Source organism: Bactrocera neohumeralis, chromosome 2 (assembly GCF_024586455.1).
Source record: "Bactrocera neohumeralis isolate Rockhampton chromosome 2, APGP_CSIRO_Bneo_wtdbg2-racon-allhic-juicebox.fasta_v2, whole genome shotgun sequence".
Lineage (NCBI taxonomy): Eukaryota > Metazoa > Arthropoda > Insecta > Diptera > Tephritidae > Bactrocera > Bactrocera neohumeralis.
In genome coordinates, this window is record NC_065919.1 from 10832904 (window position 1) to 11073282 (window position 240379).

The 240379-nt window shown below is 36.9% G+C and overlaps 18 protein-coding genes and 2 long non-coding RNA genes across 30 annotated transcripts; 11 read left to right on the forward strand and 9 right to left on the reverse strand.

Moving 5' to 3' along the window:
• Positions 1-9990: 9990 nt before the first annotated feature.
• On the forward strand, positions 9991-11777 carry LOC126758430 (nuclear pore complex protein Nup58). Its single transcript, XM_050472693.1, has 2 exons — positions 9991-10853; positions 10907-11777. Exons 1-2 carry the CDS (start codon positions 10134-10136, stop codon positions 11642-11644), a joined length of 1458 nt encoding a protein of 485 aa, XP_050328650.1. The 5' UTR covers positions 9991-10133; the 3' UTR covers positions 11645-11777.
• A 96-nt stretch (positions 11778-11873) lies between these two features.
• Positions 11874-13673, reverse strand: LOC126758439 (developmentally-regulated GTP-binding protein 2). Its single transcript, XM_050472703.1, has 4 exons — positions 13478-13673; positions 12980-13287; positions 12359-12916; positions 11874-12294 (listed from the first exon to the last, which is right to left on the reverse strand). Exons 1-4 carry the CDS (start codon positions 13539-13541, stop codon positions 12133-12135), a joined length of 1092 nt encoding a protein of 363 aa, XP_050328660.1. The 5' UTR covers positions 13542-13673; the 3' UTR covers positions 11874-12132.
• Positions 13674-14101: 428 nt separating this feature from the next.
• Positions 14102-18444, reverse strand: LOC126759706 (uncharacterized). Its single transcript, XM_050474741.1, has 8 exons — positions 17961-18444; positions 17432-17879; positions 17159-17376; positions 16117-16975; positions 15928-16053; positions 15474-15838; positions 14792-15410; positions 14102-14726 (listed from the first exon to the last, which is right to left on the reverse strand). The coding sequence occupies exons 1-8, from the start codon at positions 18078-18080 to the stop codon at positions 14479-14481; spliced, it is 3003 nt and encodes a 1000-aa protein (XP_050330698.1). The 5' UTR covers positions 18081-18444; the 3' UTR covers positions 14102-14478.
• Positions 18445-28644: 10200 nt separating this feature from the next.
• On the forward strand, positions 28645-39497 carry LOC126751433 (glycine receptor subunit alpha-4). Its single transcript, XM_050461697.1, has 6 exons — positions 28645-29065; positions 36288-36360; positions 36438-36892; positions 36970-37080; positions 37147-37673; positions 38462-39497. Exons 2-6 carry the CDS (start codon positions 36290-36292, stop codon positions 38732-38734), a joined length of 1437 nt encoding a protein of 478 aa, XP_050317654.1. The 5' UTR covers positions 28645-29065; positions 36288-36289; the 3' UTR covers positions 38735-39497.
• Positions 39498-40895: 1398 nt separating this feature from the next.
• LOC126751434 (acyl-coenzyme A thioesterase 9, mitochondrial-like) lies at positions 40896-42901 on the forward strand. The gene is made up of 4 exons (XM_050461698.1): positions 40896-41102; positions 41183-41250; positions 41340-41582; positions 41719-42901. The coding sequence occupies exons 1-4, from the start codon at positions 41032-41034 to the stop codon at positions 42639-42641; spliced, it is 1305 nt and encodes a 434-aa protein (XP_050317655.1). The 5' UTR covers positions 40896-41031; the 3' UTR covers positions 42642-42901.
• Positions 42902-43346: 445 nt separating this feature from the next.
• On the reverse strand, positions 43347-44629 carry LOC126751440 (60S ribosomal protein L6). Its single transcript, XM_050461707.1, has 2 exons — positions 44474-44629; positions 43347-44150 (listed from the first exon to the last, which is right to left on the reverse strand). Exons 1-2 carry the CDS (start codon positions 44582-44584, stop codon positions 43473-43475), a joined length of 789 nt encoding a protein of 262 aa, XP_050317664.1. The 5' UTR covers positions 44585-44629; the 3' UTR covers positions 43347-43472.
• A 1645-nt stretch (positions 44630-46274) lies between these two features.
• Positions 46275-54109, forward strand: LOC126751446 (uncharacterized). 4 transcript variants are annotated; one of them, XR_007665885.1, is made up of 3 exons: positions 46275-46993; positions 52682-53264; positions 53466-54109. XR_007665885.1 is itself a non-coding variant. In XM_050461718.1 (3 exons), the coding sequence occupies exons 1-3, from the start codon at positions 46899-46901 to the stop codon at positions 53124-53126; spliced, it is 432 nt and encodes a 143-aa protein (XP_050317675.1). In that variant the 5' UTR covers positions 46275-46898; the 3' UTR covers positions 53127-54109. The 4 variants fall into 4 exon arrangements, 2 of the variants coding, with proteins under 2 accessions (XP_050317675.1, XP_050317674.1); XR_007665884.1 differs by having other exon boundaries at positions 53519-54109; XM_050461718.1 differs by having other exon boundaries at positions 52682-52836; positions 52945-54109.
• A 2694-nt stretch (positions 54110-56803) lies between these two features.
• Positions 56804-62044, reverse strand: LOC126751426 (putative uncharacterized protein DDB_G0271606). The gene is made up of 6 exons (XM_050461685.1): positions 61555-62044; positions 61118-61492; positions 60866-61050; positions 58632-60803; positions 58431-58566; positions 56804-58362 (listed from the first exon to the last, which is right to left on the reverse strand). Exons 1-6 carry the CDS (start codon positions 61693-61695, stop codon positions 57745-57747), a joined length of 3627 nt encoding a protein of 1208 aa, XP_050317642.1. The 5' UTR covers positions 61696-62044; the 3' UTR covers positions 56804-57744.
• Positions 62045-62518: 474 nt separating this feature from the next.
• On the forward strand, positions 62519-71361 carry LOC126751420 (nuclear receptor coactivator 6-like). Its single transcript, XM_050461667.1, has 4 exons — positions 62519-62885; positions 63061-69697; positions 69807-70032; positions 70197-71361. The coding sequence occupies exons 1-4, from the start codon at positions 62811-62813 to the stop codon at positions 70789-70791; spliced, it is 7533 nt and encodes a 2510-aa protein (XP_050317624.1). The 5' UTR covers positions 62519-62810; the 3' UTR covers positions 70792-71361.
• On the reverse strand, positions 70079-70485 carry LOC126751451 (uncharacterized). The gene is made up of 2 exons (XR_007665887.1): positions 70388-70485; positions 70079-70308 (listed from the first exon to the last, which is right to left on the reverse strand). It is a non-coding gene; the product is annotated as an uncharacterized LOC126751451 (long non-coding RNA).
• A 411-nt stretch (positions 71362-71772) lies between the features above and the next one.
• On the forward strand, positions 71773-72379 carry LOC126751450 (uncharacterized). The gene is made up of 2 exons (XR_007665886.1): positions 71773-71934; positions 71989-72379. It is a non-coding gene; the product is annotated as an uncharacterized LOC126751450 (long non-coding RNA).
• A 1066-nt stretch (positions 72380-73445) lies between these two features.
• LOC126751445 (probable splicing factor, arginine/serine-rich 3) lies at positions 73446-74860 on the reverse strand. Its single transcript, XM_050461716.1, has 3 exons — positions 74194-74860; positions 74030-74097; positions 73446-73966 (listed from the first exon to the last, which is right to left on the reverse strand). Exons 1-3 carry the CDS (start codon positions 74728-74730, stop codon positions 73861-73863), a joined length of 711 nt encoding a protein of 236 aa, XP_050317673.1. The 5' UTR covers positions 74731-74860; the 3' UTR covers positions 73446-73860.
• A 735-nt stretch (positions 74861-75595) lies between these two features.
• On the forward strand, positions 75596-77063 carry LOC126751444 (serine/arginine-rich splicing factor 1A-like). The gene is made up of 3 exons (XM_050461715.1): positions 75596-76283; positions 76440-76516; positions 76587-77063. The coding sequence occupies exons 1-3, from the start codon at positions 75738-75740 to the stop codon at positions 76690-76692; spliced, it is 729 nt and encodes a 242-aa protein (XP_050317672.1). The 5' UTR covers positions 75596-75737; the 3' UTR covers positions 76693-77063.
• A 3867-nt stretch (positions 77064-80930) lies between these two features.
• LOC126751424 (extracellular sulfatase SULF-1 homolog) lies at positions 80931-197877 on the forward strand. Of its 5 annotated transcripts, none has more exons than XM_050461677.1 (16): positions 80931-81004; positions 84752-85205; positions 143954-143996; positions 171751-171866; positions 188783-190030; positions 190302-190471; positions 190538-190864; positions 190922-191295; positions 191367-191689; positions 191817-191965; positions 192685-194123; positions 194187-194340; positions 194411-194721; positions 196665-196856; positions 197097-197187; positions 197259-197877. In XM_050461677.1, exons 5-16 carry the CDS (start codon positions 189038-189040, stop codon positions 197752-197754), a joined length of 5019 nt encoding a protein of 1672 aa, XP_050317634.1. In that variant the 5' UTR covers positions 80931-81004; positions 84752-85205; positions 143954-143996; positions 171751-171866; positions 188783-189037; the 3' UTR covers positions 197755-197877. The 5 variants fall into 5 exon arrangements, with proteins under 5 accessions (XP_050317634.1, XP_050317636.1, XP_050317633.1 ...); XM_050461679.1 differs by having other exon boundaries at positions 80934-81119; positions 191823-191965; XM_050461676.1 differs by lacking the exon at positions 143954-143996 and having other exon boundaries at positions 80934-81119.
• A 6384-nt stretch (positions 197878-204261) lies between these two features.
• Positions 204262-210030, forward strand: LOC126751436 (uncharacterized). Of its 3 annotated transcripts, none has more exons than XM_050461702.1 (3): positions 204262-204481; positions 204975-205176; positions 208932-210030. In XM_050461702.1, exons 2-3 carry the CDS (start codon positions 204989-204991, stop codon positions 209881-209883), a joined length of 1140 nt encoding a protein of 379 aa, XP_050317659.1. In that variant the 5' UTR covers positions 204262-204481; positions 204975-204988; the 3' UTR covers positions 209884-210030. The 3 variants fall into 3 exon arrangements, with proteins under 3 accessions (XP_050317659.1, XP_050317660.1, XP_050317658.1); XM_050461703.1 differs by lacking the exon at positions 204262-204481 and adding an exon at positions 204525-204547; XM_050461701.1 differs by lacking the exon at positions 204262-204481 and adding an exon at positions 204570-204737.
• On the reverse strand, positions 210008-214005 carry LOC126751435 (phenoloxidase-activating factor 2). The gene is made up of 2 exons (XM_050461699.1): positions 213907-214005; positions 210008-211342 (listed from the first exon to the last, which is right to left on the reverse strand). The coding sequence occupies exon 2, from the start codon at positions 211338-211340 to the stop codon at positions 210078-210080; it is 1263 nt and encodes a 420-aa protein (XP_050317656.1). The 5' UTR covers positions 211341-211342; positions 213907-214005; the 3' UTR covers positions 210008-210077.
• Positions 214006-217475: 3470 nt separating this feature from the next.
• LOC126751448 (DNA-directed RNA polymerase II subunit RPB7) lies at positions 217476-218490 on the forward strand. Its single transcript, XM_050461719.1, has 5 exons — positions 217476-217629; positions 217690-217959; positions 218026-218076; positions 218136-218273; positions 218328-218490. Exons 1-5 carry the CDS (start codon positions 217618-217620, stop codon positions 218376-218378), a joined length of 522 nt encoding a protein of 173 aa, XP_050317676.1. The 5' UTR covers positions 217476-217617; the 3' UTR covers positions 218379-218490.
• On the reverse strand, positions 218491-221803 carry LOC126751428 (small G protein signaling modulator 3 homolog). 2 transcript variants are annotated; one of them, XM_050461688.1, is made up of 4 exons: positions 221589-221803; positions 220972-221485; positions 220308-220912; positions 218491-220245 (listed from the first exon to the last, which is right to left on the reverse strand). In XM_050461688.1, the coding sequence occupies exons 1-4, from the start codon at positions 221643-221645 to the stop codon at positions 219028-219030; spliced, it is 2394 nt and encodes a 797-aa protein (XP_050317645.1). In that variant the 5' UTR covers positions 221646-221803; the 3' UTR covers positions 218491-219027. The 2 variants fall into 2 exon arrangements, with proteins under 2 accessions (XP_050317645.1, XP_050317644.1); XM_050461687.1 differs by having other exon boundaries at positions 220972-221497.
• A 482-nt stretch (positions 221804-222285) lies between these two features.
• LOC126751427 (trafficking protein particle complex subunit 10) lies at positions 222286-227865 on the forward strand. Its single transcript, XM_050461686.1, has 7 exons — positions 222286-222427; positions 222486-222709; positions 222770-223041; positions 223108-224878; positions 224942-225616; positions 225687-226032; positions 227166-227865. The coding sequence occupies exons 1-7, from the start codon at positions 222403-222405 to the stop codon at positions 227393-227395; spliced, it is 3543 nt and encodes a 1180-aa protein (XP_050317643.1). The 5' UTR covers positions 222286-222402; the 3' UTR covers positions 227396-227865.
• Positions 227866-227910: 45 nt separating this feature from the next.
• Positions 227911-229536, reverse strand: LOC126751449 (thialysine N-epsilon-acetyltransferase). The gene is made up of 5 exons (XM_050461720.1): positions 229459-229536; positions 229312-229394; positions 229145-229196; positions 228974-229061; positions 227911-228278 (listed from the first exon to the last, which is right to left on the reverse strand). Exons 2-5 carry the CDS (start codon positions 229384-229386, stop codon positions 227972-227974), a joined length of 522 nt encoding a protein of 173 aa, XP_050317677.1. The 5' UTR covers positions 229387-229394; positions 229459-229536; the 3' UTR covers positions 227911-227971.
• Between the last annotated feature and the right edge of the window lie 10843 nt (positions 229537-240379).

Sequence of the window (240379 nt, forward strand, 5' to 3'; positions counted from 1 at the left end):
ATTGAACCGATTCAACCCATTATCAAGAAAAAATACTCTCTGCATTTCACCCATAAATCTCACACATTGACCGATATTTTTGGAGACCACATCTTCAGGCTATCGAACCGTTCGATGCCAAACGAGGTTTCATACAAAGCGACTCCCTTTCATGCGACTACTTCAATCTACTCTTGGAGAAAATAATTCGAGCTGCAGAACTAAATAGAGCAGATACAATCTTCTGTAAGAGTGTAAAGCTGCTGGATATCTGCTGCGTCGATGATATTGATATTAATGACCTCAACATCCGCGCCATTAATTTTGTTTTCTCCAGAATGTATAAGGAAGCGAACAAATGGGTCTGGTAGTGAACGAGGGCAAAACGAAACATCTCCTTTCATCATACAAATAGTCGTCACACTCGCGACCAGGCTCCCACGTCACTGTTGACAGTTATAACTTCAAAGTCGTAGCTAATTTTGTCATCTTGGAACCGGTCTTACCAGCAACAACCTCGAAATCCAACGCAGAATACCTCTTGCCAACAGGTAATACTTCGGACTGAGCAGGCAATTGAGAAGTAAAGTCCTCTCTAGACGAACAAAAATCAAACTCATTATTCCTGTCCTGCTATACGGTGCAGAGGCATGTACGATGACAACATCTGATGAGTCGACGGTTCGATTTTTCGAGAGAAAAGTTCTACAGAAGATTTATGGTCCTTTGCGGCAAATAACGCATTCGATGGAACGATGAGCTGTATGAGATATACAACGTCATTGACATAGTTCAGCGAATTAAGTAACAGCGGCTGCGTTGGCTAGGTCATGTCGTTCGAATGGACGAAAACACTCCAGCTCTGAAAGTGTTCGACGCAGTATCCGCCGGGGGAAGCAGAGGAAGACCTCTACTCTGATAGAAAGACCAGGTCGAGAAGGCCTTGACTTCGCTTGGAATCTCTAATTGCGGAAACGACTGGCGCGCTTTGTTAACTCGGTTATAACCGCGTAAGCGGAGTCTAATGCTTATTTATAGTACGTTATAGATATTCGTTTAATGGCGTTTTGTGGGCGTGGCAGTGGTCCGATAACGCCCATTTACCAACTCGTTTTTTGCAAAGGAACACGTGTGACAAATCTCATTACTTTTACATTACATTATCTCAATGCTAGTTCAAGTTACAGCTTGCACAGACAGACGGACGAAGGTACAGACAGACAGACAACCGGATTTCAACACGTTTCCATCATCCTGACCACTTATGTATATATGTATGTATATACAACCCTATATCTATCTCCATTCGTTTTAGCTGATACAAACAACCATTAGATGAACTAAACTATTATACTCTGTAGCAACATGTTGCAAGAGTATAAAAAATATTAATATTTTAGTTCTGCTAAAAAAGTAGTATTATGACTTATTTTTTACACACTACCTTCACTTAATAAAACTGTTCAAATTTTAGTCAACTCCAAAACACTGTGCCACGTTGCATCCGCCACGCTGTTATCACAAACAAAACTTTGCGCAGTAGCAGCATATTTAGAACGCGTCAGGGCGCTACAGCAGCGGCTGGCTTGCTACCAACATACAACGAATACAAAGTCCCCGAGGCAGAGCGCCGAAAAGAACAAGCACAACCAGCAGCGGCCGTTGCTGGATGTACTCAACATTTGACAGCAACCAATACCAACATCTGTCATTGTTCGACACTTTAACCGGCGGCTAAAAAGTTCGCAGCAGCAAGTGCCAAAATTGCTCGTAGTTTATCACTCATGGTCATACGGTGCTGCCAGCCAACCAATGAAGTTCATGCTTGTTGTTGCTTTATTGACGCCCCACTGCCACGGCTCGAGTGTGATTAATTGCAAAACCAGCATCAGCAGTTAAGCAGCGGAAAAATCCTCATTGTATTCCCAATGCAGAAAGGCAACTACAGCCCCAGGACACACACCTATCGGCTACACAGAGACACAGATGATGGGCGGTAACGCCAAGATGACACGGTCGGCACGGCGCTTTGGGGACAATTACATTGTTTATGCTCACATTTTTACTTGAAGGTATACATTTGCTTGTTGTTATTATTATTATTATTTACTTATTTACACAACACATCGTTAGCGCTTGCGGGCATTGGCTCCAACAGCGGTAGTAGCATTATTTGCACTCATCACTTTTTATTTACACTACGAAACACCGAATGCTGGTGCGCAACCAGCCGTCTTGCAGCAGCTGGCCATTGTCCTTAAACTCACGCCATCGGCCAAAAAAACAAAACAAAATCAACACTTAAGTCAACAGCGCATTGCCACTTATGTTTTTACGGCATCACTTTATGTTTTACGCTACAGTTTCTGTCTTCCCTGCAACCCTCACAACTGTCACAGCGCTTGCCGCACTCTATCAGCTGCATGTATCGGTTTTTGACTTTGATTGCATGTTTAAAGGTTTGCGTCTGACACTTGCTGTCATTAATTCTGCACACACTTTGTCATGTCTTTTTTACGAACTTCGCACACATATCCACACGCGCACACAAACTGGCCGCATGAGTTTTGTTTCAGGTTCTCAGCGATTTTTTTTTTTTTTTTTAATTTTTTGTCGCCGTTTGTTTCAGTTTGTCAGCGATTTTTTTATTTTTTCTGTTTTTTTTTTTTTTTTTAATTTTTTGTCGCCGGTTCAATTACTTGTACACAAACTACTCTTTCCAATAACGGCGCCTTCCCTACTGCTGCCGGTGATTTGTCGTCGCCTTCCGTTTCCGCTGAATCAAATCTGTCAAATTGCCACATTGCGTTAATCGTAAAGCTTACGAACACGCGTGACTTGCCGCTTGCTTTATCGCCGTTTAATTCACAATTAAATTAGTCAAGTTTCGACTTTTTCCACAAAATTTAATGAATTTCTTATGCAAATTTAGCTTGAAAGACGCAGTGCCGACCATATCGATTCGCGTGCCACTTTTGGACTTTTGGTATTATGCCTTCTCCGGCCGCCTCCTGTCAACTCAATTCATCAACTTTGCCAAACATGCAAATTGTGCCGTCTATTTGTTTTTGTAGTTTTTATTGCTGTCGCACAACATGCTTATGGCTTCTTCTAAGGCTTTGATTTATTATTGTGGCTCTGTTCATATTTATGCTTCATTCATTATTGTCGAGCAACATTTCACAAGTTGTGCGTCTTCTACGCTGTTACAGCTCGTGTCCACTAGCACTGCATGCTACGAGTATTTAGGTATTATTTATTTTGTGTTGAGAATACACTGATTGTCTTGTTAGGAAAGTTTTTGCCCAATTGCCTTGTAATTGCTGTTCTATTAACGGTTTTATCGCGTCAATCAGTGACACACGAAACAGAAATTAAGTGTACCGCCCACTCAGTCACTCGTTAACTGACGTCCATTAGTGCTCCTTCATTCCGCAGTTTACCGTTTGCCATTAGTTAACACCTAAAATGAACAAATGGTGTCAGCGATGTGAACATACAGCCTGTCCCTGCCAAATGTCAACCTCACCTTCACATGGTATCCCCTGTTTAATAGGAAGGAGGCTCTGACGACCGATTAAAAGCGGTGTAATCTTACCTCCTCCGCAGAGGAAACTCCAGGAGTCAGACACGCAGCCCATTATCCAGGCTTGGATGCAGAAAGTTAATCGCCTACTGATCTTAAGTCAAATAGATTGCAAAACCCAAAATAATCAGCAAAACTAATAGTGCCGATAAATTAATGCGAACCCTCAGCATTGAAAAAGAATCACGAATAAGAACATGGAATATTCCCTCACTACTAGAGCCAACAGCCACCAACTTCTCGTACTCGGCCTCTGTGAAAACAGATGAGCTAACTCGGGCGAAATCACAACAAGAACTGGTCAATAATTTCTTTTTTCTGGTAACCATTCCAATCAAAAAAGAAACTTTGGCATATCTCCAAATCAGCTGTAGCGCCCCTTATAGAATGGAAAGCGCACTCTCATAGAATCGTCTCGGTTAGTTGTGTACAAGAGCAAGCAATAGGACAATAGTCCAATGTTATGCACCCACGAATATTACAGTTTTTGCAGATAAGGATGCATTTTACAGTAGTCTTTCGAACTTCGTAAGCTTCAAGACGACTGCAAAAGAACAACATTAGACTGGAATCCTCAAAGCAACGAGCCGCAGACAAGGGAGATCAGCCAATATGTAGAGGCGACAGAGTCGCAGAAAACAAGTGATTCCTGCAGACAAATCAAGTATCTAGCAGTAAATAAATTGAAATAAAATTTGTTTATTTGGACACTGTGTTCCACCTAGGAACATTGAGAAAATATATATACTATATATGTACATATATCGAGCAATAAAAATGAGCGTGTCTCGTTCGGTGTCTTAAAGCAAAAATAAATGCGTTGAATTCGACACTTCTCGACTTACCTAAGAGCTCGGAGTTGTTGCGATTCCAAAGTATTCTATACATGCAGTATTTAAGATTTTTTCCGCATGCGCACAATAGACCTAAGGTCGCGGCGCATTCCTCGTTTATCTTACGTTAGCTTAAGAGGTCGATCATTTCAGGGATCTCACTTGGACAGCATAAAACAGCAGCCCATTGTGTTACCTTAAAACTCCTGTATAAGACAAAGCACTTTGAGCCTATCCGCCTCACCCTCCTCCATACAACTTTGACAACTTGCGTCCGTCAGCCGATTGTGCCTAAAAATGCCGAATTTTCTCAAATTTTTTGAAAAATTTAAACGATTAAACGTTTGTCAAAATGTATTATACTAATATATTGACTTATTGCTACTAGTCTACGCTACCGATCTTCATTGGATGTTTCTGGTCCATCCAATAAAAGGAAAAATTAATCGAATTTTTCGCTCTTAGGAAAAAAAGACGGCTGCTGGGCCAAAAGTTTAAAGTTTTAGAAGGCGGACACTACTCTACTGCAGGGAAATTTTTTCCACTGTTCCACTAATTGTACAAAGTGTTTAGAACCTTAAATTGTATTCTTAAAAGTTCTAGATTTTCTGAAAATCTTGAAGAAATCGATAAAATTCCAATTTCACTAACAAATCATTCCTCTTCGTGGATTAATGCAATTCCTTGAGTTAATCCGATCGTTTAAAGGAAACAGTCGCCCAGAAGCAGTCAGCCTTTCTTCAGGACAACAGTAGCAGAACAAAGCTTCGTCAGAAGCTCCGACAGCTTGAATTATTTGCTGCTAAAAAATTCGCTTCAAGAGAAGCTTGAGAAATACTACCGTTCCAGTACTCTGCCAATGGAGTTGAGGGTTTCTATGAGACATGCAGGACAAACAGTTATCGAATGAACCCTGCATATTTGAATTCGGATAAGCTATATAAAACCTTCAATTGAATGCAAATAAATGGACCTACATAATGACAATGACTTGATATCAAAGTAAGGCAAATCAGTGAATTGAAGCCATTTCCATATTCCCATTTACATGGCAAACCAATAAGTTTATATGGTCCAGCAAGAAACGGATAAGCTGGCAATGTGTGCAATGGAAAAATGTTTAACCACAAAATTGCACAATCGACCAATCAACTAAGTCTACACCATTTCTACTTGAATTAGCTGAATCAACGCACATTTTTACAGTTATTTGGCATATGATGTACCAATTTTCGCAGCGATAAGCAACGCCGACTTCATTTAGCTATCGAATTGCCATTTCGCATTTAATTAACTTTCATATGGCAATCATTATCGTGGCATTTTACGCACTGTACGCCTATAGTGTAGGTTTAAGGATGCGCGCGTGGTCCGTGGAAGCCTTAGTTCCAATTGCCATGACCAGTTAATGAAACGCGCATAAAATCCTAACGGTTATTGTGTTCAACGAAACGTTAAACGAAAATAAGCACTAAAACCGATGACTGAGCATGAAACAATAGATCGGATAACGATGCATTGTCGTTGGTGGTGGCGCATGGTTAATGAGCAATAGCCATATTTGCGCTGTGATAGTCAAGCGTTAAAGAGCAGAGTTTTATCGTTAAAAGTAGAATATGGCAATTTAACTATGGGAACGGAAGCACATATCATAATTAACACTTTAAGGAGGATACAATAGCCAGCAGCCCATACAGTCATAAAAGGAAATGTTATTACATCATTGGCTTAATCACTTATTTAATATGTTACAGGGTCGGCAGTGGCGAAAGCACACGTTTTCGGGTTTGAAACCCTCCCCTTAGAAACCGGGGAAGGCAAAATTCGACATTATTTTCACTTATTACTCTATCAGATTTAAAAAGCACATATCTTTTAAGCAATTCATGCATAGCTGAATCAGTTCATTTAACTATTTCCTCGTATTATTTCATCTCTAGAAGAGAATATTAAAAAAAGAATAGTATTAATCCATATTTTCACCAACATCTGCTGTTACAGAATCCAAATAACAGTTATTTTTCAAACCCTGCCTTTTCGAAATCCTCGATCCACTCCTGTGAGCCGTATTTCTCGAACAAAAGAAGCAGAGCTCGAAACGCTAGCAGACAGGAAAATTTATCAAGGTGCAACAAATACTGTAATACAAGTACCAGAACAGTTTCCTCCAATTAGAAATCAGCGCCGGATCGAATATTAGGTGAACTAATAGAAATATACTCATCCGAGGCTTGTTGTTCCTTTTCATTGAGGTGTTTTTTTTACGTGGCGGGTCCCAAACCCAGCGCACAACCCTGCGGAGGGGCTGTTTCGCCTTAAAACGGATATTCTTAGGCTACCCAGAGGATACTTGGTCAAAGACCGGAAGTCGTGAGCTGCTTGATTCATATGTAAAATAATCGTTTCTGGCTCCACACTCATAAAATTCCTGATTTTTGCAGACAAAAAACTGGTCCAAGTGGTTTTTGATGTCCTGATATGAGGTGAAGGTTCTGCCATACAAAAAATTTAACAGAGCCCGGAACAAGTAATGGTCCGAAGGTGCTAAATCTAGAAAATCTGGTGGGTGTGGTAGCACTGCAAAAACTATTGGTCAGTCTTCAAACTTTATGAGGTATTACAATATTCTGGTGGAACACTACACCTTGTCTATTGATCGATTCTGGCCTCTTCTGTTTGAGTGCATTACTCAGTTTGTCCAGCCGATCACAATACACTTCAAAATTAATCGAGATATGTGCAAGCAAAACTCAAAATAAACGATACCTTCGAAAGCCCACCAAACAGATAACATAAACTTCGGAGTGATTTCAGTTGGTTCATGCTTTTTAGACCATGATCTTTTGCAACATTCTTGTAATATTCCACTTACCGCCGCCAGTAACAATGTTCTTCAAAAATGGATCATTTCTTTGACGTTTGATAAGCAAATCACAGTCGTTAATGCGACGAAGCAAATTTTGTTCTGTAAGAACATGCTAGTCAGCAACCAACTTACGGCTGAACTCCAGAATTTGTTGGAAATTGACGAGGTTGCTATATGCGCCTTTCATCTAAGATGCTTTTGATAATGCGTCCCAAGCAAGCGTCATCAAGGCACTGGAGAAAAGGAATGTGGCGGCTCCAGTATGCAGATGGATAGAGGCTATACTCTTGGTACTACGGGGGCCGCCCACAGGATGGATGCCTACAATATAGCCTAATAGTAAATCAGCTCCTTGAGTTGCTCATAAACAATGGTATTCGGTGCCAGGGGTACGTCGAAGCATACCATGTTGCTCATGGCAGCAGGCGATTTTGGCAGAGGGAAAATAATGTTATCTCAACAAATGAAAGCCTTAGAGAAAGATACACCTTCTTCCAAGAGACGGCGTTACGAAGAGGGTAAACTTCACAAAGAAGTTTAGAGTTATTCTCGGCAGTAAGACAGAGTGGAGTAATTTCACGCTCGACCTACTACTGAAGGTCCAAACTATCCAGTGGTACGCTGACGGCTCGAAAACACCGGGAGGCATTAGAACAAACATTACGGAACCGAATACCAAACTACCCATACCAATGGGATGTTTTCTGAGCATCTTTAAAGCAGAAGTCTTTGCTATAAGTCAGTGTGCGGAAATCAATCTTCATCACAACTGGCGTATCGTTATACTCAGCGGTAGACAAGCGGCACTAAAAACGATCTCAGATTATGAAGTCAAATCGCTATTAGTGGAGGCTGAACCGCCTATCAGTTTGTAACCGTGTACACCTGATCTGGGTGACTGGCTATAAAGGGGTAGCCGGCATTGAGCTGGCCGACGAACTAGCCCGCTCTGCGGGTGGGTACAACCTAGCAAGGTTTAAAGATATGATCAACATGCCCCGAGACAAATTCTATCTCTTCGTCGCGCTCCATGCTGGGCACTGCAGACTCAAGAAACACTTGTCCAACATGGGCATAGTCTCTTGCGCAAACTGGCGATTTTGTGACATTGAACAGGAAACTCCAGAGTACTTGACTCAAGGCCCTTGGATCCACCACCTCAATCGCGTCTAGCAAGCTCCTGGAATTATTCAGTTGCTGGACTTTTGTGACCATATGTGATAAAGGAGAGGGCACATAAGACCATAGGTCGCAGTGCAAAACCTCAGTTATTTTCTATCAGATAGATGAATAAATTATAAAAACACATAGCATACATAATCTTACAGCTCGATTGTTGTGTACTCAGCTATCCAGCACCACCCTTTGCGCGGCGCTGAGATATATTATACCTCACGAAAGTGTTCATTTGTTTAAATTGTGCACTGTTCTGCGCTCTACTTCGCAACCAGCCACATTTATCGTTCCCTTCAATGCTTAATTTGACGATAATAAGTGCTCCAATGATGTGTCTCTACCCTACCCGGAAGCGAGAAACCATTTCGACATTCTTAACCCCAGCAGCGCATATCAAAATTTCTTGCAGCCTTTTGGGCGTTTAGCAAAGCGCGAAATTCACAAATAATATTACAATATAATAATCTTTGTTATATCTTAATGGGGCGTTTTTCGCGCTCAAATGCTCACGCATAATGGCGTGCCATGCATATTCTTGTCAAATTGCTGGCTGTAAACGTGGAAACTGTGCTCAAGCGTCTTAAAATCGCCGAGTATTTTCGACAACAAATGTTCGTGGTTAAGCTGTCGGTTGCTGCTGCGGGTTTCTTTTGTTAACTGACGCGAAGTTTTTCGCACAAGGAGTTGAACGCTTTTCAAATATGATGAAAGGTTGCGTTTGCCGCATCTTCACCGCCCGTGTTATCAATCGTCTTTTGAAATTATAAAGTCAGCCTACTGAAAGTGAAAACGCAGTTCCTCTTCCGTTTAATGACATCATACGGATGCACAATTGTTCGTAAGAACACGGACAAATCGTCACCAAAACTTTCTCCTCTCTCGACTTCAGCACGCGCTTCAACATACTTACATACAAGTTCATATGTTCGCATGCAAAGGCGATAAGAAATATTGTTATGTGTGTGTGATATTAATGCCCATGGTGAACTTGGTAGGTTGAGTATCAATAAGCGCGCGTTTAAATTCCTCCGAAGAAGAAAAGAAATTCAACAATGAAGCGAATAAACAGTGGTTACTTATACATACTACATGCACATATTCATATGTATATATTTACATACATATATGTATGTATATATAGATTTCAGAAGTATTCGGCAGGTCCAATGAAGTGTAAATACTTGATAAAGTATTTGATAAAAATTATAGAAAAACGTATAGGACATAGGAATAAGTTTTCCGATAATAATCCGAATTTTTGAGGTATTTGTACTTTGAAAAGCGACCACTTTTGGAAAGCTGTCAAGTTAAAGGAGAATTTTTGACTAGTCCCTCGATCATTACCTGTATTCATATATAATAATAATTTCTTTTATTTTTGGTTTTTTCTTAAACATATATAGTACATATATGTATGTATATGTAATTATATCTAAATAGATCCTGAAAAAACTAAACCAATAAATAACCACTACTGGGACTTTCAGTTATTGTGAATCACATTTATTCACAATAGGTATTACTCACTGACAATTTTTGTGTAAACAGCTGGCAACTGCATCGAATTAGCTCAAATGCTCGCGCTAAAAATTTAAAGAGAATTTCATAAAATTATTAAATTGTATAGTGTTTGAAAAAAAAATCATATAATTAAATTTATAGTGTAAATTCAATAAACAAAACCACAGTCAATATGTCTGGATTTTCCTTTGGAAACCCTTCACAACAACAGGCGGCTGGTTTTAGCTTCGGCGCACCAGCAGCGCCGGCGGCAACTAGCACGCCAGCATTTGGAGCTGCACCAGCGCCTGCATTTGGTGCGAGTGCTGCAACAGGTACAACCGCATTTGGCGCTACAGGATTTGGAGCAACAACTACAGCACAAGCGCCTGCATTTGGAGCGACTGCGAATCCAACGGCAACCGTTGCACCGTTCGGCGCAAGTGCCACAACAGCAGCACCTGCTTTTGGAGCTGCACCTACTGCGTCTGTAGCGCCTACCTTCGGGGCAGCAGCGCCAGCGTTCGGTGCAACGGCCGTCAGCAGCGCAGCACCGTCTTTTAACTTTGGTGGTTTGGGTGGAACAGCTACAACAGCTGCAACAAGTGCTGCAACCGCATTTAGTTTTGGTGGACTTGGTGGTACGGCTGCCACGAGTACGGCGACTACAACAGCCCCTGCACTCGGTTTCAGTGGGTTGGGAGGTGGTTTGTCATTTGCTAAACCCGCCGGTACTACAACATCGGCTAGTTTAAATTTCGGCACAACAACTACGTCAGTGGCAACGGGCGGAATGTGGAAGCCAACTGCCACCTCAACCACAGCAACAGCTACACCGTTTGTTGGTCTGGGTGGTGTTGATGTCAGTTCAACGCAACCTAAAGCGGGCGATCTCAAACAAGATAGTGTCAAGGTAAATATTAGATCAAAATATCAAATCAACTCTTAATGATTTTGTTTTATTAGATAAAAGAAACTATTGTGCCCGATGAGATTGCGAAAACTGTCGACGCTCTTAAAACTCATATAAAAGGACAAAAAACACTTTCCTCAGATATTGGACGTACATCTACTTCGAAATTGTCCAATGTGTCCAACGAAATAAACAATATTCAATGGGCGCTTCAGGAGATTTCTAATTCAGTAGACACAAATTACAAACAAATAAAGCTGCTTCGCAAAGAAACTTCAAAAACCATACAGGCTGTGGAAATGGCGCAACGCACACAGGATACGCCCGCTGGCCTACAATTTGAAAATACGGCACCATTTCAGTTTTTCCTTAGCTTAGTGGCCAAGTACGAGCAGGATTTGATCAATTTCCGGCAGCAAATTGCCCTGACTGAGCATCACATGCGCTCAATAACTAATCCGCAGACAGTGTCACCCGATGATCTAAAGCGTGGTTTCCGACAAATAAACGAGAGCTTCATATCGCTCGCCGGCCGTTTGCATGAATTACACCAGAAAGTTGAAACACAGAAAGAACAATTTCTCAACTTGCGAAAATATCGCCTGCGCGATACTACAAATGTATTCGCAAAGATCGATAACCCTGAAAGCAAGGTCGACACAACAAATATTACCTGCGGACCAACACCATTTTCCAATATTTCTGCAATGAGTGCATTTGGAAAGAGTTTTAACAATGCATCCGCTGCGGCGGGTAGAAGTGGAACCACGGCAACGGCTGGTGCCAAATGATGGAGCAATTGAGAATTAGATTGTTAAAATAAAATTTTCACTGGTTTTAAAAAGTTGGAATATAGCCGTTATCACTTAATATTTGTAAATGGTTTTGAATAAAAGAAAATACATTTTGAAAATTGTGAAATAATTTGTCCATGCTCTTACAACTTCTTTGTAGTATTTGTTTCGTCTAGCACTTTTGTGTATGTACATACGTATGTATGTATGTATTAAAAAATTTAAATTGTTTTTAAGCAATGGCATAGCAGACATAATTTATATTTAGCAAGCAATATTGTTCGTTATTCGTTGCAAGTATCTCAACACTTCGGAAAGGCATATAAAAATTATTGTTTTTCTCTCAGATTTTATGAACATGCTTATATTGTTTATAATTAATAATAAGGGTAATTAAAGAATTTTTTGGAAGGCCTATAATTATCCACTGCAAAATCAACGTTCAACACAATTTCAACGCATATTATAATCTATATCAGCGTTTATCATTTTTTAACAACTTGTATAACATCCTCGTCAGCCATAATATGTGATATGCCTACACGCTGTGGCGAGTACTTTGTGGAAGTACCCCAAACAAGTCCATATTTAAATTGAGCCGCCAGTGTACGATGTATAGCATGGCATACATGTTCAACTGTGACACCCTGAAAGTATAAACAATATCATTACCATAAATCAGTACACACTATAATCGATCACTAAACAAACCTTTCTTAAAATCAAACCATCATCAAAATCTGGTGGTGCACCCGGTTTCTTTGTGTACACTCTTATCAGCTGCAACGCATCCCACAAGGCCTCTAACAGATAGTCCAAATTTAATTTCATGTTGCAACTGACCACTATCGAATTCGGTTCTCGCGCTAAACGATCGACCTCCTCGATTGAAATCTGATCGATTTTGTTGTACACGTACAAGCAAGGCAAATATACACGGTTTGCCGTCACTACATCGATGAATTCATCCTCGGTACAATCCTCGCGGAAAAGTACCTCTGCATTGAAAATTTTGAATGAATGCAAAATAGTTTGCACCATTTTCTCATTACAACGCGATAGTGAACATGTGGAATTAAAGCTAAGGCCACCACCCTTTTTCTGCTTGAAGTAAATGTTTGGTTTGCGTTTGTTAAGTCTTATACCCACTGATTCCAATTCACGTTCGAGCAAATCACGATGTACATTCGGTTTGGTAGCGTCCAACATCATGATGACCAAATCGGCTGTGCGCGCTACAGCAATAACTTGACGACCGCGACCTTTGCCCTAAATTATGAAGAAAGAAAAATAATGCAATACACACATAACGATTATGTCTGTAATATTTACCTGAGCGGCACCTTCTATAATTCCAGGCAAATCTAGTAATTGTATATTAGCACCTTTATATTCAATGACACCGGGGATACAAGTGAGTGTGGTAAACTCATAATTGGCCGCCTCAGATTCAGTCTTGGTCAGAGTAGACAACAAAGTAGATTTACCAACTGAGGGGAAACCAATCAACGCGACACGCGCGTCACCACTTTTCAAGACATCAAAACCATCGCCCTTTTCACCTTTCTTCGATGGTTCCAATAATTGCGAGCGATATTTGGCAAGCTTCGCTTTCAAAAGACCCAAATGATATTCGGTTGCTAGAAAAAGCAAAATAATTTTAAGATTAGCTGACTGAAGAATTTTGTTTAAATTATTTTATTTGTTTTGGGTTAAGTGTTAACCTACAAGCAGGTCTGCGTCAACACAAAAAAAGGCAAAAACAACTTGCCAGCGCTGCACGGACTTGTGTAGTGCGGCCACACCACACATTTCTTCTAACCAACTTACCTTTATTCTTTTGAGTACGAGCAATTTCCTTCTCTATTTCAGAGATCTTCTCCAAGATACCCATCTCTGCCGGCTATATTTATGAACAATGTTAGTAATTACTAGCAGGACATTTATCAGTTTTTTGTGATATTAACTTTTCACTAAACGCCTGCTTTACAAATTACTTACTACTGCCGCAGTCGACGTCGCTGATGTCGGCTTGAATATGTGCGCTACGACAGCTGTCAAAGCGTGGTGAATGAGCCAGAATAGTCATTCACAATAAATATGATAAGTATGAAATGCATTTAAAATCTTTTATCATGCTCATATGTTAATTTGGAAGTCTACTTTCGGTTAAACATACGTTAATTACTAGTGTGTGCTACCAGAAATTTATGTTAAAGTTTCTGCGACGAATTGATAAAATAAACGAAAACATTCGTGCTTACCCATAGAACTGCAGAATTGCACTTGGTGTATGTATTAGTTTACATTCAATTTTTTTCAATGCATTGGAGACTTGGAAGGTTATAAAAAAAACTTTAGCATTTTCCAACTAAATAAAAAGATGATGTCATTAAGTAAAAATAAAACAAAAATCTCTACTATTTATGTTAAAAGACGAAAACACATTTCCTATTAAAATTTTATTCCATATTTTAAAATTGTTTCTTTTTTATTGAATATTATTTATTTTAATTACATACAAGAGCTTCTTGAAGCAAAATTCTTTAAAAAAATTAGCACAATGGAAATGCTTGGAGCCATTCATAAATGTTTTGACGGTCTGGTAATTTTTAAAAATGGTATTTACTGAATCTCAAAAACACTCCTTCCCTTTAACTAAATTTTGTTTTTATAAATAAATATAAACAACACATTAAAATTACTGTTGTGCAATTGGAAAATTAAATTAAACGGTATTTAATTTGTGCTCTCACAGTTTTGTTTACATACATAAAATGACGTCCTCCCTCCAACCCCCACCTAATTGCATTCCATAACTAAGCCTACATCTAGTTGGCATAAAAACCGTGCCCATCGTTGCCCATGTACTCTGTCCAACGCTGTGTCTGTATATCGTCCAGCTCAGAGCATACTTGACCCTTTTGTAGCGTATGACACGTACACGAAATGCTGATTCGTGTCACGATTAATTGCGATTCATACTTCGGCACATGTGGCGTAACATTCACTAGGCGATCGCTTAGACATTTCTTTAGGAATTGCTTTCGTAGTATACGTAGATTGTCTAGTGTGTAACCTTGATGATTAAGAAGGAACAACATATTAGCTATTTAATCAATACAAAATCGTTCAGTTCCATACTTTTATAAGCACTTATCTTTTCTTCAACGCAATTGAGATCCTGGGGCATAAAGAGTGGTGGATACGTCTCTGACTCACGTATATTTAACACGAAAGCGAAATCCACAGAAGAGCGTGTGCCATTTAGCGTCTTTAACAACACGCCCGTAGATGAGATTGAGGATAGGAACCATTCATCGGACTCATCGTTAGATAATGGACTAGCAGAAGTCGCGTCCGTATCTCTCGACATTCTCGTCTGTGTGCTGTCATCACGTCTTAGACGGCTACGTTTACTTTTTTTATTTGTATCATCTTGATTTGTCGAATAATCGTATTTGTGTGACTCTTTAATAGCATCACGCTCCTCCTTCTCCATTTCCAGATCCCATAAGCTAAGCGGCTCTTGTTTATCTAAGTTATTTTGCGGCACACCACCAGTGGGTACGGTTTGCGTAGTATTCTGCTCATCTTCAAATGAAGTTATGTCACTGCGCACATCGCGATTGCCGGGATATTTCGTGCGCAAGCGTATGGGATGCTCATTCTGCGGCACCAACTGCGGCACTTCATTGTCAGCGTAGAGCGTGTCGTATTCTTCGGGTACACGTGCGCCCACCACGGACTCGTAGTCTTTTTGCTAAAAGAAATACAATGAGTTTGTGTCGATTGAAGTGAAAGGAAGCGCATAAGAGTAGCTCACCGCCTCACGCATTGGTTCGTTGCCATTGGCGGCATAACCACCACCGTAGTAATTAGTGTAGCTATTTTGTTTGGCGGGCTCATAAACATTTTCGGCGGGTAATTCATTGTTTGGTAATATCTCCTGCAGTATCTCCTGATCGAATATCGGATTTCTCAGCGCATTTTCCTTGTAGTGTGGCTGATTTTGATGTTTCGTTGCCTTCTCTAGCTTTTCCAAGTCAGCGCTGTCGGCGATTTTCTTCAGCAGCTCCTCCCGATTTGCTAACAGTTTCTTGAGCAGTTTAGGATGCTTTAACGGGGACTTCGAATTCTGTTTAGCATATTGTGGGCGTTGCGTGCGGTTGAGGTGCACCTCAATGTCGTCTTAAACGGGAAATGAATGCAAGAACATTAGCAGAAAATGCTTTTATGAAACCCTGGCCACACATGTATGTACATACTTAGTTACTAACCTGTGCTAAAAATTACGGCTCCTGGTGGTTCGATATGGCGTGCAATTGCGTAAAGTTTCAGCACAGTCGAAGTGTTATAACGCAAACGACAAGTGTCTGCGCGTGATTGTAAAATGATGTCGCTGTCTGCAAATGTGATTGTAACGTGTAAAATACAAGTCTTCCTCCTAGTATTTATGTAACGCTCACCTGGTATAAATTCATAAGCATCTTTCGCGTTATACTTATCCCTACATTGCATTTGCCAGTGCAAAAAGAAGTCGCCACCGAAATTCTGCGATACCGAGACACCACCCAGCAAGCTATTCGAACCACCGGAATCAGTCATCATTGTGTCCAATAAGGGCTTACCCGTTTTACCATCCAGTATGGTGGTCTGCGAATAATAATACACTGGGAAACCCGGTCCAGTATTATATTTCACCATAAAATCGGTCACATTGTCATTATTGAAATGTCCAGGCACAATTGCGCTAACACTCTCACTTGCCGGAAAAGTGTAATTCCACAACATGCTGAAATTACGCCCATCAAAAGCATACACTGACGAGTTGAAAGATGCTGCCACAATATCCGCAATGTGATCGCCCGTTATATCGGTAATCACTGCCGGCACCATCACGCCAGAGTGTTTACTTTGAAAGAGTGGTGTAAACTCCTTTTCACTTGTAAATTGCATAAGGGAAAGTAAGCGTATGGTATAGATGCCACCAGGTGTATTTTGACCACCGGTAATGATCATAAGTAGCTCGGTGCCATCCTCTTTAGTTAACATCTGCACAGGCACAAAGACTTCCTCTTTGAACGGTGTGGGTATCGTGCGTATGACTTTACCTGTCTTGCCGGAAATCACCTTAATATGGCCCGCTTTGGACTCTTCGCGCTCCTCGAGATGTGCTGCAAGTATCTCGGAGATTTCGTCGCCATCTAAATCACGTATGATATTTATTGTGTAGAGATCCATCACGATGGGCGAGTTGGTTTCCACTTCGACTTCACGAAACTCCCAAATGCTGGTGCCGCTGCGTCCATTGATGGCGAATATCATCTGTGAGAGAAATATTACAAACTAAGTTCGAGTGGGGCTACAATTGTTGTCAAATAATATGCAATCAACACCATTGATATTATATACATACATATATCGTATTATAAACTCGAGATATATTTTTTTTTGGTTTAGGTAAAATTTCAGTTTTTAAGCACCGCTTTTTGCGGAAAGAACACTTACACCCAGCCTGCCTGCGGCCACACAATCCGGATAGCCATCAAGATCAATATCCAATGTACACAGCAGCGAGAACACATTCGCCACACTCCACGTCTGCCAGAGTAAGCTGCCGCTGGCGCCATTTATAGCAATCACGCCACCTTCACAAGGCACCTCGTCGTCACCTTGAGCGGACTTGCACTTGGGCAACGTAAAACCCTCGTACTGAATGTTATCATCTGAAAGAGCAAAAAATTAATGCAAATAAGCAGAGCTTTCATTACAGCTACCCACCAACGCCGAATCCGAAAATGATATCTGCAATATCATCGCCATTCAAATCGGCCTTACGTACTGGACTCTCGCTATTCATGCGTGGAAAAGTGCGCGACCACAAACGTTGCACGCTAATTTGTGTGCAAGGCACAACCTCCGGACCCAAACTACTGCCATATGCCAACGATTGAGCACCACCCGCATAAGCGGCACCCGGCGGCGCTGTGGGCTCGCGCTTCAGCCACACTTTAATGCGTTGCAGCGGTATGGGAAACATGGTCAGGATGAGCGCTGCGAGGCTTATCAAGGCAATAAGGACAGTTAGTGCGGCAAGGCCATAGCAGAATGGCTCACAGCAACGCCAACAGCGACGGTGCTTCATCATAATTGGCACCGAATTGTGCATTTTACCATTTTTACGGCGTGGTGCCATTAGTGGACGCTTCAGGCCCTTCTCTTCACTTAACTGTAAAGCGTGTAGTGAAGAAGTAGAGATTAAACTTAGTTGCAAGTGTGTGTGTGTCTGAGAAAGTGTTTATGTGTATACCTTGGCGGTGCGCGCATCCTTAATGAAGACGTCATCATCCACATCGTCACTGATCTCCTCGTCGATGGAGTCACGTATGGCGATACGATTCGATGGCACATATGGTCGCATTTTAATCATATTGTAGAATCTTTAAAGTGGTCACTTCGTGCGTGAACAGCGCGGCGCTGCTTGGTACAAGTAATGCGCCAATATTTCTCTTGTTTGTTGTAGAGTAAACAACAATAAATTATGAAAAAGTAAAATGCAACCGCTTCAGTCTAAATTCACTTGCTGCTACACGCCCTTAAGTATGCAATTTATACTTTGTGGTTTCAAATTTTATATCAACTTGTGCACTTTTTTCTATTTTAATTAACGTTTTGCACGCGAAATTGTAATTTTCACATTACCACATATTTAAGCCATTATATTTTACTGAGTTTTACTGTTATACTGCAAGCTCGCAACAATTTTGTGTTCAACTGTAATGGAGATTTGTAAAAATCGATATTTCCTCTGCGAAAATACGTGCACATACACGCATAAACATGTGTATACAAGAGGCGACACTGTCACTTTTGACAGCTGGTTAACGCAAATATTAGGGAAATCCAACGCCTGCGCCCCACACACATGCGCCTATATCCAAACCAACACAACACAACAAATACTTGTACATTGAAGCAGGCAAGTTGCAGCAACAATTTGTCGACGTCGCCAGCACGTGTTGCGCTTTTGTTTGTCAACAAACGCGCGTGGGTGGCAGCAACAGCCCCTAACCGATTGCGACCAAATACCATAAATCTCCACCGGCGCGCCACACAGCCTGTTGCTCTCAAATGCCTTTCACTTACACCCACACACACATTCATGCATGCACGCACACACACGCATATAGCGTGCAGCAAATGCTTACAAAAACACGCTCTACATACGCACAATAAACTCTACTTCATATGGGAATACTCCGCAATACCCGGTCACTCTCGCTCTCCGCACTTAACGGCCAATACGGTTTCGAATTCCTCATTCATGCCACGGCACACATACGAGTACACTTTCGTTTTTGCTTTACGCATACAGGTGCACAGGCAGTTAACAAATTTATAGCGTCTTGCATGTACAGTTATGTACATATGTATATGTTTATATGCTTGTAGATGTATAATTTTGTATGTGTGTGCGCTCAAATGCGGAAGTTCAATGTCCTCATTCGGTTATGAATGAATTGACGCTTTGTTGCCATCGTTACACGCACACATACATATGCACATGCATGTTAACATAGTAATGCGCCTCTTCGTTAATTCCACATATACCGTTTCGTGCTTACAAATAACGTAAATAAGAAGGAATTCTCTTGCAATTGTATTGAGGTCTTCTTAGATATTCATTTATGACTTCCGCAAAGTAAATCTAGGTTATGCTTTGTTTCCAAACAAATGCGCATTCATGCCGCTAACGGTAAGTTATGTACTTATTCGAGTAGTGAAGGACAATGTAGAATATGTATGTGGGCTTAACTCTTAATGATATCCAACTGGTCCATATGTATGTTCAGCTATAATTGAGTTAAAATTCTTCAGCCGCTTTCAGAGAAGTGAGCATTGACACCGACAGCAGTGCGACTATACTAGCGCAGAGCTCGCTAACAGTGTGCTCAAAGCGAGTCAATGAATGTCACTTCTCAATGCAAATAGCTTTAATGATTGTCTTGCGTTCTAGCACTGGATCAATTCGCGTGCGCTTAGCAGATGCTGGTCAACGAGCAGCTCTTGTGCGACTGAGAGATCTTTTGGTCTAGAGTAGAACACAGAAGATCTACTGAACTACTACCACAACTGGGCAACTACAAGGCTGATGAGCTAACCAGAGGGCACACCTTTATTCTGCTAACATCGAAATGGGACCAACTTGGATTTCTATAAAAATCTTGCGTTCTAGCACTGAACCAATGAACCTCACGGACCCTTAGCAGGCGCTGGTCAACGAGCAGCTCCCTTATGATTGCGAGATCCTTTGACCTAGAGTAGTATGCACGGAACTAACTGAACTTCTTGCCCTTCGCAAAGGTCATCTTGCCGCAAACGTAGAGTATCTTACTGGACATTGTCCAATAGGGATTCATGCGGTAAGACTAAAAATCTTGTCGGACGCAATTCAACGGCACCGCCGCTTTGTTATACCGAGTTGCTGATGAGTGCTCTCAGAGATCAGGAATGCAAGTCGAATAGAAAATCGTTTGGCTGTCGGCTGTGCTTGCAGCTTCTCGACGTCGAACCTTCCTTGGTTTTGTTGACGTGCGTTCTTTGCTACACAGAGGTTGGTGCGTATCGTAGCTGCAACTAGATAGTGGCCCGAGTCAATGTTAAGACCTCAAAGCGTACGCACTGCTAAAACACTGGAGACGTGTGTTCCGTCTGTCACAACATTATCGATCTGTTTTGTGCCTTATAGATCCAAAGACAGCTAGGTAGATTGATGAATTTCTCTATGCTGGAATCTAGTTCTACAGATTACCATATTTCGGGTCTCGGCAAAATCGTTCAACGCATTTGGGGATGTTTGATCATGAAGGCTGAATTTACCGGCCGTTGTGCCAAAGATGCCTTGTTCGTCCCCCCTGGTGAGATCATTGAAGACATCTTTGGTCACAACGTCCTCTCTTTCGTCGGGACGTGAAGAATGCTAATACTCTGCGACGGAGTCTCTCTCCCACCACAAATCCCACACCGATTTTGCGCTTCTTTATATGGTCACTGTATAAATATCACAAGGCCTCAGTCCTTGTCCCGTTCATCGCATTTCTTGGATGTCGTTGATGTCAGCCTTTACTCTAACGAGAATATCAACCAGCTGAGCAAAAGCACCTTCCCAATTAAGGGACCGGACATTCCACGTGCATGTCCTTAAATTGTAGTCCTTAACACGTTTGCAAGGGTCGTCATCAAAAGGGAGGTCACACATCCGAGGCTGTTTTCTTTTCGTATATATATGTATATATTCGCGAAGCCGTGTCAAAGTGACAGATGTTTCGTATTCGGGAAATTTTTGTAATTATTTTAAGGATTCATGCTTTTGTTATCTCATTGTAAAAAGCCAAACTTGTATTAACTAACAGCTACTCGGTCAACAAATATAGTCACAATCCTAGAAGTCTTTCTCTAATTACACTTACAACACCCATATGTATCATCTAGAACAGGCAACAACACAACATCGTCATTATGTAATTTAGCGATGACGGCAACACTTACTAACTGCACTTACCACATGTAACGATAGAATTTTATTCTTCCTCTTCTCGATTATCAAATTATCTGCATTGTATGGTGTGATAATCTCACACATGAAATATCAAGGCAAGGAGGCCAGCAGCAGCTCGCTTGAAAGCTCAGCCGACACCCACTATCCACTCGCTGTTCTACGTTACATTTTTTTGGCTGGGGTTAGAGGATCCCACGATGGTAGGGGGAGCTGCATGCTTTCACCGTTACACTATTATTAGTTGTTTTTAAAGCATTGAAAAGTGTAAAAGTGGAAGCAACTCGAAAATGCAACAACGCGCTCATCACTCTCACCACTCGACAGGCGCGGCTATTCAAAGTCATTTGAGGGAGAACTAAAGTGTGGAAATTAAATAGGAAATATGGTATACAAACATTTTTTTTTTTGATTAAATTAAAAAATGAAAACCCGCAAAGATGACGGTAATGTGAAGATATATTTGTGCAGGAAATTATCAGAAAGCCGCATTTTACACACGAACGTAGCTGGAGGGAAACTAGTCGCTTTCACTGGAGGAAGGGCGCGTCGCCAGTAGCAACTTGAGTGCTTGCGGCTATACAAAAATATCTTCAAAATGTATCTTTTCACAACGCCTGACTATGGTAGCATTTTTCTTTTTTTTTCTTCTGCATATTATCACTTATTTTTATTCCAATCTTTTTTATTGCGCTGATTTTATAAGATGAGGTTAAGTGCGGCACTTGTTGTCTTAAAGTTGCCACAAAAGTGTTTGACGTAAATGCGCTGGGCGGCATACAGTCGTGTTATGTGCATGCCAGTGTATGTATGTATAGGGAAGTGTATGAGTCGGGCAGTGGCGGATGGGTGCGCAGTCTGACGCAGCTGCATCAGCGCAAGAGAGGCTCATGAGGCAAGAAAGCTACTGGTGGGGCACTGAAGAAAACGATAATGGTGCTGATGTATACTTGTTGTTGCTGTCATGTATGTACATGCAAGCATGTGTGTGTGTACTGCTTGCTGTCGTTGAAACGTTGCTTGTTAAGTGTCCTCCGTCTGGAACGTTCACGAAAGTATAGAACGCCTGCAAGTAGGCTTTTTTTTCTTATATTTCACTAAACTACTGACATACACATACAAACATATAACACATTTGTACGCGCACATAGAAATGGGTTGCATTTGAACATTTTTAATCATATACGGCTATTTTAGCAAGGTAAGTGCAAAAAGATTTTTTAAGCAAATTTATTGAGAATAAATAGACTTATTTGCGTGCGTAATGCGACTTGTCCTTGAACATTTTATTTTAAGTAAATACTCATATGCATATATATGTATACATATATGCAATGGATAGTACCTAAAAATGAAAAATAAAAAAAATGTTATATCTATATATATATGTATGTATGTATCTGCATGGCATTGGCAAGGTCAATGAATAGTCACCACCGGCAGGGCCAAGTCTGTTGAGTATTGTCAATTGAGATCCTTGAAATTACTATTAAAATAAATTACTATAACAAGAAGTAACAACTTAGCTTGAACAAAAATCATTAATATGCGTGAAGCGAGCAAATCTTCTTTTTCTTCCATATACAATATTTTTAGAAATAATTATTTTTCCGGTAAATAAATTCAAATCAACACATTTGCGATTTTTTATGAATAGCAAAATAATTATAACATAACAACAACAATAAATTACCAAATAGAGTATTAGTTATTTCTTTGACGTCATACACTTTCCAAACTATAAACTTCTTCAAATTATCATAAGAAAGTCGAAAAAGTCTTTTCGTATTTCTGTTATTATAAATTTAAGTCTGCAATTCAGATAATTTTTATGTTAAGCGAGATTTTTACAATTTTTAAAGGTTTTTTTAACTTATGACTTTGAAATATATATTTTGTTTTGTTCAATAAAAAATTATCTTCAGTTTCTGCGAGAAACAACTTACCCTCGTAAAAGCTATGCACTTTCAAACATATTTTTACACTCTTGTGAAATCTCAAACACAAGAGGAATGTCGTCAATTTATGTTGTTAACTCGAGACAAAAGTTGTGCAGCGCTGTATTGCAGGTCCTTAGCGACTTCTTGTCTAACTTCGGTGCTAATGAGGCAATTTGCTGCCAATCACTTCAGCATTCCCACGGCAATCAAAAACTAAAAAACAATATTTTTTTACTAAATATATGTATATACACTAAGTATATATCAAATATTAGTTCTGCTTTTTCCAGACTGGATAAGAAAGAGAAGCAAATGAGCAAGACGAAATAACTCCTGTCATCAAACAAATAGTCGTCGCACTCGCGACTTGGCTCCCACTGTTGATAGTCATAACTTCGAAAACGTAGATAATTCCGTCTAACTTGGAACTAATATTAACAGCAACAACAACGTCTGCCTCGGAATCCAACATAGAATAACTCTTGCCAACAGGTGCTACTTCGGACTGAGTAGGCAATTGAAGTAAAGTCCTCTCGGCGAACAAAGACCAAACTCTACAAGTCACTCATTATTCCCGTCCTGCTGTATGGTGCAGAGGCATGGAAGATGACAACATCTGATGAGTCGACGTTACGAGTTTTCGAGAAAAAGATTCTGCGGAAAAGTTATTTGCTTTCTGCATTGGTTACGGCGAATATCGCATTCGATGGAACGCTGAGCTCTACGAGTTACACAACGACAATGACATAGTTCAGCGAATTAAGATACAGTGGCTACGACATGACCATGTCCGAATGAACGAAAACACACCAGCTCTGAGAGTATTCGACGTAGTACCTGGTAAGGGGAAGCAGAGAAAGAGGAAGACCTCCACCCTGTTGGAAAGATCAGGTAAAGAAGCACCTGGCTACACTTGGAATCTCCAATTGGCGCCAAACAGCGAAAAGAAAGAAAGACTGGCGCGGTATTGTTAACTCGGCTATAACCGCATAAGCGGTGTCTACGCCAATAAAAAAGAAAATATATTAAAGTACTTTATGTTCAAGGATATTCAATGAGAATACACGGTAGCTATAGATCAGCTATGTTTGTATATAAAATAACCTATTCTGATAAGTGAAAATACCATTAACTTTGAAAAAAAAAATGTTAAGAATTGGCTTCTATGAGAACTCTTCGGTCTATACCTCAGCCAAAATTTAACGTATTGTGGTGGAAGTTTATAGTGAATACGTTCTACCAGAGCGAGCGTGGGAAAAGTGGATTGCACGATTTGAAAGTGTTGATTTTGGCATAGAGACGAAGAACGCGCTGGACGGCCAAAAAATATTGAAGATTGGGAACTGGATTACTCGATTGCCAACACAAGAGAAACTGGTAGAATCTGTGAGAGACATGCAAGCAGTATTTTCAAATATTTCGAAAGTAGCCGAATACATGTTCAACGATAAGGAAATTGGGTGCGATATGCTTAAACACTACATACAGCAGTAGATTTTGCATTGAATTATAACTAATGATATAAATGGATCCATTATGATAAACATAAATCCAACAAATCTTATGAGAAATCTGTAGAAAAAGCGAAATCAACAGCAAAGCCGAGTGGATAATGTTCTGTATCTGATGCGTTCCAAAGGGCGTTGGTCTTTTATGAGCTTGTAAAACCGGGAAAAACCATTAATGAGGAACACCTTCGACAACAACTCATCAAATTGTAGCGATTGCCAAAAAACCACCGGAATTCGCGACTATACACGTATTACCTCGTGTTATCATGATAATAAGCGCCCTCTTATTGTAAGACCGTTTAAAAACTATTTGGAAAACAACGACGTGGAAGTTTTGCCTCACGCGCCTTATAGACATTCTTGTTTTTAACTTCTATGAAACTTACTATAGGGCGGGGGGAGATTTGGTCTGCAAAATTTCAGTTTAGTTTCTTAGTTTTGGTACATTATAGGTTTTCGATTAGTACGGTCGGACGAACAGTCACTCGGAATTCAACTCTCCTCATCATCCAGATCATTTATATATACATAACTCCATAGCTATCTCGATTAGTTTTAGTTTTACAAACAACCGTTAGGCGAGCTGAACTATCGGTGTACCGGTATGAAATGATCATCTTTCCGGCTATTTGTAGATACAATACCAATAGAAATATTCGTCTTTTTAAGCAAACCAAACAGACAACCAATTTTCGACTTCTACCCAGAAATCGAAATTCTGCTCCACCAATGCGTGTCCTTTCGATGAACCGGCCAAGTCTGGTGAATGCGACGGATGGAGTAGCAGCTCCCAGCCAAGTACTTTGATTGTATCCTGAAACATTTTCGCTTTGTGTGCAGGGACGTGTAACAAAATTACTTTGCCTTTTTTTTCTGGCCAATTTTGGTATTTTTCGATCAATACATGGTTCAAATTGATCAATTGTTGTCATATTAACAGTTTCACCAGGTTTTAGCAGCTAATGATATAACATACCCTTCTGATTCCTCCAAACTCAGATGATTGCCTTCTAACTGAATCGATCTGATGCAGTCGATATTGATGGTTTCGCCGGATTAAGATTTTTTCCTTATAGTAATCTTAAAATAAATCCATTTTTCATCAGCAGTGACAATTTGATGCAAAACTGATCTTTCGTGTCTTGGAAATAAAATTTCACAAGTGTTTTTTCAGTTTTCCATTTTTCTTTCAATCATTTTATATGGCACACATTTTCCACACTTTTGAAACTTTCCCATAGTTTTCAAAACTCCTTAGAATAATATTTCCATTGTGGTTTCGGCTAGACTACTGAGTATCATAGGCTCATAATAAAAACACGACTAATTTTAATTAAAAGTATAAACGAGTTAACCATTATAAAATTTAAGAAAGAAGCGATTTGGAAATTTTGTTAACCTTTCACTTTAGAAGAAGTGTGTGCCTAGCGCATTTAACCTGATAAACATTTGCTCTCCTTTTAAGGGGTTACATGGGTTTAAAGATATCAAAAAATCGAATTTTTTATAGTCTTATTAAATTCTTTCAAGTTGATCCGAGTAATAGTTATAATTTTTAAATACTTGGATGAAGGATTTTTCTCGATTAGAACTCTTTGAAAAAAAATTTCGCGAAATTTTCACTCAAATTTTCATTTTTTTGTAAAAATGTCTGCTAAAAATCCAACTTTCAGTTTTCTTTCCTTCGTGCAAAGTTCTAAGTTACGGTTTTTACTAAAACACGTATATTTTTTCACTTAAGATGATCTTGTAAAGACTTATCCTGCCAACGCGGGCGCATTTTTTTTCCGAGGGTCACTGGATACGGCGTCGCATTGACCGAGTTTAAAATATTTTTTTTCAAAAATTTCATAATTTCTTTGTTAATAGTGTATGTTTGTAACATAAATTGTAATAAAATATTTCATTTTTTACATGAGAAAAAAATTGCTTGAAACAAGGAAAAACGTTAACTTCGTCTGCGCCGAAGCTAATATACCATTCACAGGTGCATTTCTTTTAGTAACTATGTGTTCAGTTTGTGTGGAAGCTATATGCTATAGTAAGCCGATCTGAACAATTTCTTCGGAGATTACATAGTTGCCTTAGAAAATAATCTTCATCAAGTTTCGTAAATATATCTTGTCAAATGTGAAAGTTTTCCATACAAGAACTTGATTCCGATTGTTCAGTTTGTATGGCAGCTATATGTTATAGTGGTCCGATATCGGCAGTTCCGACAAATGAGCAGCTTCTTGAAGAGAAAATGACGTTTGTAAAGCGATATCATAAAACCTGAAGGACTAGTTCGTATATATACAGACGGACAGACAGACAGACAGACGGACATGGCTAAATCGACTCAGCTCATACTGATCATTTATATATATACATACTTTATAGGGTCTCCGATGTTTCCTTCTGTGACCCTGTTCAGGGTATAAAAAGGCTCTTTTCTACCCGAGAAACTACTGCAACCGCTAAAGCACAATCTTTAATAGTTTGAAATTTTATTGCAAAATATCAGCGCAATTATAATTATGCAATGAAAACAATGTTTGTGTGTGCATATTTATACATTTGTATCCGATTGACACCAATCTAAGTGCAGATGTACCGAAGAAGCCCCCAAAACTATGCTAAAGGCGCATAATGCAAAATATTCGTACACAAACTTGCGCACACACACACGCATGTATAGTTTGTTTGCTTGTATGTGTGCCTGTATGCGCTCTCAGCTACTTTGGCGTGCACAGCTGTTTTATGTTTGCTATTTTTAAACCAACAACAGTGAAGACATTGCGCCGAATTCACGCGCATATACAGCTAAGCGAATAATTGTATATATGTATGTGTGCGTATGTGTGTGTTAGCTTAAAATAAAACGATTAAACTTGACTTGAAGCAGCACTTTAGCAGCCAATCGATAATTTATGTCGAAGCGAATCATTTTTTAACATTGAAAGCGTCAAACAAGTACAAAAACAACAAGCGCAATGGGGCAGCAACTACAGCAAAACCAACGCTCAGCAATGCAGCAGCAGCCTGCTTAAGTGCCACTAGAAGGAATAATGACGACAGGATTAGGCAATGTCAAAGTACTCGTGGAATTTATGTTAAGTGGCTGCCGATGCAGCAGCAAATCATATGCAAGCAACAAGGCGCATGCTAGATAAGCAATTGTGTAGCCCCACGAACGTACACACACACACTTACACATTTTCCATATGCGCCAATTAGCAAACAGCAGTTATAGTAGGGAGATATAGGTAATTGGTTTTCTATAATGATTTTTGCTACGCACTTTGAACATACATAGCACAATTTACAGTAATACAGTAGTGCATCTAACGGTTTTCAATGTTTGGTGCATATTTTTTGAGTTATTGACTGTTAAATGTTATATTTGTGTATCTAAATGTTTAATTATATACATATGTATAAGTGACAAGATTGAATATCGAAATCGGTAATAAGATTACGCCATTGCGCCGAATCCTTTCTCGTCAATGCATGCGAGCGCTTAATTTACGCTTTGAGCAGCTCACAAATGCCAACACTAAAGCAATGGAGGCACACACACACAAACATACAAGCATAGATATGTATATATATACACAGATTTACATACATATTTATATATATATATATATATATATACATACATACACATTCCATGCATACCTACCCAGTCTACGTGGCCGGAAGGAAAGTGCAAGCAAATTTCAGAGATTAAAAGTATTTTCCATCTCAGCGACATAGCATTGCAACAACAATAACAACAACAGCGTAGCAGCAGCGCCGCTGTCTCATCCGCATCCGTCAAGTGCCCACCACCGAGGCGCACGCAGATGCCAATGAGTATCAGCACTCCAGCGCCCTGCAACGTATGTGTATTAGCTACTTACTGCTTAGCGACGAGCGTTGCATTGCTTCAGCTCTGCTGCACGGGCTGCGGATGCTTTTGTCTCAGTTTCTGAATTTACTGGGTTTAAATTCAAATCTCAACGTTGTAACCGCCAGTCAGCGGCGGATGTTCAGCGCAATTAGACGTGCAAATCGAAAAGTGAAAGCAACTTCAAAGCGATTAAGGCAATCAAAGACTTGCTATAAAAATTGCTAAATTCCACAATTTTTTTATTACTAAATAAAATGAGTTCGTTTTCAAAGAAATAAAATAATTTCGAATATGTTTAGCAAATATTCGTGCTTAACGCCAAAACGCGCTCTTGTTGTGTGAAAGCACTAAAGTACGCCTACGGTGTTACATAAGTTTGTCTGTGAAAAAATTGAAGTGTTTTCCAGAAGCTACAAGCTATAAAGCAATAATGAAAATATAATAGTAATTGTTGTGAATGCGAGTTTGAAATTGGCAAATAGAACTTTCGCATATAAAAATTGCTCAATTTTACATAAAATATACGCTTCGGTAAGTTGAATAAGTAAACAAATTAAGTTAAAATAAATATGGAGAAAAGCTAAAAAACTGCGATAATAAATGCAATGAAGCTATTATAAAAAATAAAAGTGGCCACATTTGTAATTGGTTAAATGGAAATCGAAAAAAAAATAATAAAAAATATGCATAATCATTTCTCGTACTTTTTGGCGAAATTTCTAGAAATTCTTTAGTTTTCTATGTTCGAATTTCGAAGGTTTTTTTGCTTTGGATAAAAAAGAATTTACAAATTTACTAAAATTTGTTTGTCATTTGCTTATTTATAATTGAAAAATAATAAAAGCAAATAATTTCAAAATTTGATTGCGTAGTCGAAAAAGTCTTTTCGTATTTCTAATCAAACTTTTTTTTATATTTATACTAATAAATAAATAAACAAATATGTACCATTTTGGTCGACCACTTTTTGCCATTTTTCCGCTAGAGACATTATTCCATCAGTGTGAAACTCTCATCGAAATTTCGAAATTTCCAGAATGGAAGCGAGCGAACCCTTGTTGTGCTACACGAACTGATACCGCATCGTCTCCGTAAACTTCACAAATTTCATTGGTGGCTTGCGTGGCATTCTTCCCTTTTTATACAAAAATTTCAAAATATAGCGAATTTCTTCATCATTTTCACTCATTTTTGATTAGCTGTAACTCTTTTTCCACTTCCCCGAATTTAATTTTTTGTGGTTAAATGAAGCTTAAAATCTCACCTTTCCAACACTATATGGTATGACACAATGTGATTGGTAGCACGGGCGATATACGACTGCAACGACATCTATTGATAAAATACGAAAAGACTTTTTCGACTACCATGCATCTACATGTATGTATGTTCAAATTTCGAGGTTTGATAAAACAGCATTAAAAACTTTTACTCACCATTTTTATCATTTGGTTATTTAAGTTTGAAAAGAACACGAAACTAATTTCAAAATTTTATTTTTCATTGAGTTATGCGTACTTGAAGTAGACGAAGAAAAGACCGTGTCCACGTTACCATGATTTCTAACCTTGTAGTCAACTGAAAAATAAAACAATAATTGAAGCTCGATTAGTACGAATGTCGTAACCCAAGTAACTGAAAACTGAAAAAAAATCATAAAATGGTGGCTACTTAAAATTAAAAGTCGACTCTTTCTTTAATTTTCGAACTTCGTCGAATTTTTTAAGAATATAACAAATTTCAATTTTGCATTCTTTTGTTGCTTCATGTGTTAGAGAGATATTGAAGTAAATTCTGTCTATATTTAAAGTAAGTCCGCTTATTATAACTAAAGATATCGTGGCAACTGCAAAAGTAATTACGAGAAAAAAGCGTTTAATATTATATGCGCTAATGGGTTACATGGGGTTTTTCGGGTAAAAAACGGCTTTTTCAAAATTTTTTCTCATATAAAAAATTAAATATTTTATTTGAATTTTTTATTGTGACAAACATACGCTATTAACAAAGAAATTTCGAAATTTTTGAAAAAAAAAATATTTTAAGCTCGGTCATTGCAACGCCATTTCCGGTGACCCCTCGGAAAAAAGAATCGCGCACGTTGGCAGGATAACTCCTTACAAAATCATCTAAAGTGAAAAATATACGTGTTTTAGTTAAAACCTTAACTGACAACTTGGACAAAGGAAAAGAAATTGAAAATTGCATTTTTGGCAAACATTTTTACAAAAAAATTAAAATTTCGCGACATTTCGCGACATTTTTTTTCAAATAGTTGTAATCGAAATAAAAAACTTCGTCCAAGTCTTTAAGAATTGTATTTCAAATAACTGTGTAAAAGTTTGTGAACATCGGTTGAGTAGTTCTCGAAAAATCTTGCCAACCGACTTCAAAAACACAGCTTCGAAAAAAACTCGTTTATAGACGGCGCACTTAGCCTAACTTGCCTCGAACGCACAAGTTCTCAAGGCTGTATCTCCGAAACTATTACTCGGATTAGCTTTTAAGTTTAGGACAATATTTTCGAAGTGTTGTAGAATTTAATACGTTAATAAAAAATTCGATTCGATTTTTTGATACCCGTAAACCCATGTAATCCCTTTAAGTTCAGCTTGTTGCAGTCGTGCGCTAAACTGGACCAGTTGCCACATAATAATAAATAAAGTGACTTTTGAAAAATTCCTTACATAGATACTTTTGAATATTTAAACTATTGAATTTAAAAACAAAAATTCGTGGTCTTAAATAATTTTGAAGTTCCGTTATAAACCACAGATCTTTATAATGTGCTGAGAAAGACTTGAAAAATGTCTTTGTGTGGAAAGAACTTTTAATTTTAATGCCAAATTGTTTGCGGAGCACATTTTTTAAACAGTTCAGAAGGCCTACTTAGATAATAACTTCGATTTTTTAAGCCACTTTGAAATTTTTTTTTTTTACAAAGAAACGACTTTTCTTTAAAAGTCGCCATTTTCTCAAAAATAACAATTGTGACTAGCCTTTCTGTAATTGCCTGTTTGCACCTATAGCAATATACGTAATAAACTTTTTTGGTTTTTGGAAACAATTTTTCTCACGATCAGACGCCTTTTCTCGGAGGTTCTGTTGTTGTTGCAGCGACAGAAACATTCCTGAAGTAATTTCGATGAATGGTGCACAGTTGACAGTCCATGGCGTATAAAAATCTGTGTCCAACCTGGTTACTTAGAGCCGACTGTCATGAGAACTGTATCGGTTTCGGTCCTCATGACAGTCGACTACGAAATTTCAAAATGAATCGTCGTTTATTAAAGTACATTCCATTATTACACAATATTTTTATTTATTTATAAAATAAAATGCCACTTCAAATAAAAATTCCCTAAAAAAATGCGTTTTTCCTGACTTGCAACCCTTTAATTCAACGATTTGCCTAATTTCAGTTATTTCTTGACGTACATAATGATATCGTCATGTGAACTTTCGTGGGATTAAGACAAAGTTAAGCATTAGTGGGACAGCACACATTTAATATTGCATGAACATTTGACTCTAAAAGAATTTGTTCACGTTGGGGCCCACATAATTTGTCAATCGCTCTAAAGAAGGCTCATGCCAATTGGTCGAGAGAAATATAGAAAAATACGAAGGCGGAGCTTCGAAACACGTTTATGACATCGTAACAGGTGATGAATCGAAGATTTATGCGCATGAGCCCTAAAATAAACAGCAGTCGATTGTACGAGTGTTTCCAGAAAGCACTCCAAGCATTACGGCTCCCTGTTTTTTAAGAAAAACTGGACATGTCGCGACCATACCATTCGAACAGCGCAGAACAGAAAATTCTTAGTAGTAAACAACCATTTGTTTGCCAGTTGTGTTTCAAGAAATCAGGAAAACCAACCGCCGAAGACGGATAACATGACCGTGACGATGAGAGCTTTCACACATCGACTGAAACAACTATATTTTTGAGCACTCAAAACATCGATTTGTTGAGTCATTCGCCGTATAGACCTGACTGGACACAGAGCGACGGTTTTCAAATTTAATACTTTTGCAGATGCCGCCAGAAGTTTCAGCTTTCCTGCTAAAAGAAATCACCCAACGTAGACAAACTTTTCTTCAATTTAAGCCTGGCTTCATCATATATCTATTTCGTTCTTTGATAATTTGCTTTAAGGGCTTACATGGGTTTACGAGTTTCAAAAAATCGATTTTTTTTGTTGTCTATTTCTAAAGTTAATTCGAGTAATAGTTTCGGCGATACAGCCTTGAGAACTTGTGCTCTCGAGACTAGCTAGGCTAAGTGCGCCTTCTTTAAACGCGTTTTTCTCGAAACTGTGTTTTTGAAGTTGAAAATTATCACTGAAATTTTTTTGTAAAATTGTCTGATGTTGCAGTGGCCGAGTTTAAAATATTTTTTTTCCAAAAATTTCAAAATTTCTTTGTTAATAATCCATATTTGTAACAATATAATTTTTTAATAAAATATTTAATTTTTTATATGAGAAAAAAATTGTTGAAACAACGTTGTTTTTTACCCGAGGAAACCCATGTAACCCCTTAAGCTACTACTATATACTTTCAAGTTTAAAAAACTATATGCTAATACAAAATTTTCCGCTCTACAAAAACTTAATAATTTTTTTCCCAAAATCATTTCTTTAAAAGTTATGCGTCGTTTAACCCATATCTCTGGATCCGTAAGTCCGATCAACGTGAAATTTCATGATTGCCTAGTCTGAAGGGTTTTACGTATTGTGGTTAAATCTGAGCCGAACTGGACCACCTGGAACTTAGATATGACCAAAAACTAACAACTAACCCTTACGTCAACAGAGAGCATACCCGGGTAACACATTGAATTTTCAAGCAACAATACTGAAAAAAAGCGAAAAAATACATTTTTTTTGAAATTCATTAATTTTTATTTAAACCGAATTCACATTCACCGAGGTGCCTTATAGGTAAATGCTGTGTTGCTCATACGTCACGGTGTACTCATAATGCAAATTTGTTTAAATAGCATGTTTTTGCCTACGCCCAAGCAATTTTTTGTTCAAAGTGTCCTTGCGGTTTGCTTACGATTTTGAATGTCGATTTTCTCCTAACCTTTTTCTCAAATGCCTAATCGGCACTGCTGGCATCGTTGACGCTAGACAACGACCCCAACACATACTCAAGTCGACCTCCGAGACAACGTTGATGCGAGCATCACCGCATTTCATGCCATGACAATGCGCCATAAAAGCGCATACAGATACTTGTGGCGGCCACTCTAGTCAAGTGGTTTTAATTGTGAATTAAGTCGCTATTGTGACCGTCACACAGCTGCAAGAAGGTCTAGTGCAAACCACAAACCTTGCCAAGACTTCCAGCCTTTGGCGGTGAGGAAATATGCGTCGTTGACTTTTATTATTTTTGTTTTTTGTTTTTTCTTTTTGTGTTTGAATTCATTTGAATATTGCTTTCAATATTTTATACTAAGGCATACATATTTATGAACGCATTCGACGTAATTTGTCTGTGTGTGTGTATGATTTATATGTATGGGAATATTAGTAAGACATGCATGTATGTTTGTATGTGCGTATGCGTGTGTGATTGAAAATCTTTGCATGCCTTGATACTATTTCTGGATCTGCGCGAACTATCCATATAATTACGCAGCTGTCAAGGTAATTCCTCATTGTTAATGAATATTTTGTTATTTCCGTTTTCAATTCGATTGTCATTGTCAGTGACACTGGTTGAAAGGATTTTGAAATTATTTCCGCCGTCTTAAGCCTTACTTCAAGGATACATCGCATTTTCAGGTTAGCGATTTCCTATTTACATTCTCTACGTGTTCGGTCCTTCCTCACCTTGACAGTGTGCGACTAATATTTACACAAAGTAAAATAATAATAAAATACTTAGCTTGGGAAAGTGAAAAGGTTAAGACTTTGACTTAATTAATCACTGATCAATTATTTAATATTGTTTCTGAGACACTGATGGAAGTCAAGAAGTCATAAAAATTTGACTATGAGAATTAAATGTTTTGTTGGGTGTTTGGAGTTCAATTTATATTGTTGTTATTAAACCGATGGACAACTATATTTGTTAAATGCTAGTTAAGTCTATTCGACGGATGTACAGCGTTTGTCCTTAAAGTAATAGGACTGAATCGATTTAAAAAAAATTATTGAACCAATCGTTACAATTCTTTAAAAACTTTCAAAATAGGCTCCTTCTGCGTCGATGCAGCGCTGCCAGGACGATTTCCAAACATTGAAGACGTCACGGAAAGCATTCTCCAGAATAGCCTTGAGAGCCGAGGTGTATGCTGCTTGTATCCCTCTGTCGTTTCAAAATGCCTCTCTGTCTCGGCATCATACTCAAAGATCCATGACTTGTCACCTGTGATTACGTTATTCAAAAATTGGGGGTCACTTTCACACATGTTCAAATTTTCTTGGCACACTTCCACTTGCCGCAATTTCTGGTCGTCAGGGAGCACTTTTGGCACCATCTTCGCGCACAACTTGCGCATGTTCAAGTGCTCCATCACAATGTCATGAACCACAGATTTTGATAAATTTAACATCTGGACAATTAAACGAATACTCAGTCGACGGTCTGAGTTCAAAATTTTGCGCACACGAGTTACATTGTCGGTTTTTGTCGAAGTCGCAGGTCTCCCAGCACAGTCTTCATCCCCGACCTCTTCCCGGTCCTCCAAAAAAGCCTGGTGCCACTGAAACACACCACTTCTTGCTAAAGCAACTTCTGGATAAGCCTGATTGATCATATCAAACGTCTCTGTCGCAGATTTACCGAGTTTCACATAGAATTTAATCGCGTACCTCTGCTCTAACGAACGCTGCATATTTGGCTTGCACCACTCACAGAAACACGTCACGCGAAAATGTTCGTCCTGACTCTCCAGGTGCTCGGAGACAACTGACCAGCCGCTCGTTCGTTAGCTAGGAACGCCCTCTACCGAATCCAGTTTGTGCGCGCACACTCCGAAGTACAGTCGCGGCGGAAGAAAATCAGTCCTATTACTTTCCGGACAAACCCTGTGCCATATATCCATCCGGATACACCATAGAACTGTCCGGATCGTTTGGGTTACGTAAGCCCGTCATTCGTTTAGTACTTGTGTTGTGAGTTTCACAGTGTAGTTTAATGCTGATTCTTATAATCAGTCTGTTATACTAAATATAAACCTCACTGATCGGAATAGGTATTATGCCTTGACTTACTATTCATCCTTCATTTCGTTCCTGCTTACTCGTATATCGACAATAAACTAATAATATTATTAATATTCTCCGCGGCGAAAACATATCAGAGATGGATGGATGGGGTGGGCAAAACAATATTTTCTTATTTCAAAATATTTGTATATCCTAAACAGGGTATATACAGTTTGCACGAGGTTTGAGCCACCCAGAAAGAAAGGTCGCATATTCGATCAAAATCGAGTTCTTGTAAAGGAACCTTGTTTATTCGACGAAAATCTTCACGAAATTTGACAAAGATTATTGTCCAAGACAAGGCTATAATCTCCAAACATTTTGTTCAGATCGGATCACTAAAGCATATAACCTCTATACAAACTGACCGATCAAGTTTTTGTGTGGACAACTTTTTTATTTTACAAGATACTTGTATATGTAGCTACTCAAAATTTAACAGAGTATATTGTCCAAGACAAGGCTATAATCTCCAAAAATTATTAAGATTTATATTTTTTTTAACAAATCCTTTTCTTTTCTTACAGTTATGGAATATCAAATATTTCTCTTGGTAATATTTTCAATATGTTTAGAGAAATTCACAACGGGCGAATACCAGTAAGTTAACACTGTTGCTAATATTTTTCGTTTCTTGAACTAATCATCAACAATCTTCTACACAACACAAATGAAAGGCAAAGTTTAGCGATAACAGATATTTTGCCCGAGGACATAAAACGATATGATAAAATGCGTCCACCCAAAAAGGATGGACAACCAACAATTGTTTATTTTCACGTCACCGTAATGGGTCTCGATTCGATCGACGAGAACTCTATGACTTATGTCGCGGATGTGTTTTTTGCACAAACCTGGAAGGATCATCGCTTGCGACTGCCCGAGAACATGACACAAGAGTACAGATTACTAGAAGTCGATTGGCTAAAGAATATGTGGCGACCGGATTCATTCTTCAAGAATGCCAAATCGGTGACTTTTCAAACCATGACCATTCCTAATCACTACATGTGGTTGTACAAGGATAAGACCATACTTTATATGGTGAAGCTAACACTGAAATTGTCATGCATCATGAATTTCGCCATTTATCCACATGATACACAGGAATGCAAACTGCAGATGGAAAGTTGTAAGTCCGAACTAACGTAAAATCATTACTAATTTGTTGGTTTAATTACTTATGTTTGTATTTTTCATTTTGTGTAGTGTCACACACAACGGACGACATGATCTTTCAGTGGGATCCCACGACGCCTTTAGTAGTAGATGAAAATATTGAATTGCCGCAAGTGGCGCTGATACGAAATGAAACGGCAGGTTGGACACATACTATTCATGTAAACTTAAAAGAATACTCTTATAATTAGTACATTATTCTCACAGATTGCACTCAAGTGTATTCGACGGGCAATTTCACTTGTCTCGAGGTCGTTTTTACGCTGAAACGTCGCCTCGTCTACTATGTTTTCAACACTTATATACCGACTTGTATGATTGTTATAATGTCTTGGGTCTCGTTTTGGATCAAGCCGGAAGCTGCGCCAGCGCGTGTTACATTAGGCGTCACCTCGCTGTTGACCTTGTCCACGCAACATGCGAAGTCGCAATCATCTCTGCCGCCGGTTTCCTACTTAAAGGCGGTCGATGCATTCATGTCCGTTTGTACGGTATTTGTTTTTATGGCGCTAATGGAATATTGCCTAATAAATATTGTGTTGAGTGATACGCCCATACCGAAACCAATGGCTTATCCGCCGAAACCAGTACCGGAAGGTGCGAAAAAAGAACCAGAAAAACCGCCAGCCACAGCACCCACACCGGCACCAGCGATCACACCCGCCAAAGTGGTGCCGGACGAAAAGATAGAGAAAATTGAGAAAATATTCGACGAAATGACCAAAAATAAGCGGGTGAGTAAAAATAAGATAACTGTAATTTCATCATATGTCATCATATGCGAAACTGAAACTTGAAACTGTGGATTATTGTCATTTATAAGGGGAGCAAACATAGTCATTATCAACGTAGCCATAACAACTAACCTTCCTGGCGACCTGACAGAAGTCTTAAAATCAAGTTATCATTGAAGATAATTAAATTCTCAAGAGTATTTAGATCAGAAAAATAATTATCATGAACCCTTCTGCCATCCCAACACACACAAAACGAATGATAGTACATATGTACATATATGCCTCTTAGGCAATTCCTTTCTCCAAAAGGTTACAATATATCTCAGATTGAAGTTCAGAGCATATTGATGTCACCACATAAACAGATATGTTTAGACTATATGTTTGATACATATTGTTTATTATTTTATTTCATACTATTAAGAGACGATAGTTTGTGAGTGGGAATGTTTGTTACTTCTTCACGACTAAACGGCGGAAGGGATTTTAATAAAATTTGTTATAGAATTAGTCGACACTCTGAATTTACACAGAAACTACGTTTTACTTCGAGAAAATATCTTATTCTCAGGAAAAAATGGACGAAAGTGATTTCACATATTCTGTTTGGGGAACTTTGTACAGAACGTTTTAAATTAAAACGCTTTCTAACCTTTTGAGAATCATATTTCAAGTTATGAACCATATAAAACTATAGCTATAGCTGACAGTTTCATAACAACATAACCTTTTTGAGTTACAAATCTTTGGCTACAACATAATTTTCTTAATGACACACTTTACAGGTTGTGCACACACGGCGTGTTGTTCGGCCGCCACTCGACGCCGATGGTCCTTGGATACCGCGTCAAGAATCGCGCATAATACTCACCCCAACTATTGCGCCACCTCCACCGCCGCCACCGCCAGAGCCTGAGCCGCCTAAACCAAAGCTTACGCCACAGCAAGAGCGTCTGAAGCGTGCCATTTATATTGATCGCACATCGAGGGTACTCTTCCCGGCGCTATTCGCCGGTCTCAACGCCATTTATTGGATCATATTTTATGAATATCTCTAAGCACAAACCAACTTACTTATGGTACATACCAAATGTACAGCTGCTGTGGCTCATCTACATACATACATATGTACATACAAATGCATTCTCCTCTGCAATTGAGAGGTGAATGATGAGTATGATTTGTGGTTTTAACTCAACTCGTTAGATTAAGTGACATACAGTAATATTTAAATATATGTACGAGTAACTGTAAACAAAGAATATGAAAAATATGTAGATAATGTTGTAGTGTTAATGAACGGAAGTAGAAAATTTTATTCAAATCAATTTGCCAAAGCAAGTTAATTAAATCTAGTGTGTGTATACATACTTATATAGTAAATATGTATGTATGTTAACTAGCGGTAATATGTATAAATACTTCTATAAGCTGGAAATAAGTTAATGAGCAGCGCGCTCTTTGTGAAATTCTTATGTTCATAAATAATAAAGCCTTAAATCATTTTCAAATTTTTATTTCTTACAAACACGTTACATTGATTGGTAAACCGTTAAGCATCCTAATCGCGAATATTTATTAAAAGATCTAAGTTATCATAATTATTGTATGAATTCATTTATCACTAATTTTTAATGTAATAATTTATTTAGAATGCATTTTATAAGCTAATAGAAGTTGTTATTGCGAAAACTGTATTAAATTGTAACGAATTTTAAAAGTATATATTAATTGTGATAATAATTAATGAATATGTGTACATTTCTGACTAGTGCCAAATAAAAAACGAACGCTTAAAGACAAAGTCAGTGTGTAATGCAATTATTTTGGCATATTTTATTTATGCTGCGTGCCATGTATCAAAAAACGACTTTTTACCATTGGATCAAATTTGACCCGGACTGGCAGATATAACGAGATTTTCGTTAGGGACGCTACAAAAGTAGACCTCGCCATATTTTTACCGATCTTTTGACATTTCTCTTCAGTAAGGTTTGCCATTTCATCATAGAAAGATATACGATCCAGCAATGATTCAAAATTATTAAAATTTTCTATTACGAAATTCGGAGTCAGCGGCCTCAACTTTATGAGCGCTACGTCCAATTTATGGTCGTCATAATTGTCCTGTCAGATCAACAATTGAGCGTCTAGTGGAAAAAATTGCATCCACAGTCACAGTACAAAATGTTCCCTTGCCATTGAGACAAAGAAGAGCACGTAGTGTCGAGAATATTGCTGCCGCTAGCGCATCAGAAGCATTGAGGTAGACCCAAATCAGTCTCTCACACGTCGTTCTCAAGGGTTGGGCATCTCTGTGACGTCGCTGTAGCGAATTTTGCGAAAAGATCTTGGCCTACATCCTTACAAGATCAAATCGACGCAAAAACTGAACCCGCTTGACCACCAGAATTGTCGTATGTGCGTGAATTGGGCTGAGCAACACCTTAAAAATGATCCCGATTTTCATCGAAAAATCGTTTTCAGCGATGAAGCTCATTTCTGGCTGAATGGCTTCGTCAGTAAGCAAAATATGTGTTATTGGTCAGGTAGAAATACACACCTACTCCATAAGTCTCCATTGCATCCCGAAAATTTTATGGTTTGGTGCGGTTTATGGGCCGGCGGCGTCATTAGATCGTACTTCTTGAATATATGTATCTCTTGAAACATGTTGCTACAGGGTATAATCGTTTTATTTTATTGTTTATTCCGGGTGACTTTATACCGCGTATATCGGCCAATATGCGTATTTTTCTTATATCTACTTGAAAGTACTTCCCAGGCTTTAATCCTTGCAAGTTACAAGAGTACAAAATTTTCGGTTACACCCGAATTTATCTCTTCCTTACTTGTTATTATTAAATATTTAAATATATACGTATATACGCAATCTACAAGAAGATAAAATTAAGGGTGCAACTAGTTACATACGATGAAATTATTATGACTATCGCATAGCGCGAACGAAGATTTTTTCGTTTGTTCGTCACTAACAATCGAATAAATTCCAACGCACATTTGAAAAGCTATAAAAATTAGCCAATATATTTATAACAGTCTGCCGCACTGATCAAAAATATTAAATGACACCGTTTAAACTAGAAAATATAAAAAACATAAAACCGGGAACACATGCAATCGACGGTTTGCTACGAACGTCTTTACGGCGAACGTTTACGGTGACATTCTACGTGCGTCACTAACTGAGGCATAAAACAACTACAATTGATTATTGTAAAATTTGCAGAGAGTTTGAAGATTGGTTGGTAGACAAAATTCGTAAACAAATTGAAATCAGACTTATCAAAGTCAAGACTATTATATTAAAGTACATCTAAATATTACATAAAAAATGTTTCGGACTTTGCAACTTTGTTCGCGCATTTTGATGCGTAAGCAATCATTGCCAATTCCGGTTCAACTGTAAGTTTCGCAAAAATTTTCCACTTCACATACTTGCAAACAACCGTAATTATGTAAATATAATATTTATTTGTTTTAAGATCGGCGAATTTCGTAACGGCGTTAAAAGGCGTGGATGTATCGGATCCGAAATATACCATGGATCAAGGTTAAACCGCAATAATACATTTAACTATTTATGCTTACAAACTACATATGTATGTATGTACTATATACAAAACTTCACAACTATTACAGTTAGGAGTGAGATAATACAGCACTTGGGTTTGGAAAGAGGCTACCATCCCATACCAAAAAGTCGTGAACATTTACTAAAGTATACGCCAAAACCAGAGGATTTACCAGCACGTTCAATGCAGGATTCATTCACATCCGCACTACTTCCGTTAAGCACCGATTTGAGATTGCAGGATAACTATGTCTCCCACTTGGGAAACGTACGTATGGGCCGTTTAATGGAAGATTTAGACGCGTTTGCAGGTACATAGTTCTTTTAATATTTAAACGAATCTTAGAAAGTGAGTTCTTGTATTTAATGAAATTTAGTAATTATTCGAAAATAGTAAAAACCCCAATTATAACGTATTTAGTAAATATTTACGTTATATTTTTTTAGTTTGGGTCTGCCATCAGCACGTCAAAGTGCCCAACTTACCAGCGAATGTTGATCTCCCATATACGTTCGTTACTATTTTGGTGGACAAGATTACCTTTAGCAACTTGACAACGGATGTCAAAGAAGATATACGCATTTCCGGCCATGTGTCTTGGGTAGGACGAAGTTCAATGGAAATTGTTGTTTGGTTGGAACAAAAGTACCAAGGCGTATATAAAAAGATAACGCGTGCACTTTTTCTAATGGCTGCACGAAATGCTACTAATACTGGATCAGCTCCAGTCAATCCCATTACACCAGCTACGGAGGAAGAGAAACAGATTCTTTCCGGTGGTGAGGCACGCAAAAAACGTCGCCAATTGATACAAGCGCAATCTATTTTTAAAGTGGAACCGAATGATTTCGAACAAAGTTTAATGTATGATATCTACAAGCGAACAACACACACTAACACCATGGAGTTGAACAAACGATGGCTTCCCTCAAATGCACGTTGGATGTCCGAATGGAGTACAGTTACAACAATACCATCATTTCCGGATAATCGTAATGCACATAACACTGTCTTCGGTGGATTTCTGATGCGTCTAGCTCTAGAAAACAGTTGGACCGCTGCTTTCCTCTACTGTGGTAATCGCCCCAAATTAACGCATATTTGCGATATAAGTTTCGAGAAGCCAGTGCCAGTTACATCCTTTATAAAATTGACCTCCTACATTGTGTATACCGAAATGAATTATGTACAAATAATGACAGTTGCTGATGTCTTAGACACAAGTGGTGGTCAAGTAACTACAAATTTATTTTATAGTACTTATAAAGCTAACGATTCTGTACATGAGATATTGCCACGATCGTATCATGAGACTATGTGGTATATACAGGGCAGACGCAAGTTTAAATATGCCTTAGGATTGGAATAAATAGATTAACTACAATCTGTAGAATCTCCTTAAAGATGCTAAGCATGAGATTTATTTAAGAATGCTTGTTTATTTATATTTTGAACGACTATTGGCTAATGTACCTACGATTTTTTTTATGCTGACATACATATGTATGTATGTACATACATATATTGTCCATTTACTATTGTTTATTTGTTTGACGTACATGTTTACAGATGTATGCGAAATCGAGACGTTATAAAAAATAAAGTGCAACAATATAATGAAATATAAAATTTGTGTAAATTTGATTTATAGTAGCTGTTGCTTGTAGTAGCCAATAAAAATTGACATTTCATCTAATATTCGACGTCGATTTATACTTGCCACAAAGCTACCCAAAACCATATCCAACTGTTTGTTCTACGCTTCCAGTTGTTTTTGTGCATACTCATAAGGTGATGATAAATTTAGAGTTAAAATTGCTTGCAAAAATTTTAGAAATCGGTTTTTTATAACTCTTTCCTGATTTTGCCTTTGCTGGAATACAAGTATTTATTTTAAAATGGGAACCATTTCATTGTGCACTTAAAGATCGAATATTCATAACAAAGAACTTCTTATGCAGAAATTAACCTTTTTAACACAACAAAAAAATTATATTTTCTCCCTTTGCTTTAATTATTAACGATGCGAATTTCGACCTAAATATTGTTCCCCATTGAATTCATACAATTCGTATTCCAATTTTTAAAAATTTTATATTTTTATCTTTTAGTTTGTGTTGACATAAAAATTAAAAAACGGAAATCCTACAGAAGACCTGAATGTTGTTCAACATTCATACACTTTACCCTAATGCGATATTTAGAATCGCAAGCGATGAGGGTATTGCGATGAGTGCAAAGCAAACATATTTTGCAGATATTTCTTGAAGAATTTGCCTTCTGGGTGCGCCTTGATAGCTTTCAACACAGCAGCATCAACTTCCTTTTGATCCTTCTTGCGCTGTTCGTTGGGAACGAAACGTTCCTTCTTGACAGCGAAGATATCACCCTCACCAGATTTCTTGTCCTTCTTGATTTTCAAGCGACGGAAATAGGCATCATTCAAGTGCTCTGGGACTTTCAAGTCACCCAAATTCACTTTAGAAGATGTGCCGATAACGAAGCGCTGCGAAATGCGACGCAATGGGCAGGAGTTCAATGCAAATGGACCAGTTACCAGCAACAGTCCAGAGCTCAACACCTTCAACAACACAACACGTTTGCCTTGGTGACGGCCAGCCAACAAAATCAGCACACGTCCGGGGGTGAGATTGCGACGAATGTTGCGCTTGTGGTTGCTGAACAGCGACTTAGCTGGACGCTTCTTAACGAAACGTTTGGTTGGGTAATTAGCCTTGGGTTTCTTTAGGTATACGGTACGTTCACCACCGTTTTTGGGTCCATTGATCTTCTTCACCTTCTTGATGGGTTGCTTGGTTTTAGGTACGATTGGCTGCTTAACATTCTTCAAACGATAGAGAGCACGACGTTTGTACATCTGAAAAAAAATGATATGACGTTATAATCAACTAAAAAAAAGGTGTTATTTTTAATGTTAGTGTATATACACATGTTGGCAAACAACCTAAACACATTTTTGACACTCGACATCCTCGTTTTAATGTACGCACAAAACACTTCGAAATATTTTAGCTTCAATAATATTTTTAGAAAGCTGGCTCACTTAAATATACATGTTCCAATTAGAACCCACGCAATGTGGTTCTATAGCACAGACGCACAATAAAGCCATCCCCTCCTTCAGGCGCTGTACTAAAATTTTAAATGTCTTTTTCTCAATCACATTTTCACAGTTTTTACCTGGCTCTTGGAGTAACGAAGAATTCCTCCACTCAGATATTTGTTCACCGGGTGTTTATGGTTCTTTTTGCCCGTTTTCGCGGATTTTTTTGCATTTTCGACGGGTGCCATCTTGAAAAACACGTGTACACCGCAAAGAAATGAATGTAGAAAGGAAGGTTAGGCGCGACAGTGTTGCCAAATCCGTCAAAAAGTTTGACATATGTCAAATTGTCCGCCATTGTTGTTTCGGAGTAAAGCTCAAAATAAATGCCGACAGATGGCGCTATAATCTTATTTATTCACGGTGAAATATAAATATTTAAATAAAAATATATTGCTATCATTATATAGTTTTAATCGTGTACGAAGGAATTTTTATATTTAAAAAGATTATAGACTATCGTCTAGTTTAAGGATAAATATTATTTTGATTTTATATTTAATGGCGTAATTTTCGCTAAGAAACTCTTAAGAAAATTATTAAAACAGGTAAGCATATATACAATATATTATTAAATATCAATGTAAAATAAATAAACTATTATTTAGAATTCTTTAATGCTTAAAATATGAAAAAATATAAGTTATTAGCATTTTTATACGTGTCTATTAACGAAAGCCCCCAGCGTTAGCAGTGCTAAGCGATTATCTAACAATACAATTTAAATTTTTTAATCGGCACTGCAACTTTTCTCCGAGACATACATATATACAGTATAACTCTTGCTGGGACATGGAACAAGTTGTGGGTCGATTTTTCCAAATCCAGTTAAAATAAGATGACTTTCAGTATGTACTGTCTTGAATTTCTAAATATGGTACTTCACACTTAGTCACAACAACTAGTCCATGGTAATAAAATTCAATTGTATAATCAATTAAAATAACAATGGCAAAATATTTCCATGAAAAAAATGCAAAAAGACACCTTTCAAATTTCATTTTAACTATGACAAACCATCTCTTTCGTCTATTGCTCACTTGAAGATTAAAAGCTATTTTTAGTTCGTTTCTAAATTTAAAAATATTTAAATATGCGAAATATTCAAGGAAATAAATATTTTAGTGATGACTTGTATGACCATTATTAAGATATTTATTAATAAAATAAAAAGTGTACGGGGCAGTTTTGGCATACATACATATATGTATGTACATACAGCATACATCAGTGTATACTACTACAATACTAATGCAGAACGTGCATATGCTAAGACCATTGACATAGGTCAGGCAATCAAGGTACAAATTAATGTAAAATCATGAATTAATTGCTGCCAAAATGAGTGTGTGCTCCTCTATTCCTGGTTTCTCTGTGCTCTATCTCAAATAGACTGTTGAGAACTCACATGTAGCGGAAGAATTCGAATTACTAAATTGGATTTGAGAGCGTAAAGCATTTTACTGCAATGCCATATGCTTGCAAAATTCCTATATAAAATTGAATATAGATTTATAAAACACATGTGTTATAAGTGTGATAATTCTAATTAAATGAGTGAAAAAAAACAAGAATAACCGTTAACATCGATTGCAACGAAACTTCATAATACCCTTCACAAATAAAGCTAAAGTGTGTTAAAGTTGTTTTTATTCATACCGCATTAATTATTCCTTCAATCACAGAAACCCCACTTAATGGGGCATTTTGGCAACTAAATATTACATTCGAACCTATGGCAGCCGCTCGCAGCAAATCTACATTGCTCTACTTGCCCACCTATTTGATAAGAGAGTCAAGAGCAAATTTGTATCTCAATACCGGCGAGCATTGCTGTTGAATGTGGCCATCAGCAGCCAAATTTGATTTCTCAGTACTTAACTAAATTCGAGCGTGTCAGGTTTAAAGTGATGGTAGAGAAGTAAAATTCTGCTGGCAAGCGGAAATCTTGCACGCGCTGTGGAAAACACAACGAAGGCGGATACTCGAGTACACGAGACAAAACCGAAACGTACACATACATACATATATGTACATACGTCACTCAACAAATATTTATATTCTTCCACTGTGACGTAATGGTTCTTTTTGCTATTAGTTAATGAAATCAAAAATTCTTTAACGTTTTTAAAGCCGGTTTTCGTGGTGAAGTTTTCCAGTGTTCATTTGCCAGTCGAAGCGAATAGTCCGTTTTCACACACAATATTTACCATACTCGTATTTGTGCACGACATCCGACGCAGACAAATCAGTTCCTAGTGCGCGTAATTAATATGTAAAAAATTCGCGAAGTGTGCCTTAACGTCATTAATTGTCAATCTGATTAAGCATAGCAACGCTACAGACCACAACAAACCCAAAAAACTGTAAATTTATATTTAATACGCTTTATTTACAAAAGTACTAAAGTGCTGAGTAAAACGTAATAATTTTAGAATTTGAAGAAAGTCTAATAATAGTGATTGGTTGGTATTTAAGAAAGCTAAATAAACCAAAATCGATATGTCTTCGACGAAGTTCATTGCCATTCTGCCTCAACCTACACAGCCAGGCGATAAAATTCAAATCAGTGGAAGAATAAGCGAACATGCAGAAGAGTAAGTAGAGCAAAAGCTGTTGAAAATTTGCTTATTCAGATATTTAATATAACGAATGCCTGTATGCTGCATATAAATTGATTTTATTTTTATTCAAAGCAATATTTCGATTTAAGATTTTCGATTTCGATCTTAGTTTTCTATAAGAAGTAACTTTGAAATGTGCAAAAAATTTCTATATTTAAAAATATTTCGACAAAATTGAGTTCTAAATTACGATTATATTGAAAACAAAAATTTTAACCACTTAATTAAATACATACTTGTATTAAAAGCAGTTATTTGTGTTCTTAAAATATTTCTGCCAAATATGCCAGTATATTTGCACAGCGGCTGTTTATTTAAATACATACAAGTATGTGTATGTGGCTATGTGTGTACAGAGTTATTTCATTGTTTCCGGTTTTGTATATTTTCATTATTTTGCGATAATTCGAAACTGAACGACTTTAAACCTTTCAATTCGAAACACAAAGACGTAAAAATTTGCCTTTATAATGTTATTAACAAGTATTTATTGGTTACAAATTATTTAATCAAGTTAATTTCAAAAATTATTGCAATCATGCGTTTAAGCGGAATAAGTGAATGTAAAAAGAAATTTGACGACCTAGAAAATATGTGAAATTAGTGAATTTGCGTTTTTGTTATTAGACCTGAACATATCTCTCATGGTGTTATATGAAAATTGTGCTAGATGTATTTTAGAGCAATCGATTTTTTACTATAAATTCGCGTATGCAAGAAATGCTCTACGGAGCGTTCTAAACAATTTTGTCTAAGAGACTATGGGTCTAAAATGGGTTTCGAGACAGCGCTTTTTAAGTCGAAGTTTCAAAACACTAAATAACCGGTTGTATGAGGGATATATAGTACATATATTTTAGTTGTACAAACTGATCGTTTCCGACAAATGATCAATAGAATGTGCACCTACATATTAAATTTCATTGGCATATCTCGAAGACTTACAAACAGATTTTTAGAAACCCAAAAAACTTCACCTTAAAAATCGTTGGCTCGAAACCGGCTTTAGACCCATAGTCTCTCAGGGAAAGCTGTTCAGAATGATCCGTAGAACGTTTTACGCATACGCGAACTTATAGTAAAAAATCAAACCACTCTAATGTACATATGTAGCTTTGAACGGCGACTATGGAAATCCAGTTGTTATATGGAAAACTTTCTTTTTTGGACATAGTCTCTTAAGAAAAGTTGCTCAGAATGATCCATACACGATTTTTTCTTTTTTTGACTTCCTGTAAATCGACCCGCTTTAATGTACTTGCCATATGTGCTACAAATGTGTGTATGTATATACACAAGAAAGGGAAATTATAGAAAATATTTAACAAAAAGTAATTATACTAAGAAATTTTAATAATATCGATATACTAAATACTCTTTGATAATTGACTCAAGGCATTTGTAAACTAATTGAACATCTTACTCTTGTACGATATTGCACGTCTACGTATGATTTAGAAATCAGGTGACTTAAATTCCTAATAACTTACGGACATTTACTCATATGTATGCAAGAATGTCACAAAAATGTGAACTGTTTATTGAAGAACGAATGCATTTTACAATCGTTGCACTGTAAGTATATGCTTTGGTACAGGTGTGTAAGTGAAATATATACATACTTACATATATTGCTCTTACGTTTTAAGTGCTCTTCTCAGCACGTATGAGATGTTTACGTATGTACATATGTAAATAAATATATCTACCTATACACTTACAGCGTATTTGTATTACGATTGCTCCACTTTAACTGATTTTTCATTTCATCATTTAACTGGTCACGTTTTGTTATTCTTTGGGACCGACTTATGCTTTTGATTGTCTAAAAATTAGTTGAGTAACTAGCCACACGCATATGTATGTACGCCCTGAAAATATACATAAATCATTCGAATGTGTAATGGTCTAAATTATATTAGTTTTCTGTACGTACATACATATATAGATATGTGTGTGGTTATGTATGCTCTAAAGAAAATTGAACATTCGACAGATAGGGAAAAATGCAGACATGAAACCCCACCTAGAGGTATGTGTAAATCACAGAGATAATAATATACATACATATGTATGTATGTACATAAAATTTGTATTATGATAAGGCGCTTTATCACAAAAGTTTGATAGTCATAAATTCATATACTTCTATATTCAAACTCACCTACATATATGTATGTACGTATGTATGTATGTATATGACTTGTACATCTAATTGTTTCCAAGGCAAGTTTTTTGCATCCAAACCTACATTCATACATATGTATGTATGTAAGTCATATTTCACATAAATAATTCGAGGAAAAGTTAACTCAAAAGTATAGTATGTCGAAAGCATATACATACATACATATGTACATAAATAGCAATTATCAGCTTGGTGGCTTAAGTGGCTTGGTGAATGAAATTTAAGAATGGTCATTGGTTAAACACTTGGTCATTTGTTAAAGTCATTATACATAACTACTACATATGCATATAAATGTGTATGTGTTGAAAACACTCAACAGCCGTTGATGAACGAATTCTTTAAGATGGAATCTGCCCCGCTGAATTCATCGAATTCAAAGCTGTGATTTCATTATCCATTGAATAAAAAAAAAAATTATAATTTCAAGACTTAGGCTGTGTTGATGGGTGAGTGTTTGATGTGTTTAATTTGGCAATGATGTCATGGGTATAGAACGCCGATAGGTAATTCTGATTTTGTTCCATTTTTTTGGCGAAATGAAAGTAGAAACAAATGTTACGTTTTTTAGAATTTCGTCTGGGGAACTAATCGTTTCGTTCGTGATAAGAAAATAAGCAGGAAACGTTCTTCTTCTGAATTTGTAAAAAATATTCGATTTCGCCATTAGTATTTTGTGGTTTGAGTTATTGGGAAACATTAATACCCGCAATTAAAAATATTAACCAAGAAGTGGTCGAAAATGTAGAAAATTATGCAATTACATTACTACATAAATCACTATATTTGCATTGGGCTGCATTTTTTTTTCAATACATAAAAATTTGGCACGCATTTTCGCTATTAAATTTATGATAATTTCAGTTATGGCAAAAAATTTATTCTCGTAATTAAAAAATAATAATAAAAAAGTGGTTCACAATGTAGAAAATCATGCCTAAATGGAATTAGATTACTATGAATAATGGCTGCTGTGTTTTCAATACATAAGTATTCGGCACGCATTTTCGCTATTTAATTTGTTAAATCGGCGGTAATAATTTCTTAATTTATGCCAGCAAATTAGCGCTAAATAATAAAGCGAATTTGCTATGATGGGATTAATAAAGACTTTCATCTCTACATCTGCCATACTTTCGTACATACATATATAAGTAAACGTATACAAATTTTGACAAGCACGTGCCGGTAAAGCGTCCGCAAAAACAACAACACGCTCGAAAACTGGTCTAGACTCCACAATGGGGGCGCATATAAATATATACATACATATGTAGGTATATACATATGTATGTATGTATGTGTAATCCATTTGTAGGCGCATTACTATGAATGGAGCGCACGCACTGTATCGCAAATGTTGTGTTTTGTGATTAATGGCTCATGCGTTTGAGTCACAACCACAGAACTTGGAAATTTTGGAAACTACTTTTCTAAAAATAATCGCGTGTTGCGCCTACGAAACAGTTGTTAAAGTGAATTTCAGAATAGCCTTCAATGTGCGTAGCGATTCACGTTTAATGTCTTCAATTGACTCAAAACGGTTTCCCCGGCGCGGTTGTTTGAGTTTGCTGAATAGCCAGAAGTTTTCCTTGTTGACCGTTTGGACGGTCGGAAGAAATTTGTAGTGCACCACACCTCGTTAATTGAAGAAAACTGTCAACATAGCCTTTATCTTTGACCTGCCTCGATGTGGTTTTTTCGGCTTCGGCTCACCGTTGTCACGATATTCCAGTAAGATCTCTGACTGTTAATCGTCAATTCTTAAGCACAAATTCCTTCATTTTATGGAAGTATTTATTATTAGTTGATGTTTTCTTCCAAACAGACGAACGGAGAGAAACCAATATTAATGACTTGAATAAAAACTCAGAGACTAATAAAGATTGCTTATTCTTAAAGTCGCTAGCATCTGGCATAAAGACAATGATACGTTAGATTTCTGGCGCTACAACAACAAAGAAACGTTGCTAGCCAACTACGAGGCAATCGGCCGGGCGGTCAATAATTACGTAGACAAAGTCAAAGAAGTCATTCCTGCAGTTATCTGCTTCAAGCGGAGCCGTCTCTTAGGACATGTAAGGAACCTTTCCAGAGTGCGTCGACAAAATGTTACAATATACCGATTTCCGACACAACGAACGTGTACAGAACCTCATTCACAGCGGAGCCATCAACAAACTGCCAGTGAATGTTGTACTCGGAATCATCGCAGACCGTGAGCTCGACTTTCGCAACTTCGTTCCGGATACTGTAGCAGGTTAAATTCCTACTTATCCTTAAAAGACCCGGTCATACTAGACATGCATATAGTAATGTCTTGCGAGTAATGAGTCCCCACTAAGCAAGCACCTCTTTGCATGTCCCGCTGAAGCCATTTATCTAACACCTTTCTCTCTTCTATTCGCTCTTGCCAAAACAGCCGGTTTCCTGGACCTATGGCAAAGTGATTTCAATGACTGCTATTTTTGTGAACATAACTACATATACATATGTATGTACATATGTTACGTGCTAAAGTGTCACGGTGAAGATTTTTGTTTTTTTTTTGTTTAGAAATTCCTTTGCTATGACAAAAATGACTTGGGTGAAAATACTTTTAATGCTACTTTTTTTGCTCTTCTTTCGTAAATATAATATATTTTCATGTATTGTACATATCTTAGTTATTTATACATTTCTTAATGCTTCGCCAACCAAGTCGACTCGAGTCACCTGTTGTCAGACGTCAATTTGACGTCAATTTCTATGCGTTTTATGAAATTTTTTAAACAAGTAAGGTTTTTGGTTAAAATTTTGAAAATGAAAATATTACCATAGTGTTACGTTTCAAAAACTCAAATGGAAACTATGTGGCAATTTTTTGGTAGTCGAAAAAAGTCTTTTCGTATTTCTAATAAATTTTCAACTTTTTTTATATTTATACTAATAAATAAATAAACAAATATGTACCAATTTTCCCATTTTTCCTTTATAGACATTATTCCATCACTGTGAAACTTTCTTCGGTGTAAATCAAAATTTCGAAATTTCCAGAACAGAAACGAGCGAACCATTGTAGTGCTACACGAACTGATACAGCATCGTCTTCGTGAACTTCATAAATTTCATTGGTGGTTTGCGTGGCATTCTTCCCTTTTTAATACAAAAATTTCAAAATATGGCGAATTTCTTCATTATTTTCACTCATTTTTGAACAGCTGTAACCTTTTTTAACTTCCCAGAATTTAATTTTTTGGTTAAATGAAGCTTAAAATCTCACCTTTCCAACACTATATGGTATGATACAATGTGATTGGTAGCACTGGAGATATACGACGGCAACGACATATATTGACAAAATACGAAAAGAGTTTTTCGACTACCCAATTTATTGTTTAGTTATATGTTTAAAAACTAATTATCTAAATTTAAAAATACATCCCGCTATTATTTGCCTGATATTTAATACTTTACTGTTTCAAATATTTCAGATTTTCCATAAACTTCGCGAATGAGGCCAACGAGGATCCACAATCGGTCACATATCGCTTCAATTGGGACCTGGCTCATCAAAAGCTTATTGAGGATAATAAAGAGGACGACGAATGGAAGAACAGAAAAGAAACTGAATTTGATACATTTGATGGTCGGTTCAAAAATAAAGCTATTAACGATAGTATAAGCAACCGCTTTATCGACAATAACACAATAGCAGACACTACTGACACATTTCCACATTCATATTCTCTTTTAGGGCCGGAATTCGCCCTAGAATTCGCATTCCAAGATGACGGCATCTATGTGTACTTGGTATCCGAAGATGGCCGAAATCTTGTCACACATTATGAACCCCAGATCGATTTGCAATTCATCGAATCGGTACAAGTGTGTGGCGATGTGGAAAAAGTCACACAATTAACATTCTCTTACAATTAGGCGCCAATTACAAATTTTCGCAATTGCAAAATCTGCCAAAAAGTAATCAATTTGTTCTTGCTGTTGCAGTTGTTGCACGAGCAATGGCAACTGCAATGGAACATCGCGCTGAACCGCTCGTGGTTGGAAGAAATGCTAGTAAGCGTAGTTTTTGATTGATTGATTGAATTGATTTCCTTATTTAAGCTTGAACTCATGCAACAGCAAAAAATATTATAAATTCTGTTGATTTTGTTAATAATTCAACTACTTTTTCACTTGAATTTATTTATTTACGAATCTCCTTTTGATAACTAATTTCGCAGTTTTAGTTTTTAATTTTTTTTTTAACTTTTTTAGTATTAATGAAACGAAAAGTATTAAACATTGGCACTTATTTACCTTAATCTCAGGCGCAGCATACCGTTTTATGGCACGAATCCCTGGCATTACAAGATCTCACGTGGCAAGTCAATTACACCGCGCCCCCTCCCGCAACCATGCCTTGCATTAAGCAGTTTGTTTGAGTTTTTAAACAACCAAAATATGCACAAAACGCATGCTTATGTACACATATTTACATATGTGTATGTGTGTCCATGCACCGCGCCATTTGATTAGCACTGCTCATACCCGTTTCCGTACAAGTGGGATTGATATAACTTTTGCATGAACGCATTAAGCGCCGCTGCCATCTAAGTTCTTAAGTATTGATTAAGCTAGCGCTAAGCATGAGCCGCAAGTATTCTATTTAAAATATTCGACAACTGTGTTTTAAAAACTCTTGTTTTTCTGTACTAACAATTTTGCGATTGAGTGTTGTCTAAATACCAAAGATCAATATTAATATTATAAATATTACATATAACTACTTACATTTATAAAAAATATATATATATATGTAAAAAAACGTTGAAGTTGTTGCAGTTTTATAAAAATACCGTTGTTGCCTTGTAAACGCTCGAATTTCTTGTAAGCAATAATGAAAGAGTTTAAATTTCAAACAATAGCACACAAAGCTTTGAAATAAAAGTTTGAGCTTTAAAAATCTGCAACTTGACTTATTTTACTTATATAAAAAAATAATATAAATTAAAAAATATTAAGAAAAATATGTCAAAAAAAATATTTTATAGATTATATATTATATAAAAAGTGTTTACTTTACTTTACTACATTGTCCATTATTTGAAGTATTTTCTATATAATTCACATTAGGGTGGTTAAAAAAAAATCCAAATTTTTACGCTTGTTACTCTGAATAATAGGTGCTTAGACACCATTAAGCAAGTCTCTCCAATTATGAGTTCTTAATTGTAACGAAGAGGTCCAACGCCTGACAGTTTTTTGTTTTCTTTTTTCTTATTATCAGTTAGAAAAATTTATATCTCGCTTACAAGTACTTGAAAATATGAAAATATTTCTTTTTATGTATATTTTATAGGAAATTGAGTGCACTTCAAAACAAATCCATAACAATTTTTTGGTAAATCTTTGAGTTTATAATATATAAACGGTTCAAGTTTAATTTTTTTAAGGCAACTTTTTCCTTAAGAATTTTATAACTCAATAAAAAAATCATTTTAAATTGCAAAACGCATACTTTTGCGCGATCGCAAGAGACAACCAAAAGAAAAAAATTCAAATTTTTTTTGACCCACCCTAATATACATATGACGTATACAGAAAAACAAAAATTTCTAAAAAGTAAATTTTCCGTACTTTTGCGTAGGTATATGTCGTTAGATATTATTTATTATTCGTCTCAAGTTGCAAAAAACCATATAACAATTAAAATGTGCTCAGAAAGCTTAAGATATTCTACGAAAACAATAGTTTGTAATTTATATGTATGTTATTAAATAATGTGCAAAGAAATAATAATACATTTAAAATACTGTATGAGAACTATTGCCATGTATTTTTTTAAATTCTATAATAGTTTTTGGAAATAATTTTCAAATAATTTGAGATTATTGTACAATTATAATCGTATATGTATGTAGTTCTAATACGCCATTTTCACCATGCACTCAAAAGAAGCCAATATTCATAAACATTCATATGTAATATTTATTTATTTATGGAGTAAACATTTTATAATTACAAAAATTTAAAGAGATTTATAAATTATAACTTAAATTATTTACATATATAATTATCGAAACAACAACATTGGGAATTAAAAATGCTTAAAAATTTTTAAATCACTTATTGATTGATTAATAAAATGAAATATAAACTGCTCATAAAAATCGAGTGCATTTAAATTAACAGTTTTTAAAATAATTGAACATAATTTATTTGTATGGAATTATTTAACGTAATATTCGCAATGTATTCAAAATAATTTTGTGTATATATTGCCTTTCAGTGCATGCTATTTAATTTTATATAAACGTATGTAATAATTCAAAAGAAAAAATAAAATGTTTTGTTAACAAAATAATTAATAATAGAAAAGTTCAAAATAAAACTTGCCTTATAAATGTTATTACGCAAATGAAATTAGTCTTTTTTGATATTTTGTTTTGTGGGATTATATGACATACATACATATGTATGAATGTCTACAAATCGGTTTGTATTATAATAGTCGTTTTATGCTATATATGTATGCCGTGGAGGTAGTTGCTCACCACTGAAGCCATTGTATGGCACTTCGTATCAAATGTTATTTTAGTGGTATTAGTTCCATTCCTAACGCTTGTCTACCATCAAACGAACTTAATACTTTTTCCCATAGACTGTTACTTTGCAAATTTTGGTTTTGTGATTTCATTTGTTCATTCCATAAGAAATTGTCTGTTTTTAATCTTAAATTGTTTACAGCAGAATGAATGATGTTTATACTCCAGTTTTAACGCCAAATGGATACTGTAAATTCATAGCCAAGCTGGCGTATGTAAATCTATATATGTACATATGTACATAAGTAAATACGTAAACAAAAAATCAGCAAAGTTTTGTTTATAGAATTGGCTAAAATATTAGCATTCCACCTTGCAGAAATTCACAGTAATAAACATACAGATTTAGCCATACAAACATACAGTACATGGCTACAGGTAAAGAATTTCCACTTACTTAGGTACACAGCGGTGCATTAATAGCCATACTCTATATATACATACATACAGATATAATTTTCCCAAAATTTGCAACAAAATGCATAATCTGAACAGCTTCAACATGAGCTGCCAAACTTATAGCTGTCAAATAAACTGAACGATCAAAATTAATGTATAGTATGGAAAAGTTTTTTATTTGATGTATTCACAAATCTTGGCATGGATATTATTCAATATCAAAGCTTCGATAAAATTCCTTCGCTTCCGAACAAATTTTCCATATTAGATTACTATAGCATGTAGCTGCCAGAATGATACAATCTGCGCACATATTGCTCAGATGGTAGCGCTATAGCAAATAGCTGCGGTACAAACTGACCGATCAAAATCAACACATAGATCTTTTCATACATTTTTATGCTATAAGATATGCACCTGTGAAGGGTATTATAGCTGCGGTGTAGCCGAAGTTAATGTTTTTTTTGCGTTCAATTCGCGAAATTTTAAAATTTCTCTTCTCCTTAGAACACACCTCGTACACATAACCTCAAAATTAGATAATTTAGTAAATATGCCCGTATAAACTATTTATTTCCCTATATACAATAATAACGTGTAGCCAGCAAGTCTTTTAAAACACATATACATACATACAAGCGTACATATATGATCGGGATTTATTGCTTATATTCATATAATATGAACATGATAGAGATTTACAAAATTAATCATTTTAATTGTGTCTTCTTAAATACTAAAATATTTTATGGCATTTCATTTCTACGGAGCTATAATATTAATATATGAACATGAATAAATGTACTAAGTTTTACAATTAGTTTATGTTATTCATATATCTGAAATACGTATCTACATGTATGAGTATCTGTTTTTTTTATAGAATTCATAAAATTCAGTTCAGTTCATCCTGCATAGTTGCTTGTTCTAATTATATATGTATATTCATATAAAAAATATTTAAAATTTAAACAAGTTTACTTAATGACTTACGATCAATACCGAAGTTGAGTACTCAAATTGATTTTATGCTAAAAAAGGTAATATTCAAATGACTAGCGAATTCGGAAAATTTTAACATTATAATTTGAGTGCTAAGAATTTTGCAAATGAATAATAGTATTCATACGTATATTCAATTAATAATAACAAATAATTTTAAAAATTTTAAAATTCAAATTAATAAAAAAAAAATTAAAATCCAAATTAGTAAAAAAATTATAAAATCCAAATAAATTAAAAAATTTAAAAACCAAAACAAATTAAAAAATAAGGGGATGAAGTAAAATCAAATGTAAAATGTGATTTAAGACTATGTCTTAATAAATAATGGTGTAAATATTCCACAAATGTTTTTAACAATTGGTTAAAAAAATGTATCTAAATAAAAAATAACATGTTTTCCTTTGAAACTCTATTTACATGAGCTTTTAAGTATTTCGTGCACGCACATTTTAAATGTGATGTAAGTAGCAAAAAAAATCATTAAAATAATTTGTAATTTTAAGTATGACCTGTGAATGTGTCTTTTAAAATTCTTGTAATTCCAATCATTTCTCAATTTTTATATGACCCATTATTTGACCAGTGGCTGTGTTTACAAACTGTGCATGGCTAAGTTGCATGAGGTTCGCCAGTGACGAAGGCAGATTCAGTACCGTCGCATCATGGCTGCCGATTGTAGCTTTCAGTGTTGGATCATGCGACTGTGTTATGGTAATAGTATTGCCTGCCAAATCCTGTGCACCTACAACTGTCGGCAATTGTAATTGCATTATGTGTTGTGGTTGGTGCTGCTGCTGAAATTGTGTGTTGCCCGCTTGATGCTGAACTATTTGTATTTGTTGTGTTTGGGGTTGACTCGTTGACATTAATGACGGCGGTATAGCTGTCAACTCAGGTTGCTGTTGTTGTTGTTGAGAGTGTTGTAACAGGTGGGTTTGCTGTTGTTGTTGAGAATGCTGCTGCAAATGTGCTTGTTGTTGATTTTGTTGTGATTGTTGTAACAAGTGTGTTTGTTGTTGCTGCGCCTGTTGTAACAGTTGCGTTTGCTGTTGCTGAGTTTGTTGCAGCAATTGCGTTTGTTGTTGCTGTCTGCTGGCAACTTGTGAATGTGGCACAGCCACATCTGTGTTGATGGTGTTAGGCCCATTTGTTGTTTTCTCAGCCTATTGCAATATAATAAAAGAAAAATGAATAATATTTTAAATTGTTAAAATTGTGCAAAACCAAATACCTTTTGATTTGAATTTCCGATGCCAGCAGATGTGGCATCTTCATGCATCTGCTTATGCTCTTCGTAATAGGCTCTCACAGCAAACTGTTTGTTGCATATTTCACAGTTATAGAGATTTGTGCCAGTTGTGTGAATTCTGTATGAAATATATTAGATATTTTTTGTTTCTGATTAAAATGAAACAAATCTAAGTTTACCCACCTTCTATGCTTATTGAGGTTATCTTTACGTGAGAATGGTTTATGGCACACGTCGCAACTGAATAGTTTTCGACCTGAATGTGAGATTTCATGACGCATTAGGTGCTCCTTACGACTGAACGCCTTTCCGCATTGCTCCTCCTTGCACTTGAAGGGCCGTAAGCCGGCGTGCAGCTTAACGTGTTGAGTTAGATGCTCTTTCTTCTTGAAGACGCGTCCACATTGGCTACACTCCAGACCGTTTGGACCTACACCGTGCGCAGACACACCTTCGGTTTTCACTTTCGTATCGTCTTTTTCGGTGGAATTCGCAGAAAACTGCTGCTGTTGCTGTGGAGGTCTTGTATTTGCTGCTGCATCGTTAGCTGTATTCAAGGATTGTTGTTGTTGCGTGTGAAAGTGTGACAGAGATTGTATTGATGAAACGCTTTCTGTCTGTCGCATTATTTTTTGGGTGGACGGAGCATTTGATGTTTGATTTTGTTGTGATTGAGTATCTTGCTGTTTTGATGTAAATTGCATTTGAGGTTGTTGTTGCTGTATTTGCGTCCCAACGCCGTTGGCGTTTTTCGATTTTACATCCAGTGTGGTTGCAGGCAGAAGCTTCAATAAGGCTTGCTGCTGGTCTTGTTGTTGCTGTTGAGTTTGCGCAGTATTGCTTATTCGGCTGATTGTGACATCGTTTTTCTGCAACATAGGTATTTTCGTTTGCATTGATGCGTGCGCTGGTGGTTGTTGCAACGCCGCTTTTTGTTGTTGTGTCTTCATTGTTGATTTGTTCGTTACGCGCTGCACCGTTCCGCCGTTATGTGACTGTGGTCTTAGTAATGTTACCACATCCTGTAGTTGCTTCTGTGCCTGCAACTGTTGCTCTTCTTTTTGCGACTCTTGTGCTTGCTGCTGCGGGTTTGGTTTTTGTTGTTTTTGTTGCTGTTGATTTTGTTTTGTCACTTGTTGCATTTCTTGTGTGAAATTTGTTGTTGGTGTTATTTCAATATTGCCACTGCCAGCCTGCTGTGAAAGTCTGTATTTCTGTTGTTTTATCACTTTTTCCATCTGTTTTGCAAACTGTTTATTATTATCATTTTTATTCGGCACAAAGTCTTCTATTTGTTCATTTGTCGAAGTGGCGACGTCGTTAGTGCACTGTGTTACCGGCCGAATTATTTGTTGGGAGGTTACATGCGCCGCTGGTTGCTTTAGTGAAAGTTGATGCACCTGTGCCTGCTGCTGGTGTTGTTGTGGTGGTGATGATTGTATAGTTGTTGGAATTGTTTGCAGCATATTACCTGTTATCGTTTGAAAGGATTGGCTATTTAAAGCTGATGCCGCCAACTGCAGGGTGGCAGGTATAGATGTCGGTGCCAATTGCATAATTGGCTGTCCATCCACGGTAGCGATCTGTGGCTGTACTTTCATTTGTAATTGATATGTTGTAGGGAGCATAAAGTTTTTCGCATCTATATGGGCCACAATTTGTTGATCCGAATTTTCGTCCTTGATAGTTATAGGAAGATAACACTTATTCGGCGATGTTACTAGGGTTGTTGGTGTTGTTGATGGCGTTGTTGTTTGCAGTATGTTCGACGAATTGAGCGTTTGTGCTGACTGCTGTTGTAAAAATGGTGCCAAGTTTGATAGCAGTGTCGCCGCAGTAGCCTGAGATTGTGTCTGAGGTGCTTGCAATTGTAATTGTATTTGTGGGGGCTGTGTTCCAGCATTCATTGATAGTTGTGGTAATGAAGCCGTAAGTGTCTGTGAAGGAGGTGAGGTTAAGACGAAATTTAGTTTAGGCTTTTTGCTTTTGCTTGGGCTTGTCTCCACGGCAGGTGTAGGTGGAGGACCAAGAGTGATTGTAGACTGTGGTTGTAATTGAGATGTGATTTGTTGTAATTGTTGCTGCAACTGTTGTTGTAACTGAAATTGTTGCAACTGCTGTTGCAATTGTTGTAATTGCAGACTGGCGGCAGCTGTTGTGGATTGCGATAGGGGTTGCTGCTGTTGAATATGAATGTGCTGGGTGTTGTTGTGCTGATCTTGTTGGTTTATGATTTGTGATGACTGGAGTTGCAACTGTTGGGGTTGTTGTTGCTCTCCTATTTTTTTATTATTATTTTTTCCTAAGGGAGTGACTTTTATGTTTGGTTTCATTTTAAGAAACTCAGTTATTGCTCTGAAAATATAGAAATTTTAAAGATATGTTGCTGTTGGAATTTTTTCAATTATTTTACATACTTGTGATCACAATCCATAGAGAGATTCTTTCTTTGCTGTGGAGCCGGCTGTTGCAAACTGTTTGCCACAGGAGTTGTATCGGATTTGTACGGTACAGGTTCAGTCTTCAAAGCTCCCTTACTATCCATTGTTATGGTATACTCCTGTATGAGTGGCTTATCTGCTTGATTAGCGACCGTTGTTTGCTAAAAATATAAGTAAAGTTTTGGATAATGTATACTTATATATCAATTGACAACATTTAAGAATTACTTGTATGCCGATCGACTGCATAATCGAGTTAAGCACGTCATTGTTAGTGGAAATTGAGCCCAAGTTAGAAAAATTTTGCTGAGGTGTTAGTGCTGTATATTGCGGGGTGTTGTTTACGTCTAATGTGGATGGTGTACAACCATTCAACCGAATATTAGATGTGTTGTTGCACACAACATTTATACTCTTGCCAGTATTCGTTGCTATACCATCTTTTATGTAGATCTTCCCGCTACTATGTTGCGTAGCTTGCTTTAAACAGTCACTCAACACATTTTGTGAATTTTTGCAAATATTTCGAAATTTATAAATTTCTTCCACCTGTCCCAAACATGTTACACATAAGACCTTTGGGAGATGATCTTTCTCGTCAACCTATAATAAAATTAAATTCACTGAATTTTAATGTGTCATGCAATTAACATGTATAAACTTACCATCAATGACAGGCAATCGGCTATTTTAGTGCAAAGATTTTTGCTCTTTCCATCAGCTGAAAATATACTGATACGTTGCTCTGTATGGGACGTGCAGACCCTACACAAATCGTGAAAATTTACACCACGGTAAGTAGACATATTGACTAATATTGTATTGTTTGAAAGTAGTTTTATAGCTACTGTTCCTTTAAGTATAAATATATTTGTATTTCGAACCAGACAGAAACTGATTCCTGTAACAATTTAAGTAATTTCTGGCATAATTTGCATTATTTGACACTGCTACACGCATTCGACAACATTTTAAAGAAATCTTTGAAATAAAAACAAAGCGAATGTTAATTTCACATATCACAATTCACTTATTTATCAATTTGCTTTAATAAATTAACTTATTCAAGTTCCAGTAAAATGTACATGGGGAAAAACACAAATATTTAGCTACGAGTTGAAGACGCTTAAATTTTTGGAAACTTTTGTTGTACATTTGTTGTTGCCGTACTTCAAATTTATTTGACATTATAAAAATAATAAATTTCGAAAATCAATAAAAATGCTGCCAGGTATAAAAATTTCAGCGGAAATTTTTAGTTTTCTTGACTTTTTCAAACAATGTAAAATATCCGCACAGCAATAAATGCTGATTTCGGGAAATACGATGTTTTTCTATTAAAACCAAAAAAAGTTGTTTTTAAAAGCACGCGCCTAACATATTCGTGAAGTAGAACTAAAAACGAGTATTTTAAGACATTTCCCGTGAAAATTGGTGCACGTTTTCGGAAAAGCCGCTCTGCTGAACATTTACCAAATGTTGTACACAAAATACATATAAAAAGTTTATATATGGATTCCAAATTTTTATATAAAAAATCTAATTGGGATAAATATTTAATAAGGTCTGGTAACTCGGTTTGCATATTTAACTGAAGCTAACTTCATGTGAAATCTTGTAGTTTTTCTCTTCAATCGGTCAAGTGGCGTTCTTTCTTTTCATATTGCTGTGTTTTTATGGAACAACTGATATTAAAATATTACAATAATTCATTTGATTCTACCCGAGGAATTGGCATAAATCAGAACATAATCTTATAGCACACAGAACGAAAATAAGTTCTTAATGCTATGTATTACAAGTTGGTGGAATTGTGAATGAGCAGGTCGCGATCGAAATTCGACAGCGCTGCACGAAGACGTGCGAAACGGAAAACAAAAGAAAAGCGAAGGCATAATTTGTGTGAAATGTGTTTGAAAATATGGAAAATTTGAAAATAAGTGGAAATTTATTTGCGAATATACGATATTTCGTTGATGGGAATTTAGATGAAGAGGTAGGTAAATGCATGTGGTGCTATATACCCGCTTTGTTATCTGTCCGATAGCGAGTTGGTTATAGTTTTTCATTTGGAGCGCCAAGTTATCACAGGGTGTTTCTTATATTTAGTTATTATTAAACGGTATCAATAGTTAAATAAATAAAATCGATCTTATTTATGAATATTACAGGTTGAAAAACTGCTTAAAAATGGTGGAGCACAATCGAAACGTTTTTTATCAGATGTGGTTACACATCTGGTGTGTGCACCAAACTACACTGAAGAAGAATTAGCAATGAACTTGGATCTCTATAACGTTATACCAGTTACCGATCAATGGATAGTACACAGTGCCAAGTTGGGACGTTTAGCGTCAACGAAAGCATTTGATCCAAGCATACAACGGCTTTTCAAATCACTTAAATTCGCAGTAACAAATTTGTCAAGTGAAGACTTTAAATGTTTGTACGCTATTCTTACATTTCATGGCGCTCAAGTCACTACCGCAGCCGACTTGAGTACTACACACTTAATATGCGGTAGTATAGGAGGGAATAATTATAATCGTGCAACAAAGGGATCTGTAAATATTGTTAGCCCTGACTGGGTATTTGATTGCTTAAAACAGGGTAAAATTTTGAGTTGTGATGGTTACCACCCTCGATTGCTCAAGATTGTAGACCAGCCTAAAAGTGTACCTAAATTGACAAACATCTCCACATCATACAATCACGTTTCTGCAACAAAACCAATAACACAAATGCCAATCTCCGTTCCTACTGCGTCAACTACAACTACGAACACATCTGATTGCAATATGGTTGACTCGGTTGAGCAAACATTATCGACAATATTAGGTTTTGATGATGATGATATGGGTGGTATTGTAAGTAGTATTGATAATACAATTGGTGGAAGTGTAGATGATGCCGATGCGGCGGAAAGCATTGCTAATATTAAATCGCAGTTGCAAGCTTCTTTACCGCCATTACCAGACATTCCACCTACCCTTCCTTCAACAAGTACAAATACAGGAGAAGATTTAAATAAGCCCCCAGCAACCCAATTGCAAGAAAACACGAGATGTAATGAGAACAATCAACTGCCTGAAGTTTTATTAAATACTAATCCTGTTGTTTCCCAAATACAAACGGAAGTGCAATCACAACCTCAACAACATACTCAATTACAAAGTCAATTACATCCTCAACAACAAATTGTGTTTGTACGCCCTCGTAATATTCAACAACAGCAACAACAACAAATAATTTTAGGTGGTACACAACAACCATCTTTACAACCTCAACAAATAATTGTTCAACAAAAAATAGTACCAAATGTTGTGGCCCAGCAGCAAATTCAACTGCAACAGCAAACTAAAATGGGACCAGGAAATGTTTTGCAACAACAGAGAAATCTCAAGAGTCCACAACATCACATTCAAATAATACAACATCAACAACTACCACAAACACCACGAACTCCCCAACCACAACCACCAAATCATCCTAATCTTCCTCCTCAACCCCGTACCGCTCCATCTACACCCACTTCAAGTGGACCACCACCGCTGCCCGACCCACGCACTCCGACTGCAACACCAACAGCTGTTGGTGTTAACATAACACAACCGCGGACGCCGCAAACTCCAAGTGGTAGACATACTCCGGCACCTAGAACGCCTTGCACCACACCTCAGCCACCCAATCAATCTCCCCAGCATGTCGCCATACCGATGTCCCCACAATCACAGCAACCTCATCAACAACAAACAGTGCAAATGTCGCCGCAAATGTTACACCAACATATATTACACCAGCAAAATATTCTTCAGCAACAACAGCAGCAACTTCAGCAACATATACAAAATGGGCAGAGTTTGACACCACAGCAACAGGCTTTACAACGCCAAATACAACATCAGCAACAACAATTAATACAACAACAACAGAAATTTCAACAACAAATGCAGCAACATCAACAGCAGCAACAACAACAACAGCAGCAACAGCAACAAATGCAACAGTCTCCACGATTAAATCAAAATCCACAATCACAATCGCCTTCATTGCAACAACAGCAAAATCACGTCCCTAGTAGTGGTAGCATGATGCCTCCACAATCGCCTCGGCAGTCACCCGCTCTTCAAATGACGCCACCGCCTCACTCACCCCAACCACAGCAACAGCAACAACAAATGCGTCAGCAAATGCAAAATCGACAGCAGCGTCAGCCGCAAGGTTTAGGTGGTGCTATGGGTTCACCACAGCATCAGCCAATGATGTCACCGCAACAACAACAAACGTTGCAACCATTTCAACAACCTCAGCGGATTCAACAACAACAACAACAAAGTCCACAACATATTTCTGCTCCGCAGTCACCACAAACACAGCAATCCACACCAAGCACGCAACAAACAAAGCAACAGATGTTACAACAAATGAAGCCCATAGATCCAACTGATCCCGTTCAGGTCGCACAAGTGCTCAGTCGGTCAGCTCCAAGTCCAAATCACGAATCATTAATAATGCGGCAACAGCATTTAAAGCAACAGCAAGCATTACAGCAACAACAGGCATTACAGCAGCAACATGCGTTACAACAACAACAGCAGCAGCAACAACAGCAAAACATGCAAATTCAACAACAACAACCCCAATCAGCTAGGCAATCGCCTTTGCAACAACCTCAGGTGCAGCAGCAAATTGTGGTTAATCCCAGCAATCAGCAACACCAAATAATTGCTCAGCGACATGTTATCAACACATCCACTGTGCAGGGTCAGCAGCTAATACAAAGTCACATGATGAATATACAACAACAGCAGCAGCAACAACAACAGCAACAAGCACAACACAAACAGCAACACTTGATAAATATACAGCAGCAACAACAACAACAACAACAACAGCAGTTAATTGTTCAGCAGCAACAGCAACAACAACAGAAGTCATCTGGCATGATAATCGGAGGAATGTCACCTCAGCCGCAGCAATTGCAGCAGGCTCAACAGCAACAACAACAACCGGCATCAATGCAATTTAGTCAACCGCAACAAATGACCATGTCAGGGGGTCAAGTATGCATCATACAACAAACGCTGCAGCCACAACCACAGTCGCAGCCGCAACAACAACAACAACAGCAACCGCAAATTGTTCAACAGCAACCGCAAATTGTTCAACAACAACCGCAAATTATTCAACAGCAGCAGGTGACTGGTATTTCAACGAATTATCAGCAGCAAATTATGAGTCCTAACATACAGCAATCTAACACACAACAACAACCACATCAACAGCATCAGGTAATAAGCCAACAAATTCAAATTCCACCACAATCCCCGCAGCATCAGCAGCAGCAACAACAACAACAACAACAAATTGGTATTGGCGGTACCCCTACGCAAATAACGGTTTCAAACAAGTCGAAGATTATTATTAGTCAACAGCAGTTTCAACAGCTCAGTATGCAACAACAACAACAGATATTGCAACAAAACCAACATAATCAGAACGTCGTTATAGTTAATCAGACAAATTTAACAGCTCAGCAACAACAACAACAACAAGCACAACCCCAAATTGTGCAACAAATAATACAGCATCCTATGCAGCAATCGCCACAACAACAGCAACAAACAATTCAAATGCAGCAATCCCCTCAGCATCAGCAGCAGCAATTGCAGCAAATTCCCCAAAGTCCCACGCAAGTTCTTAAGACTCCGCAACAACCTCCTCCAATCTATACGCATCGTCAACAATCCGTAGAAGGGACAGACGGGTCTAATAGTATGCTGCAACAACAACAACAGCAACTCCAACATACACAACAATCGCCGCAAATGATAACACAAACGCAAGTCATACTTAATCCACAACAGCAGCGAATTCCACTACAACAGCAACATCAACCGGGCAACATGCCTCAGCAACCCCAACAAATTGTAATTAATCAGCAAGTTATCAATAATCCTCAACGTTTACAGTACATACAACAGCAACAACAGCAAATACAATTACAACAACGTAAACCACAGCAAAATACAATAATAGTCGGCCAACAACAATTGCAACAACCACATCCTCAACAACAGATTATAATACAGCAGCAAACTGTGCCAACTCAAGCTACGCAACAACAACAACATCCGCAACAGTCTCCACAACAGCAAATGATGACAATACCTGCTAACAGTAATATGCAGAACCAAATAATATTGCAACCACAAAAGCCAACATTACAGCAACAGCATTCAGTGGAGGGAGCGCCGTCCCAACAGCAACAACAAATTATACTACAACAGCCACCAATACAACAGACAGTGGTTATTCAGCAACAACAGTTATCTCAACAACAATTAATGGCAGCTGGTCATTCGCCCCAACAACAACCACAAGCCCAACAGCAACATCAGCAATTAATTATCCAACAAAGTTCACCACAACAACAGCAACAGCAACCACATTGGTCGCCACAGCAGCAGCAGCAACAACAACAACAACAACAACCGAATCCCGCTGGAATGCAACAACAGCCAACCCAATCTCAAGTAGTGGTCGGTGGTACACAGGTGATTGCGACGAACTCTTCATTGGGAAACTTACAACCACCTCAACAATTCATACGTGCTGTACGTCCGGGACAATGGCAACAGCCGGGCCTACCACCTGGTACTACTACATTGCAGGGACACCCCCAACGGCAAGTGATACAAGTTGATGACAAGACTCATGCACATCTTATGACCCTAGATCCAGTGAAAAAGATGGAATATATCGCCAAATTGCAACAGCAAAATCAAAAGCGCCTGATGTTTCGTCAGCAAGTGCCATATCAAGCGCGTCCAGGTGCACCAAATGTTGTATCCACTGCAATGGGTACCGCGTTGCAACGACCCGCAGGCGCACCCACACCGGGTACTCACATCATTGTGCAGAGTCAAATGCCCGCAGGTCTCACGCAGCAACAACAAATGCAATGGTTGCAACAGCAAGGTGCGCGACAAGTTGTTGTACGCGCCGGTGCAGCCCCCGGATTAAGTCCGATTTCGCAACAACAGCAACAACAACAAATTGTTGCTGGTAGTCCCCAAACACCACAGCCGACTCAAACAGCAAATGTCCCTCAGTTCAATCCCACCGACGCCAATCAGCAAATGCTACTACAGCGTCAACTACGAGTGCAGCAAGTACAATTGCAACAACAACAATTGACACCACAAAAGCAACCACAACAACAGCAGCCCGGGATCCAAGTGGTGACCGGCGGTCAGCCCACAATGGGCAACGAACAACAGCCGACTACACCTAGTACACCAACAACTCCTGGCGGAAACATAATGAATACACTTGCATCGAGGCCGGTGGTTATGGGCTCGGCCGAAACGCAACAGCAAATAGGTGGAACTCCACAACAACAGCAGCAACAGGTTTTGCAACAGACTCAACAACAGCAAATGAATATGAAAACAAAAACTGCATTAGCGAACATGCTAAATAGTCGTTTGAGCAACAACAACGGTGGCGCTATTCAAATGCAACAGCAACAAACAATGATCGTATCAGCGAGTGGTGCTCCCGTTACAGATCAACCGTTACAGCAACATCCGCAACAAATAATACAACATCAAGTGGTAGTCGCTGGCAACGCGTCGCAAACCGGTGTCATGCTACAACAGCAGCAGCAACCGCAGCAATCACCACAACAACAAATTGGACCGGGGGGCGTTGTGCTGGAACAGCAGGACACTGCTGCGGGGCGATTGCGACTGATGACGCAGCAACATAATGCAGCTTTGCAACAGCCCGGCATACCACCAGGTACGCAACTGTTGCAGAGCGTGGTGGGTAACGCTCAACCGCGCACTCCCCAAGAGTTAATGATGCTTCAGCAACAACAATTGCAATTGCGGCGTTCGGGTGCAGTTTTGCAGACTCAACTGTCGTCGGGTGGACATGTTGTGACTCCGGGTGCCGGTCAACAACAAATTGTTGTAGCGGGCTCTCAGCAACATCCACAGCACTTGGGTATTGCGGGCGGGGTGCAGCAGCAAATTGCAGTGGCTCAAATTCCTCAAACCCAGCAAACGCCACAAGGCGTGATGACACCAGCTGGTTTTATACAGGGCCGCCCCAATATGCCGCCGCCAGCTCGTCCGCAATTTTACGGACATAATCCCAATCTAAAGTTGCCGCCTGACCTCTTTCTCGTCGGCTGTACCTTTTATATAGTGGAATATGACGAGACTGACGCCGATGAACTACCCATATGGATGGAGACTATACGGCAGTTTGGCGGCGATATTGAACGCGTCTATTGCCAACGCGTCACACATGTGCTCTGTCGCACGCAACGTCATGGCGTAGTTATGCAGGCTTTACGAGATTCCAAACGCTGTATAACCGCTTACTGGTTAAGTGATATCTGTTTCAAGAAACAGTTGCTGCCGCCATGGCAGGCACTACATCTACCTTTCCCCAGCCAATTCGGTTATCAAAAGCCGCTGGAAAGGCATATTATTTCGACATACGGTTTCGAAGGTGAGGAGAGTTTCCGCATTAAACAAATGGTAGAAGAGTGTGGTGCAATATACACATCATATTTGTCGAAACACAACACAGTGTTGATTTGTAAGAAGCCCGAAGGCGACAAATACATCGCTGCTAAAGAATGGAATATACCGATTGTAAATGCCATTTGGTTGGCAGATATTTGCATTGGAAATCTGAGTGGAATGTCGCAGTATGAAAATCAAAAGTATCAGCAATATTCGCTGGTGGCGCCCTTCAGAATCGACTATCCGCTAGTGCCGCAATTGATGTGTGAGTAAAGTCATATTGAATTTATGAACATAAAGATATTTTCTCAATGTTTTTGATTGCCACAACTGTACTATTTACTATTTCATCATTTTTATGTTTTAATTATCAGCTGCTTGGAAGGCACCTATAAATCTAACACAGGAAGCACACGAACGTGTCAAACGTTCTTTGGCCGAACCATTTTCCGAGCAAAAGGCAAAGCGTCAAAAAATCTCGCCATATCAGGAAGAAATACCCGAAAACATAATTTGTATCGAATACCCACAGAATGACAAGCCACCGAAGGTGATATTTTCGCAGGTTGCCGACCCAGAATCGCTGAAAAAAGCTGTGCTGTAAGTAGAAATATATCTCACTGTCAATCTATATTTCAGACTGTCATATTTTTAAAATTATTTATTAATCAATATTATTCCATCTAATATTATTTTGTTTCAAAATAACTTTTCGGATTTATAATTAAAAAAAGTTATTAAAACTTATTTTTTAAATATTGCAGTTCACTTGGTGGTATTGTTGTGGAAAATCCAGAGGAAGCCACCTTCTTGGTTATGACACGCGAAAGTCGCACTTGTAAACTAATTCAAGCCGTTTGTCATGTGAATTATGTTCTGAAATCAACTTGGTTGGTGGACAGTGCCAAAGCGGGTCGCTTCCTATCGCCAGAACCGTATAAGATACAATACATACCTGTCGATGAGAATCTAAAATTCCATCTAGATACCGTGCTGCATTCAAGCGTACGAAATACGCTCTTCGCTGGCAAACATTTCTTTGTAACACCCGACGTATTCCCGTCGCGCACTGAAATCGTCCGCATGATTGAGGCATCCGGTGGCAAAGTTGAGGCAAAACGACGCACATCACAAGCAATCGCTGATACACATACTCAATCGCCAGAGTCATATATAATCGTAACGTGTCCCAATGATATGCATTTATGTGTAGACTTGACGCGCCAGGGCATTCCAAAGTGTCCGATTGTTTCGACAGAGTTTGTGATGAGTTCGATACTAAAGCAAAAATTGGAGATCGAACCAAATCTAATCAACTACTTGTATAATAATAACTATGCTAGCGCTAAGTCGAAATAGTATATTATCATATACGATTAAAATTGGCATATATACATACACAAGTAAAGTTAGTACGTAGTAAGAAAAAAAATATTAATTAAGTTGTAGATATGTAATTGTATATTTTTCTAAGTAAAGCGTTTATGATTTTTTTATAAGTATATCATATTTTCGTAATGCTACCATTTTGTACATGTTTATACATAACATCGTACGTATTGCGAAAATAAAATTTTTTATAGAAACGGCAAAACAACATCCAGTAATTTATATATACATTCTTATGTAAATAATTAATTCGAAAAAGAATCAAAAAACTTATATTAAAGAATAAAAAATATATAAGAAATAGTTAATAAATTATTTGATATTTTGAAAAAAAAGTAAACATAAGATTGCGTTTAAAATACTTGTAATGTATACGATTACACCTGGGAAGCCACCAGCACATTGCGTAAATTTATAAATATTATTGAGTACTTTATTTCTTTTGTTTTATTTTGTATGTAAAACAATACCGAAACTAAGTATGTGGTAACTGGTTGGTTGAACTGTCACAATAAAAAATATTTTGCAATATATACTTAATTACTTATGTATTTATTATTTGTGGTCTTTTGGTGTGGGTCTTTTGTTAAAATCAAATCATTATTTAGGTTAGATATGGATATGAAGCCTACTGCTTTCGATTTCTTGATGAAGGTGATAGTTCAGAAGATAGTTGCCTTGTGGATTACTTAAAAGCCTGCTTGTGGGAAAACATGCGTCTCTCTGCTTCGTTCTAAATTATATTGTGTTATGGCTTGTGGAAAATCACCTGGGTCAGACTGTGGGAACCCATTTCGCTAAATTATTAATGAAAAAAGTCTATTTACCAATCAAATTTAATACTAATATTGCGTACACTTCAATTTGTAGATTGTGTTTTGAAGTTTATTTGACATTTACGCATTATTTATGGTTGCAACAATTTTCTCAGCATTAATAGTAACTAAAATGCATAATTGATTAGGAGCAGCTTTCATGTAACGTAACGAATATGTTGCGGCTTGGTTATTTATACTGGCACACTAACATATTCGATTCTCATATACAGATCCTGTCTCTTATTAACCACGAAGTCTGGAGTTCGACGGATGGATAAAAAGGCAAAAATTGAAGGTGCGAAATTCTCACTGAAAACAGAATTAGATTTTTCATACTTTCCTTCGACAGGTGGGATTCCTTCAATTTGCAGAAGCATTAAGTGTTTTGCTGTCATTCTGTTCTACACATTCGTTTTCGGTTATTTAGTACCTAGTATCGTTTATGAAACAGTAAAAAGCGCAATTTGTTGCTGTGGATAAGTGTTTTGTTTTATTTACGAAATGATTTAAAAATATATTTTAACTTATTGTATAGAAGAAAAGTTATTTTGTATGGTACATAATTGAAAATTATTGTATTTTTGTTATTACGAATAAATTTGCATTAAAGGTTTGCGCCAAGCTGTTCACAAAGGAAATAAAATCTGTAATATTAATTCATAAAATGTCAAAAGTTATATAGGAGACTAAAAGGGTTATTCTGAACACATGAAGGTGCGAATTCGGAAAAAAATTAAGAATGTAATAGGAAACACAATAGTTTATTTCGCATATACGCTTTAGATTAATGTGTGGGTGTAGAGATTATTAAGTTTATTGCTTACTAAAATCAGCATTAATATAATGGGTAAAAACGTAACAAAATATTGGTTAAGTAATTGGGCAATATATTTACCGGTCAGACAAATCCAAAAGTCCTAAGAAACTTTATGTTCGAAGGCTTTTAAGCCTAGTGTGTGTTTTATGACACAAAAAAAAAATACCTCGACCTTTCCTTTTCTTCTAAAATCCATTTAACCTCGTAGACTATGGCGAAATCCAAATGATGTGGTGGATAAGTGTTAGGCTAAATGGGGACCTTTCAAATTATGTTTTGAATCCTTTATAGCAAGATCAGTTTGCTAAGGACGTCCAATGTACTGAACTGTTGAAACAAAAAAGTCCATACCAATTCCAAGGCATTTTTAATTCAACACTAGCGCATTTCAACTTCGAATTTACTCCTTTCTAGTAATACGGAAGATAGTACTAATGAATTCCAATCGCAATATCTATAAGCGTATAATTTCTTTGAGTTTAATCCGAATTTTCACTCAAAGGTTTAAAGGCGCTATGGCAGACTTTACATGGTTGAGTTGAAAGCTAAGTTTAATTTTTAAGGTTGAATTAATAATCCTCCCTCGCAGTCCTATAAATTGTCCTAAACAATATGTGGTATCAATTTTATGTTCCTTCTCCATTGAATTATATTTGAAATATAAGCGAAGCGAAAACAGTGGGATAGATAAGAAGTGTAACGCAGGAAGCTGCTACATTCAGGAGGGTATTCTCTTACGGCATATTACAGAAGAAATGAATTAAATGTAGTAGCAGCAATCCGGTACGTTGAATAGAAAGAATGAAATCCCGCGCGAAAATATCACTTAAGGTAGATGTTCAGCAGTAAATATATTTTCATCCTTATATAAACATCCAAATCCTCACAATCCTGTTATCCATATTTTCATTATAGTTACTCCCAATAATCCATATTTCCATTCCATCCATAACATTTTACGTGAATAGAGCGGAAAGAAGAAAAATATATTAATATTATAACATAATTCAAATTTTGTTTTTTATTAGTTAAAGAAATTCCAACAAAATCATAAAGGTATGTTATTAGAACTTTTTGTTGTTTAGTTTTATAGGAAAATAATTCATATTAAATATTTAAATTTCTTCGCAAAAATGTACTGAGTGTAACTATGTTAAGTTCGAATGTAAGGTTCTGGGTACCTAATTGTGAAAAAATAAAACATATTTCACCTTGTATTGAGTACTTTAGAGATAAATTTCAACAAAACCGCAAAATATACTTGCGAGATTTAAAGAATAATTGTATAAAATCATCGGTACATAAATCATAAATTTTCGGCTGTTATTCTCTGTTACTCTTCAAATTATTATAGTTATTTGGTTGAGTTTGAGTGAATATTTAAAAATTTGTAATAATATTAAATTAAAAATTTGAGCGTGAACGAGACCTTGACCTGGAATATGATCGGCGTAGAGGAGAATAAGTAGGAGTACCTCGGCGGCGTGCGCGCGGAGAAAATGACCGGGACCTATGTATAAAGGTGATTTAATTTTAACAATCGTAAATGTATATTTTTAATAATTCTACATACCTGTCGCGATTATCACGTCCACCGCCCTCAACATTATCCTCTCGAACACGTATATATGAAACCTCACCCTATGAAACAATTATGAGTTATTCAAATATGGTTTATGATATGTATATATTTTATATTCCTAATTCTTCTTAATTTGAAATTCGGTGTATACTAACCTCATGCGACCTAAAGCGTGAATCATCTAATTTTTTTATTGCATATCTCATGTCTTCATGGCGCAAAAATTCTACAACACCTGTTCCATCCTTATACGCATCAGCAAAACACACATCACCCGCTTCTCTCATATGATCTTTTAAATCTTGCCATGAGCCAGATGATGGCAAACCTGTAACCATGACTCGATATTGTGAACGTTTAGTAGGTGGTCCACGACCGCCACCGCCTCCACCACGGCCGCCATCATTTCGGTTTCGGTCATTTCGATTACCTCGAAAACTACCTGGTCCACCACCACGGGGAAATTCCACACGTAATCTGTATCCATCATAGTCGTAACCATCGCGGGCTTTTACTGCGTCTTCAGCATCGCGTGCATCATCGAATTCAACAAATGCAAATGGCGGACCACGCCTATTTTTCAAATCTACGAATGACACTTTACCGAATTTGTGAAATAGATCTTGAATATCCTTTGTTCGGATATCTGGAGGTAAGTTTCCAACATATATGCGACTTTCACTGCGAGACATGTTTTTTATAGATTTTTATTTACACCAGTAAAATATTAATATTTATATGAAGCACTATATACAAAATTTTTTGTCATGAACAAAACAGCACGTAGTACTCAATCACACAAATGCCACAATCAATGCCAATAATGGCGAACATTTATACTTATCAAAAATTGAGGAACAAAATGGAATGGAATGATTAATATGAACTGTTTAAAGTTTAACCCGTAGCTACACGATCAAGAAATTGAATTCAAGTTGTGATACAATCGCACTTTTCTACCATACTATTCTCATTTTTCGAAGTTAAACGTCGTTTTAATATAAATTTTTCAATCAAGTGGTAGGGTAAGCTGACGATCAAGTTAAAACAGCTGATAACAAAGTTTTGCATACAAATATTATGGAATTTTTGTGAATTTCGTAACATGCAATGTGTATTGCTACCATTTCCTTAAGTGAGCATTTGCTATCATGAAAATTTCTCAAAATGTCTTCGGGTCGATTATATAGCACGTGTTTGAGGCCTTGAATATTTTATGACAAATTCAGAATTTAGCATTCTAAAATTTTTTGTAGGGATGTCGTACTAATTTTAGAAGAATATTGTTCTCTGACTCTGACATGATTCAATAAAATAAAATTGTAGCGTAAAAAAATTAATGATAGTTTTTATAACGTCAAATTGAAATATTCCATCCAATGAAAAGGTGTGTTTCGAGTGATAATTGAATCGATCGTTAGTAAGTATGTAAAATTAAAATATATTTATTTATGTTATTACGTACGGCATTTACATTTTTATAGTTTCGAGTTGAAATCATCTGTGTCGCCCTGTTCTGTACTATTCTTAAATGAAATTGAACTTTGTACGTGTTGTATATATTTGCAGATATACGCCATTCTTTGGAAACTACCTGAATAAAACCAAAGCATTATCGCGTGTCTGGGAAATTACAAGCAAATATTTTTACTTGAAAAAAAAAACTAAGGAGGGCAAACTTCAATAAAACACTCTTAGAATGTCTCGTACTGAAAGTCGGATTTATATTGGGAACTTGCCTCCAGATATTCGTACAAAGGATATTCAGGATTTGTTCCATAAATTTGGTAAAGTAACATTTGTCGACTTAAAAAACAGGCGTGGTCCGCCATTTGCATTTGTGGAGTTTGAAGATGCTCGAGATGCGGAAGATGCAGTGAAAGCTCGAGATGGTTATGACTATGATGGATACAGATTGCGTGTAGAGTTTCCTCGTGGAGGTGGACCAGGCAGTTTCCGTGGTAATCGTAATGACCGTAATCGCAATGATGGTGGTCGTGGTGGTGGAGGTGGAGGCGGTGGCGGCCGTGGGCCACCTACCAAGCGTTCACAATATCGCGTCATGGTAACTGGTTTACCATCTTCTGGCTCATGGCAAGATTTAAAAGATCATATGAGAGAAGCGGGTGATGTGTGTTTTGCTGATGCGTATAAGGATGGAACAGGTGTCGTTGAATTTTTGCGGCATGAAGATATGAAATATGCTATAAAAAAATTGGATGACTCTCGCTTTAGATCTCACGAGGTAAGTAAGTCACTCACTTACATGTCATAAACGAAGGGCTGTGAAGCATCTGCCATTGCTAAATTATAATATGAGATATTTAAAATAATATTTTTATAAATTTTTATATGCTTTCATTTCAATATTCATATGATATAAACAAAAATTTATTTAAAGGGAGAAGTCTCATACATACGAGTACGTGAAGACTCCGGTGAAGGCGATCGTGGCGGTCGTGGGCCACGAGGTGACCGGTATGTATATGAAATATTTTTTTTTTAAGTGTAGGTGAATAAAGAATGTTTTCTCTTTACTTACATGAAGTTCCCGCTCTTTTTCACCACGTGGTCGTCGCCGTGGATCACCAACTTATTCACCTGTCCGACGTTCGTACTCCAGATCAAGATCTCGCTCCCGCTCGAACTTGTAAGCAGACCTATAAAGTAAACAACTCGGAATACGATACCATTCATCGAATAAACGTATGGTTTGTCATAAGTATACTTTCTGAAAAATGAATGTTTCCGCATACATAAGCTTTCTTATCATGGAGGTTACATATTTTAAGGCAAGCATGACTTGATAAAAAACATTCTATTTTAAATATTTTAACATTTATAATATTACTTTTTAAACTTCTAAACCGAATTCAGTAAATTCTTTTGAATATTAATTGCATCTACTTTGAATGAAAGTAATTTTAACGGTATCGAAGAAGATGCAACCTATTGTAATTTTCCATACAAAAAAAAAAAACAAAAACTGAAGCAAATTTAATAAAAAAGCAAAGTAATATCTGTACTAATCAAATATTATAATTTTCTCCCCTCTATTCACGTTTATTGGAATGGATGGAATGGAATGGAGTTTTGGGATTATTAATGATTTGGATGGAATCAGGATTTAATGGATTTTTTGGATTATAAATGGACATTTTAAAAGGATTACGTGTGAAATATATAGGAAAGGACTTGTAAATGTAAATGGCATTACGGACAAAATCATATTAAGTGGGGAGTGGTGGACATAAAAAATGGATAGGACACTTAAAGTCAGACGTACAAGTAAAAAAAAAAAATTCCTGACAGGCGAACTTCTTTACTATACTTTAATCAAGCATATTTGTATTTGATCTGCATCGCATTTTTAATTTATTGTTTGGAGGAAACTTTTGTTCGAGTAAAACAAATGTTGTAACTGAGGATTCTTAGATTATTTTCACTGACACACATTTCCAACTCCGGGTACCAACTATATTATATTTCAAGGACACCTCAAATTTTACTGGATTTTTATAAAAAACTACAGCTATGCTAAACTTGAATGAGATTATTTAGTGTTTGCCAGTTGTAAAGGAATTCATCACGACCTTTCATCTGGAATACCTATAACGGTAAATACCAATTTAAAACTTACATATGTATATATTATATAAATGACGTTGAGTGCTGGTATAAATGATAATATCATATAATAAAATACTTTTCCGATGAAAAATTCATAAATTCCGCTGTTTACGATAGTTCCTTGTTTTTGTTTTTTGATGTTAAGCGAAATGATCGCTTTTGCTTTTGCAACTTGATTTTATGAAGCTTCTCTTGTGCGTTTTTTAATCGTAAAGACTTAATTTGTAAGTACAAATTGTAAGTAAAGAATTCTTCATGATTATCACGACAGTAACTGGAACGGACTGGACTTTTTTCCGGCCAAGGACTTTCAACTCGGCACCATGCCTCGAAATTATTACAGGAATGTTTCCGACGCTACAGTAACAACAACATAATGTGAATTTTAGATTTCTGCGGATTCTGTAACAGTGCTTTGAATGGATTTCAAAGTGAAACTTCGTTTCAATTATTATTTTTTTTTGGTGATTGGATAATTGAGAAACAAAGTGAGGACATTTCTAGCGGGTCAGAAAAATGTGGAAATAATACTTATTGCGCGTATTGTCATTCAATTTATATTTAGATATATTTAACGTCCAGCCGAAATGGTTATAATCGTTGGACTAAAATTTAAACTTATTGCATCTGGTTATTTATTCAACTCAAAACCCTTGCTTTTGAACTTTTAATTTTGTTTTTGTAATTTTTTAATTTAACTTTCATTCGTTGCCAAACAATTTAATATAGTTTTTAAAGATTTTACTTATTTTAACTTCACACATATACATAATGGGCCCTTCGGCAACCCTGGTCGGAAGTTCAGCTGTCGCAAGAAGTTGGCAACGCGTTTGCTGGAAACTGTATGCATATAAACATACATTGTTTTAAACGTATGTAACCAACATTTTGTATATTAAATTGCCTCACTGTATGTAACTACTCAAAATATTATAAATAATGTGTTATTTTCGATATAATGGTTATTATTATAGCAGGCATACCAATTTGCATTAAGTACCTTTGCAAAATAAAACTAATAATGCCCGGAAGCGTTAAGGTCTTTTTGAAATTTTCAATTAAATTTGACAATTTGTTGATAATTTCTTACAGAGTCCGTTGTGTTTTACGTGAATTACCTGCCTACGAAGGCCCAAACTCACGGTGCTTTCATGCCAGAAGCACGTAGATCAATACAATGCGTTGATCAGCGCCCCAAAGCATAAGTGCATGCACCTGCACCATACTCTGGAGAACCAAAGCATGAGTGCATGTACCTGCACTTACACTTTGGTTCCAATTGGTAGGGTGGGACTCCCTAGCCGCCTTGGTCGGGTTCGCGGCCGACCTAAAACCTCTGCCGTACTCTGAGTCCGGCACCCGGTCGCAATGTGACTCCACATTGGACAAATGCCCTGCCTGCATTTAGGTTTAAACCACAGCCACCACGAATCTCCCCAAAGGGCCAAACCCAATGAGCAGATTGGAGTTACCTGCAAGGGCTAACTGCTCCCCGTGGTACCATGTTAAAGTCTTTGGTGTGACTTTTGTAACTTTTGGCTACTATCAGTTTGAGCTCATAGTAATCCCAACTCATGACTGGTGACATTTGTCGCTTGAACAACAAATGCCTTTATATTTTTTAGCTTGAACTTTTTTAAAAAAAAACGCATAAAATGCAAAATAAAAACAATAATATCATTTTGAAGATAATTTCATTTAATGTTGAGTATTATAGTCCAATTTTGGGCAACTTTTCGGCCGGAATACGAATTTCTTCGGAAATGTTGTCTTCCAAACTGGAATGATGAAAATACCCACAAAAAATAGTTAAAGGCGTTAAAATATAACGGAAGGATATAAAGTTTTCCCTCAAAATGGCCATAGAATGCTGTGTGGCATGTAGCGCCATCTTTTGAAACCAAAATTACATTTAAATGCAATCAAATAAATGTCATGAACCAATCTAACGTTTCAAATAAAGAACCGATGAGATTTTGCAAATTTTATGCGTTTTTTTTTAAAAAAATGTTATCAAGCTCTTAAAAAATCACCCGATATGGAATTAATATAAAAACAATAATATCATTTCAAGCTGAGTATTATAGCACTTTTCTGACTTTAGACCATGATGAAAATACTATTTACAATATAACGGAAGGATATAAACCCTAGGTGCTTTCATTTAAAATTACAAAATGCAATCAAATCCGTTCGCCGGTATGTATGTATGTATATGTATACCTACATATATAAAGTATGCTTTGGCGTGTGCCTGTGTGAGTGAGAGTACTCAGCAAGGAAGCGAGAGTACGAAATTGTGCAACCCAGGTGCGATTTGTTTTACATTCAAACAAATTTTTAAATTACGATACTCTTTTATGAGAAACGAGTTATAGAGATGGTGTTTTCGATCCAAAAGAAAATTATTTCGTTGGAATTCTGGCTGAAAAAAAGTTCACACGAATTTATTCCATATTAAAACGTTTATGATGGTTTAGATTGTTATCTCAAAAACTGCGGAACAAGTTCGCTTACATACAGACAAATATGGCTAAATCGACTTGGTTCATCGCACCATAATATCTGTTAATGTATGTATGTATATGTATACGGCGACCAGCACATTAAAACCCTAAAGGCCCATTCATATACAACTTTCTTCGGTTTGTGTGACAGTTCGTACTGAAGCAACGAAGCGCAGAAAACAAGTAAGTATGCCAAATTGATCGATAAGCTTTCAGCGTCTTGCTCTAGTAAAAATGGCGACTTTTACTTGATCCGATACTCGCCTAGCTGCTGAGAACGACTTTCTTTAGCTCGTTGTTTTGCGGTTTCATTCTTGGCGGCGTTTGCATACGGAACTTTCCTAAGAAAAAACTCTGTTTATTAAAATTTTTAATTGCACCGTATGGATAAAACCGAATGGACAATTTTATTCGACGCAGTCCTTATTCATAGAATTGTGCTTTGAATTGCAATGAATTGGTAGAAAAACTTGTACTGGTTGATAGAACTCTTTAGCGAACCTCATATCCTCTGCTGGGTTATGTTGTGTCCATGAGCAGCCCCATGCATACTCACTTTGGTTGCTCTTTCCGTTACAACAATACGAGTAGGTAAATGCATAGATGTTTGTGAGCGACCAGCTGGCCTCAGTATTTGTTTATGTATTGGTGTCTGCGCATATGTATATTGCATATGTGCCGTTGTATATATATTTTAAACTTCATTTCAACTGTTGGCGGCCTCTGTAGTTCACTTTCTGCTACAGCCTGCAGCAAGTCAATTTTCAGTCGTGTTTCGTAGTTGAATATTGTCGGTTATGTGTGGCGCTCCGATATTTTGAGTAAAGTGGTAAATAAATCGTGTATAAAGTGACTCTGTACGGTTTGGCGTAAGGGCAATAACAACAATCGTAATTAAATGTGTTATTATTTTGCTGCTGCTTTAACGTAAAGTTTGTGCTACGGTAATGCGTTATTAATTTGATTGTTTGGTCTCGTGTGTTTTCCTTTGCCGGCAAATGAGATGTGCGTTGAATTGCTCCAATTTCGTTGCTATGTTTGGCGGTTTGGGCGGCGTTATGTTTGCGTCCGCTGACTGTGTGAAAGCAGCAGCACGCTAATGGTGTAAGCGCGGCATAAAGCAGAAAAAAAGAAGAAATAATGATAAGATTTCAAACAAATAAAGAATTTGTGGCGTAAAAAATCAAACTTTTTTTTATATAAAAAAGCAAGCATCCAAGTTAAAAATGTGTGCGCTACGATTAATGCGTTGGTTGCATCACTGACGGTCGGCCGTGTGCGTGTGGTTTTTATGATAGTAACCGGCAAAGTGTTATGTGTTTTTTTATTTTCGTCACAATAACTTTTTTTTTTCATTGGTTGTTCTAGTTTTTTTCCTTCTTCTTAACATTGCTTGCGCTGTTTTGCTTTACCGCACGCCAACACGCCGGTGGACAGGATAACATTAGGCATTATTAGACTTTGCTAGTAAATATGTATGTATGTGTGCAGAAGGAAATGCGGTTGCATGAAAAAGTTGGTAGAGCTCGCAACAAATGTGGACTCTATGTAGAAGAAGTGTGCACGCGCCAATAGGCAGAATAACTTATATGCATATGTAGATGTATATAAATGATTAGATGTAGGTACATAGGTATGTATGCGGGTACTTTATACAATGGATGCATGTTCTTGTAGCCTATCACAATGCATACTTTAGTTGTCCTAATGCAACATAGTGTTACATATGTATGTATGTACGTATATAAGAAAACATACCAAAAAAGAAGAAGAAGACATAAGAATAAGCATGCCTCGATTTCAAAGTCATTACCGCTTGAGTCAGCTTATATCTTTGTGATAGCGAGTATAGACTACAATGACATGCGCTCTATTTATATCGTTGATAGTTTTGAAAATTATCGTTTCATTATCAGCTCAAATGAGTGTAAAGTGTCAAAAAGCAACAAATATTTCAAATGCGTTGCACACCGTTGGTGTTATGAATGCGACATCAGTACTTGGAGAATTCCGAAAAGGTTTGCATCATTTGCCACCAACTTTTGTCACAAATTATTATACACTGAACAACATGTCACGAAGGAAATGTCATAGATCCTATAAAATTTATGTACATATATAACGGGGTTTTCAATTAGAGCGCTATTATTCCTATGAAGGTATATTCGACGCCATTATGTATGGAACACGATTTCTTTTGAATGGCCACCACGGGCACACTTGCAGAAGTCAAGACGTTGAAACCAATTTTCGACAGTTTTCAAACATAAATCGGCCAATACTGCTGCAATTTTACGTTCGATATTCGTACGAAGTTGATTAATCGTCGCTGGCTTGTTGGCATAGACCATAGACTGGACGTAGCCCCACAGGAAATATTCTAACGGCGTTTTGTCCCTCGTTTTGTCCAAGTCCATATCATCTAATTCGGACCAAAAAATATTCGGTTATCATTGAGCGATACCGATTCCCATTCACAGTAACGTGCCGGTCTTGATCATCACTTAAGAAATACGGCACAATGATGTCGACGGCTCATAAAGGGCACCAAACTATAATTTTATTGGTATGCACTGGTGACTCATGGAGTACGTGGGGATTGCTGCCTGAACAATAACGCATATTTTGCTTATTGACGAAGCCATTCAGTCAGAAATTAGCCTCATCGCTGAAGATGATTTTTCGAAGAAAATCCGGATCATTTTCAAATAGTTGCTCAGTCCAATTCACGAACATACGACGACTCTGGTGGTCAAGCGGCTTCAGCTCTTGAGTCAAAATGATCTTGTAAGAATGTAGGCCCAGATCTTTTGCAAAATTCGCCACATCCTCGTCACAGAGATGCCCAACGCTTGAGAACGACGTATGAGAGACTGATTTGGGTCTCCCTAAATTGATGCGCTAGCGGGAGCAATATTCTTGACACTGGCACGGGAACATTTTGTGCTGTGCCTGTGGATTCAAATCTTTCTACTAGACGCTCAATTGTTGGTCTGACAGGACGATTATGACCATCATAAATTGGACGTAGCGCTCTTAAATTTGAGGCAACTGACTCAAAATTTTTGTAGTAAAATTTTAATAAATTCAACGGCGTCATTTGCTGTCCCTGACGGTCTACTTGTGTAGCGTCTCTATTGGAAACTCCGTTATATAAATGATCAGCAAGACTAACTGCGTCGATTTTAGCCATGTACATGTTTCCGTCTGTCTTTATTTATTGTATGGAAAACTTTTTTATGTTACGAAATATCTTCACGACTTTCGGGTTGGCTCATTGCCTAGGACAATAGCGGAATCTCTGAAGAAATTGTTCGGATCAGTTTATTATAGCATATGGCGGCCATACATACTGATCGATTAAAATCCAATCCTTGTATGGAAAATTTTTTCAAATAACGAGATATCTTGACGAAATCAGCCACAGATTGTTGTCCACAGCAAAGCTATAATCTCCAAAAAAAATTGCTTAGATCAGACCACTATAGTATATAGCTGCCATACAAACTGGATGATCAAAATCGAGTTCTTATATGGAATATTTTGTGTTTGTGAAGGGTTTTCAATTTTATTGTTGATGTGTTTGCTGCCAGATAGGCCAAATTAAATGTTTCTTCCCTTATATGTGGAATTAATGACAAAAACGAAATATTTTAATGCGCGTGTTGATATTATCCCTGCAAAACGCATGCGCACGTGTCTTATTGCATTTAAGTGCACAAGCACAGGAGTACCATACATTAATCAATATGATGGGCCAAGCCCATAAAACTTTCAATTCGCAATGCATTTCAACTCACAGTAATAAATTTCTTTGTGATTCTATTATGCACTCTTGAAATCGGTATATGAATATCCATAATTATTATTGCCGATTCGCATTGATTTCAATTTAGTTCAATATGCACGTAAAATTCGCAATTACGAATATGGCCAGTATTGTTGTTGCATCTAAGTAACATACTGTAGTGCAAATACCGAAGCATGTGTAATTTTTCTCAATTTTATGGTTTCAGGCTACAGGCGCATTTATGTACTTATGTATATTTTTGATATGAAGGTGAATTTAAGGTGAATTTCACACGATGAGCGTCAATGGCGTTTAGAGCTATTTTTTCTATAACCGAATGAGATCGAGTCCACCAAAGCTAGACAGTTGTTTTCCCGGGGTATACCTCGTAAGCATTTTCGGTAGAGTTAGCTAAATTCGCTTCGAATTCAGAGCTGGAGACCATCCATTCATTGTAGTGATATGTGCTAACCAATCTAGCCGCTTATTTTTAATTCACTGGACTAAAGTGACATAATAAAGACATATACAACTCATGCATGATTCAACATTGCCATTGCGAAACTTTGAATCACATTTAGCACCACACATTACTGTACATTATGAGAGCATTATCGAATTGGAAACTAAGGCAGCCATTCTCAATATTCCAACGGCTCCAACGGCCCCCACATCAGCCATAGCGCGTCTGAGCTAACTAATTACAATTGAAGACATTTCGACAAGTCCTATTTTAAAATCAAAATTTCAAAAATACGATATAAATAATCTGTTTAATGTTTACAGGTACTTAATTAAATACTTAAAAATCCAAGTGTCCAACAGGTGTCGGCATACTATTAGAACATACGTGTTATACATACATACGAGTGCAGTCGGTAAAATGGTAGCAACAAATATGTGTTCGTGAATGTGTTTTAAAAATAAATTTCAGGAAATCTATAAAAAAAAAGAATTATTTCAAATTATCAGCAGTCTGTGTAAGATTGTCTAATTTAATAAAGAGCAAAAGGTGATTGATGTCAGTGTTTCCTATTTAAAATAGTAGAAAAACTTACATGCATATATATAACACATACATATACAAGTTTACATTCGATTCGAAAAATCAATGAAATATTAAAATAAATTATAAATATTATGCAAATACGTTCGAATCGACTAATTAAGTGAATAATTATTGATATTAGCTAGAAGCGTCGGCATAATCTCAACAGCAACATCAGCCATCAATCTTTTGGTGAGTAACCAATATATGTATATACCATATACTTCAAATAAATACTGGGTTTTCCAATAGGGATGATATGATTTCTAAGTGTGGCTTCGGCAATTTTATTTCATTGTTTTAAGTCACAATTTCATCATGAAAAGATATACGAAGAACAACGTTTACAAATTATTATTATTTTTTTATGAAAGTAATCGTTCTCAAATTGCAACTCTGCGGGCGCTTTTGCCATTTTATGGTCGTATAATCGTCCAGCTGTGCTCGCTATTCATCGCATTGTTGGAATTTTCAAGCGTTCTTTACATAATGTTCAAGTACAAATAAGTCTAAGAACCGCTCGAAGTAATGAAATTATTGCAGCCGTTCAGGCACCTGCGCTGAAGACAGCAATTTGTTGATTCCAAGATGTTCTCAAGAATACAGAAACTTAAAATTGAATGCGGAATGGTTATTCTCTTTCGATAGAACATTATTTGGCATTTATTTTTTGATGATTATCTCTTTCAAATGTTGGCCGCGGCTATGTCTCAGATGGTCCATCCATTGAATCCAATTTTCAACGACTTGTTCGAGAATTTCGACTGGTAACTGGCGAATGACAAGCGTGATGTTTTGCTCAAAGGCCTGAAACGAAACGGGATTATCCGCATAGACTTTAGTATTTACATATTCCCAAAGGAAAAGGTCTATGGTGGCCAATCGACCGGCCCAAAACGTGAAATTATCTGCTCACTGAAATAAATTCATTGATTGATGCGATGTGTGGGAAATGGTTGCCATTGACGGTTACGTTCGCACCAGCATAACTTTTGAAGAACTATGGACCGATGATTCCACCGGACTACAAACCACACCAATCTGTTGGTTTCTTCTGGATGAAATAGCAGCTCATGAATCTCTTCAGGTTGCTCTTCGTCCCTAATGCAGCAATTTTGCTTGTTTAAATACCCATTGAGCCAGAAATAGGCCTCATCGCTGAACAAAATTTGGCTCGAAAACATCGGATCTTGCTAAGTCGTTCCATACGTCAGTCCGAGATGCCGCGACGGCGCGGATTCGTCTCCGTGGGCGTGGTCTATTCGATTGAATATTTTCAAATAATGAATGGGTCTCAAGTGTCGATTATTTTATTCAAAAATATAGACGATCGAAATGTTAAAAAATACAAAAGAAAAAAACAAAAAATAAATTGAAAATTTCACGTTAAGCATGTTCCCTATGATCCAAAATCGTTACCACTTTAGTCGAATATACGAATTCCTACATAAGATTCGCTCCTTTCGCGTTAGAAAATTCTGAACTTATCCGCATTGCGACATGCTTTCATCCGAGCCATAGATACTTGTAAATTGATCAGAATCTCTTTTTTTACTCTGTCGCTTGTCAGCTGGCAGCGGATCCTGATCTTTCTTCTGAGCTGGCAACAAAACACAATCAGGGTCCCGTCAATCAGCAGTTAGAGAAAAAGGCGGGATGCCAGAAGAATAGCGCTAAAACGAACTGCCAAAAATAGAGCGTTATTGAAATTTTTTAGAGTTAGATGTCGGTAGTTTGTAAAATTTTTCATATATATGGGTGATATAGGGCTATTGGGGAACCAAGCACCCAAAAATAATATGGTTAACGCGCTATTTGCATGCCTCAGTGGTAGTGTGGAAATTGCAAAATACCCAAAAGTTATTTATAAAATGCCCAATCTAATATTTTCCAGCAGTGGCATCTTTGGCTAAAGTTTTGACGGCTCTCTCTCGAACCAAAGAGATTCCTATCAAGTTATCTATGTATATCCGAGCAGGCACGAGACTAATAATGTGTTCAATTGTCATTTAATAAGCACCCTAATATACACACATGTACATATGTATATGTATAAACATTTACATATGTTTTGTGCTCAAACATCTTTGCTGTTAACAGCTCGTGTAACTATTGTGTTAATTGGTTTTCAGCTGAATGAGTGCACAGAAAAAATTGTGGTTAAATCATTCGATTATTTTTAGAAGCTATGATCAAAGCTTTTCAACTTGACATTGGTTGATCGGGTACCTATGTATATTTATTTACATAAACGCAGTGAAGTTCTGTTATTTTAATTCTTTCTATAGCGTAATTAGAAAATGAGGAACAGATAATAGCTCTAAAATTATTAAATGATTAATAAATTTAATTTTTTTAGTAAATCGTTGGTTCTGAGTTTGAAGAAAAGTTTATTATGGATATTTTTATATATTCTTATCTTTTGAATACATTTCTGTTATGTCAAATCCTTATAAGAAAATTCAAAGTTGAAAGAGAAAATATATTTTTCTCGAACTATGTTTGTCTCCATTGCGAGATTTTATTATTAATAATTCTCTAATAACTAGATACATGTATATGTAAGTATAAGCTTCCAGTTTCGATTACACTGAATTATATATGTACCTATGATCAAATCCAAAAAATGCGGCTGAATATTTTATGGTCCTAATACTCTAGGAGTCTATCATGTGCAATTTTGGTTTCTTCGATTCCGTTAAGGTAATTTTGATGTCAAGGTGTACCGGCCGTCATAGAAGCACTGTCTCAATTATCCAAGAGCTAAACATGGTACAAAATACCATTTGATAACATTTAAATAAGGATAGATATACTTGTATGATAAGAAGCTCTTGAATTGGTAGTAGCTTCGGCTACGAGGTCTGACCGGAGACTTAATTCTGGTACCACGGGGAGCAGTAGCCCTTGGAGGTAACTCCAATCTGCTCATTGGGTTTGGCCCTTTGTGGAGATTCGTGGTGGTTGTGGTTAAAACCCAAATGCGGGAAGAACTGACCTTGTCAGTTGAATGTGGAGTTGCTTGCAACCGGGTGCCGGACCCAAAGCACGGCAGAGGTTTTAGATGGGCCTCGAACCCGACCAAGGTGGTTAGTGTGTCCATGCCACACTGCCAATTGGTACTGAAAATGCTTAGCATTCTCAGGGCGCTGCCCACTTTAAACACACCGGATGTTGTCAACAGTGACGTGGGTGCCAAGTCGTGAGTGCGACAACTGTTTGTTTGATGACAGGAGATATTTCGTCTTGCCCTCGTTCACTACCATACCTATTTGCTTTGCTTCTTTATCCATTCTGAAGAAAGCAGAACTAACGGCGCGGTTATTCTGACTATTCTATTTCAATTTTATGCAAAAATATTGCATATGCCCTTAACTGACTTAAGACTGTCGAAATTAAAACTAACATATTAATTCTACAAATATGTCAGTTGCGCTGACGGCAAGGTCGTAATATAAAATTATAAGTGGCATATTGCGCGACAAACACTGCATAATTTTTATTCTGCTTGCCTTTACGTTTTCGCGAGGTAGAGCGCTGTCAAACATCGCTTTACATATCCTTTTTGCACAAAGGACATTTGTGTGGTCCCATTAAACATTTTTTTGGGGTTACATAAGCGTTAGCAGCATAACCACCATGGCGGTTTATACTCAATGACACAATAAACGACATTTTAAATATCTCCCTGCACAACCACCCTTGTCTCCAGCGACACTCTCAATCAACTTATGTACATAAGTTTGTAATGTATGTGTGTAAACGCTTATTACTACGTGAATGTTATGCAGCCAATGCGTAATGCGGTGCTTATTTCCAGCATTTTACGCCTGACATTACCAATTAATTTAATCGCATGGCATCACTTTTTCCGTAGCACGACGGCACGTCGCTTATTGCGCTTCCCTTTCAATCACTGCTTGCCTCATGCGGCGAGGGAACGCCTGCTGACTGTTGACTTCAGTTTGAGGTAGGCTTTGACATTGTAAGCGATTTTCTCACGCGGTCGAAATGCCAGTAATCTGGTGGTGGTGCAATCGTGCTAGATTTAATATGTAGGATGGGATAGATTTGCGGGTCCTCTTGATTGTGGCACGACTGCGGTTTTATTTGTCAACTTGGTGAGAAATCAAACTAAAACACAATTCCTTTCTTCACGTTAGAGCAAAAATAGTATATTTATCAGATCACCAATGATTCGCATACGAAAATCACTGTTGTATTTGCAAACGAGCACCTTGGCGCTTAAAGCTTTCTTGAAGCTATCAAACTGCAAAATTAGACTGACAGAATCAGCATTTAAAATTTTACACATGACAGACTCGATATGTGTCTTAGGCGTTAAGCCCAGAACTGCATAAGTAGTGGTTGCAGTACTCCAGTTAGCGGCTGAAGGCTGCAGCAAAGTGTGCAATGCGATGCAGTCAACGTGTCGACCCGACGGCTCGGTTACGGATGGTAATTTGAGACTAAAAAAGGAGAAATAATAAATTTGGCAGCATAAAAGCAGACGTGCATCCCTGACAGCGATGATTACAGCCTCCCAAGCAGTGGCTGCGATGTCGCCTGCCGCTGCAACGACGTTGACTGCGACAGCGACTCGGCATACTTTTGCACTACTTATTCACTTATTTATGCACTCTTAAACGCCACTTGTGTACCTGAAGTGTGTGGCATGCAGCAACAAGCCAAAAGTGGCTCATCAAAGCGCGACATTGTGAGGCAAGCAAAGCGTTGTTTGTCTTTTGTTGTAGGTTTTTGTGTTTATTGTTGTCGTGTGTCGCTGACTGGTTGGTGTGTGGTATCTCTTTTTGTTTTTCCATTTCGCAACATGCCTTTGCTGTATTGCTGGCAGACGTGTGTTGTGTGGCGGTTAGTCGTGCTGCCTCGGCTTATGCGTATAATGTTACAATGTGCCAATGGACCTGTGTTTGTTGTGTTAGTAACTATTGCTTTTACATGCCAATTTATGTACATATGTATGCACGTCTACCCACCGCAGCTAGCAGCTGGCTTGGTATACTGTTGCCGTAGCCGCAGCCTTTGCCATTGCTGTTGCCTTTGTCTGAGCCTGCCTGCCTTTTGGCTCTTCACCTGTCGGCATTCCACTTCACGACATGTGCGTTTGCGTAACAGCGGCGGAGTAGCAGCCTTGTACAAAAACAACTATTACACCTACTAATGCATGTAACAGCAGTAGCTGAGACCTTCATGCTCCGTGTGGCATTTGGCTGTTTGAATTGCTGCGACACAAAAGCCACAAGGACTCGCCGAAGTGACTGGTGACGTCTTGCATTGGTAACAGTGTCATCACAGTACAATATATGTATGTATATAAATAACTGTATAATTTTTCACATGTAACAGAAGCCTCAATTATAGCACGCTGCGGAAAAATTAAATAAATAAATGATTAATTTCAAAAGACAAAGAGACCTCTCGACATGTTTGGAATTTATGTTCGCTATCCTTAATGTTTATATTATTTGATTATATAATGTGCTAATATGTATATTTTCTTGATTATGTTTAGGGCGGCAATTTTTAAGAATGGCTTGAGAAATTGATTTTGAAATATTTTAAATCGTCTCAAATTTTTTAAAAATGTGAAAATTAATTTACGATTTTTACAAAAGTTTTGAATTTCCGTGGACTACGAGTAAAGCATTATGTTTTTCATCGATGTTGACAGGAGCAGATCATGTATCATGGGTGACAACCCAAGCATCAATCATCTCCGCATTAGCTAAGACCGAAAAAATCGCGCCCACTAAGGAATAGAGTTTTCATCGATGGCAAGTTATAAGGATAAGGAATATTTTGCACGAAACAATTCGCCAAACGGCCGGATTGTGACGCCCCTGCTCACGCATCGTTGCTTGCCCTCGTATATTCGGCCAAAAACAGCACACTGACTTGTTTTGTTCCCAAACTAAAGAGGCCAATGATGGGATGTCGAAGGAGGAGCAAAACAAGATTATAAAAAAATAATTTTTTTGAGGATTGTAAAAAACGCTGGCAGAAGTGCAATATAACGGAGATAAAAAGTGCATCGAGGGATGTCTTTGAACAGGACACAATATGTATTCATGGATAAATAAACACTATCCTATCCTCACAAATCGGAGGAGAAACTTGCTCAATAAGCAAATAAAGAAACTTAAAAGTCAAGTAAACAAAAAATGAAAAAAATTTTTAAATTTTACAATAATATAAACCATTTTAACTTATTTGTAGACACTCATACATACATATATTCCATTTGGTTTTGGGATAATATATTTTTATTTACATATAAAAGTGTTTGTATTGCATGCTTGATTCGGCAAAGTGACGCACAAGTGTCGGCAACAACTGACAAGTGGCATAATTATGGAAAAAGCGCATAATAATACCAATGGTATTGTCTGTAGCTCAGTTGGAATGGCGCTATAATGATTCAACTATCATATCTACACTGTGTTTGGAAACATTTTATTGTTGTTTCAGTTCTTGTTAAGAATTTAAATCAAGGACATGCTTTTGTTAAAGTTTTTTTTTCAATTTTCTGGCTTGCGTTACTTGCAAAACAAATAACGTAACATAACTTTTTATAAATGAAATAATATTGAAGAAAAAATTTTACTAAAATTTTGTATTTCTAACCAATTTTCGAAAGTTGGAAAAGGCTTACGGTGATTTAGTTTTATCAAAACCACAAGCCCACGAGTGGTACAAAGTCCTCAAAGACGGCCGAGAAATTGTTGGAGACATGCCCCGTTCTGGACGACCTTCGATATTGAATTTTCTTCAAAAAGAGTATCGTAAACAGCTCTCTTTGTGCATGCTTGATAGTGCGAATTCCGATCCCACATTCATGGAGAGCATTATGTCTGCCGCTGAGACATGGGTTTATGAGTTTGACATGCAAGCAAGTCAACAATTATCGGAATGGAGGAAAAAACGAGCCGAAACCAAAAAACCAAAGCCAAAGCCGCTCAAAGATCAAAGTTAAGCTCATTGTTTTTTCGATATTCGTGGTTTGATGCATCATAAATTTGTTCCGGAGGGATAAACGGTCAATAAGGAGTTCTATTGGCGGTGTTGTGGAAGAACAGTTCATAGATTTTACACGATGAAAATACACCATCGCATCGAGCCACAATTGCAACCGAATTTAAAGCCAAAAACGAAATGAATACCATCGATAAACACTGTATTCATCAGGTTTGGCCCCGTGTGTTTTTTTCTTGTTCCCCAAACTGAAATTGCCGTTTCGTGGAACCCGATTTATGTCAATCAAAGAGATAAAGCTAAGTTCGCTGAAGGAGTTAAAGGTCATCCCAAAAAGTGCTGAAGAAAAGTGTTTCGAGGTTTGGAAAAATCGTTTCATAAGTGCATTACATCTGGTGGGGATCGCTTTAAAGGCGACAAAATAAATATTGATGAATAATTAAAGATTTTGCGTTTTATTTACGATTTCCGTGCTTTTTAGTCACAATGTATATTCGCGTACGATGGATGTTTAAAAAATATTTAAAAAATGTTAATGAATGAATTTTTTATATTTTTCAAAATTAAAAAAAAAAATTAATTAAAATTAATGCATATTTCTAATTAGGGTTTCCCAAATGTATGCACATACCTATGCATAAACATATGTGAATGTGTGTATGAAATGCCTACAACTCCTTAAAATATACAAATATACTTCCAATAAATTATGCAATACTGATTGTACATTGTATTTATTCTACTCGAGTTATATTTAGACATATGCACATTCTAACGCACATCTAATAATATGTTAATGACGGTAAAAAGGACTATAATGGAACACGAAAAGGTGTATATGTCAGTTCCCTCGACGTTTCAGTTCAAATATTAAACACATGTCGGTGCAATAAAGTTGACAGAAGGTTAGACGGCGCTGAATCCTGCCAGCTAGAATGAGTTTTATGTGTAAACATTTTGGAAAATGTCCGTTTCATTTTATTCTAAAAATAACTGCGAGGAAAATGCCAGGTGTTTTGTAAATAGCATTGGGAATGGCTTGGCGTTACGCGCATTGTCAGCCAGGGTTACGTTAACCAATTGTAAGAGACCGTTAAATTAGCAAAAATATTAAAGTTCACTTAACTTAATATTTCAAATTTATTATAAATATTTTTTTTATGTCATCAATTTGTTTTCCAAATAGTTTTCAAACGGAGGTCGTGTCGTTGTCAAGATTTAAAATTTTTGTCTCGTGTCTAGTCGCGAATTCCGGTTGTTTTTCGGCCATCGATTGGTACAAAGTCTTCAAAGACGGCTGAGGGATCGTCGGAGACATGACCCGTTCTGGATGATCTTCGACCTTTTAAAACGATGAAAATACAAAAAAAGTGAAGGATATGGTGCTTGAAAATCGACAGGCAAGTGTTAGGGAGATGGCAAGACATCTCTGTGAAACTTTGATGAGTTGGCCGGTAGCATTCCGCATTAATGGTTTAACCGGTTTAACGGTTTTAGAAGCTCATAAGTCTTACTGATCCCTTAGCGACATGCATATTCGGCTTTGCGGTTGATTTGGTGGGTTAGCTAGGTCTCACATTTGCACTTTGTTTTGTTGACACAATTTATCGTCTATTTCATCTATTTTTCATCACCACTCACAATCCAATTCAAAAACGAATTCCTCTATGCAGTCTTCAAGCAGCATTAGCATACAAAATCGTTTATCAACGTCTCTTGACTTCAATTATAAGACACTCAATGTCTTTGCTTTTGAATGCATCCGATAAGTTGCACCATTTTTTTCCAATCGCAAGATATATAGTTATAGGTCCAATAAATTTAACTCTGCTTCTGCTTTGTAAATTCATACTATACTCTGTCGGCCTTAAAACTCACAGCTTTGAGTAAAGATTAAAGTTTTTTTTACTTCAAAACAGTGTAAAGGTATTTGACTCCCTTTCCAATCAAAAAAAAAAAAATTAAGAAAATCGCCAGTAAGCAGCACGGTCTTTAATAAATTCAATACCTCAACAAAAACCACCGCAAAAACGCTGCGTCTACTTCCTTCCGTTCCTGAATTTGCTGCGCTTTGCGAAAGTGGAAAGTGAAAATGAATACGATTTTCTTTAAATACTGCTTTACAAGCTGTAATCGATTCCAAATCGCTATTAAGCTTTCACTAAAACCATTAAATGCTTACTGGTCTCCACAATTTACGGGTATCTGCATAAATACTCCACAAAGCTGGATTACCAATAATACATACACACACACGCCTCATACATATATACACGTATATGTATGTATGTGTGTGTAAGAGTTTAACACTGCTTTTACCTGACATTTGTGTTATAGCCTTTTCTTTATTACAGTGCTGTGCGACAGATATCAAACAGTGTAGTCCGCTGGCATTTGTAATTCATTCCTTAATGCGCGCACTACTCGCTTGCTCCCATTATTCTTTGTTTGTTGTCAGCGCTTTATTCTATTTGCTGCCGCTGAGTGTGCTATTTGCTGTTTTGTTTGGTTTTTAGTGACATTGTCAATTGCGTGTCGCTGTGCCGCTGTCAGAATGGCAATTTATTGAGGCATACCTTCGCTCACGCACACACACACACATACACACTTCTACACTTGCTATTTATGTACCTAGAATTTGGCATTTCGTTGTAAGATTGCAATGTGATTGACATTGATGGAGCGATACTGGTGAGAGATAGTAGCGTGCAGTGCTGCTTCTGCTGTTGCTCCAAAGGGCTGCGTCACATTTGTGATAAATTTGGTTTGCCACTATTGTATTTATACTGTTAGTTTTTTTATTTTGTGGTGTCGTTTTGTGCGTTGCGACAACTAAAAATAGAAGTTCAGTTTTGCCATTTGTTACATAAGCGTACATGTTGGTGCTAATAAAATCGATTTTGGATTTGGCAGCGAGTTCAAGTCAGAAAATGTATATATACTGTCTGAAATAGATTAATATCAAGATGGTAGATTATATCTGACCTTGAGGTGGTGCTGAAAAAATTATTGTCAAAGGAAATATTGGCATTTATTTTTGGTTTAGATAGATACGTAGGTTGAGTGAGGTATTGCTAAAGAGAGTTTGCGAAGTATTATTCACTCAAAATACCACGCGTTAACGAGTTACATCCACTTGTGAAAGTCAGAAACTCGATTTTCTATGGGCTCCTGAAAAGTTCCAAGAAGATCTAACGTCTTCGTGCCGAATTTTGTTCAGCGATGAGGCCCACTTCTGGCTCAAAGGGTGTGCAAACAAGCACAATTGCCACATTTGGCACGAAGAGAAACCTGAAGAGATTCAAAAGTTGCAACTTCATCCAGAAAATAACCGAACTTCAAATTTAATGGGGAATGTTTACTATTATTCGAATTGCTGCTACGTCTCAGATGGTTCACCCGTTGAGTCCAATTTTCGATGACTCGTTCGATCATTCCGACTGGTAATTTGCAAATTACACGCGTGATGTTTTGCTCCAAGGCCAGAATCGAAACGGAATGGTCCGCATAGACTTCATACTTTACATATCTAAGTCTAACGGTGTGATATCACACGCTCTTGGTGGCCAATCGACCGGCACAAAATGTATAATTATCTGCTCACCGAAGCGTTCTCTCAATAAATCCATTGATTGATGCGATATGTGGGAAGGAGCGCCGTCTTGTTGAAACTTAATGTCGCTGAGATCACGAGCTTCAATTTCAGGCCTCAAATTGCCGGTTACCACAGCACAATAACGTTCGCCAATGACGGTTACGTTCTCACCGGCATCATTTTTAAAGAAATTTCTGCATGAAATGGCAGCTCTTGAATCTCTTGAGTCAGAAATGAATTTGGTTCGAAAACGTCAGATCTTCTTGGAACTTTTCAAGAGCCCATGGAGCGAAGCGTTGTCATCTGGGAAGGTCGAGCGGCTTCTGCTCTTAAACGAGCTTTATTTTGTACGGTTTCAATTTAAAATCGCGACGTAAAATGCGTGACAACTAGTCACGACTCACGCGTGATCTGTCAAAAAAAGTACCTCTACTTGGATCACCCGTTTTATGTGTTTTTATATACATTTATATTATATTTGCTAAAGCAAATTATGAGTTAACCACATTTTACTAAATATTTCATCGTACCTATGAAAGTGACAGCAATTTCCATATTCCACCACAAAAATGCTACGCCTGTGCACACGAAATGTTGTTAATAATTACTCAAATCATATTTTCGAAAATATGCATTTTTGATAACATAAAATTGTAAAATCGCTTCAAAATCTAATCAAATTTTGGAAATATAGTAAATTGCTTTTACATATATTAAAAGCATACATACGACACATGTTACATGAATAACACAACAACAAATTTTCATGCTCAACGCTTAGTTATTTCATATTTGCCATACTTTTTTCATGTAACATGTGAAAACAAGCAATTAGTGGCGGCAATAGAAATCAAGAGTCTTATATTACACCGCATGCGTTAGCATGTACACACATGCGCACATATATTTTTATATATATTTATGTACGATGTAGGTATACATATATTTATTAATAAATATGGAGAACTGATACAAAATGTTTTGAATTTTTATAACTTATGTATGTATGTGTTGGTGCAAAATAAACCATTGAATTATCTAAAATTGCTTCTGTGTTAAAAAATATTATACAGACAATGTTACTCCAACTTTTTGCTGAGCTTTTGTCTTGCGGTACAAAATTTAAGCAGCTGAAAAGCGAACAAAAATATAAAAAATTTTCTTAACTAAATTTATAATTAATGTGAACAAAGTTCAAAGTTTATGGAAAATCCTAAATAAGTGGATATGATTTTTGGTCGATTAAAGCTAAAAAATTGTGTTAAAAATGAAATTCACGGGCATAATTCGATTTTTATGAGTTGTTGCGGTCATTTTGTTTTAAGTGGCGTCCCATTATCTGTCTTTAATACTACAAAATACAGTACCAAATTTTTTCACACCAAATGTCACTCATACGCCCCAACAAACAAGCACTAATTTTATATGTATAAAAGACTACCTAGTTGTACCAATGGCAAAAAAATTTAAGTTTTTTTTAATTTTGATCGACAAATATGCTGGCTCTATTACAAGTCAAATATATTAATTCTATCACGCAGTGAGGATTAGCACCTTAAGTGGCACCCCTTGTGGGAAATTTAAAAAAAAAAGTATGGCATTCTATCAATTTTTGGAAATATTCTTTTGTTTCATAAATTTTATGGTATATTTTAAAAATATCTATGAATTAATATGACCTAAAATTTTAAAACAATCATTGATGTAGTTTTGTTTTTGTTTTGTTTTGTTTCATTTCCAAAACTCCCGTTTTATCTGTGTCCCTTAACTTTATAAACATTTTAATATATGCTACATATGATTCACTAGTTATTTTAAGAAAGATTAACATTCGATACACTAACTCATGAATTGTAGACTATAGCTTGTGAATTATCGGGCGACAAGCCTGATGTAGTCGTGATCAAAAGTCATTCGCTTTTCCATTGTTCGCAGTAAAAATTAAATATTCACAACTATCAATATGCGGCTAATTAAGTTAATAAATCCTATATAAACTAATTTAAAATCAATAAACAAAAAACCTGAAACGCACATATTTTAGTAAGGAAATTTCTATGCAAATCACTTGCTACACACGAAGCGTTATAACAACATACTCGTATAAACGGAGCAGCGCTGATCGTCACAGCTGATTGCAAGCTGCTGTCTGCGAACACATATTGAACACCTTTTCAACTATCAATATCGAATAATCAATACAAGCATCCAAGAGCGGTAGAAACTATACATAAATTAATTAAGAATATGCTGATTTTCGAATTAAGATAAACAAAAACAAAATTGGTAGTACATATATACATACATCCGTGCATACATACGTCTGCAGCTTTCCGCAGCTCTCGGCGCTGCTGTTTATGTCACAGAAGGTGTCACATTTTACTTCGCCAGTCGATTATTAGCACAGAGATATTTTTATAAGATGCTATCTTCGAACAAATGCACATGTTAGACTATGCATATCGCTGTACATATGTATATACTTGTATTGCTTTCACAAATTCAAAGGCAATCCCGCTGCTTCTGTTTTGATTTTGTGCGCAATTCAATTAGTAAAACCGGTACCGTTGATTTTGGCGCTTAGCTGGCGCCTGTCGTAAAATGCTAATTGCTTCAGCTCTAAAAAGTCTAAATGCATTTCTGCGATTATCGTTAAAGTAGTAAAGAACTTGATGCTTCGTGAATCTTGTGCTTGAATGTATGACGTTGTGTAACTACATAAAAATAGCTCAATTAAAAAGTGATAAAAACAAGTTTTAAAACTAAAGGGCTATTAAATTAATAAAATTAATAAAATCTACTTAAGGGTTACATGGTTTTTTATTATCTTATTAAATTCTACAGCACCTCTAGAATATTGTCCTAAAGTATCAAGTTGATCCGAGTAATAGTTTCAGAAATACAGTCTTTAGAACTTGAGCGCTCAAGGCTAGCTAGGCTAAGTAGGCCATCTTTAAACGCTTTTCTCTCGAAACTGTGTTTTTGAAGTCGGTTGGCAAGATTTATCGATAACTGCTCAACCGATCTTCATGAAATTTTACACAAGACTTTGCGATACAATTCGTAAAGACTTGGACGAAGGTTTTTTTCGATTATAGCTAAATGAAAAAAAAAATTCTCGAAATTTTCACTGAAATTTTAATTTTTTTGTAAAAATGTCTGCCAAAAATCCAATTTTCTGTGTGTTTTTTGTCCTTCCTCCAAGATCTAAGTTAAGGTTTCAACTAACATATAATAACATAACCTAAGTTCGAGCTTGGAAAAATATGAATACTGTTGTTTTAATTCTTTACAAAAATTCTATATTTTTATGCGGTGTTCTTATAATTTCGCACAATAGTCAGTTAAAATTCAAAAGTTAAATTTTCTGGAGAAATAATATTACCAGTGGTGTTGTAGAATCTGAAAGTTATCGGCTTCAGAATTGAAACCGATGAAAAAAGTAGCAAGTACTAGGTGTTATAAGTTCTTAAATTAGGTTAGATAAGGTTATATTGACCGACTATCACGTCATACATAGACCTATTGATTCATAGTAATGCCAGATGGAGGTTCAGTTTAGTTTGAGGTGAATTATTCGTGATACAGCAGGTCAACGCTTTTTGCGAACTAACTTTAAGAGCGACTTGATATAAACGTTTGATACTTCGTCTAGTCCCTTGAACTCCGAAGCTCCTAGACACTTAAGACGAGTCTTAGATAGTGCTGGTCAAAGGCATAGGAGGTGTTCCAGAGTCTCTCCAATGACAAGTTCTTTGAGTTTTTTGCATTTTCTGCATGTATCATCACCACTCATGCATGGTTGTGAACTGTCAAGAGGCCAACAGCTGTCCGGCAGTCCTTTCGAGGCCATGTGAGTAATAAGCAAGCGAGCTTTCCTAAGGGGTTCTTTCACGTGATCTTGGCGATCCTACATGTACTTAAGGCATTTCACTCGGATCCGCCTGTCAGCACTTTCGAAATTTCGTTGTATATCGTTGTTAGTGACTTTCTTGTCTTGTACTTGTTTGGTAGCCAAAACGGATTGCACTTTTGGCAATCGTATCAGATAATTAACCATTTTAGAACCATCTATCCCAACTGTGACTTATAACAAGTGTTTGAAAATTTGGATTAAGCGATAACATGTTTATTTCGGCTCAAAAGGAGCTTATGTTGAAGGTGATAATAGAGATTTGTATTAAAATACGTGAAAATGTTGTGTTTTTTATGAGTCCGGGTCATTGTTGATCGAATGTTATATCTATTTCTGCACTTTTCATTTTAGGTTGCTTTTTTTCTTATAAACTATTTTTTGTGCGAAATTGAATGACAAACAGGTCTTTATTTCTACCTACTTTGTCAGTCAATATTTGTATTTAACTGTATTTGCAATCAATAAATCAACTCATTGCGACTTTATATTTAATCAAATTAATAGTTCCACCTGTCACATTCCATCAGATCATAGAAAAACGAGTAATGTTAACTTCGGCTGCACCGATTCGGCTATAATACCTTTCACAGGTGCGTTTCTTATAGCATAAAAAGGTACAAAAAACCTTTGAACATAATTTAAATCAGCAGCTGTATGCTGTAGTGGTCCGATCTGAACAATATGTCCGGATACTGCAGTCTTGAACAATAATATATGCCAAAGTTCTTGAAAATATCTTGTCAAATAAGAAGATTTTTCATAAAAGACATTTATGTGGATCGGGCAGTTTGTATGTATATGCTATGGTGGTCCAATGTTGGCGATTCTAAGAAATTATCAGCTACTTGGAGAGAAAAGGACGTATACAAATTTTCAGATCGATATCTCAAAAACTGAAAGACTAGTTCGCGTGTATACAGACAGACAGATGGACAGACGGACATGCCAAAATCGACTCAGCTGCTCAGGCTGCTCATTTATATACATTTTTACTTTGTGGGTCTCTGACGTTTCCTTTTGAGTGTTACAAACTTCCTAGAAACTTAATATACCCTCTTCATGGTATAGGGTAGGCATAGAAGACATAACTTGCTCGTTGCGAAAGTTTAAGTACACTATGATTGATAAATTTTTAATGCAATAATTATGAAAGACAACTTTTTTGCATATAAGAACTTTAAACATTCTACCATCCACACCCATAAAGTCGTTTATACGCACAGTGGTGTGTGGTAATCAAAAGAAAAAGTTTTAATTAATCTGTCAACCTTGAAATGGAGGAAAAGATAATGGGTAAGTGCATTTGGTTGTTTCACAAATGAAACACACCTGAAGTGAAAACGGCGAATTGGAATAAATCTTTTTATACTGCGGAGAGAAATATAGATGAAAGAAAAGCAGCGCACTTGAGTTGACATAAGTAAATCTTAATTAATGGATTAAAAATAATTTATGTGTAATAATAAAATCAGATTGGAAACACGCGCAAACAATTAGTACCAAGAATAATAAATTATACTATATACCATAATATATAGGTGTGTTGGGTTTGATAAATAAAAATTGTGAGATGGTATGGTTTTCGCACAATAAGTCAACTACAGCAGAGATTCGTAAAGCTCTATGGCATTGGTCTCTATAATTTATATGCAGTTTTAAAATATCGGAATAGTAGACACATTTACAATATTTTTATGAGATATAACGACTTACGAGAAGTATATTTTGTTGTTTGACAAACTGCCTTACATTGCAACAAAACTGGCCTTTTGTGCTACAAGAACTTGTGCTAGAGAACTTTGCACACATTTTGGTGAGCATAATTATCAATCTGAACAGATTATACGCAAACGATGAAGAAAACCTTGCATACAGAAAAAATATACTTTCTGATGTGGTTGAGGGCATAAAGGTTCTATGCCACTATAAAAGATCGACTTATAATTTTATAATTGACACTTACGAATATCACATTGGCTGCCATGTCACACGTTTTCATGCGACATATGAAAATTCTTGGAGTGTCACGTCGCACGAAATCCTGGTACAGTGACTGTTCGACATTCAACGTTGCCATGCTTTTATTTGCGGCACGTCATGAATTTGATAATGTTTTCTGGACAAAAGGCTTGGTAAACGGTGGAAGATTTTGTCAAAATCTTCTGGTTCAAAAATACAAAAATCGATTTTTGTTTATGTTTTCACAGTTTAACTCTTCAATAATATACATTGTCACAAAAAAGTACCCGGTACCGGTACAGTGATTTAAATTCTCCGGGTAAATGATATTTAAAAAAAAAAGTATTTGGCTAAGTTGGTAGGACTTTCCTTAATTACTATGACAAATATGAGAATGATCCGTCAACTTGTTTGTTTAGAGCAGCTTAAGTGGATACACCTCAGTAGTGCGTTGCGATTTTTACAGTGGATAAAAATATTGAACAAAGAACATCTCTCGCGAGTTCGTTCGAATGATTTTGGTGGATATTTTGGGTATAAACGTTACGGAAACGGGTATAAAGTCCAACAAGTCTCTTTGGACATGCCTAAACGTGAGAATTCCTATCCCACATTCATTATAACTGCCGATGAGACTTGGGGTTATGAGTATGACATGCAAACAAGTCAACAATCATCAGAATGGAGGAAAGCCTCTCAAATCAAGATAATGTTCATTGTTTTTTTCGATATTCGTGTTTTGGTGCATCATTAATTTGCTCCGGAGAGACAGACGGTCAGTAAGGGGTTCTATTTGGCATGATATTGAGGTGTTTGCGTGAAAACATTCGTAGAAAACGGCCGGAATTATGAAAGAATAATTCATGGATTTTAAACGATGATAATGTACCATCGCATCGAGCTACGATTGAGACTGAATTGAAAGCCAAAAACGCAACCACAGTACTTACCAGAATGGCTCCGTGTGATGTGATGTATCTGTGGCTTCTGTACCTTGTTGCAAAAAATCCTTTATTTCCTTAAGAGGTTTGTATACCTTATTTCTTCCGAGAATGGCATTAAGCTTTTCAAAATATGATTTATTTTCTAAAGTCGATATCGAGGTTCGCACTTGTTCGACAAGACGCATATATTCTTCTATTTATATACCTCGGATTTCGACTCTTACAATAGCATTTGTAAGACTAGAAAAGTTCTGTTTTATATAAGCGATGCTTGTAATTAAACTTCTTCTTCTTCTTTACTGGCGTAGACACCGCTTACGTGATTATAGCCGAGTTAACAACAGCGCGCCAGTCGTTTCTTCTTTTCGCTACGTGGCGCCAATTGGATATTCCAAGCGAAGCCAGGTCCTTCTCCACTTGGTCCTTCCAACGGAGTGGAGGTCTTCCTCTTCCTCTGCTTCCCCCGGCGGGTACTGCGTCGAATACTTTCTGAGCTGGAGTGTTTTCGTCCCTTCGGACAACATGACCTAGCCAGCGTAGCCGCTGTCTTTTAATTCGCTGAACTATGTCAATGTCGTCATCGTTCCATCGAATGGGATATTCGACGTGGCCAACTCGCAAAGGACCATAAATCTTTCGCAGAACTTTTCTCTCGAAAACTCGCAACGTCGACTCATCAGTTGTTGTCATCGTCCAACCTGTTCGATTAAGTTCTGAAGCTGGAATTATTTTCTTCAGCAGCAGGTTGAAGAAGTCGCACGATAGGGAGTCGCCTTGTCTGAAACCTCGTTTGGTATCGTTGTACTTAAACGGTGTGACTTAAACAACTCCTGCGACAATCAAATGACTTCAGCATCGTCGCTATTAAATGAATCCACTACTCTTTTCAGTTCATTGAAGTAATCAGAATAATAAGCAGCAGTTGTTAACCACGTACGCCAGCAACTTTGATTCATAGGGAATGGGTTATTTCGAAAAAAAGATTTAACACTTGGATTGCTGATCATTTTTAGCGGTATATTCGCTTCGAGGAACGTTTCACAAAGACCCATAGCAAATATGTTGCTGTCTTATGGCTGTGCAGTAATATGCATTTCAAAGAAAATATTCACTTTGTTGATTACATACTATCAAATTCCCTCAGAGAATGTTGTGTGTAATGCCGAAACGACCTCATCGCCTACTCGGAAGTACTTAAATAACCATTATTTCGATGCTTTGCATTATTCTCTCAGAAATCATCATTTCCAGAAGTTTCGTTTCAAATTACTATTGTGTGTAGTCCGACTGTTATCCGAAGGATGCGTACATGAATTACCACGTCACGCAAATAATAGTAAGCTCAACTTTGAATGGCTCACCGCTAGACAACGACTAACAGTCAATTTACAACAGAATTGCATTTCCAACATTGTCGCACTCAATTTGATAACAAAGCAGTTAATGCGCAAGCGCCGTGTCTATCATAAGGTATAATACAGATTGGCGAGCAAAAAGCGTAAACAACCAGCTACGATAAAAATGAAATGCAGCCAAAAACAGTAACAACAACATGGAGTCATACTGCCATGCCTGTGGCAGCGGATCGGATCACTTTGGCTTTGTGCGGCTAATTATGAAATAAACATCTTGTGAAAGCTGTCATCTATGTGCAGCTGCATCAAGTGACTGCCAAGCCGCGCCGCGGTCAAGCAGGCTGCCATACAATAAAAGTGCATTTTATGTGGCCATTCTGCCAACGACGAAGGCAGCCAACAAACTGGTCAGTACGCTGGCTAAGCACACGTGCGGTGGAGCCAGAGTGGCCTATGTGCGAATGTCTTTGCAACGCTGATGCTTTTGACTGCATACGAAAAAGTATCCGTGACACAAAATGCGCCACACAATAAAGACAATGTGGCTGTAGCTGAATATCCGCCGCTATCTGCAAGAATGAATGGATGGCGTGCGCTGGTGGGATATGTGTGCTGGCAGAAAAGCAGACAAGCCTGTCTGACAGCATTTGGACAACGGCAATCGGAAGAAAATAAATAATGAAATTACGGTTTTTTTTTGCTGCAGAAAAAAAAAACCAAACTTCAAAAAATAAAATATGTAAGACCAACATAAAAGCATACAAAACTGGCAGAAAAGTAATCGCCACATAGTCGAGCGCACAAATTGGTGTTGAGCTTGTAGACCGGCAGCATTGCCGACAAATGCGCCACAAGCGGCAGCATTTCAAATGCTCGCCTGTTCACCGCTCTGTCTCTCTCTTTGTAGCGTCTCATCCTATGTGTGCGCTTGCGGTTTACGTGTAGGTTTCATGTTCGCGAAAATGTTTGATTTTTTACGATCGGTGCGCTACAGCTCTCTCGTGTTGAGATCGCGGACAATGGCAAGAGTTAAGGGGAGAGCCTGCTTTCGAGGCTTCAAAACTCGATTTTTTTGAGGATTTTTTTGGGAGGGAAACAAATTATTGATTCAAGCGCCTTTATAGTTATATAATAATCCACATCCTTCGTTGCTAGCATTATCAATTTCACGCGCTCTATCGGAAACCAAAAATTCAAAGAGATTCATATTTAAACTAAAAAAATTCCAAAAAAAAGTGTTTTAAAATTTTATTAAAAATTGAATAAATAGTGGCTTTTGACCAAAAAATGTTGCTTTATGCTGTTTAAAAATATGTTAAAACTTGACTTTTCTTAATATTTTTTTAGTTTAAATATAAGATAATTTTATGTCAATGATAAAAAATCCATACGACGTTTAAGTTTTTTTATATTGAATAATAAAAATGCAATATTTTGCTCATATATGTATATACATACATAGTGTAAGAAAAATAAAAGTTGGAATAACTTATTAACGTAGATAGATAAAAATGCTACATTAGAAATAAATTGAAATGTTTGTCGCACATGTTAACTCTTGAAGAACGGACGCGACAAAAAAAGTGAACTTGTGTAAAAGCAACCGCCGTGCAGCGCCATAATTATATTATCAATTTCAAGCAAAAAAAAAACGAAAGTTTTATATTGATTGCAATATTTTGCGCATATACTCGTAGATGAAAGCGAAGTTGTTTTGTGAAGAGTTGCACGCGACAAAAAAGTGAATTTAAAAGCAAATTATATTAAATAAAAAAAAAACGTAAAATTCGTTTGCTGCGAAGCTTTAATATCCGTCACACATGTTATGTTCGGTCAGTTTGTATGGCAGCTATATGCTATAGTGGTGCGATCTGAACGATTTCTTCGGAGATTTTAGCATTGCTTGTACAATAGGTGAGGTTAGGTTAAATCGGTAAACCAATAAGCCACGTAAAAACCAGTTTTGCTCCTTTGCGATGGCAGATGAAGTGCAGTTCCTAGGTACAAGAGAAGTAGTCATCCTTTGGGATGCCTGCGCTTGAGGCGAATTTTAACAGACTCTGCGGGCTCACTGTCTTCTCCAGAGTATCATACCATACCATTGGGAGTTTTGCCAATACGGGACAAGTGCACAAGAGCTGCTCCATTGTTTCCCTGGTGTCCTGCTCTAAACTTTACCGAAGTCTCCTCGATTAATCAGCCCCATTCTGCTTGCGCGGAATTTTGTGTACTTCCGATCTACCGTTTTGCACATGACTTTTGTTCGTTGTTTACACAAATAGCTCGTTCCATCGGGTTTAAATTTTCGTTACAATGCTTCTATCGAGATCATCCTATAGACATTGCAGGGCTTTCCTAATGTTTATCACGTTTTTGGATGTTAGCCGTACACCATTTTTGGCAATCTCATCCGCTATTTCATTGCACTCGATGCCTTTGTGGCCTGACACCCAGTAGAAATGAAGTTGCTAACTTCTGGCAACACTTTTCACTGCTGCCCTGCTTCCAAAGGCACTTATGGCCGATGTGCGTTACGAGGTTACTGCCTTGATTGCTGCTTGGCTGTCCACGTAGATCTTGACTCTGGAATTGCCTGCAGGTGCATTAGAGGTTAGTTACGCGGCTTTCGCAATAGCTAAGACCTCAGCTTGAAATATACTGCAGTGGCCCGGCAACTTAAAAGGTTGTCTTATGCCTAACTCTGGACAGTATATTCCCATACCAACTGTATCGTCCATTTTCGAGCCACCAGTGCAGTTGTTTAGAGTGAGGTGTGTAGTTAATATACCTTTACGCCAGCCAGAACTATACCTGAAGGTTCTACATGCAAATTCTCCTGCAGCCAGTAGTCGTCCCGCCGATGTTCCTGCGCAGTTTTCAGCGAAGAGGTCTATAGGTGACAGGTTTAATACCAGTTCAAGAGTTGCTGTTGGGGTTGTTCTTAAAGCTTCCGTTATACACAGCGCAGCGAGCCTCTGAACCCTTTCCAATGGCTTCCGGTATATATACTATATATGCATGTGTATAAATTTATGCAGCATTTATCGCAAACAACTTGACATACTATATATATTGGACTAGTGAAGGTTTTAACTAAAACCTCATTCTTAACTCTCAAATTAAGTTTATTCCGAGTTGGACGCCACAATTGCTGTCGTAAATTCAACTAAATGATATTTTGACATCTTGTTGACGTTTTCCATTTGCATGTCGCTTGCATTGCATATAACTTACGGTGTGAGCACGCCGGAAGCCTTAATCCGTTTTTACGGCAACTGTGACAGGCGCAGTGCCAAGCCAAATAAATCACCAACAGATTTGTAAATTTCACAGCAGTAAGAAGGACTTGTTAAAATGCTACACAGCTACAAATTCAAAGTTGCCCACTTACTTATTAACAGCTTAGATTATATTTAAGAAAATAATGGCAGATGATATTTTGGCAAGTAACTAAAACTTTTCAAAGAATGTTGCAATTAAATTTGTAACTATTATTGGGTACCTAGTATTTGTATATAGTATTTAAAAAAATAATTGTACTTTACAAGTGGAATCCGAAACAAGCAGTTTTGTTTTCACAAAACCCCTGCATGGAGACTTCCTTCTACAAAAGGAACAAAGCCATCGCTCAAGGACTGCACCAAGCACCTTGAGGTAGTCTTGGAGAGCAAACTGCTGTGGTAGCACAATGTGTCAGAAAAAGTTCGAGTGCTAGTCTAGCAACGCCTTATATGCATGTTAATAGTTGCTCGGCATAATCTGCGACTTTTTTCTCTGTCATGCACTGGTGTCACACATAAATAGTGAGACCAACTCTGCTCTACGGTACTATAGTGTGATGAACAGCAAAAAGATAGTGTACGAGATTGCCAAGAGTGGAGTATGGCTGTCAACCAAAAACGTGACCGACGTTAGTATTGTCTATATGACGGTATGGTCAGGAGCACAGCAAGAAAAGTCAGAACATTATGGAACGATTTACCGGTGAAAAACTGCAAAAGTTATGTGTAAAGCGGTAGATTAGAAAAACACAAAGTTCCTACTGGCACTCGATAGAGAGGACTGTAGAAATAGGTTCAGAATACTCACGGATAAGTCAAGAGCAAGACACCAGGGAAGCAATGGAAGATCTCTGTCTGCCTGTGCACATTTCCCGCATTAAGTAGCAAGTCAACGTTTCAAGCATTGCTGGCCTGTAGTACGAGATACTGGAAGAGATATTATTAGTGAGGCCAAAGAACCTATTAAAATTTACGTCGGACTAATCTAACCTAGAAAAAGGTTATGTAAATCATCCTTGCTGATACAACTCAGCAAAATTCGATTTGGGGTTAAGTTGCTATATTTTTTTCAGAGGGAAGTTTTCAGAAATTAAATCAAAGCGCTTTTTAGACATCTGTAAAACAATAACTGTCAAACTAAATTGCGTACCTTCGTACACCAAACTAATTTATATTTCAACCCTCCGTCAGCGATTTAACCCGTTTGAAAACTGTCAAAAAAACCTTGATTTTTGACCTGCTTTGACGTGATTTTTTTCGGCTTCGGCTCACTTTTGCCACGATATTCGGCCAATTGATCGTCTGTTTTCGGGTCGTAAGCATGGATCCAAGACTCATCGTCAGTAATAATACGTTTCATGACAGCCTGGTAGTAGGAAAGCATTGTTTTACAGACGTTAACGTGACACTGATTTTCGAAAAACCAACCGTGCTTTCACTTTTCATAGGCGCAAATGATCTTTCAAAATGGTTTTCACTGATCCTTCCGATATTCCAACGAGGCCAGTAAGATCTCTGACTGTTAATCGCCGAGACCCAGGCTCATTGATCATCAGGTGATGTTCATGACCGTCCTGGACGTGGCTCGTCGTCAACGCGTTCTCGACCCTCTTTCAATAATTTTTACTAAACAAAAAAACTTGCTGGCGACAAACAATTATCACCGAAGGCCTTTTCCGACATTTTGAACGTTTCAGCAACAGAAACTTTATTCCGCACATTAAGTTCAATGGAAATTATTTGTTGAATCGCAACGTAAAAATCGCCGAACGCCCTTTATGTACTTCAGAAAGACAGGCGTATACTAAACACTTATAATTATTTTGATGAGACACTTGGCACAGGTGTCACTGACAGTCATACCAACCTAGGAAAAAAATATTTGGACGAATGGAAATTTAAATTAAAAAGTCTTACTATTTTTTGCCCACAGCTCCTGTTTTTCATTCAATTTTCTAACTGTTGTAATGGAATATGGTACACAAAATTTAACGCAAGGGCTCAGTACTTTAAGCATGTCTATAAAATAAGCGATAAAGAGTGTACTTTAGCTGGAATATTTACAACATAAATTATTCACAGCTGTTCGGCTCTTAATTCTCTGCGGATCCTTACAACATATACCTATATATACATACATATTTCAACCTGTAAATAAGCTAGCTAAAAATCCTACCATAACCCCATTCCGGTGGCCTAACCGGAATTCAGTGAAAGTTGCAGCAAGTACGAGCAACAACAATTTTTGCTTGCGCATCTTTTGCATCAATTTTAGATTTTTTTGGAAAGTTAAGCGGAAGAAAACAATTGCGGAAGGAAATGTCTTTGCGGTTCAAGGCCAATTTGTGCGCGCTTAAGGTGTTTACGCTTCATGGTGGAGGTATTGAAAAGAGAAATGTGTATGTGCGCAAAAAGTGGCATTGCAGTTGTGGCGTTGGGAGATATAATATCGCTTTCGGTATTTGGGATTTTCACACTTTTTTCCCTCTTTTTTTGTCGTTTGGGTTTTCGGCTTTGCCGCCTGCTGATTGCCCAACCGTCGTACGGCCCACAAGTGTGCCGAAGGGCACAATAAAGCACTCTGCATTAGTCACATTACCACCATCGCCAACACCATGTTTGCTCGGCATTTTTTGCTCACATTAATCCTTTTGCCGCGTGTAGATACTCTGAATCACTGTGCCAGTTTTTATAATCCTGTGAGTATATGTTTTGCTACCCTTTAAGAGGTATAAAAATGGAGCTTATTGCACATTTACACTAGGCATGAGGGAATTTAAGTCACATTTAAGCCTGAAGGCGAGTAGATATAAATTGCTGAAAGATAGTTGAAAGTAACAAAATATTTTAGCATAAATATAAACTGCCGAAATATATCTTAAGACATTTCTGCGCAGATAGATTGGCTCTGAAATTGTGCTGGCGTTAAGCTAAACGTATGTATATGTATATCGTCACCAAAAGTGCAAAATAACGCAACACAACTTATCATAAGTTTACAGACGAAGGAAAAATGATAGAACAGAAATCACTCATATTGAAACAAAATTTGAGTTTTGGTTATAAAATGGTTATATATTGGTTATTGGTTATTTGTTATATATTGGTTATGTATTTGTTATATATTGGTTATATATTCGTTATATATATTCATCATATATGTAATATGGTGTAGTGAATGGCAAGCTATTAAAAACTCAATTTCGAATTTTTTCATTCAAAATTTGAATTTGATTATATATTAACCAGATATGAACGTATTCTAATTCCAGCATCATTTATAGTACACATTCCATCGAATTTTCACATCATTTCCAATTTAAGAAATACATATCGATGAATAATTGGAATTCTGCCAATATGTATTTACTGTATTTCTCTATGCTCTGGTATAATATTTACTTCTGAATACATGTAAAGCTTCAAATATTGTACAAGGATGTCTATAATAGTATAGATAGGATATGTCGAAGGCAGAACGAACTGTTTCAAGATACTGTGAAAACTTCTAAATTTATGTATATAGTAAATACACATACATATGTACCCTAAATGGCTAATACTACTTCGAGAAGTAGTAATTGAAATTCGAAAAGAAGTAAATGCTAGGAAAATTAAGGGGACCACCCACCCACCTAGTGTGATCGTCTATAAAGGTGACATTTGTGCTTTAAAAAACAATTGCAAGATATTTTTTTGCACCGTTTGTCCTCGGCCTACCATAATACCATAAAACAAAATTTGTTGGAAAATTTTTTTTTTATTCAACATAGTTCCCTTCAAAGTATCACTGACCATAGCGACTCTCCAACTTTTTGAAACCATTTTTGAAGTACAACTTGTCCTTCGAAATAGGTCTCGGTTTCCGCGATCCCAACTTCATTCGACGAAACTTTCTCTCCAACATTCATTTCATTAATTTTTTTGAGATCTGCGAAAAGGAAATAGTCGCTGGCGGCTGGATCTAAAGAGTACGTTGGATGTGGAACCAATTCGAAGCCCAATTCATGGATTTTAGTCATCGTTTTCAATGACTTGTAAAAGTAGTATGAAACAGCGCAAATTCAATTCTAGTCATTTTTGGACTAGTTAATTTTCAATCCTGAACATCTGAAACACTTTGTATAGTACATATATATCTATTAGGCTGTCTTATACAAATAGGCGTCATTACCAGTGAAAGCATCATACATTTCACTTACATGCCCAACAAGTGGCTAAGATACATGTCAGTCCTTTGTGCTGCTTGGAATTTATATTATACGGGTGTTTGCGTTCCATTGTTGCGAAAGCCAAAAACCACAAACATGTGTATAGCTATCTACATGGGTCAATGGTACACATATGTATGTACCTCTGTAGATGTACATATGTTCACAAATATAAATACACAGTGTATAAATATGTAGAGAGGTGTATGAAAATAAATACTGATTTACCTGCTTGTGGTGTCGAATTCGAAGCATCACTCGAACAAAAGATTCGGTAAATAAGTACATATGTATTTATATATGTGGTTTTGTTTTTCATGCAGTTGATAATATTTTTTTATAGTAAGCTAAACTGAAACTTCTACACTATTTATTCAGGTTGCTAAATGGCAAATGAAACAACAAAAAAGGATATGAGGGCTTCTCAGTTTTTTCTCTTTATCACTATTATTATGATTGACTATTCCATTATGGTGCTGCCTGAATGGCTACAGAGTACATTGTCAATTCGGGTTTCTAAGACTTAAGCGATCTTTTTTTCGACCCTACTACTCACACTAAAGGCTTGCTTAAGCGGATAATATTCATTGAAAAGGTTCGCAAATGAAACTAAGAATTGTCTAATACCGTGTGCGCGTGAATTGTTCTTCGAAACATGCTGAACATTTTTGTCCAAGAGATTATGGGTCTAAAAACAGTTTCGAGTCAGCGACTTTTTAGGTTAAATTTAATTTTTCGGGATTAGAAAAATATACATAAGTGTCTGTTAATATTCTATTAATCATTTGTCGAAATCGACCAGATCGGACAACGATATAGATATAAATAAGATCAATTGTTTGCAAGTAATTACTCAAGCAAATTTTAAAATTGCTTGAAAAAAAAAACACGTCCAAAGTTGAAGTTGATGGAACTGAGCGTCTACACTTTAGTAGCCTATAACTCAAAAACGATTTGAGATATCCATTTTAAATTTTTATATGTTATTTTCAAAAGTATAAGCTTTCGAAATGAGTAAAAATGATTTTTTAAACTTCACACTACGTGCGACCCTTAATATAATTATGTAAATGCAATGAAATAGAGTGTCATATGCTATCGTAAAACTAAGTCATAAAAATTTGCACCTGTTTCAGCGTTCATTTTGTATTGGCCACTGCGCCGCTTCAAACACTCTCCGAGCTACAATTATACAATTATATGTTAAGGATTTGTATCCTGCATTTCAGCCATACCAAGTCCTTTGTTCGCCAAATCTGCTTGTGCACTTTTACTGCTTTTGTTCGTTCAATTTCATTGAGTACCTTGGGTATTCTGGATAATTTGCAACTACAACTGAGCACAATAACGTGTGCGCGTGCAGTTTTTGATCGGCATTCGATTCGTAGAAATACCATAGTGTGTCAATATGCCAAAAGCATTATTTGCAGTTCATGTGTGAAAGGAGATTGAAAAAGGATTTTCCATTAAACGTGTGAGCAGGTGTGTGGATTCCTGTTGCATACAGTGACCACTTTGCGAAATGTGCAATACTTTGGTGTTAGTGTTTTTGAGGTAGAATAGAACCAAAATAGAGGGTTGGTATAAAAATACTTTTCTTACATACATATTTGCTCGACTTCAATTTTTATTCGTGGAAATACCATTTTATGCTTAAGAAAATATTCATTTAAATGAATACACATATTAGTTAATTGTATTTTGTTCTTTAAATGTATGCTTTAATTACTCCATAAATAATAAATTTAATAAATCTTCTCTATTCTGCAGGTATATATATATTTGTGAGACTTGGCTTAAGTTATCTTAAATAAAGTAAGTTTTTAAATTTTAAGATATTATAATCAAAATTGATAATATTATAATATTGTACTGATTGAATTGAAGCTGATTTGATATGAGGCAGTAACTCCTAAAGGTTGTCCTTTCATTCATCATTTTCATTTCAACGCTATATATGTAGATACAGTAATGTATATAAAAATAGTAGTGCAACAGGGCCTTATATTTAAAAGTCTTTCCGAACATATACGGACTTTTCAAGTCAACAAGTTTCATTATTTTGGTAGAATAGACACCAATTAAGAAGAAGAAGACACTTCAAATTATAAAAACGAAAAAATTCGGTTACTTTTGGTTCCACTGTATTTTCTATGACGCATTTTTGTATTTTCTAAAAAAGAGCTATTAATTAAAATACTGGTGCTTGCCGTTATGAGTCGATAAATTAAAAAATGCTACAGAGTATAGTAGTTTTGTTCACCCCACGGTTGTATGTATCACCTAATACTAATCGAAATATAGGGTTATATTGAGTAGTCGAAAAAGTCTTTTCGTATTTCTAATCAAACTTCAACTTATTTTTTTTTTATATTTATAATGAACTTTAATCAACCAAATATGCACCATTTTGGTCGACTTTTGCCATTTTTTAGCTAGAGACATTATTCCATCAGTGTAAAACTTTTCTGGTTTCTCGGCGAAAAACTGGGAGAAGTAATTTTCACAGCTTCTCTGATAGTCCGATGGTGCAAGGTCAGGGCTATATGGTGGATATATCAAAACTTTCCAGCCAAGCTCTCCCAGTTTTTTATCGAGTCATCAAAGATATGTATCTCACCTTTCCAACACTATACGGCATGACACAATGTGATTGGTAGCACTGGAGATATACGACTGTAACGACATCGATTGATAAAATACGAAACGACTTTTTCGACTATCATATGTACATATGTTATATGATTAGGGTGACGAGACGAGTTGAAAGTCGGGTCTGTCTGTCCGTCCGTTCGTCCATCCATGCAAGCTGCATTTTGAGTAAAAATTGAGATATCTTGACGAAATTTGAAAGCACAAGCTCGTAGATGGACGTAACCGGACTGCTGCCACGCCCACAACATGCCATTAACCGAAAACCTATAAACTGCCATAACTAAGCACTAAATTAAGATATAAAACTGTAATTTGGCACAGGGAATCGCAGTAGCAAAGGGCCAAAAATTTTGAAAAAGTGAGCGTGGCCCACTTTATCTTTGATGTATATATCTTCTAAATCACTAAAGCTAAAACAAACAAATTCGTCTAACACTAATATTATACTTGTAGAAACTTAAATGGATGAAATTGGAAGATAACCCCGCCTACTCTCCATATATCGGTACTGTTAAAAAGTACAAAAAACGCGACAAATTAATAACTAAACACGCCAGAGATAGTAAATTTAACCCCCGAAATTATATGAGAGGCCTTTAATGTAGTTGGGGTCAAAATTGTACTATGAGCAAGGCACCGCCCACTTTTAGGTGAAATCACATATCTCAAGACCCGCCTGATCGATTTCAACAAAAATTTTGGTTCGTGACATTTTTCTGACAGTCTTATGTTACAGTGCGAAATCACACTACAGCCACGTCTACTTCTCATATAACACATGTTAAAATTCCATTTGAAACTTTCACCTTCCAGTATACAAATCAATTAATATATCGAGACTTTATATTTACTAAGACATATTTTCACCTACCACTGATTGCGACTCAAGCGCCCAGCTACAACCAGAAGTTCATAGATAAATTAACATTTCAATAATTGAAAATCTCTAAAATATTACTTTCATTTCTCTGTTCCCACTCTTGATCTTCATAGAGCTAAACAAATTGTAAAACATTGCCGTAAACTGAATATCGTCATAAATTATGAAATTCCAACTGTCTTCACTATCTAAGCGCCTTGACTTAAAAAGTCAATTAATTATTACACTTTGATTTATGCAATTTTCAGCTTATGAAGCAACACATTGTACAAGGCGAAACCCGATAATCACAAAACAATTTATTGCCATTTCCACATATAGTTCGCTTATAGTACTTAGTATGTTATTCAAATGTGGTTATTTTCACTATTTCTTGGTTATTCTCGTGAATGACTTCAACGCCTGCATAAATTTGCGCTTACACACATACATGCATCCACATTGCTAGACAAGTGTACATGCCACATAAATCATATGTTTAGCGCCTGAAGCTTTTCGACACAAATTACCATAATATTACACAGCAGTAGTAATAACAATTGAATGGAAATTGAAAAATAGAAACTACAACAACAACGAATAATAATTGTGTTACAATAAAAGCGCACTCAAACCGCCAACGGACGTTAGAGAATAAATAGTGCGGGCGGCAAATGTCTGTACGCCACACACACACACACACACACATACTCATGCGCATATATGTGTGTATTGTATGTGACGTATTTTGTAGTAACATGTGTCTACTATTAGTTTATAAATTACGATTATGGCGCAAAAAGCCATCAAGTGTCCGCTTGGTCACAAAGTCAAATTATTTTGTATTTCTTTATGACTCGCTTAGGACTTCATTTAGCGCTAGTGTCGGGTGTTGCTCTGCGAGCTCAGCTTAATGCATATGAAGCGGGCACGAATCAACTAATTGTAAATTATAAAATTGTAAATTATGAGTGGTTTTAGACAGACACAACGAGCAAATATAAATGCGTACAAATGTTTTTATGGGCGTTCGCGCACTTTTATGCTTCCTTAGTAGCCACATTTATATACAATACATACATACTTATGGTATGTATATACATATGTTTACGTGTAATTGGATATGTGGCGCATATTTAAAATTTGAAGTGCCAAATGTTAAGTAAACTGCACTTTATCACAGTCTAGCTTGCTACAATTGTGAGGCGTCAACAGATCGTCTTCACATACTTAAAATTTTAATTGGTGTGTAGACTGATCTATGCACATACATATATACATATCGTCAACTAAATTGCAAAATAACGTAAAATCATAAATTACATCATATGACATATACGTAGCATAAAATTTTCAGCTTCCGTTGTCAGATATAACCAATATATAACCAATATATGACCATATTATAACCAATATATAACCATTTTATAACCAAAACTCAAATTTTGTTCTTATATGAGTTTTTTCTATATATCGTTTTTCCTTCGCCCGTAAGCTTATGAAAAGTGATGTTACGTTATTTTGCATTTTAGGTGATGATAAGTATGTTTGTATCTTTAACATATGACTTAAGGGGCATTCCTTGTGCCACAGGCTAAAACAGGCTATTTTAGGAATTAAAATTAAAAAAAAAAAAAACAATAAAAAAACTATGTCAATTGCTTTAAAATGTTAAGCGTACATTTATAGATGTTTTGAGAACACACAGTAAAATGTTTGAAGAAAAATTTATTATTTTTCTCCGACTGCGCTAAAGAAAAGGTCTTCTACTGTCACAATGATTGTAGCCACCTCCGTAGATGGGATCTAAAAAATAATTCTCTTTAGCAAATATTGTCCGTACAAAGAGCTACCGTCGACAAAAAAAAAAAACAAAAATTGATAAAATATGGGTTTTTAAAGGGGTATTCTGGTTTAGAAGCCCGAATTTTAGGTATTTTTTTGGACGCGATAAAAAAAATCAAAAATTATTTTGACTATCCATTTTTTTACATGCTTTTTATTGATATTCTAAGAATACAAAACATAAATATAATAATATAAGAAAAAAAAGTAAATTAAAAAAAACTGCAGGTCGGCGAAGTAGAGACTGATGAAACAATAGCTTGTCCTGGTGTGCAGGATATAAATCCTTTCCGTGACCTAAAAAGAAAATTTATGCGAAATCCATGAAGAGTAAAAGTGTAGTTATTGCACTACGAAACGTTTTTAAAAAAAAAATTACAAAATGGTGGAGGTTTGAAAAAAAGTTTCGTATTTTCCCTGTTTTTTTGTGGTTCGGAATTTTTTAAAAAAAAAAAAAATTCTTTCGAAAGCTCTTCGCAGTGCGATACTATAATGTATAAGAAAGCTCTGTGTAAAATTTCATGTGAATCGGTTGAGTAGAACTTGAGATATCATGCACACCGTTTCTAGAAAAGTAGTTATGAGAAAAACGAGTTTTAAGCTTGAGAAAGGCTGCGAAACGGTTTTGTCGGCGCGTCACAAAATGAGCTGTAACTCGGAAAATAATTTGAATTTCGAAAAATCCTCTTAGGGACATTTTCTTGAAAGGTTATACTATAAAAATATGCAAAAAAAAATCGATTTTTTCGAATTTCTAACCAGAATATAAGTGGATATTATACATAGGGGTTATATACTGTTAGAAGGCTGAAAAAGGCGAATTTTCCAGATTTTTTTCTGAGACAACTTTTAAACCTATTAGTCCAAAAATTGTACACATATTATAGTATCTATTAAGTGTATTTTAAGACTTACTACTTGTATTAACAAAAATATGTATTTTCAAAGGAGCTACAGCTGATCTCCGGGAGCTCCTCTCAAAAAAGGCGTTTTGCGGTGGCCATTAATCTTTGAGTTAGAACCTATGAAATTAACAAACCAAACAGATTTCGCTAAAGTAATATTAAATGTAGTAAATAATCAAAGTAATAAATAATCAAAATAAAATTTTTAATTAAAAAAAAAAAGTTTTAATTTAAAAAAAATATATATTTTTCACAAAAATATATTTAAGAAGCTCATGTTAAACTTTGGTATCAATCGCTATAACCGTTTTCGAGTTAGTTACCGACTTTGGAAACACCATTTTGAGAAAAGCGCGTTAAAAATTTGGGCTTGTACCTCCAAGCACTCTGAAACGTCTTTTCAAATTTGGGTGTAACTTCGAAAATATTCACCGGAACGATACAAAATTTTTTGTGTGTATTCTTAAATATATGTACATTAGGAAAATAAAATAAAAAAAATCGAGTTTTTGAAAATTCTAGAATATTAGACAAAATTTTGATCGTTTGATCGTGGCCTGTAAAAATTCGATTTTTGATCAGCTCAAAAAAATATTTGGTCATTGCACAGAGAACTGTATAGAGAATATGCAAAAAAATATGAAAGTGTGATTAGATAATTTGTCAAATAATTATTGATTATAATCGCTGTAGCAAATTTGAAAAATGCTGTTGCGAGAAAAATGCGTTGAAAGATAAACTCCTACATTGACATTGACAGCAACACTTTAAAAGGCTATAACTCAAAAAATATTTGAAATATTCATTTACAATTCTAGTATATGATTTGTGAAAATATAGACTATCGATATATGCAAGAAGAAAAAATTTGGAATTTTGCGAAATTTTACATTAGGTGTGCCCCATAATGAAGCCATAAATTTAGTACGCGTTCACTGGCAATCAAATGACAATTTTTCATTGTACGAATATAGAAATAATTAAAACATATGTACATCATACATACACTATGCATATGTGTGTATGTATTGTGTTTTTGTGCGCCTACATTTGTTTGCGGCTTACACTTGTATCACCACATTTTGATTGGCAATCAAGCTGTCAACTTGACAATTAATTTCTATTATCCATAACACAATCCACACACATGTATACTGTATATACGCTATTATGGTTTTATGCAAATGTTAACTGTAAAGTAGCGGCTCTGGTGTGAATATTGCATATACAGTGGTGAGTTGAAAAAGTGCAATTACAGTAATTTATTAAAGAAAGCTTAAATGCGTGTATAGCAATTGATTTTTCAGGGCTGACTTGTTTAAGGGGGGATTCTGGTCTAGACGCATGAATTTTAGGCATTTTTTAAACTAAGATAAAAAATAAATGGAAAACATTTTTACTATCCATTTTTTTATATATTTTTTATTGACATTTTATTAATATAAAAAAAAATTGCAAGAAAAAAACCAAAATTCGTCGAGATACGGGCCGGTGGAGTGGGGGCTTCAAAAAACGGTGCGTCCTGGTTGACGTGATTTCAACCCTTCATTAGTAAGTCGCTATCGGTTTGATTATTAAAAAAACAAAAAATAACAAAATGGCGTCGACTTGAAAAAAAAAAATTTTTTTGACCCGATTTTTTCGACCTTTTCGAATTTTTTAAAAATACTTCAAATCAAAATTTTTGGAAATCCAAGGCAGACACGATAGAGCATTGTATAAAGAAGATATATACCAAATTTCAAAGGAATCGGTTTAGTAGAACTTGAGATATAATGTCAACCACCTCAAAAAAGTAGTTTCGAGAAAAACGCGTTAAAGTTTAGGAGACAATTCTAGTGAACACCGACGCGACGTCACAAAATCGGCTGTATCTCCGAAAATAAGTCGAATTTTGAAAAATACTTCCAAGGTCATATTTTTGGAAGTGAAAACTTTCAAAATATGCAAAAAAAAAATCGATTTTTTCAAAATCCTAGACCAGAATACCCCCTTAAAGAAAAATGATGTGTAAACTTTTACGAGAAGTATTTCTTAATTTTGAAATCATAAACACCTTCCCTCAAAGTTGGCAAACGAAATCTCTGATAGGACCACCAAAAAAAGTTGTCTGACAATGAGGATGATTTTCCTGCTTAAAATTATCTCCAATGTATTATTTCAATAGATGCATAAAAGTAATGATCGAACGACCAGTAAAAATAGTGGCTTCCCATAAAAAGTCGTTTTTAGTAAAAATGAACTTTTCATAAAAAATCGAAATTATTAACAAGAATATTAATCCTTTTATCATTATCTGACAATTAGTGATATCTTCGCAGAAATTTACCTCACCGACTTTGAAAACATGGATTTTTTGAAATTCACAATTGGACCTCTAACCTTTTAAATTTTTTCGGCTGAATTTTACCGTACCAATCAACATGAGCTTTAAGCTGATTGTCATATAATCGTATCATATACCATACACTGTGCCTTGTTCACATTTAATGCACGCTACTGTGATATCTGCATAATTATGCATAAATTATCATATCGATGGATCCAATGATAGTCGATGAGCTGCCTTTATCTCTGTTTGTCTTTAGATATGTTCGTGGTTTGGTAAAGTAAATCTGATGTTTTTTGTGGCACCTGTAAGACTTACGTCTTTGCCACTTCATGAATTTTTATTTATCTTTATAGTTATGTAAATGGCTTGAAAATATTAGCGATAATAGAGACAAGGTGTTTGATTACTTGATGTATATAATTTCTGGATGCTTCCGTGATTTTCATTTCTATGCTTTATTATCAATACGCTGCTGTCTAAGTAGTTTGCTTGCTAGTAAATTTCTTTCTTGTTGCTAGCTACTTAGCTGCGAGTTTTTAATTGACTTTTAGCGTGACTCGAGATTTGGAAATATTCTTCTTTAATTTCTTCCAACATGCGTGGGATATATACCATTTGTAATGTTCGATTCACGCATAGAGCTTTAGCATTTGATTTAATTTTGGAAAAATATATGCATATTTTTGTAATTTTTTTAGTATTTATTGAAGTTATAATTACAAAAAAACTCCCAAGCGCCGAATAGTCAAGAAGGAAGTGTTGAGTTGTTTCCACCTCATCTTCTCCATACAGCTTCTGGCGTCTGGGAAGATTCCTAACCTTACATCATGGATCCTATAGCGCAATGGCCTGTTAAAAGCCTCACAACTAGGGAGAGGCTAGCGCAAGTACTGATGATAGCCCAGTTCGTTCCCACGACAATCGAGTCTATGTAACCGGAACGGACTCGGATTTTTCTGGTCACGGACTGTCAACTCGGCAGAATTCTGCCGCTACCACAACAACAACAACATGGGGGCCCAGCGCTGGATAAGCTTCCGCGTAGCCCAGCTATCTACGTAACCGGAACGGACCCGGAGTTGTAGAGCACAACAATATTGGGGCCCAGCGCTGGATAACTGAAGCCCAGCTATCTAGTAGTAGAGCACAACAGGAAACGGGGACACCGACAGGCTCCCATTCTGCAGATAGCGGTTTTGGGGGGTCTTTCCTTGCCAGCTCATCAGCTTTACAATTTCCTGCGATTCCGCTATGGCAGGTACCCATACCAGTCGTATCACGAAGACACTCGATGCTATTGGTAGTGACTTCATTTACGCACTGTAAACGAGTTCAAGGCTAGAATCGCTGCTCTGCTATCAGAGTGAAAGGTCACTTCTCTGAAGGAAGTTCAACTGCGGAGCAGCAGATCTACAGCTACCTTAATGGCTGCTACCTTGGCTTGGAATATATTGCAATAGTCAGGAAGTCTGAAGCTGGCATTGATAGAGTGCACCTCACTGTCCCTCTCCTCCAAAGGATTCTTAACAACTATAGCTCCCTTTCGTTTTATATATGTATGTGCAGAGAAGGAGCCGCCAGAGTTTGGCTGTATTTGGAGGGTACAGATATATTAATATATTTCGGATGGTAGGAATAAAATGGAAAAATAATAAAAGAATAAAGAGTAAACAGTATAACATTTCTTTTTCAGTCATTATTTTGTGAGTCAGGCTTTTTATGAGTTGATGAGAACTTGACTATCCGAAACGTGGAACTAAGTCGATAGTAAATTCCATCATAATGAACTAAATGTACATATAGAACATATGTATGTATATAATTATATCGTAGTTTATAATTGAACAACCTATAAAGTTGTTTATAGCTTCACAACGTATGTGTGACATGGGATCGCAGGTATTCCAACAAGTGGCCATACAGATCTATTACAATTTGCGTTAATACCAAACTCTTCACTACTCAATCACCAATGAAATACAAAGAATCAATTCATAAATAAAGTAAGGAAATACGTAAAAAGAGGGGAAAAAACAGCAATAATTCCGCTAATCAAGTGACAGGCATTCACTTGCCATTTGTTGTTTATTTGTCTGTCTGTCAATCAGCTGACTTGGCTTTCCGCCTTGTCTTGCCGCCAGCCCATATCGTTGATGGACTCTTCATTAGAGTAATGACGAGCCACTGTCCGCCTCAATTGACAAACAATAAACAGCGCGAAGTCTTGTGAGTGTGTTTACTTTACTTCTTACTACATATATGTATGTATGTATTTAGAAGTATATTTGCAACGCGCCACATGAATCTCGTAAACTCATTTGCCCGTTCTCGGTCGGCGTGTTTTTTACACTTCGTACACGCTCTGTAAGCCCAAATAAGTGCAATTCATTGAAGCGTAACTTTGAATGGTAATTTAAACTGTGGAACCGAGTGCAGTCCGCTGGTCTGGGGTGCAGTGCGCATGGATGCGATCAAGCGTAGAACCGTGCAATGTTTGGAATTCGTTTGTTTCATCAATAACGCAAGAAGAGAAGCCGCGCAGGTTAGTATTTATTTATTTATTTTATTTTTTTAAGGAAAAGCGCAAAGCAGTAATTCTGATGCAATGATTGGCAATGCGGGTTATGCGTTATTAGTAAATGCAGCGCTGATTTGGTGTGAACTCTGTTGGTGTTGCCGTTTGAAAACTAATAATGGAAATAAGAGTGATGTTGTGAATAGAGATTTGGGTTAGAGCGCACCGTCCATCAGCTAATTGAATTAAAAAAGTTGCTCATTTCATTTTAAAATAAATTTTAAATTGCTGTGGTGCTGTGAAAAAAGCTAAAAATAACTTAACGAGCCATAATACTATATGAATACCTCCCTTATCCATAATGACCATTTAAGTCAGCTGGTCTCCACTGTGACGCTGAGAAAAATCGTTTTTGGCCAAGCGGCACAAATATTTTCGCCTATTTTTGGTGTCAATTGGTTTTTTCCCTTCTACATTATATACAAGTATGTATGTACATATGTATGTATATGCAGACACATATGTGTACACATATATATGTATCTATATATTTTATTATATATTTTATAGCTAAATAAGTGGTAATATTTTCTTAACTCGAAAAAAAGTTAAATTCTTTGCCAAGGCCTTTATAAGTCATGCCTAATTAAGGAAAAATAAAAAAAAATTTGAAGCGCCATTTAGATAGGTTTTTCTTGAGTAAAATTTGGCAAACATTGCATCGGAAAATGAGTAACAACTCGCTCATGGCATTTTGATTATCTCTACATACATACTTACATACATCTTACTAAAAGTTCTCGACCCATTTGGCCCGGTTTGGAAAGTTTTTTGTATTATCTCATTCGCGGTCTTCTTTATGTCAAATTACCTGATGAAAGATCCGTAAAATGTCAAAAGTGAAATTTCAACGTACATGTTTTCTCGCTTAATGAAGAAAATAAATTTGGATGGCGTCAAACTGTCTATCTATGTAGTGACATTTCACCACAAAGCTATTGACAAGCATAATTTTGCACTTAGGTTAGTTTGTCTCTAAAAAATTTAATGTTAATCGTTTAATTGAACGCATATAGTGTACATATGTTTATCGGTGCTACTTAAGATCAAATTTGATTCGGACTAATGTTTTTCCTGGATTGGACGCTTGTAACTTTTTCAGACATGTGATATTCTTGAAGAAATAAAACGCATATAACTTAATGAATGTAATTTACGTTGACAGTCATAACTTCGAAGTTGTAGATAATTTCGTCTATCTGGGAACCAGTATTAACACCAACAACAATGTCAGCCTCGAAAGCCAACGCAATAGAGAAGTAAAGTCCTCTCTCCACGAACAAAGGCCAATCTCTAGAAGTCTCTTAATATTTTCGTCCTGCTATATGGTGCAGAGGCATGGACGGTGGCAACAACTGATGAGTCGACGTTACGAGTTTTCGAGAGAAAGGTTCTGCGAAAGATTTATGGTCCTTTGCGCATTGGCAACGGCGATATCGCATTCGATGGAACGATGAGCTGTACGAGATATACTTATGTACGACGACACTGACATCGTTCAGGGAATTAAAAGATAGTTCAGTGAATTATAGCTGGCTAGGTTATGTCGTGCGAAAAACGAATACACCGCAGTGGGCTAGATAAAATCCAGCTGAGAGTCTCAATTTCCGACAAGTCATCTCGAGCTTATCTCCGTAGACAATCGTCTTTACACATAAACCCACAAAAAATAGTTCAGCGGTGTTAAATCTGACGTTCTTCTTCCAAAGTCTTCTTCAATAAATTTATTATTTCATTTCAATGTTTTTCTCTGCCCTTAGAGCGCACGTAATAGTGACTTGTTGAGTTTGATTTTGCAAGCACGCAAAGCAAGATCCTTCCGTGCTAAGGTTGATTGTTACGCGCGATGGCGCATGAACTCATTTGAGCCTTCTTTAATATTCTTCTCAATAGCGCCTTCGTTGCTCACTCTGCGGCATCTCTGAGGATGCGCATTATCCACTATAGGAAACTTGAATGAAACCGATCAATGGTTGCTCGAATTATCACCTTTGTTGGGCAAAACAAACTGAGCATAAATTGAGTGACAGCTGTCAAAAGGATCAAGTCCGAAAAATATAATGCGTCATTGAAAACCACACGTCTAAAAAAAAATACGTTTTATGGAAAATTGCATTAAGCGTTGACATGCTTTTATTGAATTGAAGTAGGCCTATTTTGAAGTCGATGATAAAGATTTGTATTAACATAGTTCCTTAAAGAATGATACTCCGATTATAGCGACCCTCCAACTTCCGGTACCGGTACCACTTTATTCGATGAAAATTTTTCACCAGCGAGGGTCAGATTTGGAGAATACAGTGGATGCTGAATAAATTCGAAGCCCAATTTCACTGAAGTTGCATTGTTTGGTGAAACAGTACTTTTTCTTCAAGTCCTTCTTCTTTTGTTTTCGTTTATTTCGTCTTTCAAACGGCCCAATAACGGTATATAATAGTCGCTATTGATGGTCCTTCCTTTTTAAAGGTAATCAATAAAAATTATTCCATACGCATCCCAAAATACAGGCGACATAAGCCTGCCAGCCGTAAGTTGCGTTTTTTCACGCTTTGGAGCAGGTTCATCGTGTGCAGTCCGCTCGAATGACTATCGATTGGACTTCGGAGTGAAATGATGGAGCCATGTTTCATCCATGTTTACATATCGACGCAGAAACTCGGGTTTATTATGCTTAAATCTCTCCAAACAATGCTCCGAATCATCAACTCATCGTTGTTTTTGATCAAAAATGAACTCGCGCGGCACCATCTTTGCACAGAGCTTTCCCATACCTCAATATTTGGAAATGATATGATGTGCACTTTCAGTTGATATCTTTATAGTGCTTGCTACCTCGAAAAACTTCACTTGCAGTCAACCAAAATTATTTTTTGGACTTTTTTGATGCTTTCGTCGGTAGCAACTTCTTTTGGGCGTCCATTGGGTTCCCGTATTCGGTGCTCATATCACCACGTCTAAACTTAGCATATCAAACTTTGATGGTTCGTTTTCCTAGGGCAGTGTCCGGAAACTCGTTATCAAGACAATTTTTTGCTTTAAATGTATTTTTTACCTTCAAAAAGCAATATTTTATTAACACGCGAAATTCTTTTTTAACCTTTTTCAGAGTAACAAAAGTTTCTTCACTCAAGATGATATACTTATATTACTAATCAGCCGTCAAATTTATATCTTTTGAAGGTTAGGGATAACTGAAAATCAAATGGATTTAATTCTACTAGCGCCATCTATGTGTCAGACCAGATACTTTTCAGGGGACCTGTTAAAATATGTGCAAATTTTGTTTTCCTTTAACAGCTGGTATTCGTAGATGAGATGCATACATATATTTAAATCACATCAAATTTCCAGTTTTACTGAGAATCATTGCTAATCTGGAACGAAAACTGGTTTACGTCATTCTGCTTAGGGTTGTTATATTCTTAAAATTCTCTACTTTCCAGAACTTAGACATCTAAGTTGTTCGAAAATCTTATTCACATATAGTATGTACATCACTTTACAGTTCATCTTTACCTGATACCTACGAGCGTGTGTAATCCACACTAACGCTAACACTTACATAGCTACAACTCGCTAAAACTTGCTTCCACATTTTGCTCGCTTGAGAATTTCATTACAACTGAACGCCTCCCCTTCTAGTTGCTAACATTTTAACAACATTAGTGACAAGAGGTCGAGATTAAGATTAATTTTTATTGATATAATATTTATTTATTTATGAAGTCTTGGCACGCGTTCACTAATCCTTCTCACTGGGTTAAAGCAAGTGGCAACCGAAGGGTCTCAATATTAGTTAAATGAAGTGTAAAGCTTAACCGCGTGCATGTGTTTGTTTGGCGTTTGTATTTGTGTTTGTATATGGCAAACACTGCCTTTGAGACTGGTGATGATTGCGCAGTTACAGACGTTTAAGCATGTGCTGACGATGTCAAAAGGCATCCACACCTACAGCAGGCATCCATTACACACACTTATATGCTTTTAAGGCTAAATGCTCTGGAAATGCACATTGTAAATATACGGAAGCTTTGTGTCATTGCGGGTTGTTCTGGGTGTGAATGTTTATTTTAATGCGTGCGGGTATTCTCGGTGTTGTGGTTTTAAGTGTGCGGTGTGTTCGAGTGATTACAATTGTGTGATTAGAAAGCAGCTGCGCACGTGTGGTTTTATGCCGTGCATGCTGCGATTGACGTGGGAAAATTACAATACACACGTACTTACACACATATACTTAATATGTGTATTAGGGTGGGTAAAAAAAAATAATAGTATTTTTTTTTCGCTTGGTACTCTGAAAAATTGGTTGATAAATACCTTTAAGAAAAACTCTCAAAGTGGAGCTCATAACTGTAGCGTGAAGATCCTCCGTTTAAATGTTCTTTATTTTTTCTTATTAGCAGATAGAAAAAATTGTATCTCACTTCCAAGTACTTGAAAAAATATTTCGTTTTACGGATTATGTAGGAAATTTAATGCTCTATACAAATATAGAAAAGAAAAAATATGTTGAGTTCTTCGTAAACTTAACCGTTTAAAAGTTATTAACGGTTAAAATTTGATTACTGTAAAGAAAAAAATCTTTTTCATATGAATTTTATAACTCAATGAAAAAAAAAAATCATTTCAAATTGCAAAGCTCATAGTTTTGTAAGAATCGTTTTGGTGAAATGTAACATGACGTTATGGCAAAATTTGCACTAACAAAATTTGAAACATGTCTTTAATCAAACATGGCCGCCACGAGCTGTGTAGATGGTAGACTCTGCATGTACCTAAATTTATGCGATTATTGTCGAAAGCATGCAGCACAAATATTTAGAGTTCAGTTTTGGACCGATAGTTGTAAGCTAGTTTCTTCGGCTGACGACACACTAAGCCACGAAGTTGTAACATATTGAAGGAATCGTTGGAGACCCTATAAAATAATCAGCGTATCGAGCTGAGCTGATTTAGCCATATGTGACTGTTTGCAAACTAATTCTTCAGTTTACAAGACATTGATCTAAAAATTTGCAAAAAATAAACAAAAAAATAAATAAATTTTCTCTTCAAGAATCTGCTTATTTGTCGATATCGGAACACTTTTGTATATATGTACATAGCTGTCATGCCAACTGAACGATCAACATCAGTTTTTATATGGCAAACTGTTTTTAGTTGACAAGATATCTTCACGAAATTTGTGTATAATTGTCAATCTCGAAACAAATCGTTGAGCTCCGACTGCCATGGCTTATAGCTTCCTAACCAACAGATCGAGGCAAATCAACATAAAAACCTTTTTATACCCTTTTAAGCTAAACAAAATTCACCTATGAAGGGTATTATACCTTCAGTGCAGCTGACGTTTGTGTTTTTTCTTGTTTCGGCTGCTAACACACTAAAATAAAATTTGTGTTTTTTCTTACTAAAAAATATTTAGGAATATCTATTCATGTGTGTGCTTTCATGATTCTGTTCGAAAACATACTTATGTATATTTGTGTAAGCACATAAAAATATTTAGAAATATTAGTGTAGCAATAATATTTGCGCAATTAATTGTATGACTTTGAAAAGCCTCAAAAATTCACAGGAATTTATGTTCATACGTTGAATTATTGTTTACACAATATTTTATTTAATTGAGAACATTTTTATATTGCTTTGAATATCGCATCTATATGGTGGTACAAGCATTCGTATGTGTATATATAGTACATATGCATGTATATATGTAAGTATGTACATATGTGTACCTGCGCTGCAATAACAACAGTTGCCCCCACGCTATTTGGCCTCAATGAATTTGGTTTATAGGTGTTCAACCAATCTGTGGCAATTATTATTGTTTCACAATCGTTTTATTTATTTTCTAAATAAAAGGAGAGATTTAAAAATTAACAAAATACAGTTTATTGCAAATAAAACCAATTAATGCTAAACCATTACATTTACATATGTATTATTTATAATTTGTCGATTAGTTAGTCAAAAATTGCAACGATTTGGCAACAATTCTCAACTGGTAACACTAGTTTACTGTTATTTTCGACTGTGATGTTAGAGCTTGTTTCTGGCTAATGGTTGCTAATACCGAAATTGATGTTAAAAACATGCTAGCATGTAGGATTTTTTGTATTGTAGTAAAGAGGTTAAATCACCACCAATTAATAAAATGACAAAAACAGCTGTAAGTGATGGAACATTTTTGAAAGTCTCTAATAAAAAAAAAAAATATTTTTCAAAACAAAGCCGGAAGGAAAAGTGATAAAGAAGGAAGATTTATATATGTTCCTTGGCTAAACAGTAAGCCGGAGTTCGTAGATGGGCGTAATAGGACCACTGCCATGCCTATAAAACGCCATTAAAGGAAAACCTATAAAGTGACATAACTTAGCGCTAAAATAAGATATACAAGGTGCGTTCTAAAGTAAACAGGACTTAAAAAAAAAACAGAACAAATGGCTTTTTCGGCAAAATCAATTTATTTTATTTAAAATAGTCTCCTTCCTTTCATGGGCAAATGCATTTTTCCGAAAAGGAAGAAGTTGCACGGTGCCATATCAGGTGAGTACGGGGAGTGGTTACTGGTTAAAATGTGTTTTTTGGTCAAATAATCGTCCTTCGAATGTTGGATTCTTAGCAATTTTTGGTTGTCAGTAAATTTTTGCGGAGCAAACCGTGCACACACCTTTCGTAAGCCCAAATGTTCGGTCAAAATGCGATAAATCGATGTTTTGCAGATGTTCAATTCCATTTCCATGAATTTCAATGATGATTTCGGCTGATTTTTGATGAGTTCACGCACAGTTTCGATGGAATTTCCGGTGATCACACACCTTGTACAAGTAGAACTGTAATTTGGCAGTTATAAACTTAGAAATAGTGTGCATGGCCCCGCCTTCTAATATGTAGGTTTAATGTAAATATCTCCTAGACCAAATTCGCTTAGGATGATCCTTGTAAGAACTTTACCAATATAACAGTGCCTATATAACAGTGCTGTTAAAAACTACAGAAAGCACGATAAATTAATAACTACGCCAGAGACATTAGCACAATTTTAAATTCCATTTGAAACTTTCACTTACCAACACACAAAGCAAGAACGAGTTAATATATCAGGATAAAACTTTACACAAATAGTGCTTTGAGGTGTGCCACTTTATGACTTAAAATTACGTAAATCGAACCAAAACTGTTCAAGCTGCTAGGTACTGAATATGTGGACCCCAGCATCTAAAATTGACTTTTGACCCAAAATATCGGTCAATGTGTGAGATATATAATTGAAATTCAGCGAGAAACCTTTCCTGGTAATAATAAATCTATGTATCAAAAATGGGTATGGAATCGGGCCAATAGTTTCCTGAGCCTCCAAACACCTAATATAAAGATTTTCGAACTTCTATGTGACTTTATGCTGGATATGTCGGCCAATATTTGAGTTATCTCAATGAAAATGATAGATCGTATTTTACTCATCACACTGTAGTTTTGTGCCTAAAATAGATACAATTGGCTAAAAACTTGACCTATCCCACATATAACCACCATTACCAGGAATTTCGAACATCCGGCTGACTTTGCTCCATGTGATTGGAGATTGTATGTGAGGTATTTTAATGAAACCCACTTAATATTTTTTACTTAGTATGTGGCATGATAATAGTTAATGGATAAAATCGGGTCAATACTACTCCAACTCCCATATATTACGTATAATAATTTTCGTTTTTCTGACAAATCTTATGCCGAGTATGTCGGTATAAGTTATATACAGCACTTGTATATATAAAATTGCTTAGATTCCGAACCTCTGGTTGATGTTTTACATCTGAAGGTGTTTCCCTGTCTTTGATTTCGGCAAGTTGCAAGAGTATAATATGTTCGGTTGAACTTAGCTCTTCCTCACTTGTTCATATTAAAAACGTTATTTTTGATTTTTCAATCCGGTTTTGAGCATAAATGATTTTGGAATATTAATTATACCCTGAACAGGGTATATTAAGTTTGTCACGAAGTTTGTAACACCCAGAAAAAAGCGTCGGAGACCCTATAAAGTATATATATAAATGATCAGTATGTCGAGCTGAGCTCCGTCTGTCTGTTTGTCCATCTGTATATATACGAACTAGTCCCTCAGTTTTCAAGATATCGTTTTGAAATTTTGCAAACGTCATTTTCTCTTCAAGAAGCTGCTCATTTGTCGGAACGGCCGATATCGGACCACTATAACATATAGCTGTCATACAAACTGAACGATCGGAATCAAATGCTTGTATGGAAAACTTTCACATTTGACAAGATATATTCACGAAATTCGGTATATGTTATTTTCTAAGGCAACAATGTAATCTGCGAAGAAATTGTTCAGATCCGTTAACTATAGCATATAGCTGCCATACAAACTGAACGATCGGAATCAAGTTCTTGTATGGACAACTTTCACATTTGACAAGATATATTCACGAAATTCGGTATATATTATTTTCTAAGGCAACAATGTAATCTCCGAAGAAATTGTTTAGATCGGTTAACTATAGCATATAGCTTCCATACAAACTGAACACATAGTTACTAACAGAAATGCACCTGCGTAGGGTATTTAGCTTCGGTGCAGCCGAAGTTAACGTTTTTTCTTGTTTTTTTTATTACTTTTAATTTTAGCGTAGTTTTAATTTTAATTATATATTTTTTTGTTTGTAGGAATATTATGTGCGACATTATCATTGGTAAGCCAAAGTGCTTAAACATAAAAAATCTTTTCTTAAATGTTGCAATGCAAATCTTAAAGTTTGCTTTTAAAATTTTTACTTCAATTAATTTACTTAAAATGTATATTAAACACAAGTTTCTTAATTTGCAAGTAATCCATATACAAAGCATATCTTCGACACGAAGTTTTCACTGAATTATAATTTTTTGCATAAAGTTTTTTGTCAAACAAATTAAGTATAAAAAAATTTCAGTGAAAATTATATTGAAAGATCTCATAACGAAAATACTCACCTTACAAAAAAAATTACTAATCATCCCCAAACACCACTTTTCAAGAGTTATTAATAACCCTTGCTTGAACGGTTGAATGAAATTTGTGGAAACAAAAACATACTTGTCAAACAAAATGTATGACCATGACTAACACGAGCACTCAAAAACTGTCATTTAATGTAATACCTACTAAACGAACATTAACAAATGTATATTACATATATGTATATGATATATGACAAGCTAAAATAAATAATTAAAATACTAATGTTGTGTTTTGCAACAAAAGTGAAAGGTTAAACCTTTTAAGTCTACGACTACGAATACCATACCTAGCGACTAAATACAAAGTGACAAGAAACCAGCAATCAAAAGTCGAGTGCCACATCTCCAAAAAATCATCGTGACTCGCTGACTGACTGATTTTTCCAGTGAATTGTTTTGCCCATACCCACACACACACACACACACAGAGTACTTAGCAAACTGTTAAACAACCCGTGGGCTAACGTTAGATGAGCGAGGTTTGTATGGATGCCTGTATGCACGTATAGCCTTTGGCATTTTATAGATTTTTAATGTGCTATGCTGGTTGACAGCTCGTTAAAGTGACTGAAGCGCAGCCAAGTGCAAGTGGAATGGGCGTGTGAACGGTATGGTGGCGAGTGACTGACGAGCGGCTTGATGGCGTTGTTTCGGGTCAAGCATGCAAAAACAAAGCAACAAAGTGGAATGTGCTTTTAGCCAGAATCGGGCATATAGAAGTGTGGGGGGTGTAGCGATCCGGGGCAAAAAGGTGCGGTTTAGCGCGCAATCCATTTTGCAAAATGATAAATTCAACGTTGCTTCGCTTTAGGGTTATGCCACTGTGGCACCTTTATAGCGCGGTTAGCGTGCACTCTGCTGGCCGGAGCCGGAAATGAAGGAAATGTGATTTACCGTTGCTGCCATTTTGCGACATTCCGTTATTGTCGCTTAGACGAATGAAGCATTGTTAGCTTGTTTGTTTTAAACATACATACATATGTAGGTGGGTGTGTGTACGCGTTTTCTGGTTCGCTGCCCAAGCTATGTACGCAACGAATAGTGGCAGGTGCTATGTGTCGCTCGAATTACCGCTTTGTGCCGCTAGTAGTTGAGCGTTGACGACTCTGTCGCAACTACAGCTATTAAACATACATACATCAACACACACACACACTCACGCATATTCTGCTTTCCCAACCATACTGGTTAGTGGTGGGTGAGACTTGTGTTTTTGCTGAAAAGTGCGCAGCCTAAATCCAGTGGGGCGATTACAAAGCGTTAACCTGTAAACAATAACAAAAACAATGCAAAGTATGTAAACAACAACAACGTTTGTAAAATTCACTTTACCTTTCTGCATTTTTTGATGATTGCTGCTTTTGTTATACCCTGAACAGTGTATATCAAGTTTGGTATGAAATCTGTAACACACAGAAGAAAATAGCCGAGGCCCTATAAAAACATATAGTGGCCTGTTTTTAGACATTTCAAGAAGAAAGCACATATAATTTAATGTTATGGTCAAGAATTTAGCTCTATATATATATAAAGGTAATTATATATAATTGCCATTATATTTTAAAGAGGATTCCGAACAAGGGATTCCAGCGGCTGCCTCTAACAATTTCCAGCCGAGATTAATCATGGCTCTAAAGCTTCCCCAATGACTTTTTACTTTTTGAAGAAACATGAACATCCCTGCCTATAGAACACACCAAATAGAGACTTTTTGTAGATGGAAACGTTGGCCATGAAATCATGTGTCATGCAAGTGGGGAAAGTTTTCTGAATGAATTTCACTTTGAAGGGCCCAGAAACGATTCTTTTACATATAGAACAAGCAGCTCACGACTTCCGGTCTTAGACCAAGTATCCTCCGGGTAGCCAAAGAATATCCGTTTGAAGACGAGCTAATGTGAGAAGGCGAACCGTTCGTCCCGAGGGTTGTGCGCTGGGTTTGGGACCCGTCCCCTATGAGAAGGAAAGAACAGTCTCGGATGTGAATTTGTTATCCCGGCAAAATTATAACGGTTGTGTAAACTGACGTTGAGCAATACCAAAAGCTCCGTCAGGATCAGAACAGACCTCTCCGAGCCGTTCGATACTAAAAGAGGTTTCAGACAAGGCGACTCACTATCGTGCGACTTCTTCAATCTACTGCTGGAGAGAATAATTCGAGTTGCAGAGCTGAATCGAGAAGGCACAATCTTTTATAAGAGTGTACAGCTGCTGGCGTACGCCGATGATATTGATATCATTGACCTCAATACCCGCGCAGTTAGTTCTGCTTTCTCAAGACTGGATAACGAAGTGAAGCAAATGCGTCTGGTAGTGAATGAGGGCCAGATGAAATATCTCCTGTCGACTCGCGAATTGGCTTCCACGTCACTGTTGAGAGTCATAACTTCGAAGTCGTAGTTAATTTCGTCAATCTGGGAACCAGTATTAACACCAACAACAACAACAGTCTGGAAATACAACGAAGAATAAATCTTGCTAACAGTTGATATTTTGGACTAAGTAGGCAATTGATAAGTAGTCTCGACGAACAAAGCCCAAACTCTAGAACTCACTCATTATTTCCTTCTATATGGTGCGGAGGCATGGACGATGGATGGTACTGCGAAAGATTTATGGTCCTTTTAATTGGCAACTCATTCGATGGAACGATGAGCTTAACGAGATATACGACGACATTGAAAAGCTCAGCGAATTAAGAGACAGCGGCTACGCTGGCTGGTCATGTCGTCCGTATGGATGAAAACACTCCATCTCTGAAAGTATTCGACGCAGTATCCAGAGAAAGCAGTGGAAAAGGAAGACCTCCACTCCGTTGGACAGATCAGGTGGTGAAGGACTTGGTTGCACTTGGTATTTCGAATTGGCGCCAAATTGCGAAAAGAAGAAAGATTTGAAACTTTGCCCTTTTCTCTCCAAGAAGATGCTTATTTGTCGGTATCGCCGACATTGGACCACTATGGCATATAGCTGCGTGATATGAACGATCTATGTCATATATTTGTATGGAAAACTGCTTTATTTGAAGAGAAATCTTCACAAAGTTCAGCACAGAACAACGCTTAAGGGAGAGGTTTAATCTCCGAAGAAATTATTGAGGCAAAGAAATATAGCTGCCGTATAAACTGAACGATCAAAATCTAGATTTCTTCACGAACTTCGGCATTGATTATTTTACAAGGCAATGCCACAATCTCTGAACAATTTTTTTAGATCGGACCATTAGAGCATATATCTGTCATGTGAAATGACTGATCCAACTCAAGTTTTTGCGTAGAAAAATTTTTAATTTGTGAAAAGTATTCTAGCTTCGATGCAATCGAAGTTAACTTTTTTTCAGTTCGTGATCTAGCCGATGAACTTGTGGAAATGTCAGATTTCATCTGTCACCCGAAAATGTGCAACAAAATGTCAGTTTGCTAGACCCGAGAACCTAGAATTTCGTATGGATTAGCATTACTCCAGATTTCATAGATACTTAAGGTTACTAACCATACAAAATTGCAGCGTGCTACCCGAAAAACCCATATTTCTACAAAAATGTATTCGAAAAATTTCAAAAAACTAATTACTATAATTTTTCTATTTAAACCGGTTTTGAGCCTAAAACTAACCTATGAAATTGCACTTTAAAATGCGCCTAACACTACGCAATATAATTTTGTTCACCTTTTTTACTGAAAATAACCCACTGTACAAGCTTTTTCAGAACGGGTGTGTTTTAGTTGCCTGCGGTGCGCCATAAAATTGTGGCAACACCGTGTATTCACTATTTAATGAGGATTTTTACGAGTATATCTCTCCACAGTTGTATGTGTGCACTTTTGTTTATTTACTACACGTGTTGTTGTTGCTTCTGCTGTTTTTTACTGCAATTGTTAATGTTTGTCTTTATTTTGCTTTTGTGTTGCCACTGTGCTTAATTAATTGTTTGTGTATTCTTGTTGCTACTTTAGCTTTGTTTTGGTTGACTAGAGGTTTAGTTTTTGCTTTTATTGAACAAACAATTCGGTTGAGCGCGTTGCTGTTGTTTTTTGGCCAGTACACGATGGTACATACCGTCTGCCATGACTGTTGTTGGACCTACGCTCATTATTATGCACTATTGTTGCGCTTGCTATTGCTACTGTTTTATGGGCATTAGAAATGCACCCACCGGTTGGGTAATAAGACGTTACTGCAATGCGTCACAGAATGGTGATGATACTCATACACGACTCATAGCGACATTAACTTTTATGAACGAGCGTTGCAATGATGTGCTAAATTCTTTAGTGGTGCATATGTAATGTCCTCAATACATTACATTTGGAAAAGCGGTCGCCTCTAGTTCTGTACTTTCAGATATAATTTTACTTTCAAATTTTACATATACGGACTATGTACATGGCAATAAAGGTGTTATAACCCTAATTCGAAAATATGCAGAGAAACTTACTTGAATTTTCAACTAATGATTTGTCTTTTTTTGATCATTCATAGTTTTCGTATTGCTTGTCAAGATAACGTGTGATCCAAGTAGAGATACTTTTTTCGATAGCTCTTTTTTGACATTATTTTTGTTTAGTATTGTTTGGCATTTCATCGTGGAAAGACTAATCCCTGAAAAGCGTTTTCAAATCGTTCAACTTTACTACGAAAACTCACGTTCTGTAAAGAATGTTTTGCACGTTTCGCTTAACTTATGGTCAACATAACCGGCCTACTGAATGTACTATTCGCAACACCATCACTTATCTTGAGACCCACCATTCTTTATTGGTTAATATTCGACCGAATAGACCACGTCCAGTACGCAGTGAAAACAATATAGCAGACGTAGCTGAGAGTGTACACGAAGAGGGTGGAGAGTCGAGTAGGCGCCGTTCGCAGCAACTCGGACTAACGTATGGAACGGCTTGGCGCGTTTTATGAAATATTAAATTGAAAGCGCTGAAAATACAGCTTATGCAAGAACTGAAGCCGCTTGACCTTTCCAAGCGACATCGCTTCGCTCTAAGGGCTCTTGAAAAGCTCCAAGAAGATCCGACGTTTTCGAGCTAAATTTTATTCAGCGATGAGTCCATTTTTGGCTCAACGGGTATGTAAACAAGCAAAATTGCCACATCAAGGACCAAGAGTAACCTGAAGAAATTCAAGAGCTGCCACTTCATCAAGAAAAACCAACGGTACTGCCCACTTTTAGAAGAAACCACATATCTCGAGACCAGCACTATCGATTTCAACAAAATAAAGGAAAAGTATAACTGAACCTATTATGCCATGGTCTGAACCACATTTCTCCCTCTCACTCTCTTTCTCTCTGAGGATGTGCTAACTTCTTGATGTTCAGCTGCTGGATTTTCGATCTCTAGAAGCGGTGGTTGTTTTTTTAGCGGTAGAAAAAATTTCTGAAATAATTTTGATCTTTTTTTAAATTATCACTGCTATGAGATTTGGATGAGATGAGAGTGGTGCGAGGAAATTTTGCGATCTTTCTTGAACCCAGTCTATGTTCCAGTCAGCATGGAGTTTATCATCAGTGCGAGACACCGTCTGTTAGTCTTACGTATCGGGAACCTATGCCAACCAAAGCTTCACTGAATTTTTTGGCCAACACGAAACTAATTACGGATATAAATTTACAAAATGCGTTCAAGTGGAAATTGTTTCATTTCCTTTTTCGGTTAAGTGATATAAGTTGGTTTTCAAAGTGGTTGAGTAGAATAAAATATAGATTTTTATACTACCTTTTCATTCCTCAAGCATTGGTCGATAAAATGGCAAATACAAAATGGAGAGACCACTTACAGACGTCAACACTCACTGTCTCGCATGAGTACCTACCTACAAAGCAGATTTAAAAGTTCAGTAAGCACACTCGAAACATAAACAATTAAAAAATATATATAAAGTCAAAATATGCCGTAAGAATTTCGAACTTTTTCATGAGTTCGAAACAAATTTTGAGACATTCAAGTGCAACCTTAACGGCAAAGGAGTAAAATTCAATGCAACGGGACCAATGCAAATGTGCAAAATACACATTCATACATATATGCTTGTTGAGGTAAAGAATGCGGGGAGTCATTTCGCTATAACACAGCTGAATGTAGGCATGTACCTCTAATTGCCCAAACTTTCGATAGTACATACGCACAACCAGTCGGCATTTCTCATCGTTATGTGCAGCGATGCTGCAAGGCTGCCAACCTAAAGGTTCGGAGGGGTGTTTGAGTGGAGTGCAAAACTTTTTCAAGTGCAAATTGCAGTTGCACAGCCATTTCTACATGCCACTCTATGCGTTTGCTGTTCTCTGCTTTCTGCCGAAAAGTGCGCTATGCTGCACAAAAGTGCTGCACTTCAACTTCCACTGAAATGTGCAACGCAGAGCTTGAAAAGTTCGCTTAAACAACGGCGTGTCTTTGGGGTTTGGGGGAAATTGTTATGGATGAACTGCAGCTAACAGCAGACTTGAGCAAATCATAAACTATTCGCACAAAGATTGTTGCCTGGCGCAAAGTGCACGTTGCACGCAACTTAAGCAAGTGGAAGTGTCGAATGTTCGTGTGTTAACAGTTTGCTGCATGCAGCATGGCAGTAACAAACAGTTTTCGTTCTAGCAAGTAGTCAAACGGGTTTTACACTCGATTTGTTGGAAGTCGCGTAGAAAATATTGATTCGAATTTGCTTGAGAGAAACACAGCTCCATGAAGACTTAAATTTTGGCCAAAAGCTATCAGAGTACATCTAGCTATGCTATTCATTAAAATTGTGACTTAAAGTTTAAAAATATAAACCTTACTTGCTTTGCGGCCAAAATATTGTTCCAAACCTCACATAATTAGTATGCAGACGAAATTTGCTCTTTCTGTTGGCTTTATAAAAAAGTTTAAAGTGTTACAGCGCCAAAAAAGTAAAAAAAAAAATATGCCAAAGTAATGAAAAAACTTGATTTTATTTGGACGCTTTGCCTAGTTTTCGTTGCACTCTTTACCGAGCCGGTTTGAACTAAAAACCCACAAACACAAATTATTCTTGCACACATATACATACAGGTCATCTACATAGTATACTACAGGTACATAAGAGCATGAAAGAGCAAGCCACAAGCAGGATTACTGAAAATCGCTTTGTATTTTTTGGTAAAAGTTGATTTGTTATTCATAGCTTACATATTTACACACATACTTATGTATAAGTAATTTTACAAGCTTCAAAAACTTTATTTTATTTAGCATATACTTATGTGCTGTTCTCTTAGTAGGAGTCTTTGTGTGAGACTAATTATACAAGCACTTGCAAATATACTTATGTATGTATGTGTTGCCTTCTTCCCTGGAGGAACGTACGATTCCTCTTTGTGAGCAGTTCAGAGTATGAAAATTTTACCAATTTCGAACCAACTGGTCGAATAGTCATATTGAGAATATGAAACTGCAGACAAGGTGTGATTGAATGAAGACTACTGAAACTTGAAGGTTGTTATAAAAACAATATATAGAAAAGCAATGTATGTATATTGATATGAACAAATCACATTTTCATGTTTTGTTATACAAATGTGGTCTCATAATATAGGCTTGCCAATGATTAAAAAAATTTCTTATAACAAGTCAGTTGAAAAATCCCCGGCCTACCATAGCAAAACAAACATTGGCAAAATTCGTCGCTTTAATTCAACATAGTTCCCCACAAGGGTGATACACTGACTATAGCGGCCCTCGGACTTTTCGAAACCAATTTTTTAGTTCGATTTGTTTTTTGCTTCAAAATAAGCTTCAGTTTCGGCGACCACCTGTTCATAGGACGTAAATTTCTTTTCGTCGAGCATTCTTCTGAGATCTGAGAACAGGAAATAGTAACTGGGGTCAGATCTCGAGAATATATGGAGGATGTGGAAGCAATTCGAAGCCCAATTCATGGATTTTTGCCATCGTTTTCACTGACTTGTGACACTGCGCACTATCTTGCTGAAGCAGCACTTTCTTTTTCTGCAAATGAGACCGAAGTTTCGGCGATTTCGTCGGTATGTAATAGTCAGTGTTGATGATCCTTTTTCAAGTTACTCAATACAAATTATTCCATACGCATTCCAAAATACAGACGCCATAACCTTGGTTGCCGACTGTTGCGTTTTTCCACGCTTTGGAGCGAGTTCATCGTGTACACTCCACTCGGATGACTGGATGGAAACCTGTTTGCAACCGCTCGAAAACGAGTTCCATCTAATCATCCGACCGAATTTCCTAGTGGAGTGAAATGATGGAACCTTGTTTCATCCTTAGTGATTGTTTGACCACGCCACCATTATCAAAGACAACATTGAGCAGTGGCTTGATTTTTGGAGCGCCATTCGATACATTGTCGGTTTTCGACGTTATATGTTTTCATAAAGCCATACTATACTATTAATAATGTATCTGATGAACGTAGGACGCTCAGCAACTTTGTCAAGCATCTCTGGTTGAGCAAAAAAGACTCTTCGTAACCAAAGCTGTAACACAAATGTGTTGAGTCGATTAGATAGAGATGTTGAGATACTCTTCCATCTTTCTGATGCCAACCCGACGATTTTCAAACACTGTTTATTTAATACTTTCGTTGTTATCGTCATTAACCGAGTTGGATAGACGACTCTCATGAGATAAAACAAGTTTTTGATGACTTTATGTACGTCCTTCGCAGAACTCTTTTGCAACTCAAATACTTGTGGTCGTGATAAAGTATATTCCTAAAAACGTCTTCATTAACAGAGTTGGATGGCAAGTTTTCGATAGCTTCACGACCTTCACTGAATTCTTTGTGCAACTCAAATCTTTCGTGAAAAGTAGACTCCTAAAAACGTCTTTAACATTTTCAATGATTTTGTAAACGCGAGTTTATTGGAAACACAAAATTTCCAGCAAGCTCTTTGTTATCTTTTTCCATGGTAAAAATCGACTCGCAAACACGCTCTAATTGACATTTGGAGATCAAAGTTCACCGGAATATAAAAAAGGTTGTACCAATTTAAGAAAACATTTTAATGATGCGCTTTGTAAGCGCAGTTTAAATGAACCAGTCCGGGTCAATTTTGATCAGATAGTATTATGAATTAGCTACTGCAAATATAAGGTCCCGTGTTAGTTTTAAAAGTTAACAAGTTAATTGTGACCCTGCACTTTCATTTTCTGCAAAATTGGAAGATATTTTTTCAATTCACAAAGTAAATCCGGCAACATGTTTGAGCGCTTGAAAATAGAACATTTTACTGCACTTTTATAGTCATACATACATGCACTTAGTAAAGTTTCTACCAATAAAATGCGCAACTATGTGTGTACTATATTTGTGTCGGTCCGTGCATCGTAAATTTGCACCAAAGGATGCTGCAATTTTGCAATTCGCGCGCGTTCCGCACAATGCGGAATCTTAAGTAGAATTTTAATGCGTTGCTTAAGGCGCGTGCAAATTTTCACATCCATCTCATTCGGTCAGCTAGGCGGATGGCTGGGCAAACCGACGTCACGCCAAGCGGCGAATGGACTATTATTCCGTCAGCCACTTTTCCGGCATTATTTCCAAAAAGAAAACGCGAAATAGTCACAAAGTATTCTACACTTCGCCGCACATCTTACCGATCTAGCTATGCCAAAGGGCGCCAAATGTACTGAAGTGCTTTAGTGCAAAAAAAAGCAAGCTTGTCTATGTCTTTCCAACTTCCCCTTTAGATTTGTTTGTCTGTGAGTCTGTTGCTATTGGTGGGTTGCTGTGAGCCGTCTCTCGAAACGGATTGCCTCGTCCATTATTTACAAGATCTGTCGCTCCGTCGCTGTTTGGTATACATTCATTTTACTTTTCTTTCTGTCAGCATTGCATTCGGTTAGTTGCAAGTGGCTGAGTCTGCTGCTGCTGCTGCTATCGGTGTGATTATTCGATTGTCAGAAGATTTGATTTGGATTTTTATGCCAGCAATTGCAGCTTGCAAGCAAAAAATCGCCAGCCCTATCCATCTACTTGCTGCGAAGGCGTCTGCTGTTCTTGCCATTGCCGTTTGCCATTTACCATTGCAATCGCTGTAGTTGCGTTGTTGTGGCCTCTCATTTGACGTCTTTTCTTCTCCACATTGTGTGGCCCGTTTTGTCTGCAATTGCCTTATTTTCAAGTGCTTGTACTTGATGTCGTTCGCTGTTATTTATTATTATTTCATTCGTCTACGACTATCCTGTTCAGTTGTTGCGCAGTTTTCTGCAATTTTCTGCAATTTTAATTGAAATTCAAAATAACTCCAATCTTAGTTTTTGTTGCCAATGCACTCGGCTGCTGCATTTCTTAGTCGATTGTTAGTAAATTGTGCTCCACTGTCTTTGATCAAGTTCTGTGTATAGTAATTGTTGTGATTGCCTCTCGTTTTGTTTGACTTCTCACGCTATTTATGGTTTGTTTATGTCTGGCGGCACCGTTGGCTTGGTCGCTGGCTGTCGCAGTTGCCAATTGCCTTGTATTTGTCCCGCAGCGCATTTGCCTTATTGGATTGTGAGTTGCTGGAAAAGTTGAAAGTAATTAGAATTGCAATTACTTCCAAATGGGCTTACATTGTTTCCGATGTTATTCTTAATTTCAAGCAATTGCATTTCTTGACTAATACATATTTTGTCGCGAGCTTCTCAGAATAGTGTAGATATGTATTATGCGAAGAGTGTGTAAAACTGGCTTTCTTTCATCATATAGCCGAGTTAACATCAACGCACCAGTTGTTTCTTCTTTTCGCAATTTGGCGCCAATTCGAGATACCAAGTGCAGCCAGTCTCTATCTCTACTTCCTCGGCTGGGTACTACGTCAAATACTTTCAGAGCTGAAGTGTTTTCATCCATACGGACGATATGACCTAGCCAGCACAGCCGCTGTCTCTTAATTCGCTAAACTATGTATAAAAGACGTCGTATGACTCGTACAGCTCATCGTTCCATTGAATGAGATATCCGAGGCTGTTGTTTCGTTTTCATTGGGGTGATGGTTCGCCTTCTCACTTTAGCTCGCCTTCAAACGGTTGTTCTTTGGCTACCCAGAGGATACTTGGTCTAAGATCGGAAGTAGGGAGCTGCTTGAGCCATAAGTTAAAGGTATCGTTTCTGGTCACTACCAAGCGATTGGCGCTCAGAGAACTTTTCGGACCTGCGTGAACTTCTGCACATGACACTATCCTCCCAAAAACAGGCTTTACTTAAGTATTTTTAAGCGGCAGGTTCTCCGTTCATATTAATGTATTATTTTCGGGGCCTTGCCATAATAAGTAATACGTGGAGATATTTGCAGGACTGTTATATTGAAATTGATGTGTGAGCCACTGAAATTTTATTAATTCTACTCCGTATTTCCAAGTTGTATCTAAATATGTGTGCTAATGAAAGTCAGACCAAATAATTCTCTTTCATATGGCTTAAATGAAAATCTTGTAGCGTTATAAAGATATTTTTCGATGAACTGTTCTCTAAATTACTTTATACAGTCCGGGTATGACAAAAAAAACCTAAGTTTTGTATTCAATGCCCTCAGCGAATTTTGGCTAATTTTTTCAAAGCCATTGACTAGATTGTTTCGACGTCATATTCATAAACCTACGGCTAGTCATGATACGTTCGAAGAATCTAACGTATTTAGCTAAATATCGCTTTTACGAGCTCTACTCGGCGTTGTTTTTGCAAACGTTTCAGGTCTTTTGGTAAAAGCCTAGCATTGACATGCGTCATACCCAAAACATTAACCAAAATGTGTCGAGTCGATCCATATGAGAGGTTGATATACTCTGCTATCTCTTTGATGCTCACACGACGATTTTCAAGCACTGTTTCTTTAACTTTCTTCTTATTATCGTCTTTAACAGAGTTGGATGGACGACTCGCATGAGGCAAGGCAAGTTTTTGATGCCTTCGCCACCATCACTGAATTCTTTGTGCCACTCAAATATTTGTGTTCAAGATATAGTAAACTTACCAAAATACTTCTGCAATATTTTCAACGATTCCGTAGCCATGATTCCAGTGGAAAGGAAAAATATCAAGCATACTCGTTGTTAATTTTTTTCCATGGTAAAAATCGAAATTCAAACTTTTCGCATTGCAAATAAACAGCTGTCAAACACACGCTAACACTAATAAGTATGGGGAGATAAAACTTCACATGAACAAAAAAGTGCTTGCTCCATTCTCAGAAAAAATGTTTAACCATGCGGTTTGCAAACGCAGTTTAATTGGACAGGTTCGGCTCAAATTAGGTCTGAATTCTAAACGCAATTGAGACTTTAATTCGGTGTTTGATAATTTTTAAGTAGGCAACTGCATGGCTTATACACTTGGAAGGAAAGGTATCAATTTTCTTAATGAAGAAGAGAACGTGAATTATGACTGCAACGAACTCAGCAATCACTAAGTACGAGCATGAAAACCTATACAAAAATATGTTATCCTAAGCTTTCAATCTTCTTTTCTGCAATTTAAATTTTTAAATTCTTCTATATTTTTATTTCCAGATTATCCACTACCTATTGAATACATAATTAAAGTTGAAAATTGGTAAGTGAGCGTTCTTCATATTTTTATGTAATGTGAAAAAACTATCTACATAGATTGCGACAAAAAAGTACCCGGAAATTGAAAATAAAACGCAAAGTATTTAATTATTCATCAATATTTATTTTGTTGCCATATGCCAAATATTTTTTTAGTCTTCGAAACATAAACACTTTTTGGGATGGCCTTCGGCTCCTTCAGCGAATTTCCTTTTATCTCTTCGATCGACTGAAAACGGGTTCCACGGAACGCAATTACAGTTTCGGGAACAAGAAAAAATCACACGGCCGACCTTTTTCGACGGAAGCTCTCACGCAATACGGCCAAATAGAACTCCTTATTGACCGTCTGCCCCTCCGAAGCCGAAAAAACAATGAGCACCACCTTGATTTTTGAGCGGCTTTGGCGTGGTTTTTTTCCGTACATACCGATGATTGTTGGCATGTAAAACTCATAAACCCATGCCTCATCGGTTATAATGCACTCCATGAATTTGAGAACAGAATTCGCATGATCATGCAATCTCAAAGAGACCTGTTTACGGTACTCTTTTTAAAAAAATTCAGCTTTATCGGGACGAGTTGAGCAAGAACGCGCTTCATACCCAAAATTTCGAAAAATTGCGATCTTTGGTCATCTCTCCAACACTTTCCTGACTATTTTAAAGCCCTTAGCCTTCACTTTTTTCTAAATATTTTCCTCAGTTCAAGAGGTCGAAGGTCGTCCAGAACACGGTATGTCTTCAACGATCCCTCGAACGTCTTTGAAGGCTTTGTACCATTCGTATGCTTATGTTTTTGGTAAACTGAATCACCGTAAGCCTTTTCCGACATTCGCAATGATTCCGCACACGAAATTTGGTTAGAAATACAAAATTTGAGACAAATTCTTTGTTCGATATTTTTATTCATTGTAAAAATCGCAAGGCACTACTGAGGTGTGCCAACTTAAGCAACTGCTGTAAACAAACTGGTTGACAGATCGCGCTCATATTTGACATACTTAGTAATTGAAGACAGTCCTACCAACTTAGCAAAATAATTTTTTTTTTTAAATATCATTTACCCGAGGAATTTAACTACAATTTCCGGGAGCATATTTTCCAACCGTTGCTACAGTGTAGGATGATGGACAGATAACTTAAATGCGATGATTGGATGCTTCTCTGTTTAAATAATCTCTAATCAAATTGCTTGGATAAGAGGTTTAACCAGATTACTTCAGAATTTTGATGAAGATTTGCAGAATAGTTAATTTTGTCATATTAATATTTTTCCTTTTTTTTGCTTTTATGGCCATGAACATCCAAGCAGTATATCAACCATAAGGAGAAACTTTCCAAAAGCTACCTTATTTTGTGTCACTCCGTCGCTTAATAGCAGCAGCAGTTTATTTTCATTTACACCGTCATTAAAGTTGACTTCCTGATTTTCTTGGCTGCCTGAAGAGCGACCATTGCAAATTGAAAGCGTTGATGAGCCAGCAACAACTGCAAATATTTATTTTTAAATTGGAATAAGGCATTATTTTTATTAAAATACGAGTCTCTGGCTAATTTTGCAAATTAAACTTCATTCTGGCTGCCAAGTGGCTAAAAATATGAAAAAGTAGCGTTGATTTGGGGAGGCAATAGGCTGACAGATAAGATCGCTGCGTGGCAGACGAGCAGAGCTGATACATATATATATGTACATATACATATGTATATATAATTATATATTTGAAAGAGATGTACATTGCATATGTGCACTGTACTGTTACAAAGGATAGCTGAAAAATTAACTTAAAAGATGCGCCTTGCAGATAATGTCAGCGTTGCCATGAAATAGGAGAATATTATCGTGAGTGGGAAATATATGTATGTAGAAATCTAAGAGTAGTTTAATCTATAGATGGTTTCGATACCCACCAGTGTAGTTTGTGCAGACGTCGCGTATTTTTAGTGTTAATGATAATTACGAGCTCACTCACGCGCCAATGATAAAAATGTCTTCTGATAATGAAGATGTTGCTATTGCGCTGTGATCATGGGTTCTGCTATTTGACTTTCTCGCTCCGTATATTTTATGGCGTCAAGTGCGTGCGGCTGCCTGCTGCCTGCTGCCATTACTCAAGTTGACATTATTTTTACGCCATTTGACACAAGAACTCATTAACAACACTTGGTGGAGTTGCTCTTGCACAAGCAGACAAAGTGACAACAACAACAAGAGCAACATTTAGTTTATGATGTGACGGTCTCGTTGCCGGGTTAAAAAGATTTATGTCACAGAGCACATACATGCATACAAACATACATACATGTATGCATATGTAGCACTTACGTAACTACATGATGTGGCAAGCCACATACAATTGCAGACGAAACAGTTAGAAGGTGGTGGAGGGAATATGCCACCCCAATCCGAGTTCATATTAGTACTATGCATCTAAAATGCTTATAAAATTAGAAATAACAAATTGAGCAAAAGTGAGGTTATTTTCTACAACAAAATAGTTTTATGCTCATTTTAAACTGAAAAAAAAACACATTTAAGGGAGACATTTTTTTGAAGACACGTTTTATTTCATAACTGAAAATAATAATGCACATTTACAGAAATGTACTTTAACAATCTTTGATTTATTTTTAAAAAAATTTGAATTCTCTTGATCTTATTATATGGGAGTGGGAGTAATTCGTATATATGGTATAATGTCAACGGGAAGTTTGAAAAGGGTTTTTCAATTACAGTGCTCCAAATGTAAATTTTTTTTCCTGTGAAAGTACATTCCATGCCATTATAAATGGCACTCGATTTCTTTTGCATGGCCATCACCTTCACGCTTGCAGGAGTTCAGACGTTGAACCAAATTTTCGCCGGTTTTCAAGCATAAATCGGCCGCTACAGTTTCCTGTTCGATATTCGTACGAAGTGATTGACGTAGCCGCACATGAAATAGTCTAACGGCGTCAAATCGCTCGACCGAGACGACCAATTGACTGGGTCATTTCGTGAAATAACACGTTCACCAAACTTGGTTTTGGATAAATGGATTGTGATATGCGCTGTGTGGCTTGTAGCCCCGTCCTGTTGGAACCACTTATTGTCCAAGTCCATATCATGCAATTCGAGCCAAAAAAATTCGGTTATCATTAAGCGGTAGCGATTCCCATTGACAGTAAAATGTCGGTCTTGATCATCATGGGAGAAGTACGTCCCAATGACGCCGCCGACCCATAAATCGAACCAAACTGTAATTTTTTCCGGATACAATGGTGACTCATGGATTACATGTGTATTGCTGCTTAACCAATAACGTATATTTTGCTTATTGACGAAGCCCTTGAGACAGAAATGAGCCTCATCGCTGAAGATGATTTTTCGAAGAAAATCCGGATCATTTTCAAATTGTTCCTCAGTTTAATTCACGAATATACGATGATTCTGGTGCTCAAGCGGCTTCAGTTCTTGCGTCAATTTGATCTTGTAAAGATGTAGGCCAAGATCTTTTCGCAAAACTCGTCACAAACGACGTCACAGAGATGCCTAACGCTTGAGAACGACGTGTGAGAGACTGATTTGGGTCTTCCTTAATTAATGCGCTAGCGGCAGCAATATTCGCGACACTACTTTTCTCCCTGGCACGGGAACATTTTGTACCATGTCTGTGTATTCAAAATTTTCCACTAGACGCTCAATTGTTGATCTGACAGGACGATTATGACTACCATAAATTGGACGTAGGGCTTTTAAAGTTGAGCCCACTGACTCCAAATTTCGTTAGTAAATTTTAATAATTTCGACTCTTTGTTGGATCGTATATCTTTCCATGATAAAATGGCAAATCTTACTGAAGAGAAACGTCAAAAGTGCGACAAAAAATTTGGCGTCGTTTGCTGTCCTATTGAAAACCCCGTTATATACATTAAGAAAAAATCGATGTTTTGAAAATGCTGACTGTGTATAACCGCTTAAGTGAACAAAACAATCATACTCTGTAGAAAAATGCTGTCAGAATACAAAAATTAAAGTTTTGGAAATTGAAAAGTGTTTTATTTTTATTCTAGTGCTATTTATACCCGCGCAATTATTTTTGCACAAACAGGTATTGGATTATTGTGTAGTATAAGAAGCTAAAAAATAACTCTGTCAAATCATTGTGCCACTCTACGTCACTAGCTGACCATCACGACAGCTGTTGCACACACAAATATCTCGTTATTTAAAACGTCTCTACTAGTACGACTTTTTTTGTATTTTTGTAAATATATATAGAGCTTTCACTTACTGTTCACTCATATTTGCCGAAGCGTAATTCCCAAATTATACATTTTCTCCACACTTAATTTTCCTATTTTTGACGACTGCAACGGCACCGAATGGCAGCTTGCAAAGGCTTTCCACATACGCCAAACGTACAAGTATATCTACATGGATTCATATACATATGTAAGTAGATACATGTGTTTGTATACACGTCGCTAAAAACCAACTCAATCCCCACAACAACTGACAGAAGCGCCTGCCGGCCACCAGTCGCCTATAGCCATAATTGAGGCGTGTAATTATCAGAAAATTTATTTAGTCCATACTCAGGAGTTAACTTATGAAAGCGTGTGTGTATATAATATTGCATGTAGTGTACCAAAAGATCTATTTAATTTGCCGAAATTTGAGTTTCGAAATAATTTTCTTCTGCCGCCTGCAGCCGCAAATGTGCTTTATGCGCTTTCGCCTCTTTGTAGTTGTTCATTAATTTTAGAATTGTTGCTTTATGACAACGCCGTTGCACTTAATTGTTTTTGTTTTTCTTGTTTATGAAAATTAAAAATAAAATCCATACAAATAAATAGCGCATGTGGCACGTTTATGGCGTTTATTTTCTGTGCGGCCTTCCCAGCGCACCCGTTTCCCACCAAACACCAAAAAATGTCTAAATTAAATAAATAAAATACAAAATGTGCAACTGCGATGCTTTTGGCTGTCACACGAATTACGCGCCGATGTCTGATTTCGTTGCAGGCTGCCCGTGACGTTTGGTATATACAAATATACGCATACATAGGCACATACTATGTATATGTACATTAAGCTTTCCATTTAGAAACTGCTGTACCCATGCAATCAACAAGAATTAACTTATACTATAAATCGCCTTTAATGTCTGTATTAAGTCAGCGTAAACATACATATGTAAAACATAAGCTACTTCCCCCTCTAATTTGGAGCTTTTTTATTGGAGATTAACGGCTTTAGATGAAAAACATTTAAAAATGCTTTTTAACTAATCCCTCGGAAATATTCGTATAAAATATGCTCAGCGTTTTGTGTACAAATGTTTATGCATTTAACTCCATATGAAACAGTTCTGTGGTAATTAGGTTGTACTGTTTAGTATGACTTTTTAATTGAAATTTCGCGCGAAACACCATTCTTCTAAATATTTTTTTCTAGGTTGGTAAAACGTCACATCAAAATAATCATTAGTGTTTAGTATGCGCTTGTTTTTCTGAAGCACATAAAGTGCATTCGGCGATTTTTGCGATGAATGAAATTATTCAACAAAGAAGTGCCACTAAATTTTGTGTGCGGAATCAAATTTCTGGTGCCGAAACATGAAGAATGTTTGAAAAAACCTTCGATGGTAATTGTTTGTCACAAAAAAGTGTTTTTGATGGTACAAATTATTCAAAGAGAGTCGAGAACGCGTTAACCACAACTTTCGTCCAGAACGGCCATCAACTGATGTTCAAAATGTCAATAAATTAAAGGAATTGGTGCTAAAGAATCGACGATTAACAGTCAGAGATCTTACTGGTATCGTTGGAATATCAAAAAGATCAGTGAAAACCATTTTGACAGATCATTTGGGCCTAAGAAAAGTTAAAGCACGATTAATTCCAAAATCACTAAATTTTTTCAAAAAACAGCGTCTGTCAAACAATGCTTCTCGAGTACCAGAATGTTCGTGCTTACTACCACGAAACAGACGATCAATCGACCGTCAAAGGTGAGCCGAAGCCGAAAAAATCACGTCGAAACAGGTCAAAAATCCAGGTTATGTTGACAGTTTTCGTTGATAAACGAGGTGTGGTGCACTGCAAATATTTTTTGACCGGCCAAACTGTCAACAGGGAATACTATTTGAGTGTTATGCGTCGTTTGCGCGAGGATATTTGTAAAAAGAGGGCCGACAACTCTTGGTTTTTGAACCACGACAATGTATCGTTACATACTGCGTTTGATTCTTGGTGAACTTTTGCCAAATTTTCAATCAATATCGTGCCTCAACCACCGTGTTCACCTCATTTGCTCCGTGTGATTTCTGGCTATCCAGCAAACGACAGGTCTGAGGAAACCGTTTGGAGGCAATTGAAGACATTAAATGAAAAAGAAAGAACATTGGGTCTAGTGTAATGGTCTCAAGGGGAATTTCTTTAAGGGGGGCGTCATAGCTTTTGAAGAATAAATTAAGAATTTTAAATTTATGAATAAAGTCTTACTATTTTTTGCCCTACTATTATTTACCCATATTTACATTCAAATGTAAAACTTCAGTTTAAACAACAGTGTCGTCACAGCACTTAGTACATACATATATGTATGTATATGTATAGCAGTGTGGTTAAAAAAACGAATATTTTTTCACTTGGTTCTCTGAAAAACAGGTTCTTTGACACCTGTACGAAAATCTCTTCAAGTATGAGCTCTTAATTGTAACGGGAAAGTTCACCAATTTACGGTTTTCTATATTTTTTCTTATTAACAGATAGAAAAATTCAAATCTACAAGAATGTTCTACAAGAAGGTCTCTAATGATTTTTCAGTAAACCTAACCGAGATATTAACGGTTGAAGTTTGATTATTTTAAGCCAACATTTTTTCTTACGAATTTAAAACTTTTTATTTGGAAAAACTTTTTCAGTGGTGGTTAAGAACATATTTTTTAGAGTACCATGTGGAAAAAAGTGTTCTTTTTGTTGCCCAGCCTAATGTACTATATAGTATCCATATGAGGCTTTCTCTTCACTTCATCCCACTTTAAATTATTATTTATTCAAAAGCAAAAGGTCGAATCGCCATGTGTATGTGCGCCCCACATAATCTTACCATTGACATTTCAAAAAAATTAAATTAATATTGCAAAGCATTTCATATTATCGCCCGTCCCATATATGTATGACACCACAAGGGCGTGTTCATATTATCTATTAAAGCAAATTTGTCTTCGCACGTAATTTTTCGTTTATCAATTTTTGTCTAATTCAATTGCGCTTTAACACCCACCACTGCGCTTTGCTTTCATCTTTTCTTAGTTCATTTGTATAATTTGCATTTTGAATAATTTAATTATATATATTGTGATTGTTAACGGTTAGTCTGCCTGCACAGTTCAAGAAACTCGTTAAACGGATAAATTACTTTTAAGTGGATATGAACAAAGTAGAGGTGAATTTTAGGTTTATTGGTGCTAAAAAGACATGGTATTTCTGTATATACAGTGTCGGACAAAAAAGTAGCAACAGTCTTTGTTAAAAACAAAAACCAACCATTCTATTTCAGCCAATGAAAATTTCAAGCAGTGCGGGGTATGGAATACCAACCTTTTTGAATATTTTTCCACAATTCTTACTGGTTTTTCGACCTAACGCTTCCCATCTTTTCTTTGACAATTCTCCACAAGTCCTCTATTGGAGCATATACTTATATTGCTAATAACAACTGTAAATATTAACTTCATCTTTAATATTAATTTTGCCACTTAATATGACTTGCGCTATTACGCACACATTGTTACATATAATTTCATTGTATTTTCAATCAGTTAATGGGCTTTTAATCTCACTTTTTGCACTTTTCTCTCTTTTAATTGGATTAAGTTGTAATGCAGTAATCTGAGTAGATGCTATTAAGTACAAAAAGCTTTTTGCTGCTGTAAGCTGGTTGACATTGTATGAGGATATAAGTGTATAAGCATACATACTTAGTAATGGAGCTTTCAAGCAATACTGAATTATTGCTTTTCAAAGCATTCGCAAAACCAATTAATTGAATAAATCAAAAAATATCGAAGGTTTGATATTCAATTTATACAATTTACGCTTTTAACTCTTACTTCCCAAATTATCAGGGGTATGAAAGTATGATATACCAACAAACTTACGAATGCGTGTACTATGCTAATTTGATTTTCAACTTGTCACCGCTACAAGCTTTCACTGCAGTCCTCCGCGTAATGCCGTTATGTCATTATGTTGATTTCTGGCATTTAGTCACACTAGATATGACATACGCAGCACCACCACAGCATGTTAACAATGTGTAGAAAACCCTGCGCTGCCCTAGTCATGTCGCCATTAGAGTTTTTAAGTTATGCACATGGCAGAGGAAGGATACAGCGAGTGTGCTAAATTTGTAGTCGCATACAGGATATTTGTTGCATGTCGTCCAACTAACAGAGCAACTTTGTCCTCCATCAATATACGTTTTGTAAAATGAACATATGTGACACATGTGAGTGTGGGACAAGTATGACAGTGTCAGTGAAAACAGCAACTCTGGGTTCTTGTTTCTGGGTCAACACTTGACAACACTCTTTAACTACCACAACAAAGAGACATTCAACACAAAGTTAAAGCAACTAACTTTGCACGTTCTGATTTATCATTCGTCACACTGAAATGTGTGCGAAAATATAAGTTTGTTTGTTGTTGTATTTCAAAACGATTGCTGGTTGTTTGAGTTATGTATATGACTTCCGTGTGACGCTCAATGCATATCCTGGAACGACGTGAGATTTTAAGCAATAAACGAGGAAAACCTGATGCATGAAATGCAAATTTTCAATAACGAAATTTCCATGGTCGGTTATAATTGAAAATAGAATTTTTTCTTTGCACTTTTTAGCTTGATAAGTTTGTGAGTTTACAACCATTAAAGTTGGTGTAATAATTGAGTTAAGCTAGGAGAACTGTAGGTATTTAGTTTGTAGGTTTATGTGTAAAAAATCGGAAAATTGTGTTATGAACTTTATTAAAGCTAAAAAGTTAGAAGGTTCCCTAACACAATAGATTTCAACGGATGGGCCTGAGATGTGTGGAAAATAGTTCTAGCAGACACCGCTTACGCGATCATAGCCGAGTTAACAACAGCGCGCCAGTCGTTCCTTCTTTTCGCAACGTGGCGCGATTGGAAATGCCAAGCGAAGCCAGGTCCTTCTCCACCTGGTCTTTCCAACGGAGTGGAGGTCTTCATCTTCCTCTGCTTCCCCCGGCGGGTATTGCGTCGAATACTTTCAGAGTCCATATGTACGGCATGACCTAGTTAGCACAGCCGCTGTCTCTTGGCTTGCTGAACTATGCCAATATCGTCGTATATCTCATTCAGCTGATAGTTCCATCGAATGTGATACGTATATTCGCCGTGGCCAACGCGCAAAGAACCATAAATCTTCCGTAGAATCTTTCTCTCCAAAACTCGCAATGTCGATTCATCAGATGTTGTCAGCGTCCATGCTCTTCACCATATAGAAGGACGGGAATAATGACTTATAGAGTATGGCCTTTCTTCGTCTGGAGAGAACTTTACTTCTCAACTGCCTACTCAGATATAGCACCTATTGGCAAGAGTCTTACAAAAGATTGTGTCGTCTCGATTCAGCCCTGCAGCTCGAATTATTTTCTCCAGCAGTAGATTGAAGAAGTCTCACGATAGGAAGTCGACTTGTCTGAAACCTCGTTAGGTATCGAATGGCTCGGAGAGGTCCTTTCCGATCCTGATGGAGCTTTTGGTATTGCTCAGCGTCAGTTTACACGGACGTATTAATTTTGCGGCGATACCAAATTCAGACATTCCGGCATAAAGGCACCTCCTTTTTGTGCTGTAAAAAGCAGCTTTGAAATCGACGAACAGGTGGTGTGTGCCAATCCTCTTTTCACGGTTCTTTTGTAGTTTGGGAATATCTGGTCAACTATTGATTTTCCAGACCTAAAGCCACACTGATAAGGTCCAATCAGTTTTTTTACGGTGAACTTTAATCTTTCACATAAAACGCTCGATAGAACCTTATATGCGATGTTGAGGACGCTTGTCCCACGGTAGTTGGCGCAGATTGTGGGGTATCCCTTTTTGTGGATTGGGCAGAGCACACTTCGTCCGACCATATTCTACAAAGAAGCTGATGCATGCTCCTTTTCAGTACTTCGCCGCCGTGTTTGAATAGCTCATTTGGAATGTCAGCTTCTCCGTCTTTGATTGGCGAATCGCGTTCAAAATCTCCTGATGTTATTCTATCACTGCCATTTAGCAGGTTGGAGAAGTGTTCCCTCTATAATTTCAGTATCCTCTGGGTATCAGACCCAAACCAAGGTGTCAAGGAAACACAGCTTTTAACCAACGAGACGTATATGCAAATAAAACAGTTAATTGAGGACATTTGTAAATGCTTCACATTAAATTTTAAAATGCAATAAATTTAATCTGGTTTGTTGACTTTTACCGTTGACATAATTTCTATGTCATTTGGCGACACAAAATTTGTTCCACTTTGAAAGCGCCACGAAACCATTCGCGTTTTCCTCTTTCATTTCTTTTTTAATACTCTTTCTATGGTTATACTCACAAATATGTTTGTACCAGGCAAAGCTGTCACTAAAGAACGTTGAACTTTCGATTACCTTTGCTAATAGTGGCGAAATATTGCTCTGCGCTCGGCACTAGCTGACTGGTAGTATATACATATATATGTATATATATAAAGGTATGTTCCTACATAAATACACAATGGTGCAATTAACAATTAACCTACAAAAGGAAATGTTGAAATATTTACATTTTGCTCATGCAATAGTCCTACCACCCGAACCACCTTTTTTCTACAGCTTAGCACTTGCATATTAAAAAGTCATGGTCCACTTATAGACTGAGCTCGTGCACAGTGAGTCACGTGCTCTTCTCGTACACCCCAACTAATTGAGGGCAATTTGTAAGCGGTAAATGGGCTACTTATACATATGAGACCACGGATTTGTTAGGGGACGTAGAAGGTGTGTCTATCGCCCATGTTACGCTGTAAGAGAATTCAGTTGCATGTTGCAAGTACGCAAAAAAAACTAACTGTAACATATTTGCACGAATATTAGAAAGCGTACAAATTTGTGTTTCTGAATCTGTGCTGCTTTGTGCCATGCTTATTTTATTTTATTATTATCATTTTTTATTTTTGTGTTTTCAAATCTGCTGGTGTGTAGCATTTTTGGTAATATCTAGAAAGCAGGAAAAAATAGAAATTTCATACAATGTTGACCTATACAAACACATACCGTAGTATACCGTTCACGCCACAGTTTTCCGCAACCGCAATCACAGTCAAATGCAGCAAAGCCAGCAGCTGCAGCTGTTGCCACTGCTGCCTTTGGGGTAAGTGAATCTGGCATGTCTTCCAAGTTGGCATTGCACGGCGCGGGTGGAATCGACAACCGCTAGCTAGCTAGCAAGTAAAAAGCAAAAGCGTATTATGATTAAATTTGAAGGCGACCATTTGACGGTAAAACAATATTTTTGCGCAAAAACTGAAAAAGTTTCTAGAGAAATATTCATTCAAATTTAGAGGGAAAGCCATAGATTATTTTAAAATTTTTTGGTATTTGGTTTAGTTAAGTGTGAAATTTCGAATAATTAAATATTTTATTTTCTTGTTTGCGTATTTTGATAGTCTATGCCTTTCAAATTTTCATACATAAATTTAAATAAAATATCTTTAATATTTTTTAAGTTAAAGCCTTCAAAAGTGCAGGCATTTGCGTTCAATCAGCGCCTTCAATTTAGCTTTAAACGTGTTTTCTCATAACCACATTTTTCAGATTTGCTTCAGTAATTATTTAGGTTAGGTTAGGTTAATCTGGTAGGCCAATAAGCCACGCATAGACCAGTTTTGGTATTTTGCGATAAGATGGAATTCAATTGCTAGGTCCAAGAGGAGAAGTCATCCTTAAGGATACCTGCGCTTGACGCGAATTTTAACAGATACCTACCGTGGGGACCACATATGCTTACAGTGTACAAAAGAGATGCTCCAGTATTTCCCTGGTGCACCCTGGTACCCTCTCTAGACATTTCCTGCAGTCTTCTCGATCTGTCAGCCCCATCTTGCAGGTGTGTGTCGCCACCAGACAGTGGCCAGTTAGTATTCCCATCATGTTCCTACAGTCTATTCTATCGAGTGTCAATAGGAATTTTGTAGATGACTTTTGCAGTTTTGCACTCAGGTAGCTAGTTCCATCGGGTTTTTATTTTCTTTACCATGCATCTGTCGACATCGTCGTATATGATCACGTTTTGGGATGTTAGCCGTATACTATTCTTGGCAACCTCGTCCACTATTTTAAGCTAACATACCTTTACGCCAGCCATATTTTTCTATGTTTACTTTGAACCTTCTTTCCCAGTTGAAAGTGGGGTCATGTAGTCGGTGTTTGCCCAACTGCTATGACCCACCGATCTATGCCTGAAAATTCTATATGTAAATTCTCCTGCGGCCAGTAGTCCTCCCGCCGATTTTGCTGCGCAGTTTTCAGCAAAGATGTCTATAGGTGGCAGGTTTAGTACCCGTTCAAGAGCCGCCGATGGAATTGCTCTTAAAGCTGTCGTTATGCACCCTTGTACTCTTTTCATTGGCTTCCGATAGACTCCGTACGCCTCCACCGTACAGCAGAATTGATCTAACAATAGCTGTGTGACACCGGTGCATGAGAGGGGGAGAGAGGCCCCAGGCTCAAGTATTTACTCAAAGGTGAAATTATTCAAACCCTTTCAAATTTTGCTGCATGATCTGTGTCCATTAACACGGTTTTGATGAAATCGTTCATAAGGATCTTAAGATCTATTAAAAAGAAATTTAAGGTAACATAACGAACCGGCGTTCGATCGGTCGGCCTCTTAATCTAACCTAACCTTGGCGGTCACAATAGAGGTGCTCGTTAGATCGTAATGAGCTATGTGAAGCTTTATCAAATATTGGGTTCTACAGATTCATTCCTGACGTTGTTCACCTAGAGGGTCTTAAATGGAAGAAAATGCTAAGCGAATATGTTATATTTCCAAAGGGACTAAACTGTTTATTTCTATAAAATCCTACAAGTATATATAGAGCAATAGTTGCATAGCGAATGCAAACTCGAAACAGCGCTTTTTATGGAATTTTTTCTTACCATGCTGACAAATCCGAAGAAGGCATGAACATTTTCTTTGTATTTGGTAGCAGTAGCCAATTGACTATTGAGAGAAAGTGAAGGCAACTGCATAGACGCTCTCATAAATATGCATTTACACTATTTCGAATGGATATTCATTCCACCCAACTAAGGCAATTTTCTACCAAAATACCAGTACTCTAGCAATTTCATTTTATTTTCATCAATCAATTTTATATTTGCTCTGCTTTTTGTCGTAAATACTCAAATTCTACGCATTGCACTAGTTCGATTTCCTTCTTTTCAAACTTTAGCTGTTATATATTTAAATTGCAGCATTCGGTTACCAATGACAATTCATGGTAAAAGAAATAAGCAAAAAATAGTTTCGATCATTCAATATTCATCAACTGCGCACCTCCCAATAAAAGGAGATAAATATTTCGAAGCGTGGAATGAAGCAGCAAAAATGCAATATTTAATAGAGAATCGGATAAAAACTTTGCACAAAAATCTGTGTAATTTTTGGCATTTTGCCAGAGCACAGAAATCTTTTTTTCAGCAATTTGTTCCAGTTTAGCAAAAAAAAGTCATTCGGCGACTATTGATTACACTTTTAATTGAAGCAAAATCATATGGGAGCCTCATGAAAATCCGTATAATACTTTTTGCACGTTTTCGCAATTCGCTTCTCACCCTCAGTTGCCAAAAAGATTACCGGCTGCAATTCGTTGGCTCGTTGGCAGCTGCAACAAAAGGTCAAGTTCGTTGAATTTCTCCAAAATCTCAACGAAATTGGAAGGCTTAGCAACCCAGCAACGAAATAAATAAGCCAAGTGCCATTGAATGGATATAAAAACTATACAAAGAGTGAGATTGAAGAGCACAAAACGTAGCAAATATATGAATAGAAGCAGCTGGTATTATTAAAGTAAGCGCTTGTAAGGGGAAATGCTTTTTGTTCGGGTAGATTTGGCTATTGATTTTAAGTTTTAACCCCTTGAGGTAGTGCGTTGGCATTTTGGAGTGCAATTGTCTAAATAATGTTCATAGAGACAGAGACAGACTTTTTCTCTGCTGGGTCCAGAACATTATTTATCTTTGATTGAGTTATATTTCTATATTATTTTGATTTCCATGAGGCATGGATGGTAATAAGTAAAATGCGTTCAAAAATTCGAAATTCGCTTGCAAACAAAATTATAAAATTTTTGATATTCATACCAAAGCAAATGGTTTCAATACGTAGAGAAAACTTACCTTTAGTTACTAAAAAGTCTCTTTCTAATTCGTATCGAATCATTAGGTGCCAAAAATTCCGAAATTATCTCCCTTTAAATATTACTGATCTCAAGGAAGCTTGGACAGTTCTATGACGAAGTTCATATACGAGCTTAGTTCAATTCAACTTTGAGATCTATCGTGGCAAATTGATGTGGTAAAGTTCTCCTTGCGGCTTAAGACTTTCTTCAATTAAATAGAAAAGGATTTGGCTGCATTCGATGCTTGTTATTAATGTTAAATTGCTAAACATAAATATCTGAGGTTCGATATTGAACTCTACCAGTCAATCCAGTCAGAGTATATTTTGATATAAGTATAGAAAAAAGAAACTGTGCGTCACGGGTTAAGAACTGCAAACATAAGGAACTCCTACAAATATATCTCTTATTATTTTTTTTTCTTATATAGCGTATTTTTTCCTTATTTTTATTGTTCGTTCATCGCGCTTCGGTGTGGCATCTTCAGCTCGCAATTTTCGAAATGTTTACCACGTAGCCGCATGCGTGCCGCAAGTGTTGCTATGGTGCCGCGCTGCTGCTTATCGATGCGCTTACGTACGGGCATGTCTTGCATTCTTCTTCTAGCATTTTTGCGCTTCTTATCGTTGTTGCATTGCATTGCTGCTTTGTTGGTACCGACCGCGCCTCCGTCCTCAACTACTTGACCGGCCGCAATATGAGTCGCTCACCTTGGACTAAATTTTAACTTTTTTGCGCATACATAAGTATATAATGCATAATGTATACATATACATATATATAAGTATGCCCTGTTGGAAAACCAGATTTGTATGTATGTATATTCTTCTGAAATATTTTTATGAAGATCAAATTTCAACGCTCTTAGAAAACTTTAAGAAAATTACTAAATATTCCATCTTAATAACCATTATATTTAATATATGGTTTTTGTCTTTAAAAATTAATAACTATAAGAATAAGAACGACAAAAATTTCGAAATTCAATCTCCGCTCTTTAAGGAGTAAAACTATTGCTCTCTCGAGCACTGCCAGTTATCTCAGCTAGAGAGAACACATTGAGAGTAAGGTTTCCGAAGCCCTTCGAATCTGGAACTCCTGCAGAAAAGCCATTGCCCCAAAGTGAGGTTTACGACCCGACTCGATCTTTTGGCTTTTGGACAACTACGTCGACTAAGTTGACATTCGGTCAAAACATGTACAAGTGAGTTATAGGGCAATACTTTTGTCCAGCCGGCTCATGATTGTAGACCATTGGACTCAGACTTCTGAAGAATCAACCAATGGTTCTGTGATCGACATTTCCAACGGTATATATTCACCGACAGATCAAAGGGTGAAACAGTGACAGCAGTCGGCTTCTAGTACAGTATTCAATACACAGAAGGAAGCATCAAACTAAATTTCTACAATTCAGTCTTTCATGCCAAAATTGTGGGCATAACAGAAGGTGCCAAGTGCTCCATACATCTTTTAGTGGGCTAAGCGGCAATTAAGGCTATCTGTGGGACCAATATAAATGTTATAGTGTGTAAGCATGCAGTCACTAGACACTCTGTAGTTAATACAGTTAACATCATCTGGGTGGCTCGTAATGTAGGAATATAAGGAAATGGAGAGGCAGACGGTCTGGTTCACTTGAGGCACGTAAGTCCCCTAAGCTGGATTTTCAGCTCCTTAAACGGTTGTTTGAGACAATGGTCTGAAAAGTTCCTACTTCTATTCAAAAGTGAGCTCAGTAACATTGTAGGAGTCTTCACAGGACGGCACAATATAGATCATATGTGGATGATGATAGGATACTGGAATGCTACTATCTATGATAAGCCTTCAGCCATATGAGACAATACGTATTCCACGGCTCTCAATGCTTCAACTTAAAGAGACATTGGGCGGCTGGGATGAAAAAAAATCAGAATTTTTTACCATATCCACTGAGTTGGCCAGTTACATTTTTGATACAAATGCTGATGTGAAAAAGGATATAATACAAATGTCCTAAGTTCATTTAATATCAACAACCCAGCTAGCTTTTTTTCATAGAACTAAAATTCATCCTTTCCCCTTCCTTTTCGCGACCTCCTTTCCTTTCTTTTTTATTATTTTAACGGTTTTTGCAATGGATTTCATCTTACAATAATCTTTTTTTTACTAAAATTGTCTACCCTGGCATTTCCTGCAGGGTAGCGTTCACGTTTGATATGGAGAAAAGGTTTGCAGAACGGCCTGGGTGTGAATGGAAGCAATGAATGCATGGAAGTATGTACATATGTGCTTGTATGACTGCTGATGTGCTTTTCTTATATATTTTTAATTATTTTTTGCTGTTTTTGTTAAGTTTCGCATTCCTCCTTTATCCTCTTTTTGCACTTATAAATGTGGTCCATGCTCACTGTTCCATTAAATGATAAGTAAACAGATGAGCGTGCGCTTAAATGCCCGTAAAGTGCTGAAGAAATTGCAAAGATTTATGAAATAAATAAAATAATTTCGAAGCAAAAAACAAAGAAACAATTTAAATGGGAGTTGTCATAAAAAAACAGATGTCTGCAGACAGACGGGCAGGGAGATAAATGTGAGCTTTAAATTCGGTAGACTTTTGAGTAATAAAAGGAGCTACCCCAAAAAAAGTAACAAAAAGTACAGCACTTATGTATAATGATTTGAAAAATAGAGGGTGTCTTAATATGTACATTAACATTTCATCAATTAATATTTTTTGTATTTTGAGTTTGTTCATTTTTAAATTATTGTTAGAAAATAGTGTACTTATATTTAATACTATAATATACAATTATTGTATTAATGACTCGTAAACAGTATTTTTTTAGGGGTTAGGTTAGGTTATGTTAGGATGGATGGTTGATCTCTCAGTATCGCCACAGGATTGCACTTAAATTGTTATGTACATTTTTTGTGATGCCTCCTGTAGTTGAATATCGGCTATCGGCAAAAACGCCTTAAACCTATCACAATTCCGCTATTTCACCTGGATGTCCAAATGCATGAGATTTGGGTTGTTTTTGCCTTGATTCATCAAAAGCGGAATATTTATAGAGAAAGTGTTGATTCTATCTCATATTTTTTCCAGACTTACTGCATGAATCTCGATCGAACAGCGTCCAGTTAGAACTCCTACCACCATTGAAAGGTGTATATGATTGAAAATGAAGGATTCCTTGGACCTCTTTCGATTTGCCCTCGATCAGATATACCTTGCGACTGCACAGCTGCTTATACTCGACCAGAGCTTGCCGCTTTGGTCTGAGGCCCAACAGTTCAGTAGTCTAGTAGTGTACCAAAAGAAGCCAACATACCTCATGCTCATTGTCCTAGCAAGCTCAATAGCCTAACAATTTCCTGCACAACCGCTGTGGCTAGGCACCCAAAGGTGTCCAATCATAAAATAACTCGAAATCCTTTCACTAGTCTGGAGCCCACAGTCAGCGAACTAATACTCGCTTTCCTACTATCCATCACTCTGAAGTCGGCTGCGCTCCGAAGCAGTAGATCTATTACAATCTGCAGTAATAAAAGGAAAAACGGTGTCGTACTTGCTCTTTCCTCGTTTGTGGGTTGCCACGAAAGCTTCCTGTCTAGGACAAGCCCTAAGTACTTAACTCCGTCAGCGGACCGAAGACGCGTTCTCTCACTAATGGTAGACACGCCTCAATTTTTGAACAATGTATTCTAAAGTTCCTCATTTTGGGACTAAATTAAGTACTACAAGTGACTGGTATGCTTATTTCTAAGTTGATTACGAAAATTAATATGCAAAAAATAGGCATGAAAGTTTGTATTTTTATTTTCATTCGTAGTTGCGCGCTGTAGTGTTACCTTTTGCTTGACCCTTTGTACAATCTTGGCGTGCCTGCAGGCAAAGCGTCGATTCATCAAACTATAGGTGAATCAGCACTTTCGGCAGCTGAAATCGGATTAATGCGAAGCGCTAAAGGTGAAACTTCAGCGTGTACAAAAAAAAGGCAACCAGTGATACGAGCACACCCGTGATATTTCAAAAAAAAAAAAGAAACACAACTGCCAAAAGGCCACAAAATATTTGCTCATGTGAACCGCGTCAAATTACCGGACGAGTATAAATGCTGCTGACGCTTTATACCTTTATATATACTTGTACAGACATACATATATAGTATATGTATATCTGTATTGTATGTATGGTATGATATATTTACTATATATGCATATCGTTATGCATATCGTCACCGAAAATTCAATATAACGTAACATCACTTTTCATAAGTTTACAGGCGAAGGCAAAACGATAAAATATAAAACACTAATATTGAAATAAAATTTTGGCTATAGTTATAGTTTTGGTTATAAAGTCGTTATATTTTGGTTATCACTCACTTACATTGTAACAAAATGGGAGTTTTCGTTATAAAATGGTTATATATTGGTTATTATATCTGACAGCGATTTTCGTTTTTTTGATGATAAGTTGTTTTGCATTTAGGTGACGATATGTACTATATATGTATAAATGTTGTTGGTCTTAAGTCAAATTCTCAATAGCTCCATCATATAATATTTTGTTATTTAAGGGATATTAAATTAAGTTATTTTTTGTATATTGATGTCTATCGAACTGATTTCATAATTATAACAATATTTAACAACAAATTATTTTAAAATATTTAATATAAATTTTGAAATATTTTTATTTAAAATCTTATTATTTTCAACATATTTTCTTCAGTTTTTTAAATAATTTCAAATTTTATTCTGTAAAAGGTATACAAGTTATAAGTTTCAATGTTTAGCTTAGCTGTGGTCAGCTAGTTTTTGCTGCTCAATGGGCTGCTTTGCTGAAAAGGCATTTGTAGTGCGTAAAACGGAAGCCAGATTGGTTACACGATAAAGTATCAATTGACACTCAACGCATATTTAGGTATTGCGACCAAGATTACTTCGATATCTTGCGAAATCTGTGTGGCTTGTGGTTTAAACTGCGCCACTTCAAGCTTATGTCGCTTTAAAACCATCAAAAGCACACATAAACCGTTCGTGTTTTTGCTCAATGTCGTTATTTGTTGTGCTTGCTGCAACACCGTTCTCACATTCCTGCCATTTTTTGCTCTGAAACACCGCAAAATTGTTTGTATTTGTCACCTTGTTGGTTGGTTGGTCAGCTTCTGATAGTCAAGTTTCAGCGTTCATTTGCATAGGAATCTTATAAGAAAATGCAAACTCTATTCTGACACAGGTATACATACATATTCATTCATGCTGTTTCATGTACATATACATACATATATGTATATGGAAGAGTTGTGTAGCATATTTCGTAGAATTATTGAAATTGCAAACAAGCTACCTGCTGATTGTGCTTTTGGTATTGAAATTTTTTAGATTACTGCAAAATTATTTTGTACGTTAAAGCATTTGGTGTGTTGTCTAGCGTCAAGTTTTGAAATTAAGATTTTAGTCACTGTGCAAAACGATTGCACTCGGATTAAAACCTCGCCCCATATGACAGTTTTGTCAAAAACTACTGAAGGCGCGATAAATCTAACTAAACCAAATGCGCTAAAGACACCCGAGATGTTATGGGATGGCTTTCTAAGAGCCGGTAATAAATTTGGACGATGGGTGTGGCACCGTCTAGATTTAGGTAAAAACCAGTATCTCAAAACCAACTCGAATTATTTCAACCAAATTTGGTAGGTAATATTATATTAACATTGTGAAAATGGCCGAAATCATACAAAAATCACATCTACATGCCACATATTTCAATTTTAAATTCCTTCTGATTCTTTTACTTTTCATTATACGAATAAAGAACCAATCAATGTATTCGGATAATATTTACTTTGCACAAGTAGTACCTTTGAGGTATGTCACCTTATGGCTTAAAATTTTCCAAATCGTACCAAAAACTATACTAGAGCCCAGATGCCGAATATGTAGACCCTAGTTCCTATTGCGAAAATATCGGCCAATCTGTGAGCTATATGTTAGAAATTCGGAGAGAAACCTTTTCTAATACTAAAGGGTTATCCATTTCGAGGTTCCTTACTTTTAAAGAAAAATACACATGAACTTAAAATTTAATGGGTAATGTTTATTATCATTCGAAAGAAGATTCTTTGGCATTTAGTTTTTGAAGATTATCTCTTTCAAATGTTGGACGCGCCTACGTCTCAGGTGGTCCATCCGTTGAATGCAATTCTCGATGAGTCGTTCGAGCATTTTGACTGAAACTGGCGAATGACACGAGTGATGTTTTGCTTCAAGGCTTGAATCGAAGCGAGATTTTCCGCATAGACTTTAGACTCTGCATATCTTCATAGGAAAACGTCTAACGGTGTGATATCACACGCTCTACGTGGCCAATCGGCCGGCCCAAAACGTGAAATTATCTGCTCACCGAAGATTTTATTCAATAAATCCAATGATTGATGCGATATGTGTTAAATGGCGTCATCTTGTTGAAACCAAATGTCACCGAGATCATTAGCTTCAATTTCAGGCAACAAATAATCGGTTATCATAGCGCGATAACGGTCGCCTTTGACGGTTACGTTCTCAAAGGCAACTGTCCCACAACCACACCAAATCCTTCTTTTTTTTGGGTGAAATTGCAGCTCTTGAGTCTCAATATTCGGTCGAATATTAACCAATAATGAATGCAGGGTCCTAAGATGAATAATGGTGTTGCAAATAGTACGCTGAGTAGGCCGCTTATATTGACCATAATTTCAGTGGACAACTTGTAAATGTTGTTCAGGTATAAGTGTTCTCATGAGGAAACGACAAACAATACTATACAAAAAAGCCAACTTGACAAGACTCACACGTAATCTGTCAAAAAAGGCTATTGAAAAAAGTTGGATCACACGTTAGTATGCATGTATGTATGTCAGAAACGGTTAATATCAGAGCAATAGTTCCCTTAGCCCCTATGTACTATACCTAAAACTAATTTTGTCTATGTCCAATAATATATGGAAGACGGTATTTTCCCTGATTTGATTCTGACAAGTGGCAAGTTTTTGAAATCCTTGGTTACACACGAACTTGGACAAAAAAATGGATTTTTCATCAAAGTTTCGGCTTTAATTGTATATAAAAAAATATTTATTGGTGAAAAAAAAATATTTGTTTAATTACTAAAAAAAAAACTATTTAAGAAGCTCGTGTTAAAATTTGAGACTAATCGGTTAAGCCGGTTTTGAGTAAAGTTGGTCACCGACTTTGAAAATATCATTTTGATAAAAACTCGTTTAAAGTTTGGCCTTGTACGTCCAAGCACTCTAAAACGTCTTTTCAAATTTGCCTGTAACTTCGAAAATATTCACCAGAACGGTATAAAATTATCTGTGTGTATCGAATTTTTGAAAATTCTAAGTTTATACCATATAATCTCTTAATAAATTAACTTATAATATCATATAACGATGTAAGTGACGAAATAGGCGAGAAGTTCCATCAGGACATTTTCTAATAGAAGAGCGCAGGAATAATAGCATAGTATTGTTGCAGACTTAAAAAATACCTTCCAGAAGCCAAATATTCACGAAAATCATAAGTACATATATATTCTATATTACTCAATAATTTCTACAAATATGCATAGCTGTTGTTTGTAATTTTTGATAAAGTATATGTTCTGATGTCACAAAAATTTTGTTAAAATTTTATTAATCTGTCTTATTATACATCTCAACATATTTTCATTGGCTAATAATCAGTTGAATTTTTGGAATTTACTTCATCAGTGTTCAAATCTCTGAGTTTCCTTATTGGATTTCGGAGTAAAAATAATTAAAAAACGCAAAGCTAAAACCTTAGCAATAATATGAGCACATGTAGTAACTGCACTGTAATTTAAGGAAAGAAAAGTGCTGACAGGGCGTATGAGTGATTTAGTTAGTATAATATAAGATATGTATAAAAATTGTATTTGATAAAACCAATATTATCAATATTTAAGATAGTTTTTACATTCGACATTATGTATAACATACACACAAGCACAGATGACTGTCAAAAGCATATCAAATTGAATGACAATTTACTAATTTTAATTTGCAAAATTCTCTACATAAATCTAAATGCTTCTCACAAGAAAACCAATAGAGTAAATGATTCAACGACACTCGAGAGCCGAGGCTATACAAATTAAATTATGTCTTTATCAGCATTATGACGGATAACACGTGTCAAGGTTTAACTTTCAATCTGTTCTCATTCTTTTGCACAAAACACTTCAATTTATAGCAACCGTGCATGAAATCCTAGTACTTACGAACTGGTCAAATGTTGGCATATTTAAAATATTTCATTTTATTAATTGCCGTATTAATAATGATTTTTGATCTTTTCAAATTGTTTATTTTGTTGAGATTGCTAGATTTTAGAAATGTGTTTATCGTGTATGTCACTTCAATGTCTGTAGGATAAACATAAATTAATTTAATTTTAATAATTTAGTTGTGAATTTCTGACACAGATATTTTTGTTTATATTTCACGTCTTTCTTGGAAGTACACTACAATGAAAAAATAACGTAGACATTCTTCAATCTGTTGTATGAGTGGAAGAGTTCCGGCGATTTCAATCTTGTGTCGCTCTTCATTTATATTTTAATATTGGCTTCGCGTATATATATTTCCTTTGCCAGTAATTGTAATTTGAGCGATATCTGAACAAATTTGGAGACAAAGTCACGAATAGGAGAATAGTGTGCTCTTTATATGGGTTTACTATGGCGTATTATAATACTATGATATTATATTGTATTATTAATATCAATTGTCTATAAGTTGTGTTTGCAAATCGACTTTTTCATTTCATGGGCAAATTGGCAAAAACTTCGGAACGTGAATGTCATATGTATTAGTTTCTGCTTTGGTTGGCAAGATATGAGCTTCTATATTGGGGTGGGTAAAAAATATCGAATATTTTTTTTTTGCTTGGTTCGCTCTGAAATATACATAAGTTCATGGGCACCTCTAAGAAAAGCTCCATAAGTATGAGCTTTTAATTGTAACGGAGGGGAATTTTTCAGTTAAGTGAAGCATTTACGAGAAATCCATCGTCAAAAATCAAGGAAAAAAATAAAAATAATAAAAAAAGCAATAAAAAATAAGAAGCAATTTTCGTAGAGTAATAAGTTTCCTACAAAGCTGTGAGTTTTGCAATTTAAAATGATTTTTTTTCGCATTAAATTATAATAATCAAAGGATAAAAAAAATGTGTCTTAAAATAACTTCAATCGTTAATATCTTTTAAATGGTTAGGTTTACGAAAACTGCATAAGATACCATTTTGTAAAGCATTCAATTAACTACAAAGTCGATATATTTTTTCTAGTAGTTGGAAGTGAGATTTTTGAAAATTTTGCTGTGTGATAATAAGAAAAAAATAAAAGCTATAATGCGGAGAACCTTCCCGCTACAATTAAGAGCTTATACTTGGAGCGAATTTTTTAGTGGTGTCTAAGAACCTATTTTTCAGAGTTGCAAGCGAAAAAAATTAAATATTTTTGACGCACCCTATTCAATGACAATTCCTATAAGCACTCATACCGTCATTGTGAAAATGGATGAAATTACTTCCAGACCCGCCCACATATAACGGTTTTGTTAAAAACTACTAAAAGTGCAATAAATCAATAAATAAATGTTTCAGAGACATAAAATTTTACAACCAAGATGTAAACGACTGCTTTATGGGAGCCGACGTCAAATATGGACAGTCGGCATCCCACTATAGTTAAGCGTAAATCTATATCTTGGAACCTACTCAACCGATTTCAACCAAATTCGACATGTGATATTATCCTGACATTCATAAATCATACGGTGTGAAAATAGTCGAAATAAGACAAAAACCACACCTACTTCTCATATAACACAATTTTAAATTCCATCTAATTCTTTCACTTTCCAATATATACAACAAGAACCAATCAATGTATCTAGATAAAACTTAGTCCAAACAGTGCTCCCAAAATTTATCGCAATCGGACTTTCACTTTTCAAGAACACAGACAACAAATTTGTGGGATCCAATGCGTATGACACTTCCAATTGACTTTATTTCACATATATCGGTCAAGCAAGTTTAATATAAAGCTTTGCCTACATCATCGGATTTGATTCATGCAAGTTGAAAGAGTATAAAATTTTGATTACACCCGAACTTAGCTCTTCCTTACTTTTTTCCGAATTAAATTGCAAGTAAATTTGCCTTTAGCGCCAAAAAGTTTAATCTTTTTATCCAAAATAATTGAAGTACGCAGATGAATGTTCATTTCGTATTTCGTCTGATTTGAGTGTTGGCGTTATTACTCGGTGTAGTTGTCTGCGCACAGTGAAGCACGCGCACGCCATTGCTACCCACATGCGATGCCACGCCACACTTCACACGCTCGGCACCATGCGGCGACAGCTTGGTATTTAGCTGACTTCAGGTGCGCCTAATCGCTTACTTACTGCTCAGGCTTGTTTGGGTACCAACTGAGCTGAGCCATTCACCCGTGTAACCTCACTTCCTCTTGAACTTCCATACGTACAGTACATACATACATATGTACGCTTAAAGGCTGCACCTCATTGTTGTGAGTAGTTTTCGGCCAATTCAGCGGGCCACACCACGCGCCATTTGGCGGTAATAAAACATAACAGCTGGCTCATTTAGACACTCGCAAAAATCAGCAAAAAACACGCGAATACGCGCGCCTCGTCGTACCGCCTGCGCCATCTCACGCCCCACTTGCCATATGGAGATTTATGGCGTGCATTTTGGAAACACTTTGTAGCCGTTTACTTTATTTAGCCAATTCATTTCGTTTTGTTTGCTTTTTTCTTCAGTTTTTAGTTATTTAAACATACACTGGTGTTGTGCTGAATGTTTGCTCTTGTTGTTGCCGATAGCGCTGCCGTTTTCGCTAGCGGTGGCCACTCAATTATTTTAGCACGAAAATTTGTTAAAATTCGACATGTGTATGTATGGATACACATATGTATGTGCATGTGTTGATTGCGGCAGCCAAACGTGCGTGTTGTTCTTGTTCTAAGTTTTTGCTTGTGTGTTTATTGTTGTTATTCTGCGCACATAATTCAAAGTCAGCGCCATGGCTGCTGCTGTCGCCGTCTTTTTGGGCGCTCTGATTTATTTTCCCTGCCCGGAATCGGCAAATAACTGCGCCAAGCGCACAGTGCCGTCGCACCGTCTGCATGCCTTACCTCACCGACACTTGATGTACTGGCACATAAGTACTTTTGTATGGGGGACGGGGGGAGGAAATCATTTAAGTTTCATGGCATGATTAATTCTAATAAAGTTTCCAATGCTGTCGCCGGCAACGGCGCCGACGTCGGCAGCGATCTCTATTGTGGCCAAATTTGCGGTGTCTTGTGGTTGCCACTTTGTATGCACAAATTCAACGCCTTTATATATGCTTGTGTACTACTTGAGCGCGACGATCAAGACACCAGTTGAATGCGAAAGTGTCGTAATTTGACGGATTAATAATGATTTGTGCTTTAATTGCTTTTTAGTTTATTTTGACACGTTTTGCGGCAACACAACGGGCGGCTGTGTATTTTTACGCATTTTCTGTTTTACTTGTCTCGCTGTCTTGTTTAAGATTTTTTATTTTTTCTTTGTCTTTGGGTGTGATTGTTTTATGCTATTTTCAATTTAGTGCGCATGAAGGATTTAGTGTTTGAGTCAAATAAATTGGCATTAGTGAAGCCTACTATTTAAGAAAAATAATAATATAAATAAAAAAAAAATTAAAGATCGGAAAAAACTTTGGCACAGACTGCACCGAAGCAATAATACCCTTCACAGTTGCAGTTCTTATAGCTTAAAAGGGTATAAAAAGATCTTCATCTCGATTTTAATCATTTAGTTGTTATGGCAGCTATGTACAGCCTTTGACAGCTAATTAGAAACGTGACTTGTTTTGAAGTAAATGAAATTATTTTCGAATAAATCAGACGTTTTTACCGTTTTTTCACTCATTTTATTGAAACTTACATTAAACTTAAACTCTTATAGTAAAAGTTTTAATTAAAAATCCTTTTTTTTTGAAGATTACAAAAAAAATGTGTGGAATCAACGATTTGTGTGCGAAAACTAATTAGAAACGAAAAATTTTTATCAGCAAAAAATACTGCTATTAAAAAGATTGCTTACTTTCAGTTAGTATATTGTTACTTAACCCTTTTACTTTAATACTGCTTCACATCGATTGCGAATTGACGTTATAAGACTCTGACAGCGCACCAATGGTGTTGCTTGCCATGCCGTCCTAATTTCATCAAAAAGGCATCCATATTTGTGATATTTTTGGTACCTAAAGCTTTTTTGACATCAACCCAGATGTGTTCTCTTCAGACCACTCCAAAACATTCATGGAATTTTCAACAAAAAACTTTTGTGTTGACTTTGTCGTAGATTGTTATTTTTTGGAATTTCCATATAACAGGCAAATTGTCCTTAGTACATGGCAGAATGACATTTTTTAGGATGTATTTAAAATTCCATCAATCATATGGAGCGGACCTACACCATTCCAGGAAAAAAATTCATGGTGTGGGACAATTGATCCTTCACCATGCTTTACTACGCGTGAAGAATAGCAAGGATCAAATTCTTGATAGATTTGTTGGCAAACATATCTTCGACCATCGGGATCTATGCGATTTATTTGGTTACATCGCTTCAAACAACATACTGCCATTAATTTGTTGTCCAAGATCAATAAGCGTTGGAAACGTTTACGCGTTGTTTACTATGAATTTTAGTCAGAAGTGGTTTCCTGTGTGCTGCCCTGCCGTGAAGTGCAAATTCGACTAAACGGTATATTAAAAATTATTATCATCATACTCATCAGCCACCTACAAAAAAGAGAGCGTTTCTAATAAGCTGTCAACAGCTGTATGTATAAACATTGATGGCATCATCTAAACAGTCTGTTCCGAGATTGTAGCGTTGCCTAGGTCAATAGTCTATGCCGAATTTCTTGATGATAATTTTTCATATAAAAAAGTTTTCAATACTTGATTATTTTGTTTTTGCTTTCATATTTTTTTTTACAAGAAAGCAGCAAGCAGAGAAATTAAATTAAAATACAAGTATCACTAAAATGCGTATTAAGAGCCGTTAGTTGAATATCAGATTAAGAATATTATGACATATTAATACACATGTTTCTTTCCTACTGGGTATTTACGTTTCTATACGTATACTTACATATAAATATTTTAATAAATTTTGTTCATTCAGCAAATTTGACTACATGACAATGATTTACTATATTTTCTTTTTTTTACAGCTATAAATTACTTTTTGAGTGTTCTTTAGAAGAAGAAGAAAACACGGAAATCTCTTTGAATTTAAGACATATCTACATATATACGAATGTGAAGCAGACAGATGCTCTAGAAAACCGTAAGTAGTTTTTTATGTAAACATATAAACAAAAGTAAAAACAGATATTGGAAACAATTTTCAAATCAGCTCCTAATAGACTGGGGTACATAACTTTTTAAAGCAAAAAAAATAAAAAAAATCAAAAAAAAAGTAGGATGAAACACATTGAAACGAAAGATAAAATAACAAAAATTAAAAGAAAAGCAATTTACGGCTGATCCGTGGTCCTGAAGAGGACGAGGAGTCTTGCTTTGCATTTTCTGAGAAAATTTATCAAAGCAAAACAGACATTTATTTAATAAAGGCTTTTTAAACAAGAAAAAACGTTAGCTTCGGTGCAACTATGTATTCAGTTTGTATGGAATTATATGCTATAGTAATCCGATCTGAATAATTTTTTACCTTAAGCAGTAATCCATATCAAATTTCGTGAAGATACCACGTCAAATGCGAATGTTTTCCATACAAGCCCTTGATTCCGATCGTTCGGTTTGTATGGCAGCTATGTGCTATAAAAGTCCGATATCGGCAGTTCCGACAAATGAGCAGCTTCTTGAAGAGAAAATGACGTTTGCAAAATTTTAAAACGATATCTTTAAAACTAAGGGACTAGTTCATATATATATAGATGGACAGACAGACGGACATGGCTAAATCGACTCAGCTCAACATACTAATCATTTTTATATATACTTTATAGGGTCTCCGACGCATCCTTCTGGGTGTTACAAACTTCGTGGCAAACTTAGTATACCCTGTTAGGGTATAAATATTCTGATATTTTGACGTGAGAATTTCTGATTGAAAATAAGCGTTCATCTTATTATTTTAAATAAAGAAAATATAACATACAGTGTGCTTGGGACGTAAAGTAAATAAGGTGCACCAAATTTCTTGATTTTTTTATTGTACAAAATAAAAATAAAAAACTCCAAAAAAACTTGGATATTTAAGTTTTTACAAAAGTAAATAATTATAGAAGTCAATTGAAAAGGTTGCGGCTTGCTATAGTATTTTTTTTCAACCTAGTTCCCTTCAAGGATGATACAGTAATTATATCGACGCTCCAACTTTTCGAAATCATTTTTGTAGTACGATTTGTTCTTTGTTTCAAAATTGGTCTCAATTTCGGCGATCATCTCTTCATTCGACGAAAATTTCGTCGCTGGGAGCTAGAGCTGGAGAATACGATGGATGCGGAAACAAATTGAAGCCCAATTCATGAATTTTTGCCATGGTTTTCACTAACTTGCGACACGGTGCATTATCTTAGCACTTTTTTTCATTAAATGCGACCGTTTTTCGGCGATTTCGTCCAATAACACTACATATAAATTGTCGCTGTTGATGGTTCTTCCTTTTTCATGATAGTTAATAAAAACTATTTCATGCGCATGCCAAAATACGGACGCCATAACATTGCTTGTCGACTATTGCGTTTTTCCACTCTTTGAAACGGGTTCATCATGTATAGTCCACTCCGATGACTGTCAATTGGACTTCGTAGTGAAATGATGGAGCCATGTTTCATTCATTGTTACATATCGACGCAAAAACTAGGGTTTATTACGGTTCAACATGTCCAAACACTGTTCCGAATCATCAACATGTCGTTGGTTTTGGTCAAAAGTGAGCCCGCGCTTTCTCATACCGAAATATTCCTGTGAACGATATGATGTAGAAGTTTAGGGCTAAATTATATGGATTTAATTTTATTAGCGCCATCAGACCGGGCACCTGTTAAGTTTATTTCAAGTTATGCAACCGATGGCATTCTATCTTTCTTTGTCTTAACACTCTTGATTATTTTCCTTTTCTGTTGGGAATTTGAAATGCCTTCTATTATTCAGCCGTAGCCACCATCCATTAATTGAAATACGCTCTCTTCTGCATTTATTGTTGCATTATTTGATACTATCTAAATTACTGATGACAGTATAATAACTTGCAACACTACCCACGTAGGTACTTCACCACACGATTGCAACCGAGTGCAATGCATTGCCAACTATTTGCATAATTAATATAGACACTCCATTTAATGCATGGATTTGGACGTCTGCAAATGTGCAGTGAAAGGATGAAGAGAAGATGAGACGAAGTGTAAAAGTAGTAGAAAATTCCAAAAGCACTTAAAGTGGCATAAATTAAAAATTCACACTTGATTCATAAAGCAACAGAGGGCAATAACTTTAAAGACATACATATGTACAAGAAGATAGCATTTCTTTTGTTTTAAGTTTTTTTTCTAAATTTTGTTATGGCTTTCAAGATTCGTGTTGATGCTGGCATGTGTGCTGAGATATTGCGTAAAGAGTAATCTAATTGAAATTCTAATCGAAACCGTCGAGGCGTTAATTTGTTGAGATAAACGTTTATCTGCAATAAGCTATTTTATCTTCCCATCTAAACTTCCTACTTTTATTCTTTAGAGCAGATCTTATTCCATGCGCATCACAACTCTACAAATATACTTTTACAAATAGCTTAATGATTTTCAACTGCCCACTGCGCCCACTACCAGTCCATGTGCAATTGAGAAATTTAATGTAGCGCTTGCTGTGAGTTGGTCTTCCTTCTTCTCGCACTATAGCAAATGTAAAACGAGTCAGGACAATCGCAGACACGTCCCACGGCTTCCCGTGCTTTGTACACCATATGCCAATGGTGTAAGCTTCTTTATTTGAGTTATAAAATATACCAACTAACTTTAATCTTATACTTGTGTGTCTTTACCGATGTTATCAGTGTTCTGTAAAATGAGACTCCGTCGAAGATTGAGATAAGCATTAATGCTGGAGAATGTTGCAAATGACACAAGTGGTGATTGCTAATAATGTCCAAAGCAATATGGACTGCAAATGCCCAGTAAACATACAACATATGAAATCGTATTCGTGGAACAATACCCGACAAAAATATTTTGGATCGGTGCAGGCGTTTAAAGTTAAGGGAGCCGATTATTCTTCTTCTTTAATTATTTAATTGCACAGTTTGACGCCAATTCAAGATACCAAGTGCAGCCAGGTCTTTATCCACCTGATCTCTACAATGGAGGGAAGGTCTTTCTCTTTTTCTGCTTCCCCCGACGGGTACTGCGTCGAATACTTTCAGAGCTAGAGTGTTTTCATCCATACGGACGACATAACCTTACCAGCGTAGCCACTGTCTTTTAATTTGCTGAACTATGTCAATGTCATTGTATAACTCGTACAGCTCATCGTTCCATCGAATGCGATATTCGCCGTTGCAAGTGCGCAAAGGACCATAAATCTTCCGCAGAACCTTTCTCTCGAAAACTTCGAAACACCGACTCATCAGATGTTGTCATCGTCCATGCCTCTGCATCTTATAACTTGACGGGAATAATGAGTGACTTATAGAGTTTTTTTTTGTTCGTCGAGAGAGGACTTTACTTCTCAATTGCCTACTCAGTCCGAAGTGGCATCTGTTGGCAAGAATTATTCTGCGTTGGATTTCGAGGCTGACATTGTTGTTGGAATACTGATTATAAGATAGACGAAATTATCTACGACTTCGAAGCTAAAACTGTCAACAGTGACGTGGGAAATCTGAGGCTGTTTTCTTCTTTTCATTGGTAGGGCTTTTTACGCGGCGGGTTCCAAACCCAGCGCACAACCCTGGGGCGGGATGGTTCGCCTTCTCACTTTAGCTCGCCTTCAGTGGCTGGTTTTTGGCTATGTAAAAGATTATTTTCTGCCCACTCCCAAGTGAGTGGCGCTCAGAGAACTTTCCTCTTGTGTAAACTTCTACACATAGCTCCATCATTGGGAGCCGCTTACACTAAGATAAAAAGGCTTAAAAATACTATCTCTGGAACTGCTTTGCAAAACTTTGCTTGAATTCGAAATTTTTTGCTTGCTGTCTCAAAAGCTGCTTCTTAAGGCTGTATCATTACCGCATCCTACGCACTATCCGTAATATTGTAATGAAATGTACACAATAAAATAAATAAATGTGAAAAAAGAAAATATAAAAGTATAAAGCTGCTGAGTAGTCTTCGAAGAATTATGTAAAAAGTTTAGTTGTATTTATCATACACAGACACAAGCCGTAGAAATGCCGTACAACGGCGGTGGTTCAGAAGTTTTACGTCCAGCCGCGCTGTCTGTGACAAGTGATTAAAAGTAGTTTGTTAATATCTTATGTCGATTGTAATCTGTAGAAATACTTTGTATTCAGTTGGCGTTTGCAAAGCGTTTTTATTAGCTGCCAGTTTTAACACCTTGGCAATAATGAAAAATGTAGACCTTTTTGCTTGGCTCTAATTGACAATTACAGGTGTTATCGGCAATCTAATTTAAAGCGAAGCTGTCATTCTATTTGCTGTCACTTAAAATAAATATGCTTCTTTGTGCAGGTAAAATGAGTACGTGAAATGTTTTATAATGTTTTGTATTTAGTAAGTACACATATTTATTGCTTTGGTTTTCAGCTGATTGTTCTTATATCGTGACATTTTGGAAATTCGGTTTTCGGTATATTTAGTGGCTTTTATGGAATTAGAAGAGCTTGAAAGTTCATACCTTTTGACAAGTCGCATTTTTAGTTAGGCAGTTATAACTAGTAAGCATTTAATTTCGCACCTCCAAAGACAATATATGTATATCGCCAATCAACTGTCAAATATTGGCTAGTCAAAAAAGTCGTTTCGTATTTTGTCAATAGATGTCGTTGCAGTCGTATATCTCTAGTGCTAGCAATCACATTGTGTCATATCACATAGTGTTGAAAAAGTGAGATTTTAAGCTTCATTTAATCAAAAAAAAATTAAATTAGGGGAAGTTGAAAAAAAGTTACAGCTGTTCATAAATGAGTGAAAATATTGAAGAAATTTGCTATATTTTGAAATTTTTGTATAAAAAAGGGAAGAATGCCACGCAAGCCACCAATGAAATATGTGAAGTTTATGGAGACGATGCTGTATCAGTTCGTGGAGCACAACAATAGAACAATACTCATAGTTCGCTCGCTTAGAATCTTGAAATTTCGATGTGAAAGATGCACTTTGCTCTGGTCGACCTATCGTTGAAAAAGTCGATAAAATTACGGAAAAGATTGACCAGGACCGTCACATAAGCAGCCATGACATCGCTAAGGAACTTAACATTTATCATTAAATTATCAAGAAACTCGATGTTTGGCTACCACATGAATTATCTGTGAAAAATTTAATGGACCGAATTAACATCTGCGATTCTTTGCTGAAACGAAATGAAATCGAACATTTCTGAAGCGAATGGTAACAGGAGATGAAAAGTGGATCAAATACGACAATAATGTGCGAAAAAGATTATGGTCCAAGCGTGGTGAAGCTCAAAGCTAGGATTGAGGCCTCGAAAGGTTATGCTGTGTGTTTGGTGGGATTGGAAAGGAATCATTCACTATGAGCTGCTCCAGCCTGATCGAACGAGTCTACATTTTATTGTCAACAACTGATGAGATTGAAGCAAGCAATCGGAAAAAATGGCTTGAACTGATCAACAGAAAGGGCTTTGTCTTCCATCAGGACAACCCTAGACTACACTCATCTTTGATGACTCGGCAAAAACTGTGGCTGGGAAGTTTTGATGATCTGATGATCCACCATCGGACTACCATTTGTTTCGGTCAATGCAGAACTACCATAATGGAGTAAAGTTGGCTTCAAGAGAAGCCTGTGAAAATTACTTGTCGCAGTTTTTCGCAGTTGTTTATATCGGAAAAATGGCAAAAAGTGGTCTACCAAAATGGTAGAAATTTTCTTCATTAAAGATCATTAAATATAAAAAAAAAAGTTGAAATTTGATTCGAAATATGAAATTTCTTTTCAATGTTACAAACAACGTGTTGACCTTTAAAATTTGCTGTTCAGGGTATAAAAAATGCACGGATTTGCATATTGTCGATATTAATCAGTAAAAATTATATTCCAATCATTTAAAATAGCTCAGCTACTTAAACATTGAAGGAACACAAGCAAAGAATTGTTATCATACGAGTGAAGATCAAATTTTACTAATATGCGGCAAAGTGACCCAGTCTTTAATTTACGACTGACTTCTTCATATTCATCGCGAAATGCTATTGGTCAAGTTGGATGTGGTGGGTGGGATATGTCGGCAACAACTCCAGCAAGTGTGATAGTATTCGAAGTGGCACACCATCGCTTAGAAGAGTGCAATTAAAAGTGAAGACAAGGGCACATGCAACAAATAATGCAGTGAAATTCCCCGGACAACCCTTATAACCGGACAAATTTGTTGAACACATTTTCATGAATACCATATATTCAAAGCAACCAATTCCTATAACCGGACATTAGTAAGTTCCAATGACCGGACACGAACACTATTTTGGTTATATTTCACGCAACTTATCTCTAATAAACGTACAAGTGTTTATAAAGTGTGGATGGAGGAAAAAACTGCGGCGGTTGATGTCCGGTTATGAGGAATTTCATTGTATTTTTGTATTTTAAGTTGCGAATTTTAGGGTTAATGTGAATCGGGAAACTTGCAAGTACTTCCGTTTATTGCCAGCTCATAAATAAGCATTGCAAATTTCTGCTTCCGCCTTTCCAGTAAACTATTACAACAAAAAATTACATAATATATACTATTTTGTCCACACTTTGAACTTAATCATCTGTCATATGTCATATTTACATACATGTCACGCGATAATTAATCCGAATACTATGATGATATATGCGTTAATTATATCTTTCATATTTAAAGCCTTTGTCTTTATTTATTTTAACCTTCACTAAAATAGCGACAAGAATACTTCTCGACAAGTGCTTCAAGGACTAAGCTACTCACACACATTTAATAATTCGCGTTCACGCGTTTGCTAGCGCTGCTTATGCCTGGAAAGAAGCGTGGGCGCCCAAACTATTGATTAACTACAATTTATATTAGTTCAAGTTTGACGCACGCACAACCATGAACTTCCGTGACCTTTGGCGGTGTGTTGGTTTTCCTGTTTTTGCTTTTTTTTGTGTTCGCAAGGCTTTTAGGAAATAGCTCCATCGATTATCTGCACATGCATACATTACACTTTAACGATTCGAAACGAAATAAAAATATTTAAATGACATTAAGCTGGGAAATGAAATGGAATATCTAAGAAAAGAAATTATTTTAATTACATACTTATAGAATTTGTATTCGTCTTCTTCTTCAGTCGCAATGCTTGTTTCTAAACTTTTCGATGTCAGCCCACGACCATACGGCGATAACTGTTTGTTACACGATATTTACTTTGGGACTTATAAAGTATAACGATGCTATTTATTTAGAGTATTTTTATTTTCCACAAGAATATCGATTGATTTAACATACCCACAGAGAAACTAATCTAGCGGCGTCAAATCACATGATCTTGGCGACCATTTGTCTCGAGATTAACGAGCGCCAAACTTTGCACGCAATGTGTCCATGCTTAGGCCGGAAACATGAGGCGCGTCTTATTGCAAAAAGACATCGTCCGCGTCGATTTCAATAAATTCCGGTAAAAAGTCAGACATTATCGGGTTACAACGCTTGATATTGTTAGTAACAGAATTTCTTGATTCATTTCAAAAGCAATAAGGCTCGATGATGCTGTCATTCCACAATCCGCACCAAACGGTTAATTTTTTGGATACAATTGCATTCTCTTTCATTTACGTGGCGGGTCCCAAACTCAACGCACAACCCTGGGAATGGGGAAAAATACTCTTGTAGAACCCCCGAGGTGATCTAGTGGCTGATGCCCAGAGCATAATAAAATTATGGAGGGAACACTTATCCAGCCTGCTGAATGGCGGTGAAAGCGTAACTCCAAGGCATGGCGAACCCGATTCCCTAATCGATGACGATGAAGCAGACGTTCCATTGCCCGACCATGAAGAAGTTCAAAAAGTAATTAGCCGTCTGTAGAACAACAAAGCGGCGGGGGCCGATGGATTGCCGGTCGAGCTATTCAAACACGGCGGCGAAGAACTGATATGGAGCATGCATCAGCTTCTTTGTAAAATATGGTCGGACGAAAGCATGCCCGACGATTAGAACTTAAGTGTGCTCTACCCAATGCACAAAAAGGGCTACTTTTAACAGCACAAAAAGGAGCTGGTTTTATGCCACTATGTCTGAATTCGATATCCCCAGAATACTAATACGTAAACTGACGTTGAGCAACACCAAAAGCTCCGTCAGGACCGGGAAAAACCTTCCCGAGCCGTTCGATACCAAACGAGGTTTCAGACAAGGCGACTCCCTATCGTGTGACTTCTTCAACCTGCTGCTGGAGAAAATAATTCGAGCTGCATTTCTGAATCGAGCAGGTACAATCTTTTATAAGAGTGTACAGCTGCTGACGTACGCCGATGATATTGATACTATTGGTCTCAACAATCGTGCCGTTAGTTCTGCTTTCTCTAAAATGGATAAGGAAGCGAAGCAAATGGGTCTGGTAGTGCATGAGGGCAAGACGAAATATCTCCTGTCATCAAACAAACAACAGATCGTCGCACTCACGACTTGGTTCCCACGTCACTGTTGTAATCTTGGCCAAGAAGAGAATTGCTTTTCCCAAACTGCACGGGATTTGACTCACCTCAATGGCGAAAATTTTGCTTTTTGACAAAGCCATTAAGCCAGAAATGAGCCACATCTCAAAAGACCGCGTTTTGCGCGAAGAGCTTTTAGAGCAGCGACAGAAGCACGTGATTTTGCGAAATGTGACATGATGAAATGGCAAACCTTACTTAAAACACTGAAAAATTTTACGCAAATCCATAGACAAGCATAGCCGTCATGAGCTGTCAAAATCACGTCATCCCTATTGGTAGACGCAGTATACCAATTGATACTTTAAAATGAGTTCAAATTGTTAAAAGGTCTTAGCAACAAACGACCGGCGAACTGTTCAAATTGCGCGGTGATTAAAAAAAAATACGAAACAGAGACAACTTTGTATCACGTTGAGTAAATACCAAAACTCAAAGTAAAGAACTGCTGATGGAAGTCACCACAAGTCATGAATTTCAGTAGAATTCACGCAACACCAACACGGCATTCGTAAGCAAACAACCAACATGCGTGCCATCCTCAAAAAAATGCAAATACAAATACACAACCATATCCACAATCAACGAAATAGACCGACAACTTTTATGTACAAGATGAGAAAAGGATATGTCGTTTTGTCCAGTAAAAAGTTAAAAAGACTGTATGAAAAAAATCATGAATGAAATCGGGGAATACTTGAAGATTTAGACGTTTTTTGGTAACGCCAGTACTGGCCATCTCCGCCAATGACAAGTTGACTTCTCGAGCAGCAGGAAGACGTCGGAGTTTAGGCGGCAGTGACGCGACGCGTCGACACTATAGATATACACACATATGTATATATGTACATAGAGTAGAAAAAACTTAAAAGCTGTATGTACAAGCGAATTGGTAGACATGTCTGTCCACGATAATGCACTCTCGCAGCATTGCAAACTCGAATTCGCGCGAGTCGGCTTATAAGCGGAGAGTTCGCCAAATCTGGTTTCGCTTGTTTTTATTGATGCTGTTTCCTTTACCAAATTCAGGTTCCAGTATTCAACGTTGCCGTAGTTACACGCACAAACACACACAGTAAAATATTGTCGGTTTCTTTACGGGCGCATGCGCACCTATGCCTCTTGCCAGCAGTGCCTTTTACAGCGAATGCAGCTTCATTGTTAACGTGGGCTCCATGTCTTGGTTTTTTTTTTTTATTTGGTGCCGTTCGCGCCTTTTACTTTTTTGGCTCACTACTTCCGAAAATGTAAGAAAAAATGAAATAAAAGTGTTTTACCGATGCATTCAAATGATCACATTCTGTTTTTGTTCTTTTTGAGTTGCATAAAACTTGTTTTTGGCGCTCATGCGAGTGAAAAGTCCTTGCGGTACTATAAAGAACTGGAAGCTTGTTTTTGATTCGAGTGTGTTTATGCTTGCGTTTTTGAGCGCAGAACTCAAATATGGCCTTTGCGTCAAGCATTATCCTTATTAGCCGTATGCAGCGCACTTTGAGTGTAATTGCATATAAAGGGATTACATGTGTTTCCTCGGGTAAAAAACAGGCTTTTTTCAAAAAATTTTTTCGCATATAAAAAATTAAATATTTTATTAGAATTTTTTATTGTTACAAACATACACTATTAACAAAGAAATTCTGAAATTTTTGGAAAAATATTTTAAACTCGGCCATTGTGACGCCATTTCCGGTGACCCCTAGGAAAAAAGATGCGCCCGTGTTGGCAGGATAACTCCTTACAGGATCATCTAAAGTAAAAAAATATGTGTTTTAGTTTAAACTTTAACTTAGAACTTGGACTAAGGAAAAAAAAACTGAAAATTGGATTTTCGGTAGACTTATTTTACAAAAAAAAAATGGAAAATTTATATGAGTTTAAATAATTGTAATCGAAAAAAAATCCTTCGCCAAGTTTTTAATAATTGTATCTCAAAGGTAAAAGTGTAAAGTTTCATAAGGATCGGTTGAGTAGTTCTCGAGAAACCTTGCCAACACAGTTACGAGAAAAACGCCTTTAAAGATTGCTAGTGGCGTAGCTACAACTTCGGGCGCCCGGGGCCAAGGATGTTCTGCCGCCCCCTTTATCTACCTACCTACAAGTCATGAAGTGGTTCGAACAAAAGTGAATTTTTACAAAATACCTTCGATATTAAGTATATAATATTTAGGAACTAGAAGCCACGCAAATTCTGAAGTTCCAAAATTCTCACAATACGGTTTTTGAGGAAATTGATAGTAAATTTACAAGACATGTTATTAAAAGCCATAGAAAAAACCCATTTTCGCCCTATATCTTGTACACTTTTGACACAATTTGTAGGAATTTTTGCCCGAATTGGAGTTTTTAAATACTATTTTTGAAAATTTGGAGAAATAAAAGTATTTATTACATTCAAAGACAAAGCTAGAAAAGTGCATCTTTAAGTTCTATCACTATTTTTAAGAAAGATATAAGCCAAAAGATATAAGACAAATTCAAAGACTGAAGAGTATTCGAGTAAAAATTAATATTTTTCATTGTTATTCAGATTATTACATTGTGAGTGTACAACAATCTTTGATAATAAATTTTGTAAAAAAATTTGTGGAAGTATTTTTCTGAATATTAAAAAACAGCGAAGATCGTTTTGCCGCCCCCCAAGCCGTTGCGCCCGAAATTGAGTGTTTCATTGATAACGATCCACTACTTCAAATTACATACATATACATACATAAGTACATATGCCTAACATTTTAACGTTCTGCTGTAAGATATAACACAGTTTTAACCAATATTTAAATTTTGTTGCTCTCATGTTTCATTTCATTATTTGTTTCATTCTTTCCTCTGTAAATTTCCGAAAATGTTGTTACGTTATTTTGCATTTTAGATGACGATATGTGTGTATGAGACCTGTTCTTTTTCTTCACAGTTGTTTTTTTGTTTTGTACCCTTAACAGGATCATTATGTTTGTACATTCATCATTTGTCGGAACCGCCGATATCGAACAACTAAGGCATATAGCTGTCATACAAACTGAACGATTAAATTTAAGTTTTTGTATGAAAAACAATAAGAAAAAACGAGATATCTTTAAGATTTATCATTGCTATGATTTATTGTTCAAAACAACGGTACAGTCTCCGAAGATTTTGTTCAGATGGGACCGCTATAGTGGCTTCGGTTCAGCTGAAGTTAACGTTTTTTCTTTTTTTTTTAAACTTATTTGGACACTATTTATTCGTTCCCGTCGAACTTTCCACTTACCTATTTCTTCACTAAAGATATTCACTGCAAATCGAAAAGATAGATCCTAAGCTGCTCGTGTCTAAAGAGAGCAAGATGTTTCATTAATCAGTAATAATGTACAGATTACGAATATCTGTGATTGTTCTCCCAAAACTTGAAAAAACACTAAGCGGGAAGCGCGTTTAGAGATAAATAAAGAAACGTCAGCACAAGGTCGGCTTTGGGGTTCGATATCTCGTAAGCGAATATGATTTTAATAGCACATTTATATAGCATATTTCTAGTTATGTCTACATTAGAAATATACAAATAAAAAGTTGTTTTTTCACGCCCATAAAAAAAATTACTAGTTAAATCAAATAATATGTTAGTGTAAAAATATTTTTCAATATATGACAATTTTCTTTCATGTACGAATTGCATTTGCCCATATCTACAAGTCTAAATGTGCAAAAAACCACTAGAATTTATATTTTTTATTACATCTGCTTCTTCTTCATTGGCCTAGACATCGCTCGCGCTGTTATAGCGGAGTTTACAACAGCGCCAGTCGTACTTCCTTTTTGCTGTTTGGCGCTAATTGGAGATTCCAAGTGTCCTTTTCCACCTGGTATTTCCAACGGAGTGGAGGTCTTCCTCTTCTTCTGCTTCCCCAGGCGGATACTACGTCGAATACTCTCAGAGCTGGAGTGTTTTCATGCATTCGAATGACATGACCTAGCCATCGTAGCCATTGTCTCTTAATTCGCTGAACTATGTCAATGTCCTGTTGTATCTCATATAGCTCATCGTTCCATCGACTGCGGTATGCCAATGCGCATAGGACCATAAATCTCATCAAGTCGCGAATGCGACTTCTGTTTGTTTGGTGACTAGAGATATTTCGTCTTGCGCTCGTTCACAACCAGACCCATATGCTTCGCTTCCTTCTCCAGTTTTGAAAAAGCAGAACTAACGGCACGGTTGTTGAGTTCAATGATATCAATATCATCGGCGTACGCCAGTAGCTGTACACTCTTATAGAAATGCTTTCTCTATTTAGCTCTGCAGCTCATATTATTTTCTCCAGCAATAGATTGAAGAAGTCACACGATAGGGAGTCTTCTTGTCTGAAACCTCGCTTGGTATCGAACGATTCAGAGAGGTCCTTCTCGATCCTGACGGAGCTTTTGGGATACCAAAATCAGACATAGCGGCAAAAAGGCACTTCCTTTTCATGCTGTCGAAGGTGGGTTTAAAATCGGCGAAGAAGTGTCCATTTCCCTTTCACGGGTCTTTTCCAAGATTTGGCGCATGGTGAAAATCTGGTCGATTGTAGATTGTCCAGTTCTAAAGCCACACTGATAAGGTCCAATCCGTTTTTTGACGATGGGCTTTAATTTTCCATACAGTACATTCAATAGAACCTTATATGCGATGTTGAGTAGGCTTATCCCACGGTAGTTGGTGCAGATTGTGGGGTCTCCTTTTTTGTAGACTTGACAAAGCATACTTAAATACCAATCGTCGGGCATGCTTTCGTACGACCATATTTTACAAAGAAGCTGATGCATGCCACTTATCAGTTTTCGCCTCCGTGTTTGAATAGCTCGACCGGCAATCCATCGGCCCCCGCCGCTTTGTTGTTCTTCAGAGGGGTAATTGCTATTCGAACTTCTTCATGGTCGGGCAATGGAACGTCTGCTTCATCTTCATCGATTGGGGAATCGGGTTCAACATCTCCTGGTGTTAAGCTTTCATTGTCGTTCAGCAGGCTGGAGAAATGTTCCCTCCATAATTGCAGTATGCTCGGACATAAGTCACTAGATCACTTTTGGGGTTTCTACAAGAGTATGCTCCGGTCTTGAAACCACCGTATCTTTTCGTTGAATCTTTAAGCATTACCCCTGTCGGCCAGCTTGTCAAGCTCTTCCTACTCACGCATTTCGGCCTCTCTATTTTCTTGTCTGCAAATGCAGGCATGTACAACCTTTTATTTTGCGTGGTTTCAAAATACCCGCAAATTTATCTCTTTGCACCCTTCTGTTGAGAAATCTGAATTTATTGCTGGGTGTGCAATTTCATAAGAGTGCACATTGCATTATATGAACACACATTTATAATATTTCCTATTTAATGTCGCATGTGTGTTTTTGTTAGTGCAAAAGGCGGGAAATGAATGTGAATTGCTTGACACTGCAACGCCTCCACCATAACGCATGTCCCCATGTGACAGAGTGACTCTTTAGCAGCAAGAACCGCAAGCAAAGGCTTGGCAGCAGGAAACGACAATGAGGGCGGACACTCTTGGAAAGTATTTCCACACTTCAGATTGGCCTACAAAAGGAATGTTATGTAATAATAAAAGGAAAAGTTAGTGCTGGACCAAAATGAAATGAAATTTATTGTGCGAACAGTGCAAAATACAGTGGGCGTTCAATGAAATAGAAACACTAATTTACATTTTGAATTTAAAACGCTCAATGACTGCAGAAAAAAATGTTGTGACAGTTTCTAAGAGGCACCACTCGTGTCTGCCCTTTAATGGAGTTACTACTCGTACCCCTAGAAAATTAAATATAAATAGTTGAAAATTGTTATTCTTTTATTTTACATAAAAAATGTTCTTTGATACATACGTACAATGCCGAAGCTCGAAGTAAAGCTTCCTGTTTAACTAATCGTTCGGCCCGAACCTACAAGTAAAGCTTCCCTCATAACAAATTGTTCGTAGGCGTCTACAAACTACTCGTATCTTACTAGTTCCACTTCATTGCTCACCAGCTGTAGCTGCGCATACCTTCAAAGCAACTTACACACTTACGTTAACGTAATTTCATACTTAAACGAAGTGGCATGCGGCGTCGGGTTGCATTTGAACCTGTACTCTATTGTGCAAGTACAATGCTGCTCGAGCTTTTGGCTTAAGCGCTCGTTCGCTTGCCATAGTGAAAATATTTAATGAACAGCAACATTCCTTTATACCGACATATGTGTATATGTATGTCGATGGCATCAAGGTCACATGCCGACACTTAATATTCATGATAAAGGAGTGAACAATTTGGCATGGAATTCATGAAATTGAAAGTGTAATGTAGAACGGTGAGAGGGATGGCTGCGCTAAAGTATTTTCAATGTCGCCATTTCGGGTGTTATTAGCCCGACGGAAGTGTCAATGTCAATTGACGGAGATTTGCAATTTTTTGAAATTGATTCAGTGATTTGAAAGGACCAAGTCACGTACTTACATTTAATGGGCTATTACAATAAAATTTTTATGTATGTTGTTTGTGGGCAAATGGTGCTAAAAGGTTTGAAAAGTCTACTATGTGCACTTCATGGCGCATATTCGGTTTATGGAGTAATTGATAGTTCGGTCGGGTGGCATAGTGCTTTGAGAAGATTTAAAACGCTTTGTAATCAAAATTAAAATGTGCTTTCCTTCGAGTCATTTCAAACTAAAGGTCTTAACCGAAAATAATTTGAAAACGCAAGTGAATTATTTAAAGTGTGGCAAACTAAATCTTGGCAGTTGCACTTAACTATAAATACTGGTTTGCGGTAAGCAGGCTCTAAGTGACCATTCTTCGGTAGATACCATCATGAATATTGTTCTTTCCCATCTTATGCCAAAGGGTATAAAAAGATCTTTATCTTGATTATGATCGGTCAGTTTGTATGGCAGCTAAGTGCTTTAGTGGTCCAATCTGAAGGATATATTTGAAGATTGCAGCCTTATCTTGGGCAATAATCTACTTCAAGTTTTGGTGAGACATTTTGTAAAATAGAAAAATTTTCCTGGAGAAAAAAGGACGTCAGCAAAATTTCAGACCGATTTCTCAAAAACTGAGCGACTAGTACAGACGGGCAGACAAACGGACTTACAATTACCGGTGTGTTTAACGTGGATACCTGTTGTCGACAGTCTTAGCCGACTGCGCCTAAAAGCACAGCGGATCCCACCAATGCGTTGATAAGCGCCCTGAAAATTCCAGACATTTTTCAGTACCAATTGGCAGTGTGCAATGGACACACTAACCACCTTAGTAGGGTTCGACGCCCATCTAAAACATCTGCCGTACTTTGGGTCCGGCACCCGGTTGGAATCAACTCCACATTGAATTGACAAAATTTCAGTTCTTCCCGCATTTGGGTATTAACCACAACCACCATGATACTCCCCGAAAGGTCGTGCTTTATGAACAGGTTGTAGTGAACTAAAAAGGCTCCTGCTCCCCAAGGTCTCTCAGGGCAGACCTCGTAGCCGAAACTCCAACCAGTTGAGCTTCCATACTGCTCTGAAATGGTGACCAGGAGTCGCTAATCCTAATCGTTAATCGCGACGCATTCGCATCCAGCCCTAGGATAAATACGCTACTACTCGGAAGTAGTGGTAGCCAGGCTCTAGGGCTCACTAAATTTTTAGTCTAGTGACAATCATACTGGATCTCCTCTCACTGAAATTTTGTGAAGAATCCACAACTACTAGTGACAATCATCCCAAGGTCGTTGAAGAACCCATAACTGAATCAACCAGTGGTGGTGGTAAGGCAATATCATACTGGCGGTGGGAGTCATACAACCTCCCAACTCACACATCACGGTATACGATTCCTGGCAGTTGAACTGTATAATCCCTCCAATCTGTGTCTGGTGAGGGCGCTCAAAAATGTCTCAGTATTTTGGGTAGACAGCTGACATCTTAAGATGCCCAGCTTGTAGACCCTTTAATGCGGAGTCGCGACAATGGGGTGCACTGAGAATCACTTAATGTAGCACCTATCGGTCGCTTTCTCCCTCTCAAGTACCCCCTTAATCTACCCAATTTCGCGGATCCTAACACCCAGTCAAGTTGCTGGCCCTTTACTGCTGACCACGACCGACCGACCAGGTCGCTTGCAATCGCTTTCAGCACAGGTTATACATTTACATATGTATGTATATACTTTAAGAGTATCCGACGTTTCCTTCTGCATATTACAAACTTCGTGCAAACTTAATTTACTTTGTTCAGCAACTACTATATCCCATGCGATTTTTCCCAAAAACATATTAATTAGTTATTCATCATTAAATTATTATCAAATATTGTCATTAATACAAAATTAACAGAAATCTCTAATTATGTTTTATATAAATACATACATATCTTCTCACGAATCTTTCCAGTTTGAAGAGGTCATGAGACAAACTCATACAAATACGAGTACTACACACATTTGTGCCGTTATTAATTGCTCTAGCTAATGAAATTTCCATAAAGCTGTCAACATGACGTAGTACTGAGCGTCCGATAAATAACCGTAAAATTACGCCAATTTGGATCGACTCCAAATAAAAAAATACAAATTTTCCCGAATGAAACTGTGATAGTGGCAATAAAATATACTTGAGACTGCAATTGCAAATAACAACAGCAACAAAATGCAGTCGGAGCGAAAACAGCAAATTGCACTTATTGCCGCCATATCCCTAATATTTATGCTCAATTTGTTGCTGACGACAGCTGCGGCCAAAGAGAATATTCCAACCACGAGCATATACGCAAATGAGGATTTGCGAGATGAATATAAAACAAATGAGCGTCATAGCCAACAAAATCGGAAACATCAACACCATCAGCAGCAGCGACGACAGCAGCAACATCATCGCCGGCATGAGCTGCACGAACGCGAAAAGCGTGAAGGGGACCAGGTTGGGCAGACATATGATGGCCCGGATAGAGCGAATCAACATCGTACACATCAACATCAGCACCAACAACATACGCAACATCATCATCAACCGCAGCAGCACTCTCGTCAATATCGCCAGCATCGTGGCCACACACAAAATCCCGCGGTTGGTGGCTACGCCGCAAGTTACCTCAGCGGTAGTTATCCTGCATCGTTCTCATCCGATGCTTCGTCGGCAGCGCACTCCAAACGGTACTCACGTGACTCGCGTGACTCGTCGGCATTTCCGGCACGTGAACGTAAGCCTAACATTATTCTAATACTCACCGATGACCAGGACGTCGAGTTGGGTTCATTGAATTTTATGCCGCGTACACTGCGTTGGCTACGAGATGGCGGTACAGAATTCCGTCACGCCTACACCACCACGCCAATGTGCTGTCCGGCGCGCTCATCACTGCTAACCGGCATGTACGTGCACAATCACATGGTCTTCACCAATAATGACAACTGCTCGAGTCCACAATGGCAGGCCACGCACGAAACTCGCTCCTTTGCCACATATCTCTCGAATGCCGGCTATCGCACAGGGTATTTTGGCAAGTACCTGAACAAATACAATGGATCGTACATACCACCAGGCTGGCGGGAATGGGGTGGTCTCATTATGAACTCCAAATATTATAATTACAGCATCAATATGAACGGACAGAAGATCAAGCATGGATTCGAGTACGCAAAGGTGAGTGTACACGATTTTGTAAATAGCCAATTATCTCTCGAATTATTCAGTTTAATACGACGTACACATTTCTTGTGGTTTGGGTACTCTAAAGGCTAATCTGTCATTTCAATAACAATTAATTGTCCTATCCAAATTTGTCAAGTGTTCGGTATCTTCTGACTACCGCCAAAATTACTCGTCGACTGAAACTTATAAAACACTAAACCGATTTTTAATCAATTTGCATTATTTTATCTGATATTCTTCAATAATTTCTCAACCCTCTTAGGACTATTATCCAGATTTGATAGCGAATGACTCAATCGCATTTTTACGATCATCGAAACAACAAAACCAAAGAAAACCTGTGATGTTGACTATGAGTTTTCCGGCGCCACATGGGCCCGAAGACTCAGCGCCACAATATAGCCATCTCTTCTTCAACGTAACGACACATCAGTGAGTTCAATTGTCTCTATTAGATTTACGTATTCTTGAAATTATTAATTCTTGTTACACGAATAGCACACCATCTTATGACCACGCGCCCAATCCGGACAAACAGTGGATACTACGCGTTACTCAACCAATGGAACCAGTTCATAAACGTTTCACGAATCTATTGATGACAAAGCGACTACAAACCTTACAGAGTGTAGATGTTGCTGTTGAACGTGTCTGCAATGAACTCAAAGCCTTAGGTGAACTTGATAATACATATATTATCTATACCTCCGATCATGGTTATCATTTGGGTCAGTTCGGTTTGATAAAGGGTAAAAGCTTCCCATTTGAGTTTGACGTGCGTGTACCTTTCCTTATACGTGGACCAGGTATACAGCCAGCAAGAGTGTGAGTTTTAATTAATGAACTGGCAGTTATGCAATTACTTATCACACCTTTTCGCAGTGTGGACGAAATCGTCTTGAATGTGGATTTAGCGCCCACTTTCCTAGATATCGGTGGCGTTTCAACGCCTCAGCATATGGATGGGCGCAGCATTTTGCCACTGCTTTTCAGCAGACAGCGTAATGTACGCGAACAGTGGCCAGATACATTTTTAATTGAGAGCTCCGGCCGGCGTGAGACACCCGAACAAATTGCGGAATCTCGTTTACGACTACAAGCCGATCGCCAGAATATGAGGCTAGCGAATAGCACATTTATAAACGAGTCGCCGTTCAACGAGAGTACAACAGCAAGATCGTTAATAGATCTGATCGATTTGGAATCACATGAAGATACCGAATTCGAAGAGGACGTGGGTTCAGAAGCGGAAATAGGTAATTAGAAATAGCTAAATCATATTTATACGAGTATATATATATATATATTTAATTATCGCTTATTACAGAAGGGAGAGTGGGCACGGAAATAGAAGATGATGCTGAAGATGATTTAGACACAGATACTGAGGATGACGTTTCTTCAGGTGTGGTAGATGAAGATATAGAAGAAGATGTAGAAGAGGAAACAGCTCAGGAAGAGGGTTTAGAGCAGGAACAACAAGATCAATTCGACAATAATCTACCAATGATGGCGCCATATATGACGAAAATGATGCGCTTGAACTCCGAATGCTCTGATCCGGCCTTGTTGGAAAATTGTCGCCCAGGACAGAAGTGGAAATGTGTGAACGAGGATGGTCGTTGGCGGAAACACAAGTGTAAATTTCATGTGAGTAACGAATGATATTGTACTTTTTGTACCTCTGTACTAGATGTCCACATAATTTTCGCTTCAGTCAGTTATGTAACATTTTTTGTCACAATTCAATATTATGAACTGATTTGTCATACTTTAGTTGCAGCTTCAGCATCATCTCGAAGAGATATCTAAATTTTCGAAGAAGGACACTAAACGTAATTGTGCTTGCTTTACTCCAGAGGGCGTTGTTTACACGAAAATCAAAACGAACCGCAATTACTTCGAAGGCGATCGTATTCGAAAAAGGTAAAGCTTAATTCGTGCCATTTTTAAGCTACAGGTTCAGGAAAGGAATAAGAATGAGTCAATTTAAATATAAAAAAATATTGAACCAATCGTTAGAATTCTTTAAAAACTTGTCGAACCCGATTGACCCTTCGTTTGAGTCTATTGAGGACTTCAACCTAAAACTTGGCGTTGACGGTTTGTCCAGGAGGCGCAAATTCATGGTGGGCGATGCCTTTGATGTCAAAAATGACAATGAGCATCGTTTTCACTTTGTATTTGCTTATTCTTCCGGTCTTCATCAGTGACCTCCTCCCGACCCTCCAAAAAAGCCTGGTGCCACCACCCCACTTCTTGCTAAAGCATCATCTGGGTAAGCCCGATTGATCATATCAAACGTCTCTGTGGCAGATTTACCGAGTTTCACACAGAACTTAATCGCGGAATGCATGCGAAAATGTTTATCCTGAATCTCCAGGTGCTCGGAGACAACTGTCCAGCCACTCGTTCATTAGCTTAGAACGCCCTCTACCGAATCCAGTCGGTAAAATCAGTACTATTACTTTCCGGACAAACCCTCTATACTATCGATTTAAATCCCTTACCTTGTAAAATGTAATGTGGAAAATAATTGATATTTAGAATTGGGAATTCTATTTTAATATATTCCGGACTCCAATTTTGTTTTGTTATTAGAAAAATTTTCGAGTAACATAATTTTCCTTCTTATCTGCTCACAGAACTCAAAATCAGTCAAGATTTTCACGTCGTAATAAACGCTCATTAGATGAACACTCTGATTCCAATGAAGTCTTCCACACCGAGCTGCCATACGAGATGGAAGAACTGCTCGATCTTCAAGACACACTTTCCACTGTAGAAGCACATTTGACGAAACCGAAGCGTATCAAACGCGAGCTAATGTCCAGCTTCTTCGAAACACCTTCTTCTTCCACTGACATCGTAAATGGCGGTGAAGGCGGAAAAGTGGGCCACAACTCATCGAACGATGCAATCTCCAAAGTTATACAGGAAATACAAAATACGCTCGAAACACTCGAATTAAAATTTATCGCACCAAATGACGCGCATCAACCTAATTCCACAACTACCTTGTCGGCATCTGGCTTCGTACGCAGTGGTAAGTTTCCCAAGGTGGGTGGTCGTGTGGGCACACGTTGTTACATTGAGTCGCAAACGGGCAAGGTCAACTGCTCCGATGTTATTTACGATGATGAAAAGACATGGCGCAAGTCACGCAATCAAATTGATATGCTAATCAAAGTGCTCAAGGACAAAATAACACATTTAAAGGATATTAAGAAGCAGATGCGCGAGAATAAACAACAACAACAGGGCCAACAGCAACAGCAACAGCAACAATTGCATTACAATTCAGGAAGGTATTGGGATAGAGACTATGCGCCACGCACAAGTGGTAGTGGTGTGAACAGACATCGCATGGAAGAGCAAGAGCACGGCGAGGAGTTGCCTTACAATATGTCGGATTACTTGGGGCGAAGGCAGAAAGCACGTCGCCGCAATGGTGGCGGCGGTGCTGGTGCCAACAGCAATAATAATTTCTATCAGCGTGGTGGCTTCAATCACCAAAACTACAATCACCGCACATACCAGCGACAACATTTGCCTGTCGGCAATGGTCGACGGCGCTACGATAAACCGTTGGAGGGACGCGAATTTGATATGAATTATTTTACACAAGAACAAATTGGTGTTGCAAATACATACAGCAATGATATTAACAATGATAATGGCAGTGGAGCTGGCACGAATGGTTATAGTGGTAAGAGTCCTTTTGGCAAAAGTCGCTTTCAGGGCCGCAATAGCAGTCAAAATGGCGGTCAGATGCAAACACAGCGACGACGTCGCCCTCAAACACCAAATGTAACGGTACCGCAAACAGTACACACACTGCAAACGCCAGCATCAGCGACGTCATCGTCGACAACGCGACCAACAACCATGCGAACAATGCACGGCATGCGAACTACAACAATCAACAGCAGAGACCGAGATTCAGTGGCGAACACTACAGCGACTAATGCCAAAACAACCATAAATGACGTAGCTACAACATCATCCACCACAATGACGCGTTTGCAGTGGTCAACAACAAATTCACCGTCAGATAGCAATGGCGTTTCCGGTAGCAGTGAGGGTAAGCTTGTAGCATTCATAATTAATTTTGTTTGCTTTGACTCCATTGACTTATTTTACATAGCGACCACTAAAGATCCACATGCGGACGAACAGTCGCTCAACAATGTTGGCCAAAAAGAAATCTTCACCGGCTTGGGCAGCGCGCACAACGCTGACCCATTTCAACAGCAAAAAGGCCAACCAGCCGAATGTTATTGTGAGCCGGATACACAGAGGTGCGTAGAATTCAGTTATAAATGCATTTTAATACAAAAATGTTTAACGAAAAACAATTCCACATTACAGTTATGTGGATTCAAAGGAAATTGCGCGCGAGGCACGTCGTAAGCTGAAAGAAGAGCGTCAGCGCAAAAAGGAACGGAAGCGCATTAAGAAGGCACGTCTGGAGAAGGAATGCCTTTCAGAGAAAATGAATTGTTTCTCCCATGACAATATGCATTGGCGTACGGCGCCACTTTGGAATGATAGTCCCTTCTGCTTCTGCATGAATGCCAACAACAATACTTATTCATGTGTGCGCACTATAAATGCAACACACAATTATTTATACTGTGAATTCACGACGGGCCTGATAACGTTTTACAATTTGAAAATTGGTGAGTTATAATGGCTTATATAACGAAAAATTAAAACTGTCATATAACTAGGGTTGCGAATTTATTAATTAAATAATGTTGGGTTAAAAATTAAATTTTCAGTTTGAATTAAATTTTCAATTTTTAATACTAAAATAGGTATTAGAAATTGAAAATCTAAATAAATATAAGAATTAAAAATAAATATTTAAAACTAAAATTTTCAATTCAAAAATTCACTTTTTAAACCAAAAAGTTGGTATTAAAATATATTATTTAATTGTTAATTGCAAATTGGAACTAAAAATTTAAAATTTAATTTTTAATCCCAAGATCAGAAAGAAAATAATTAATTATAATCGTTTTAATGTGTAATTTGCCAAACACTATTCTAGAGTATTGAATATGATGGCTCTGTACGCGCTTTAGTTCAAAATTGTAAGACAGCGCGAAAAATTGAAATTTCAAGACTTTTTTTACTTATAAAGTAAGGATTAACATTTTTTGGTTACTCCAGTATTTGTTAATATATTTTCTTAATGCTGTTTAGGCTCAAAAATATATATTTAATTTTTAAAGCCGGTACTTGGGATTACATACTTTTTCAAATCGGTATTGAGTATTTGGAATTGAAAATTAAAAATGATTTTTAATTAAGATTTTCGGGATTAAAAAATTAACCAAAAATAATTCAATTAAAATTCAATTGAATCCTAAGAATCATCTTGCAATTAGAATTGCAATCCTAACAAATATAACGGGTGATCCAAGTAGAGGTGCTTTTTTCAATAGCCTTTTTTTGACATATTTTTGAAGTTTTTTACGAAAATTCACGTTCTGAAAACCCACCCATCTAGAGAGACACAGTATTCATTATTGGATAATATTCGTCCGAATAGACCACGTCCAGCACGCAGTGTAGAAAATATAGCAGCCGTAGTTGAGAGTGTACCCGCAGACCGTGGAGAGTCGATTCGGTGCCGTTCGCAACAACTCGGCCTGACGTATGGAACGACTTAGCACATTTTACGTCGAGATCCTAAATTGAAAGCGTACGAAATACAGCTGTTGCAAGAACAAAAGCCGCTTGAAGCTCCCAAACGATATCGCTTTGTTGTATGGGCTCTTGAAAAGTTCCAAAAGGCCCATTTCTGGCTCAATAGGTATGTAAACAAGCAAAATTGCCGCATTTGGACAAAGAGCAACCTAAAGAGATTCAAGAGCTGTCATTTCATCCAGAAAAACAACGGTTTGGTGTAGTTTGTAGGCCGGTGGAATCATCGACCCATATTTCTTCAAAAATTATGCCGGTGAGAACATAACTGTCAATAGTGACCATTATCGCACCATGGCAACCGACTATTTGATGCCTACAATTGAAGCTTGTGATTTCGGCAACATTTGGTTTCAACAAGACGGCACCACTTCCCACACATCCCTTCAGTCAATGAATTTATTGAGAGAACACTTCGGTGAGCAGATAATTTCACGTTTTGGGCCGGTTGATTGGCCATCAAGATCATGTGATATCATATTGACACCTTTTCCTGTGGAGAGTATGTAAAGAATAAAGTCATAGACTTTTCGAACAATCCGGCGTCGATTCAGGCCTTGGAGAAAAACATTACCAGTGTCATTCGCCAGTTACCAGTCGAAATTTCGAACGAGTCATCGAAAATTGGACTCATTGGTCTCGGATGGACCATATGAGACGCAGCCGTGCCCAACATTTGAAAGAGATAATCTTCATAAAATAAAAGCCAAAGAATGCTCGTTCGAATCATAATAGACATTTCCATTAAATTTGAAGTTTCTGTATTTTTTCTTTAAAAAACTAGGGAATCTTGAAATGGATCACCCTTTAGTTGCTTCCAAAATGCTTTATTTTAATCAAACGTACTTTTTCTAACATAAAAAATATTGATTCAATAAAAATATATTTATTTTCAACCACATCGTTTCAGATCCCTTCGAAACACAAAATCGAGCATCAACACTAACAAACGAAGAGAAATCGTATATGCATGATACTTTGGAAAAGCTGAAAGGATGTCGCGGAAAAAGCTGTACAATCAAACGGCATCAAACCCAGCATCATCAACAGCAAAATGAAAGTGCGCTGCGCTCGGTGCAAAGGGGCACCAAACGAAAACAAGGTTAGCACATATTTAGCTTTTGAAAAATGGAAAGTTATCAAAATTAGATTAGAGGAAAGTTTGCTACTTTTCTGAAAAAAAAAACTAATGAGAGAGTTGAAATATATACGAATGTTGTATTTGACCAAAAATTTTCTTTGTTTTTATTTTATTTTTTTTTTTTTGGTTTTCCAATTTTATGTTATGTTTTGTAACTACTTCAAAACAATTAAAAATTGCAAACATTAATTTTTGTTTCAGGACTTGCCCAAAGTGCCTCGGGTGTCAGTTCATTTATTTCCAGTCGCTTAGACTATGACGAGCCTCTGGCAAAGCGAAGAAAACTATCAAAGTGAGTACCGTAATTTCACACCTATGAAAATGAGAAGAAATACAATGAAATTGAATTAACTTCGGAAACAGGTGGTCGACGCATACAAATTTGAAACGTAAGCCATGGAAGCAACAACATCACTACCATCGGCAGCAACAACAACAGCAGCTCTACTATCGGCAACAACATTTGCGTCATCATACCGGCAATGCTGAAGGCGAAGCACAAGCAGGCATGAGCGAGGCGGTTGATGCAATGGAGCCGGTGAAAACTTTGCGGCGTAATCGTTTCCACCAAGAAGTAAATAGTCCAACTATGCAACAACGACAACAGCAGCAGCAGCAAGCACAAAACGAAAAGAGTTTGCTAAGTAATGATGGCAGGCAAAGTGATAGCTCGGAGCGAAAATTGATTGCCAACCAAAAAGCAACGACAACGGTCAGCCCAGAGTCGGGGGAAGCGCAAACTTTTACCAAAGTTGTAGATGTTAATGATACTAAAGTGACAGCAACAGCAACAACGGCATCAACACTAGCGACTACAACAACAACAACAACCACACCCATACTTACAGCAGCAATATAAATTATGAAATCAAAATTGGCAGCATGGAGCATATCTATCGCATATCCCTAAACAACATACACCAACAGCATACATATATAGATTTATTGAGTTACTTACATATGATGTACGCTCAAAAGTAAATGAAGCTATTTATTTATATTATCGACACATTTTTTTCTAGCGTTCTTAACTCGTCTGATTTATCTTAAGGGATTATATGGGTTTCCTCGGGTAAAAAACAGACTTTTTTCAACAATTTTTTTATCATATAAAAAATTAAAAATTTTATTAAAATTTTTTTTCTTACAAACATACACAATTAACAAGGAAATTCTGAAATTTTTGGAAGCAAATATTTTAAATTCGGCCATGGCGACGCCATTTCCGGTGACCCTTAGGAAAAAAGATGCGACCGCGTTGGCAGGATAACTCCTTACAGGATCATCTAAAGTGAAAAAATACGTGTTTTATTTAAAACCTTAACCTAGAACTTGGACGAAGGTAAAAAACTGAAAATTTAGTTTCTAACAGACATTTTTACAAAAAAAAATGAAAATTTCCAAGTCAGAAATCTTGCCAACCGACTTGTTTGTGTACTCGAGAAAAACGCGTTTAAAGACGGCGCACTTAGCCTAGCTAGTTTCTAGCTGACAAGTTCTCAAGGCTGTAGCTCCGAAATTATTACTCTGATTAACTTGAAAATTTATCAATATTCTTGAGGTTTTGTAGAATTTAATAAGATAATAAAAAAAATCGATTTTTTGAAACCCGTAAACCCATGTAACCCCTTAACCAAACAACGATCACGGCATTGCATGTCATGTCATTGCCACACATATTAATCATACATGCCTACATACATATGTGTCTTTTCAAGTTGACTTTATTTTGTCAAACAAGGTCTTTATTTTTAATTTAAATCGTGTCAAAAGCATTTTACTTTTCCCATATATTTAATATGGGTTGTTTTGATCTTTTGTAATACATTTTTATCTGCTAAGCAAAAAACCTACAACTTCGAGAAGATGATTTTCTAATTCAAAATTCCTCGCTTTACAAAAAGGTGTGAGTGATTTTTTTATAAAAACATTTTTTTAGAAGTTATAGGCAATTAAAGTTATTCATCAGATGTACTGAGCATTCAGACAAGCGCCTTATAAATTTTGTGTTGCTCATACGCCATGGTACTTCATGATGCTCAGTTACTGAACTACTGAGCCTCAGTGCATTTGATACATAACTTTAACTGCGCATAACTTTTAAAGGAGTGGCTTTATGGGAAAAACCATTGGGAACTTTTTTGTAGAGTGACGAGTCTTCTACTACCTTTTACGGTTGTGGGTTTACTTGTCTAATGCAAAATATCAAAAAGTCACATGTTAAATATGTGAGTAAAGAAATATGTTTAGACGCGGTTTAAAATGATAATATCCTTTTTGAACAAAGATTTAAATTTCAGTGGGGTGTTTGGAAAAAACAACAATTTTGGAAACTAGAGACAATTTACTAGACACATACATATGTATAAATGTATATGGATGAATAGATTAATCAAATATGCAGACACTATCACAATTAGCGTCGTCAAAATACGCCGTGAATGCTAAACATATTCATTACACATACTATATACGCCATAAGCTAATGACAACATTCGAGTTTTCATGTATACCCAGTGTTTCTTTTTTATATTTAACACAATAAATAACATAAAAATTTGTAAATTTATATAAACATAAAAATATTTAAATTTAAAAAAAAATATTTAAATTAATGAAAATTATTTAAAATTTAATAATACGAGTCGCTCATATCGGGCTTATAAACTGGCTATTGAAATATTTATTTTCGAAATTTATTATTAAAACCGTTGAAATAGCCAATGCAGCCAATGCAAGTGATGTTAAGTGAATAATAAAAATTTCAAATAAATATACAAATAAAAATTAATGTCTTATATGTGCATGTGTATGTATATACGTATAACTGCAAATGTATAAGTCATAGTTTTTGTTTTATTTTTTAATAAGACTGTTTTATTAGATTAACATTATAATTAAGCAACAGATATTGCCACAAACTAAACTAATTGTAAATTAAATGCTTGCAACTTAACTGCATAAATACATATGTATATGACTGGCTAGCTGTTTGGCATTGACTAATGGTATTGTTAATGTTACAAATAGTAAACAAATAAATAAATATAATATTTTAAGTTAGAAACAAATAATAAGACGCAACAAATTTACCAAAAAAAATAATAAATTCAAATATATTAAATATGTTAAAGGCATAAGCTTATATGCATTAAGCTCACTTACTCGACAAGTACCACTCAAGCTTAAGCATTTACCGCAAAACTCAAAGAAAAAAATTCGATTTGAGCTTGTAATTAGTGTAGAAAATCAATGCAAGCAAATGCATTCATGAACTTGTAAACTAACAACTATATAATGTACATACATACATATATACATATTTATATATATAAATTACTTTTTTGCATTTATCTATTTTTATATGATTTATGTAAGCCAATATAATGATAATTCTACATTATTTCTTACTTTAACAACAAAATCCACAAAATTTAACGCAATAATTCTTAATTATGATCTTTAAAGCGATACAACTGTGGGCAATAGATAGTAAGACTTTTTAATTTTAATTTACGAAAAATTTTCTAAATATTCAAGTTTGATGATAAACACGTCAATGAAAAATATTAAAGAATTTGGTGAACACGTTGACGAAATTGGCAAATCAATAAAAAGTCGGTAAATAAGAGTCAGAGATCCTACTGCCATCGTTCGAATATCGGAAGGTTCAGTGAAAACAATTCAATTCAATTTTTTTGAAAATCAAAGTGGCGTTAACGTCTGTGAAACAATGCTTTCCGACTACCAGGGTGTCATGAAAAGTATTATTACTGACGATGACTTTTGGGTCTATGCTTACGACCCGAAATCATACGATCAATCGCCAGAATATCGGGGCAAAAGTGAGCCGAAGCAGATAAAACCAAGTCAAAGCAAGTCAAAAATCAAAGTTATGGTGACAGTTTTCTTCGTTTATCGAGGTGTGGTGCACTCCGAGTTCCTGCCGACCGACCAAACGTTGACAGAATGAAATATTGAAATACTATTTGAGTATTATGCGTCCTTAGCGCGAAGCGATTCGCATAAAGAGTCTGGAATTATTGGCCGACAACTTTTGGTTTTGCACCATCGCATACTGCTTTGATTCATCTTGAGTTTTTCGCCAAAGTTTTAAACAATATCCTGCCGCAACCACCGTATGCGCCTGATTTAGCTCTATCTGACTTCTGGCTATTCAGCAAACTGTAACGACCGCCCCGTGGAAACCGTTTTGAGTCAATTAAAGACAATAAACGAGAATCGCATTGAAGGCTATTCCGGAAATTGACTTTAAGAACTCCTTCGAGGATTGGAAAAAAAATTTTTTTTTTTTACTATTTTTTGTTCATAGTAGTAAGTCTTTAAAATACTAGCTGTCTTCGATTCGCCATTTCTATGCGCGATATGTGCACACGAAGAGAGAAACTCTTGTTATAAAAATTAAATTAAAAGCAGTAACAAAGTTATCGATTTGTGTTCGTACAAGAAAGTATGCGGATACTTCATTAAAGTGCTATAACCGCTATCTTCAATGACATCAATTACAAATTATTCTCCAAAATGAAAAATGAAAGATTCTTTTTTTTTGGATTTTCAATAACGTAGGACTAAATAAATTGTAATTGTTCATAGAAAACAGAACTAAGGAGACACTAAAATCCTTGTTGACGCGGAATGGAGAATTGCTTTATTAAACAGGAATGCTACACAACTGAGCATGCGTCAGAAGCCATGTTAGTGCAGGTTTGCAGCGCAAGTGCTGACCGTTTGTTTGAACAGCTAGCATAGCTTGTTCGATACGCTGCTCTCTAATACTTGACATATCGAAGACACCTACTCATTCAGAATATTTGCACCAAATTTTTGAAGATTTTGAATATTGCTGTCGTAACAGAGTTTTAAAGTTCCCTAAGCAATATTTTTATTAAACAATATTTGGCCTCTGCTTGTATTGAAAACTTCTGCACTATTTTCTAAAAATTATAGGTAAATTACACTTTTTTTACCATTAAATATACCACACTGACATTAAATATGGATTTACATTAAATAAATATTAAGAGCTTGCATTTGTACACACTTTTTTTGTCGTTTTAAAATTAGTGATTAATATATACATAATAGATCTATTCACTAAGCTATTTCTATTCCGGCGAAACGTCAAGAACGTCACCTAATTAAAAGTTATAATATAAATTATAAAAATTTTTACTGCGTTTGCGCTTGATTTTTATTAATAATCATTTATATTAAATATTAAATACACTTTAAAATGCAGTTAACTTTAATTGCTGCTTACCTTTCGTGTATCTAATATTTTTCTTTTGGTCACAAAAGCAGAAAACAAAAAAATGTAAATCAGTAATTAATGTAATTGGAATTGTACCCATATAAATAGTCTGCCATAGAACAGCATTGATAAATTTTTTAAATAAGAGCTTATAATATACATACATACACATATTATTAAATGTAGCAAAATATTTATAGTAAATAAATATAGTACTAAATATGTGCGATACACAATATGAAATTAATAAACGTTAAATAAATCTAACAAATTAATTAATGTAATTGTTTCTACTGGCAAAACCTAAGAATAATTTTATGAAGTACTATCGACTTGGCGCTCCAGCAGTCGTTTGACTAAGTATTTGGGAAAAATTTTTGTTCTGCATTTTTATGAAAAATTGATTTAGCCGCTTGTACTTATACTATGCAGCTTACGGTACTACTAATCACACCATTAAATGTTTCTTTGTTTACAAACAAATGTTAAGGGTTACATGGGTTTACAGGTTTCAAAAAATCGAATTTTTTTATTGTCTTATTAAATTCTACACCGGAAATGGCGTCGTAATGGTCAAGTCTGAATATTTTTTTTCCACAATAATTCCAAAATTTCTTTGTGAACAGTATGTTTATAACATAAAAAGTACTACGAAAATATTTCATTTTTTATATGAGAAAAAAAATTTTGAAAAAAGGCTGTTTTTTACCCGAGGAAACCCATGTAACCCCTTAAGAGCCTTTACGACTAATATAGGATGGAATTTGTTGGAAATATTGAGGAAGGCTTTTGATGATCAAATTATGGGATAAAAAAACTTATACAACGAATTCAAAGTGGGCCAAGAAAGCGTTAAAGACAAACCGCGTTTGAGTATCATTTGGCTCAGCTTAAACATTTTGACGAATGCTTTGTGTCTCAAACGCGTCAAGTCTTATTTTACGCCAAAATCACTGAAATGCACCATGTCATAATATATTGGTTCTTCGCCACTTGTTTGCCAAAAACTCAACTCAAATCGGTCCGCAAGCACCCTATGCGCCTAATTTGACTGCGTGCGGCTTCTGGCTATTCTACAAACTCAAAAGGCCAATGCGAGGATGTCGTTTTGATACGATTGAGGAGATAGAAACTGAATCGCTGCAGACTATGCTACTTATATTCCGACTGCTTCGAGAACTGGAAAAAGCTGTGTCAAAACTGTATTTTATCGGACAGGGATTACTTTGAAGAGGACAAAGCCGATACTTGCTAAGTATAATGATCTTGATCTCTTAGTGGATCTAACACCCTATTTCACAATAAATCTGCAATGGGTTCCAGGACTGACTGATATCCCTGGTAACTGTGAAGCAGGCCCGGTTTCAATCAATAACTAACCCCACAAAGGTGGCATGAATGGAGTGTGGGTCGCACACACCGACTATTAAAATTCAAAAGGAATGACATAAAAACTCTAGCAGGAGTGCTAACAGGTCACTCTCTAATTGGCAGACATGCAGCCTAGGAACACCATGAAATGACTATTGTAAAAACTCTCAGGAGGTAGAAGAAGAGAAGACTATAAAACATCATTTATGCGAATGAAAAGATCTGTACAGGAAAAGAGTCCCGGTAGTTTCACAGAGAGCCTCCTAAAGGTGATTTGTCAGATAGACACCGAGAGCCGGTTGTTGCTTTGCACAACAGATCTGTCTTCCTAGAGCCAACAAAGTAAATTGGCAACAAATACAATAACTAAATATGTATTCTACTTATCTAATTACATATTTGAAATAATCAAACGTACGTGTGCATATATTTTTATCAGCACTGTAATGTTGTCGCAAACAGCTGATGAATGCTGAGAGTGTATAAACGCTAGTTGTCTTCTTATAAAATAGTACATAGCTGTAACGCGGTACAAATATAAACATTTGTGCTCTGCCGAAAGCTCACGCGCATGCTCAGAGAGTGCTGGAGACAAAAAAACGACTAACAGCAAATATTATATTTAGCTTACGAGATAATTTCGAGTAGTTTCACTGTTAAAACCACGCAAATGTGGACAGAGAACTCAAATCGTGTGAAGCGTCCTCAGTCAGAAAGCATATTCAATGTTGTAACAGCGAACATGTTGATTTAAAATAATTGTATAATTTGCAATAAAAGTTGTTTCAATTTTTTATGAGTTTTACAGTTCTTTACATGGAAAAAACAAACGGGTTTTATACCCAAAGTGATGAGAAGAGTTTAATGAACCATTTTGATGACCTTAAATAGGCTGTTAACATAACGTCTTTGCTGAGTTTTCTGTGGCTGTGATTATATGCAGGTATGTAGACAAAAAGCACCATCGATTTGAAGCCGCTGTAAGATCTGGCTAATGTTGGTGGGTATGGTATGTGTGTTTGAATATTGTGTTGGCCAACAGCTGACTGCCATCGCACTTTCTCCAAGAGAATTCGTGCAGCTGACTTGAACGGAGTTGCGTCGCTATGTGCCAGTTTATTCGTTTAGCGCTTTAACGAAATTTTGTGCATACAACTCTAGACTTGTTCGGCGTTTCATGGCAACACGTTTGCCGGCAGGTGACTTTTGTTTACATGCAAAGTATTTTGTTTTTCATAAATTTTTTTATCATAATTATTGATTATAATCAATTAACAAATTCGCAATGCAAAGGGCATAGTTCAACAGTTGAGCAATGATAGTTGTGAACAAGTGCCTTTACTAGCTTCTAACCACTCGGCAATCAACTGCACGCTTTTCGAGTGCTTACAAATCAGTTTTCATGTGAATATTTTAAATCATTTTGATTTTTATAGCCAAAGTGGAAGCAATGATTGGTGCTAACGAGGATAAGTGTAGTGAAACAGTGAGTAGTGCAAAAAAGGGCGAAAGTGATGGGTCGGAAAATCCTGCAGCTCAGGCGTATCTAGAGCATTTACTGCAGAATGGTGCACTGGAAGGCGATAGTGGCGCGCCAATGGAAATGCCGCCGTGGTATGACGAAGCGCTGTTCAGGAAGTAAGTAGATGTGACTATGTAATTATTCATATGTAGGTATATTATATAATTTTATGTGATAATACAAATGTATATGCATATGTTTATACATACATACATGAAAATATTTGTGCGAATATTTAAATTCTTTTTGACACTAAAACTTCAAATTTGAAAATGAAAATTATGCGCTTTGGAAATTCATATGTACATATGTATGTATGTATGTCTGAATATTTCACAGCGGTAACTTTGTTAATCATATGTAAATTAATGGATAAATAGAAATTTCAAGTTTCCCCGTTCTTTTATTGCGATGGTTTTCAGCCTATCACTTGTTGTGTGATACGTTTTTGAATTTACATACATATATCTTGATTTACATATATACATATACATACATACATATGTATGTGTACATATTGATGATTTCACTGTAACATTTTTCACGCTTGACTTAATTTTTGAACAAGCAGACTTTGTTGTTAATTCGAAATCTCCGCCGCTTAAAAGCTCTTCGATACTTACGCTGTTTAAATAAAATGAAGTTAAAAATAGAGTTCGTGCTACACATTCCTACTGTTTTTTTATATGGAAAATTGAAGTTTTGAAAAAGCTAAGCCGCTAATGCACCTAAAACCTTTTACCGTGCGACATAATTTTTAGTTTTTTATAAAGTGTCAGATTTTCAAGTAGCAGAGAGACCAAAAAAAAGTATCGCCTTAAAATGTAGCATCATTACTAAACTTTTAATAAAGTCTCTTCTTTTATTTGGAGTAAAAGATGGTACTGCTGGATCCTAAACAACCACAATTATTCATTACATATTTATGAGCATTTTTATCTGCCATATTATACACATATCCGTTCATTCAGCTCTCAGATACAATCTGCTACCAGCAGTCACATAAATGTAAATAAATGTTTTGAATGAGTCAGCAAAAAGCTCACATATTTTGTTGCATTTTATAATTCATTTATGTTCGTTAACAACATTAAATGAAAACGACGCGCAAATACTTATTCAATTGAGATCGAGTGCGATAAGGCGCTGTGTGTGCGTGCGAATAAATTGCAATGCTTTGGTCATCTAGCGGCGTGGAGCCCGAACTTAAATCCCACGGCCGGCCAAAATGACGATTAAACACTCAAAAACCCGATGCCATTATTTTGCCAAAATTGAAGAAATTTTTTTTCGGAATATTTTTTATTGTCAAGCTCGGAAAAACAGTTTTAAAGACAAAAATTAAAAAAAAAGTTTTAATCAAAAAAATTTCAAAAATAAATTTAAAAAAATAAAATAAATAAAAAAATTGATAAAAAAAATTTAATTTAAATAATATGAGAAAGTATGTTAAACAATTATTATATAACACTGAATATTTTCGACTAAAAAAAATATTTAATGCAAAAAATTAAAAATTAAAATAATAAAAATTAAAATAAAAAAATTTATCATATAAAAATTAAAATTTTGGATAAAAAAACCATAAATCAATTGTCAGTTTAATTATAAAAAACATTTTTCTGCCATATCTGAAATAATTCCAAAAACATATAAGGGACAATGGTACAAAATGAAAAGACAAAAATTAAAAAAAAAAATTTAATCAAAAAAATTTCAAAAATAAATTTAAAAAAATAAAATAAATAAAAAATTTAAAAAAGAAATAAAAAAAATTTTAATTAAAATAACATGAGAAAGTATGTTAAACAATTATTATATAACACTGAATATTTTTCAAAAAAAAAATATTTAATTAAAAAAAAATTAAAAATTAAAATAAAAAAATTTATCATATAAAAATGAAAATTTTGGATAAAAAAACCATAAATCAATTGTTATCAGTTTAATTATAAATCTTAAATATTTTTACTGAAAAATATTTGTTTGAAAAGCTGATCTTCGGGCGCTTCTCTCAAAAAAGACGTTTTGCGGTGACCAGTATATCTCTGAATTGGAACCTCTGAAATTAAAAAACCAAAAAAAAAACAAATTTCGTTAAAATAATGTTAAATCTAATAATAAACAGAAGGAACAAGCAAAATAATTTTTTTTGACAAAATGGCGGTTTCTCAAATAAAAATATCGACCCTAAATTGTTTATAAAAAAATATTTATCAGTGAGAAAACATTTTCGATGAATTACTAAAAAATATATTTAAGAAACTCGTGTTAAAATTTGAGACTAATCGGTTTAGCCGTTATCGAATAATGTTGGCCACCGAATTTGAAAACACCATTTTGTGAAAAACGCGTTTATAGTTTGGAATGCCCTTCTAAACACTCTGAAACGTCTTTCCAAAGTTGCGTGTAATTTCGAAAATATTCACCGGAACGATATGAAATTTTCTGTGTGTATTCTTAAATATATGTACAATAAGAAAAAAATTAAAAAAAAGTTTTTTTTTTTTTTGAAAATTCTAATTGTATGTACTCTAAAAAAATCACCCTATTCGGTTCAACACCGGGGTGTCCAAAGTTCTTTTGAATCGAAAATATTATGAAAACGGTTGACTAAATATATTTTTAACAACTTTTCTAATTTTTATAACACGTTTTGAATGTTAATTAACATTTCAAACACAAAAAAAACGAATCGAAAAAATCGACCCAAAAAATTATTTGTAGGTTATTTTTTCAAGTCGTCAAAATTGAACCTTTGGACATTGCTTAGGAACTTCTAGAAAAGGTATTCTGGAAAAATGAAGCAAGGGGCATTTGGAAGTTTATCCCTGAAAATATTTGGACCTTTAAAATTATATCCATAATTTAGAAATCTACATATATTATATAAGATAACATACCCAAAGACTGAGAGAAATATAACATTTTCACGTATTTTATTACAAATTTTACTTCATTCCTCAGCCAATATAAGCATGTCAACGCTTAATTTAGTTTCCCATAGACTTTTCATAAGCCTCGGCTGGGATAACTTTCAGTGACTTCAGCGGATGGCTTTAAATAGTTTCAATGAACACATGGTGCGTTAAACGAAGCAGATTTTTCAGTTGCGAAAACAGAAAAAAGTCACATGCCGCCAAATCGGGCGAATACGGTGGCTGAGCGATGGCTTTCGTATCGTGTTTGGCCTAAAAGTCAGTACAATCCAGTGAGAATATGACGGCGCCTTATCGTGGTAAAAAATCCACGAATTTTCTGCCCACAAACGAATGGCTTCACGTAGACCCACAAAACCGCCAAGTAGTTTGACGCTGTGGAAGGAATTAATCTTGCACCAGGCCACAGTGATCAAAGAAAGCCATGTGCATCAGCGTGATTTTCGACCGATTTTGACGTGGTTTTTTCATTTTTTGGAACGCCTTTCTCTAGATTGTTGTATAGTTTCGACGTCTAGTCATAAACCCATCTCGTCACCTGCGATGATCATGAGCTTGATTGATATGGGTTTCTCAGCCACGTTGTCAAGCAGCTCTTTTGTGACCACTATCCAACGTCGTTTTTGCAGGTTGGTTCAGTTTTTATGGCGCGAGCCTAGCATGGACACGCTTCATACCCAAAACCTGTTGGCTCAATCCACAAGAGATGTTGAAATCCTCTACCATCTCTCTAAAGCCAACCTCGTGCTTTCGACATTAACAGAAGTGGATGTGCGGCTCGCATGTTACTTCTTTTATTATTTACTTTGCTTCGTGTTATTTGAACAGCATAACTGTTTGTATGTATGTGCATATATGTATATATATGGAGAAGAAATATTAAAAAAATAATAAATATTACTTTTTCTATAGCAATTTTCTTTCTCATTCAGGGGTCAATCGTTTATGACCAAATATCGTTTCCTCATCACCGCTGGCATGTTTTACGGTCTGGTGGCAGTTCTCGCGATCCCGTCCATACTGCGCGTGCTCATGTGTACACGTCAATCATCCACCTGTTTAACCGCTTTCCGACGCTATATGCGTACAATTTTGCACACGAACGCATGGTACGAACATCCAGCGTCAGCAAACTCAAAATTTTGGACTAGTTTACGCGCTGTACGCAAAGCGCATTCCAAGTCGAGTCGCGCGTGCAGTAAACTTGGCGCCGGACAAATTACGCAAAAGGACCTCGCATTGACGCAGTTCGGTTTTATCGGCTATGCCACTTTAGGCGCAGCGCGTGTACAGTTATACGACGAAGAGTATTTGGAAAGTACAACGCACATGTGGCGTGTACTCGGTTATCTGCTTGGCATTAAGGATGAATATAACATTTGTGGTCGCGATTGGGCAGAGACGAAGCTCCGACTCGATATTGTGATGCGACGTGTATATCAGCCGGCTTTAGAAAATACTAGTGAGGACTTTGAGAAAATGACAAAGGCGTTGGTTGAAGGATTGTGGCCATTTAACTCAACATTATCCACGGGATCAGTGTTATATTTCACCAAGCGACTGACCTATATAAAAGGGTATGAATACTTTAGCTTTGACCATCTTCCCGGCGAAACAATTGATCCGAAGCAGAAACTTTATTACTACGATTTGGGCTGGTATGATCGTTTGCTCGTCACATATGGTCTCTTCATAGTGACTTACTTACACAAGTATAGCATAGTTCGTTGTTATCTCAATTTCCGTGTCTGGCTGAATGAACTGATATTCCACTACTTGCCATTCCTGGCGATCTGGCAGTATGGTATAAATAACTCATACGTTCGTATTTTTACAAAGGATGGTCGAGACAATGAGTTCGAGTTTCACTTGAAAGCTGACTAAATGAGAATTTAGATTTTGTAAAAAATTTGTATTGACATTCATTATAAATACTTAGTTCGTAGCAGTTTTTAGTTGTTTTCTACTTCTTAAAGAATAATCGAGAAAAATAAACATAAAACAAGTAGTTTTTTTCATAATTTTAGACAATTCTTTAATTTAATCTCATTATCGCAGTTTTATTTGAAAGTACGTGTTTAAGGCGCGGAATACGATGTTGTGCCATAGCCCAAAGAGAACATTTGCTGGTCAATCCAGTCTCGCGCCGTCGACACGCTAGCGTACACCGCGGGTACATCATCATTACAGCCAATACCCCAAGACACAATGCCGTCCTGTTCGTAACGATTCTCCGCTGGCAAACCAATTGGACATACAAGTGGAGCGCCACCGTCACCTTGACAGGTGTCAACACCGCGCTTACCGCCAGCGCAAACGAACGAGCGATCCAAAACGAATTTCGGCCCCAAACGTGTACCGCGGAGACGTGTTTGGCAACTGCCGAAATCTACAATGGGCAGTGGTACACGTTTCATTATGGCGCTGAAACGTCCAGCTTCACCGAAGACATCCTTACCCCAGCCATTGGCAAAGCATTGGGCGCCGGCTAGCGGTGCCGCATTTTGGCTGGGTAAACACACGACATTAATGTGATCGGCCAATACAACCGCCTGAGTAAGTACAACCAATGCAAAATTATTGCCAACATTGCGATGATTAAAATTAGGGTGTGTAATGATCCGTTGCACGTTGCGTTCCTGATAGGGCAGACGTTCTTTGGTTGTTTGTGAATCCCACTCACCAGCACGTACGAGGAAGCTTGATTCTGGCCGACCAATTACACAATGTACTGCCGTGAGTACAACTTGTGGGTGTATGAGTGAACCACTGCAGAAGTAGCTATAATTATTGGCATGCAGCAAAGCCACAGTCCAAGGGAATTCACCAAAACCAGCTTCGTTGTCGACAGCTCCAGTAATATTGAAGTCAATACCACCGACGTTGCGTATGCCGCATCCTTTAGGCCGATTAGGACGTTCTTCCTGCGGTTTCGGTGTGAGACTGTCGCGATGCTGATTTTGACTGCCGCAACATACGTCCAGGAAGTGTTCACACACAGGATCGTCGTCGCCGAAGCGCAAGTCGATTAAGCCGAAACCATCAAATTCACCATCCTCAACTGGTGTAGTTTCAGTGCCCGTGTTTGGATCACACATATGATAGGGTACACAGTTACATGGTGCTTTGCCACTTGTCGAGTTGAATTCTATTTGCGGTTGCGTACCAGGTTCGGGCGTAACAACTCTGCCGAAACCTGTGCCTGTGTTTTGTGCGGGCACAGAGGGATTTTGTGAAAAAATGTCCTTAATGGTTTTATCCAAGTCAGCATTTTGCGGGCTGGCATGATTGTGCAACAGCAAGCTTGCAACAATGCTCAGTAATAATGGCCACCGAAACATATCTGCGAATGAAATAATGAAAATGGTTAAGTATGATTTCAGAAAAGTCAGACCAGAGTTTATGAAATGTTTATGCGTTAATGAAAATAGTTATCGATCTGAATTTTGCACATTTCCATTTCTTCCCAAAACGCTGTTCATTTGTTGTTGTTGTAACGGGTACCTAATCCCGTTATGATGGTAAGTTCAAGTATTAGATATGTTGATGCGAAGTCGAAGGGGTTGAGGAAGAACCCCTTGATGCTCCTAGAGGCGGTTCGCTCCAAGCAGGTGACTGCAGGGATGATTTCTGCAAAAGCTGTGAATTCACCCCAGCAGAAACTGCTTGGAGAGAAGTTCATTATGCTCCTTAACTGGGAGTATACGAGCCTCACCGTGCAGGTGTTCGACGGGAGACATCAAGAGGCATCCTGTTGTAGTCCGGAGCGCAATGTTCTGACATATTTGCAGCTTTCTAATCTGCGCTTCACTGCATCCAAGCGATCATATTAGTGCGGCATAATTGAGAACCGGCGGATTGCCTTGCCAACAACGTTTCCTTGTATTTTCCCCATGCGCCGCTGGCTAGTGACTTGAGGATTTTACTTTGGCAATAATCGCGGTCATGTGAGGAGTGAAGGCCTACAGGCTATCGAATGTCACAACTAAAATCGTAGGATTATTGACAGTCGCAATTTTAACGCCATCGACTGCAATGTAAGGTGAAGTCTGTACTCCTTCGTCAAGGATTTAGTGGGAGAGAGTGTTAGGTTCCGTGCAGCGAGGAAGCGAGAAAGGTCGGAGAGATAGCCGTTTACATTTCAGCACATATCATCGATTCCATTGCCAGACGTCGTTATCGTGCAATTATCTGCGTACAAGAGGATAGAAATTCCCTCTGGTGGTTTAGGGAGTTCGATATGTAGAAGTTAAACAGCAACGGGGAGAGGACAGCACCCTGCGGAATCCCTTGTTTAATTCTTCTCAATTTAAAGTTTTTACCTCGAAATAGTACGGATGATGAACGTACGCTCATGTGGTTCATAGTCCACCTCTTCAGTGCTGGAGGGAGCGTAGATTTTTCGATGTCCTCAAGTAGCATTGTGGGATTGACTATGTCAAATGCTTTTGACAAGTCTAACGATACGAGGATCATCCTCTCACAGGGTGGTTTTTGGTTGAGGCCATGAACTATTTGGGCGTTTATGACGCTAAGGGCTGTGGTGATGCTGTACACTTTTCGAAAGCCATGCTGTTGGTTTGCTAGGCCCACGTGGTGCTTGAAGGTCAGGAGTAGCAAGGCCTCCCGCACTCCCTCGCAGTTTAGATTGGACCACTATAGCATATAGCTTTCATACAAACTGAACGATCAAAATCAACTTCTTGTATATTTGACTTTTTATGTTTCCAAAAGTAAAAAAAAAGTTTAAAGAGTCGCCGTTTTACAAGCAAAGAGCTGCAGGCTATCTCAAAAATAGAGTTTGAGAAGTATTTCGACGATTGGAAAAAGCGCTGGCTTAAGTGCATAGTAACGAATGTAAATTATTTTGAACGCGGCAACATTAGGGTAGACAAATGAATTAATATTTTTTCAAAAAACTAAAATTTTCGTTGTCTTTTGAACACACCTCGTATAATACAATTATAAACTGACCAGAGAGAGTGTTTCTAAATAATTACTTTCAGTCCACTTTGGGGGTTATCAGTAAAAATAAGTGACCCAAATTTTTTAATATAAATATATATATATATATATATATATATTTAAATAAACATATGTATGTATGTAATTTTATTGTCAGAACAGAGTAAATTGTCCTCGAAACAAACAAATATTTTTTTGAATGAAGATTTCAAGTGCTTAAACCTTGACTGATTAAAGATTCAACCAACTAAGAGATGACTTGATATGCCAAAATAATTGTTTCATAATCAAATTCTTTGAATTGGAGGCAAAAAAACCGCAAAAAACCCCAATTTCGCTGACGCATTCGCTAGCCTTAAGATGATCTTGATGGTGCCTTAAGGTGCTCATATTTGCAAGTGCCTTAATCACACATACATATATACATCAGCACATATTAGCGCCAAAACTTGTAAACAAGATGAGAGCAAATGCCGTATCGTAAGTGTCTACATAGAATGAAGTTTCTCGCAAACGCATCTCCAGTTTGTATTCAATTTTAATTGCAAAATGTTGCTATATGCACATATGTATCTGTATGCGTATGTACATATGTATTTTCATTGTGTGCGGGTGAACAAGTGATTTGACAAACGATGTCATCGGAATAGGTGGTTTTCCCCTAATAACTGTTAATAGTTTATAACATGAATGGGCAATGAAAATAAATTATTTCATTTGTTGAACTCACGACATGGATAAGCAAGCGCAAAATATACACAATTACTTCAAAAATTAGCTTTAGTAACTGTTTTCGACAAACATTCAGCAAATTTTGAGCGTTTGTATTTTTGAAAAATTTTCAACACTTTTTTTTAAACAAAAGCGGTAATATTTCTTTCGTATTACCAATAAATTATCTTATCTTTACTTTTATTAAATGTTACACAAATTATGGCATACCTGTATTAGTATATTGTATTAGTATATACTTAGTATATAATATGAATAATAATTCCTTCTAGTAACAGACGCTGGGCGGCACACTCAACGATTCAGCGGCTAAAATCAAACTGATTTCAATACTTTGCGTACATTTCGGAAGTTTAAAAATCAACACCTCATCTATTTGTCCGTATATATACATACATACATACAAGTATATACAAGTATATACATATATATATATATATATGCGCATGTACTTATATTGAAACATGTTTACAATAATCTCAGTCGCAGGCTACTTGCAATTCGTATTCGTATTATCTCAATTCGCTCTAATGAGTAGAGTTTAAAACGTGTTTCTTGAACTTGAATCGGTATACATTTAAAAGGGTGATATATTCATGTTAATCGGTTTTTTTCTGATCATTGGCTAGCAGTTTTAAAGCTTTACAAGTTTGTAGCTCAATATTTAACGAGCACCCAGTATTTGGTGATTAAAATCAACTTCTCACACTGTGTTACTATTGAAAAATCTCAAACACAGATTTGTTTTAGAAGTTGAGATGGATTTTTGATATTTCTTAGACGGTGAATTAAACCCTACAGCATTCCTACCGGCTAGGCTCAAATCTCTTTGCAATACACAATTTACATAATCTGTTCTAGAGAGCTGAAAAAGCTTTGAGCTATCAGTTCTATCACATCACACATACAACCAGTAAAGGATAGAGAGAGAGTGATAAACGAGGAATGTACCGCGACCTTAGGTCTATTATTCCCTAGAGAGGAAGTGAGTTCGGGGACAATTCCTCACGAGCACGGAGTTTTAAGTGTTAAGCAAATTTTTGTACAACAATTTACTACATACAACCCGAACCCCGGTTTTCTATTTGCGGTCTTCTATACACTCCAGCTCTGAGAGTATTCGACACAGTACCCGTCGGTTGAATGGAGGAAGAGGAAGACCTCCACTCCGTTGGAAAGACCTGGTGGAAAAGGACCTGGCTACACTTGGAATCTCTAAATGACTGACGCGCTATTGTAAACTCGGCTGTAACCGCGTAAGCGGTATCTACGCCAATAAAGAAGAAGAAGAAGAAGATACAACTAATGGTTAAGCGGGCATTTTTATTACCTTGAATATTATATTCTATTCCATCCAACTCTAGTCTACAGTTTAAATTATTTTCAAGGAAATTTATGAGCTGCGTAAAAACCTAATATTTCGCGAATGCTGTTTTTTTGCTGTTGTTGTTGTTTAACGGGTACCTAATCCCCGTTGGGATGGTAAGGGTTAGATAAGTTGTCGTCGACGTCCTCCAAAGGTAGGCCCAGGAAAGGTGCCGTTTCGACTTCACATGGTCCGAAAAAACAGAAACTTTAGTCAAAGGAAATGGATATACCGACCAGATCAATGTCAAGACTTCTTCGAGTTGATCTCCACATGAAAGTCTACCGCCGGTCAATAGGACATGGTCTCACAATGCGTTTGAAGCAAATTAGGCTGAACAGATGCAAACGGTTTCTTCAGGGATAAGCCGTCAATGCCCATGAAACTGTTGAAGGAGATTTTAAAAGGACAAGGAAGTATTATTTTTAAAGATGGAAAACAATTTCACTCTAGAAGAAGTTTTTTATAAGCAAAACGAGAAAATCTATGCAAAAACTTTCTAAGATGTAAAAAAAGTTTTTTGAAAAAGTTAAAAAAGTGAGTCACCATCCAGGTGCTGTAAAAGTTTGGTGGCGAGTTTCTTGAGAAAGCGTTACACATTTTCAATTCTTTAAAAAAATGGGTTAAAACTGGAAAATACTAAAGCAATTAAGCAATACTCTTTTCAATGGGAAACATTGGATCTTCCAGCAAGCTCCAACACGCAAGGAAAAAACCATCCAGCAGTAGCTTGAAAGTAATATTCCTGGTTTGATAACTACAGATGATTGGCCTTCTGGTAGTCCAGATCTCTTGAAGTACAGTTAGTGGCCAAAGTTGGAGAACATGGCCTGTCAAATCTTCTTCTTAATTGGCGTAGACACCGCTTACGCGATTATAGCCGAGTTGCATAGTCTGTCTGGCCTGTCAAATACTCCACACAAATTTGAAGAGTCTCAAAAAAACTTTAGTGCGAGCAGCGTCGTCAATACAAATGGTAGATAGATTATGTAGATTGATAGACGAGAAATGCACCGCGAAAGACTCACCTAGCCCAAGCATATTGATAAAGTCCAATATACTGACAGATGCTAGTGAAGCGATCAGATCCCTATTTAGAAACATGGATCCAAGGGCCTTCAACCTGCGTCTGCAGACTGCTATACAGACTATTAGCACGGTTTTCGAGTGTTTCAGGTTCCCTGTCGCAGAACCGGCAAGAATCTAGGCCCATGTTGTATAAGTGCTTTTTCAGCTTGCCAGTTTAGAATGCGAAAAGTAGTCTGAATTTGTCCCTAGTGTCCCATACTGAGATTGTAAACCCCCATTAGCAACTTGACATGGCGCATGCCTTGTAGTTGTTGCCAATATCTCTCTCTGCCTACTCTTTCTTCCTTGCGGAGCAGTTCCTTTATGGTATGGGGACCGCGATGAAAGGTTCAGGCCCTAGCATGTTAATAGATGAGGTGGAGCGGGCGAGCTCATCAACCAGTTCATTCCCGTCTGTACCTTTCAAATGGTATGTGCGTGCTGCTATTGGTCAATGACCGAATCATTTGAGCGCTTGTGTGAAAGCAAAAGGTAACCTTTTCAAATAAAATTTTGTAAAGAGCGATTCATTTCATATATTCATTATTAAATTAAATCTACTTGAGTTTAATTTTTATAGGCGTCTGAACTTGTAACAACACCTACGGCGGCAGAACTAAGTACATTAATTTAAATACATTCCGATTTAGCTCCTAATCTGTCAGCTCCAGTTTAGACCCCAATAACGACTTTCCTGATTTCGTTTCAAAACATTCTTGTTTTTACTTTTTCTCCGTTGATTCAAGTTCTTACCGCATTTACATTTATTTATAATTACTTACACATGTATACAAATATTGGTCCACGGCAATTTTATTTGTGTTCAAAAAAGTTGAATGTATTTGTTTTTGGATTGGTTGGAACAAAAGCTACTACTTTACATTTTCTCGCATCTGAGACTTGACAAGTGCACAATATTTATTGGTTTACTTGTACGGCTACTTTTAAAATTAATTCTCTGCTGTTTTGGTTGGTTCAGTTGGTGTTGTTACAGCTAAGCAAAACAAAAAAACATTTGTTTATTGTTCTTGTTCTCGAAAATGTTTAAATTACATTTGTTGATTTTTATTTCAAGAAAGCGATGAATTACATTTATTATATAATTGTAATATTCGCTCAGGTCCGCTAAGACACAACAGTGTTGTGGCTTCAAAATTATTATGCCATCATCATTTTGATACAAATATACAACAGTAGCAGTATTTATTGGTATTTTGTGCCGCCACATTAAGTTATTGATAGGTTTGGTAGGCAGTACTAAAATTATTTTATATAAATTCATTTCCGCTGATTTGGAAATGCAACACTGTTAGCAAGCGTAATTCAACTGTCACTTTTGACATTTCACTACAGCGAAATTCATGCCACCGCTATTTACAATTTTCTGCTAAGATAAACAATTTTGCGGCATATTAACATTTAGCAAAATATTTTAAATAAACTAAAGTACTAATCATAAATATATAAGTAAAATCTGGAATTTTATAATGTTTTACCATGTAAGTTACTGCATGATTTTATTATCGCTGTTAATAAAATGTTTTATTTTTATTTTCTAGATCTCACTGGAACATGAGATTCTTTTGCATCCGCGTTATTTCGGGCCACAATTGCTGGAGACTGTAAAGCAGAAACTTTATACCGAAGTAGAAGGTACGTGCACAGGAAAGTATGGTTTCGTGATAGCTGTGACCACAATCGATCAAATTGGCTCCGGCGTAATACAGCCAGGTCAGGGATTTGTGGTGTATCCTGTGAAATACAAAGCAATCGTTTTTCGGCCGTTCAAAGGGGAGGTATTGGATGCCGTTGTGAAACAAATAAACAAAGTAATTTTATTTTATTTAATAAAAAATTGTGGGCAATATTCAATTATTTATTTTGGCTTTGTGCAGGTTGGCATGTTCGCGGAAATTGGACCACTCTCTTGCTTTATATCACACCATGTAAGTGTTAAATAAGTTTTCATTGGATAGTGGAAAATTTATCGGCTCTTCTATTGCAGTCCATCCCAGCTGATATGCAATTCTGTCCGAACGGTAATCCACCATGTTACAAATCAAAAGATGAAGATGTGGTAATTTCGGGTGAGGACAAAATACGTCTCAAAATTGTTGGTACACGTGTGGACGCGACCGGAATTGTAAGTACCAATTGCATAATGACAAAATAAGTTTTAATAGTAGTTTGTTTACAGTTCGCGATCGGTACACTTATGGACGATTACTTAGGTTTAGTGTGCAGTTAATTTCTTTGTTTATTTCTTTTGTAGTCTGACCATAAATACTATAGTGAGCAAATGCTTATGCATTTATATGTACGAAATACATGTAAAATTAATTGAATTTAAAAAGTAAAAATGCTGTTTAAATAGATATTTATATTTTAATATTGCGATTTTCTTTTTTTTTTGTTTTTTAATATACAACATATATAGTATAAGCTAAATATGAATTTCTAAAATAATTTGAATTTAACTGCAATTTAGGAAATAAGCACAAATTGGCGTCTTAATAGAGTAAACTTGATTAATACACTTGTTATTTAAAGGAATTATATAACATACATACATATAGAGTAAATATATAGTAAATACTATACGTGTACTATGATTTCAATTTGACTAAGAAATGTTTGTTACAATTTACGAGAGTCACTTTACACTTTATCGATAAGCAGCGTTATTGAAAGCATACTTAGTTACGAATTACGCTATTTTAAGTACATCGATATTTAAAAGGGAATGTGCATTTCCATTACTTTTTCGCAACTTTAAAACTTAACAAAAACTTACTATTACGACTATTTATTAAAGTTTGCACACTAAATTTTACTAAAAGAAATTAGATTCATATACAAATGCATTAGATTTCATTCCGTCGTTGCTGCTGTAATACTCACAAATCCCACGAGAATAAATGGTGCTTTACAAGCATGTCACGGACACCATCCTTCAGTGGTTGTGACTCTTTGCCCCTTTTAGGCGGTAATTCCCAGTCTGGATTCAAATTGAAAGCGAATTGTGAAAGTATTCGAAGTTCACATTTGATTTGCACCCAGCCCGGCGAATCAATATAACTCCAGGGATAATACCACTTCTGTACAACTTCCTGACACGAACACAACACTTCCAGCCACAAATGTAGCACCTGTTCATTCAGTCCAAGGCATATAAGTGAGCGTAACTTGACATCCATTTGCGCATGCGCCTCATCGTGTGATTGATTAACTGCCTGCACGCAGCGAAACAATAGCTCTTCCGGTGTCAATACTTTGCCATCTTCATCCAAGCGATATGTCTTACATAGCACTAGGCGGCTGTAAACCGATTCGAAATCTTTCTCAACTTCACGAGTGGCTGCCTCTTCAATGAAAAGCCATGGATGTATTGGACCACCCAGAAACGAGGGTCTCTTCATGCCATGTTCGAGAAAAGCTTTAATCGATGGCGCCAATGTACCGCGCACCAAATCTGTTACGGTTTCAGAAATCGCATCGTCGCCAGCCGAAGTGTATAGCTTACTGCGCTCGTCTAGCAACTCAACGAATTTGGCAGGGAACCAGCCGCGCAGTCCATTTAGTTCTCCCACCCAACAGTGTTCATCCTTTTGACTAATTATTGTGATGATGTCGTTTTTACGGAAGCCCAATTCGTCATCATCATGTCGTTCGAAGTCGTGTAACGCCTTCGCTCTTCTTTTCCGTCGACGCGCCACATTAATGAAATTTTCATGATCCTTCGCATGCGAATCAGTGCTATAATTTGCTGTCAATTGTATGTGTGCTGCCAATTTTGGCTCAATGGTAATGAAGTGGCGCGCTACTTTCAATATTGCCTCACGTAAGTCTACCAGAATTTCGGTCTGTCGTATATTCTTATTTTTCAGTTCCACAGAATCTGGCTCGCCACGAAAGAGGAGCGTTTCTAAGATAGATTTGCTTTTTCGCACTTGTCGGCGAGCCAAATGTTGTTTGGGTAGATTCGGGACCGCCTCAGGATTACCAACAAGTCCACCTTGGTCTGCCATAAGATAGGCAAGATGCCGTCGACGATGAGTGTCAATGACAGTTTGACTTAAAGAGCCACCCACCTCAAGGGCTTGATGGAAAAGTATCTACAATATATATGTTTACATTTTAAGACTTTAAGATTACTTAGAAAAATGGCCAAACAAACCTGAACGTCATCCACTTCGCCAGGTATGTCAGATAAGGAATTGAATATCTGAGCGGAGTTCTCAAGATTTTGCAAATCCTTTTCTTTCAGCTTCAGCATACCCAACGTGAGTTGGAAGAGAACAATGCTGCCGTCATAAAAAAACCAATCCCAAATGCGCACCAATATCTTCATATGTACTACATTGGCGAATAGTGTCAGAAACCAATGTAATGTTATAAGCGATAACTCGATGTCGTGTTTCTTCAGTGTTTCATCAACCGATGTTAGATAATTAGCAATCAAAGTTTGCATAACACGTTGATCAGCTTGTATGCCCAATAATGTTGAGGAATAGTACGAAGCGGGTAACAAATCTTCTACTATAGTCGCCATCATCCAGAAAGCATTTTCTTCCTCCATGAAAAGCAGCAAGCAAGCGGCTATTACACCAGTACCTTGACAATAACCGATATCTGGAAAAAGCCAAGCGATGCCGCGTAGTATCCGGCGCAGACGTGGTATTCCTGTGCCATGCGGGTTGCTGAAGCACGCATTTGTTGGTAATATACGCAAGAGATCTTTCTCAATTTGTTTTGAGGTCATAAGTTGATCATTCCCTGAGGCTAAATAAATAATACATTAAATAAATAATCACAAAAACATCACTGCTGCAAATTGTCACCTTTAACAATATCATGATAACTTGTTTCGCTTTTCTGCTTTTTGGCCAATGCGCCAGATAATCGCATCCACATTTGCGCTCGTAATGAGTGGGGTATACCCTCACGAACCATACTACGCAATTTTTCAGTGCGTGGGAGCATAACATCTACATTTTCCCAAGTTAATTCAGTAGCCTCTTTGTTGTGTGAAAACTCTAAGTGCGCAATCCATTGTAAACGTTGTTGGGCATCTTCTACGAATGGCTGGGAAAGCAGTTTGTTTGAACTTTGTTCTGGACCGTCCTCCTCTTCCACCCGAAACCCGAATTCGTCAAAACGATAATCAGGTTGATCGTTCGGACCAGTTGGTTCTGCCTCGGGTTGGCCCAGCTTCGCAAGAATCTCTTGCGGCCACATTGATGGCGTTAGTGCAGAGAACGGACCACCGGGACTTGGTCGTAAGCCATCAACCACACACAGTTCTTCCATCATTGGTGGCAGTTCATCCAAATTGTCATCTTCCGAACAGTTTGTCTGCAACTTTTTCTGATTACGATTCATTTTAATTTTTAGATAAAAAGATAAAGATATGATAAGCAGCGTTGAATATGTGAAAGGAGAGCTGAAAATTGCTTACAATATGTTCTTCGCGTCCAACATAACCATCATGTCCTCGGCCGAAAAAACTTTCCATAGTTTTTAATTAAAGCCTCGTGGCGCTTATATTTTATAAATTAGATTTTTCCTACACTTTTATTAATTATTGACAAATATCTTTTAAAAATAATGATTTCACTTTTCTCGATAATAATAGGACAGAGTTTTTGACACTTGTGGGTGCCTTTGTTGACATGGGATTAATGGTAAACAGTGTTGGAAAATAATATTTTGTACATGATAATTTAGGAGAGAAATAACAACAAAGTTTTTGTGGGATTAAAAATTTACTCACTATTTGTTAAATAGAATTACCGTTAACTGCTTAATTATGTCTCAACTTGTTTGTATTTCAAATAACAATTGAAAAAATAACAGATTTTGTTTTATTTCGGAAATATCAACCATTCAGATTAAAAAGTACTTAGTAGAATTAATGGTTTTTGTATTATTAAACACTTCTTAGTCTTCGATAAAACATTTAATTTTGTACTCTCAAATGCATTTTTTTAACAACAACAGATCAAAAAATAACCCGTTGTTTTCTAACTGGGTAATTAATTCAAAGGCTGGTATCAGAGAACGTATATTTATATAAATATAACGTATATAAATATACGTTCTCTGGTATGTTCTTACTCTCGCTCTCTGTTTATTTGTTTATCTATTGTCAAATACAGCTGATAGCAAAAGAGAAATTTTTGTCTGCGTTTACAAATAAATTTGGATGGGTAGACATAACTTTTTAATTAATAAATTTTGTACTCGATTATAAAATAAAAGTGTGCATAAATATGAATGTTAAACCAATAATTACATGTAAGTTGGTAAATGTAATAACAATTGCTTTTCAAAGATCAAACTTTTATTTTTAAAGATTCGGGAGCTGGGCCATTATTTCGTTCTTTGGAAGCACAAATTCTCAACGCTATTCCACTAGATACCTGCGAATGGAGACGTACATTTCATCGCCCCACCAAGCAAGTGCGTTTAGAAGCACAAGCACAACCTTTCAACGTAAACGTGTTGGAAAAGTATAAGAAAGGAGAATGGAGTATACTGGAGCACCCAATTTTACATATATTCGTTACGGAGTGCAATGTATTTTGAAACAAATTAGTTCTTAACTTTTGCACCTATATAAAATCCATTTGATTACAGGATTTGGATACTTATAAAGCAAACGCGCATGAAGAAATTAAAAATTGGTTAAAGCAGTTGACAGCATTTGGTATTTCTGATTGGATGATATTATTAGTGGAGACCCTGGATGTACGCAAAGCAAAAAACATATTACCACGTACGACCGTGTTGGATAAAATACGACAAGATTTTGCTACGAAGAATGACGATCGTTGTATCTCGGTGCTAAATCCTGCGAAATTCGAACAAAAATCTGCTGAATCTTTCCGTTGTTTAGTCCAACGCATCAGGTTAGTTATTTTTTTATATATTATAAATTATCTTACAATTATCTCAGCAAATGTGTTTATATATAGGTTTTTAATGCTCGCTAGTTATAATCGCAATATTGCTAAATATGAGGAACTCATACGTAGTAGACGAGAAAAACGAAATCATGAAGGCTGGGACTTTCGCCAATATTTCTTTATGCAAGAAGACTTAGCACTTGTATTTGAGAAACTTGAATTACACACCGAAGCACTTATACAATATGACGAGTTGGACGCCATGTTCTCGCAATTTATAACTAACTCGGGTTTTGGCGAAAAACAAAAATGGTTGGAATACTTCAAGCAACCATTATGTTCTTTTCATGGTATCTGTTTAAATCGACGAGATAAATTTGAAATACGCAAAAAAATTAAAGACAGCCCAGTATCCATATTGGAATTTCGAAATTACCTTTTTGAGCGTCAAGCGCATCTTTTGCAGCAAAACAATGAAACACCCGAAATCGCTAGAAGACTGTTAAATTTCTTATTTTCTACTTTACGTGAAATAGAACTTGTCAAATTAGATACTCCGGAGGGTGCTCTGTCATGCTGGGAATTCGTTTGTGCTTTGGAAGTTCTACAAACGTGTGAGCAGGCCATGGAACCGAATGAAGTTATCTGTTTTCAACATTGCGCTCCCATCTGGAATCTAGCAAAGGATAAATTATACGAATTGGGAAAATTGTGTGGCTTACTCCCCGGCTTTACGCCTACGTCCGAACAATTGCACATCGTCGTACAGTTATCAGCGGGTATTGGTGATTCACCGCTAGAGCAGTCGCAGTTTTTGAATCCCACACCGCAGATCTCAGAGCAAAGACGCGACCGCTCGCCTAATCGTCGACCTAAGAAATCGGCAACAGATCAACTGAAAGAAGCTTTAGGATCTAATCAAGCATTTGAAAAACTTTATCTGGAATTAGCTGAATTAGCTATTAGTACATACAAACACGTTTCACGAACTCGTTCAGCGCGACTAGTGGGTTTGGACTTGGGTAATTTTTATTGTGCACTCAATGAGCCACACAAGGCTGTTGGTTTCTTTACCGACTTATTGCGCGAATTAAAGGCTGAAAATTGGCACACATTAAGCTCTCAAACATTGTTGGAACTAGCTAACTGTTACCGCAAAATGGGGGACTCGTTGGCCTATACGAAAACATGTAGTTCCATTTCTTGTTGCCAAGAGCTGGAAATGCTGGTACGCTCTTTTTATTTCGATGAGTTTCTCAAATCGGTGAAGACAATGACTACTACTTTATCTGCACAACCTTCAATGGAGAATGCCAATTACTGCGTGCTGGAAGATCATTTTCGCATTTGTGATATAAATGTGCTCAATGCTGAACCAATAATACAGGATGACATAGTGTTAGTACAGTTAAAACTGGAGAGCTTATATCCACGTGAAGTAGTCGCTGAAAGCATACAATTCTCCTACGAGATGCATGTCGCGCCACTGACTGGTGAGGCCACAACCCCACCTTCAATGCTGGTGGTTAGTGGCACGAAAGGTGGAAAGCTTACTAAAGCACCAACGGCATCGCCACTCAAAGAGTCGCGTCTGAAAATGTCACTTCGTTTAGACTACAAACAGGATAACACGCTGGATTGCGCATCGGTAGCATGCGACCTGCCCAAAGTCAAACAACCGGTGCGTCGCACGAGTAGCACCAAACGCAAGCTTTCGCCCAGTGTCCAGTCGGATTTTACAAATTTCGTAGCCGTGGAGAACATCGCTATACAACCTGGCACTAATATAATCGAACTGAAATCGAAAGCGACGCGTGTGGGCACTTGGGATTTCAAACAGGTATGCTAATTATGAATTCCATTGTAGTATATTGATGAAGTAATGTCTTTGTGTTTGTTTTAGATGCGCATTTCTATATCTCAATTGGAATTTTTCTCCGAGCATTTGCCTTTCAGAGTACCACCATTTGTGATCACTACCAAACCGGCTGAGGCGGTGCTGAACTTCAAGAACTTAATTGCTGGCATTGAACAGCCGGTACGCCTAACTGTTTCAGGTGGCAGCTTCATTTTTCCAGCGGATGCCAAAATAGCACTGAAATGCTCAAAAAATCTGCGCATACGCATGGCGCGTTCAAAGGAAAACAGCCAGCCACTTAGTGACAAGGACGGCATTCTTCAAGAAAGCACCATGGACACAAAATCTAACACTGTTGTGCAAGACGATTCTACATTTAGCAGTGTGCTGCAAGTGTCTTTGCACAATTTCAAGTCTTTTGAGGAACGTGAAATCGCTTTGGAAGTGCTAACCGATTTGCCAGGCCGCAAAATATCGAAACATTTGGAGCATTATGTTACACTGACATGCCCCTGGTCACGCAATGAGCTGCAGATTGCGATTGATTTTCAACCGGCGCTTGAGGCTCAATGTCGACTGCATACGTGTGGCACGCAAAAGTTTTTGCATGTCGTCATGAAGGGCCTAGAGGCGAATTTATACCTAACCGAAGCCAAGGTGAAATGTGATGTGGCGGGTGTGCGTTTAATGGATCTGAATCCACCAACGCAGTCATGTGTTGTATGCATCTTACTAGCGTTATGTATATTTAATTTTACTAGTTGAAATTAATAGCTTCTTTTTTATTTAGCAAATCTATAAAGGTCTGACGGTTTCTTATCTTTATGAAATTCAAGTGGAGCCTCTAAAGGCGGAGATAGAGCTGCCTGCGGTCATCAAGGTGCACTTTATAACAAAATACTCAACTGTTGAAAATCCACAATTGTTACGCAACTACGGCTGCGCTTTCGATTTGGTGGATTATACAACACTTTTCAAGGTGCAGACTCAACTTGAGCCGAACGAGCTGTGTCGTTTACGCTCAGTGTGTAATTTGAATTTGAAAATAACCAAGGTGCATGAAAATCCCTACGTGGATCTTATGTACGAGGTGCTGAGTGATCAGAATTTATGGGCCGTTTGTGGGCGTTCCGCAGGTTGGTCATATTTGATATATACGTTTATATTTTTAGATTTTATTTGAAATGGTAAAAGTGAAGGAATTTGTTTGGAGTAAAGTATAATTTGGTTATATTATAATAAATATATAATATATTTGGTTATATTATAAAGAGAATTCCATCCGATTGGGAAAAGCACCATTTTTGTACCTTGAACGGGGTATATTAAGTTTGCCATGAAGTTTGTAACAACCAGAAGGTAATGCTGGAGACCTTATTAAATATTATATTGGTAGAAATAATTGGCTTGACGAGCCGAGTCCATTTTTTCATGTCTTTCTGTCTGTCTGTATATACGCAAGTCGCTGAATTTTTGAGATATCGCGCTGAAATTTTGCATACGTCTTTTTCTTTCCAAAAAGCTGCTCATTTGTCGGAACCGCCGATATCGGACCACTATAGCATATAGCTGCCATACAAAATGAACGTTCAACAGCAAGTAGTTGTATGAAAAACATTTTTATTTGATAAGTTATCTTCACGAAATTTGGCATAAATTATTAACTGAAAGAACGCTACAAAATCTGAAGAAATTTTTTTGATCGGAACACTACAGCATATAGCTGCCATATAAACTGAACGATCCTTGAACGACACTTGCATGGAAAACTTTTTTCTTTGTTGAGATATCTTCACGATATTTGGCATAAATTATTGTTCAAGCCAACCGTACCAACTCCGAACAAATTGTTCAGATCGGACCACTGCAGCAATAGCTGCCATACAAACTGTAAGATCAAAATAAAGACTTTGTATGGAAACTATTTATTTGCGGGGGTATTCTAGCTTCGTTGCAAACGAAGTTAACATTTTGTTTTTGCATAAATTTATTTGCCGCAATCGGTGCGTAGCATAAGTTAACGAATTCTTTACTTTGCCATTATCTTTATATACTTATGTATGTATGTATGTATGTATGTGTATACATACATTAAGTTTTTTATATTCTTCATGTATAGTAACAACTTTTCTTTATTTTAATTTAACTTTTACGAAAAGTATGCGGTGAGTAACCTTTTCGTTTTATATAGAAAACATATTAGATTTATAATTTTCATTCACACTCTCATAAAATATAAGATGCTTATATGAATTTTTTACCGTTACAGGCGTCGTTTCAATGAAAGATGTGAATAGTCACTCAATCTCCTTGGATGTGATGCCATTGAGCACGGGTTTCCTACCCATGCCGAATATACGCTTGTCACGTTATACAGCCGGTGGCAAAAACAAAACTGACACACACTCCAAGGTGACCCCATTTCCGCAAGGACAAGTATACAATAGCACCAAAAGCATGCAGATACACGTTATAGCCAGCAGCAATGGTGAACAATAGAGTTAAATGGAAAATGGAAAATGAAAAAGAATGAATATTTACCAATTTACTATAGTTATTTTATTCAAAGGCAATCTGTGAAAGTATTATTGTTGCAATATTTTGGAAAAAATAGTGTTTGTATTCAAAAAAAAAAAAATTAGTTTGTTTAATAGTTTACTTGTAAGGAAATGCTAACGACTCATCGCATTGTAATTTTTTGCTAAAATTATAGATGTACTGAAATTGCATACTCTTACTGTAATATGGAAAGTTCGCCCAGGCACTTTTATAATTTGATGACATGTTTCTAAAACAGTTAAAATGTTTGATTGGGCTCATATGTTAATGGTCTTTGCCCTCTTAGTGATCTTTCGTTTTGGATTTTTCTTTTATATATTTCATTGAAGGGTGGCTTATACAAATTAATATTACATATATTATAACTAATAAACTTGCATTTCTCAAAAAAATATATATGTATGTATGTATATGGTTTTATCTATCTTTTACCATACAGAATTCATATTCAAGAATTATTGCGCATAAAAGTTGTATATTGAATTTTTCTAGAAAACCTCTTTTATTGTAAAAACACTATAATTCATTGGACAATTTCTCGATTTGTTCACGATGCAACCGATAAAAATGCCACTCCTCACTCTCGGTCAAATCCTCGGCACCCATACGATTATAGAATTTTCGCGCTGGATTCCAGCCAAGCACATGAAAATCCAGGCGTTGACAGCCATATTCCTTCGCTTTTGCCGCAACAGCACTGAACATATAAGCGCCGGCACCCAGCTTACGATATGCGGGACGCACGTAAATGTCTTCAAGAAAATAGGATTTCCCTTGCCATGTTGAGTAGGCGTAGAAGCAAATGCTATAGCCGATGGTGACGCTGTTAAGGGCGAATAAGAAAGAAAGAATTAAGGACTAAGTTATTAAAGCTATGTATGGTGAGAGTATACATAGGTATTGCCAATTGGATTTGTATTGTTGTGTGTAAATTGTGATTTGTTGAGAATGGTTGAAATGTGTGCCGAACTTATCAGTAGACAAACAGAGGTGAATGGAGAAAAGTATGCAGAAATGTACACACATAACTTTTATGTATGCATGTACAAATGTATATATATCCGCACGTGCATGTATGGGTGACTTGCTTTTCAAATTGATACATTTTGTTCCAGCTTATCGGTGTCTAATGGCAAATATTTAAGGTGGACTATGTCAGCGGGTATTTGTCTATGTCAACCTTTTTGATGGGTTCTTATGTGTAAACAATGTAAGCATGTGTATAAATACATACATACATACATAAATATTTCGGTGTCTACGTATATTCTGATTTGTGATTTATTTGAGGAGCGCTCATAATGGTTTCGGTTTGCAATAGCTATTGTTTTATAGAAAATGCAATCATACATAAGTATGTACATATATAAATGCTACATAGTATTAATGAGGAAATTAGCTGTGAGCATATTCATTAAGAATAAGTTTGAACTCGCCGCAACAACAATAACAACTATAAATTTGAATATCTATTCAACGGCAAAAATTTCCGGCAAGTCTTGACGGCAAATTACTTACGGCGTGGGTTGTTCTGCACTTTGCTGGTCGAGCACATATATATGACAAAATTCCTGTCCACCGTCGAGTCCTGCGTCGCGTATTAAATCTGCAAAGAAAATACATGTGTTACAAATGCAGATATGTATGTATGCTTATGATCAAGCTTAAATGTAAGTTAAATATACTTACCTTTCTCTGTTAGTTTCGGACCATCGCTCATCTTTTCGAAATCAGCCAACTCCTAGGGGAAAAAAGAGACACATCACTAACTTGCCAAGCCTACATGCAATTCAATATTCGAATCAAATCCGATTTATAATCAAATATATGTCTGATTATTATTCTTTTTCACTCACCTGTATCATTTCACGTACCGCGCCGATATCGTCGATTTTTGCACGTCTAAAGGTGAATATTGGTTTAGACGCCATCGCTTTTTCTATGAATTAATTACTGATGTTATTAATTTAGGATTAAAAATAATACTCTATTTTGCAAATTACTCAGCTCGCTGTTTTCTAAAGATTTGCTTATCAGGAAAATTTAGTCAAACTGACATGTTATCATTAGAATGGTCATTAAAGCAAATTTAGGGTTGCCATGCCAAACATTTTTTCGGTAATTTTAAAAATTTGAATGAAAACGACTAAGTCAAAAATAACAATTTTGCCAACTCTCTGTCAATTTGTGAATGCGATACCACAAGAACTGCGCTGGCTTGGCGGCCAAGAATTAATAAAGCCAATTTTGATATCTCGTTAGAACCGTATTCCAGTGAGGGAGCTCTGCATTGGCCGAAACAAATCGTCAGCAGCGGCAAAATAACCACTTTAAAATCATGCAAACCACTTTTGGCACATTAGCTCATCTAGAGCATGTTTCCCATAAACTTCCACCAAAACGCTATGACTTTCGGCTGAGGGTACAAAATTCAGGTACAAAAATGGACATGTTTGAGTGAAAAAATTATTGTTGTTTGTGGTTCATATGTATTACGTATAGTAAAAAAGATGTAGAATGATAGTTTTTGTTGTTGTAGCTGCATAAAACATTCTTAAAGTATTCTGGAGGAATGCTGCCGGCTTCACAGTCCTTGGCCGGTTACGTAGACTCGACTGTCGCGGGAACTCGCAGTATCCTACTATGAGCAAAAAATAGTACGACTTTGTTGATAATTTTAAAATTCTTAATTTATTCTTCAAAATCTATGTTATCCCCCTCAAAGTAATCTCTCTTGGCCCCAATAAACTTGCGCCAACTTTTTTTCCAGATCTCGAGACAGTTGTTAAAGTCAATTTCCGGAATAGCCTTCAATGCGATTCACGTTCATTGTCTTCAATTGACTCCAAACGATTTCCCCGGAGCGGTCGTTTAGTTCGCTGAATAGCCAAAAGTCACCCGGAGCTAAATCAGGGGAATACGGTGGTTGCGGCACGATATTGATTGAAAATTTGGCGAAAAACTCACGAGGAATCAATGCAGTATCCGATGATGCAAAAACCAAGAGTTGTCGGCCCATAATTCCGAATACAGTTTGGTCGGTCGAAAAGAATTCGGAGTTCACCACACCTCGATAATCGAAGAAAACTGTCAACACACTCTTAATTATTGACCTGTGTTGACGTGTTTTTTCGGCTTCGGCTCATCTTATTACGATATTCGACAGATTGATCGTGTGTTTCCGGGCCGTAAGCATATATCCAAGACTCATCGTCAGTAATAATACGTTTCATGACATCGTGGTAGTCGGAAAGCATTGTTTCGCAGACGTTAACACGACGCTTTTTTTTTCGAAAAAATTAAGTGATTTTGGAACCAATCGTGCTTTCACTTTCCTTATGCCCAAATGATCTTTCAAATGGTTTTCACTGATCCTTCCGATATTCCAACGATGCCAGTAAGATCTCTGACTGTTAAATTTCCAATTCTTTTATTTTATTGACGTGTTGATCATCAGTTGATGTTGATGGCCATTCTGGACGTGGTTCGCCGTCAACGCGTTCTTGACCCTCTTTGAATGATTTGTACCAATCAACAACACTTGCTTGTGACAAATAATTATCACCGAAGGCCTTTTCGAACGTTCTGAACGTTTCGGCACCAGAAATTTGATTCCGCTCACAAAATTTAATGGAACTTCGTCGGTGAATAGTTTCACTCATCGTAAAAATCGTCGAATGTACTTTATGTACTTCAGAGAGGAAATCGTATACTAGACACTAATGATTATTTTGATGTGACATTTGGCACAGGTGTCATTGACAGTCATTCAAACCTAGAAAAAAAAATTTCGACTAATGAGTTTTCGCGCGAAATTGAAATAAAAAGTCTTACTATTTTTTGCCCACAGTAGTATAATATTAGTTTGATATAGGATGGGCAAAACATTTCTATCCTAATGATGCTTCGTGCATTTTATTAATTTCTGTTTTAAGAGCTTTCTTTAGAAAACCTTGAAATTTTTGTCTCCACATATTCTTCATCACATCTCAAATTGAAAATCTTTTGAAAAACGGTTGTGTGATTTGAATTCGGTTTTTTGGAACAATATTCAAAAGTTATGCCTCAAAGTGCAATATCATTTCATCTAATATGTACACTATGCACCGTTATGTGTGTGTGTATGTTTTTGAACACTGATTTGTTACTTTAACTAAGTCATTATGGCAGCATAAATCAGATTTTTGGAATGGAAATTAAATCTTTTCAAGAAACAAAGTGAAATAAATAAGTGTGTATGTATGTATTCTTATTTTCTTATCGCTGCCACCAAAGACGAAGGCAGAGGTGTAATAGGGTTACGTTATAAATACCTAAGTATGTAATGTATGTATGTAAATATGTATAACATATTTTATGTAGGCATCGAGTACATTTTGTTGCTTATCGCATCCACCGCGTACTCGTTGGTTGGCTGTCAGTAAACATAAGTGACCTTTTCACCAGCAAGCCAACTTATTTTCTGTTTTTGTTTTTATGGCAGAACATTTATGTCTCACTGTCAATAATAAGAGTATTAAACGCTACATGCAAACATCCATTTATGTACATACATACATATTTATTCATATTTATACATGTGTGTATGTATGTATGTATATGCTCATACGCATGTGCCAATGACTTGTACAAAGCATTAAAAATAACTGAGAAATAACATAATTTTCCATTTATGCCGTTAAAGTGTACGAGTACTTGCCTTATCTCTATAATTCACTGCTCCGTTGTTGACATGCTGATTATTAGCTCCATTTATGCACTTATATACATACATATATATTTGTACATCCTATATGAGTGATTTTGTTGAAAGATCAGAAATTGCAAAGAATTCAGTTCTTTAACAAGACCAACAAGTTGCTGTCGTGGTCTTTAGTAAAATGTCATAACTGACTAGATTTATACCCACAGAGCATGTGGATTCCTTATACTGGCAGTTGTGCTTTGTTCTTAGGCAAAGAATTGTTAAGAAGGCTTGCTCTTCGGACCTCTCCTCCTTGCAGTCCACCTGCAGCATGCCTCATCTGAAGTGGACGCCATGGAAGGACGCCGGGTAGTTAAGAGGCAGCACTGTCATCTGGATGACTTTGAGAGCATCCGCATATCTGCGCCGTCCCTCCTCCACCCGGTGGGAATTTGGTGCGGAGGGTTGGCCTACGACAACTTGTACACTGCTGCGCTTCAACCATTTGGAGCTTGTGGCGTAATTGGCCGCTATTCCGTTTCGCGGTTTAGGTTTGGGCAGTCAAATGCGCTGCCTTTTTGCTACCTCGCCTGGCTGTTGGGGTTGCGCTAACCGGCCAGCGGATCCACGTCCCACTGCCTCGCCCGCGATGGTACGTGGATTTGCCTTTGCTGCAGGGGCCTGGCTCTTGGCTAGTACCTGTCACCTTAGGAATCTAACCGGCCATAGCATTGCTCATGCCCTTCCCGCCATGTGTGGATCTCCGGCTGGTGGTAGAGGGGCAAATGGCCACCCTTTTTCCTTTTCTTCATCCTTCTTCGAGCACCTTCGATACACGCGAGAAGTGACTCTCCCGAATCTGAGCAGCTGAGCCTGCTGAAGGGAGCCTTGGTGGTGCTTGCTATCTTCTCAGCAGCCGAATTTGACTTCGCCCGCAGAGCGCTGTTGCATGGGGTCATGCCATCTTCATCCTCTTTGGCATGCTCCTCAAACAGCGCCCTCTCCTCTGGCGAGAGGGCATCTAGGAAGCTAAACTTCCTGCACACCTCTTACATGCAGCGGTGCTGTTGTTGTAGTCCATATCGTCGTCCTTTGTCGTTTCTAGTGTCCGTTGCCTTGGTTTACTTTTTTGGGCTGCTGTTGGTTTGTTGTCTGTCGTCTTTGTCTTACGACCCTTGGCTCAACGTGGTGAGTGGTCGGCTCTACGCTGTTATAGGGGAACTAGAAAGTTCGCGACACCAGAGCCCCATGAAACGGTCTTGGGGTCCGTTCGAATACAGCCGAATTCACCTCGTGGCTGCAAATCATCCAATGGGCACATAACACCCTGGTTTAGGAGGTGACAGCTCTTGGTTGTTGCACGCATGCGGCTTCTGACAACGCACAGGTGTGGTGCCATGTTGGTTGGGAAATGCCGAGAATGCCTAGCAGTTTAAACCTCTGCACCACGACAAGGTGCCTGCCATTCGCAGAGGAAGAAGTGGCATAGTGAACAGTTTAACGGTTGCGTGTTCGGTGCGCCCAGAGTTGTTCAAGGAATGCAATACCTCATTAGCAGTAGTATCAAACTACTTCCATATCAGATTTGCGTGATCACAGCGGAATCTCTACAAAGTGTAGAACGAGCCGGTATTCTTTTGGCCTCTTCCGTGGTGCCGCTAGATCTATGGACTACAAGCGAGCTTAGTCAGCAGCATTTGTACGCTGGCGAAATTTTTCTGCCTCAGAAGATAAATTCCAAGTTTCATATCGCCACAGTGATAGTCGGTGTCCGTATCTAATAGGTATTCACTGTCCTATTATCGCTCTCGCGGTGAGTCTAAGTATTTTGCACTTATCAAGGTTGCATAGATAGAGATGTAGTGGATAAATCTAGACACTACCTTCTCCACTGCCCAGCTTTCGGCAGATTAAGGTTAGAACATCTCGAAAAAATAGAATTAACATAACATATAATAATATATATAACATATATAATATATATATAATATAATATATATCTTTTTTGATTTCCCTGCTATAGAAACATGTCATTACATCCTAATATAGTGTTTCCTTGTAGCCTCCACTTACATTCTTATACACTTGCACTTGCCTTGTTGCTGCACTTGCCACCCAATCGAGCAATCTTTCAATATATTCCGCTATACAAGCAGCAGTCCAGTGGCTGCAGTGTGAGTTTTGATGCCTTCTTATCAACTTTTGCGCTTATTATTTCTTTCAGATTCGACACATAAGCTGTTCAGTGCATATATATGTACATACATACATTATTTATTCATACTTCTGCTTTTTTCATTATTTTCTACATATTTTATTTTTCAATAAATATATTTTTATGCTGTATGTGTGCATTTTAAACGCCTATTTATATTATTTATTGTTATCACTTGAACGCCTGGTCACAGTGTTACTTATTTGTATGTCGCGCCAGTGCGCCGAATGCAAGCCACAGGCCACCAACCACCAGTCACCAGTCATCAGCCGCACAAGCAAACAAAAAACATTTTTACTGATAACAGCAAAACATAACAGAGCCGACGTTGGCTATATTTGGAGCCCTGCATGTATGTACAGTCCACGTAACGGTATTATGACTGCATCAGTGGCAGTAATTGCCTTGGAGAACCAACGAAAATCAACCGCTGCTCGCTGTATGCTTTCATCCAAGCGCCTGCTCCTTCTATGCCAGCTCATTTTCTTTATACAGACGTTGGCCACCGGAAAATGGGGGCAGTTTATCTACAAGATTACTGCATTTCTTCAACCCTTCTGGTTGTGGTTGTTGTAGAGGGCACTTAGGAAACCCTTTATACTCCATACAATGGAGATTGGGTGTATTCATTTGAAAAAGAATATTCAATACTCTCTTACACACGAATATTTAGGCGCATACATATGTATGCACATATGTCTATGTAAGTGAGTTATCGCTAACGGCCTGTACTGGCAGGAGTGCAATGTTTACTTACTTACATTCCTACATATCATACATACATACATACATATATGTACGTAATTCAATGTGCAATGTCACCTCGGTTGATTGCTTTTGACTCCTGTTTGTTATGCTGATGCAGTCACTTTTTCCTCTAACTGGAGGCGTGTGTGCACTGATAGGACAAACTTTTCTAGCGATAAGTATGGTTCTTAATCCTCTGTTGTTAATTAAATATTTTTTTCACTGGCTAGCATTGTTTAGTCTATTACTTTGCAGCGTCGGGGCGGTTGAGTGCCCGCAAATGCTGCGCCCTTTGAGTATGCTAAACACTGAGCACAATACTGTAGAGTTTAAGGCGACGCCTAACTACAAATCGGCCATCGAAAACGAGTGATATGTATACCAACTACAAAGAGGGATTTTGAGTCAAAGGACTGTGAAAAAAATTTAATAATATGGCAACACAATTTTTTTAATTTTCAATCTTTTGTCTCAGAGGCTGCTTAAAGCATACCTCCATATTCAGCTTCAACCCCCTACAGTCTGAATTTTTTTTGGTAGGGTACGCAAAGCTTCATTGCTGCCGAAACAATTGCTTGCTAGTTTTTTAAATATTTTTATCAAACGATTGCACTTTATCTCGCCGCGTGACGTCACAAATAATCGCAAAGTCATGCGCATACATATGGATGAATGTATGTATGTATGTTTGCAAAAAATGTGTGACAACCGTTGATAGTAGACGGAATTTCATTAAGTAAACTGAAGCGATAAAAGAAGGAACAATAAGGCTTGTCGCGCCAACAACAACACCACGTCTGTAGATTAGACAAGTTTATCGCTTTATAATATGGTTATCACACCGGCTTCTATTTTCTTTATTTTTTTATTATTGTTTTGTTATTGTTTTAGTGTTACAGTTGTTATTTCATGAAGTACTGTATTTATTTATTTTTTTTTTGATTTTGCACGTTGTCGCAGACATATTGGCACTTTTTTGTGAATGGAGGAGGATTGACGGAAAGACACAAACAACCGTTTGAATGAATGAAAAATCGTCCGTTGTAAGTATACATACGTACATGTATGTATGTATGTATGTAGTACGTGGCTCTCATATTTTTATCAGTCGCTGAAGGTCGTCACTGATATCCGATCAGTGAGCGTTTTTGTTTGTGTTGACGGCAGGGGATTCCTACCGGTGATGACTTATGTTTTGAAAAATTTTTGGAATGAGTTTATTTGGCTGTTGAGTTTTACTGTGGGTAGCTGCTGTTATCTAAAGTCGAAGATATGGCAATATGTATGTACATATGTGTGATAGAATGCAAACCAAAGAGGGAAATGCAAATGGTGTTTTATTTTTACTTTTTTTTAGTAATCGGCTGCTTTTTATATACATATATGTATATACATTTACATTTTATGTATATTTATTTATACATATATATATTTTTTTATCAAATTCGAAAGTTCGAAAAAATTTGATTTTTTAATTTTTTTTAGGAATCGAGAGATCGGAAAAAATTAGAATTGGCATAATTGTATAATTTAAAATTGTGGTTTTGCACGCAAATGCTCAACTTTTCAGCACAATATGCCATTGAGTAAGGTGCACGAAAACAAATACTTATTAATTTTTTTCAAAACATCCTCTATTTAATGCCGTCATATAATAAAAATACGGATCTAGCAAACTATTTCTAAAAACAAGAAAAAAATATTAACTCAACGACAACAAAGATTTAATACCCTTCATAAACGTGTATAAAAGTTTCGATTTTGATTGGTCAGTTTGTATGGCAGCTATGTATAAGCTATAGTGGTTCAAACTGAACAATATATTCGGAGATTGTAGCGTTGACTTGGAAAATATTCAAGGCTGAATTTGGCTAAAATATCTTGTCAAATAAAAAAGTTTTCCGTACTAGTACCTGAACTGGATCGGTCAGTTTGTATGGCAGCTATATGCTATAGCAATCCAATCTGATCAATTTATTCAGAGATTATAGCGTTGACTTTGAAAATATTCTACGCCAAATTTTGTGAAGATATATTGTCCAATAAAAAAGTTTTCCATATAAGGACTTAAGATTCATCGATCAATTTGTATGGCAGCTATATGCTATAATGCTCCGATCTCGAAAATTTTTTCAAATATCATAGCAATGTTTTGGAAAATATTCCACACCAAATTTTGTCAATATATCTTATCAAACAAAAAAGTTTTCCAAGTACCTGAACTGGATCGGTCAATTTGCATGTCAGCTAAATGGTTTAGTAGTCCGATATCCACAATTCCAACAAATGAGTAGCTCCTTGAAATTAAAAAAAAAAAACTTGTGCAAAGTGTCAGACAGCTATCACAAAAAACTGGATGATTAGTTCGCGTAGATATAGACGGACAGACGTAGAGGCGGACATAGCTAAAACGTACGAGCTCGTCACTCTATTCATTTTTATACATATGCACCCTGTTTAGGGTATAATAAAATGTATGCATGTTTGCTTTGTAGCAATATTTGTTTTTGGTTTGAGGTTTTAGTGCTTACTGCATACTTTTCGTTGGTTTTATATTCTCTACTCATAAACGAGCTCATATTTCTGCGTTGTTATTTGAAGCTTGACTCCAACGCCCCAAATAAAATCGACAAAGGCAAAAAATAAATATAAAATGGATGCTGTTTTTTAGTTGCTCGTTTGCTTCAATTTTTTTTTTATGTGGAAAACAAGCAATATTTTATGGCATAAATAAAAATTTAGCTCATGTGAAGCAATAAAAATAATATATACTGAGTACACACACGTATCCGCTGTATATAAATATATACATATGTACATACATACATATGTGCATATGTATAATTTAAATAAGTATAAATTGTTTAAGCGTTTCTCCTACGAAGAGGAGTTACACACAATTGTACGCCTTGAGATTTATGTGATTAATTCAAAGTAATGTATAAATAAGCTAATTAATATTAATAGCAATATTTTTACTCTACACGGTATTTGACGTTAACTTGACAAGCGTATGGAATTAAAAAATCTGAATCTAAAAATTTTCCAGCAACTTTATTTAAAATATATTATACTATGTTGCCGGCCGTCGGTATGCCAACAGTGCTTTAAATTAGCTAAGTATACAATATATACAAAAAATTTGAACCAATACACGCCTGACAATACTTAATTCATTTTCCGTACACTTGTTATAAGCCTCGGCTGGAATTACCTTCAGTGAATGACTTTTTATGACGTCAATGGACTCATGACGCGCTTCGAATGCGCTGCCTGAGCTATGACCCTCATTTCCTTTTTAGCAAAAAAACGATCACAATCATGCCAGGATGTGCGGCGGTGTTGGTGAAAAATCAATGAATTATCTGCCCACAAATTTGGTTATTTACGACGAATTACTTCAAGTAGACGTCTGTATATAGACAAGTAATATTTCTTACTAATTTTTCGACTCTGTGATACCAATTCATGGTGAACCCCACCACAGTACTCAAAGGACTTTTTTGGTCACCAATAACAATATTATTGGACAGCTCGACGTCCTATCCATAAAATCATTAAAGTAGCGATGCGTTTAAAAAAGGGTTTAGGGTACTCTACAGGTTTTTCAAGCACCTCAACGGAGTTTTTCAAAGCATACCCAAGTCAGTAATCAAAATCTGTTCTTCTCTTTATTGGCGTAGACATCGCTTACGCGGTTATAGCCGACTTAACAACAGCATGCCAGTCGTTTTTCCTTTTCGCTATGTGGCGGCAATTGGAGATTCCAAGCAAAGCCAGGTCTTTCCAACGGAGTGGATGTCTTCTTCTTCCGCTGGTTACTGCGTCGAATACCTTCAAAGCTGGGGTGTTTTCGTCCTTTCGGACGATATGATCTAGCCAGCGTGGCCGCTGTCTTTTACTTCGCTGAACTATGTCAATGTCGTCGTATATCTCATACAACTTATCATTCCATCGAATGCGGTATTCGCCACGGCCAATGCGCAAAGGACCATAAATCTTCAGAACCTTTCTCTCGAAAACTGAATGATGGAGTCATGTGTAGAAATTCACGCAAGTGAGGAAAGTTCTCTGGAATAAAAATGTGTTAGATTGGGTTAAAACATTGATCTTAAGAAGGATCTCACTTGGACAGTTTAGAACGTTGGTCCTTTTTGGTAGTTACAAACTCCAATAAACTGGATATATAAGACCCTTACAGATCCTCAAAGCGCTTCGAGCCTGTCACAAATTCGTTAAGACGGCTAATATTAGTCTCGGCTATATCTTCTGATTCGCTGAAGGGAAGATTGTCGAGATGTTTAAATCTCAGTCTTGTAAAAGCTGGACAATGGAGGAGAAAGTGACTGGAGATCTCAATCTATCCTACTCTATACAGCTTCAACAACCAGCGTCCGACAAGATATTAAGCCTTACCACGTTCTAGTCGGGTCTACGTAAACGAAATGGACTCTTATATTTATCTGGGCAACGACTGTCATCTCGACAGATTTCTGCCGTTACAACAACAACAACATACTAAGCCTTACCCTAAGAATTCCCACAATTACGGCAAGTTGAACTTTGCTAAGGGCAAGTAGTTCAGTAAATCTCTTGCGTTGTGTTGAGTGGATCCATAGTAGATATTGAGATCCTCTGCTAACTCTCTGGTGCCAACACAACGATTTTCAAGCGCTATTTCCTTAACTTTTACGGATTCATCGTCATTAACAATTATGGATGGTCTCTTCCTTTTTGCTTTGAGTCTCCAGATGCCCAGTAAAATGCAATTACTTCGGAATTGATGTGTTGACATGGTGGATGGTCTTCTCAAAACACTTCTGGAACATTTTCAACGATTTCATAGCCGTAATTCTATCGGAAACATAAACTCTCAGACAAACACGTTTTTCAATTGTTTTTTCTTGTTGGAAATCAAAGAGCAAACAATAAACATCGCAAACAAAGATTGCTAAACGCACACTAATTGACCTATAGAGATCAAACTTCACACGAATATATAAAATATTACACCATTCTTAGTAAAAATTAATGGCCTCTTAAGCTTCTTCAAAGCCTATTAAGCCTATATAAGTATTTTCATATCCTATCCTCTCCCGCAACTAGTAATACTGTATTAAGGCATCGTCTTCCCTTGGTGTCGTAATGGTAGAAGTAATAGCAAGTGAGTCTTTCAGATATAAAGCTAAACTCAAGATTTGATTGTCCAAATTAAGTAAGTCAAAATCAAATTGCAATAACGTTTCCATTAATAAGCATTTAGACTGACTACTAAAGG

Bases quoted from the DNA above. Each gene is read 5' to 3' on its own strand.
- LOC126758430 (XM_050472693.1), top strand. From the start codon at position 10,134: ATGTCTGGATTTTCCTTTGGAAACCCTTCACAACAACAGGCGGCTGGT. The intron at 10,854-10,906 runs GTAAATATTAGA...TTGTTTTATTAG, and splicing joins TCAAACAAGATAGTGTCAAG to ATAAAAGAAACTATTGTGCC.
- LOC126758439 (XM_050472703.1), bottom strand. From the start codon at position 13,541: ATGGGTATCTTGGAGAAGATCTCTGAAATAGAGAAGGAAATTGCTCGT. The intron at 13,288-13,477 runs GTAAGTTGGTTA...TGCTTTTTCTAG, and splicing joins TCGTACTCAAAAGAATAAAG to CAACCGAATATCATTTGGGT. The intron at 12,917-12,979 runs GTAAATATTACA...TTCATAATTTAG, and splicing joins TTATAGAAGGTGCCGCTCAG to GGCAAAGGTCGCGGTCGTCA.
- LOC126759706 (XM_050474741.1), bottom strand. From the start codon at position 18,080: ATGATTAAAATGCGACCATATGTGCCATCGAATCGTATCGCCATACGT. The intron at 17,377-17,431 runs GTGGGTAGCTGT...TTGCTCTTTCAG, and splicing joins CATTTTCGGATTCGGCGTTG to ATGATAACATTCAGTACGAG. The intron at 15,839-15,927 runs GTTAGTAACTAA...TTCCCGTTTAAG, and splicing joins AGCCGTAATTTTTAGCACAG to ACGACATTGAGGTGCACCTC.
- LOC126751433 (XM_050461697.1), top strand. From the start codon at position 36,290: ATGGAATATCAAATATTTCTCTTGGTAATATTTTCAATATGTTTAGAG. The intron at 36,361-36,437 runs GTAAGTTAACAC...CACAAATGAAAG, and splicing joins TTCACAACGGGCGAATACCA to GCAAAGTTTAGCGATAACAG. The intron at 37,081-37,146 runs GTTGGACACATA...TTATTCTCACAG, and splicing joins GATACGAAATGAAACGGCAG to ATTGCACTCAAGTGTATTCG.
- LOC126751434 (XM_050461698.1), top strand. From the start codon at position 41,032: ATGTTTCGGACTTTGCAACTTTGTTCGCGCATTTTGATGCGTAAGCAA. The intron at 41,103-41,182 runs GTAAGTTTCGCA...ATTTGTTTTAAG, and splicing joins TTGCCAATTCCGGTTCAACT to ATCGGCGAATTTCGTAACGG. The intron at 41,583-41,718 runs GTACATAGTTCT...ATATTTTTTTAG, and splicing joins AGATTTAGACGCGTTTGCAG to TTTGGGTCTGCCATCAGCAC.
- LOC126751440 (XM_050461707.1), bottom strand. From the start codon at position 44,584: ATGGCACCCGTCGAAAATGCAAAAAAATCCGCGAAAACGGGCAAAAAG. The intron at 44,151-44,473 runs GTAAAAACTGTG...ATTTTTTTTCAG, and splicing joins TTCGTTACTCCAAGAGCCAG to ATGTACAAACGTCGTGCTCT.
- LOC126751446 (XM_050461717.1), top strand. From the start codon at position 48,525: ATGTATGCAAGAATGTCACAAAAATGTGAACTGTTTATTGAAGAACGA. The intron at 48,596-52,681 runs GTAAGTATATGC...CAAATATTTCAG, and splicing joins CATTTTACAATCGTTGCACT to ATTTTCCATAAACTTCGCGA.
- LOC126751426 (XM_050461685.1), bottom strand. From the start codon at position 61,695: ATGTCTACTTACCGTGGTGTAAATTTTCACGATTTGTGTAGGGTCTGC. The intron at 60,804-60,865 runs GTATGTAAAATA...CTATATTTTCAG, and splicing joins TCTATGGATTGTGATCACAA to AGCAATAACTGAGTTTCTTA. The intron at 58,363-58,430 runs GTATTTGGTTTT...ATATTGCAATAG, and splicing joins TCGGAAATTCAAATCAAAAG to GCTGAGAAAACAACAAATGG.
- LOC126751420 (XM_050461667.1), top strand. From the start codon at position 62,811: ATGGAAAATTTGAAAATAAGTGGAAATTTATTTGCGAATATACGATAT. The intron at 62,886-63,060 runs GTAGGTAAATGC...TGAATATTACAG, and splicing joins ATGGGAATTTAGATGAAGAG to GTTGAAAAACTGCTTAAAAA. The intron at 69,698-69,806 runs GTGAGTAAAGTC...TTTAATTATCAG, and splicing joins GCTAGTGCCGCAATTGATGT to CTGCTTGGAAGGCACCTATA.
- LOC126751445 (XM_050461716.1), bottom strand. From the start codon at position 74,730: ATGTCTCGCAGTGAAAGTCGCATATATGTTGGAAACTTACCTCCAGAT. The intron at 74,098-74,193 runs GTTAGTATACAC...ATTGTTTCATAG, and splicing joins CACGCTTTAGGTCGCATGAG to GGTGAGGTTTCATATATACG. The intron at 73,967-74,029 runs GTATGTAGAATT...CTTTATACATAG, and splicing joins GGACGTGATAATCGCGACAG to GTCCCGGTCATTTTCTCCGC.
- LOC126751444 (XM_050461715.1), top strand. From the start codon at position 75,738: ATGTCTCGTACTGAAAGTCGGATTTATATTGGGAACTTGCCTCCAGAT. The intron at 76,284-76,439 runs GTAAGTAAGTCA...ATTTATTTAAAG, and splicing joins CTCGCTTTAGATCTCACGAG to GGAGAAGTCTCATACATACG. The intron at 76,517-76,586 runs GTATGTATATGA...ACTTACATGAAG, and splicing joins CGTGGGCCACGAGGTGACCG to TTCCCGCTCTTTTTCACCAC.
- LOC126751424 (XM_050461677.1), top strand. From the start codon at position 189,038: ATGCAGTCGGAGCGAAAACAGCAAATTGCACTTATTGCCGCCATATCC. The intron at 190,472-190,537 runs GTGAGTTCAATT...TTACACGAATAG, and splicing joins TTCAACGTAACGACACATCA to CACACCATCTTATGACCACG. The intron at 196,857-197,096 runs GTTAGCACATAT...TTTTTGTTTCAG, and splicing joins GGGCACCAAACGAAAACAAG to GACTTGCCCAAAGTGCCTCG.
- LOC126751436 (XM_050461701.1), top strand. From the start codon at position 204,716: ATGGCAACACGTTTGCCGGCAG. The intron at 204,738-204,974 runs GTGACTTTTGTT...TGATTTTTATAG, and splicing joins GGCAACACGTTTGCCGGCAG to CCAAAGTGGAAGCAATGATT. The intron at 205,177-208,931 runs GTAAGTAGATGT...TTTCTCATTCAG, and splicing joins GACGAAGCGCTGTTCAGGAA to GGGTCAATCGTTTATGACCA.
- LOC126751435 (XM_050461699.1), bottom strand. From the start codon at position 211,340: ATGTTTCGGTGGCCATTATTACTGAGCATTGTTGCAAGCTTGCTGTTG.
- LOC126751448 (XM_050461719.1), top strand. The intron at 217,960-218,025 runs GTAATTTTATTT...GGCTTTGTGCAG, and splicing joins TTGTGAAACAAATAAACAAA to GTTGGCATGTTCGCGGAAAT. The intron at 218,274-218,327 runs GTAAGTACCAAT...GTTTGTTTACAG, and splicing joins GTGTGGACGCGACCGGAATT to TTCGCGATCGGTACACTTAT.
- LOC126751428 (XM_050461687.1), bottom strand. From the start codon at position 221,645: ATGGAAAGTTTTTTCGGCCGAGGACATGATGGTTATGTTGGACGCGAA. The intron at 221,498-221,588 runs GTAAGCAATTTT...AATCGTAATCAG, and splicing joins TTGGACGCGAAGAACATATT to AAAAAGTTGCAGACAAACTG. The intron at 220,913-220,971 runs GTGACAATTTGC...TTATTTATTTAG, and splicing joins TTATCATGATATTGTTAAAG to CCTCAGGGAATGATCAACTT.
- LOC126751427 (XM_050461686.1), top strand. From the start codon at position 222,403: ATGAATGTTAAACCAATAATTACAT. The intron at 224,879-224,941 runs GTATGCTAATTA...TGTTTGTTTTAG, and splicing joins GCACTTGGGATTTCAAACAG to ATGCGCATTTCTATATCTCA. The intron at 226,033-227,165 runs GTTGGTCATATT...TTACCGTTACAG, and splicing joins CGTTTGTGGGCGTTCCGCAG to GCGTCGTTTCAATGAAAGAT.
- LOC126751449 (XM_050461720.1), bottom strand. From the start codon at position 229,386: ATGGCGTCTAAACCAATATTCACCTTTAGACGTGCAAAAATCGACGAT. The intron at 229,197-229,311 runs GTGAGTGAAAAA...TTTTTCCCCTAG, and splicing joins CGGTACGTGAAATGATACAG to GAGTTGGCTGATTTCGAAAA. The intron at 228,279-228,973 runs GTAAGTAATTTG...CGCCCTTAACAG, and splicing joins AGTGCAGAACAACCCACGCC to CGTCACCATCGGCTATAGCA.